This window comes from Camelus ferus, chromosome 1 (genome assembly GCF_009834535.1).
Source record: "Camelus ferus isolate YT-003-E chromosome 1, BCGSAC_Cfer_1.0, whole genome shotgun sequence".
Classification (NCBI taxonomy): Eukaryota; Metazoa; Chordata; class Mammalia; order Artiodactyla; family Camelidae; genus Camelus; species Camelus ferus.
This window is the reverse complement of record NC_045696.1, coordinates 93705694-93994051: the sequence shown is the minus strand read 5'-3', so window position 1 is coordinate 93994051 and position 288358 is coordinate 93705694. Positions and strand designations below refer to the sequence as shown.

The 288358-nt window shown below is 38.5% G+C and overlaps 3 protein-coding genes and 1 long non-coding RNA gene across 6 annotated transcripts; 1 reads left to right on the top strand and 3 right to left on the bottom strand.

Annotated features, from left to right (window-relative positions):
- Positions 1-45029: 45029 nt before the first annotated feature.
- Positions 45030-162989, top strand: ARHGEF26 (Rho guanine nucleotide exchange factor 26). 3 transcript variants are annotated; one of them, XM_032485945.1, is made up of 15 exons: positions 45030-45523; positions 45936-47064; positions 48567-48606; positions 52357-52502; positions 71253-71309; positions 74344-74504; positions 110662-110814; positions 113887-114016; positions 117805-117879; positions 126049-126138; positions 132136-132290; positions 148323-148532; positions 158965-159032; positions 160280-160384; positions 160882-161538. In XM_032485945.1, exons 2-15 carry the CDS (start codon positions 45988-45990, stop codon positions 161022-161024), a joined length of 2610 nt encoding a protein of 869 aa, XP_032341836.1. In that variant the 5' UTR covers positions 45030-45523; positions 45936-45987; the 3' UTR covers positions 161025-161538. The 3 variants fall into 3 exon arrangements, with proteins under 3 accessions (XP_032341836.1, XP_032341842.1, XP_032341852.1); XM_032485951.1 differs by lacking the exon at positions 45030-45523 and adding an exon at positions 45543-45821; XM_032485961.1 differs by lacking the exon at positions 45030-45523 and having other exon boundaries at positions 45988-47064; positions 160882-162989.
- LOC116665686 lies at positions 152798-155801 on the bottom strand. The gene is made up of 2 exons (XR_004322320.1): positions 155559-155801; positions 152798-154896 (listed from the first exon to the last, which is right to left on the bottom strand). It is a non-coding gene; the product is annotated as an uncharacterized LOC116665686 (long non-coding RNA).
- Positions 162625-212354, bottom strand: DHX36 (DEAH-box helicase 36). Its single transcript, XM_006185677.3, has 27 exons — positions 212022-212354; positions 206369-206493; positions 205358-205589; positions 203792-203830; positions 202019-202189; positions 200220-200299; positions 198947-199021; positions 198653-198819; positions 197121-197202; positions 193193-193333; positions 192822-192924; positions 192200-192287; positions 189329-189384; positions 187757-187821; positions 186750-186893; positions 183664-183781; positions 182546-182644; positions 177960-178133; positions 177724-177810; positions 176699-176782; positions 174209-174308; positions 174023-174113; positions 171394-171514; positions 170586-170738; positions 168239-170193; positions 167496-167713; positions 162625-164154 (listed from the first exon to the last, which is right to left on the bottom strand). The coding sequence occupies exons 1-25, from the start codon at positions 212277-212279 to the stop codon at positions 170008-170010; spliced, it is 3039 nt and encodes a 1012-aa protein (XP_006185739.2). The 5' UTR covers positions 212280-212354; the 3' UTR covers positions 162625-164154; positions 167496-167713; positions 168239-170007.
- A 7647-nt stretch (positions 212355-220001) lies between these two features.
- Positions 220002-283005, bottom strand: GPR149 (G protein-coupled receptor 149). The gene is made up of 4 exons (XM_006185678.3): positions 281931-283005; positions 280843-281035; positions 275277-275734; positions 220002-221298 (listed from the first exon to the last, which is right to left on the bottom strand). Exons 1-4 carry the CDS (start codon positions 282945-282947, stop codon positions 220726-220728), a joined length of 2241 nt encoding a protein of 746 aa, XP_006185740.2. The 5' UTR covers positions 282948-283005; the 3' UTR covers positions 220002-220725.
- Positions 283006-288358: the final 5353 nt, after the last annotated feature.

Below are 288358 nucleotides of genomic sequence, written 5' to 3'. Positions count from 1 at the left end.
GCCCTTGTCTAAATGTCCACTGATACAATGATCAAATACCGATTTTGAAATAGCAAGCAGCTTTTCTGGGTGTTTAAATTCTCAGCTTTATCTGCAAGAACTGTCTGTCTTTTTTCTTTCTTCCTTTTTTCTTTCTTCCTTTTTCTTTTTCTTTCTTCCTTCCTTCCATCCTTCCTTCCTTTCCTTCCTTTCTTTTTCTTATTTACTTGTTTGTTTGCTTTTCAAGTCAGCTTAAAAGAACTCTGTAAAGCAGCTCAACTAACACAGAGATTCCCATCTTTCAAAACAAGTGGAGTGGTGGGTTTTGTTTTCTTTTAAATTTCGGTCACATTAGTATGTTTTTCACCCAGATGAGACTTCAGCTCAGAAATGCTAGTTTTAAAAATTCTGATTTCATCCATCTCCAATACCTGACACCTCAAAGGCTTCCTCTTCCACATACCTCTTACTAGATATCCCTTACTCTCTTCAGATCTGTTCTCCCCCCACCCCCACACAGGCATGTAGGGGGGAAAACCAAACTCAGTCTCCAGATATCTCCTGAAAGCCCAAAACAAAATATATTATCAAGAGGGAGTGTGTGTTAACTTCACACACTTACGGCAAGTTCAGACTTATAAAATCAACCCTTGACGACAGATTCAAAAAAAAAAGTGTATATATATAGTATATAAGATAGTTGTTCATTCTGTCCTCAACCACCTCAGCAGTGGAGTCAGTGCATTTCAAATAAGCCTTTTTACAAGAACTGATTTATTCAATTAGCAGTCATTCAAAAATAACAGTACCCATTGTAACCTAAATTTTTTATTTTTAAATAGTAACTTATTTCTTCAATAATGAATTTTTTTATATTTTATACTTATTTATTTATATTATTTTAGCTTTTATTACTTACCTCTTTAATACAAGTTTATTGCAAATTTTAGAAGATACAGGTAGGCAAAAAGAATAGAAGTTTTCTGCAATCCAGTCATTAGTCTCTTATAAAATAGTTTACATATTTTTTTCTTCTAGATTATAACTCTCCTAAGACCAAACAACATACATTGTTTATCTTTTTAGCTTTCAAGTATATCATACATCATTGGGAGATTTAAATATTTAAAACATGAACTTTGACCTGCCTGGTGTAAAGTATGGAGAATCACATGGGGAGCTCTTCCCAAATCACACAGCCTACCACGGATTCCCTTATCCACCATGACACCCTTTCAGGGAGATTCTAGAACAGTGACTTGTAACTGAGGGCAGGCTTCTCAGCCTCAGCGCTAGTGCCATTATGCCCTGGATGATTCTTTGTTGTGAGGTCTGTGTCATGCATCGGTTAGCAGCGTCCCTGGCCTCTATCCACCAGATGCCAGAAGTATCCTTCTTCCCCAGCTGTGACAATCAGAAATGTGTCCAGACATTTTGCCCCCAGGGAACTAAGCTGCCCCAATTTCCCTTTGAAAACTGTGGCTATAAACCAATTAAATCAGATTCTCTGGGGGCTAAAACCCAGGAGTGTGAAGATTTTGAAAGCTCCCTAGGAGATTCTAATGTGCAACCCAGGAAAGTCCATGAGAATGGGACCAGCTCTGTCATTCCATCTTATTTACTGCTCTACCAGTTGAATATAACTGAGTAGCCCAGTAAGCCAATGGGAACGCTAATGAGAGACGTTAAATTTAGGGTTTATTAAACATTCAAATATGGACTTCAAAACGTTAATGGTGGTAGGGTTTCAAGTTATGTCTACCTTTGTTACAATATTATATATAGTTCATATTATTTATAAAGTAATATATAAATAATCAGAGTGAAAAATGTGACAATACATATTTGACTCTTGCATATCTAAAGGCACTTTGTTTTGGTTATTATGTAGGTAGCAAATAAAAATTGTTGACTTATTCACAACCTTGCCTCAAGAGTAAAACTTGATCTGTTTGCTCCTGCATGGTAAAATATGCTATTTTTGGCTTTACAGTATAATTAGTATAATGGCATACTTGGTGTGGATCTTCTTGTTGCTTCTCACTATAAATATTCATATTTCAGGTTATATTTTTTAATACATTGATTTGACATAAAAATACTTTGTTTTCATAAGGCTAGAATTTTATCCTACATTGACCACCCCCAACAGCATCTGCCATTTCTGAAACTGTATAAATTGGTAGAAATTAACCTATGTAAGTGATTTTTTAAATGTTATTTTCTCCATTTTATTTCATAGACTTTAAAGTTTAAGGCAACTATTTCTTAAACCAATGGTTCGAATTTGAGAGAAAATGAATATTTTGGGCTGTTTATAATTTTTGTGAAGATGTTTATAATAATGGAAATTACACAGAAGATAACCTAGCCTCAGTTTCCTTTGCCTCCTATTCAGCCATTTTCTTTTTCTCCTGAATTTTTTTGCCTGGCATTGTCAAATAATGACTTTAAAAACGCCTGTTGTAGCCTCCCTGCCTGATGAATGAGTGAGTGACTGGCTAAGCTTTAGCGTGCAGCAGTGTTTGGGGAGGTCTCACATAACCCATGGAAAAATGTACCCAGAAATGTTTGCTCACTGTTTGATTGACTCTGTGGTGAAGACATAATAACAACAGTTAACACTGAAAACACAATGTGCAGTGCATGTCTTTTAAAATATTTAACTCCTCCCAACAACCTTATGAAGTGTTATCCTGATTGTGTAAATGAGGATTATGTAACACAAAGCAATTAAGTAATTTTCCTACATGGCTATTCTAAATGTCAGTTTCTATTCTTATCTATCTAGTATGATTCTCTCAGATTATAGAAAATTGCCTCTCCACCCTGCTCCTCACGAGATACACGAGATCTTCTTTGTTAATATTGACGATCCTAAAATAAAAAAGATTGATGATACCAACTGTTGGTGAGGATGTGGAGCAACTAAAACTCGCATGCACTGCAGATAGGAATGTAAATTGGTACAACCATTTTGAGGAAAAACAAGTTAAGCTAGCAAGTTATTTGGCATGTTGTAAGTAAACTGAAAGTTTGCTTCCATTGTTTTTATTTTCAGTTATTTGATTTGTGGATAATGTCTTGTTCTGAATGGCTCCTTTGAGCTATCAGATTCACTCCTGCTGGCATCCCAGAAAAGGGGATCTTCAACCTCTCACTGTTCACACAGTTAACACTCACTCTCTTGATCCAATTTCTTCTCAATACTCCGTGTTCTCATCTCAGAACTCATTTCCTGTTTACTGCCCTAAGCTCCTCCAGACCTGGTGCTCAGTCTGCTATGACCCTCCCTTTCTTTCTTATTACTTGTGCTCTTCCTCCAGCTCACTGGATTCATTTGTTCAGAGTAGACATTTCCCCCATATCCCTGACTTGGCACAATCTAACTATGGCAAGGATCAACATATCCCCAGCAATGAGATGGAAATATCAGGTTATCAAGGCCATGGTTCCAGATTTGCATCAGAATTCAATCGCAGGAAAGACAGCTGAGTCGCACAGTAATCTCTCGGTATTACTTCTCCAATAACGAGAATCATCTGCTATGCTTTATATGAGTCCTGGATATGTGGCCTGTTATTTGGGGTCTAGCACAATCCTTGGCCAACAAAAGCTACTTATAAGTTTGTTAAGTTGTCTTAAACACTATGATTTCTTATCAGGATCATGCATAAGTCAATTTTCTATGCTTTCTCAAAAGCTGATTTACTTTTTTTACATGAAATTTCCTAGATTTTGTATATAAATACAAATAACTTGAAGCTGTTTTTTGAATTTGAATAAATGTCACAAAAGTGTCACATAGAAAATCAAGCAGCAGGGTTTTATAGAAGAGAGGTATAGGAATTTTCTCTTTAACAAAGAAAAATAATAATTTAAAAAGCCTTATAAGGTAGGTAACAACGTTGTCAAGCTGTGTACTTCTTATACATATTTATAATGGTTGAATAAAAACAAGAGGCAAAAGTAAGGGTGTTTCTTTTAAGATGTCATTGTGAAGTACTAATTTATAATTAAGGTAATAAATACATAGTAAAACAACTTTAAAAAATCTTTAGAACTTAGAAAGGGCAGGAACACATCATTGATACAAAATTTTCCTTGAAGGACGTCTCCTCCCATGATCCCTGAGTGCTTTGGTGTCCTTAAAAAAAAACTTGTATATAAACCTCACTTTTGTATGTACTAGACTCAGGATTGATCTTGTAAAGAGATCAGCTCTTCTGCACACCACACAAGATTGGTGTCCTTTTTCCTCTATTTCTAGAGTATAGATAAGTATTTTCTTCCCAGCTATTACTTTTCCATTAGTGTAGATGAGGTACGTGTTGTTCATTTTAGGACTCTCTGCCTCCTAGAAACTGATGGTTGCTCTATTTCAACCAACCATGTGTTGTTGTTTTTTTAAGCAAGTATATTGGGTAATATTATTTTGGTTGTTAGTCAGAAAAAGTTAATTCAATCTAGAATATACAAAGAAAAAATGGGGGTCGGGGGGTGGAGTAGAGTAGAAAACTGATTTCCATGAGACTGGGTAAGTCAGGGCTACTTTCCTGACAGGAGTAGATCTTCCTTAAGAAATGACTTCCCTTAGGAAATCAACCTTGTCTATGTGGTTCTCTCCATTCTTTGGCTTTGCTTCTCTCAGTAAATCTTAGTTCTATTCTCTCCCACTATCGATGGCATCCTCCTTGCAGCAGGGGAAGGAGAAGCATGGCTGCAGACGACTCCAGGTATAAATTGTTTAAGTTAGTGAGCTCAGAGGGGAAGCTCGTCCTCTCAGTATCCACATACAAAATTCTAGGGCAGTAAGATGGAATCCACAGTTCTTGATTGTTAGACACGAGAAGTGCATGGAATAGAGGGGTACCAGTTCACCAGTATCAGGAGATGCCATGACATGAAGAAGTGGGTGACAGCTACTAGCCAGATGAAAACAGATGTCCTGGTTACTGGTGTGGCAGATGCTGTTGGTGTCCACCCCCTATCTCTTGGTCTGACTCTTAAGTTCACCCTTTGCTGTGATAAATGGTTTCTGGCACACTGGCATCTCCCTATCTCAAGTTCCTGGCTCTCCCCGTTCCTCTGCCTGATGGCTTTCTCCACATTGTGGTAGCTTGCGCCACCACAGACAGACAGGACACAAAGGAGTGTTGGTGAGTTAACCTCTACGGATGGAGTCAGCCCTCACCAAGTGGAGATAGGACATGGAAGGGAAAGTCCTAGCTTTCCCAGTGTACAAGGGGGGACAAATCTGAGGCATGATCCACACGGTTTCTCAGATGTCCCCTGTGGGACTGAACCCCTTTTGCCTACAATGGTGGCTGGCTTATTAACATGGCTAATTGACATTATTAATTCCCCTTCTTCCCCTGTTTCATTTCTCTACTTCCTTGCTTGGCTCCTGAGTTCACATCCCAAATAAGCCTCCTCAACCCTTATCTCAAGGTCAGCTTTGGAGAGAACCAATAGGAAGACAACCAAGTTTTCTATTCAATTTGCCAGACAGTAACTGTAATAAATACTGGGACTATAATTAATAAGATAGGTAGAGTCTTTCTGAAAAAGGATAACAAGGAAATTCAGCTTCTAATTATAAATGTCAACATATTAGTCTCATGTGCACTCTTCATGTCAATTAAAAGAAAGGGATTGATTACAGAGATTTGCCTCACTTATTGGTGTATTGGCTATATATAGATATTTATCTAGGTATATTAAAAGTTTTATTTTAGAATATTTAAGTGACTAATATATTTATGTCTTCCTTTGCCCTCCATTATAAAATTAGAGCTTAAATCCCTCTCAAAATCTTTGTCCTCAATTCCAAGAATAAATCAAAATTAGGAGTGCTGTAAATGGACTCAGGCCCAGCCCGTTTCTTAGCCCATCTTCCTCCTATCGAATTTATTGCCATCTGCACACTCAACTTTCACATTAAATTCAACCAATCCTAATCCTTAGCAAAAGAAATTTGAATAATTTTTGCCCAGTACCTTAGGATTCAACATCAGAACTTCTCTAACCTCAGGTCACCCAAGTCATTATAAGACTTTGGTCTTATCCCTGAGCTTAGTGCCCACTATGAATCACCTTGTAACAACTGGGCTTCTTCATTATACCTGGCCAGCATCTAATGTATCAGATGCTTTCAATCACAAGTGACAGAAAACTCAACCCAAATGTCTGCAACTAGAAAAGAATTCATTGGTCTAGGCAACTAAAATGTCCAGGGGTAATGCTGTCTTTAGGCATCACAAGATTCTAGGTTTACTGTATCCTTAGGGCTTTGTCTTCATTTTCCTACCAATTTCCAGTCTTCCATGTCAGCTTTTTCTTCAGTATGGTTCCCCTCACAATACTAGAACTGACTGCAGTAACGCCAAAGAGAGTACCTGCATCTAGCAGTCTTAGCTTAAGTCCCAGTGTTCACTATGATCCAACTTAAGTCATAGACAGTATGCTGCTTGGTTTAGCCACTCAGGGCTCACCCCAGGAGCTGGTGGGGTCAATTCCATGTTCATCATCTGGATGGCTTCCCTAAGGAGACCTATGGTAAGAAAAAAGGGAATAGAGGCTGGGCACCGTGGCCGAGTGTCCACTGAACATACATCCTAGTTCTGTGGGTCAGTAATTTCTGCGGGTCAGTAATTTCTGCCTTGATCCCTGGACCTTAGTCTTTTTTATCTTAGTTACCTTCTTACCCATGCTGCCTAGCGCTGGGTCTTGCCTTGTTCTTGCCAACACCCCTGCTAGGAAGCTGGGTACTGAAGTCTACTAACTTCACAGAGGTTGAATGTCTGGGCTTCTGACCATAGGACATCACTTGATTTCTTCTTACTCCACCCCGTGAATCTCTGAGGATAGCTTTTTGAAACTCTAACACTTCATTTTTCTTATACTATACCATTTTGGCTACCCTAACTTGTTTGTCAGATTGATCCACTTGGTATCTGCCACCAGGTTTGTTCATAGGCCAAGTGTCAGAGCTGTCTCCAGCTCCACACTAATCCACCTGCCATAGTTTGTCAAGGTGCTGCTGGGCCAGATCCAATCTATGTTATTAAAAAACAAATAGATGAACAAAAATTTTAAACCTTAAAATTATTTATTTAGAAAGAAGGAAAATCTAATAAGAACATAAATGAGGTTATTCAAAATAATTTACAGAGGTTATTTTTAAAAATAACTGATTTAGACTCTTTTCTAAAAAGAACAGTGGTAATTACAGAGTGCTTTAACAAAGGTAATTACATTATGAACAAGTGACATTTTAAGCAAAGTATTCTCAGAGATATTTATGGTCATGAAACTAGAATGCCACTGAGTAACCTTTCAAGGTTCCTTCCAAATATGCCAGGCCTTAGAATAGGTTCAAATAATTTGTACATGGCTCATCTGTTTATTTAAGTCCATACTTCTAAAGTGTTTGAGAACAGCTTGTTCTTTTTTCTCATCTTAAACATCTCATCTGCAGACTAATTTATAACATTAAGCTGCTTTAAAATTCTTTCACTCTGTCTTAAATAGTTCAAAAACAAATTTTACCCCATGTCCCATCTGGTTTGTTATAAACTATGAATTAGCCAAGGCCAAAATTACTAACATTTTACAGAACCAGGAACTAGCTCTTGGAATGATAATTCTGAGTGGCTAAGGCACGTTGTGCAGTTTCCCAGTGCTGAAGTTTGTGTCTCCCCATCAAGGTATACGTTCCCTCCTAAAATATCTCTCTTACATCTTTCATCAAAAGAAAGAAAAATAAACAGAATTAAAAATAATGCGCTATAGTGATGGACTCAGAACAATGTGATCCTTCTGTCTCAGGAAGGAACCTCCATGTTGCTCACATAAATGATTGTTAAATTGCTAATTAATCTAGTTTAACAAGTTTGTGATTGTACATTTATTCAGGATTCTTTTTAATGGGATATATCTGTATCAAGAACAAAATGTTACCCTTTTCATAAAAAAGAAAAAGAAAGTAGACTTTGAGATCTCAAAAAGATCGTGAAGATCTTCAGATGCAACCATACATCTGAATGATTTTTTCAAGAGTTTTTCTAAAAGATTTAATTATCTCAATGCTGAAATATGCATATAAACGTTGTCTATTATCTCCTGACAATAAAAACTGTTTCTCTTACTAAGGAAAAGGCAGTTTTATCTGATGATCAGATAAACACTCGATATATTTTCCAAGTCTGAGAAGCAAATAAAAGAATAAGTATATTGTCGATCTCGTTTAATGTTGGCTGAACAAGGTACTCTTGTAATTTTGAAATACTCTTTCCTATCAGGTAATGTGATTATTTTGTAAGGAAATAAGTTTTTTCATGACTTGGCAAAACAATCTTTTTCTGCTTCTCTGAACGTCCTCACTCCGAAGTGGAACTATTAAAGCATTTATTGTTTTCCAAAACATGAGGCATCATAAGGAAGGCATAGAGGTCGCCTCAGCCTCAGGCTATGCTTTTTGGGAAACCCAGACTGAGAGATCCTTTTGTGCTTCCCCCTTCCTTTTTTTTTTTTTTTAACTTAAATTGTTTTTATTGCCCTCAAAGACCACCTTATCATACTACTCATTTTTTGGTTGCAAGTGATAGAAAAACAAACCTGAGCCAAGTTACCCAAAGAAATCGGAAGGATGAAAGGATTCTGGAGTATTTCCCACAATAGGAGGGAGGATGTGGCCTCATGAAAACTGGAAAGAACTCTCTCTCTCTCCTTCCTTCCCTCTCTCCCTCTGTCTCATCCTCATTCTCATCTTTGCACTTATTGGCATAGCAGCTTCATTTTCTCTACTGTGGTCCAGTTTCTTCCATATCATGGAAGACATAGTGGATAAAGGTTCTCAGTATATGTTTCCCACAGCTCCTACACCCCCAGTGTGATTGCTTCTGGTCCTTAAAATTCATTATGAGAATTCTCAAGAGAGGAATCTAACTGACCTGGCTTACATTGGGTCAGCGAGGGAGGGGAAGGAAAGAAGGTCACAGAGCACTGATAAGAAGGAGAAACCTTGTGGGACAGGATGGACAGGGTCTGCAAGGCCCAGTCCTGATGTTACTTCCTGCATGAACTTCCTCTCCTCCTGAAAGGCATCATGTGATCATTTTAAAAGCCCCATGCATCCAGCACAAAGTGACAGAAAGTGACAGCTATGAATTCTTCACATGTATACCTTTCTGAGCCTCAAATTCATTATCTGTGAGGTAGGTATACTAATGCCCATCTTTGTGAGAGAAGTAATTTTTAAAGTGCCTAGCATGTAATAGGTATTCAACAAATTCCATCAGCCAAAAGTCATATCTCCCTTGAACATGTACACAATATAACACACCTTTGTATCACTATATCTTTGTCACGATTTGCTTGTATGTATTTTATCTCCCCTATTTGACCCAATATTCCTGAAGGGCAAGGAGTGTCTTATTTCTATTCTGAGCTCTGTTAACCCTAGTACATTATCCAACACATTGGAGTAAAAGAATAAACATTTGTCAAAAGAGTAACTTTAACTGTATTCAGTGAGATGATCTGGTTTTTATTTGTGGATTTTTACCACTTTTTGAAAATGATTAGTTCTTCCTCCGAGTCAAGCAAAAGTTTTTTTTTTCCTCAACTGCTTTGTAGGGAAAACTCTTCCTTCTTTCAAAAAGTACCAAATGCCTTTTGTGTAGCAGGTACTGTTGCAAGTACCAAGTATTAAAAACTGAATGAGACTATTTCTGCCCCGAAAGAGTTGAATTTTAACTCATTGATGTAGGTATTTAATATCCAGATGTATCTTTCTATATAGTGCACTCCACATGTTCCTCATAAGCTGAAAAAATGAACATCTTTAAAGTTGGCTCCTTCCCTATTCCATGTTGCCTTCAAATCCACACCCATGATGCAAGTGGAAACTGTTCATGTGTGTTTGATTACGTGAAAATAGCTTATGTATTTTCTTCTATTAATTACAGTGACTCTAAAATTTATAAACTATTTCCTTCTTCATCCCATTTGCCATATTCTCACAATACTAGTTACATATCCTTGCTTTAACATAGCACAGAAATATTTGAGATTTATCAATATGGGACTTTAGTCACATTAGTTTTCAAGGTTTTATGTATTAAATTTCTTATTTCTCAAAAAAAATTTTAAAAAGGTTTGTTTATACGAACAATGTAAAGAACTTATTTTAACCAAAGAATGTCAAAGTCTTTCAGTTAAACTGAAAGAAACAAGTTATTCTGATATAGCCTGTTTCACTCTTTAAGGGTTAGATTCATGTTTTCTTTGACTGTTGCAATGTATTCACTGCAATTTAGCCAGTTCTGTGGCACTGGATGAAATAAAGAATCCCATCCAGTCTGAACACCTTAAACCAAGTGAGCCTCACTTCATTCACCAAGATGTCGATTCTGCTTGAAGCTGAGAACACCAAACCAGTCTCTGTTTTGTTTCTCCTTTCTTACATCAGGACAACCCTTTATGATTTGTAATAAACAGAACCATTCCAAACATCTGATCTGGACATCCCCGGCATTGCCTGGACCTGTCAACTGCAAAGGAGTCTGCTTAGAAACATGTCCCTGTAGAGCTGGAAGGAGCCATGGAGATCAAGAGGTCCAGGGCCTTCGCTTTGCAGATGAGGACAAAGCTCTGGCAAGATGAGCATTGAAATGCATGAGTGACCTGCCCAAGTACACACACAAGTCAGTGAAGGAGCCTGGATGAAAGGCCACATGAGCTGTTTTAGGAGGGAGGCCTGCTAGCTCTCTTCAGTTCACCATTACTCCCCACCCAAGACAAAATTCTGAAATGAAGGAAAAATATCTTGGTCCTACTATTCCCTGAGTGTTTTCATATGGTCCCACACCTCAGCAGACCAGCTTTTCTGGGGCATGACAAAGATTCACATTCTTTCTTTTCCACCATCAGAATGCCTTTCCAGCCGCATTGGTTAAACCAGTCCATCGTTCACTGTACATTTAATCCTTGCAAAGATTTAATCCTTCCAGGAAGGTCTGCTTGTTAAAAAAAAAAAAAAAATTGGTTAGCCTCGAGGAAGGACTCTAATGATAGCACGAGGACAAGATCAGGGTCAGGTTTTGGCAGCAGCTTTAAAGTTTCTGTAGAATAAATTTTAGCTGGAGGCTGCTCCAGAATCTTTAAGTAAGAGGCCCTCAGAGGAGCCATTCTGGTGGAAAGAGGGTACTGTGGGGCTTTTCATGAACCTGTACTTGACTAGCAAACCCAGTTTTTACATAGATTTTACAGGAAGTGTACTTGGATTGGCTTTGGGGACAATGATAGAAATCAGGCCAAGCCACCTCTCGGACACAACAACTGATTATAGTACTTTTCAAAACTAGTAGTATTTGGTCATAGGAGCTGATCCAACATCTTATCTCACTTTTCTCCCAAATTCCTGGCTTGCCAATCCTGGTCATGGTTGTCTAAACCTTTTCCTGAAGTAAAAACAGTCAGCATAAGCCACAAGTACTGGCCTCAAAACACTCTGTATATTTTAAAAAGCAGTTTTAACAGGAGTAGAGAACAACACCAGTTTATGCAGAACTGGCTCAACCATTTTTCATTTTATGAATTGATTGGAAAAACAGAAATTTAATATTATAACTTACATGTATTTTGCATACTTTGGAAGAAGGGAGTAAAAGACATTGATTAACATATCAGACTAGAGATCTGATACCAGCTCAGGATTCTGCCTGATCCCATCCTGACATACAGTCTATAGTGACAGGTAAATAGGGGACAATATTTTGGGGCAGTGGATCAATCCACACTGTGGAGGAGGTAATCCTCTGCCTCCAGAGAGCCAAACTAAATGTCAATCACTGTCACCAGGCCTCAAATTACTAGAGCAAATTATAGATACTTCAAATCCTGCACTGAATCTTAATCATATTATCTTCTTCCCTCTGCCTCCCTCCCAGATCCCAGTGCAAAATAGGTGCTTAATAAATGTTTCCTAAGTGGAAAAATAAATCAGAGTTCTGAACTTAGTTTATTAGCAACTCTTCCAAAAACATCATAGAGGATGAACCATTTCTCTAATCTATATCTCAGTGGGCCCAGTTATTATAAAAGATTATTCTTTTCATTTATATATATGCTCCATTTGCTTCTTATTAATTATATAATTTTAAAGTAATTTTCTATTACTATCTTTCTCACAAAAGGAATTAAAAATAAAAGAAAAAGGAAAATTGTGATAATCAAAGAAGGAAAATGCTCGTATATGTTTTAGGAAAAGTATGCTACTTCTGATTTCATATTTAAGCTTTTTCATAGGCATAAGTTCCTAAAGACTTATGTACGTTTTTCCTTATTTTGTTAAATTGTATTATATATTTTAGATAGCCATATTTAATAAGACAGCACTCTGGATAGTTCTGAAAAAACATCTCTCTCACCATGGTTTGTAAATTTGACTTGATGGATGTACAGCCAATATCTCACCTGTCTGGCCTTCAGTCTAGATCTCAAGTTTGCACGTGTAGCTTCTTGGCAGAAGAAAAGGACTAGCACGTGTCTAGCTTTACTGTGCCACCACCCCCAACCCTGAGCTGTCACTCTGGCTTTGGTTCCCCCTTTAATTCTTAAAACTTTTCAAAGCCTTTCTCATCCGAGCTCTTAACACTTCATTATCTCTAGGACTACGTTGGGTCTCTTCTTCTTGCGTTTAACAGGTGGCATGAATTACAAGGGCTGAGGGTTCTCACTGCTCTACCTAGGGTAGCAAGTCTCTTGATCATCTTCGTCCACTTCACAGCCATGAAGATATGCTGACCATCATCCTCTCATACACTGAGAACCAAATAGCCTTTCTCCAAAATTCGCTGATCTTCGCATTTCAGAGCTTAATGATTTAGAAGCATTAGATCTGGACTCAGACTAGTGGGTTCAAATCCCAATTTACCACTTAGCCATCATATGACCTTGGGCAAATTAGCCTCTCTGGGCGATTGTTCCTCACTTGTAACATGGGGATAATGAAAAATAGTATTGCTGCCAAAGGGTTGTTTTGAGGATCAAAGGAAATAATGTGTGTAAAGGACTTAAAATATAGTGCACAAGATAAACTCTTAAACCTGTTACTGTTAGCATTTCCCCCTTTTTAGGATATGTATGACAGTTATAGATTCACAAGATTTACAAATGGAAGAAACTGGAAAAACAACTAGTTCAGAGCTAGAAATATTCAAATATTTTTTGAGTATAGATACCAGATAGGCAATATGATTGAAGTAAACTTGTGGGATAGGAGGATGGGAGGTATGTGACCTAGCTAAGAGGGACAGCAGCTTCTCAAGGTGTGGTCAGGAGCCTGGTGTTAACAGATCTTCCAGTTTTTCAAGAAAAGCTAGAAATCCAGGTTTGTGTGTAATCCCAATGCTCAAATGTTGACAGAATTCAGATTTTTATAAAATGCTTCACTGGTTTCTTTAAAAAAAATATAGCAGTAAATCATAGCATGGTAGCTTCTATTTTAGAGCCTCTAATCTGATTGAATTTCATTTGAAAACTAAGAAGACAGGATTAAATGTGTCATGCCAAAAAACACACACAACTAGTACACAGCGAAACGCTGACAAAGCTCATGTCTCTCATGCCATAGTCCAGGGATCTTTGGCATCCTTTAATTTTTGACATGGAAGAGGTGGCTTTATCCTCTTTACATCTAATCTGTCACTAGGTGCTGTTATTCTGTACTTTCTGGTTCATTCTCATGGCCACCATGCTCCTGGGTCCCCATTGTCTTGTAATCTCACCAGAGGCTCTCCCAACCTAATCCACTCTACCTGTTGGCTAAAATCTGACTGACCTTAATGATCACACCTCTGTTCTAAGTCCTTCCAAAATTCTACACCAGAGCCAAGTGCACTGGCCTGTCTTTCAATCATCTAGCCTCAAACTGATTTCCTTTTGCTGGCCTGCATCCTAGTTCCTCCATGAACAAGATGTGGCACCTTGGGTGAGTTAGTCACTTTATGTCAGCATTCCTCTAAGTAAGAGAAAAATAATGAGAGAGTATAATAATAGCACCCAACTCACAGTGTTGTTACGGATATTAAATCAGTTAATCCATGTAAAGTGCTGCACGTACAGCAAGCGCTATGGAGTGCTGGCTTTTTATGAGGGTACCTGTGTTCTTTCTCCTACCAACCAATTCTAAGTGTCTCTAGAACATAATCTATGTCTAACTGGTCTATGCTCTTCTTACTCAGTTATTAAGCACATATTACTCATTAAGTATTTGTTCACAAAAAAAGTGACTGAATATGTGAGTAAATTAAGAATCCGTATAATCAAATAGACATGTTCATGGACCACAAATGGAGCAGAAATGGAAAGTTGTGAGTGAATTCAAGATCTGTTGGGCTCCAAGGACAGAGACAGGCAGAGGTTATGTGGATTTTGTCTCCTGCCAGGTAATGTTGACTTAAAATTTTTCATGTGAGTGATGAGCTGGGGAGACAGCAGCCAGAGCCAGGTCCACTGTGCAAGTAAGTGCCATGGATGGAGTCCCCTTATTTGTAAAAGGAGGCTTTAGAAAATTGTCCTGCTGCCTAAGATTACAACTTAGCTTGGACCAGGGAGGTAAGAGAACATAGGCTCAGCCTCACGGTTGGAAACTGAACAAGCCACTGGCTATTTCTGTGGCTTCTGGTATCCTTAACAGTACTGAAGCATAGGAGCCCCAAATCACCATTATTAAACCTAGTTCTGGATTGTGGGCATAAGGGAAGCCATTGGAGGTTTTGAACAGGAGAATGCCATCATCTGATCCATATTAGAAGATTTTTTTTCCCTGTGTCTTGTGTTTTCAAAAGTTTATAATATGTCAGAGTAGATTTTTTTGCATTTATCCTATTTATGTTTGACTCATCTTGAATCTTTAAGTTTACATCTTTTCCCAACTTTGGAAAGTTTTTAACCATTATTTCTTCTAAAACTTCAGTCCCACTCTCTCTCCTTGCCTTCTGGGACTCCTATGATATAAATGTTAGGTCTTTGTTATTATCTCACAGGTCTCTAAGACTCTGTTCATTTATTTTTTCAGACTGTTTCCGCTCTGATATTCAGAGAGTTTGGAGAGTTTGGATAAATTCTGCTAATCTATCCTCAATTTACTGATTTTTATCCTCTGCCATCTTCAAGCTGCTATTGAGCCCATCGATAAGAGTTTTATATTTCAGTTATTATATTTTTCCATCTATAACTTCCATCTGGTTCTTTTTTATGATTTCTATTTCTTTACTGTTATTTTCCACTTTTCACTTGTTTCAAGAGAATTTGTTATTGTTTGTTGAGACATTTTATGAAGGCTATTTTAAATCTGTGTCAACTCATCCCAATGTCGAATTCTTATTGGTGTTCACATCTGTTGATTTTCTCTTCTCATTCAAGTTATGATTTGTTGTTATGACAATTGATTTTCATTTTCCATTGCACCCTGAACATTCTGGATATTGTATTATGAGATTCCATATCCTTTTTAATCTTCTTTTTTAGCAAGCAGTCTCCTGTGGAAATGTAGTGCAAGAGCTAAGTGGTTATGCATGTTGTGCTTTCCCCTGGGCCCTGCCAACAACACCCCAAAAGTGGAACACAGACTCACACTGCCTTACTGTAGATGGGCAGAGGAGGGAGCTCAGCCTTGCTGACACACCCTCCTATGGAAAGTGAAAAACCAACTGGCTCTCTCATTGCATCTGAGTTGAGCATCTGAGGGGTGAGCTCAGCTCCCCGTTTGGCCCTACTGACCTCAGGGAAGGGGAAATCAGGGGCAGAGTCCCAGGCTTTGTTGCTGCAGGATCTGGGCAAAAGCTCTGAGCCCCACCAAGCCCAGCTGATACCTGTGGTGCAGAGTAATGAAGTACTGATCCTTTCAGTCTCCTTGCCAGATGGGAGTGGAGGCTCAGCTTGCCCCTGGACCTCCCTGATACTACCCCGGCAGGAGAATGGGAGAAATGTCTGCTTCTGGTGGAAAGATCAGCTCCTCGTTCAGCCCAGCCAGCACTACCCAAGCAGGGGGAGCAGAGCATCAACTGCTTCCACTGAGAGGGAGATGGAAGGTCAACTCCCCACACAGTCTTACTGATTTTACCCCAGCAGACAAGAGTATCAGAGCACCATTATGTGCTTCTATGGGGGTGGGGACAGACAAGGTATGGAAAATCAGCTTCCTGTTTGACCCCACTGAAGCCATAGGAAGGCAGGCAGTTTTTCTGTTGGTGTTTGGCTGGAGTAGAGCAGGTATTGCCAAAAAGATTTCCTGTTGTTAGGCCATCTTTTTCCTGATCCTTTGGCTATGGAAACAGGCTATTTCTGGGAGCCTTTTTGTCTGTGCCTGTTGGCAGTTCCAGTTTGGAGGGAACAACCTGTCTGGAACACAAAAGAGGCAATAAAGAAACTCAAGGACCCTTTGCTATGTCCTTCCTCAAATCCCGAGGTCCTTAGACCTTTCTGCCTTCTTTTCACCTTTCAGAATCTTTCTGTGCTTATTTGTTGTGTTATCTTGAGGGTTTTTTAGTTTCAAGAGGCGGGCCTGGAAAGAATGAATATCCCCCATCTTGAATATCATTCATATTTTTAACTGAATACTGTAACAAACAAAATGTAAAAAGATGTTTTTGAGACAAAGAACTTTTAATATAGACTGAAGAGTAGATGATATTGAGGGATTATTTTTAATTTGGTGTGTTGTACTGGTGCTATGGCTATATAAGAAAATATCCTTATTCTTTATTCTTTAGAAATGTTTCCGAAATAGAGATGAAATTTTATGTCAAGAATTTCCTGTAAAATATACCTGCAAAAATAAATAAGTAACAATAAGAGGTAGAAAGAAGGTGAAAGAAAAGTGAGGTAGGGAGGAAGAGAGGAAGCGGGGGAGGAAGGAAGAGAGGAGGATGGAAGGAAGGCATAGATTAAGCAAGGAAGCAAGTATGGCAAGATGCTGGTAATTGTTGATTCTGGCTCATTATACTATTTTTTTTCTACTTCGAGCTATGGCTAAAATTTTTATTTTAAAAATTGCCTTTTTAAAGAATCACTCTGGCTATAGTGTGGATAATCAGTTGAAGGGGGCAGTATCAGAACTGGGGCTATAAGTTTGGGTCAAAATGCAGTCAATCATGTGAGAAATAATGGAGGTTTTGACTAGGATAGTAGCAGCTGAGATGGAAAGAAGACAGAAAGAGTAAGTAGAAGACATAAGAATTTGTAGCAATGGCTTGGAAAAAATAATATTTGAAGGAAGGTAAGTATCAAGTATGGCAAGCAGGTTGGGCTTGAGCAACCTATGATGGAAAAGATGGGAGAAGGTGCAGTTTCAGGTGGAGGTGGGTGAGTAGGGGGAAATAAAAATTTGGTTTTGAATATGTGAAACAACCAAGTCTGGTTCTATAGGTAGCATGTGATACCAAGTCTGAAGCTTTGGAGCTAGGTCTACATTGGGAGTGATATAGTGTTGGAAGTTGTTATAGAGATGACATAGGAAAGCATGAGGATGGTCGAGAGAGTGGATGGCAAAGAGAAAAAGAACTGAGCATGGAGCCCTAAGGAGCATAAACATCTGTAAGTCAGTGCAAGTGACTTCGAAAGTGGCCAAGCCACAGGGGTGTCTGACACCCAGATCTCGGTTTCTAAATACCATTCATTCAATCATTGTTTAGCTAAGTGGCTAATTAGATGTAATTAGTTAATAACTAGGGTGGACCTTTAATCCAATATGACTGGTGTCCTTAGAAAAGAGACAACTTGCATGGAAAGACTAGTCACGGTTTAAATAATCCAGTGTTTTGTTTTTTTGTCTTGAGCCCTAGAAATATCTGACATGTGGAGTTCTTTTTTTTTTTTTTTTTTGAAAGCTATGTCTTTTATTTTATTTTATTTTTATTGAAGTATAGTTGTTTTGCAGTATTGTGTTGGTTTCAGGTGTACAACATTGTGATTCAGTATTTTTGTAGATTGTACTCCATTTAGGGTATTGTAGAATGTTGGCTGTATTCTCTGTGCTGCACGATATATCTTTGTAGCTTGTTTATTTTATACATAGTAGTTTTAAAAAAAGAAGAGAAGAAACACAGTCACCCAGAAAAAATGCCATGTGACTACAGAGGCAGAGGCTGGAGTTATGCAGCTGAAAGCCAAGAAGCACCGAGGATTGCTGGCAACCACCAGCAATAGAAGAGGCAAGGAAGGGTCCTCCCCTAGAGCCTTCAGAAAGACCATGGCCCTGTTGACATCTTATATTCAGACTTAGCCTCCAGGGCTGCAAGACTATGTTTCTGTTGTCTTAAGACATCCGCTTTGTGGTAATTTGTTATGGCCTCTGTAGGAAACTAATACACCATTCATTCATTCATTCACACACATTTAAAGAAGAACATAAAAAAGTTCTTTCCCTTCCTCCCCTCTCTCTTTTCCTATCCTGAAATTTTAGTCCTAAAACTCTAGGGACCTTTACTGTTCCCCCTACCAACTAAGTGGCATAAGGAGGGTGTCCTTGCATGGGGGGAGCTTGGAACGGGGGTGACAGAACCTGATGAAGGTGAACAGGGCTGGCACTCACAGGGGCAGCTCAAAATGGGAAGTCAGGGATCCACCTGGGCTCAGAGGATATCCACTTGAGGGTAACCCTGCACAGGTGTTCGAGCTGGGGTGAGGAGAGCAAACATGCATAGGAGCAACACTTGGGTAAACTGATTAAGTAAATATATCAAGGAAAACAGGGGCCAAGTTTCTCACTTTTAGAGAGGGGAATTACAACAAAGGAAAAAACAACTAGAGTGAACTCTGGGCCAAACTGGAGTAGGAGGTATCAGTAAGAGCTCATGGTTTTGAATACATATAGATAGATATGGAAATAAACATAGATGTAAATGTGTGTGTGTGTACATACATCTAGTCCTTAACTCAGTGTTCTGAGGGGGCAACAAGAGCATCTAGCACCTAGATCTTGGTTTCTAAATACCATTCTCCACTAAAAGGATCCAGGAACTTCTTGGAAAAATGACTGATTCCAGGGGTGGGACTGGGAAAGTACAGGATGATCAAGACCAAGAAAACTAAGAAACAAACAAAAACCTCTAAAAAACAATGGGAACATGTCAGAAGGACACAGAAGTCAACTTCCAGGGACTCCTATTGACCAAACTGGAGAAACTTTGAGCAAAATAAATAATGTTATTAATGGGGCTTTGAATAAAATTAATTCAATTGAATAAAATAAAAACCATGAATTAAAAGAGATACAAGTAAATGAATACATTGGAAGTTTGATGAAAAACAGAATATTTACATAGTCTAAAAGTACTCTAAACAAAGCACTTATAAATTACTAAGTGAGAAGAGTAACTTTATGGTGGAAAAACCTGGTAGACACCACTTTAATCAAGGGATAAAAATGAAAATCATTAATAATGGGGCATATTGAACTCACATGTCACCTGGTAGGTGACACAGTATCACTTCTGTGACACTCCTGCCAATGGTGTACAACCTAAACCTAATTGTAAGGAAACATCAGACAAACCCAAATTAAGGACCATTGTACAAAATAGGGCAATAATTCTCAAAAGTTATCAAGGTCATGAAAGTGAAAAGAGTGAAATACTGTTCCAGGGTGAAGGAGACTAAAGAGAAATAACAACTAAATGCAACGCATCCTGAAATTGATCTTTGTGTTGTAAAGGTCACTACTGGGACAAAAGGCAAAACTTGAATGAGGTCTGAGGTTTAGTAATATATCAGTGCTGATTTTCTGCTTTTGATGGCATTGTGGCTATGTAGGAGAATCTGTCTTTATTTGTAGGAAATACACATTAAAATATTCAGGGGAGTCGGCATTGCATGTGCAATTTTCTCGTAAGTGGTCCAGAAAAAAGTACTTGTGCAACTTTTCTGTAAGTTTGTGATTGTTTCAGAAAATTGTTTTAAACATTGTGTATGCAAGGCACACTTTGAGATATGGTATAAAACACCAGGTTCTAGAAGATACAGGACTTGTATACAAGGAAGTTACAACCAAGCCGAGAAGTTGAGACAGGTACATATGTATTCCTGGTAAAATTAAATCAAACCAACAGTCAAATTTGACTGAAAATTCCTCTACCCTGACAGCCCTTTTGCCATACCATATATTGCAACATGTATTAAGGAAGTTTAATACTGCTTTAAAAAAAATGATTGCCCTAACTTGATCCAACTTCTTTGCAATATTGGGCCTGTGAAGATTTCTTTATGCCTAAATCCAATCCCCTGGTAACTGACTAGTGTGGAGTTGAAGTCATCAGTTTCACCAAGGGCCCAACTTTATAAAGGAATTCATAAGTGGGGAAAAAAGGGAGCTCCAGGAACAGAAATAAAGAACTTTTTGCTTCACATTCATTATACCTGTTTCCTAGAAGCATTTATTTTCCAGAGTACCAATCATCCCTCACAAAAAGCTAATTTCTTTGTTTTTGTATTTTTTTAATTGAAGTATAGTCAGTTTACAAGGTTGTGTCAGTTTCTGATGTATAGCACAATGCTTCAGTCATACATGAGTATGCATATATTCGTTTTCACATTCTTTTTCATCATAAGCTACTACAAGATATTGAATATAGTTCCCTGTGCTATACAGTATAAACTTATTTATCTGTTTTATATATACCAGTCAGTATCTGCAAATCTTGAACTCCCAATTTATTCCTTCCCACCTTCTTCCCCCTGGAGCCATGTTTGTTTTCTATGTCTGTGAGTCTGTTTCTGTTTTGTAAATAAGTTCATTTGTCTTTTTTTTTTAAATGAGATTTTGCTCTACAACTAGTAAGACTGCTGTTCCATGTACAAACAATAACCTGTACATAATACATTGTATCGCTATGCCAATGGTCTAATAAACTAGGCTTGAAATAAAAAAATAACCTCCAAGTATACAAGAAATAAATAGAATTACAAGTAGAAATATATTTATCCGGAAGTTTTTACACACCTCTATTGGTTCTTGATAGATCAAAAAGGAAAAAAAATTCTACAGATACAGTAAACATGGACCACAAAGTCAACAAGCTTGAACCAAAAGACAAACATGGAGTTGTGCATAGAAGTTAATTAGCTATTAAAAGACTGAAACAATCTGAAATTGCTCCTTGGAATCATGCATCAGGTGGAGAGTCTGGTCAAATGACCCCTAAGATCCCAACAAACCTCGGGATTGTTTAGTCTAGTTTCAATAAATATTTCACTAAAAAAAAAAAAAAAAAAAAGCTAATTTCAAAGATAGGAGAGGCAGCCAGAATACATTTGTTCAGTATTTTTCATCTCCTAATAAAGCAACAGGACAGCATGATCACTAGAGGGCACAGCTGGGTTGTTCTCAGGCATGTGAATACAGAGGAATTTCTCCAATTTTATATCTAAAAGGAATTTATACCATCACGTCACCTCTGAGACACAATAGATAAATGAGTTCATTTCCAAGTAGGTGCATTGCCTGATATAGGTGATTTAGTGGCAGGGGAAAAATGCTATCAGCAAATTAAAGCACTCTCGCATTTCTGGACTCCAGTGTCATTTAAGTTTTTCCGGTTTTCATATCTATTATGTTGTAGCATTTAAAACAGGACAATATGTCTGCCCACCTTTGATTTCGGTTTCATTGTTAAGCAACCCCTTTGCTTTTCACAGCTTCTAGTCAGCACAGTAGACACCGTTTTCCTCACCAACATCTTTCCATTTATTTTACCTTCAACTTTTTACTGACAATCTTGAAGGATTTTTTTAAAAAGACATTTTCAGTAACCCAGAGTGATCACTTTTATCTTCCCATCACTCCTGAGTTTTGAAATCTTAGTACCTAATATTCTGTAGAAATTTCTCTTTTCCATTAGATACTCCTGTTAACCAAGCAATTGGGAACAAGAGTTTTCTCCATGGTAACTACCTATGGGGTGTGGTACATGGGAAGTGGGCTGAGGGCAGGCCCACTGTCAATGCACCCCACCTTCACCTGCCTGACCCTTCTCCACCCACACATTCCATATCCCCACACTCCTAGGCACACTTTCCCTGGTTCTTCTCAAAAATAATCCAGCCAAAATCATTTGTAAAACATCTGAGCAATGTAGGGAGGGGTAGGAAAAAGTAAAAAATCATGTATGCTTACAATCTAGTTAGAAGGACAAAGCATAAAACTAGGCTAAATGTCAAAAACACAAGGCTATATAATTAGTGATTAATTATTTAATAGTCATATATTCTAAATTCTCCAGAACAGCATTAATTTAAAATATTCTGACTCATTGTCACTTCATGTAGTAAAATAGATCTTAAAATAGTTTATCAGTAACACATTGAGGCATCTGAAGACCTGGACTAGAATATGATTTTTGCCACCTACTGTGTCACTATGGGAACTCTGGATTTCTCTGAACTTCAGATTCCTCATTGGTAAAATAGGAAACATATTGCCTACCTTTTAGAATTACTATGAAGATTGCATTTTCTGGGACAACATATAGCCAAGGTCTAGCTATAGTAGGCAATTATATCATCATTGTGTGCAACAGTATGTGTTCAAAAATTTTTATTTGAGGACCCTGTCACCATAGCATATATCAGGTACTGTGCTAAGTAAGCATTGGAAAAAGTGACAGGATAGCCATTGCCCTCAAGGGGCTCACTATTGAATGTTAATACTAACAGTATTATAGGCATGTAATAAGTATATTTCTATTATAAACACATATGTGTATAAATAAAAATACATATAGAGGAGGCTGCCCCCAAAGTTTTGACCATTAGAAGTGCATGATCAAAGAAGCTTAGAGACCATTCACAAGTTTATTGACAACTAATAACAGTATCACGTTAGGAGATTCTGCAGGGCTGTGAGTTGAGTGTAATGGGAGCCCAGAGATGTGTGATAGATCTTGATAGGCTTAAGCGTGAGTGGGAATTCAGTCAGGAATAGAATGGAAGAAAATTTCAGGCAGGAATAATGAGTGTGGGCTTTGGGCCAGACAGAGGTGAGTTGAAATACTGACTCCATCACTTTCTAATTGTATGACCTCAGTTTTCTCTTGCATATATCTGGAAATACCACCATCCACCCCAGGGTTGCCCAAGGACCAATTTTTGTTTAATTAAATGAGATAATACTCATTGGTTCAATGCAGTTTCCTTGCTCTAGATCCCTTCTTCCCTCCTTACCTCAGTAAGATGCTCCTGATCAGATCTCTGCACATCGTAAGTGGGCAAGCATGTAAGGATTACTGGGTTCTGAATTTTTTCATTATTGCTGCTCAGACATTTGTCTGTGACTCATGTCTGAATTTTAACCCCTTATGACCACTCACTTTATGTGGGTTTCTGGGACCCTCTGTCTGTTTCTGATCTTCTAACTATAGTAGGCATTTTTTTGTACTCCCACATCTTTTCTCCCTACTACTGGTAGCAGCACCCTGATTTCCTTTGGCAACCCACTTATTTCTCATTCAGTCCATATGGCTCTGGGATTCAGGCCAGTCACAACAACTTAACCCCCTGGCTGGAGCAGTTGAGTCCAAGATGGAACACAACATGAGTCGAAGAGAGCCAGGCCCAAGACTTTTATCGGAACTTGGCAGGAGAGACTTTCTCTTTCTTTCAGACTTAGAGCTTCAGTTGCCAGAGGCCACCATTAAAGAAATACTTGGCTGAGAGAGGAGCCAGTATAGTAAAGTATAACCTAAAGATAGAAAAGAAGTTTTCTGAGGACTCTGTTGAGCACCTGGATCCAACAGTCTGAAGTCTGAAGATTTACCACTGAATCTCTCCACATGTGAGCCAATAAATTCTTTTTTCTTTTATTTTGGTTTTGATTTGTATCATCTGCGACTGAAAGAGTCCTAATATCCCTGAAGTTTGTCAGCCAATCTAGTCTTCTGAACCCTTCTTTTCATATTGGCTAACTCCACAGACCAAATTTCCAGTTTTACTGCCACCATTGACAATGGAGTTTATTAAGTAGAGGATAAACCCACCTGCTTTCTTAGATCTGTTACGTTTATAATAATTGTGGCAATTTGCTTTGTGTTTATGGACTACTTTCACACTCTGAGGCATATGGTAAGACCCAAATAAGTTGATTCTACCATTTCCCTACTGTTTTTGAAGGACACTGCCTTTAACCACCTCCTCTCACAATCTCAATACTACTACTACTACTAGCAAGAATAATAGCTGCCATTGACTGAGCATCCACTGAGTACAAGGCATGGTACCATTAGATCCCATCAGGCTGTGTGGGCTGTAACCATCATTATAACAAAATAAAATGGAATAGAATAAAGTAGATCAGAATGGAATTACACAGAGAAGAAAATATCAGAATACATCCAAGGTAGTAAGAATAAGTATTTGTTTGCAAATTTTTCCATTTATATTGTGTCTGTGTGTGCAATGAGTACTAATTTGTAATATAAAGCATATCTTAAAATGTAGGTTGTAATGAAAAAGTAATTTGTCCCAAGTCACATAGACAGTAACAGGGCCAGCTCTAAATCCAAGCATCTGGCTTCCAGCTGTCTCAACAATATGCCATTTATAGATAAGGAAGTTTGGAGAAGTTAAGTAATACGGAGAAAATGATAATGCCCACTACATAAAATTGCAAAGGTAAATCATATTATATAACTGTCTGGTGTAGAGTATAATACAAGTTAGTTCATATTAAATCATTTTGGAAGCTGTTTTTCCATGTAACGTTATATTATGAACAGATTTCCATTTATTTAAATGCTCTTTTACAACAGCATTTTAAATGGCTGCAATGCATTCCTTTGTATTTGTAATGATTTCTTTGGTTACTCAATCTTATATTGTGAGATATTTAGGTTGTTTCCATCTTTTTGCAACTTATAACAGCAATTAACAGCTTAAAGCATAATCTCCATGTATAAATATTTCCTTAGGATAAATTCTGAGAAGGGGAACAGCTGAGTCAAAGGGCACACATACTGTAAACTTCAGAACATTTAAACCAGTTTATACTTTCCCCCAGCAATTACTCAAGTCTGGCCTCTCTTTAAAAAATATTATTCATCAGGAGTTTTCTAATAACTTAAAAGCTCATTTGTAGGACAAGTTACTGCTGTCATGGTAAGACCAGCTAGGCTGGCCTTGTGCAAAACTCATCAAAGCATTCCCAGCCCCATCTCCACCCCTCTTCACCCCATCTCACTCCTGCCCTTGATACAACTTTATGTCTCTCCCGAGAGGATTCTGTTGCCTCACATAAACAACCATTCCTCCCATCACTGGGGACACTCTCCTGGACCTCAACCAAGCCTATCCATTGAATGCACAGGAACTGAGCAGGATCCTTATTTTATTTCCAAAACACAATCATACTGGGGTGCAACAGCACTGGTTGCTTAATTGCTTTATTGGACTCTGATAGCTGTTACTTATAAGTATCCAATTCTCTTGCCCATCCCTATTTTCCTTTTAACAGCTTTCTCCTCCTTTCCCATTCCTTTCTTTCAGGGACCACCTCCCCAACTGTATGTCCTAATGAAGGTTTCCATCTCAGTACCTCATCCTTCCCCCTGGCAGAGGTGGAAACAAGATCCAATCTGGATCTATAAAATAGTCACATATTCTTCTGGACACAGAAATTGGTCCCCAGGACAGACACTGGGCACAAGAAGGACCAATCAGAGACTCCCTCTGAGACTGCGATTCAACTTTTCAGAGAAGGGACTTCTCTCCACGTGGCTACTAAATTATGATTAGGTGAACCTGATGCTGCTGGCAGCCACCTTCCCAGCTGCGTAGAGGAAGCTGTTGACTCTAGAAGCGAAAAAAGCCAGCACGCTAAGAGAAGCAGAGACAACCAGGTGACATCATTGAGCCCCTGCATCCAGCAGTGCCTTAACTCAGTGCCACCAATGGACTTCTGAGTTAAAAAAGAAGGAGTTGTTTTGGGTAAGACAAGTGTACTTGGCTTTTTGCCTCTAGTAACTGAGAGTCTTGATTGACACAGTTGTAAGACAAGTGGTATTAACAACATACTATCTTGAGTTCAGAAGAGGAAGGTGTATTATGTGAATGAAATATATGGTAATAGGGTGGAAGTTAGGTCAAGTTATAAAAGTATGTAAATAATAACAGTTATCAGTGCCAAATACCTCTAAGAAAGTTGTTTGTTCTTAAAGATAACGCAATGAATTTAAATGCAGCAGTTGGAGTGAGGAGACTGGTTATGGTCTCCATTCTACCTCTAGACATCTACAGATCCTTGGCCAAATCATACCACCTCTTTAGAGCTCATTTCCTCATCTGAAAATGAGTAGGCTGGACTGGTTAGGCTCCAGGGCCTCTTTGAGCCCTAAAATCAGTAAACTTCATCCAGTAAAGTCACTGTGGTCTGAACCATGTCTAGAAAATGTTGTTTGCTGGTTGGCTCAGGCCTGAGTTACTGTTTGTTGATGTGGGCAGGGGTATAGTGCATCAGAAGTAGAGAAAAGATCAATATCCCCAAACTGTAATGGAGAAGAAAGTTTGTATTTTATTCCAAGATAATCACTAAAGGGATGTTGCCAGTAAGCTTAAATTATATAATGGCCCATCTCTGGGAACCTTGCCTCCCAGGTAATGAACATTAAACTAAAACACCTTAGTTTAGTTCATAGGAAACATCCTGACCAGGCCCACCTGTGAAAGGTTGCAGGGAGGAAGAAATAAACACAACCCTCTGGAGTCTGGCTAGAACCAGGACTTCACCCCCTCCCCTTTTAGTATAAAAGAAGTCTGAATTCTAACTCAAGGAAGATGGTTCTTTGGGACACTAGTCCACCATTTTCTCAGTCTACTGGCTCCCCAAATAAAGTAGCTATTCCTTGCCCCAACAACTTGTCTCTCTCAATTTATTGGTTTGTCATGCAGCAAGCAGTACAAGCTTGAACTCAGTAACAAAACCTTATGGTTATTACATTAGCAGGGGAGAAGCAGAACAGATACCAAAGACACAATCATGATGACCATGCAATGCCTTTATAAGGCTTCTCTGTGTGTCCCAAAACAATCACTATGGGACAGTGAAGCTTTTCAGCATTTCATAAAATTAATCCAGGCTGTTAGTGATTCAGCCTCAATTTACCACCCTCTCTAAATGTCTGGCCTCCTCTGAAACAACTCTTAGTGCAGAGGTCACAAACTGGCAGACCACAGATGGGTTCTGTTAGGACCACACATTGTTGGTGCACAGAATATTTTTAAAATTTCAAACTAGTTGCTGAGGTTTAAATAATTGGAAGATTTTTCATTTGAAAAATCTGGATTTCTGGCTTCTCTTGAATCAGACACTCTGGCAGCACTGAGCCCACATTCCCATGTGGCAACGGTAGACTGAAGCTGAGTAGCAGCTGCTCCTTTCTGACAAGGTATGCATTGTCTGTGCTCCCGCAGATCTCTCTGGGCTATTCTGTACAGGTAAGTTACCTCTTGGCCTCTGTAGACTTATTAGTCTGTGATCAATCTTAAGGCCTGGTTATAACTTACTCACCCACTGTGCTCATGCACTCAATGTGGTAACAGTCGAGCTTCACAGTTACTGACCCTGGACTCCAGATGGCAGAAATGCAGTAAATTGTGGCTAAGAAGTAACAGCTTTGTCAGGAACTACTTCCCAGAGGCTCCATCTGTAGAGTCAACTGAATCCCCAATCTAGAACTTAAAGCTACAGAAAATGGAATTTTTCTTTATTATTATTATGTAATGAAAGATTTAAGATGACAATTTTTTTTCTAATTGGCAAATTCTAATCCTGGACTCTAAATATGCATAGAAAAAAATCAGTATTCAAATAAAAGGACCAAAAGTCCAAAGGAAAAGGATTAATCTGAGGAATCATAACAAATATCACCTATTTACTTCAAGAAACTAAACTTTTTCTAAAAAATTTCTAATTCGTAGTCTCTATAAATGTCAAAAGGACATTGTTTCTATTAAATGAGTACATTCTGAGGTCAGAAGAAGTTTTCATATGAAAAAGCAACAGATGAAAAGCAAATTCTCTGTTTTTATTTTCTTAATATTTTAAATTTCTTTTACTGAAGTATAGTTGATTTACAATGTTTCAGGTGTATGACAAAGTGATTCAGTCATACATACTTTTTTCATTCTTTTCCATTATATCTATTACAAGATATTAAATATAGTTCCTTGTGCAATACAGTAGGACCTTGTTGTTTACCTGTTTTAAACACAGCAAACTTGAGTTTTAATTGAATAAACAGGAGAAAATATCCGTGAACCCAGAAAACATGTCACTTTTCAAACTGGAAGGACATAAAAATTCCTGGAAAATTAAATTACTTTCAGGGATAAAGGAAAAAATTTTCTAAGAGCACTCAGGTGAAAAAAAAAAACCAGGTTACTTCTCTCAGGAAAAAGAAAAAAGGAAACAGATTGGATTCAGAAGAATCTGGGGGAAAAAAGGAAGGAAGCAGGGCAAGAAGGAATGAAGGAAGAAGGAAATACAGAAAAAAAGAAAGTTAGTTTACAGTCATGTTTTTCAAACATGCACAGTCAATCATGAAAGCCATTTAGTAGGTGTAAGCAGCATTTATTTTTGAGTCTAACAGAACAGAATAGAATATCAATATAAAAAATCTAGCGTATATTAAAGGTAAGCAAATTTGGTGTGTGTGTGTGTGTGTATGTGCCTGTGTATGTATGTGCCACTGAGTGTGATGAAGTAAACTGCATTCGTTACTTTGAACTAATTTCTTCAAATTTGGTGGTTTCAAACAACATTTAGTATCTCCCAGTCTCTGTTGGGTCATAGCTTAGCTGTGTTCTCTGGCTGAGTCTTCCATGGGGCTGCCATCAAGGTGTCAGCCAGGACTATAATCATTTTAAGGCTTGACTGGGTGTGGACTGATTACCAAGTGCACTCAGGTATTGGCAAGATTTGGTTCACGGTGAGTAATCGAACTGAGACCCTCAGCCCCTCACTAGCTATTAACCAAAGGCTGCCCATAGTTCCTTGTCACATGTATTCATAGAGTAGAAACCACTGTGGCAGAACTGAACACTGCACACAGCCTCTGACATAACCAGCTCAGCCATGTTTGAACTCCAGATACCCTCTACAATACTACTTAGAAATGTCTAAATAGTTATTGATATGGTCTGCAAATATCATAAAATTATACAAATTCTTTAAAGAGATAATATGAAAATCAGTTTTATTATAATTATAAATAATAATAACCTGATCAAAAGTAAAATGACAAGGTATGAAAACTAATTATAGATTTACATTATTTGAAACACACAGCTTACCGGTTGCATTGGTATGATACAGTAGTTAAATGCATTATCTTTATTAACAGCCTACCCAGGTTAAAATCTCCATTCTGCTACTAGCAAAAGTGTGAATTTAGACAACTCAGTCTCTCTGTGTTAAATTTTCTTCTTCTTTACAATGACAATAAATATCAGTGTTTGAATCACCTCATAGATTTGTAAAGAATTAAGAAGTTAACACATGTATCACCTTCATTGCACTGATTCATACATTGTAAGTGCTCTTTAAAGGTAATGCATTCAGACAGTCAAAGACTTTTAATGAAAAAAACCATTTTAAATAAATATTTTAAGATTAAATACAATGGAGGATATTGGATGAATATTGGAGAATACTGGATATCAGCTTACATGACAAATGTAGCCTAAGCCTCACATTTTTATTAAGGACCTTCTGACTCTAAAAAAACAAACAAAAAAAACCACTAGAAGAAAGAAATTTTTTTTTAATTCTACAAGGGACAGGATGAATAAGTAATTATATGTACATAATTTTTAAATTTTTACTATGGAAAATTCCAAACATAAATTTTAAAAAGAATAATACTATTAACTCTCATGTTATCATCATCCAACTTAAGTAATTATCAACTTTTTTGCCAGTCTTGTATCATCTCTTCCATACACTTTTTTTTCTGGTAAACATATTTTAAGGCCTATTCCAAGCAATGTAAGTGACATGATATTGATGCTAATAAATAATTACCATCTAAAACTGATTTTTTTAATTTAAGGCCATCATTAAATATGTATTTATTAAATACCTACTATGTGCCAGGCATATAGGTAAATATGATATGATATGATAAAAATTGGATATGCTCTTCCAAACTCCATTAATGCATGTTTATAGGCCAAAAAAACTTAGCATAAAAATAAAGTAAAATTTGTGTGAAATTGTAATAGCAAATTGAAAAAAATCAGAGACATTAACCTATCTCTGTCAGTTTTCTATAGACTAAGTTAACAAATATAAGGAACATTATATAATTAAAAGCTTGATTAGTATATGTATTGAGCTTTTTGTCACATAGACATTATATATTCTTTTCAAAAATCTATGGAGCATTTACAAAATGTTGTAAAGAAAGCCTTCATAGATCTCAAATAGTACAACTAGTAAAGGGATGTTCTTTGACTACAATATAATAAAAGTAAATATTTGTAAAGCAAAGAAATACATAAACAAGAAATAGAAGTTCATCTATAAGCTAAAAATAGACTATTTCTGTAACTATTGAGTCAGAAATTGAAAGCTTTGATAATGCTATGGAGCCTAGGTAGGGGTCAGCTTGCCCAATACACAGCAAAGCCCATCTGCTGACACCTGTTGTGATAAAGAAAAGTAGTAGTGTTTATTGCAGGGTGCCAAGCAAGGAGAACAGGCAGTTAGTGCTTAAAAGACCTGGACTCCTGGAACTCCCTGATGGCTTTCAGGTAAAAGTTTCTAAAGGCAGTGTGAGGGAGGGGGTCGTGGAGTGGGGTAGGTGATTAGTTTGTGCTCAATTCTTAGATTGGTTGGCATCAAGGTGAAGCTTAGAGCATCCTCAATCTTCTAGTTCCAAGCAGTCTGGGGTCTACGTGCTTGCAGTCAGCAGTTTTCATTTGGTGGGGGTCTGCTTCCTGCAAAAACAATTTAGGAATGTGTCTCAGACCTTTATCTGTATCTTTCAGAGAACTGGGAGTTCACTGACTCTGCTGCCTGGCTGATTTATAATCTAAATTGTTACCAGTTTCCCTGCCCAACAGTTACTCTTTGTTGCGACATCTTCACATTTCCTAATGATTAACTCTTGAGCCAGCCTTTTGCGACTCAGGGGAGGCCTGGGAGACCAAAGCAAAAGCCTTTTACTTCAAAGGAGAGAATCACAGGTGCTTTTATATGGTTTAAATAACAGACTAATTAGAAAACAGTAGTAACAAACAAACATGACAACACAAAATTTGAATTTATGAAAGTATGCTTGGAACAAAATGCATGTCTTTCAATGTTTTTATTTTTCAATTAGAATTGAATGAAAACATGTGTGCTGGTTACCTATTGATTGCCTCTTATCTCCAGATTCACCCTTTTAGACCGCTCTGTGAGAACGGACCAGGGCCCTTTAAATATTTTTTCTTTGCTAGCTGGCACTGAAGTTGTATCAATATAGAGTGCTGTAGAAACATTGCAGAAGGAGTTTTGGTTCCTGGTTCTGGCATCCTTGTTAGGCAGGCTCCTGCAGTGTAAGTGGGTGGCTTTCTTCAGCCCCAGTCTCCAGCAGCACGTAGTGTCTTGAGGCCTCAGCTTCTGCAGTGCATGGCAGCTTAGCAGCACCCAGAGGTCATCTACTCCCCACCTCCCCCACACCCTCCCTTTCAGGTTTTGTAGAGGAGCTCTTCTGCGTCCTGCAGTGCTGGCAGCTTCTCTACCCAGTGTTCTTCTCCTGGGGTGTGCAACTGCTAGCAGTTCCCCATGGCCAGGAGCTTGCCATAGCACCCACCTTGGGTGGTTCTGCAGCAGCGTGCCTCCACACCTCCCTGTGAATAGCTTTCCCTGAATTTTTACAAGTTTCAGAGGACAGATTTCTAACAAGTTTCACCAGCACAGCAATACAATGACTTCCTGCCATCCAGTGAGCCAAGGTGGCACCCTCTTCAACAAGATCTGGGTCTCAGCACCCCACTGCCACCACCCCGTTCTTGCTTAGGTGTCCATCTTAACCCCAGGGGTGGGGGCTGCTCCTTATATTTGCTATTCCTGTATTCTTTAGAGTCCTCTTTACTTGTTACTAGACAATCCATAAGTAATTTCATCCTTTGTTGTGGTTAATAATTCTTTATACTAAACTTTCCCTGTGTAAATTATTATTTGCTTTATGTCTCCTGATTGAATCCAGACTGATACACGGTGTGAACAAACTGTTCAGTCCAAGAAATTAGAAAAAGAACAAAACAAATAAAAGAAAAACAAAGACATTAAAGATAAAAAGAGAAATCAATAAATTAGAAAAGAGAGAGTCAGTAGGATTTATAAATAAACTTGAGAAGCATTTGGAAGACAATGCCAAATTTAAACAGACAACCTTATATGGAAATGTTAAGGAAATAATAATGCAAAAATGCAAAATATTAAAAAATGGAACAGAAAATATAACTGATATTAGAAATAGAGGCAGTTAAGACAGTAAGAATTAAATGAATCTAGGAAAATACAAAACCAAAAACTGACTCAAGAAAAGCTATAAAATCCAAATAATTGAAAAACCCTAAAAGGAATATATAAAAATAACCCCCCAAAAATGCATTTTATCAATTAAAAAAATTACCCTCCAAAAAGTCTGATTCAAGCAGTTTCATCATTTACTTTTCCAGCTTTCAAAAAACAGGTAAGTGTCTTGTGCTATTTAAACTGTCTCAGAAGATTGAAAAAGAAGGAAAGTCCTAACTCATTTTAAGAATTTTATAGGAAGAAGAAAGAAAGGAAAGAAACTATATTTGTTGCAGTCCCCCTGACTAGCGCCAAAACACCTATACTGTAAGACATGCCCTCTGGCCATAACTGTCCCAGAATAAGACATGGGTAGTTTTTAAAATCATAGAATGGGATAGGCCTTTTTAATTGTGACATAAAAGAAGATACTGAAATATTTTATTCAGATCAGTAAAGCAATGAGCACACAAACAGCCAAAAGAGACAAACTAGAGAAACATTTGTAAAACATATGATCAGCAAAGGACTATTTTTCTAGTTATGCAAGGAGCTCATATTCAGCAAGAAAAGGATTAACCACCCAACATAAAAATACAAAAGGAATATGAACAATTAGTTCATTATATATATATATATAAAATAATACATATATATATATAAAATAAATGCATACACGTTAGAGCTTTAGCCAGGAAAATCTCCTCTTTTTGCTTGTTCAAATTCTCTTTATCACAGCCTCAAGAAAGCTTTTCAGTCTTCCTAGAGAATTCCTTTATCATCCCTAACTAGATATTCAATATTAATATCCTCTCTATTCACCCAGAAATACTAAATATTTCTTTGAGCAAAATGAGATCAATGAGTCACCTGCATTAAACTCACCTGAATACTTTATACAATTCAGATTCATGGGCACTGACCCAGACCACAAAATGAAAATCTTCTGGAGACCGGAAGGCCATGGTGGCCCAGGTAGGAGCTGACTATGAGTGCTTTGAAGATCCTTCTTAGGAGATTCCTATGTGCACGTGACTTTGAGACTTCTGCACCTTTGAATCAGTAATAAAATGGTTACCTTTGTATAGAGTTTACAGAGTGTTTTCCACAAGCACTTTCTAATTCCATATGTATGTTCGATCTAGGTGACTGTCAGGTCTGATATTACTAGCCCCACTTAAGGAAATAAAGTTCAGGGAGATTTAGGGACTTGCTCAGAGACTCACCTAGAAAATGGTGGAGCTGAGATTCTGTCTTTTCACACCTACAAACTCCGTCTCCACCCCTCATAAAAATTCCCTAAAATTCATGATTCTTTATGTTTGTAGAATGGACTCATGGAGGTTCTTCAGAACAAACCGATGACAACAGGCAGAAATAGCAGTGGTGAAGGTTGAGAGCACCTCGGGAACCCGTGGCTCTAGAAGGAAAGAGCTGGTCTCACAGATGAGGAAACTGATGGACAAAGAGGTACATGACCACACAGCTGTCCCTAAAGAAGGCTGGGCGAGGGACACACCATTATAGGAGGAGACAGGAACAGGAGTCAGAGAAACACTCAGAGAAGATGAGGTGGCCAACTTACAAAGAAAGGGAGGTGCATCTGAAACACAACCTGAGTTGAGCACAAGTTCAGAGGTGCCTCAAGAACAGCTGGGCCAAAGCCCATCAGTGGCAGAGGCAGCAGCAATCCTAAAAGCAGCAACAATGACCCCAGGTAGCTGACAAGGAGCCAAGCACATCACCCAGAGCCTCTGCCTCTGTGGATCTCCTAGACTGAGGGATTGCAGGTTTCTGCAGCCCCTTTCTACCCAAGTGCTTGAGAATCTCCACTGCAACACAGCTCACTCTCTCCACCCACACCCAGGCCGGGGACCCCCAGTGCACAGACCCCAGGAGAGGTTCTGGTAGACTCAGCCCCAGACTTGCCCTCTAATCTCTATGTCAGGGACTTCATGCTACTGTCAGAATGTCTCCGGGCTTCACAGTCTTCCCTTCAGCTGCAGACCCCTTCAGTGACGTTATATCAATCTCATCTCTCCTCACCTAGCCCCTGTGACACCTCAGCTTTCAGGTGGAGCTGGCTGTCTACATGGAACTATCCCAGCACTGGAGCATTTCTGAGTCATTAGAAAAGAGTCTGTCCACTGAAACAACCTGCTGATCTCCTAGGGAAATCATGACAAAACTCTATGTCACTGTATGTTGGTGAGATTTGTCCATATTGTGCCTGGAGGTGCCCTTTGTTCGTTTTCATTGTTGTATAGAATTCCATGGTGGAAATACAATGCATTCTTTTTTTTTTTCTTTATTGAAGTATAGTCAGTTTACAATGTTGTGTCAATGTCTGGTGTACAGCATAATGCTTCAGTCATACATATACATGCATATATTCCTTTTCATATTCTTTTTCATTATAGTTACTACCAGATGTTGAGTATAGTTCCCTGTGCTACACATTAGGACCTTGTTGTTTATCTATTTTATATATAGTAGTTAGTATCTACAAATCTCAAACTCCCAGTCTATCCCTCCCTACCTCCTTTCCTCCCTGGTAACCATAAGTCTGTTTTCTATATCTGAGTCTGTTTCTGTTTTGTAAATAAGTTCATTTGTGTCTTTTTTTTTTTTAGGTTCTACATACAAGTGATATCATATGGTATTTTTCTTTATCTTTCTGTCTTACTTCACTTAGAATGACAATCTCCAGGTCCATCCACTGTTGCTGTAAATGGCATTATTTTATTCTTTTTTATGGTTGAGTAGTATTCCACTATATTTATGTATCACAACTTCCTTATCCAGTCATCTGTTGATGGACATTTAGGTTGTTTCCATGTGTTAGCTATACAATGCATTTAAAAATTCATTCTTCTGTTGGTAGATAATTGGGTAGTTTTCAGTTTTGTACTGAATTTATCATAGTCATTACTTTTAAACTTATTGTGAGTCACTAATATGCACACATAATAAAATAAATCAATGAGTACACAAGGTTTGTGAGCAAGTATACCTCTATTCAGAACCCATACCCCACCACTGCCGTACTCCAGTCCTCTCCCCCCAGGTAGCCATAGGTAGCAGTTACTTTTTTTCTTAATTTTTAAGTTTATTAGTTGTTGAAGTATAGTTGATTTATAATGCTGTGTTAGTTTCTGGTGCATAGCAAAGTGATTGGGACATATATATTCCTTTTTAGATTCTTTTCCATTATAGTTTATTACAAGATATCAGATATAGTTCCCATGGTATACAGTAGGACCTTGTTGTTTATCTGTTTAATATATAGTAGTCTATATCTGCTAATCCCAAACGCCTACTTTATCCCTCCCCCACCCCCTTTCCTCTCTGGTAACAATAAATTTGTTTTCTATGTCTGTTTTGAGTTTGTTTCTGTTTTGTAAATAAGTTCATTTGTATCTTTTTTTTTAGATTACACACATAAGTGACATCATATGATATTTGTCTTTCTCTATGAGACTTACTTCACTTAGTATGATAATCTCCAAGTCCATCCATGTTACTGTGAATGGCATTATTTTATTCCTTTTTACAGCTGAGTAATGTTCCATTGTGTGTGTGTGTGTGTGTGTCTGTGTGTGTATGTACACCAGATTTTCTTTATTCATTCATCTGTTGATGGACATTTATGTTGCTTCCACGTGTTGGCTATTGTAAATCGTGCTTCTATTGAACACTGGGGTGCATGTAACTTTTCAAATTAGAGTTTTCTCCGGATACATGCCCAGGAGTGGGATTGCTGGATCATATGTAACTCTATTTCTAGTTTTTTAAGGGATCTGCATACTGTTTTCCATGGTGGCTGCACCAAACTACATACCCACCCTTTTTCCCACACCCCAGTTAGCAGTTTCTTATATGTCCTTCAGGAGATGTTCAGTCATGTGCAAACACATAGGAATTATGTATGAATCCTGTTTTAATTATTTTGTGCTGCTGGGTTAACAGCAGAGGCTGCAGATTTCTAGGGTGGGGATGAGGGGCTGTGATCTGGATCAAAGACAAAGTGACAACCTCTCCCAAGCTCAAAACCGGGTGAGAAGAAGCTGGAAGGGCAGGACCCTGACAAAGCCTCTGCAGCCCCAGGCTGGCTCTCCAGGCTGGCGCAAGCAGCCTAAGAGTTGTTCGGATGCTGTGTGGAGGTGGCATTGGCCTCTTTGGGATCCAGGTTGCACCTCTCCCACCTCAGCCCAAGCTTCAGATGGCATATTTGTGTAGAGGGCCTCACTTCCCGTCCTTCTACCACTTAAAAATAAATGAATGCTGACATCATACCACTTCCACGTCCTCCTAGATGTCCAGGAAGTTCCCTCTCCTCACCGGCACCATTACACTCTGTGGGGCATCCCTGCTCCTGCACAGCTAACCCCTTCCTTCTCCTATCCTCCTTTAGTTTAGCTTTCTTGGGTGCAACATTGGGTCAATCTCTTATCCTCTTCTGTTAGCTCCTGCCCTACCTTAGGTCTTCTTTGCTTCAGGCTCCCTTGTAGGTCCAATAGCCAGTGCTCTAGGAAAGGTGTTTTAGATCCATAACATCAGCAGCCTTGGGAGATCAAGTTAATATACCTATTCTATAAATATTCCTCCACTCTCCACTATAAGTCTCTCCAAAGCCAAGTTGACAGATTTAACAAATAAAAATACAGAACGCACAAATGTGAATTGCAGATAAACAGTAAATAATTTTTTAGTGTAGTATGTCTGATACACTCTTTAATTTGTACTTAATCTGCCAACCCTATCTCAAAACCCAGCTGAGCAGTTAAGTTAAACAGTCCTTCTAATCTGCATGTCTTTGCCCTAAAAACAAAGTTCTAATCCTCCCTTCAATGACTGTGGCCCAGGCACAGCAAAATACCCCATCAATTTTAAAACTGGGCATTTTGGGTACTCCTTCTTGGGCCAGCACAGGAAGTATTTCAGAGTGGTTGCTAGGTGGCAGATCTCAACCCTGGAAAGCATTTTTCAAATTCTATTAGTACTGCTTGGTAATGAGCCCAAACGTGTATGGTTTATAGAGCTTTACTCTGTTGCCATTTTTCTTCCAATTTAAAATCTGTACAAAACTGAGTTTAAGTAATACTTCCAAAAAGCTTTGTCCTTGAAGCCAAATGCCAGAATGTCTAGGTAAACACAGAATTTGGTGATCGCAGGTTTAATTTATTTCAGCTATTTTTCCCTGCTGAATTTTTGAGATTGGTAAGACTGGATTTCTTCCAAACAAATCTGGGCAGGAAAAAACTTGAAAGTATCGGCCAGTTTTAAGTATCCCCAGATGATTCTCGAGATAGTTCTACCTGGAAAATGGAGTGCACACCACAGAGGGATTTGGTTTTTTGTTTTGTTTTGTTTTAATCTTGAGTTCTTTTGCAAACACCGAATACTTGACACAAAAGGAACAGTGTGGCCTATTCCAATAACTCTTTGTTCGAATTACTTAACAAACTTCATGAAACAAGAGCTGTGATCTGACATACCATTTTGATAATTCAGAGAAAGAGCAAGAGCCAGGAAAGGACAGCAAAGAAGCGGCATCGTCACTGGGAAATTATCACCAAAGGAAATCGGTGATAGTGGTGATGGCACCCCTGACCCAGTTTCCCCAAAAAGGAACAGAACTCTGCTTAGAGTACATTCCCCATATTTCACCGTTAACGTGTTAAGAGCAGACTCCTAACTACGCATAACAGAAGGAAACCGTACCTGTATCTTTGTTCAATGAAGTGTTCTCTTTTATTGCCTTACCTACGTATTGAGGAATGGGAACAAAGCTAAGAATTATGGAAATTTAGAACTAAAAGGAACTTACTGATGCTCAGATTTTACAAGGAAATAATTTAATGTTTATCAGTAGGAAATTTGCTAATAAATGATGTACAATTAGATGGAACCATATGGAATTGTTGGTATTTGACTGCTTTTGACTTACAGAAATGGCAATTCCATTTGATTCTACCTAATGCTATGCAGATGTTAAAAAAAAAATACATGGTGGTTCTATAAGTGTTGGTATGGAATGATATCCCAGGTAATAGATTTACCATAGGATCCAGCAATCCCACTCCTGGGCATATATCTGGAGGGAACTCTAATTCAAAAATATGCATATACCCAATGTTCATAGCAGCACTGTATACAGTAGCCAAGATGTGGAAACAACCTAAACGTCCAGTGACAGATAGCTGGATAAAGAAGTTGTGGTACATTTATATTGGACTACTACTCAGCCATAAAAAAGAATAAAATAATGCCATTTGCAGCAACATGGATGGACCTGGAGAGCGTCATTCTAAGTGAAGTAAGCCAGAAAGAGAAAGAAAAATACCATATGATATCACTTATATGTGGAATCTAAAAAAAAAAAAAAAAAAAGACACAAATGAACATATTTACAAAACAGAAACAGACTCACAGACATAGAAAACAGACTTACAGTCACCAGAGGGCAGGGGGAGGGGTGGGAAGGGACAAATTGGGAGTTTGAGATTTGTAGATACTAACTACTAAATATAAAATAGATATACAAGAAGTTTCTTCTATATAGCACAGGGAACTATATTTAATATCTTATAGTAACCTATAATGAAAAAGAATATACGTATGACTGAAATATTATGCTGTACACCAGAAATTGACATAACATTGTAAACTGACTATACATCAATAAAATAGGGGAAAAAAAGAAAAAAATTTTAAGATACGGAACACTGTTATAGGATACTAGTATGTGTATAGGTATCTAGTGTATGTGGAGATATATATGCTTATTTATGTCCCACCATAAATCCGAAAATTTATGAAATACAACAAACTGTTAACAGTGAATGCCTTTAGAGGGCCAAGTAGGAAACTGTGGACAAGAACAGGAGATATTAGATATTTTTTACTTTTGTACAATCCCAATTTTAACCATACGAATGTATTTAAAAAAACAACAAAAAAAGACCAAACCACCAAAGAAACTACTGTTTAAAGAACTGAAGGGTCAGTTCAAGCCATGTAGTGACGTGACACTAGAACCCATTGAAGAAAGTGGCTACTCAGTTGCTTATCTTATCCCTACAATTCCAAGAACAACAGTGAACAGTAGCTCTTGGGGCCTACCCAGTTCTGGGCGTCACTCTCCGCACTGACCTTGAGGCTTACCTGGGATCTTAATCATTCTAGTTAAATGGAGAGCCTCCCCTCAAAACATGTGTCACTGGCAGGTTGATAAATCAAATGTGAATCATTCTCCCTGCAGTTGTGAATTAGCAGATTGGACGCTGCCGGCAAGGACTGGTGGTGGCAAGAAAGAAGAGACTGAACAAATCTTATCATTCCCTAAGGTCCTGTCAAGAAGAGCCCTCTGAGCCATTTTCAACAAGTTCTAATCCTTTTCTCATTATGATCTTTCATGTTCGCCCTACAGTTGGAAATAACAGAATTTTATTCTACTTATTTGCTGTTCAAGATAGGGGGAAAGTTAATTAGGAATTAGTTTTTGTACAGTTATCTGTCCAGATCTCCCCTCTCCCCATCCCACTTCTGTGTCCCATTTCCCCTAACCATTGGAGTGGCCACATCCAAATTATTCTAATCTAACCAGTGTTTCTCAACTGCGGTGGAGGAATAATTTCATTTTGCAGTTGAAGAAACTACAATCTTAGAGATTGGTGACTTGTCCTCATTCCCACAGTAAGAAAGTGGCAGACACAAACTGAAACTCAGCCGCCTGAATTCCAGCCAAGTATCCCCAGTCTTGAAATAAATCTGCTTATTTCTCCCTTTCCCTCCAACAACTGCCCTATTTTCTCCTCCCTTTTGCTGTCACAATTCCCACACTTGCAGTTAAGTGCCTGTACTAAGCTTGCATGCTGACTGTTTTCTCCAGAAGCCCTGCCGGTTGGATTCCATGACCACCAAGACAGTGAGCAACATCCGTAGCATCAGATGCTACCCGGAGTTGGTCTTTCCTGATTGAATGTTAGCAAGACTATGGCAAGGACAGTTAGCAGAATCACGGCTACTTTCTTTACCACTGTATCTACAGCGAGCCCAGAGCTTGGCACCAACCAGGAGCGAAATAAATACTAGATGATGAATAGGATTACTAATCCGATTCTCCTTACACAAACTCTTCCATTCTAAGGCTTTTGTGTTTCTCTTCCTAATTGGATGACCCCTCTTGCTCTGCCTCCTCTTCCTCTGGGAGTTATCATCAACTGATCCATCTGTTCATTACTGAAGCACTATCGGAGATAGAGAAAACATTGACATTGGGGTGCTTACATTTTATTTGTGGGAAAAAATGAAAATAAATGAATAATGAAATCACAAATAATATAATAGTGTAATAGTTATGAGGCAGATTGGAGCCAGACTACATGGGGACTGAACCTCTCTGGGTTTTAGTTTCCTTGTCTATAAAATGCAGACAGTGGTAGTTCCTACCTCATGAGGTTGTTGTGAAGGTTATTTAATACATTTGAAGTACTTCAAAGAGGGTCTGTTATATTTTAAGTGCTCAAGAAATGCTTTAAAAAAACACAAGGTAATATATAAATCATTGTAAGTGCTGTAAAAAGTCTCTTAAAGAATTTTTATTTCCCAATGAGAACTAATCAATTCTCAAAACCTCCTTTTCAGATATCCCTTCCAGATTTTTTTTTGTCATTTTGACTTATCACTTGATTGTACCAGGGCTACTAAGCCTTCCAGGACGTTTAAGATACCTGAGAAAGGGAGAACTGAGGAACCAGCACCAACCAACAGTCAGACACGTGGGTGAAGCCGTGTCCTTGCGATCCAGCCTACCCCAGAGCTGGCTGTGGCAATGTGGGAGAGCCCGGAGAGGCCCTCAGAAGAAGCGGAAGAACTCACCACACCAGCCCACAGATGGTGAGTAACAATAAATAATAAAATTTGCTATGTTAAGCCACTAAGTGGTAAGGTGGTTTGTTTCACCGCAAAGCATAACTGAAATACCACATTTAATTTTGGTACCAGAGGTAGACATGCTAACATTTGAGTATTACAAACCTGGTATTGAGTATTTATACATAGCTATTTGCATTTTTAAAAACTCAAAGTAAGACTTTCTGCACAATGTGTTTAAAAGTAGCTTTTCTCCCCCATTTACCATATTTTCAATTTTTGTATGAGTAATTATATATCGACACTATTATTTTTGGTGGTTGCATTTTACATCACGATTTATTAATGAGTCCCTTACCAATAAACAGTTTGCTTCTAATTTTTTGCCACCATTAAGAAATGTTTGACAGAGATCTTTGAACATATACCTCTTTGCACACAGCAAAGATTACTTCCTCAGGACTATTTCCTGTATATGGAATTACTAGCTTGAAGATTTGCCTGTTTTCAAGGTTTTGATTAAATGTCATCTAATTGCTCTTCAGAAAGGTTGTTTACATTCTTAGGGTGAATGAGTCAGAACTCTCTTTTGCCTGCACTTTTACCAACAGTGTTTTTTTTTTTCCTTAATCTTTGTTGATCTAATGGATAAGAAACTATGATCTCATTACTGTTTTAATTTTGTTATTACTATTGGGGCTGAGTGTATTTTTATGTATAGTAGGCATGTGTGTCATTTCTAAAATTCGTATCATTCTTTGCTTATTTTTCCAGTTATCTTTTTCTTATAGATTTGTGAATAATACAGTTATTAATGCTTTGGTACATATATATTTAAATATTTTTCTCTTATTTCCCTCTAAGAGAAGATTTCCCTCAGATTTTAGGGGTTTATGTGGACTTTTTTAATACACAAACAAATCTGCTTATTTTATTTATTTAATCTCTGAGACTGGTGTTATCAAATTTATTGTTTAAAAGATAGAGAAGTTTAAATAGTTTCAGAGAGTGTCAGATGTTATCCAAGTAAAATCCAGACCCCTTGGTTTATGTCACACACCACATTCTATTCTACCCATATTTAGCCAAATTAATCTCCCACAATTTCTAACTGCAAATTCTCTATTCTTGTGAGTTTAGTTTCTGGTATGTGCAGCTTGTGAGCTCTGGAGTCTGACAGACTTGAGTTAGGATTCTGACTCAAACACTCAGCAACAGTATGAGAAGAGCTTTTAGAGCTTCAGCTTCTTCATAGTTAAGTGGAGACAGGATTAATGGAAGATTAAATTAGTGCCTGAAATATAGTTGGCACTTAATAAATCTTAGTTTCCCAGCCACACCCCCATGTTTCTGCTCCTGCTGGGACATGTCTCTGAAATACTGTCCACTTCTCGCAATATTTTTCCTATTCTTCTGGCCCACTTCTACCCAGAGTCCTTCACAGAGACTTTCAGAGAACAGGGAGTTTGCCATACCTTCCTCAGCTCAGGTGCCTTAAATTTGTAATGTGTCAGATGTAGTTAATCAGTCACATTATAAGCTTCAGGAAGGCTGGCCCAGTGCTTGGCACTTAAATGTACCCAATAAGCATTAGTGGAATGTATAAATACATGAGTAAAGAATGCATGAGATTTAACTGCAAGGTAATAACGCTAGTTAACAAACTGCACTTAAAAATTAGCCTAAGTATTATTCCAGACACGTAATTGGTGATAAATGCAAATTTGTTTAGTAAATGTAGCAATAATTGGTATCTCACCTCTGACACCCTGTATCATACCACTGAATATTTTAATAGTTCAATATGTCACTGGTGGAAGTGGGTGAAAGTGGCCAAAAGGTGCAAACTTCCAGTTAAAGAAAAATAAGTTCTGGGATGTGATGCCCAGCATGGTGATCACAGTTAACAACACTGTATTGTACATTCGAAAATAGCAAAGAAAGCAGATGATAAAAGTTCTCATCACAAAAAAAAAGTTTTGTAAACATGCCAGGTGATGGATGTTAACTGAACTTATTGTGGTAATGATTTCACAACATACATATACCAAATCATTGTTGTACATCTTAAACTACTGCCATGTTGTATGTCAACTATATCAATAAAACTAGGAAGAAATGAAAATTTTTTAATTAGAAAATAAAATAAAAAATATATACCATCAGAATATACCGGCATAATATATCAATCCTAATTGTTCAATATACGGTATTTCTCCAAGTCTAAGAAGCAGTTTGTCTCACATTGTAACATTTCTGAAACTGGAATGTGTCTTACTATTAAAGAAATAGCCACTGGCCAAGGAGCAATCAAGATATAGTAGGCATTGCCTCTGCTTTTGTGAACATGGTTTTAACTGTTCAAATTGTCATCAGTTCACAGAGTTCTATACGATTTAAAACTATATGTGTCAAAGCCATATGGTAAGAAATACAGTTGAAGGCAGGAGAAATTGCCAGATGTGTCAGATTAGATGAAAGAAATTCCAAAGCAACAAGAGACTGAACCAATTCATGCATCACACGAGACCATAGTGAAGGCATGAAACTTCCTTCTGGCCATAATAGAGAGGCTGTGTAGGTTGTAGTGATGTATGATTAAGTTGAACAAGAAAACTATGCTTTTAGTTGAAGAGGGTTATACCAGCATCAAACTTGTAGAATGCGTGTCTGGCTGGGAAGCAAATCCCAGAGACAAGGCTAGGGAATGCCATGCTACCCATGAGCCTGTGGGGGAGAAATGCACACCTTGATGCTCTGTGCAAAAAGGGATTCAGAAGAATTAGACTTTGTAGAATTTGTAGAATCTAAAAGTCTACATAATTTGTAGAAATACTTTAATAATTTTTAAACTTCTTTTGCTTGTATTTTCCTTTTCTATATATACACATTACTGAAAAATCTATATTGAAGTCTTTTAAAAAGCACCATTTTAATAAGTATTGAAAAAATCGTGTATGATAACACATTGTGTCATGGTTTAATTGGCAGCCTTCTTTCTTTCTTGTTGGTACATACAAAGATGTCCTAGGTTTGAACAGATAGTATAAATTGAATGGCAGCTAAAATGGGCAGCAAGTCTGAATTTCCAAGCTTCCCTTACTGAAGGAACAGAGCATGGTGTTTTGTCGCTGTTGTTTTGGTGGGTATTTTTTTGTTGCTTAGGAATGTGATAGGAAGATGTTCACAATCATTAGATACACTTGTTTGCAGAACTAGTATAATTTGAAAAGAAGCTAGCTTCTCACACCACCATTCACAACTTATTAACATGTTTCACAGTTTGCATTCTGAATTAGGTGACACTTCATTTGTCCTTAGCTAAGCACTTTAAAAATTAATTATATTTTCCAATATAAAAGTAGTGTGTTCGTATGGGAAATATCCTATATTAAAAAGTGGGTAGGTATGAGTATGGTATCAGCCATATTTCTTTGAACCAAACTATTTGGAAAATTTCATTTTTTAGAAAAATTTCCCTCCTCCACGCTGGCTGTATGTATCCCTCCGGAAATACTCTAGGCATAAACAAGCAAATCTGTCAGTCTACAAGATATTTTAAGCAGGGGAGCAGGGCATCGGATCTGTGTTTTAAGACCACGCGAATGCTGAGAGGCACCTGGGTTTCTGCGCTCAGAGCTACGCGCTCCAGTTCACGCATTTCACAAACCCTCGTCTGCCAGGCTTTCTGGTTTCTACAGGGGAGATCCCCCGGGGGCCCAGAGTTTCGTAAATTACGTCTGGGCAGAGCTCCCACGCTGGTTCCCACGATGTACTCCCGGCAACGACTCTGTGCGCCGGCGGCTCCAACGCCGCCCCCAGCCCACAGCTCGCGGCCCGGAAGCCGGGAGTTCGGCACCCAGCCCAGGTGTGCCGGTATGTTCAACAGGGACTGAGGCGGGAAAGCTGCAGCTCCCGGATGACTGCGATAGAGGCGGGCCCGGGCGTGGCCAAGGCTAAGGGCGGAGTCAAGATTGGGGGCGGAGCCGACGCCTCAGTCCGCTGCAGAGCTCTCCAGAGCTCCCGCCGCGGCGATTCGATCCCGGACCCGGGCCACCCACGGGGAGGTGGGCGCTCTTTAGCCCTGGGCTCTGAAAAGCCCTGAAGGTAAATCCGCCTGGGAGCTGGGCAGCTAGAGCTCTAGGGGATCAACGATCGGGGCGGGCGGCTGGATGGCGGCGGAGGGGAGCGTCCTGCGGCGAGTTTCCCAAGAAAGCTGAACTCGTCCCAAGTTTCTTGTGCATCGGTTTCCACCCGGTGAATTGGTGGCGGTCTCTTTCCGTGCGGGTGGTCTTTAGGCGCGGGAGAGACGCTAAGGGGATTGGATTTATCCGCCTGAGCGCAGCCAGATTTTGTCTGGGACAGTTGCGTGCGGCGAGCACAGTTTTTGCCTAAGAAAGGGCCGGTAAGTGACACGCAGTTGTGTCTCGCGTCCCAGGCGGGTGATCCCCGGGCTCAGAGGACGCGCATCTGCAAGGCGCGCCTGGAGGCAAAGTTCCATGACTTCTTTCCTCTTTAGGCAAGACTGACTGGATGCTGTATCCTCCGGGGCTGACCCCCGAGGCTCTACTATGGACGGCGAGAGCGAAGTGGATTTTTCCAGCAACAGTTTAACCCCTTTGTGGCGAAGGCGGTCAACCCCTCAGCCCCAGCTGCTGGGCCGAAGCAAGCCGCGGCCCCAGTCCTACCAGAGCCCCAGCGGGTTGCTGATCACGGATTTCCCGGTGGAGGATCTAGGGACGCTCCCCGCGGCGCAGACTCCTGCCCAGGTGCCCACTGCCTCCGACGGCAGGACGGTCCAGAGAAGCCCACTGCTTCTGTGCGCCCACCGAGGGGCAATAACCAATGGGAGGACCGTCTCCCCGGAATACAGAGCTGTCTCTCCTCGGCTCCGACGGCCTAAGTCACCCCAGGTCCCCAAAGCGGCGTCGGGTGGCTCCCCCAAATCTACAGCCAACGGCACGGTGACCTCGCCTGCGCCGCAGCTGCTGCACCCACTGCGGACTCAAGCGCCCGCCCCCTGCAGCCCCGAGGGGAACACAGCCGGATTCCCCGCCAGCCCCCTGCCTTCGCCTACTACAAATGGGCTTACCCCTTACATTGCCTCCTCAGGCGCCCGTTCGCTTCCCGGCCAGATGGCTAAGGACCCTGAGCGGGGACCCTCAAGACTTTCTCCTGTGCCCCAGAACAGGTCTTTGGAACAAAAACTACTCCTCCAAAGGCTGCCCTCACAGGAGAACGAGCTCCCGGAGAATCCTTCAGTGGTTTTGAGCACAAACAGCCCCGCCGCCCTCAAAGTGGGGAAGCAGCAGATCATTCCGAAGAGCCTGGCCTCGGAGATTAAAATAAGTAAATCCAACAGTCAGAACGTGGAGCCTCACAAGAGGCTGCTCAAGGTGCGCAGCATGGTGGAGGGTCTTGGAGCGCCCCTGGGCCCCGCAGAGGACGAGGGCGAGGCGGAGAACGATGTGGACAGCCCGGGGTCTCTGCGGAGAGGTTTGCGGTCCACGTCGTATCGCAGGGCAGTGGTCAGTGGCGTTGATTTTGACAGTCCTACCACCTCGACGAAGAAGAACAGAATGTCCCAGCCTGTTCTGAAAGCAGTGATGGAAGACAAGGAGAAGTTTTCCAGCCTGGGGAGGATAAAGGTAAGAGTGGGCAAGAGTGTTGCCAAGTCACTCTCTAAGCTGGGCATTCACTAAGCCGCAAATGAAGGTGTTGGGGGTGGGGAGGAGGGGCATAAAGGAAACCCGAAGTTATTGTTCTTTTTAAATTATATTGTTTGGGAGGGAGGGTATAGCTCAAGTGGTAGAGTGCGTGCTTAGCATGCACAAGGTGTAGGCTCAATCCCCAGTACCGCCTCTAAAAATAAATAAATAAACCTAATTATACCCCTCCCCCCAAAACAACCCTATAAATTATATTGTTTGGTCATCAGAGCCGTGCACATTTCTCTTGGCCATTGTGTTGCTGGCAGGGAGGAGCTTTATGGGAGGATCTGAAACCCTTATCACTGTTTAAACTTTCTAAGGTGGGGCAAAATGTGGGGGACAAAGGGGGAAAAACACAGCAAATTAAGTATTGGCTGAGTAAGTCCTGAACACTTTTAATACAGGTAGTTGAAAAGGGAGTGATGGGCAGGCAGGGTTCTGCCCTCTTGACTGTGGTCACCTGAGGCTTGTTTAGAAGTGTCAGCCATTGGTTGTTGCTGATTCATCACAGCTGATAAAGGAAAACACTGATTTCCTTTGAACCTATTGATTATTTATGTTAAGTGTTTAATTACTGAATTTCTTTCAGTGGTGATCACGTACTATATACCATTCAGCTAAAGGGTAAATTTCAAGTCAATTGATGGAATCACAAAAGACGCAAATAATTTGTCATATTTGTGGTTGCTCATTTCTGTCACCACTGCTTAGTATCTTATTCCTATTTTGTGGCTACTTAATCCTTGAGTACATTTAACAAGTTGGTAGCTCAAAACTTCAGGTTTGAGTGAACGATGGGGTGTTGCTCCCAGATAAAGGCCTAGGAGCTGACATGGTTAAAATATTACCAAATACGACATAAAGAAATAGGAAAACTAGAGGAGATTTTGGAGCGTGCATGTATTACCTTTTCCAGACACAAGACAGATCTCAGCAACAGGGCAGATACTCATTTTGGCAGCCACATCTTTTCTTGATTAATTGGATAACTGGAACCAGTCTGTATAAACGTCGCATGTGTAATACACAAGCAAGCCTGTTTTATTTTAGATCCTATGGCCTTAAAGAAATTACATAACATTTTATGTGTCTTCTCCCCCACCTCCCCAACTCTGCGAGTATACCAGAGTTCCATTTAACAATGACGGTGGGTGAATCATGAGTAGTGAAGTAAGCTGGACTACTGGTCATTTGAGGATTCTCAAGCTGTCTTGACAGAGTGTAGGGGACATTGTACGTTACATTTCACCTTTTTAGTGAATTGTTAGTCATCTGAGTAAACTACTCAGGGATCATTTGCTATGTGTTTTTGGGACTCTAATGAAAGTAACAACAAAAAAAGTACTTTTTCTTAAGATAGCTGTTATTTTCTGTTTGGCTCATTCATACATAGTTTGCTTTGCTTCCCCCCCTTATTTTTTGCTTTTCTTGTTTCTTAGAAAAAAATGCTGAAAGGACAAGGAACATTTGATGGGGAAGGTAAGCACTTGATTTTCCAGACTTTTATTGCTGTTTCAATGTGGAATATCAATTATAAGTTGAAATCCAACTGAAGTAACAAAAACACAAGGGGAGAAAAATGTACAACTTCTTCCCAAATTATATAGTGCAAAGCTCTGTGCTAAGCTCAGTTTTCATCTAGTGATACCAGCAGTGAATGAAATTAATGGCATTCTTTGTAAGCAGATGACTTTGTCAGACCAGTGTTCTGGGATTTTTACTTCTTCTCTACTCTGGCTCTGTCCCGACTTCCCACAAAAAAATGGAGTAAGAGGGAGCTCTGGCTCTTCAGTTAAAAATTCTGGGAGTTTGGCATTTAGATCTTAAGTCATATTTCCTTAGACTTAATATTCTTTTCCCAGTATTTTTCTGCATTTTGATATCATTTGTGACTTCCTGTTTCTGAATCAAGTTTCAATTTAGGGGAAATCTAACTCTGGCTGACAGAAACATACTCCTCTAAGAATTTGGAACCCATGCAGTATTTTTGTGACGGATCTCAACACAAAAGCAGCTTCCACCAGGTGTTCAAACCCTAATCAGATTAGTGGACTTTGTGTAAGTAGATGTATTCACTGTCAATGTACTGGATGAGCATGAAGGGAGAAGGCCCAGCTGCAGCCCTAGTTGGGCTGGAAAAGCGTGGTGGAGGTGAGGGTAGTTACTTTCTTTCATGCTCTGAAATGCTAAGATTTTAAAGAATCATGAAGAAGGGTATGCCCCTCTGTAAGTAAATCTAACATGTAACCACCCAGAATTGTATCACCTTGGGTGATGGCAAACATTTCCCCATATAATTTCATAAAAATCAGTTCCCATTGGATCATTCAAACATGACCAATTTCTAAAAATCTACTTATTGTACCAATCTTAGAAAACTGTTCTCTATGGAGAAGAAACTCAGGTGTAGTTTTTTAGCTGATAGGAATAAATTCATCTTCCTGATTTTTATAACTGAGGAATCTGGAAGCTCTGAGAGGTTTGGTACCTTGTCCACTGTCACATAGCCAGTACTGAGACAGAGATCTGGTTCTCAGTCCAGTTTGCTTCCTCTTGTACCACATTGTGACCATGAATTGAGCAGGGTCTCTACCTAATATCAATTTTGAGAGACATTTTGCATCTTTTAGAATTTGATGTTGATTTGGAGACTTTTGCCTCAAAGGGTTAAAAATGTTAAGCTTTTTTTTTTTTTTTTTTAAGTCAGGGGACAGACCTTCATTATGGCTAGTTTTAAGTTGTTTCCTTTTATAAGGAGCTGTTTCTGTGCACCCTCTCTTCTCAAAAATGATGACCTAGAAATTCTTTTTCACATATATGTGCATGAGGAATGCAGGATTCTTACAGTTAATGACTGAGAAGAATGTAACTCAGAAAGCTGTGTGGTAGACAGGTGAGAACCTATGATATTGGAACCAGAAATCTGGGTTCCTATTCTACTGCTTCTACTCACCAGTTGAGTGACGTTGAGCAAGCATCTTAACTTCACTGAGCCTCAGGTTCATCCTGGGTAAAATGAAGCTGATAATACTATTGCCCACATTTATTTGAGAATGAATGAGACATCATATCAACAATGGATGTGTATATTTTGTGCTAAACACTGAGTACTTTGAAGGCCACTACAGAGATGGGGGACACTCAGTCTGTACCCTCAGAATCTGCTTTGCACGTGCTGAGCAATCAGAGAACAGTGAGATCCGGCACAGACTGCGGTGTTACTTAGTGATCATGCATGCATGCAGTGCATGGAGTAGTTGATGAGAGATGAGGCAGATGTTTGCTGGCTTCAGTAGATGGGAAAAGCGTTTCGAACTTACTATGTCCCAAACCAAATTCACAGTCTTTCCACTAAAGCTGAATCTCTTCTGGAGTTCTCTTTTTCCACTTTTCAGTTATGGTACTTAGCTAAGAAACGTCCTTCCCACCATATCCAGTCTGACCCGTATCCAGTCCATCCCCAGTCCTTTCTAAGTCTCATAGCCCAAGTCTCCATTGTCTTTCATTGACCACTTCAGTAGCATCCTAACTAGTCCCCTAAGTTGTTAATGTTTTTCTCTTCCAATCTAATAAAGTCTTTCCTTTCAGTGGATTCCCATTACAATCAGGATAAAATATAATCTTTACAATATGAAAGGACCTCAGTCCTGTGTACAGAATATTCAGGATAAAATCCAGTTCTTTACCACTGCTTGCAAAGCTCTGCTTGACTTGGACTGTCTGGCTCTTCTCCCTAAACTTACCCTGCACCCTTTGACCACTAGACACCCATGCTCCAGTACGTGACCTTCCTTTATTCCTCTAGGGTAATATATTTCCTCCTGCTGCAGGGCTTTTTTGCATGGGCTTTCTTTTTTTTTTAGCTCTGTAATTTCTCAGCTTTCAAATCTTAAGATTTTTCCTCTCTGATCCCCCAGACTAGATCGTATCCTTCTGACAGTCAGTTCTCAGAGCACCTGTATATAAATCTCTCGGTGTGTAGGTATGTATTTGTGCAAGATCACTGTGTCCTCAACCCTACAGTGACATGCCTTCGCACTTGGAGTAAAAACCAAAGTCTTTTCAGTGGCATTGAGACAAGACCATGCATGGTCTGTCCTCTCTTTATCACCCACCGCTATCTCCTGTACTCTCTCCCCTCCCTTAACCTGTTCCAGCCACACCGGCTTCCTTGCTGATCTTGTTCATGTGGATGCACCAAGCAGACTCCTGCCCCAGGGCCTTTGTATTTGCTGTTCTCTACGGTGGGATGTTCATTTTTTTTTTTCTAGGGGATTTTACTGGCTTATTTGTTTATTTTATTGCAGTATAGTTGGTCTAAAATGTTGTGTTAATTTCTGGTGTACAGCATAATGATTCGGTTGTATACATGTATTCCTTTTCATATTTTTCATTACAGGCTATTACAAGATATTGAATATGGTTCCCTGTGCTGTAAAGAGGATGAGATGTTCTTTCCCCAGCTGGAAAAGTGGCTCACTTTCTCACCTGTTATTTGCTTAAATGTCGCCTTAGTGAGGCCTTCCTAAACCACCCTATTTAAAATTTACATACCCTCCTCCTTTCCCTGTTTTATTTTTGTTCTATGCTACTTATCAGCATCTAATGTATTATAAAAGTTACTTGTTTATTGTCATTCTCTCATCACTCTGGTGTCAGCTCCATGAAGAATGAGATTTTTACCTTTTTTATTCTCTTTGTATCCCCAGTGCCTAGCAGTTGTAAATGCCTAGCAGGCATTTTCTAAATAGCAGTTGAGTGAATAAATGAATGAATGACTTTGACTATTTTTCTCAGTAAATTTTTAGCTCAGAGGAGTGCAAGAAGTAGCTTTTCTTTTCCATTTACTCGAGCCCTTCTCACATTGTAGATGTACAATAAATGTTTGTTAAATAGATAAATAATAGGGTGTACATTCAACTTGACCTAAAAAGCAATGATGTAACAGGCATGACCATTCGTCTGTGGGTGGTGGACAGAGATGTGGAAACTTTGCTTCAGTTGGCATTTCATGTGTGGGAACCCCCCTTCCCCTGCAGGTGAATTGGGGACAGAGCTGTGAGAGTGAGAAAATCACTTTTTGGTAATGACCCTTCAGTGACAAAATCCACTTGTCTCTTGTTTATTAAACTGGAGACCAAACATTGTATAGAGAGGGATGTTTATTTAGAACAAGTAGCATCGTGATAGGGAGCAATTAGTGACATGCAGGGTTTGGTTTTCTTGCAGAAAACGCTGTCCTGTATCAGAACTACAAAGAAAAGGCCCTTGACATTGACTCTGATGAAGAGTCGGAGCCCAAAGAACAGAAATCGGATGAAAGAATCGTGATTCACCATAAGCCGCTGAGATCTACGTGGAGTCAGCTCTCAGCGGTGAGTGTATATCTTCTTTTCTATCTGTGGACGTGAGAAAACTAGGTTGTGAAAATTATGCCTGGATGTGATCTTAATTTTTTCTATCAATGATCCCATAACTCTAAGGAGAAAGACCCTTCTCTTGAGATTGTAAAATAATTCTTGAAACTCTGCTGGCACTGGTGAGAACATGCGCTTTGACAGTTCTGATCAGGAAGAGTTACCAGGTTTTTATAAAATAAGGAGCCTTGAGACTGATGATGTCTTATGGACTCTGGAAACTTCCTACTCAGTATCTTTTTTTGTTTTCTGTATAGTGTATATGTAGTGGTAACTTACTATATCCTGAACTTTATCATAATTTTGGTTATATGTACACGTGTGTGTATGTGTTTATATGTACCTGTGCACAACAGGGAACTTATTATAGTTCTTCCTTGGAAATTTCTTTTGATGTAGACATATCTGTATATTCTCGAAGATGGTTAATGAATGGCATTCTGTTCTGCCTCCCTGTGTGCGTCGTTTGTGTGCTAGTGTCTGACACTTATTTTTTGTTGATGAGTACTTTCTCCTCTCTGCATCAAACATCTTCTGTTTTTAGCCATGATTTCTTTTCCCCGTGGCTTAACAGTGTCACAGTGTGATGCTTAGTTTACTGGATGTGAGTTTGGGTACAGCATTTGTGGGCATCTGATGCATTATCACGTGGAAAGGAATTCCCGTGGCAGGCTTGGGGGAGTGGGAGCATTGTATCAGAAACCAGCCAGGGCACCTCGGTGAGTCCTTGGGCAGTGTGGGAACAGAAGTGGTTCCCTCTTAAGCTGAAGTGAGCATTGTTCAGAGTCAGGAATCTCAGGTATTAAGGGAACCCACCAATGTAAGGAAAGAAGTTGTCTAAGTTGCAGCTCACGAACTTGACCATGGAAGTGGGTGTGTGTTGATGTTGGGAATGATGTCTGGCTTAGACTCTTCCTCTCCTCTTCTGCCCTGTATTGGAATCCAGAATTCTAGAAGCCAAGCCCTTTCTTCCTGTCTTCCTCCCACCCCCTGATTTTGTGCAAAGGAGAAGTTATGCATTTCCAGTACCCCCCAAGGTGTGGCACCCTTCATGTTATGCCACAGATTAAAATGCCTGCAGGGGCAGGGCACGTAGTGTTAAAAGTGATGCCAGTGAGTGTGGGTGATGGGGAAGTGGGGACTGGGGTGCACAGGCCTGGTTTATTAACTTGAGCAGCTGCCACTTAGCTCAGACCAGCCCAGTGTTGCCAGATGTTCTGATAGTGAGAAAAGAGCGTACAGAAGTACAGACTTTTGCTAATATCATCCTAATTCAAGTTTTAAAAAATGTTGTGTGACATTTAACTATGGGCCAGACTTGGCCTCTCTTCTAACAGTTGGCAACTTCTGTGATACTTCTATGAATTTCACACATGGTGGGGATGGTACCATCTCTTCACAGAACTGGCATATTGGTAGCCTTATTCCCTAATCTAGGGATCTTGTGATGTTACACACCAAAGCAGATACTTGGAAAAACTGGCAGAGGCCAACGGTGGCTCTGGGGTTGGTATGGACCATTTGGTAGATGATCCTCGAGAAGAAAACTGTGGCGTTTTTGAGTTCTTTCTCTGTGGAAGCAGCTGCATTTGTTAGCACAGAACTCAATCCTGCTGTTCTCTGAATGCTAACTTCTGTGTCACTCACAGTCTCTTCCAACTCAGCTTTAGTACCAGAAACCAGGCTGCCATGTGTACGCCTCCTGGAGTTTGGCTTTCCTTTAGATTAAAATAATACTCCATATCCTTCAGTACAACTTCAAATACAGGCGTACGTTTTTTTTGGCAAGGGATCAACATACCGATGTGCCTCTTGTTCACACGATGGATATCAGAAGACTATCCAGTGATTAAATGTAAACCTGTAAAGTGGGTTGTCACTGCAGCATGTGTTATCTCGGATTTGAGTGTTCCCAGGAGGCTTGTGTGTATTTATTGTGTTGCTTGGCAATTACGGTAAATCAATGTGGCGTGATCGGACTTTGCCACTTCATCTCACTTGGGCACCAGCTTGCATTTTCTTTGTGCTTTTTGTGTCCCTGCCTCGCTTTTAAAGCATTTTAATTTTTTATTATAAAGTACTTCGAACATGTGGAAAAATTCTAACATAAGTTTGGGTAGTAGATTTCCAGGTACCTGCCACCCAGCTTGAACAAATGTTAACGTTTTAACGTTATCGACCGGCGTCTGTTTTTTAAGTCAGGTCCGGTTAACCACTTTACTTTCCAGTCCTTTTCTCCTTTCTGCCTCCCTGCGGGGAATCACCTTCCTGAAGTTCTTGTCTGTCCCTTCCGCGTGAGTTTTCTTTTAATCACTGCCTTCTCTCCCAGCCAAAAAATGCAAGCAGCTCTGGCTTTTAGGAAAGCTGATGTTTTAGGAGGGAAGGGCAGCCATTATTTTTTTAGAAGCCTAGCAGTTAGTAAATATCCAGGTGGCTGTTAGGACTCCAAAGAGAGAGGCGGCTTTGTGAATTATGAAAAATGTCAGGATGTTTTCCACAAGGGGTCGGCACCTCGCTCTTTCTGTCTGACCTCGTGCCCTGACCCTGCCATGAAATGGTCTGCAGTGTTTAGGGCGGGTCTTGGGAAGCTTCTTTCATATTTTTTTGCATCATTTTTCCACATTTAACTTTGAATAATACCATGTTAGTAGGGTAGTCCCCATCGAGTCTTTAATACAAAAGTCTTCTTCGAGTAAAGCCTTGGTCCCAGGAAGAGAGTAGGACAAGGGGTTTTCTGGCAAAGGGTTAAGTCTCAACTGGGCATGGACCTTGACTCTGCTGGGGAGGGGTGTGTGCGCGCATTAGCTGCTGTTGGTTGGTTCATTTTCTAAACTTTGTTGCAAACCCCTGTCTGCCTCCAGAGACGATGTACCCTTTCTTAGTTGACTGTCGGAAGCATTCAGTGTGTGGGGGACACTTCAGAAGAATTCAGTGTGTGGGGGACACTTCAGAAGAGCAGCAGTTTGCAGTCATTTCTGATTGTTGCATAAGGTCTTGAAGCCTTCAGTCTGTCTGTAATGTGTCTTGGTGTGTTTGTTGATGATGTGTCTCCTGCTGTTTCATTGGACAACCACACAAGTGACAGGTGGTTCTCCATAGACAGTGTTGGGACAGGTTTCACTGTAGTGTAGTCACCTAGGGATGAGGGAGAAAGAGCTGTGTAAGAGAGGCATTTAACTGAGCCTTGTTAGGATAGTGAAAGTTGGGGCTCCCGCTGGCTTCCCCAGTAAGATTAAAGTGGATTTGTGGTGAAGGGTTGTGTAGGCATGGTGGCGCTGCCCACAGGCTCTCCGTGCAGAGGTGGGGTGCTCTCGGGTGTCATGAGCACGACCAGGGCTCCTTAATGTCATCAGATGGTGCCTGGCTTACTCTTCCTTCAGCTGATTGTCAGAATATAGAGATGTGTTCTTCGTTGGAAATACAGGATTTCTTCATTCCGGGGAACATAACTTGATGCTACTCTTCAGGCCTTGACAGACACTTCAGGCCTTGACAGGCCTTAACATTTGAGAAATAATGGAAACGATCGTGGTTCCCAGGTTTTGGTTGGTCATAATTGGAAGGGATTTGAGGTTTCAATCTGAAGTCATTTTTGTCCTCCAGAGACAAAGGAACCTGCCACACACACACAAAGCCACATGCACAGCCACTCACCTAAAATGGCATCGTGAGGGCTAGGCCGTCAGTTCTTGGATCTCTGGGAAAAGCTTGTGGGTCTGAAGGAAATACTGACTGTGTTACTAGTGTGGGGTGGAACACGAAGCCCTGTTAGGGTGAGTGCAGGTGTGGGCAGCTGCGTCCTCCGTGCAGAGTGCACAGTGCTCTCCAGGCTCTCCCAATGCACATCCTTCAGTGGGATCCCAGAAGGACTTACAGCACTACAGAAGTTAAAAGGAAATCTTGACTGGAGTCTTTTCGCTTCTTATCATAATTGGGCCCCTCCCCCCATCACATACTATGCACTGTACTGAAAAATGACAGTTGCGAAAGCAGTGTTTGTTTTGTTAGGTTCAGTGACAGCACCAAAGCCACGCTCGCCAGCCGTGCCCTGACCCCATTTATTTGCCGTGGGGTGTGTTTGTGTAATTTCCATCACCTTGACATGCCAGGTACCTTTGACAAGGGTGTTCGGGCTCCAGAGGCGAAAACAATCATGCAGGCAAACTGTCCACTTGAATTCAACACCTAATATAGTGGATAAACACCTAATATAGCCGTCCTCTTACTGCACCCTTCCTTTGTATTGGCTGACATGTGGCTTTATCAGTAATCTTAAATCATTTTGAATATTTCTTCAGTTAGTTCAAAAATTGTGAGCTCTTTATTCTGGAACTGGTATTTAAAATATTTTCTTCTTCGGCTTAGTGTGGCTCACTAGATTCATAGCAAGAATTGAGACTTTAGTGTCTTGAGTTCGGGACTCAGCTCCTGAGGCACTAATGGTTGGCTCTGGTGACTGTCTGGAAACGCCAAATGAGAAAGGATGATTTGAAAAATGGCCATTTTATTATAGATATAATTTCATTCAGTTGAAAATATAACATAGTTTGGAGTCTTAGCCATTCCATCTGGTGGGGCTTATTCTTTTTAGAATTTATACCACATTTATTTTGAGACATACTGTTTGCCTTCTAAAAAAAATCAGAGCTTAACAGATGTAATAAACCTGAATATCATTCTGTTTGCAGAAATGCTTAATGCATTTAGAGGTCATAGAAAATTTCATTCTTTTCTCTTAAATTTTCACACTTGTCTGAATTAATTTTTAGTTGTTCAGTGACTTGCTGCTTAAAATAATCTCTTCAGTCATAGAATTTTCCGTTTACGTTTTTGCGACATAGCAGTCTCATAAAGTTTTTTTTTAACCTTAGATGGTGATTAATGCCTTTTATCATTATCTATCTTTTATGTTTAAAAAATAGAAAAAACATTCTCATTTTTCACGTCTGGCTTACTTTTAGTATTCACAGTGTAAACAGTCAGGGCTTCAGACTCATCCACACTGTTAAGCTGGATAGTAGGTCTCCTGGTGTGTTTGTGTTTTTATAAACAGAACTCAAGGTCCATGTGCCTGGACCTGGGACCCCCAGCAGAAATCCTGGTCCAGCTTAGAGGGCTGGAGCTGAGGCCTGCTTTAGCCTGGGGCAAGGATGGCGCTCTGTTAAGCTCTTGTCATTTCAGTACAGTTAGATTATGGTGTTCCTTTAACATTTTTGAAAAATTAATTTTGACTTATATAAGCAACACATAGCACATCCTCCATGAAAAAAAAAATTTAAATGTTTCAGATAAGACCAAAGTCTCTTGCTCATATATGCAATCCTAATCCTTTCCCCTTCTCTGTAGGCAATGCTGGCCTCAGTTTGGTTAACACTCTTCTCAAAATCCACGAATATACATGTGAGGAAAAAATAAAGATTACATGTGTTTATGTAAATAATATGCTGGGCAGATATTACAACTTGCTTTTTGTCTGGACAGTGTGTCTTGTAAACCATTTCATGTCTCTACATGATGATCTTCACTGTTCCTTCCAATGGATGCGTTATTCTATAGGATGGGTCTGCGTTTTGCCATCTTTCTTTTCTTGGTGAGGTTAGACCTACTTTGAGAATCTGATAACAGCTGTGAGCTATGAACCTTCTCTTTAGAAAATGTTCATGTATGTGTCAATATTTGTTTATAATCTTTGCTTTTGTGTTTTCAGTTTGAGTTTGGGGGTATTTGTTTTTCTTAACTTTACCTCCAAATCCTGGGAGCTCCTTACTGGAGCTCCCTATATGTTGAGTACAGTTTCCATGTTATTCATATCACCTTTAGAAGTTTTTCTTTTTCTGAATTACAGCGATGATGGAACTTTACCTATATAACCCCTTCTGATAAATATATAGAGATTGAAACAAAAACTACTCTGGTTGGAGCTTAGTGAGTAAAAGGCAGTTGAGCGGTGGACGTGCCAATATTAATGTTATTGTTTCTCCCAAGAGAACAATGGGAGGTGACAGTGAGGGTGTGTGTGCATTAGTCCCCGAGGGGAGGTGGGGACCAGAAGCGACAGGTGCTCCAAGAAAGTGGGATGAGATGAGTGCAGGGATAGTTTTGGTTGGCATAACTACAAAAGGAGATGTTTCAACCAGATCTGGGACCCAGACAAAGAAGGTCTTATTTCATTGAGCAGAAAATCTATGAGAGAGATTGATGAATGATTTCTTCATCCACCTAGTCTTTATGGAGGGCCGCTCTCCACAGAGCCCTGTTCTAGAACCTGGAGAGGGAGCCCAAATAGACTCCATCTTGCTTTCATGTTCTTACACACAGTCTGAATGGCAGCACAGAAAACAAACAATCCCCTAAGTAGAGGCAGAATTGCTATGTTAATGCCTTGAAGGACATGCTTGTGCTGCTCTGAGATCCTGGGACAGGAGGTACCTGTTGGGGCAACAAGCTGTCAGTAGAGGAAGGTGGCGGAGGAGGTGACAAGAGCTGCCATCTGAGCAGCAACCAGATAGATGTCAGGTCAGAGTAGTTGTTGGAGGGGGGCGGGCACAGGATGAAGGAGTTCTAGGCAGAGAGAACATCACGAATGCCAGACCTTTGGGGGTGATGGAGGGTCAGAGGAGTTAAGATAAAGTCAGTGCAGCTGGAGCTTCTTTATGGAGCTCCATTGGCTCCTCCTCATTCCTTCAACCTCAAATAAATGTTGGAGGATCCCCAAGGTTCCATCCTTGGGGCTCCTCTCTTATCTGCACTCACTTGGTGATCTCATCCAATCTTGTGGCTTTAAATACATCATCTGCTCTGATGACTTCCAAGTTTCTATCTCTAGACTGGATTGTTCCTTGAGCGTCAGACAAATATATCCAACTTAATTTCTGGTATCTAATCAGCATCTCAAAGTTAACCTGCCCCAATGTTTACTTTTAATCATTGCCTTCTATCCCACCCAAATCAGCTTCTCCCACAATCTCTTCTTTTTCTCAGCAGATAATGACTCCATTTTCCAGTTGCAGATCTCAAAAACCTTGGTATCATTCCTCACTCTTCTCTTTCTCCTGTAACCTACTTCCAATCTGGTGCAAAGCCTATTGCTTTTACATTCAGAATAAAGCTTCTCCGCCACTGCCACCGTGTCATCACAGACATGCATAGTCCCCATTGCTTCTTGGCTCAACTCCCTGCATCTCCCTGGGTGCCTTTTGGTCTCTTTTCCACATAGTAGCTGTATAGTTATATTGTTGATTTGTGATTCTGTTAAAATATACAGAGATATTGTCTCTTTATTGTGAACCCTCAGGTGATTTCTTACCTGCACTCAAAGTCAAAGGCCAAGCCTTGCAGGGGCCAGTGAGACTGTGTGTTCTGGCCCCTGGTTACCTTTCTGGACTCAGCTTCTGCTTCTCTGTCTTGCATGTTGCTCAGTCACACTGATGCTCCTCCCGTACAAGGTGCGCTCTCACCTTTGCACTTGCTATCTCCTCAGTTTACTATAAATAGCTCTTCTTCCAGAGAGCTGCAAGACTTTTTCACCACTACTTCCTTGAGATTTCTTATCCTCATGACACTTACCCCTCTAATATACTGTGATTTACTTTTCTTGTTAATTGTCCTTCTATTCCCACTAGAATAAAAGCTGCATGAAGGCAGAGACTTTTGTTCACTTTGTCTCCTCTTACACCGCTAGTGCCTGAAGCAATGCCTGACTTAGACTAGGCTTGTGATAAGTATGTGATGAATTTATGAGTGACAGTGTGAATGCATGAATACAGGCAAAAACCTAATCCCGTGAGTGAAAATAACGAAGTCACTCAGTAATGAAAACAGCCAGGAAAGTTCCCATTTAGGACTCGTTTGGAGGCTGTTTTTGATTCTTATTTTAAAGGAAAAATTCTTGATGGTTGTTTGGCTACGTCCTGGATTTAATTAATGTCTTTGATGCATTGGAGAACTTGGCATCTTCATGGTTTAGAGCTGTGTTAGCCCATGGTAGATATTTGCATACTGTGAAATCAAATTGAACTACAGCCTCGTCCTCCACTTGGTATTTCTTTTGGGGAGGTGAATGGGATGCATTCAAGTACAATAGCCGTCTCTAGAAACATAGTATAATTGGGTGAAAGAAGACAAGATTCAGTTACTTGAGGAGTTCTGAATAACTCTAGGGAAGGGCTCTATAATACAGCTTTGGTTTGTGGAAATCATCAATCACATTCTTGCCTTTGCCCTCCTGACCTTAAGACGGCCCCTTGTGGTGTCTCTTCCCTCAGTCCAATGATGAAACTGTTTCTCGGAGCCACATTCACAGAATGATTTGTCTCCATGGTGATTGGAAATGTCATCACTGTCAAAATTACTATTGAATCTTTACACATGGAACTAGTGCTTAAAAATTTCTCTCGAATTTTGTTGATTTATCCAGCATGCTTGTAGCCTGTTGATTTTCTCCAGGATTAGTCTGTTCTCTAATGTCTTAAGATTATTATGGCATTTTTTATCTGTGTATGTATCATTGGGGAGATAAGGACTATAGCCAGTGCACAGCTTCTGCAGAAGGAAGTGTTGTTGCCGGTGAAAGGAAACTGTAGATTATTTTCCCCTTTGGTGTAGGAGAGGAACTCTGCCACCTATCCAACTGCAATAACATAAAAGTGGCGCAGCTCCCATTTTGGGAGGCAGGAAACCCTGCATCTGGTAGTGATGTGCAAAGGAGTGTGGTTGTTGTTTGGTCAGCTTATGCCCACCTGGGGTCAAGGTCTCAGTGTGATAAGGCAGTGCAGTAGCTGACTTGCAGGATAGCTGTAGCTCTGGGACCGAGACATTGGCATCTCGATACTAATTTGTTTACATGCAGTTAAATTATCGACCCAATATTTGCAGAGGACGTGCACCAGGGATTGTACTAGGTCAATTCACTCAGTTTATGGAGGCCTTGTGACAATACCATGAGGCCAAGTACCATTTCTCCACTTTATGTTGATTGAGGCACCTGAGACCCTCAGATGTCAAATACTATTACTCTCCTACCACTTTCATTAGGTTCTTGAGATTACCTGGGACAGAGCCTCTCAAGTTTCCCTAAATAATGGATACAGGTGCCCAGAACTCTGGAAGAGCAGGAACCCTATTTCCCTCTGGCACTTGGCCAGCGATGTGACTCAGTCTCAGAAGTGGCCCGTTGGCTCTCTGCCTCGCATGAGTCAGCTTATTTTCCCTTTTTACCATGTCTGTCTTTTCTCCTGGGAGTTCTTGAGTGCTCACAGGTACTGAGTTCTTGTAACTTAGTCTTGAGGTTGCCTAGCACAGTCCTGACTTGCTTCATGTTATCCTTTTAGTTTCCACGTGTAACTACCCAGTTCATTTTCTTGAGAGAGAATCACACTAGCTCAGCCACTTCTCCCACTTTTACTGTTACTTAGTCAGGTGCGTAACCAGCTCTCCTCCAGTCAGCCTTGGCCTCCGTGGTGCACCATGGTGTGAAATGCGGCCACCTGGGCCGCTGCATTTGCTTTTGAGCTCTTACAGCTTTTCTTGTAAGAGTCTATGGGAGTGTTGAGCGACATGACTGACATATCTAGTGTGAATTTACCCATGGTGGCATTGACATTAAAACCATGGTCTAGATCAGCGGCTTAACATAATAAGAAATACATTTGACTTGTAACCCAGTCTGTGGGTCCACATATGTGCATGTCTGTGTAGCTCAGACAAACTTCTACAAAGCAGAAGTTACCCTTAATACAGGCAGTGCACTATGGTCTTTTCTTTTTTGTCCTTTCTGTTTTGTTACCTTTAAATAGATGATAATCAGAAATTCGTAGGCTTTGTTTTGCCATTTCCTAAGAGGTTATAATTTGTAGTTTGAAAAATGCTGGTGTCTGACTCCACAATTCATTTGTATTCCCCTGCATCGTGGCGGATGGGGCCAAAAAAACAAGCCTAAAATCCAGAATGCGCGCTGTAAGAACTTAGAAGCTGGTTTAGAAGACAGTAAAAATGAAATGTCTAAGTGGTGTTTTTGAAAGAATGTAGGACAAAAGGCCAAAATGAAGTAAAGGTCAGGAAAGTGCTCTCTAGATATTGTAATTAAAACTTAGATGAGCTCAGTGGGCAGAAGAGTAGAAAATAAAACAATAGAAATATAAAATGTGGCTTGGGTGCAGTTTGACATATAGGAAATGGGAGGACAATGGTAATTCTGTAGACACATTTTTCAGATCTCCCCTCTATATAATAAGGTAACTCCTGTTTAGTGAAACCATTGCACGCTTTGAACATCTCATGAAAAATATTAGTTCACTTTAGTACCCATTGTTCTGGAACAGGTTTTACTCAGCTCAGGTTTTGTTGCAAATCTAAGAAACTAACTTCAGGGTGGGTGTTGGGCTAAGGAACTTACGTTTGGAGTCAGTCATGCCTATCCATCTGTCACTTTGTTAAAATAGCAAAGGAAAACAAAATGGCAACAAAGATGTGGGTACCACCTTTACAAGACAGGTGTCCTCTTCTGCACGAGGAGCCCCCAGACCTGCTCTGCCTTCGTTAGCCCCTTCCTGACTCATACCCTCACTATGTGTCGTTGGCGTCACTGTCAATTACCCGACTCGAGCCCGATCCTCCTCTGCTCGCCTGTCCACACACCGGCCTGTCATCACTCATTGTCAACACTGCCTCCTAAGCCACTGCTTGGTTTGGGCTTGATTGAAATCTTTCTCGTTGCCTCCCTTTTCTTTCCCTGAGCTCCTTGCTTTCTTTTATCTGGGAGTGGTCCCCAGATAAAGTGGTCCCCACTTCTTTAGCTTTCCTGTGGGCAGCAACAAAGAAATGCAGGTGTTGTTGGCATCCTTAAAGAGTTCCATTGGCCTGCTTACTTGCTTTCTTTCTTTTTTGAGAGAGGACTGTGAAACATTTTAGTTTTTATTAAAAATGGAGCTTTCATTACAAAGACAGGCTATGTTTATTATAGAAAAGTAAAAAGTACCAAGAGATAAAAAGAAGAAAATTAAAATAGTTGAAATCCCTCCTCCATCCATCACAGATGACATTTTGATGCATAACTTTTCAGACCTTTTTTTTTCTTAATGTGTATATAGATAACAGGGTTTTTCTTTTCCTTTAAAAATATTTAATAATACAATAATACTGTCTTATTACTCATACTTTCCCTTTAACAATGTTGTAAATTTCTTCTCAGGTCATTAAACCTGCTGTTTTGTAACCCATTTTTTTTTTCTTAACAGTGTTGTGAATGACTCCACATCATTAAACTTTCTTCCACAACAACCTTTATAAAGCCCATACTGTATTTCATCAAATAGGTAGATGTTTGGTTCTTTTAACCAATTCCCCTTTGTTAGTCATTAGTTTGTTCCTAATATTCCGATGTAAAATTCAAAATTTAAATTAAGCTCTTTTAAAACAATTACTTTTGAATTATGAAAATAATGCAAATACATGCTCCTTATTACAAAACTAAACACAACAGTTAAGAACGAAAGTTGCTATGATTTTACCACCATTCCCAACCCCCTCCACTGTGAACCACTATTAGGCTGGTCTACTCCTCAGTATTTTATTAAATATTCTGCTTTTTAAAACTGTTCATCTTTTATTAAATAATTGTATGGGATTGCCTTTCCCCCCCTAAAATCAGCCTCCTTTCCATCCTCTCTACTTCTGTGTATTAGCTTTTCACGTATGTCCTAATCTCATTTTCTCCTCTCGATTGTTGATAGAAAAGAACTGGGTCTCTTGCTTATTGGGGGACAGAGAATGAATACATTTGGGTCTGGGCTCAGTAGCCCGTAGGGGAATGAAGGCCAGGGAGAGCCTCAAGTCAAAGAGAGGAATTTGTGGAGATTCCACAAATGTCAGGACTAATCAACAAGTTAAATGCCAGGCGCCCCACTGACAGCTTAGCTCTCTCTGCAGTGGAAGCTGGGAATTCAGCTGGAGATGCGGTTTCTGGGGCATCCGGGGGAGGACCTTAGTTTAGGGGGAGAGTAGCTGCAGGTCACACCTATAAGAAATTCACCAGCATTAGAAGGTGGTACATCGCAATCTTTGAGGGCAGCCGGCTGGCCTGGATTGAATCCCAGATTTGCCACTTATTAGGGCTAACAATGTTTTAACTTTCCTGCCTCTCTCTCTCTCTCTTTGTTTTTTTAAATTTGTAAAGCAGCAATAGTACTTCCTCCCTTGCAGGGTTGTTATAAGGTTTAGATGCATGAAAAATCAGTACCCAGTGCATGGTAAGCAGTGGATATAGCAGTAGTTTGAGAAGTCCACGAGGGACCAACCAGAACTCTGAATCAAGAATTAGTTAGGGGAGGATGGGGAATAGCTCAGTGGTAGTGTGCCTAGCATACATAAGGTCGTGGGTTCAATTCGCAGTACCTCCATTAAAAAAAAAAATAAATCTTAAAAAAAAAAAAAGAATTAGATATGGGAAGCTGGTTAGCTGGGGCTGGCTACAAATGAGTAACACACTTATCTCCTAAATCGTATAAAGCACATTTAATGACCTCTCCATTTGTGGTTTGTACTCTCAGCCTTATGTCTGTATTGAAGTAACTTGGGTTCAGTCAGGAATCCTGGCTCTGTCTGTAGAGGGTGACGCAGGCCTTGGTCCTGTGAAAATCTCAAGCCCTGGCCTGCCTTATCTGAGTTCACCATGGTTCCAGCAGACCTGAGGTTACCTCCGGGAGGTTGGGAGTGCTTGCTGTTTCTTGAGATCCAAGAACTTTGGTGAGGATTATAGAATTAAATTTAACAACTGTAGATCAGAGAAGAGATCTGTCTTTTTGAACAAATGAATGAGGAGGTCCCTGGCAGGTTCCTTGACGTCGTTTTAAATTAAGCATGTGATTTTATTAAAGGGGCTATTGTCCTCTACCTCTTATTCTAAAAAATTGTGTTCTGTCTGTTTATCTACTTCTCCCTGGAAGTATAGCACTGTCTCTGTCTTGACCTGATTTATCTGATCTTGGGTTATGCAGATCCCTGGCCCTTTAAGGTAGATGTTCTGCCAACAGCTTGTAGCTTAGATCGAGTGATAGCTCAGTGATTTCTTGGTGGACGAGGCAGGGCTGGAGAGAGCCTGCGGGGTCTGCTTACAGAGGACGCTGTTTCCGGGCTGTGGCCTTTTTTCGTTTTAGGAACCTCCAACATTCTCTCTGAGAGCCCCGCTGTTCCCATGTTATTTACAGTGAAAGAACTCTAGCTCATTTGTAATTCAGGGGCTGTTTGGGTTGTATTAAGTCTATAGAAAGGACCTAGGAGTGATTGTGTCCCGTGGTATAATTTTACTTTGCAATTCATTCTCTTCTCACTTGAGCTCCTGAGAACAGAAGCCCGTGAATAGTGAATCACCAGGAGGCATGAATAAACCAGCCGATTTTCTGCAAGTGGATAACTCCAGCAAGTATAAAGGTCTTAGCTCAGATGGGGATTCAGTGCATGTTAGTGCTTTATGGAGCCCGAGTGATCTTGGATTATAAATATCTGATCTGATTTTTAATTGAGTACATTTCGGAGGCTTTTTGGTTGGTCCTTCTTTTGGGGGCCTCCCATTCTGGTTTCCCTGGCAGGTGGGGAAAAATAAAAGGAATGTGCACCCATCCTATCTAGAAACAATGTCAAGTCACAGAGGGCATGAAAACATATCCCTCTCTACCACATAGAAAATGATGATTTGATTGACTGGTGTTATTAATCTTGGCTCACTCCACAGACACAGGGCTGGCTCTGTCCCGTAGAAATAGCAATCTCAGGGCTCTATTTGAGGCGTAGAGAACCTGCCTCATCACCTGTTCCAGTCAGTGGAGTCAGAGACCAAGGAATATTACACAAAGTTCATGGTTTTCTTAGCACAATTCTTTACAAGGGGAAAACATCTGTAACTATGATGAGTGTAGGAGAGGAATTACTGCCTAAAACCTGCTTGTTCCTTCATGGGAACATCTAAGAAGTTCAGACTTGCAAGGTACAAGAAGGATATCGATCAGCATCAGTTTTAGATGGTGTATCTACTGATTTACTTTTGACTCTAAACTTTAGAGAGTTTGCCCTTTTATAAATTTTAAAACCTGTCTCTTGGGTCTAATTGGACAATATCATACCCATAGATGAAGTATCTTATACTGTTCATTATTAGTTTTAGCCAGTTGTTAATTTCTGTCTCTTTGGACATGGAAAATATATTGGTTACCAAGATCGTGGGTGAAGAATTTCAACACCAATTAGAGCAGTAAAAATATAATTTATAATTATGAATTTAGAACTATTATAACATTAGTGATTACTCTGCATTTGCTATCTTGACAAGCTGCATATATATGTTCATATTTTAGTTGTAGGCTACACTTCTGTTGTTTTATTTGAATTTTTATCCACTTAAAATGTTGACCATATTGACATATAGTTACACTTTCTCCTTAGAGTCTAGAATCTGCCATGGCAAGATTTTTGAACAGTTTTGTGAATTGGTTAGACTATACAAAACCAAGAACCCCAAACTGAATCTAATTCTTAAAGTTTCACTAAAGTAGTTTTGCAATTCTACTTATTGATAACATAGTTAAATAAAAAATTTAACCAGAAATAGAATCAGCTGGAATCTTGATCTTAGACTTCTAGCCTCTAGGACCATGAGAAAATAAATTTCTGTTGTTTAAGTGGAAAAAAAATTTCTTTTAACCAGTGAGTAATGAGAACGATCAGGTGGGGTCAGAAGGGAGCTGGAAAGGATGGTTGTTTGGCTGGCTGTGTTCCTGTCTATACTCAGCCATAGCTCCCACTACAAAAATATATATTTAAGAAATAAAAATAAAGCCTGTACAATTTAATTTCTTTCATTTTAAAAAACAAAATAAGAATCCATTTGGAAGGTGATGCATTATGTTTTCTTTTCCACCTGTGGACACATGGAGAAATGTGATGAACTTGATCGTGTTTTAGATCCTCTTGGCAAAAATGTGCAAACTGCAGAAAACATGTTCATTTTAAAACTGTAGGCACATACGTATGCTTTATACACATTTGTGTGTGTGTGTGTGTGTGCAAAAAAAAAAAAAAAAAAAAGAAAGCCTGGGCCTTCCAGTGATTTTTACTTCAGTTTAGCCATAAGGTCACAGTTTTTGAATTAGCAAATTTCCAGACACATTTGCCATCAAAATCTTTGCACACATTCTTTCTCCTAGCTTTCTTTTCCCTTCTTTCCTTCCTTGTTTCTTTCCACTTGACCTTAAGCTGTCTGTTTTCCTTCTCCCCCGGTTGGTTTTTCTCTTGCCTGCCTTCTGCCAGTCTCTGCGGGGCCCTTGTTTATATCCTCCCTCCCCTGCTTTCTCCGGTGTCCACTCTCTAAGCTCCTCAGTCTCTAAAATCATCTTGCCTGCTCTTGACCATCTTCCTCCAGGCACCTGCTCTCAGGTACTACTTCATTTAGAGTTGAATGTGGAAGGTCTCTGGGAGACAGAAAGCTTCCTCTTGGCTCTGGAGAAGAACCAGTTCAGCCCAGCCCCAGAGCAGCCTTCCGGCAGCCAGCCAGGAGGAGCTGATTCGTTGTAACTCTCCAGAGCAAGCTTTCAGGCTCCCTGAATGTGCCGTTTTTCTTAATTGTAATCCAAGAATGCTGAATGCTTCCTGAAATCTTTTTTTTTTTATTTTTTTTTTTTTGGGATGAGCTGCTGGTTTCTTACTGATGACTTTTTGGTTAAAGGAATATTTTATCATTTGTTTGTATTAGTGTGAGTGAAAGAGGATAATTCTGTGCATTTCAGTACTTTGCCTTTTTCAAAACTACGTCTACCTCCCCCTCCAAAGAGCAACTTTAGGTGGGGTTTTTCCTTTCTGATAGGGTGAAGTACTCTTAATCCTCAGTAAATGAGCTGCCACCTGGGTAGGTCTCTAAGTCCGCATGCTTCACTGTCTTCCCCTTAAGGCTTCTAGGTCTGAACTGGGAGCAGTTCTGGATGGGGATGCTGCGGGTGTGGAAATTCTGGCTGGTGACCTTACCTGCAGAGACTGTGGGCATTGTGCCTAGACATCGGTCTGCCAGGACTTTGTGTCAGGCAGGAAATCCTGTGAAATTCCTGCTCAGGGTTAACCAAACGGGAGCAGCTCTGAGCGGTTTCATTCTTTGGCCAGCCTCCTCCCTTATTCAAACTTACGAGGAAGCCTTTTGAGCCATGAATTCTTGCTGACAGGCTGACCCAGGGTCAGGATGGTGGGTAAGGCTAAGAACATGCCATGATATGGGTGGATGGAAGCAAACATGTGGAGAGTTGGTACAGACCTGGCATTAGAAGGGGTCGTAGTGATGATCACTAGAAGAACACCAGGTGATCATTAGAGATGGGGTGCCTGTCATACAAAACAGGGCTCCCTAACCCATGTAATTCCACAGTTAAGAGCGTGACCCCTGGAGTTGACAGGACTGGATGCTGATCCTGGCCTTGCTACCTATTGGCCGTTTGATCTTGGATCCTAAGCCTCAGTTGTCATTCACATCTGTGAAATGGGCATAGGAATAGGATCAACTTTCTAGAGCTCTTTAGAGAATTCACTGGGAACAGGGGTATAAAATGTTTTTAGCACATTTCTTGGCACTCAGTCAATGATTAGATTTTACTGCTGATTTAGGACTCTTTCTACTCTACTGCACTGCTTTCTGACTTTTCCCGAGTCAGGTTAAAGACAGTAACATATAGTTGTCTTCATTTCCCTGACCCCATGAGATAGAGAACTGTGCACCTGCCCAGCGGGGTCTTCACACTAGGGTATGCGTTGCACCCCTAGGTGTTCAGCAAAACTATGCTAGGTGGGTAGGGATCGTTTTAAGGAGACCATTCCAGAGCCTCAGCTCCTGGGTATTCTTTTTTTCTAAAACCAAGACTGTTCTGCACTTAAAGTGTTACTCCAGGTCTTTTTTTCCAACTGCCCCTTTCCCATTTGCCTTTTTGCCATTATTCTAAAGAAAGCCATCTCTCTTACCCATTTCAAATCTTATCGTGATGTTTTGTCCTCTCGTGTTAAATCAGTGGTGGCACAAGATTAAAGGGGGTCAGTTCTGGATGGAGATGCTGGGGTTGTGGAAATTCTTGCTGGTGACCTCACCGGTTTCAGCAAAGTTTCCTTTAAATTAAACCACCATGCTCCATCCCCACCCCAGGCCGCATTTCACTCAGAGTTGCATTCTTGGTAAAATTTTATCTCTAGGGTTTAATGCATTGAAATTGGAAGTAATTTCATTGTTTTGATCATAGGTTATTAATGATACTTGTGATGATTATATATAATCTAGGAGAGCCTTTATACTTAAAGGTCCATGGTCACAGGAAATTTTAGAAAATTAAATTTAAAAATATATTTTTGTGTTCATTCAAGTATGGTAGGGTGACTAATAAGATATCCTAGCAAATATTAGGAAATTTAGGGAGGGAAGTTGACATAGAAATGAAATTTCAAGGAGAAAGAAGAATCATGTAAAACCTCCAACTATCAAGAAAAGCTTATTTATTTTTAAATGGATGATATTGGATATCAGATCATCAAGGTTTTTATAGTTGATTGGATACATTTAAAAGAGTATAGTAACACATGGTTAAAATGCCTAGATTTACAATTAGTAGGAAAATACATCTTTGAAGTTCTTTAAGCTTAGGAGGAAATTTTGAGATGTCAACTGAAAAATAGGTCTAGGGGAACATGGTTTTTAAATTTTTTTGAGAAATATGATAGCAGAGATGTTTGAAGACCTTGTTACATTTTATTGCTATGAATTTTTGACACAAGGGGAAGGCACTCTCCTTTCTTGAGGCTCTTCTTTCTGTTAAGCACAGGATTTAATTGTTTGGAATTTGATATATGCCTGGCCTTGTACTACTATAATTTTTAACTGTGAAACTTAAATGTTTTTCATGTGGCCAACTCAGTGCAGGTGTATCAAAAGAGACGCCAGGCCCTGCCTTCATGGAGTTCATAGTTCAGCGTCTACTCTTTGGTTTAGAAACCACCTTAGGGTAGGAACTGTAGCAGTCAAGTGTACAGGTGTGGCAGTTGAGGTAGGAACTGCAGTTATTCAACTCGGGTTCCAAGAGCATTACTCCAAGTGTGGTACTGGTGATCTTGGTTCTTGTAGGTACTGTTGCTTCTCCAAATAGTGTCAGGTTAACATCTTTATTTGTCAGAATTCAGTGTGCTTAAAGACTACTGCAGCTGGGACTTTGTTTTCTTGTTTGATTGGGTTTTTATAAAGAGCATTGGTATTCTTCTCAGTCTTTATGAAAAATAGTGTTAAAATTACTCTTCCAGTGTGATAAGGATGCCTTATTACTATCCAGGAATCCTGGACAGTAAACTCTCCAGGTGATGCCTTCATTTTCTTTATCAGATTACTTCACTTACGTATTGGGAGATTAATAACATAAGTATTTTAGGGCTGTCCAGAACTAAGACTAGAACAGAGTAACTCAGCCTGATCAAATAGTGTTCTAGACACTTTTCATTTCTTTAGTGTTGAACCATGCTGATTTATTAATGTGATTAAATGTTATTTGAGGGCTGTGAGACTCAAAAGTTATTATGGGCTGAATTTAACATTTTGCATAATTTCTCTTAATTCATTTTTGAAGGACATAGCGTTATGCCCTTACATAATAAAGAAGTTGGTTGTTAAAGTAAACGAGCTCAACTTTATTTTGCTTTTCCCCCTAGGTGAAAAGAAATGGATTATCGCACACGGTTAGCCAGGAGGAAAGAAAGAGGCAAGAGGTAGGTTTGGTACCGAGCAGATGCTTTAGAGCTCTGACTCTTAAGGGGCGCAGGTGCTTTCAGCTGCTACATTCAGCTTTTTCCTTTGACAACATATTAATTTTGTTCTTTTTACAAAAGAAGTATGTGATCATTGTCAAGTAAAACTACACAGGAGTCCCCAGAAAAGAAAATTTAAAATATCCCAGCGTCTTTTTAACTTAAACAAGAAAGCACCTAGTCCAGGTATTTACACTGGAGGAAATATGTGGAAAAATGAAACACGTTAGATCTGGGAACTGAAAAAGGATGTTAGTGAAAGAACTGGTGAAATCTGAATAATGTGTGTACATTTCTCTACAGACAAATGTAACGTACCCTGGTTAGGCGAAGCTAGGTGAAGGAAACACAGGAACTCAGAACCCTCTGCAAGATTTCTATAAATCTACAATTATACCAAAATGGAAGTTTACTTTCAGGTTTAGGGTTTCACAACTTGAAGTTTAATCAGTGTAGTTGAAGATTGCTCATTGTAATAATATTGCAAGTTTCTCAAAGCGCTTTCCTTCTGTCGTATGCATATTTGATGCACATATATGTATAAGTTTATGCATGTACATGCATTAAATCAGTTCTACAGAGGACACAAGGTATTCTTTTCTTACTTTATTCACATGGAATAATGCAAAAATATAAGGGCACATTAGAGTGGCATATTTTTTAGATTTTAAAAAAACCCAAAAAGTACAAACATTGGTGAACCTGTCACTGAGAATTAACAAATGTATTACATTTATAATTTTTTCTTCATTTTTTTAAAGTAAATAAGAAAATAAGACTTTCAATAAAGCAGAAGTTCTATATTTTCCTCCTCAATCCCATTCCCTTCCTCTCCTCCAGAGAGGCAGCTATAATTATGAATTGATGTGTATCCAGCCAGTCTGTGTTTTTAAAACATATATTACATGTATTCATGTATGTGTACTCGTGTGGGTGTTAAAATGGAGATAAATGATATGATTCTGAATATATTTTTGATTACTTTTGTATTCAACAATGTTTTTGAGATTTTTTATCCATATTAATGCAAATTGATCTAGATCATTCAAAACACTATATAGTATTCCATTCTATAAATACCACCCTTAAAAAACTACATATTCTCCTAATGTTGGACAGTAGATGGTATGTTTCTTTCTTTATTAACATTGCTGCATAAACAATATTTCTCTCTCCTTATGGACAAATTAAAGAGCTTCTCCAGGTTCCTAGTCCCATTTGAACATTTCTATTCTTTCAGACCTTTTCCATTTGGACTTACTCTATTTCCTTTATATTTTGAAAATTTTTATTCAGATTTGTCATATAGAAAGGTAATGACAGCAGCAAATCTAACTCTGATTCCTTTCTATTCTTATATAGCTGTTTTAGCAGATCTAAACTGATTTACTTGTAAGTAGTTGATGGCTCTATTGCAAGATGTTTTAACAGTTACTACATTATGCTTATTATATTAACAATTATTACATTACATTTATTGTATTAAATTGGCCCAATTTCATATTTTCCTGTAATCTAGTCTATATAGTTCATCACATTTTTTCGAATCTTTGCAATTTGGATTTGGTTACAAAAGCCTTTGATTTTGAAAACATCTTCAGTCATTACAAAGGACCATATCCATCAGCAACTTGAATCCATTATTTTTGGTCAGGAAGGGTGAATTTTCTTTAGTTTGCATTACATTTCCTGGGGATAATTGTATTGGTTGAATAGAATTACACAAGATACACGGGTTAACTGAGACACAATGTTCTTACTCTTTACTCAGTAGATGGTTATATCACTCAAGTCCCTGGAGTACCACAGAGGTTAGAAGGATCCATTTCATTAAGACTTCTGTAGAAGCTTATGGATGCTAAAAAGGGAGGTGAGCACTGAGACTAGCCCCACTGACCTGACTTGCAAAATATGGCCCACCTGGCAGCAGCAGGGCATCCACCTGCCTGAGCCTGCCTGCTCCCACCCAGGCTCAGCTGGAGCACGGAGACTTACGGGAAGAGTCTCCTGTGCCCCTGGGGCCAGGCGCTGAGGGGAGGAGCCCAGGAAGCCACGGTGATGATGGCAGTATTACTAGGGAGGTCTCCAGGAAGGCTGGGAATCTCAGACCTGCGAGGATGTTCACCACCCTTCCCTGAGGAGGAATTCCCCCTGCCTTGCCATTCTTGGAGAATCTGATTTTGTTAACGAGCTAGATGAATTTCTCACACGGGGCGTTGGTGTCTCTCCACATATGTGGGTTGGTTTTTCATCATTCATGAACACTTATCAGGTAAACCACTGTGTGCCTGACACCAAGAGTTTCTGCCCAGGGTCCTTCGCTCCTACTTGAGACACTGATGAGAGCAGAGAGGGTGGCTTGTGGAATGGACAGAATTACTTTCAATTGTATGAATTTATGTAAAAGAATTCCTGTGGCTGATAAGAACCTTTTGAGGGGAGGTACAGTTAGGCTCTTTTAATACATTTAGAATATTTGCTCTTATTGACTGCAAGTTAGTCAGATTATAAAAAATAGAGAAAAGGCCCACAGGGGAGCAAAGAAACGTATTTGTGAGAATTTTTCTCTGAATCTCAAGTGATGTCCATAAATTTTCGCTGTCCCAGAGTAGCATGCTTTGAAATCAGGGCTGGGGGAGGTGACCCCAAAGGTTAGTTAATGTCACACTGAAGTTTTATGACATACCCTGGCTTCCTCTATTAATTACACCCCCTGGCAAAGCGTGACCTCAGGATGCAATCTCAAGTCATCCAAATCTTCTCATTTGTTTCCTATTTACACTCCAGGCAGTGACTCTGTTTCTTGAGATTTGGGTATACGTGCCTTATATAAAGACAGTAGTTTGGTGGTGTGTGTGTGTGGTTTTTTTTTTTTTTTATACTTTTCTTTTTTGTATTTTTAAAGATACATCATTCTTATAGCAGAATTATGAGAGCTATATTTAGTTCTTTAATTAAAAGAATTAATAACACCTTTCTTCTTCCTTCTCACCAGGCTATCTTTGAAGTCATATCCTCTGAACATTCATATTTACTGAGCTTGGAGATCTTGATACGAATGTTTAAAAATTCTAAAGAACTGAGTGATACAATGACCAAGACAGAGAGTCACCATCTTTTCTCCAATATTACAGATGTCTGTGAGGCAAGCAAAAAGTAAGTTCACTTTTGTTTGCCATTGGTCGTGCCAAGACATGACTTACTGACAAACATCTGTGTTATCTCAAAAGGAAGACATTTAGAGGTATGAAGTCTCTCATTTGTTCAGTTGGCTTTGTTCTTTATTTCTTGAAATACGTTTTAAGATCTGTGTCAGGTTGTTGACATATCGGCGGAGACAAAATGTGTGATTCGTTGTGACACAGACGTTTCCATCTAAGGTCTCTTTATTCCTTCTTTTCCCTCCGCTTCGCCTTGTTCCCTTTTGTTTTTCCTTTTTAATTATGCCAGTAATATACCAACACTTAGTTGGAAGGGGAAAAAGTAACTGACAATCATATCATTCAAAACCAAAAATTATTTCTGTTTACATTTTCATAGCCTCATCCTTGTTAAGATATGTAAATACTATTTATAAAACGCAGTCATAGTGACCCTAACAGTTTCTATAGGTTTTCCCTATTTTACTTTCCATAAGCACTATTAGAGAAGTTTTCACTATTATTTTTAATGAGTGCAGGGAGCTCAGTGTGTACATGGCTGGCGAGCTCTTACCTCCTCAGAGTGAACTACACAGCCAGGACTGGAGCCATGTGCCGGCAGGGTACTGAGCTGAGCCATCCCAGTTGCTTGTTTGGTAGGTCAGAACGACTTGAATATTGGCAGTTTTATATGGTTGGGTCCAAGGTGGGTTTACTGTACAACTAATGAAGCTTAAGCTTCAAAGCTTCTTACTTGCAAGGGCACCTTTCGAATGTTTGTTTTTCTGCCTCCTTTTTTCTTAGAGGGCCTACAAATTGTACAGGCTTCAGTGTCCACAAAAGTGGATCTGTCCCTGGGGTGAGTACTTCCTGTGAATCAGGGCATTGCTCGTTTGTCACTTGAGGGCAGAGCTGAGTAGACAGGGATGATAGCACGTTTGTGTCCCTGATACCATCGCGGTGCACAGGCACCTTTTCCTTTTGACTGAACACCCGTGCTGAACAGATTAGCTTGTGAGTTGGGGCCTCTTCAGAGAGAGAGAATTCGTGGTCATCTCCCTTCCCCTGCGGTGAGCCCTCCAGGTACCTTATGGTAGTGGCACAACTTCAGAAGCCAGGTTCTGCCACAGGAAAAGATCTTGGTCATCTTGTTACTGACATGGATACTTTAAAAAACCTGTTCAGAGGACCCGCTGGGCCTCAGAGAACAGGGCTGAGTAGTGTCCGGGTGATGACAGGCACTGCAGCTTGAGGTCCTCTTTCAGAACCTGGGCTATCGCTTGTGTTCAGCCTTTTTTTTTTTTTTTTTTTTTTGGTACCAGTCTTGCCCATTCAGGTAAGAGGGATGGAAAAATCTCCTTTCTCCCTTTAGTGAAGAAGGCAGAACAAGAGCCTTAGATGGTATGTCCCTGTTCAAAAGGTATTCAGATTTCAAAATGAGTCTTTCTCATTTTAACTTTTACTTCAGTTTATCTCCAAAAATAAAGCTCCATATTAGATACATCACTATAAAGAATGATTACTGTTGTGATAACTGTAAAATGTAAGTCAAGATTTTAATTAGGAGATGTTTTCTGAAAACCACAGTGGCGTGTTTTTATTCCTCTACGGAATTACTCTTGGAACCGAGTGGCCATCCGCCAGCTTCTCACAGTGTGTAAATGACTCCAGAGGAGCTGTCAGTAAATTCTGGTGGTTGAGTAACAGCAGGGCTTGAACAGAGGCTGTTTTGGGTCCTAAGCGCCTTTGGGCTTCTGTGGTGCTGCTTGTGTATCAGCGTGCTTCACAGGGAGCCCCGGCCCCAGCAATCGCTTCCTTTTCCTGTACTTTCTTAACCTTGAGAAAGTTGCTAAACCATGCCAACTCACTTCTTATCTAGAAAACAGGGATAAAAACATTCCATAATTGGTTAACCCTGAAATAAGTCATTTTGTTAATTACAGATGAAAATTTTATGATTTTAATTTCAATCAGTTACAAAATTTAAATCTCTTCTGATTTTATTGAAATGTTTTCTGTAGTAACTTATAATAAAAGGCTCTTTTGGACATTTCATTTTTAAAACAAAACTCAGGAACTTCTCAGCCTTCATTCAGTGATCAAGAAATATCCTTATTATTTACATTTTTGTTTCATTTTTATTTGAAATGCACTGTTTTATTTTGGATAAGTGCCTGTGTAATATTTGGTCTCTGTTGTAACATGTTTCAACTAAGAATGTTCAGCTTCTACATGATAATCCTACGTCTGCATCCTAATCACTTACATTACAAAAGTTTGATTAAATTTGAAACAGTCATTTCAGATACAGCCTTTTTAAAATTCGAAGTGCTCAGATTTACAAAACCTAGTTCATTATGTAGTACCTGCTTGTCGATCTTCCGGTGTGTGGTGTCCCACAGTGACTCTTAAGTGATAGATAACTCCTTAATGTGCTGCCCATGAAAGGGTTTCCAGCCTTAAGAAAATGTAAAATGTTAATTTTTTTCCTGACTAAAGCAAATGATCATCGTCTAAATGAATTACTGAAAAAACGTGGCATTGTTAAGTGTGGCATAAGCAAGACCATCTTCATGGTTTTACTTTTACCTGATGAAAAGTTGTAGCTATAGGTGATGGGATGTTTAGTGGAGGCTGAGGTCACAGTATACTCAAGGTTCAGCTTAACAATGTGATGTCTGGTCCCCTTTACAGTGCTCCAGGTTCTTCATTGTTTGCCAGTAAATGATACCACGAAGCCCTTCTGGGTAAGATGACATTGTGTGAAGACAGCCAGGCAGGGACAAGAGCATTCTGATTCTGGGTGTGTGCATTTATCAGTGGATGTTCCTACTAAATTCTTTTCTGCTTTATAAAGAATCATTCATTTCAGTCAGCACTTGTGCAACCTCCTGTTCTGCCAGATGCCTGGGTTCTAGAGCCTTTTAGCTGGCGGCATCTGCCCTGAGGCTCTTGGTCCTTAGGGGCTGTTGGTGGCTGGTGGAACCTCCACAGTGTGTGTGCAGAGGCATCCTAGAGGAGTGTCCTGTCCCCAGGTGGGCTGGTTTGGGTGGTGCTGGAGATTATGGGCTTTGGACCCTTGGTGAGAATCACAGGCCAAGATGAGAGCAGATGGTGAAGGCCTTTGTGTGCCTGCGGAGGGTTTTTTATTGTTTCCTGAAGGCTGGATGGACACAGTGAGCAATTAAGTTGGGAACCGACATGGTGCCCTGGGAGATGACAGAAGTGGTATTTGCATTTTTGGGGTGAAGATTGTGAAATGTTTGGGGCCATTGCAGTAACACAGCCAGAGAAGATGGGAATCTGATAGGAGTCCTAAGATGAAGGACTTGAGGGGTATTTAGAACATATAATCCTAAGAACTTGGTGAGAGAGAGAGGGAGGAGTTTTGTTTGCCTCCCAGGTTTCTGCCTGGTTGACCGTGGATGGTGGTTGTGTCAGCCAGGGTGTAAGACAAGCAGGCTGGGCTTAGTGAGAAAGATGAGGAATTCAATTTGGGGCAAGTTGAAATAACTGTGATGTGTGTAAGGGGAAGGTTTCTAGTTGAAAGGAGAAAAACAAAGTAGAATGCCAGAAAAATCTTGATTTGACATTGATTTGTGTCATATAGGTTCTCGACGCCGTGGGTTTGAATGAGATACTGGAGCTTGTAGCTGTGATTTTCAAGTGGCGATGCTGGTGATTGTGTTTGCCTCCTGGGGCACTGGAAGTGTGTTTTTGGTTGCCCCCGTCACCTGGGGACTGTACTGGCATTGGTAGGTGGGGGCCAGAGGTGCCAGACATCTACAATTGGTAGGACTGCCCCAGATAAGCATGAATCGTTCCGCCTGAGTGCTAGTTGTGCCCTCCTGGAGATGCATGGATAGAATAAAAAGAAAAGCAAAACCAAGGTCAGAATTTTGGCACAGAAACATTGAAGGAGCCTGGGAGTTGGGATAACTTTGAAGCCAACAGGAGAACTGCATAGACCCTTTCTCAAGCCCTGGGCTGCGGAGGGTTTGCCCCCTTCTTTAAAGATAGTATCTTTCCGGTCACCTTCTCAGTTGGTGCCAGGGGCCAGGCAACTGTTTGCTTTGTAATCCTCCTTACAGGCATATGTGGGGAGGCAGCTGGAACCCTGCTGGTCTTGTATTTGTCCCCTCCTACAAAGAGTGCTGCTCTTTTCTTTTTCTTGAGATGATTAGAGATAAATCCTGTAAGTACAGGCAGTACCAGTCTGCCTTTGGTCAGTAAGGGCAGAGCTTTGACCTCTCAGCTCTGGACCTACTTCCTTTTGCCTTTAATTGCGTTAATTTCCCTCTGACTCAGATGCATGAAATCTCCCTGGATTCATGGTCTCCCTGTCTTTTAAGGTCCAAAGATGTCCTAAAAACCTAATCACCCATGAAAAAAGGGAGTATTTCTTTTGTTTAGAAATGAATAGGCTTCATTCATAACCAAACCCCACACATAGTATATCTTTGCATATTTGTATGTATGCTCTGATTATTCTTTTTTCTGTTCTGCCTCCACATGTCTGTGTTCATTTGGAATAATTTATAGACAATTGCCATATTAATAGAAGACCTACAAGTAAGATTAATTTGCATTAATTTGCAACAGAATATGATCTCAATTCCACTTGTTTTTAAATTTAAGATACACTGATGGCGAAAGACTGATAACAGGAAAGGAAATTGCTTTTTGTATAAGACCGAATATTAACCCTACTTCTGTGTTTAGAAACACCAAGGTCTAAGTGAGGTGTTTTGTGTTAAAAAGTTTTCGACAAAATGAAAACTAGATGATCCTCTGTTTTGATGTTTTATAAAACGATATGTTTTTACTCTTAATTCTGAGTTTTCATTCTAAATATCTAGATTACATTAACAATATTTCATTTGCATTTTTTTCAATAATAGAGTATACTGTTTGTATAAAAATATGCTGCTAAAAGAACTTTGCAAGATGCTTGTTTTTCTTTTTCCCATTACGAAGTTAAAACATCGGTATTTCTTTGGTAAGTAATTTAAAGCTAAAACTATGCTGTCTTCAATTTCTGCAGAGGAAAATAAAAATATCTATCAATGTGCTTTTGTATCCTGAGGAACTGAATTTGTTCCCAACATATAATGAGCAGCTAATACCAAATTCTCCAGTTTCTGCTTTGTGTGGAAGAGTAAATTACAGTAATAGTAAACAGACAAAATGGGACTTACCCAGAATTTGCTTCTTCAGAAGATTCCTTTCCCAAATTTTAATCAGATTATATTAAAATAGAAATATCATGGAACACTGGATACCATTTGAATATTATTTTATAAAATAACTTCATATTGCCAAAAAAAATGACATTTTATTCAAATAAGGGCATAGTGTATCTGCACTGTAAAATGTTTTCTCTCTTTGGTAATTAAATTTTTTAACTTTAATTCATTGACAGTAAACTTTCAAAAGTTTGGTAGTATACATATTAGCATTTCATCTTTCCTGACTAAATCTTAAAGCTAAATTTTAAAAGAAAAACACTGAATTTAACCAGGCTACAGAGTATGGAACGCCTTATGTTGTAGAACCTGTTTAATTTTTGCCCTAAAGTAATGGCTTTTGCCATTGTTTTACATTAGCAAATGTTCTTTGCTTACATAGTATCCAGTATAAGTTTACCAAGTTTATTTGGTACCAAGTTTATTTGGTAACTAAAGCAATTGCCCTGTTTCACTTAATGTAACAAAGAAACTTTATTCTTTTTAAAACCAAATTTCTTCAACTGACGTTTGAAAGACAGTGACATTGAGAAGCTACTTTTATGACATTCTTCCACTTCTCTGTTCTGAGATGACTAAACAAAGAAGTTCGTTTGAAATTCACCTAAAAACCTCCACGTTGTTCAGTTTTTATCTGTAACCCGTGTCTGAAGTAAGAATGAAAGAAATAACTAGTTATTTAAGTATCATTTCAAGTAGAGACATAAAGAAAAGACTACGCATGCTTTAAGAATAGATGCAGCCCTTTTAGTTAAGACTGAGGGAGAGCAGTGGGGGATCTGAAGTCTTTGTAAAGTCAGTGGAAGACAGATGACTGATTAGACACACACCCTTAACATTCACTCCCTTCTGAAATCCCATTAAAAATGATGGGATAGCCAATGCACAAAGGCACAAACATTTTTTAAAAATTAAACAAAAACAAAAGAGACAACAGCAACAATATTTTGAGACCTGAAAGATGTATGGACTGTCAGTAAATACTTCAGTCCATTGAGAAAGTTTAACTGTATGCTGGCTGTGAGGAAAGCCAATAAAGAACCAGATTTAAACCCTAGAATCTCTGGAAGGTGCAGGAATTGATGAAGTCGGGCTTTCATAGGAGTTTTGTTTGAGAAGTGTTCAGAGCCTAGACCTCCTTTTCAGCTCCACACAGGTGAATGATACCCCATTTCACCCCAGGAGCAGAGCAGAACAGATGACGTTGTATAATAACAGTATACAGCCCCAAGTGAGGGCGGGACTATGGTACAGGAAACAAGGCTAGAGGGACAGTTGCCACCTGAAGCCTCTGGCTCCCTCTCCTTTTGGAGCACTGGTAACCAGGTGCATGGGTAACCTTCACCCTGTTTTTGTCCAATGGTGATTGACATTAGTTTGAGTTAAATAACATTTTATGATTTTCATCAATGGTATTTGTATTCAAATACATTATTATTATCAATATTAAGTTTTGTAGGAGTACAGCACAAACATGTAATGCTTCAAACTTTAAAAAAATGTATCCATTTCAGTAATATGTTAGGCAAGTACTTATTACCTCTAAATCTTCAGTTTCTCCCTCTGTTTAATGGGGATGATAGTATTATTTAACTCCCAAAGGGCTGATATAGAATTAAATGAGATAATACATGTAAATTAATTAGCACCACACTTGGTAAGCTCTCAAATAGCAATGATTTTTTTTTATTGTTACTTTCATCTAAGTCAGATATTCTGAAATATCGCTGGATTTTGTAGTTATTGACTTCTGTATGTATATATATATCCTCTTTTTTTTATTGATGTATAGTTGATTTACAGTGTTGTGTTAATTTCTGGTGTACCGCATAGTGATTCGTTTTATTCCTTTCACATTCTTTTTCATTAGAGGCTATTACGAGTTCCCTGAATTGAATATAGTTCCCTGTGCTGTACAGTAGGACCTTGTTGTTTATCTGTATTATATATAGTAGTTAGTATCTGCAAATCTTGAATTCCCAATTTATACCTTCCCACCCCCGTTCCCCCCCCCCGGTAACCCATGATTTTATTTTCTGTCTGTGAGTCTGTCTCTGTTTCATATGTCCTCTTTATGTGAGCCTCTGCCGGTCTAGGACTAGGTTAAAGATCAGGTTTTGTTTTATATAGACTCTCGCACAACGGTTTGCATGAGTTTGTATTTAAAGATAATTGTGGCAAGTTTTACAAAATTGTAGTGATCATCTTTATTTTGACATTGAGTGAAGTCAAAATCAATGGATTCTTCCCTAATCATAAAGCATTTTAGTCGGGACTTAGGACTCAAACCTGAGCTGTTTGCTTCCTCCCAGCCTAGTATTTGCTTGTGAGTGGTAACTGCTTGGGACCAGGGCTTCAGAGCAGGTCCTGACATGCTCCATCTGCCAATTAGGTCGTTTTCCTGGTTTTTGTTTTTGTTTTTTTTGCAGACATTTGGTCTATTACGTGCTTTTTTGCCTTCTTACATTGCTTTTGCAAGCTCCATTCTGAGTTGCCACATGGAAATTTTTTAAGTTGAATAATAGTCCTGGTTGGGACAGACGCAAGTGTTACCAAGCTTAGTCATTAGCTGTTACCATTCTTAAACTAGGGTAGAACTTTGTGAGAAAAGAAACGACGACTGGGGTTTAGTTGCAGTGTTTCATTTGCACTGCATTTACAGCTGTGGATTTTGAACCATTACATGGCTTTTTGACTCTGCCAGTTATAAGTTAAACAAATGCAGGACCACACAGTTTTTCTGGCTGATGGAAAAGATTATAATGTAAACTTTGTAATTTAGCCAAGTTAAATCTAGCGCTTGATTTAAGCCCAAGGAAGATGGCTGATGAATTAAGTTTCAAAAGCAAGCTTTTTAAAGCTTTCTGATTGTTTGTTTATTGTGGTATATTGCCTCTAATCACTATGCATTAATCTTTCACACTGGGCATCAATTTTTTGTTTTTTCAACACTTTTCTTATCTCATGATTTCATCCTTTACAGTATCCTGTAATGTTGTAATGTACCATCATTTCCTTTTTGCAGGTGAAGAGACTGAGATCCCAATTAATTATGTGAATTTAAGATCATTCACTTAAAGGGAATTGAAACTAGTGAGGTGAGGTTTTTGATTCTTCAGAATGCATTCCCCCAGACCACTTTTTCCAAAATACACATATTTTAAGTGCAGTTAAGTTTTCAGTCTAAAGAACTAAATTTCCATTTAGGCTTCTGCTAAGGATTGCTTACCTGGGAAAGTATTAGGATTTGCTCTTTTTGGTGTCCATCCCCTGTGGAGCTAGTCATAGAGAGTGATTAGACTTTTATCTAATATTTGGATGCCTTTGACCCCTTAGAATGTGGAGACCTTAAAGCAAAGAATAGCTTGTTTTCTACACGGCTCCTTGGCACATCATAGGCATCATTGTCTTGTTGTTTCCCCTCGGACATGAGTCCCTAACTGAGGGATGTTTCCCAGTAGCTTTATCGTAAGCAGTCTCTGAATGTGTCTCCATGGTTGAAGTATTGCAATATTCTCTAGAAATAAGCCAAGTGATTATAAAAGTGCCCTATAGTTCCTATGTCATCAGACGTCCTCACATGCAACAGTACAATGAAATTAAGAAAGATACCCAAGTTGCGTATAGTAAACTCAAACTACTTTGACAGTGATTTAAGGAAGAGAAAAAATTCAGAAATCTGACTGAATTCTGATTATGATCTGCTTCTTTGAAAAACCTCATGTTTCTAAAATAAACTTTCGTAGAAAATGAGTTTGCAAGTCTTTCTTAGGACTTAAAAAGTGAAAGAAGTCTTTATCCCTTAGTTGGTAATGTAAATACTGAGAAACCTCACAGCAAAAAAATGTTTTAATTTTTTTAAATGTCAACTTTGTGTAAAAGCTGTGAAAATATGATTTTATTAAAAAATTCTGAAGTCACTTTCTGTTATGCTAAGAAGACAGGCGAATACTGTTTTAAATATTAATTCAGTATGTTATTACCATACTCTGAGTCTAACTTTTTTTAAAGATGTGGATTAAATCGTACAAGCCTTGTGATTTTAGATTTTACAAGTATATTTATAGAAAAATATCTTGAGGAAAATGTGTGTCACGAATGGTATTTGTTAAAGAATTTAACCGATACTCTATCTATACAGTGTTTTCTTTGGATTTCAAATAGGTTTCAGGAAATGATTTGAACATGGAAAAAAATTTGGTGGAAAGGTTCCATAGAAATGTCAAGATTGGCTAAGATTGACCTTGTCACTTGTGGGGGATTTAAACAAAAGTCCCTTTGTAGCAAGAAAACTGTTTCTGTATCGGGAGTTCATTGGAATTTCTTTTCTAGCAGAGAAGTGATACGAACAACCAGAACAGGGCACAATAGCCGTGTTTGTGTTTATCTGCTTAAGTCGTCCTGCCTGTAACTCCTACTTCTCTTCCATGGTGTGTGTATTTGATGCACGACACAGTTAGATACGTATTTAGGTGTGCGTTTGTGTACGCATGTAGAGATCTTTGAAAAATCTACCAGGAAAAAGATGTTTTCCAGGACATTGTTGATAGCCATTCTCACAAGTTGAAATTTTACTTGAATCTATTCTGTTGAAAAGAGATCGGAAATCATTAAACCATGAAGTCATGTTCTTGGGGGTCACTAAGTTGCATTAAGTTAAAAATCTTTAGGAGAAAGGTTTTTCCAAAACTTACGTGATAGATTTTGCTACCTTATTTTTAAATTTTGGAGCATCTGATAGTCATTTGAAAATTCCTATTTTGCGGATTTTAAAACATGTAAAATACGGGCTAAGCGCTTGGTTTACCTCGTTTGTAACCGTCCTCGGGGATCTCTGTACTGCAGTGCCTTCTCATTTGAAACTTTGCTTATCCCTTTATCCCTTTTTCTTTTTTAGCCTTCCTGGCCGATGTCCAATTTGCTTCCCCAAAGCAGCTTTTGTGATCAGAATTTAATTTTATTAATTTAGAATATCAGAATATCATTTTACCAATTTATGAGTAGAGATCAGAATATCACTTTATTAATATTTCTGAGGTACACTAAATGATCTTCTGCTTTTGCTCATGAAGTATCCTTTCTGACTTAGAGAGGGAGGAGAGGGTATAGTTCCTTAGTTTCAGAACACTCTTCCTCTGCCTACTGTTGAATGAAATGTGTTCTTCTGGACTCTGAAGATCCCTCTATTTAGAAACTTAGATTTCAAACTGGAGAAACTTTGGCTTGCCTTTGCCTGTTTTATTGCAGAATTTCTTGGCATGAACGTATCCACAACTTCGAAGACTAGTTTTTATTGATCATATTTCTCTTCCCTGAGACTAGAGCAAGGAATCCTCCTAATCTCATCCTTACGCAGATCACTTTATCCCTCTGCATGTCAGCTGCTAAGTGACTTTTCCATCAGCATGGAGCTACTGGTGATCAGAGTAACTGAAGAATCTGAAAACCGGGCCCTGAGGTCCTGCCTGCTGTGAGTCTGTTATCACCCACTCACACTGGAGAATTACTTATTCCGACCAGTGCCTTTTCTAGACAGTGGATCCTCTCTACACCATTATGAATTCAGGCAGGTTGGTCTCACAGAGGGTGGGCTTTGCAAACACCACTTTAGGCTCGGAAGTCTGACTTACATTAGGGCCTGGATATGGTAAAAGCCTTTTGGGGATGGGATGAAAAAATGTGGCTGTACACATTGCCAGTCTTTTTTTTTTTTTTAATGTGGGAAGGATTGGCTGGAGGAAGTAAAGATGTGAATACCCTTCTAATAGGAGGGTAATATATGAAAACAGTTTTCTGAGAATGAACATCCAAGCTATGAAAAACAGATGGGGCGAAGGGCTCTGTATGTGAAGCTGCCTTCTCCTTCCACTGGGAAGCATTGAGGGAAACGTGGCGTAACATTTCGGTAATCTCCGTGGACTTTTTTTTTTTTAATTGAAATATAGTCAGTTACAATGTGTCAGTTTCTGGTGTACAGCGTAATGTCTCAGTCATACATGTGTATATATATATTCACTTTCATATTCTTTTTCATTAAAGGTTATTACAGGATATTAAATGTAGTTCCCTGTGCTGTACAGTAGAAATTTGTTTTCTATCTATTGTTTCATATGGTAGTTAATAGCAGGTCTCAAATTTCCAAATTTATCCCTTCTCACCTTCTTTCCCCTGGTAACCATAAGATTTCTTTTAACAAGCCTGGGATTGAGTGGTAGGCAAAGTTTAACCAAGTGAAAGTTTGACTTGTCTGGAACTGCTTTTGGTCCATTTGAAATGCCTGCTGTTCCCGTATGAGCTCTGTAGCTCCTTGTTGAGGGCTGGCTCTGTGGAGGAGGCGGCCCTGCTTTTATCCAAGTTAGATAGTGGGTGAGACGTCCTGCCTACCAGCACCCAAAATAATACAGATACATAGTGAAAAATTCAAATTCTGCCGAAGGGTATGCAGTGAGAACTCCCCCAGTACAGCTGGTTTGTGGTGTAGCTTCCAGAGATGTTCTCGTACACACTGTTATGCACCCAGTACCGATTTGCTTTTCTTTCAGTCTGACAAATAGCCAGCCTTAAATGAAGAATAACAGTGGATATCCCTTTTTTCTCTTCCTCTGCTCCCCTGATAAGCCAGGGCTGCTTCTATCTAGTTACTTCTGTTCCAGAACTTTGAATAAATGGTTCCACATGAGTTGTGGAATTTATTTTCTTGGGGAAATAGTCATTGTCCTGAATGTGAGATTTTTTTTGAGCATTGCGTCTTTATTCTTTAGCAAAATATTTTAGGGTGTGTTTTTTAGCATAATTTATACAGGACCTGCTGGGTACCAGGCAGTATGCTAGGCACTGGAAATATGGCAATGAAGATGGCAGGCAGGATGCTTGTCCTGGCAATCTGGTGGGATAAACGCACATGGAACAGGTGCCTGAGAACAGAGTACCCATCAAAGCAGGACCTTGTAATGGTCTAGGGAACTGGGGAAGTGTCTTCTCTCTAACTCTTAATTACTCTTCTTTCCTTACGCTCGCTTATCAGCTTAATCTCGTAAGATTAATGATCTTTAATAGACTTTTATTTTAATTTAGATTCAATTGACATGTAACATTGTGTAGTTTCAGGAGAAAACATAATGATTCTATATTTGTATTATACTGTTGCAAAATGATCACCACAATAAGTGATATGGTGGTAAATTTTTTTCTTGAGATGAAAACGTTTAAGATCTACACTTTATCAACTTTCAAATGTACTATAAAGTATTATTAACTATAGTCCCCTTGCTGTAATTTATTAATAGATTTTTTAGTTCAAATATAATTCAAGTTAGTTTCTATGTGTAGAAATCCCACACTAGTCATTTGTTGTTAATTATTTTGTATTTGCAAGTAACTTCATTAAATGAGCAATGGGATGTATGAAATGGAGCTTAATAAACTAACATATCTGCAATATAATCAAATTGGTCATTAAACTACAATATGAAGATTTTTATTTAAAGAATAACAGAGCCTAGGTTATGTCTTGGTTAAAATACTAAATGTATTTCTAGTTTGAGTGCATAATTCTTCGATTTCTGGGGAATTTTGACACCTTTAGTTTATTTTTAAGGAAAAGTTGTCCGATTTATGCTTTAAGTTACTAGAATCTCCTTTTACATCATATTCTTAGGTAACATTTGGTTTTGTTAAAATTTCTTATGATTTCAGACGTATTTTTAAAACTTCAGGTAATTTATTTGAAATAGGACATAGAAATTGTAAAACCTGTCAATCGTGTTAGACTGGCTAAGAGATAGCTGACTTGCTGTTAATTTATTTCTCATAGTAAACGCTGTGGTGCAGCTGAGCTTGGGTTACTCTGTTCCTTTGTTTTGTGACTAATAAATGATTTCCATGGAATTTAAGGATTGAGAGGGAACTTAGAGGCCATCTGTGCCGTTCTGGAATTTACACCACCCAAGGCCTCACAGCTAAGTAGAATCAGAGCTAAGGCTAGAATCTAAGACTTCTTGGTTCATTGTTTTACAGAAAAGGATATTTCATTGTGTTTTTAACAAGTTCTATATTTACATGGCTTAAGAGTGCGACCATATCAAATGGTATATACTTGGATTCTGAGACGCCTGCTCTCCCCTCCCCTTCCTCATTGACCCTGTTACCCCTTACCTCCTGTTGATGTTAGATGTCTTGGTTCTGCTTCCAGCATTTCTTCATGCACATTCGGGCAAATACAAATTGGTTCTTATTGTCCCTTTTTCCTTAAAAAGTAGCATGCTGGTGATGTACACTCTTCTGCATCCTTTTTTTTTTTTCTTCTCATTAAAGCTGAAATGAAAGCTTTTGAGAAGAGTGTGTGTCTTCAGAGCCCACTTCATTTGCTACAGTTAGGTCAGGAGCGGGTGGTTCTATTTTGCCTGACTCCATAGCATATGACAGATACAGGGATTTAGCTCTGTAAAGACTGTAGAGAAAAATTATGAGAAGTGGAAAAATAAAACTCAAGATAGAAAGCTACTGAAATTGCTGTCATTTGACGTGAAGAAGGGAAGGTTTGGGGCATTATCAGTTTGTAGGTGAAATAAAGAAGGCTCAGAGGGAGGTACAGTAAGCTGCCCACAGCCACCCTACCAGTGGGTGTCTGACTGGGGACTTGCACTCAGATGTTCCTGAAGTCTCTGTGCTGCTTCTGCTGCACAAGCTTGATACCTTTGTGAGTGAGTGACACATATAGTTGATATGCATTATTTGTGGTTTCCGTGTTTGGGACTTTGCCTCCCACTGAAATTTACTTGTAACCCCAAATCAATACTTCCTGTGCTTTTGTAGTCATTCACACATGTGGTCTATTTAATGCAACATTTTTTGCATTTTTGTGGGGGGTTTTTTTGCTGGTGATTTTGCCGTTTAAAATGGCCTCCAAGTGTATTGCTGAAGTGATGTCTAGGGTTCCCAAGTGCAAGAAGTCTGTGCTGAGCCCTGTGGAGAAAGTGTGTGTGTTAGATAAGCTTTGTTCAGCCGTGCGTTGTAGTGTTGTTGGCATGAGTTCAGTGCTAAGGAATCAATAACAATATTAAATAAAATGCCTTTAAACAGAAACACATATAAAGCAAGGTTCTGTATTGATCAGTTGTTGAAAATGCTGTGACCAGAGGCTTGCAGAAACCTAACTCGATATTTCCACTTAGGAGTAATGGCTGAATATTTGCTAATTCAGTGTTTACAGTAACTTTATAGGACACAGCTACCTCAAATAATGAAAACGGGCTACAGAGACAAAACTTAAGCGGCCAGCTCCTTGCTAGCTCGAGTTGAGTTTATTTCTTCTCATTCTATCCAAAGGTATAGCAGGAATAATTTCAGTGAGATGTGAGAGAGAGGAAAGAAAAGTCCCAGTAATGACATAACTCAGGACTGTGAAAAACTACAGTTAAGTTTTCATTGTTTATTCTAAAACTTTGTAAAGATTGAGACTTTGAGAGTGTTGCTAAGCATGGTGTTACTGATCATATTTGCATGGTGAGTGACAGTGTCATCAGTCTGCCTGGGTTCCAGTCTCTGCTCTGCACCTGCCCTGTGTGCCCTCGGGCAAGCTTCCTAACATCGTTGTCTCTCAGTACACACGTGTGCAAAATGGAGATGGCTGGCAGCGGGGTACCTACTTCTTTGGGTTGTTGTGGAAGTTAAATTAGTCAATACATGAAAAACAGTTAGGATAGTTCCTAGTATACGGTAAGTGCTCTGTTAGGATAATTGCACATCCTTATTTGCCCAGGATAATTTCAGTTGTTTGGGTGTAATTATTAATTGCTCCTTTTCACACTCAAGAGGTGTCCCAATTTGAAGGATAAATTATGTGGTGCTGCTAGTCAGCTGTGAAGATGACTCAGATACCAGCTCATACCTAATCAGCGGCTACTTCTGTAAATACACTTTGGGATGATGAATTTCTTTTTCCTCTTTAAGAACTAAGTTGAAAAACTCACTCCTCTTAGTTTTGGGCAGCTGCTTGGAGAAGAGGAAGAGCAGAGAAGGGTGTTCAGATGTGGCATGAAATTGTGTGACTCTTAACTCATTCTGTGTCCTGCTCTGTGAAAGTGTGGCCTGGAGTCTGGTTCTGGCACTAGAGCAGAGAGATCATGTCTTTCCCACTGGTCAGCTTTTTCTCCAGGAGCCAGGGAAGACTTGGGGGAAACACTACTAGTCCAGGGATCTAAGAGATCACAATTTTGTTAAGAAAGTTAACAAACGTACATTTTAACCTTGTGGGAAGAGTTGGGGTGCCTGTGGACTCCATTTGATGTAAGCAAGTTTATACTGGTGACTGGGCGACTGGGACCCTCCTTTCTTCTGGAGATCTTTTGGGAGAAGCATCATGCACTTTTCTAGCTGGGATGCTATAAATACACTGACAGGGGAAAACAAATTGAGTGATAAGCCTTTAGATGTCGCTTTTCACTTTGTTCATTCACTGATGGCTTGTATTTTTTAAAATATATTTTATTTTTTAGTGCAGTTTTGGGTTACAGCAAAACTGAGTGGAAAGTGCGGAGATTTCCCATATATATTTTGACCTCCCACAAGGACAGCCTCCCTCATTTTTAACATCCCCGCCAGAGTGGCATATTTGTTTCAATGGATGAACCTACACTGACATCATTATCACCCAAAGTCCTTGCTTATGTTAGGGTTCACTCTTGGTGTTGTGCAGTCCATGGGTTTTGACAAGTGTGTAATGACATGTACCCACCATTATAGTCTCATACAGAATGGTTTTCACTGCCCTAGAAATCCTCTGTCTACTATCTGTTCATCCTTCCCTCTCCCCAAGCACCCGGCAATCACTGATCTTTACTGTCTCTGTAGTTTTGCCTTTAACCGTAGTGCTGAGTTACTTGTTCACATGCCCTGTTCCTTGGGAGATGGCTGTGAGACATCAGGAGGCACAGCTGAATAGGCAGCTTTATGTACATGTGGATTGGGGCAGTCTGAAGGGTGGAGACGTATTTGTATTTGGGAGTGGTTGGCATATAGACAGAATTTCAAGCTGTGGTGCTGGCTGAGGTTACCAGAGAAAAAACAGAGATAGAGGAGAGAGCTCCAAGCACCAAGCCCTGGGGCCTTCCAGTTCTAAGACATTGGGAAGATGGGGGAGGAGCTGGCAGAGGAGACTGAGAAGGAGCAGCCAGTATGGGTAGAAGGAAACCCAGGAGAGTGGGGCACTCTGGAAGCCAAGTGGCATCGAGATTTTGATTTTTCTTCCCATGTTCATAAAGGGAAGAAAATCAGCATCCCTTAAGAATGACTTCAGTCTCTTGTGGAATCCTTCTGAGGATCTGTATTTTGCACTATATGCGATGCAAAGTTCTGCACAGGAAGCAGTTGCGGTAGATGAAGTTGCACTTACAGAGTGATCAAGGGTGCACCTTTGGAAGCCCTAAGTCTCAGCGGGGCTTTTGTGCCTGCTGTCGGAATAGTTGGCGTCACTTCTGAACAGAGGAAGGAAAGGTAGAGTGCTGCCCTCTAAATGGCAACAGCGCTGCTGTTGAGGTTTCACTCACAGCCAGACATGGCTGCTTCTTCCTGGTGTCAATTGTTTTCTGAATGCAGGAAGTGCAGGCTGTGTTCAAAGACAGGTTGGGTTAAGATCCAGACACACAGCACAGATACATTCTGAGGGGGAGCATTTCCACCCCTAGATTGCCTTTCCACCCCCCGATTGCCTTTCTTTTTGCAAAATGAACCGTCCAAGATTTTATTGGTCATGTGTAGTGATTTGATTTACAAGAAAAGATTTAGCTTTATAAAAACATCTATTGCATAAACAAGGTGCCTGTTTTTATAACTTCACATTGTTGTGTGAAGGATGGGCTGTGCTTTACTACTGTTGGCTTGGAAGTAAAATGCTTTAGAAGGATCATAATAGCCCTTGTTTGTATCAGTTTTCATGTATACAGTAGCCCAGATCAACATTTGAGAAATTGTTAAGGCATTATAGCAGAGTTTACTTAACATCAGAATATAGTGTGTTCAGCCAGGTGCCATTAATACCTAACTATGCCATTGCAAGAGAATTTATTAGTAAGGTTTCCATGGATTCTTTTTCCCTCCTCCTCCAGCCTCTTTAAAAATGCATTATGGACTTTTGCCAGGGTGCTATAAATAATTGGATTTAGCTTCTCGTCTCCTTTCTTCTGGCTCAGATTACAAATATAAGTTGACAAGCCTTTTCTACTGATTTTGACTCACTGAGATTGCATTAAGATTATGAAGAGATGGCTGAGTATCATTTTTCTTCCTTTATTCCTTCTGTAATTGAACTATAAATATTCCCAATTAATTATAGTTCTTACAAAGATATCAGTTATTGCAATTCGAAAACTCCAAAGGCTTTGTAATGAAAGACAAACATTTTAGAGCCATGCATTTGTTGAAAGTTGATGCTAATTACAGTGATTAATTCTTCCTCATGGGGTAAATAACATTTTACAGACTGATAAATGCTTGTATTCTTTCTTTTTATATTAATATGAGAAACTTATCAGGGATAAGGAATAGACTGATACGTGCATAAAAGTATTTCTAATAAACAATATGTTGCTTTTCTTGGGAATTGATTGAAAACCAAAAGTTACATTTTCCCCCCCACATATGTGGAGTCTGGGCTTGCAGGATCCTGATACATGGAAGCAAAAGTTTAATGAGTCCCTGATAACTTAAACTGTTTCTAAATTATACATAAATTTAAGGGGGTGTAAATAATGATTTCAAAAACCTTTTGACTTGGATGGAAATGAGCGTCTTCTCAAGTATCCCTTGGATGCTTTGTCATTTGATGATGATAATAATAACATCTATCACTACTTGTCCAGCCCCATGTGTCAGGTACTGTGCTAAATCCTTTGTGTTATTTAATGCTTGCCATGATCTGTACAGGAGATAGTGGAGGAGAAGCATAGAGGTTAGGTAAATTGCACCCAAGTAGTAAGTACTCAGATAATAAGGGGTGAGCCAGAATTCAGCCCCACATCTGACTCTGGAGCCCTCCCTAGGGGGGTCAAATTCAAATCTCTGTCTTGGCAGCCAGGTCAAGCAGGACGGTGTGAGGTGGTTCTGAGTGGTAGGTTCACTGGGGTCACTCTATACGGGGGTGTGAATGCAGCCCCAGCCACTGTGGCTGTTGTGGGAACATGAGCTCAGTGTCACGATCTGATATTTCAAGAAAAGTGGGAAATCTGGGTGTGTGGCTACAGTCTTGATTTTTAAGTGTTGGGAAATAATTCACATTTTTAAAATACACATATGTGGCAGTTTCAACCCATCAACCACCCGTTTGAGAGGCTCTGAAGCTCATTTTGTTGGTTTTATCATTTGTTCAGAATTAGCCTGATAAAGTCAACGGACCTTGTGCCTGTGTACGAGTTCCTCAGAGACTCTCTCTATAGCCTCAGTAAGTATTAGAGGAGGGAGGGAGGGGGAATGTGTTTTAATGTATTAGGGTGAACACTGTCACCAGGACTTAGAGAAATTAAGCATAAAGAATTTCAAATAGACCTTTGTCTCTAATAGTATGTGATTTGAGGCATTGAGAAAATAGTATTTTTAATAACACATTCTGATCTTTCCTTTATTTTTCCCTCTGTTAATATTAGATGGGCACTGGAATAATACTCCTTTGTCAAATTTTTGATGCAACTAAAGAATCAGGTCGATTTGCATTTTTTTTTTAATAGTGTTAACATGGGAGTAAAAACCCTTTTTTTAAAGAACAGGTTTATATACCTACACGCATTTTTTTTCCTGATTCAAAAAATTGAGAAACCTGAGTTGGCTCCTGGGTATTAATCTGGTAGAAGGTAAGGCAACTCCTGAAAACTGAGAAATGCTTAAAATTAGGAACTGTCTCGATAAGAGAAACATACTATAAGCACAGCAAAGAAAGATAATGATGGGGACGCCTGTTAGGCTGAGTCTCTGGGGGTCCTGGATGCCGTGGAAGTGCCCTTGGCGTGCAGATTGGGGCTTCCTGGGGAGGGGACTCCTGCTTACAATGCTGTCGGTGTCTATTTTTTTTTTTTACAACATTGAATTTACCGCTGTGGCATAGAGTGGAGGGTGAAAGTCAAAGGAACAGTGGTGGCATCCCTTTCACCTTGTTTTCAAAGTCTCTACAGAAGGTCACGGTTAGATTTCTGACCTCTGTCCCTCACCTGCAGGTGCACTTCATTCCTATGGTTCAAGTCTGAGGTGGCCTGCAGCCCACACATAGAGCTGGGAGTGTGAGCCCTGCCCCTTCTGGGCCATGTCGACTATTGTAGAAGGGGGCAAGCGTGGTGGTGACTCTTTTTACCTAGAACCTCACATGTCCATTAACTTTCCAAGGAAATAAAATATTTCCCTCTCCTTTTTCTATTGTTTATCTTCAAGCCAACCTTAAAAACAGAATGAAACAAAACAAAACAAAAAAATGTAAGGAATTACTATACAGGAAGCCAAAGGTTTGTAAAAGAAAGGGCCTTAAACATTATATGTTTTTCAGAGGTCTTGAGTTCTTTTGAAATTCCTAGAGAGAAATTCTGTGCACTTTTTTAATAAAGTTAACTGCCCCTAGTTTATTTACGATATCACTGAATAATAATAATAATAAAACCTACAAATGATTTTTTGTTTCAGAAACCACTTCTCTATTGCTGAATTGTGGCTTTTCAGTTTGCCAAAAAAAAAAATTTATACTGTATGTTTTGTTTCATTTTGTTTTAGAAAGGAGCCAGTGGATGCTTATTTTACCTAGCTATAACGAGTCCTAAGGAGAGCCCTTGGAAAAGGAACTACTGTTTAATAGAAAGATGTATAAAACCACTTGGAAACTGTAAAGCACTATACGAGGTCTAGTTAAGCCATCAGGTGTAATAACACAACAATTCGGTAGTTGAAACTCAGGCTGGCCTTGTTAGCACAGGTGCCAAGGCATTTTCAGTTTCTAGAGAAACCCGAGAAGCTGCTGACATCGCGAGCAGTCACGTGCCTTGGCAGGCCCTGCATCCTGCGGTCCAGTGGTCCGCTAGCACGTCCCTTCCCTCCCACAGGCATGGCCTCTTGCATTCCTTTTAAACTGGAGACCATCACCTTATTAAAGGATCACAGTGCAGTTCTCCTTTGGGTAAACCCCAGGTAGGCAGTTTCTTTAGTCTTTCTCAAATTCGTGCAAGAAGCTGGGAGCCTGCCCTGCTTCTGTGGCAGAAAATGAGGATGGAGGCGGTTGTGGGAGCTACTCTTTGGGAGAGAAGTGACCAAATGCAGGTGTATATGTATCTTGGCGAAAGTCCAGATGAGCTGCTTACAGTGGTTGTCACAACTGTTAAGATGTCAATTAGAAAAAAAAAAGAGGGGAGGGAGTAGCTCACTGGTAGTGTGTTTATCATACATGAGGTTCAATCTCCAGTACCTCCATTAAAACACACACACACACACACACACACACACACACACACACACACACACACACACACACATATATATATATATATATATATATAAAGAAGGAAAACTAGAGAATCACAGACTCCCTGCAAACTGAAAGTGGTCACCTCTCCACAATCTGGCCACTGTGTATCCTGGCGAATGACGTATTTGTGGTGATCTAGTGTTGTCCTTCTTAACAAGCAATAAAAGAAGGTTCTGCAGTCACGTTGTCCTTCCCCAGCGTGTAGGTGGATTCCAGCTGTAGGTTGGCTTTATGAAGGGCCTCAGAGAGCTGGTTGGGAAGGAACCAAGAGGAGAGGTGCATTGTGGGCTTTTCTTAGAGGGAGTCAGATGGATAGAAGCCAGCAGTTAGAGATTTGGTTTGGACAGCTGGGTCTCATTGGCAGTTCAGAGGAAAGGGTGATGGGGCCAGAGTTTTTAGTAAGGGGTTTTGGTAAATTCTTTAAAAGTGGATTGAAGCAGGGAAGAAAGAAATAAAAGTGGGGAATGCTATGAAGAGTAAAATACCACGGCAGAAGCTGTGTATTTAGGGACCAGGGTTTTAGTAGAGAAATAAAGAGAAGGAGGTGGTGTGTATGTAAGACAGAGCACAAACATTGGTGAAATGTGACTGCTCATGGCTTGTAGATTACTGACTGGCAGCAGGGAATGTAGACTTCAGAAGTACACTTACTATAGAAATGTTTCTAAAGGAATAGATAATGTATTTTGTAATTCAAAATTCACCATTATTAAAGAAAGTTAAAGGCTGCCAGCATCTTGGTTGTGGTTAAATGCTAGGTAAGATTTTTATATCCCATTTTGATTCTTTGGGACTCAGCTGCTATCATTGGGCCTCTTTGAAAGTCTTATGGGAGGATGTGAAAACAAACCTGTTTTAGCTTTCTACAAATGAACCTGTTACTCACCCGTCGGAGGGGATCTGTGTGGTGAGGAGGTAGAAGGCTGACAGTTGTCACTTGGATCGAAGGCCTGAGCAGTGGGGCCAGGCTGCTTCGGTGTGGACACTGTCTCCAGTGCCTTGGTGTGACTGGGGAGATCCTGGCTGGGTCCCCTCTCGCTGACCCTACAGAGATGCTTAACATTCCCACATCACTCAGCCCTTTAGATCCACAGAGTGGTTTCAGATTGCGTTCCCAGGGGCCCAGAATTCCCTGAAGGCACTTTAGGGTCAGCCAATTTGGGTGTTAGTCCAAACAACTGGACTCTGGGCCTCCTGACCCGGCCTGAATCAGAACAGCTCTCCTTTATTGTTTAAATCTTGGGAGTTTTCATAAAAGTCACTTAAAAAGAAATGAAACACACACGGAATCTGCTTTCTGGGAAAGTAGGAAAAGAGAGAGCTCTATACATGAGCAGAATGAGTGGGTATCAGCTCTGACCCCTTCTGTTCATTTCCCAGCTGCCCTTTTTCATTAAAAGAGCTTTATTAAGAGAATAATTCACATACCATGCAAATAAACCATTTATGTTATGTAATTTGGTGGTTTTAGTATATTCACAGATTGAGCAAATATCACCACAATCAACTTTACATTTTCAGCCCCTCAAAAAGAAGCCTTGTACCCAGTAGCCCTCATTTCCCCCAAAACTTCCCCAGCTCTGGACAGCCACCAGTCCACTTTCTGTTTCTATGGATTTAGCTGTTCTGGACATTTCCTATTAATGGAATCATTCAATATGTGGTCTCTTCTGACTAGCTTTTTTCATCTAGCATAGTATTCTCAAGGTTCATCCATGTTGTAACATGTACGAATCTTTATTTCTTTTTATTGCTGAATAATATTCCATCGTATGGCTAAACCACATTTTATTTACCCATTCATTAGTTGACGGACATTGGGCTGTTCCTCCTTTTTACTGGTATATTTTAAGCTGCTATGAACATTTGTGTATAGGTTTTTGTGTGAACATAGGTATTCATTGCTCTTGGGTATACACCTAGGAGTGGGCTTGCTGGGTCGTATGGTAACCCTGCGTTTAACATTCTGAGGAACTGCCAGCCTCCTCTTCTCTTAAGTGGATCATGTGCGTAGACGTGTGGTTGGCCTCCTTGCCTGCTTCTTTGCTCCTCAGTTCAGACTTCAGCCCTACATCCTGCCCTTCACCCTGCTGCCTCTAGGTTACTTTCTAAAGTAGAAGAAACCTCAGTGGTTCTCTATTACGTAGGGAAGGAATTAAAACTGCTTAACATGGCAGTCTGAGTTCTCCCAGTCTAGGCCCTGGCTACGTTTATCATTTCATCCTCCACTCATTTCTCAGTTTTTGTGTATCTTTCTGTGTTAGGTTTTTCATTCTACAAAGCCAGTGGTTCTTAAACTTCTTTGTGTCATAGACCCCTGTGAAAATCTATCATGAACAAGTCCACCACCACGCTCCCTGGGCACAACCTGCATGTTCCCATCTTTGCCGGCGTATACCCTCCCCTCCTCGCTCCCTTCTCCTTCCTGGTAGTCACCTACTGTGAAAGTCTCTTTTTAAAGCGTCTTTTGAAGGACTTGAAAGAGAGTATTTTGTTTTATTTTTCATCAGTCATGCTAACAGCTATTTGTGCCATCTTCCACTGGGGCTCTGAGGGGGTTGAACAGGGCGGGGCTGACCTCCCTAGGAACTGGATGATAGGTGCTACCAAGGCACGGATTTTTGTTGGAATTGCCCTGGGCTGTGTGTTCTTTGTGCCTAGAGTAGAGCCTGGTATGTGGTAGGTGTTCAGTAAATAGTGAATGAGTAGAGGAGAGAGCTGGGTCTGGAACTTTGAGCTTTCTGAGATTGATGAAGCTCTGAAGTCAGGCCCCTAAGTAGTTAAGAGGCCTGCATGCAGATACTGGATGTTGGATATTGGCAAGGGAACAGGAGGTTAGAAAGAGAGAGGTTTAAAACAGATTAAGGGGGTGCATTAGTTTCCTATCACTGCTGTAACAAACTACTACAAATTTAGTGGTTTAAAATAACACATTTTTTTTTCCTTGTAATTCTGAAGATCAGAAATCTGAAGTCAGTTTCACTGGGCTAACATCAAGGTGTCACCAGGGCTGGTTCTTTCTGGAGGCTCTAGGGGAGAATCCATTGCTGTGCCTTTTCTAGCTTCCACAAGACTCCTGCTTTCCTTGGCTTATGACCATTTCTTGGATCTTCAGGGCCAAATGCATCTTGTCTTTTTTCCTCTCTGATTTCTGCTCCCATCCTTACATCTTCTGAGTCTGATCTTCCTGCCTTTCTCCTGGAAGGACCCTTGTGATTACATCAAACCCACCTGGATGATCCAGGATGCTTTCCCAGTGTCAAGACCCTTCATCATATCTGCAAGTTCCCTTTGACCATGGAAGGTAGCATGTTCACAGGACGTGGACATCTTTGGGGACCATTACTTAGCCTACCATAGGGGACTCTAAAAATAAACATGGTGCCCCCTGTGTTTTTGCCAAGAGCGTCTGGGCCTTGCCTGGCTTAAAGCCTCTTAATCGTGACATGACTTCTTCCTCACAATGAGCAGGAGGCCAGGGCCAAGAATAGTATTTATATGTAAAGAAATATTCCACCGCTTCTTGTCAGCAAATTGTCAGTTTTCTCTGGTTTGTTGCTTTCCCATCTGTAACTCACTGATGAGGTACCAACACATAGGACCTATAGAGGACTAACTAAGCTAGACCCTCCTCTAATTTTATCATTGATAAGTGCCCATTACAGTTTAAAAAAAATGATGAGGAAGCGTATACCTGTGATTTTGAGCAGATTTGGTGTACGGCAGGATTGTATTACACTTGACTACCCAGACTTAAGTGATGGAAATACAGGAGCTAGAATTGGTGCTCTTGAACGGAGTGGACTGGAAAAGTAAGGAAGCCTACTGGCATTATTTAAAAGATATGAATTGTGTAAATTCATACAGGAGAGAAAGGCATTTTATTGCACTATGAATAATAATGAATGTTAATGAGCACATACCAGGTGCCAGACCATGTTCTAACCACTTAATACGTTTTAATTCATTCAGTCATCCTGAGAACCACATGAGGTCATACCATTATTATTCCCGCTTTACAAATGAGGAAGCAGAGCCTGGAGACGTTGAGTTGCCTAAGGTCACACAGCTAGTAAAAGAGCCGGGGTGGGATTTGAACCCAGGCCATCTGGCTCCAGAATCTGCGCTTGTAACCAAGAGCCTGCATGCATTTTCCAGAGGTGTGGTGTAATTACGATTAGTCTGGCCATGGTAGGTCCAGTGCAAAATGGACTTTAGTTGGAAATGTGTGCTCTTACAGGTATTGTTATCTGATAGAATTTACTCATGAGATAAGAGAGCACCTGTAGCTAATGTTGGAGGAAAGCATAAAGGCTGAGAAAAAGAAAGTGGGAAGCTTGGTCTTTGGTATAGAGGAGATGATGTGGAGGCTTCATTGCACGTTCTCTCTTTTCATGCCTTCATGCTCCCCTACCATTGGCCTGTAGGATCTCTTCCCCTCTTCCTGGCATGTTTCCTGCTTCCCTGTGCTGCCAGTGGTCTTTCTTGAGCTGATTACTGGTGTGGCGGCGCTGAGGGTTGACCCAGTCTTCCCCACTCCGCTTGTTCCGTCTCGGTAAATGAAGAAACAGAAATGACTCATTATCCCAGATCCACTTAAAGCCAGGATGAGGATTGTTTACCACAGATCCCGTTCTTTGGATACTGTGCTAGCCTGCGCTAATAACCATCTAAAAAGAAAGTATTTAAAAAATCCTCTGGAAGTTGAATGAGTGGGTTGTATGAAAAGGGACGGACTGGAGCGAGCTGCTGTCAAACTGGAGCACGTTTGAAAAATGTCAGAGGAGACGTGGAATTCTATTTTCCTCATGCAGACAAGCATCCTTTTTTTGGGGGATATTATGGTTTGGGAAACTGGCCTGTAGAGTTTTTCAAAATCCTATGTCCTCCTGATTCCTTTTTCTTCTTGATGAAACTAATGGGCATTTATCAGGCATATTTAATAAAGAAAAACCAAGATGCAAAGATTTAGGGCTTACTTTAAATGCTACTCTTCCTTGTGGATTGAATTTTTGTTAGAGTCCAAACTCACTCTGCTCGCCAAATGACAGGCCAATAAATCGGGAGATGAGGTTTTTGAGCAAGGAATAATAACTTTATTCAGAAAGACAGCAAACCAAGAAGATGGGAGACTAGTGTCCTGGAGAACTATTTTACCCAAGTCAGAATTAAGGCTTCTTTTATCCTAAAAAGGGAAGGGGTGTGGCTGGTTGTTGCAAACTTCTTGGTGTTGGAATCCTTTGTTCTTGGAGCTGTCCTCTTAGGTCAGGTCATGGTGTTCTTGTATACCTCCAACAAGACAAATGTTAGTCTCTGTTCTGCAGCTTTTAATCTCTGTATGAATGGAGAAGTGTTACACTGTTAGAGGTCAGAGCCTTGAGAATGGGCTATCCTGTATACTTCAGGCTATGGACAACTTTTTTTTTTTCCACAAAAGGCACAGAACCAGCATGGCTAAGCTCAGAAAACAGCAAGGGTTGAAGCCAAAGGAACAGGTTTAATATGGAGTCAGATTTGTTCTTCTCTATTACATTCTGACTTGAAATCCCAAGGGTGCTACCTAAAAAGGATCTGGAAATAGTGCCTGAAGAAAAACCTGTTCTTCCCTATGCTGAGTTTATTCCAGAATGACCAGTTCAGAATAGGAAAGGGGGCTTCAGCATGAAAAGATGTGTTTGTTTTAATTGACTTTGTGCCAGTGTTCTGTAAATTCGTTCTTAGTGCTGTTCCCAAGCAGCAGTGAAGAATCCACCTCTTCCTGGTTTGTTTATAATTGATAATTTATTCTCCAACTACATCCACCAGAGGCTCAAGGCTGCTGGCAAAAAATGACACGTGCACAACAGGAAACAAGGCAAGGACAGAGAGAGCCTTCCTGCCCAGCCAGCCCTCCCAGTAGAGCTGCTGAGTGAGGGTGAAACACGGCAACACCCCTCCAGGCAGCCAGGGGGAAGAGGTCACAGAACTGGTTATGTAACTGTCATCTAATAAAAGGAAACCGTATCTCAGAAGTCATAAATCTTTTCTAGGTTTGGAGTTTTCAAAGAATTTTTGGCCAGGCAGTGGATTAGTAAAACTGTTCTTGAGGTTACAAGCCCTGTGTCTTGGATGCTGTGTAAGGAGTGTAAACACCCACCTGCCATACTTGCCAACCCACAGGGCTGTGCGAGGCCACCCCAGCCCACCCCCCTCATAAGGACCCTAATCACTTAACTGGCCTGAAGTTAAGAACTCGTGCCTGGCAGATACTTGTTTCATATTATCACTCACTGTTCCTCTCCTTGGAAGACAGCAGTTTTAACAGCAGGGCAGAGGAGGAATACCTGGTATTGATTCATTTAACACATTTATTGAGTCCTCATTCTTTATTTGATCCTCGAAATCCAGTGGTGAACCAGCATACGTGGTCTCAGTTTTCATGTTCATATATAAAATTGAGGGGGGGGAGGATTTTCTACTAGATAGAAATGCATAGTTGTGCTCAAATAAAAAAAAATAATTAAAAACTACAAAACTGTCCATAATAACCCAGAGCACCCCACGCCCATGCATACACAAGCTTTCTCCTCTTCTCAGGACGTTTTGATAAGAGTGCTGGCAAATGGTTCCTGTCATTCATTAGAGTGTGGTCTTCATTTCTGGGAGAAATTAAAATGTGGATGAATGCATGTGAATAGCATTGAAGCAAAAGAATCAGGTATGCAAAAGGTTACCATGGGAACAAGACCCTTTTCCTCCAACTTCTGTGGAGCAGATTCAGATGATAAATACTTTAAATTCTCATTTTTAAGCAAACACTCAGTCTAATGGTATTAACAATTCAAAATCTTTTCAAATACTGTTTTTCTGTATTTGTGTGGTCCCATTTCTGTTCCCTCTAGTGTGTTTGTGATCAGTGACAGGAAGGACTAGGGAAATGGGAGCCTTCATTGGTGGCAGAGAAGTCTTGGGGGCACTTGGCTCTGTATTCTCTCTTTGCTCCTCCCTTCCCTAACCACCAGCTCCGCTTTCTTTGGGATTTGCTGGGTGCCTTGAACAGAAGGCGTGGGGAGCTGGATTTAAAACTATCGGGCTCTGTGTTACGTGGCATTAAAGGTAAGAAAACCCTTTGTTTATCTCTTTCACTCAGTCTCTTCTGTTATCTGTCTGAACTGATCTTAAAGATTTTGATAGGGTGATAAGAATCTTTCAACAAAAACCATCCTAGAGGTTTGAAGGATCAAACAAGTAGCTATTGGAATGGGAATGCGGGCTCCCAGAACATTTTTGTTGAGAACGTTTTTTTTCCCCACATTCCCAACCACTTTTAATTCAACCCTTATCCGTTTATTATCAACTCAGAGAGGAAATTTCAGAAAACATATAGTCTGCTGAGAAGGAAACCCTGTGAGACTCTGACTGGATCAGGGTGTAGGGTATTCTTACTGGGAAGCAGCAGCCCTGCATTTTTGTTGTATTACTATTTCCTGTGAGTGTGACTCTTGTGTAGGTCTCACAGATGAGCTTCATCTTGTTCATCGATTTTGATTGATTGATGATGGCTGCCTGGAGTGCAGATTCCGCATCTGGGCAGAGCACCGTAATTAGTTAATGATGCCTGCCGTGCGTTAGTGGTGATACTCTTGCCATGTTCCTCTCTCTGATCCAGTGTGTTAAAAGAAATTGATGCTGATCTTTAGTGTCAACGTGACCACCAAAAAACGAAAACAAAAACAAAAACAAAAATAACCCCCAAACAAATAAGCCCAAAATCTCATTTACCCGCAGCAGAATATAAATTCACTTTGGTAGAGTACAGAACGTTCTGTTATTGCTCTGTTAGAAAAGTATTTCCAGCAGCACATAGTTTGCTGCCACTTATCTGGAATATTTCTTTGTTTAGTGAAGGCATTTTATTATATAACAGCAATTTAGACATGGAAAACCTGCCTGGTATGTTACACGTCTCCAGCGTAAGTGAATATGACCCTCTCTGGCGGAATACTGCCGCCACTTAGATTGACAACTCATTCAAATGAGGAAGGAGTCCAGGAATGATTTGAGTTTGCTTTCGGCAGATGGATATTAATGAAGGAAAAGTACCTTGAAAGGATGCCATTCCAAGAAGGGCACAGGAGAACGCTGATTATATCCAGAGCCCTGCTTCCCCAGCTAGAGCGCTGAGTGCTGAGCTTCTTAGCAGCCTGGAATTGTCCGTAAATCAGGTGGGGGAGGGGCCGGTCTGGCAGGGTTTTTGGTAAGTGCAGCTGCCACTGAAGAAACGTGGGCTGGGCTTGGTCTCACGTTAGTGACCGTACTTGACAGGATTGTAAAAGGGTAGGCTGGGAGTTCATGTCTTCATTGGTGGCCCTCACTGCGCCTAGCATGGCTCTGGGAACTCACTTCGTGGTCAATAAATATATACTGACTTGACTTACAAGTGAGTGAAGCACGGTAGAGACAGACCTCTTTGTAGATGTTACATTCTTGGTAAAATAGCAGTAGAGCAGAATTCCTTGAATGAATTCCATTATTATAATTTTCTGTTTAAAACACAGATTTATTCACGCATTAAATATTTGACTGTCTTTTCTCCAAAGAAGACATACAGACGGCCAATAGGTACATGAAAAGATGCTCAACATAGTTAATTATTAGAGAAATGCAAATCAGAACTACGATGAGGTATCACCTCATACCAGTCAGAATGGCCATCATTCAAAAGTCCACAAACGATAAATGCTGCAGAGGGTCTGGAGAAAAGGGAACCCTCCTACACTGCTGGTGGGAATGTAAATTGATGTAGCCACTATGGAAGGCAGTATATGGAGGTTCCTTAAAGAACTAAAAATAGAGTTGCCGTGTGATCCAGTAATCCCATTCCTAGGCATATATCCAGAGAAAACTCGAATTCAGAAAGATACCTATACCCCAGTGTTCATGGCAGCACTATTGGCAATAGCCAAGCATGGAAGCAACCTGAGTGTCCATCAACAAATGAATGAATAAAGATGTGACACACACACACACACACACACACACACAATGGAACATTACTCATCCATAAAAAGAATGAAATTATACCATTTGCAGCAACATGGATGGACCTGGAGTTAGTCATACTAAGTGAAGTAAGCCAGAAAAACAAAGACAAATACCATATGGTATCACTTCTATGTGGAATCTAAAATATGATTCAAATGAACTTATTTACAAAACAGAAAGAGACTCACATACATAGAAACCAAACTATGGTTACCACAGGGGAAAGGGGGTGAGGAGAGATAAATTAGGATTTGAGGATTAACAGATACAAGCTACTGTATATAAAATAGATAAACAATAAGGTCATACTATATATAGCACAGGGAACTATATTTAATATTCTATAATAAACCATGATGGAAAAGAATATGAAAAAGAATATATTTATGGATAACTGAATCGCTGTGTTATACACCTGTAACTAACACAACATTATAAATCAACTATACTTCAATTAAAAAACATTTGACTGTCTTTTATATTCCAGGTCCTGTGGCTAGGCCCCAAGCATACAGTGTTGAACAAATCAGGCACAGCCTGTCCTGTAGCCCTTGCTGAGAGAGACAAAGGAAGACAAAATCATAATACAATCAATTATGATCATAGTAGGTACACGAAAGGAAAAGCAGTGAGGTTTATTAAAGACATACATACAATAAAGGAGCCTAATCCAGTCCAGAAGGGTCAGAGAAGGCTTCCTGGAGGAGATGAAATTTAACCCAAGACTTGAAGGGTGAGTGGGGCAAAGAGGAGCGCAGTAGGGAACAGGGAAGGCTGAGATGAATGACTCCCAGAGGGTTTCACAGGGCACCTGTAAACCCGTATTTGCTCCTGCTATGTGGATCAGGACTGGAAAACATCACTGGTGGCCACCCTCCTGGTGGCTGCACCAAGGGAGGCTGTCGACTCTTCTGCTGTCCTGCAGCTCTCGCCACAGCATGAATCCACGTCAGAGTCTTTACCGTGTTGATGTATGTAAGTTACTTGCTGAGATGGTTCAACAGTTGATCTTCTTGGAAAGACATTTTTTTTTTCCATTCCAGCTGCTAGCCTTCTTGCTGGATGTCTAGACTGAGGGCTGGCTGGTAGTTAACAGATCAGTGGACACCTGTGAGCAGAGACAGTAGGTGTGGTAGTTCAGTTGCTGGCTGTGAATTCAGAAAGGCTCCGGCTCTGGGTTCAAACTGAGTCTCAGCTGTTTCAAGTTTTGACTTAAGCTCTCTTAGCCTTGGTTTTCTTATCTATAGAATGGGTATAATAGCCATCTCATAAAGTAGGCCTGAAAATTAAATTAAATGAAGGCAGTACATGGGAAGCACTGCGCTTGGTGCAGTGAAGAGTGGTCATGATTATCAATCGTTTGCACCTTGACATCCACCAAAGGATGTCATCCTGTGCTAGACGTGGGATATTTTTTGTCTGACTGGTGATGAAACCAGATTTGTTGTCTGTATTAAATAAGCTTTAATTCTTTCTATAGATAGGTGGATTTGTTGTACAATCTTCAAGAGTTCTCAGGAATGAACACTTATCTTTGACATGACCATTACCTTACCAGTTGAATTTTAAGAAGGCTGTTGGTAATGGTATGGGGACACCTGTACCTTAAACATTTGTAGGTCTTTTCTGCTTACTGTGGAAGGGAGAAAGTGACACTCATGAAAGTATATGTGCTGAGTAGACTAGAAGTGGCTGCCCCACTGTTGACTTCGTTTTTCCCGCTAAATCCAGTGTTACATTTAAGACCATCACCTGATAAAGCAACCACAAACAGCCTAAAGAATATACCGTCCCTGCAGTTCTAGGAAATACTAGCGGAGAGGCTACAGGCCTCGAGCATCTCTTCAGACATGGCCGTGCAGTTCTCATGTTGAAGTCCCTTCTCCTGGGAGGCCTCCCTGGGGTTTCTTGGTGGTCTGACCATTCTCTGCACAGTCAAGAAGCTCACCTGGGCAGGCTGCAGTCACTGTCCACACTCGTTTGAAGTATGGGTGTGACTAGGTTGGGGGAGAAGAAGCAGGAAGCAAGTAGTTTAGTGTTGCTTTGGAGATGTCAAACAGACAGCTGAAAATGCACATCTGTGGGACCTCAGAGCCACCGGATGCTGGTGAGGGTTGAGTCAGCAGTCAAACGGGGCTAACCTGGGCTTCTGAGTTAGAGGCACTGCTTCCAGGAAGCTTTTCTGGTCCATCAGAGGTTTTTCAAAATCTCAACGTTAGTAATGAGGTTAGAATTTTGGTAGGTTGTACAGAAAGTTTGTACATGATTGGTTGTAAAACATGATCATCCTGGTAATGCTACAAAGAGGAAGTAATGAAGGTGGTATGCCAGAAAAAATAATTCATAGGGCTGAAATAGATTTCCATGAAAAAATTGTCCTTCAGGGAAGCCAAATTACTTCACAGACTCATTCAATTTCATCCAGGGAACCAGAATGCTTTTACTTTTGCTTCAGATTTCATTTGGATATCTGGCATTCTTGGTTATTGAAATAATACCTCATTCTTTAGTAATACTTTCTTGGCTTGTTTGTTGCTCAGCTCACTTAGTAAAATATGTAAATTTACCAAAATAACCAGTAGATAATTTAACATAGAAAGCTTTGAATTATGTCAATTATGCTGCTGTCAAAATAAAAGATGGGTGGTTTGGTTTATATTATATTATAGTAAGCAGCATAAACAGATATTTCATTAGTACTTTTGTTTTTAATCTGGTACTTTGGCAAACCTTCTATAGTGATAAATGAATTTTCCTTTTCACTGGGAGAAGCCAAGTTACTGTTGTGTTTGGTTTTATAGTTGCATTCCTTCAGACTGTAACAGTTAGCTGAAGACAAGAAACTGGAAGAGATATTTGCCTCTAAGATATTTATTTCTGAGATTTACATGATAATAACTTAATGGTTTCTTATTTTTTCAGTTTTCTCTGAACATTTTTTAAATGACACTTGGAGCTAAAAGAAATTGCAAATATTTTGCATTTATATGAAAAACCCGCTAAAAATGAACTAGTCCTGACCGTATACTACCTAGAATTCCTGTGGCTCTGAATTCTCACAGATGTGTACTTTCAGCTGTCCATTTGGCTTTGCCAAGGGAAAATTAAACTGCTTTCATCTTGCTACCCACCCCCCACCACCCAAAGTCCCTGTCTTCATGAATGGTTTAATGACCCACCTTGATGCCCAGGTAGAAGCTTTGACTAGAAACCGCAGTATCTTCCTTGACTTTCCCATCTAATAAGTTTCTCCATTCTACTGACTTTCCCTCTAAACTGTTACCCTAATGTGTCCTCTTTTTGATTTCCCACTGCCAGGCTTTATTGTCACTTGCCCAGGTGAGCCATCTCACTGGCCTGTTTGTGGTCTGTCTCTCCCACCTCTCTTCTGTCTCAATTGTCTTTTGTCTGATTAGATGATTTATTGGCTTCAACACCTCCAGCAGGTTCTTGTTGTCCACAGATTAAGCTCCTCAGCCTACAGTTGAAGCTTTGCAGTCTAGCTTTGATCCACTTGCTTTTCAGCCCTCATTCTCTGCCCCATTCCTCCTGTGGTCAACACCTCACCTCACTGAACCCTACTGTTTTCTGAACGAGATTCATGCTTGTGCCCACATTGTGTCTCTGCCTGCAGTGCCCTGCTTCCGTGCTCCCCAAATTGCCACCCTCATCACCAGTGACCCCTCTCCTCACCTCACACCATCAGTCACCTGCCCCTGGACTTTTCATTGTCTTCCTCTGTTATAGGTCTTGTATCACAGTTAATTGGCTCTATGCCTCCCATGGGCCACTCAACTCTTGAGTGTCAGGAAGGGAAGGATCATTTCTTACTCAACCATCATTTAATGAGATAATCTCTCCTTAGTGTGTAACTCAGCTTCTTCTGTATTGGTCTTAGTATTATACTACCACTTCTTGAAATATACTAATAGTGGCAGAGTCAGCGAGGTTGAAATACCACCTCTGGATGCATATCCCGAAGATCTGAAAACTGACTCAGATACTTGTATGAGAATGTTAATGGCAGCATTAGTCACAACAGTCAAAAGGTGGAAACAACCCAAGTGTTCACCAACAGATGAAAGGATAAACAAATTATAGTACGTACCTTCGATGGAATATTATTCATCCATAAAGAGGGAAAAGTTCTGATATATCCTTCAACATGGATGAACCTAGAAAGCATCATACTAAGTGAAATAAGCCAAACAAAAAGTACAGATATTGTGTAATTCCACTTACATGAAATACCTAGAATAAGCAAATTCATAGAGAGAGAAAATAGATTAGAGGTTGTCAGAGACTGAGAAGAGGAGGAAATGGAGAATTATTGCTTTATGGGGACAGCATTTCTGTTCAGGGTGATGAAAGTATTTTGGAAATAGTGATGATGGTTGCACAATATTGTGAATGTAATTAAAGCCATTGAAAATGGTGAAAATTGCAACTTTTATGTAGTGTATATTTTACCAGAATAAAAAAATATAGTTTATATAATTAAAAAAAAAGATACTGCCGCCAACACCCTTATGTACATGTGTTCCAACATGTAGTTATATACAATTATATCATTTATGTTTATCATTCTTACCACGAAATAGTGCAAACTTCTTGAAGTCAGGGACCAGTCTAGATAGAAAATATTCTTTATGAAACACTGTTTTTATTTGTATGGGGTTTGAAGTTGGAGATTTCTGAAATTCTGAAACTTTTTTGGAGAGGGTTTGATATTTTATTTGAATGTTAATGAGTTCAGTCTCGACAAAGTGACAGTGAAGCTGCCGACGGAGTTCTGAAACTTAGAGGTGTGCTTTCTGGTCTAGGAGCTGCTGTGCGCATTAACCCTGATCCCGTTGGAAGGGAAGCCAAAAACCCCAGTGGAGTGCGCTTGACGTTTCTCCTCTTGCTGATTTAAACAAGGGGCTGGATGACCAGGTCATGTGGATGGGAATCATGCTGATTATTTTCCTTAAATCTTTTTTGAAGGAAATAAAAATGTAAATGCTTTCTCGGATATAAATAAGTTCATTCTTCTAGGGAGTTAAAATATATTTCTTTGTCTTTTAAGTGCCTATGGAAACTTTAAAAAATAAAATAGATAGTGATGACAAGCTAATACAGTTTATACTAAAATGAGTTGAATGTCCACTTAAGTTTATAAAAACAAGACCTCTTAATGTCCTGATTGTTTTATTTCTGAGTGCCAGAATTTTCTTTGAAAATAACTGTTATAAATGTGAGCAAATGTTAGCCCATATTTTCTATTAATCATTCTGTCTGAATTTCTACTGCCTCATTCACTGTTAGCCTTGAATTGTGTGTGATGGACACTGGTGAGGAGAAGGGATGTGCTGAAAGCTGAAAAGCTTATGGAAAACTAACCTTCCCTTGTGCCATTCCAAAAGTCAGCACTAGAAAGTATTGTTGGTTTCATCTTCATCACACTTTTTTAGAAAATGTGTCAGTCCTTGCGTGATAGTTACTCCTGATAGATTTTCCTACCACTCCAGACGTGGTCAGGAAGTGTATTCTAGGGCCGTTCTCAAAGTTCGGTGTACATTCAGATTGCCAGGTGATCAGGATAGAATGCAGGTTCAGACTGCGGGAGGTGGGTGGTGAGATTTGGCATTAGTTCTAATATGCTTTTAGAGGGTACCAATGCTACTGGTCTGTGGACCGACCACTTTTTAAGCAGGAACACTGTTTCAGATATCTGCTTCTGATGTTCTGTTAAAATTGATGCAATCTAGGGTTGCCAGATAAAATACAAGACGCCCAAGATGTCCTGTGCAATATTTGGGACATAATTGTATTAATTATTCATTGTTTATTTAATTTTTACTGAACTGGACACGGTATTCACGTGTGTGTGTATGCACATGTACGTGCGCACAACATACACACAAGCACACCCTGACAACCATAAAACACAATCTAAATAATTTATGAAGACGTTTAAATGCCATGCATTGTATTAGATTTAAAATAATATGATTTTTTTTTTTTGAGAGACTGGACACATAGAATTAGGTTTATTTCAGACTTGTTTTTTAGGTACTTACGTAGGCACTCATGCTTTTCAATACAATAAAATACATAAGCATGAATCCTGCCCTCCCTAGTATTTAGGGAATTCTTGAGAAATAGTGAAATCTGTACATTCTAAAATATACCTGAAAGCACAGAAATGCCCTGGATTATCAATGTTTTAAGCCAACCATATGAAGTAATAAGGTGTTAATATGATAGATTTAAATTTAGACTCTTTGTAGTTTTTTTCTTGTTATCTTTCTGAGTCGGTACTATGTACTGTTGATATTTTCAAGCCCTGTTTAATATCATTACATGAGGATAATCTGTTGTCTATTAGAGCATACAGAAGAAAGTGTAAATGCGTTTCTTTGTATTTTCAGATTCTTCACAGAGTTGGAAGCAAGACATCAGAATAATATCTTCATAGATGACATAAGTGACATTGTGGAAAAACACACAGCATCCACATTTGACCCGTACGTGAAATACTGCACGAATGAAGTCTACCAACAGCGGACATTACAAAAATTGTTGTAAGCAACATTGAATATTAGTTTTAATTATCTAACTTTGTTTTAGCTAGATCACATTGATTGAAATTAATCAATTTCTTAAATTATATTAGAAATGCCTCCTGATGGTCTATTTCTCAGGGAGAAAGGATTGCTTTCAGGGTAAGGGTGTTTGAGTAGAAAAATCTAGTTTGTAGAGAATTTTGTCTCTAAAGCAATTATGAAATCATAGTTTATTGTTGTTTTTGTTTTTTTTTAAATTACTGCAAGACACCGGGGAATGATCATCATTTCAAACTTAATCCTTATAATTATTGTTATTATTTTTTTGTTGAAGTACAGTCAGTTTACAATGTTGTGTCAATTTCTGGTGTACAGCATAAAGTTTCAGTCATACCTGTACATACATATATTCCTTTTCATATTCTTTTTCATTACAGGTTACTACAAGATATTGAATATAGTTCCCTGTGCTTTACAGAATAAGCTTGTTGTTTATCTATTTTATATACAGTAGTTAATATCTGCAAATCTCGGACTTTGAGAAGGTTGTTTTCTAAGCAGTTAGCTGGCCATCAAGTAGTCTGCCTGAGGCCAAGAGAGTTGAGTAGGCTGAGCTAGTGCCTGGGGTCCAGAGTTTCCTCTCGTGTTCTGATCTTGTCCACTCCAGCGACAACTCTGTGCGGTTGTTTATAGGAATTGCTGATTTCCCTGAGGGGTCATGAAGGGTGAGGTGAGCAGGGAAATTCTAGAGGAAAGCAGTTTGTTTTTTTTAATTCTTCAAGGCTTTAATTACAAAACAAAACAGAATTAAGCTTTAAATTTCCCTCCACACCTTTTCCTGTTGTTGTCTTTAGGTTACTGAGAGTTTTAGTGTGATATATATACCATCTCTGTCCTTAAAAGAGTCAACAGTGGTTCAGTAATATCTATATTGTTTTATTTTCGGGGCCCTTGTTGATCACAAGGAGCTATTTGTTCTGCAGTACAGTTGTGCATTTGCTGTAAACTCAGTCTGAGGGCTCACTGGCTGTTAACATTCTCGTCCCCCCCTCACCCCACCATGAGGGACCATAGCATGCACCCCAGGTCAGCTTCAATGCACACGTGAGACCCCATGGAGGGGTCGGGGCTGACGATCGTTACTTCAGGACTGCTGGGAGAAACAGCCCCGTAGTTGGAGAGAAGGGCTGATTATGCCCCTTCCCTCTCCACACCCTCATCAAAATCTAGTATAAGCAGGGTGGAAAACCCACAGCTGCCCAGCCCAGATGAGATGATTCGTATGAAGCCGTATCGATTTGGGGCTGGACAAGTCTTTATTACGGGGGCTGCCCTGTGCGTTGTAGCGTGTTTGACAGCATCCCTGGCCTCTGCCCACTAGATGCTGGTGGCACCACCTCATCCCAGTTATGGTGACCAAAAATGTCTCCAGACATTGTCCGATACCCCTTGCGGGGGAGAGAGGTGGAGAATCAGACCGGTCACTTTCTCTAACTCCCTACCCAGGATGGGAACACCTGATGTACAGGTTATTACTCTGTAACTGTTAGAAAATCCAAGTTACATATATGCCTTGAAGAAAGAAAAGCCTTCAATTAGAGCTAAATTTCATTTTGTTTTGCAGGATTGAAAAAAAATGTGAATAGGTACTGCTGCACATTATGTGACTCTTAAGAAATAAAGGCTTTATTTCGGTTGGCTCAATGATACCATCATTTGAGCTTTCACATGGAAATTAGCAGTTGTGTTTTCATGAGCTTTGTTGCAGTTGATGTGAGTTTAAGTTTAAGGCGGTGAATTTCAGCTACACTTTGGAAACTCTAGGGAATCGAAACAAACAAACAATGCCCAGGATCTGTCCCAGACTATTTCATCAGAATCTTTGCGGGTGAGGGGTTGAGGGGAGGAGGGTACCTGGGACCTAAGTGATTTAAATATGCAGCTGGGTTGGAATTTGATTTTTTTCACCCCAACTTCCTAAGCATCTTTTCAAAGCCAGCAGGAAAGGAAACTTTAAAACTCCTCAATTTGAGAAAGTGAAATTGAAAACATTTTTATGTGCTTTCTTTTAATTTGCTATTCTGGGTATTTCCTAATTTATTTCTAGCAGCCTTGAAGGAAACCATCTAAGTTTCAAAGTTTTTTTTTTTTTTTTTTTTTTTAAAGTTACAGTTGCCACTATACCCTGCTTCTTGGCCCTCCCCTGCCCCCCATCGTGGGATTACAGAGCCCAGGGCCATCCCCTCCCCACCTTCTCCTTGCAGGTCGCACGGGGACTCTACCTCCACCTTGCCCTTGGGGTGAAGTGAGGTGAGAGATGCAGTCTCAGGTCTCCTGCTGAAAGTCGGAAGACCTTAGTTTGACTTCTGTCTTTACCGAATACTAGGCCTGTTATTTGGCAAGTTGGGGACTTTTCTGAGGCTCCATTCTTACTGGAATCGCCTCAGCCTTCCTTAAAAGTTACATGGGTGGTTCCACATGAGATCCTTTGTGCCGGTGTATCTTACAATTCCATACAAATATTGTGGCAGTATTATCACTGTTCTAATGTCACTGGGAGAGGAGGAATGTTCTGACCAACATGGTCAAAAGGTTTTCTGTCTTAGAAGCTTTGAAAGAGTCCAAAAGCCTCCTAGTAAGTAAATTCATTTTGACATTTCTTTCTTAGATTATTATCTAGAGCTGGAGAAGTGGCTTAAAACATATTTGCTGTCTTTTTTAATGAAATGTTTGTAGATGATCAGATATGAGATCTAGTCTGTATAATAATTTATAATATACACATTCACCGTTAAGATACCATTACTTCTTCATTTGTTTACTTTCTACTTCTAAAAATTTCTAGCTCACACATTTCCATCTTACTGTTCAGATTGGTACCCTAAACTCGTCTTATATTCAGTCTTGACTATAAAAGGTGGACAAGCCGTCCTTGTCTACCTACGTCATCGTGTGTTCACATTGTTTATATATTTAAAAATCATTGATAACACATGAATTTATCACAATATTTTATAATACATTTTTATTTGCTTTTTAACTTGAAGAGGAAGTGTTTTGAAGTTTTTTTCTTTCTTTCTTTTTCCTCAGAGCCACCAACCCATCTTTTAAGGAAGTTTTGTCCCGAATCGAGTCCCATGAAGACTGTAGGAACTTACCCATGATCTCTTTTCTCATTCTCCCCATGCAGAGGGTGACCCGCCTTCCCCTGCTGATGGACGTAAGATGTGATCTGGTGTCTCTTTTCTCTGGGGATAGCTGTGCTGCCAGAAATCTGATTAAGAAAATTATTCTTATTCCACTTAAATTATATCTCTTCCATAAAATTCCCCCAATTAAGTGAGAAGGTGCTGTTCGGTTAGAAAACCCTACTTGTGTCTCACTGGTATGTTTGGAAATTGTCTTCAATTTAGGCTTTTGTGGTCGCTCTAAAGAAGTTAGATTACTTCTGCCACTTACTCAACATTTTTTGAAATGGGAACAATATTGACTTGTAGAAGTCAAGAGTCCTGGATTCCTTTTCTGCCTGAGCCACTATGCGTGTGACCTTGGGCAAGAACTTAGCCTCTTTGGGCCTCAGTTTCCTCTGGTTGATCACTAAAATCCTTTTCCTGTAATGTCCCAAGATGCTGAGGTGCTTCCTCTTCACACGGGAAGGAGACCCTCTTCAGCATCACCAGGCATCCACTTGCCTTATTTTGCGTTGCTCAAAATGAGTGAGGAAGTCTGGCATCCTTCTTATGTTACAGAACGTTCATGAAGAAAACGAGTATTTGATTTAGAATAGAGACGTGGCTGGGAGAAGACGAGAGACTGCCTGGTGGGAGACACAGTTGAGAGGACAGCCAGGCGGGGGGTCAGGAGAGCTGCACACTGCCTGGGCTGGACCTGCACTGGCCGCCATGAGGGATGGGGCGGCTGACATAACCCCTGCCATCCAGCTAGTGGGCCAAAGAGTGACTTTTTTTTCAATTGAAGTATTGTTGATTTACAATGTTGTGTTAGTTTCAGGTGTACAGCAAAGTGATTCAGTTATATATATGTGTGTGTGTATATTTTCAGATTCTTTTCCATTATAGTTTATTACAAGATATTGGATATTGTTCCCTGTGTTATACAGTAAACCTTGTTGCTTATCTGTTTTATGTATAGTAGTTTGTATCTATTAATCCCAAACTCCTAACTTATCCCTCCCTCGCCTCCCTTTCCCCTTTGGTAACCATAAGTTTGTTTTCTATGTCTGTCAGTCTGTTTCTATTTTGTACATAGATTCATTTGTATTAATTTTTTTAGATTCCACATTTAAGTGATATCATATAGTATTTGTCTTTCTCTGTCTGGCTTACCTCACTTAGTATAATAATCTCTAGGTCCATCCATGTTGCTGCAAATGGCAGTGTTTCATTCGTTTTTATGTCTGAGTAATGTTTCATTGTATATCTATATCACATCTTCTTAAAGTAGTCATCTGTTGATGGGTATTTGGGTTTTTTCCATATCTTGGCTATTCTAAATAGTGCTTCTCTGAACATTAGGGTGCATATGTCTTTTCAAATTAGAGTTTTTGTCTTTTCTGGATACATGCTCAGAAATGGAAATGTTGGGTCATATGGTAGCTCAGAGAGTGTCTTTTTGGTCAAGTGAAAATATTTTGGCATAGTTCTACTTTAAAATTGGATCATAATGTTAATATAATGTCATTTTAAACATACTTGATTTTTACAAATCAAAACATAGGATAAAAAATACAGCAAAAAATTATGATTGAGTAAGTTTACAAAATGAATTTTTTTCCATCTTCCATTATAAATTCGAAGAGATACTCTAAAGAAACAGTGAAATTTTGAAATGAGTAAAATCGTGTGATCATGGTCACTTGGTTGGCTCTGCTGTAGGGTTTGGGGGAGTTTTGGTGATCATTTCAGAATTCACAGCACCTGCTGCTCCAGGTTCACCTCAGTCTACTACCTTTACACCCTTCCTTGTCCCTCACCTGTAATTTAGGAACTTCTCTCCTAGTACTGGGAAACTTGCCATTTTGAAAATCTAGCCCTGATTTATTTTTTTAATCGATATTTTATCATGTCTAAGAATAGAATGCAGCCAGGTTATAAAAGCAAAGTTTTGGCTGTAAAGTTTATTTCGTGTAACTTCAAAGACATTTGTACAAATAGTGAAGCTTCCATCCACATAGGGAAATACTAATTCAAACTTTAACTATTTTTTTTACAAGAAATGGTTGCTTTCTAAATGTAGCATTTCTTGTAAAGTTCTGAATTTTCACGGTTCTTTCTTTTTCTTCTTCTGAGAACATGTTTTCACTGTGTTTCCTTTGATTCTGTATGTGCTATGATCACTCAGCCTTTTATATAGTCTCTCCCTTTTTAGTTTTGAGGAAATCGCTTAGCTAGATCAGGACTCGCAAAATCTCACGTATGTGTCTGTGTACCATGTTGGAGGTTTATGCTGTGATGACCTAGGGGGCTGTCAACTTTTTGGGGTCAGAGACCTTTCTGAGCTTGTGAGTCAAGCTGCAGCCATTCTCCCTAGAAAATTCATTATGTGCAAAATTTTACATAAAAATTAAAATGTGCAAAGACACTGTGGACTCAGGATGCCTGCCCTCAGACAAGAGTGAGTATTTTCCCAAACTCCTTTCATACCCATGAAATTGATTTTTGAATCCTGAGCTGTGTTTTAAAAAAGTGAAATAGTGTAGAATGAGTGGTATATGATATGTACACAGTTCGTAATGTGGTTAAATAGTATTTCATTAAAAACTTGTTTCGTTTTTTGTGTGCATGTGTACTGGTTGCAGTGTAAATGTATTTCTTACAGTGGGTCATGGTCAAAAAATTTTGAGAACCATCAGTATAAACTCACTGATGGTACACTCTGTGAGTCTCCTGTCACACGTAACAATCCTGACACCTGACTTTTGGATCGATAGGCTGGTGCTCGTCTGCATTTACGGTACCAGTGGTTTGCTAGTTCCCAGCCCCTTCTACCTCTGCTTGATGCCTGCTGCCCTAGTCTGTTTCCCATGTGTGCGAATCTGGCCACTCAGGCAGAATCTAAATGTACTTAAAACATGGTCTCCTTCAGTTTTACTTCATTTGGAGATTTAGTGAAATTTGTCTATGGAGGTGAACATTGTTAACAATTGAAATGGTTCTCTTGGCTTTGAGTGGGTGTAGTTTCAAAAGTTATACGTAATTGGGGGAGGGTATATCTCAAGTGGTAGAGCGCATGCTTAGCATGCATGAGGTCCTGGGTTCAATCCCCAGTACCTCCTCTAAAGCTGAATAAATAAATAAACCTAATCACCTCCCTCTTCCTCCAAAAAAAAAAAAAAAAAAAGAAAAATTTAAAAAAAGTTATAATTGGATATACCTTCATTTGGCCCTCTTTGAACTCAATTTTACCATCAGAAAAACTGCACTATAAACATATCAAAAGAAAACCCAGTAGCCATTTTTCTTGATCTTTTTATTCATATCATATCATCTACAAATATAATAACCTCTAGTAATAATGATGATGATGGTGGTAATTAAAGTAATTTTGTCATTCATTGAGGGCCTACTATATGCCAGGCACTCATAAAGAACTTTGCATGCATTACCATCGAACCCTTGCAACAGCCTTGTGACATTGTTGGCATTACCCTAATTTTACTGATGAGGAAACTGACGCTTATAGAGGCGGGGTAGGTGGTTTGCCCGAGGTCACATAGCTAGTAAGGAACAGATACAGGATTTGAAACCAAGTTTACCCACTTGTGAAGTCTCTCCTCTTAATTAGCCATCTCCTGGATTTACGTGGAACCCCTTCATTTAAAAAGACTATTTCCTAATTCTGTAATTGGATTTTAATGTCATATTTATACTCATCCGTAATACTGTGTTCAGTGTTGTTATGCTTGCTAAAGTATATGGCTGGGCATTGGTTTTATTTTACTTAGTACAACAAATCAATTGACTTTGCTCTTCTTTTACTTTATTGCAGACCATCTGTCAAAAGACACCTAAGGACTCTCCAAAGTATGAAGTCTGCAAAAGGGCCTTGAAGGAAGTAGGCAAGGTAACTGTGAACCACTCATACACCTCTGAAGAGAACATACCCGGGTTTGATGCTGAAAACTGGTAGCTTCTCACAGCTGTTTGCACACCATTCCTTAGGTGGCTGAAAAAACAAAATAATGTTTGCTGTACTCAAATGAAATTGGCATTTTTACCATTTCAGGTAGTCTTGGCTTAAGGGCCTTTAGATATCTTATTTTCTTTTGGTGTCTGAATAGCTGTTTATTTATTCTCTCATTCACCAAATATTTATTAAGTATCAACTGCAGTGCCAGCCCCTGAAAATATGGGGATGAATAAGACGGATGTGGTTACAGCCCTCATGGAATGCGCCGTGTGCAGGGGAAGGCAGACATTAAATAAGAATTACAGTAAAGGTTGGTGAGTGACATGAAAGAGAAGGACATAGTAACTGCAGTTGAAACCTGCAGCAAGAGTAGCCGTGGGCCCGGGACGGGGGGAAGAGGGTCTCAGGTGTTCGTAGAGACCCAGAGGCAGAAACGCGCTGGTAGAATTGGGAGAGCTGGACTGTTGTTAACGTGACTAGAGCCCAGTCCAGGAGAGAGTGCACTAAGGAGCCGAGTTAGGGGGCTGTGGACCTTGTCCTGGGGTGATGTGGAAGCTGTGAGGATGGCCGTGGGGCTAGGGCGCAGTTACGAGGCCTGTATAATTGGTCAGGCCAGAGATGCCAGTGGTCTACGCTGATGCGATAGTAAGATGGAGGGAAGCAAAGCTGCAACTCTGGGGAGGTGGGCCTGGAGATCATCTGGATGGGCATATATGTGGACAGAATTCAAGGCAGAAAGTTTCTGGCTTGGGTGGCCAGATGGATACGCTTATTTATCTCTGGAGTAGATGCACAGGGGGAAGCTGATGGCTCCACTTTGGATGTGTTGTAACTGAGATCCCTAGAGGATACCCGGGTCAGGAGGTCAGTGGAGAGACTGGAACTGGAGACAGGGCCAGGCCCAGGGGAGCAAAGCTGATGATCGCACCAGGCGCTTCCTAAACATCTCGAAGGTGCGTACCTACCACCTCTGAGTTTGGGATGTCTTTGTACCACTTTACTGTGAAAAGTACTGTTTCTTTTAAGCAACTTTAAATGGACTATTTTACTTATCCTCATCCTTGCCAATCATAAATACAAAGTCATGGGTTTTATGAGCTAGTTGTTTATTTTTCTAACATACATTTTTATATTAAAAATAAGTTTGTCTGCATCTTGGTTCATTTGGGCTGCTAGAGCCAAACACCGCACCACAGATGGGGTGGCTTATAAACAACAGAAATTTATTCCTCACCGTCCTGGAGGCTGGAAGTCCAAGATCAAGGTGCCACCACGGTCAGCTGAGCACCCTCTTCCTGCCACGTTGCAGATTTCCCCTTGTAGCCTCACACAGCTGAAGGGAGCAAGGGTAAAGCACTAGTCCCATTAGTGAGGGCTGCATCCTCACGGCTTTGAGCACCTCCCGAAGTCCCCACTTCCTAATACCATCAACTTTGGGGGTTAAGATTTCAACATGTATTTTGGGGTGGATACAAACACTCAAACCCATAGCAATCTGTCAACCCGTTAAATGCATCGCCTGCTCCATCAGCAGTCTGCATATCTCACTTTAGGAAACACTAAGTGAAGAAACTTAGCCCAACAGGTGTGACGTTATCTAAGGTCCTACTGCCTCTGGGTCTCTTCTCCAGGACCCCAAATCCTTTTGGGGAGGGGAGGGTCTTTAGGAGAGAAGTTTGAGCCTCGGACATGAAAGAGAGTGTGTCAAAGTTTGTTTGGTTGTTTCTGAGAAGCTGGAAAAGAATTCACAGAGAAGAGAAAGGAGGAAGGTAGTAGGAGTTGGTTGTTGAGTTGGACTGGCAATGATACTTAATTTTTTTGAGAATTTCACGTCCCAGTGACAGGAGAATGCTATGTCCCTTCAGACATCCCTGGTCCACTTGATTGGACACTGGTGCTTTTAGGTAAGGCCGCAAAAATGCACTGTAACTGCCTTAGCTTGACGCGTACTTTATGAAGGACCCTCTGTGAGGAAGTGCGTCCCAGTGACACTTTTTTGTCTCCATAGGGCAGCATCTCTTTCTCTCTCTTAAGCAGGGGTCGTGAATATCAGAATTATTCCCCAGTCTCCTAGCGTTCCAGGGAACTGAGTTCATCAAAATAGCTAGCTCAGGGATTCACCTTCTTCATTTGTGAATGTACTGATGGGTTTTTTTTGGGGGGGGGGGTAATTAGGTTTATTTATTTTTATTTATTTATTTTTTGATAGAGATACTGGGGAGTGAACCTGGGACCTCATTCATGCTAAGCACATGCTCTACCACTGAGCTATACCCTGCCCTCCAGATGGGGTTTTATAGATTCTGTATTTGTAACAGAAAGATTGTGTATATATAGCATTTATGATTCACAATCAAAATGCAAAATTTCACTTGTTTGTTTGATCTGAAATGAAGGAAATTGAGAGTTCCTAGTATTTATTTTAGGGAGTGAAACTTTGTGTGTTGAGGCCCCAGTTTTTAGAACCAGACTGCACTTAAGGCCCTTGGGCAAGTCTGTCTAGATAATTATTCATTCTTAGAAAAAATGAGTAATATCCTTTTTGGTAATTAGGATGCTAATGAAATTTCTTTGCATAGTGTGAATAATATTTCGGTGAAATGGCTCAAATGTGATGCTGAAATGATGGTGACAACTTACTGAATTTGGGACTTTTGGAAACTTATTGACCTAGTCAAACAAGTGAAAAACGAGAGATGTTTCTATTAACTGAAACGTGTTTGCTTCCTGATTTTCTGCTCACATGCTGGGGCGGACCCAGGGGGAGGGAAATTTCCAGGGAATCTGATAGTTCAGCTTGTGCAAAGTGGTGTCTGGTTTATAAGGAGTGGTGGACAAGAGATGGTGTCTTATGCCAATGACATCTTCCCTGCTGTGTTCTTCTGTTTACTCTCCTATGGAAAGAGAATAACTGCTTTAACTCTCACCTCATAAAAATTCTGCTTGTATTTGGAGATAGTATTAAGTTACAAGCTTTCCTTCTCATCGCCAAGTTCTCTCTGATCTTTTCCTGTAACTTATTGCTTCAGCTGTTTACGAAGAGGTAGATATAGATGTATTAGCATGAAAAGATCTCTAAGATATATATATATACATATTTTTTTTTTAAACTGTGGTCAGTTACAGTGTGTCAGTCTCTGGTTTACAGCATAATGTCCCAGTCATGCATATACATACATATGTTTGTTTTCCTATTCTTTTTCCTTAAAAGTTATTGAAAGATTGTAATAATATAATAACTCCCTGTGCTAAACAGAAGAAATTTGTTTTTTTAATCTATTTTTATGTACAGTGGTTAGTATTTGCAAATCTTGAACTCCCAAATTCATCCCTTCTCACCCCTTTTCTCCTCCGGTAACCATAAGATTGTTTTACTGTGTCTGCGAGTCTGTATTGTTAAGTGAAGAACATGAATTTGCAGAACAGTGTGATGACATCTAGATAATGAAGTGTGTTTATATTCATGTGCACGTCATCGGTTCATAGGGAGAGTCCCAGACTCAGACACATCAAACTTTCAACCATGGTTACCGATGGTGAAGGGAGAGGAGTGTGGAAGAGAGGAATTAATTTTTTATTTTTCTCTCTAAGTCGTGCTCTGAAAGAATGCACTTCAGGTTGAAAAAAATACGTTTTTTTAAAAAAGTAGTAAGTATCCATTACAGAAAAATTGAAAAATTTAAACAAGAGAAAATAAAATGTATCAGTAACCTTATTAAAGATAATGACTATTCTCATTTTATTGCAAGTCCTTGCAGGGTGTGTAAGTGTACACTTAAACATGGATTCACATGGTACCCATTTCATTTACTCTTCCAAATAGTGCTGCCTGGAATATTGCCTTACATAAATGGTTGTGCTTGTGTGATATTTCTGTCGATGTGTTTCTAGAAGTGGGTTTATTGGGGAAAAAAAGGTAGGGAAGTTTTAAAGGCCCCCAAGTGCCTTCAAGAAGGGTTTCCCCAGGGTTTGTCACCACCAGAAGTATTTCTAAGTGTCTATTGACTGCACACTCCCCAGCGTCAAATATTCTTTTAATCTTTATATGACAGATTGAAAATACTGTCTTTTTGTTTAAATTTATATTTCTTCATGAGAGAGATGGAGCTCTTTTTTTCCGCCATGTACATTTGGCCTAAAACAAAAAATCAGTGAGCCAAATTTAATAAAGCTTTGACAGATGCTGGAGGAAGGCACAACTTTAATATATTGAGACTGATTTTAATAAATACACCCGAGCACACATATTCAAATTACTGCTTGTCCCTTCAAAATAGTCAATAAATAGAGCCCACTGATGATCTCATTGCTTAAGACATCTTGGGAACTTTCTTGTTTTCAGTATGCCTTCTGGAGTGGTGGCTCATGGAATTGGTTTTTAGAAGTTTAGGAAATAAAGATGCTAACCCAAACTTGATAATGCCATTTTTCTCTTTCATTTTAAGGTGGGATAACTATAAAGGAATTTTCCCCCACCCCCCACTTTTTTTAATTGACTTGTTAAGTTATCTCTGAAGGCAGTTTACACAGAAACATTTGCTGAATGTTCATTGCGTCTTAGGTGCTGAGCTGGGTGCTGAGCTGGGTTCTGAGCTTACAAATTTGAAATCTCACCATCTCTGCTCTCCAGTCTTTTTAGAGAGGTCGTACCCAAGATGAGTCCCCTGAAAGACAGGAAGATAATAATGAGTCGTGGGACAGAGTAGGGTGAAGGGTGTTCAGGCAGATGGAAACTCACATGCAAACTGTGAGGGGCAGGACAGAGTGTGGTGCTTTGGCCAGAAATGTGGTAGGACTGAGGCCCCGGATAAAATCAGTGAGCGCTTAGGGATCAATTAAGTGGTCTTGCTTTGAGGGGCTTTTTCAGGATTTTAAGCTGAGGAGTTTCATGATCAGATTTGAACTTAGAAAGACTGAGAGTGTTACTTTGGAGGACGGCGGAGGGTAGGGCAGAAGTGATGGTAGGGAATTTGGAGACCAATAATCAGGGGAGAGGGGTTTGAGCCTGAGTGCAGGGGGGCAGGGCAAACTGTGAATGGATGGCAGGATGGCGACATTAAGGAGATTTTATGAACCGTTTGGACGTGGGGGACAAAGGAGAGGGAGACATCTGAGGACCTGGTGGTTTTTTGGCTTAAGGAAGTGGGTGGTGCTGGGATTGGTTACTGACAGAGAGAACGTGGGGCCAGGGAGGGGGGTGATGCAGGTGGTGTGCAGGTTTGGTCATTCCCTTTCTGAGTTTGAGGTGGCTGTGGGACAGCCAAGAAGAGACACCCTCCAGGTAGTAGGATGTAGAGCTTAGGGAGCAGACCAAGTCTGGGAGCACAGATTTGGGAACTAGGAACACATTCTTCGAGAGAAATCATAAAAATGTCCTGAACAATGGCTGCCAGATTGGATTTTGTTCTGCTCAGTCTTAATCTTTTTAGGATATTTTACGTGCAAGTTGCCCGTAAGCCCAGCCAGGATATTTCCAGCTCCTAGCTTTGATCGGGGGAGTCATCAGTCCCTGCATCAGTGAACTCTGCAGACTGTTCAGACCTAAAGATATGCTGTAACTGAAGACGGGTATACCCTGCAAACCTGGAATAGCTGTTAAGCAGTTGAAAGCTGTTTAAGGATTCATCACTGAGGGACTGAATAAATACCTTGAGGAGAGCACATGGGATCATAGCGTAAATTGGGCCATATCACTCCTCTGCTGAAGCCTGCTGGTGGCTTCCCTTTGCACCGAGGGTATAATCCACAGGCCGTAAGAACTTGCGTGCTTTCACCCCGGCCTGCCTGGACCACTGTTCTCCCTTGATTCCTTTGATTTGGGTGCTAACTCCCTCTTTTCCTTCAGCGTTCAGCTTCAGTGACCTCTCGGGAAAGACCTCTGGCTCCCGCCCGTCTCATCCCCGACTCCCCGTGTTTTGTTGTTGTGTTTTCCCTTAAGATCTCAGTCTGTAATTACTGTGTCCGTCCTTTTATGAGGACAGGGATTCTGTATCTCTTAAGTGCTAGCAACCCTAGTACCTGACACATACCAGGTGCAAAATAAACTTTTTTTTCCAGTGAATGTTATATTTATAAGGGGAAATAGTGGTAAATAAAAAAAATCGAGTCACAGACAAGCACTGAATGATCCACTTACAAAAAAAGGAAGAATTTTTACACATTATATGTGTTTATATGTTCATATAAGCAAAGGAAAACCTGCTTCCAGTTACGACCACAGAACAGGATTAGGTCAGAGCCTTTAATGGCCTGTTTTATTTACTTATGTATCATCATTTTTTCACAGTAGGCATGTATTACCTAATAAAGCATAAATATTAAAAATATTAAAGATAATATTTAATATTGAAATAAGTCTAATCAGAATTTCCCACTTCTGTTTTTAACAACCACATTTGTCTTTATGGCCAATGATCCTTGCTATGGACATTTTTTACAGATTTTTCAGTTAATAAGAATTTGGAAATACGAAGTTTGTTTGGTTTAGGCCAGTAAACTAAGTAGGTGTTAGGTACAGTGTAAAGGAGAAACTCCATGTGTCTCCTCTGCTCTCAGCACTCTCCCCACAGAACACTTCACTTCTGACACTTCTGGTCACCAGATGTGCGGGGGCTTCCCGCACACCAAGCATTTCTGCGGTACCAGCTGGGTGTCTTGGTGTATTCAGGTCAGTTCTCTTTCCATCTGGACGTAGCATCAGATCCCACAGGCTAAGGGCTCAGTCCCACAAGACTACGTCCCTCAACTTCACTTCCGTTACTAATCACAAGTCCAGGTTTTTACCTGAGCTTCTGACCCAACCAGAGTCTCTCTTGACTCCCTCCTTGGGTTTGATTAATTTGCTAGAGGGGCTCACAGAACTCTGGGAAACAGTTTACTTACTAGATTAGCAGTTAAGGGTATTAAAGGATACGAATGAATAGCCAGATGAAGAGACAGGGTGAGGTCCAGAAGGGTTCTGAGCACACAGAGGGTTTGTCCACATGGAGTTGGAGATGCGCCCCTCCAGCACGAGCATGTGCTCTTGTTCATCAACCCGGAAGCTCTCCAAATCCAAAGGTCAAAAATATTTATGGAGGCTTTATTACGTAGGCATGATTTATTAAATCACTAGCCAGTAGTGATCAAGTCGATCACCAGCCCCTCTCCCCTCCCTGGAGGTCTGGCGGTACTGCTTTAAGTTCCAGCCTTCTCTCTCATCACTTGGTTGATTCCCCTAGCAACCAGCCCCATCCTTTGCGGCTTTTCAAAAGTCATCTCATTAACATAAACTCAGATGTGGTTGAAAGGGGCTTGTTATGAATAACAAAAGATACCCATTTCACTTTAATGCCCTGGAGCTATTTTAGGAACTGGTAACAAAATCAATTATAGCCAAAGGTGCCCTGATGGCTCTCGTATAGGAAATTGCAAGGGTTTTTAGGGGCTATGTGCCAGAAACCATGGACAAAGACAAAATACATATTTTGTTTATTATAAACCATGATACCACAGGTACTCATCAAAGGACTGTGATGCATTCTGTTTGCAGATAATTCAGTAGTTCTCATTGAACTGAATTTCCCTCAGCTTGGCCATCCTTGAAGAACTGACCGTCAAGTTCCACCAGAAGTCTTCCCTCTTCCCGGGATCCCCGTTACTGGTCTTACCCTTTGCACGTAGCCTTCTGCTAAGAGTTTGCCTTTGAAGTTGGTAGTCTGCCTTCAGCTGCTCCAGTCTGAAGTGGGGAGAGACTTGCAGCTCGCCCTGAGGGTGGTGAGGTTGCTGTGGGTGGAGGCGAGGAGGAAAGGAACAGAATGGACGCAGACCCGGACATGTGAGGAGCCTGCCTAGTGTCTGTGGAGGGCGTGTGTGATAATGTGCAGAGGATGCGTGTCCCTGAAAATTCTCAAGACATTTCTTTCCCTCTGTCTTTACATCCTGATGACAGCACTTGTAACTGGGTACAGTGTCTCAACTGTATGCAACTGTGCGTTCTCTAACTGTCTGGAATGCGTCTCTGGCGCTTCCAAAGGGCTAATTACTTCCCGCGAGAGATCTGCATTTGAAAGTGAGGTTTCTCTCCTTCACCCCTTAACCCTCCTTATTATTCTGTGCTTGCAGTTGGTTCGACTCTGCAATGAAGGAGCCCGGAAGATGGAAAGGACTGAAATGATGTACACGATTAACTCCCAGCTGGAATTCAAAATTAAGGTATTCTCTCATACTGCCCCATAAACAGATTTATTACCGCTCTTGCTTAAATCTTACATGAATAGAGAGATAGTTGAGGGCAACAGCGCAGAGAGGAATTTGCTTTTCAAAGAAGGGCCATAAATTGATTACAGAGAGGCTGGCAGAGGGAGCAGCAGATGCTTCCCTCTGGGCAGTTCTGCCCCTGCTGATACCCGATAAAGTGCCCTTTCTCTAGGCTGCAGAGTAAGGGGCACTTTTTTTTCCCCCTAGGAAGACAACAAATTTGAGAAAAGGGCAGTTAAGAATAATAGAATTTTAGAATGGAAAGGAAATTCCTTCAGTATTCTCAAAGTGTCTTGTGAAACAGTGGTATCCCACGAGCTGGGCCAGGGTGTTCTCCTAAATCCAATAAGGACACTGCTTTCCCAGTTTGCAAAAAAGATTACTAGTGGATCGTTCTTTTCAGGTTTGCGCTTCTCCCACAGGTCTTTTCTGTGTCCGTGCTGCCTGTTACTGCCTATCTGGCCTTGTGCAGGGGCAGATGACAGGGTGGACAAAGAAGACAGTGACAATTGATGGCGAGGCTAGGTCTTGGTCAGCTGAGTTCTTAATGGCCGTGAGTGCTCACGGGTGCGATTCTGTTTCGTCTTTAAGCACCTTAAACTGACTGATATTTTTTTCATGGTAAAAGTGTGTCTGATGTGTGCAGTGGAATTAGAGTGCTCATGGTGTTATGCATGTAACTCTCTACCACATCATAGAGTTCAAGGACCACTGATGCAATACAGCGATTCCCTTTTATTTTTTGTAATGAGGAAAATGCAGCCCAGAGAATAACTACTTGTTAACGGTAGTTTGGCTATTGGTGGCAGAATCAGGACTAGGGTCCAGATGTCTTCACTTGCTGATCAGCATAAACGCTTCCATTCTAACCCCTGACTGTAACAGTTTACAGAAACTAATCCATAACTCTTAGAACAGAAGACAATGGGCACTTGCTAAAATCAGCGTACACACACACACACACACAGTTAAAAAGTTCTAATGCCCTCGTATAGAATTTACAGCAGTTTCAAAACACATTTTTCCCATCCTTCAGAAAGTATCTTATCTTTCTCTTTTATTTTAGAAAGTGTATCTGCACATCAGAAGTTTTTTATCCCCTCCTTTTAAAACATGATAAATCTCTAACCATTTCCCTTTTCAAAGTTGATAAATCCCTTCCCCAACCATTTTTCTTTTTCCTTCTTCACTGATGATCATTTGGTTTAAGAAGCCTTTTAAAGCTCTATTTCTCTAGAACCAAAATTAATTTGTAGTTGAAAAATGCTTACCCTAAGGGTTCTTAAAAATAAGTGATTAACATCAGTTGAGTTCATGAGTTTTGGGTTGTTTGTTTTCTCTTGGTTCAGTGATTAGAAGTGAAAGCTTAAAGGAAAATATTCTAAGTTTAGATTTATAATGAAGGACTAAATTCAGACCACTTAGAAATATTACTAAAATCTTAGGACTTATTTCTACAATACTTTATGGATAACAATGGACATTTTTAATTCAGTTCATTTTAAAAATGAGAAAATAGATGTTCAAAGAAGTGATTTGTCCAAGCACATACATACCATGAAAATATTTATCGAGTATTTACTATGTGCTGTTTTCACATAACTTCATTTAATTCTCACAAGAACCCCATGAAATATCTTATTGTTTTCTAGTTTAGAGATTATAGTTTCCCCATTTTATAGTTGAGGAATACAGTGCTAGAAATATTAAATTATTTACTCAAAATCATACACCAAGAAGGATTGAAGCCTGGACTGAGACCTGTGACTGATGCAGGGTCCACATTCCTCACCATGATGGTACAAAAATGCTGGTCTTTATCTCACTTGAAGGGAGTAAAAGCTTGTGTGTGTGTGTGTGTGTGTGTGTGTATACATATTAGAGATATATACATATATAAAAATACATATATGTATGTATGCATAAACACATTTACATGTATTTCTCATTTTTAAGTTTGTAAGTTTCTGGGAGAATGTCATGTGCGACACATGGTTAATGTGAGGGCTGCAAAGAGTCCACTGGATTGGCACAGGGGCCAGTGTAAGTTAAACGCATGGACTATGGAAGCAGCCTGCCTGAGTTCCAGTTGTAGCTCCACCACTTACTAGCTGTATGACCTTGGGCATTACCTAACTTTCATTTCTCAGTTTTCTGAACTGTAAAATGGGGCAGATAATGATACTTTACCTCATGGAGTTATTGTAAAGTTTAAATTAATTAATAGACATAAAGGGCTTGGAATAGGCCATACCTGATTCATAATAAACAAATGGTTAATGCCATGCAGGTGCTTAATTTTTTATTTTTTTTAATTGAAATATAGTCAGTTTACAATGTTGTGTCAATTTCTGGTGTACAGCGTAATAGTTCAGACATGCATATACTTACATATATTCCTTTTCATATTCTTTTTCATTATAGGTTACTACAAGATATTGAATATAGTTCCCTGTGCTGTACAGAAGAAATTTACTTTTTATCTATTTTATATATAGTAGTTAGTATTTGCAAATCTCAAACTCCCCATTTATCCCTTCCCACCCTCCTCCTCCACTGGTAACCATAAATTTGTTCTCTATGTCTGTGAATCTGTTTCTGTTTTGTAAATAAGTTCATTTATGTCTCCTTTTTTTTAAAATTCCACATGAGTGGTATCATATGGTATTTTTCTTTCTCTTTCTGGCTTACTTCACATAGAATGACAATCTCTAGGTCCATCCATGTTGCTGCAAATGGCATTATTCTATTCTTTTTCTTTTTACAGCTGAGTAGTATTCCATTGTATAAGTACACAACATCATCTGATATAAGTCTTAGCAATGTTCTTCTAGGGCAGTCTACCCAGGCAGTAGAAATAAAAGCAAAAATAAACAAATGGGACTTAATTAAACTTACAAGCTTTTGCACAGCAAAGGTGATTTCATCGGAATAGTTTCATAGGCATGGTGGGCGTGGTGCAGTGAGTTGAAGAACGAATGAGGGGGTGAAATAGTTTAAACAGATTTCACTTTCCATTCAAGAAGCCTGGTGGGGAGAAAGGAAGTGAGGGTTGTACAGAAAAAGTTGGTCACTGAACTAAGATCAGAGACGGGGGGTTAGTTTGTGCCTCAAATCCAAGGGTGTTTTGTTCTGTTTTGTTTTGTTTCTCACTAGGCTACAGTTCTCCCTAAAAGTTACCTCACAGATTAGGGAAGAATTAGTTTTTGTCTTGCAATGGAGAGTTTGCCCTTGTAAATTAGCACACAGAGGAGTAGAGGATTTGGGGGCTACTCTACGAGTGGTAAATGAAGTGTGATTGAGTGGGGTGGTGTGTTGGCTGGTGGATGGGTTTGCTGATTGGTGTCTGGGGGCCTTACTAGCAAGTAGAAGTCTAAGGTATAACAGACAAAATGAAGAACTTTAAGGTGTTAAAAAGTCTTTGTAGCATAGAGGACAGTTTGGTGGTTCCTCAAAAAGTTAAACATAGAATTAATGTAACACCCAGCAATTCCACTTCTGAGACTACTGAAAACTGTTGTTCAAATAAAAACGTGTGCATGAATGTTCATGGCAGCATTATTCATAATGGACAAAAAAGTGGAAACAACCCAAATGTCCATCAAGAAAATTGGTAAAGTGATAAAATGTGGTCTAGCCATGTGATAGAATAGTACGCAGCCATAAAAAGAAATACGGTTCTGATACATGCTACATGGAGGAACCTTGAAAATGTTATGCAGAGTGAAGGACATCAGACTCAGAAGGTCACATGTTGTAGAATTCCACTTACAAGAACTGTCCAGAACAGGCAAATCCATTGAGTTAGGGAATAGAATAGTGGTTGCCTAGGCCTTGGGGGAAGGCAGAGTGGACCGTGACTGCTTAATACTTAACATGAGCTTTCTTATTAAGATAAAGAAAATGTGCTGGAATTAGGAAGTGAAGATCATTGCACAACACTGTGAATGCCCTAAAAGCTGCTGAATTGTATGCATACTTTAAAATGGCTTAATGATTAATCTTATCTCAGTTGAGAAGAAACTTGCTTTCCAGCACCTCTTCCTAGTCTCACTGGCCCATAAAATTAGTTACATTTTATGCTGAGGCCTTTTTTTCCAGGATGCTAAGTAACACCAAAAAGAATGGAAAAGTCTTTTCTCCATAGGAGATTATATCAGTTCCTTTAAGGATGTATTTTTGTTCATGCATTTCTTTATTGGTTTTTGATTTACACCTGGATTCTAGTCTGAGAGCTTCTGAATTATGGGAATTCACTTAGGAACATTTGGAGCTGTTGTGATTTTTTTCTATTTTGGTCATTTTTATAGTTTCTTCTAAAAAAAAAATCTGAATGTGTTTAATCTTTCAACCATAAACTCTGAAACAAAAAACATTTGAATATCAGATTTTTGTTTTCAAAAGAAGCATAGACATATTGAAAGCCACTGTCAATTGTAGATATTCATTAGACATTTATTTTCGCCTAGTGGAGTAGGAGACACCCATAAAAATCAATCTATTTTAGAAACAACAAGAGTTTAGAAAACTTTCTTCCCCTAGCCCCTAAACTAAGAGCAGTCATAGGGTGGAAGGTACATAATACTGTCGTTGGTCCATCCTGCAGGGGTACATGCAGTAGCGAGACAGCACTGTGTTCCCAGTCACTGCAGCCCTTCTGCAGGACCTGGCCTGACTCGGATTCTTTGTGGTGAACTCTTGTGTATGCTGCTGTAGTCCTTCTGAGTGATCTGAGCAACCTCTCTGTCTGTCGCCTTTTAAGTCTCTGCCATTGTCTGATTTGAGATTTGTGGGCTGCAAACTACATGAACGCCTTTAATAGCCAGTTCTGAAATTTTGAGGTCAGCCATAATCTTACATCTTCCTTGTTAATCTTCAGAAAAACAGTGTATGAATGGATGAGCAACCTTCTTATAAACGTCCTTTGTAAATTAAAAAAAAAAAATGAAATCCTTTCCTAGCCTTCTTATTTCCTCTGTAATATCCTCAATTTCCTTTGGCTATTTTTAATCATTCCTCCCTGAAATGGATGGCATTTGGTTCCACCACATTTACTACAGTTATCTTTTGTGTGTCCAAGAACTTTTGCTCATTTTATGGATGTCATTTTTAAGTCAGATTTTTGGCAGTAAGCATTTTTGGTAACTGGAAAAAAAAAAAAAGAGCTCTCAAGGGTAAGGATTATTCTGAGGTTTTGAGAGTTTTCCAGTTGGAAACAGTTGACTTTGTAGAAAGAAAAGAGAGTATGTAATTCCTTGAATACAGTCTTTTCTATAAGATTCGGATGGGTTATTCTGGAAGAACTTCATTGTCACGGCCGGGAAGTGGCACGGTGCTTTCAGGGATGGACTTCCGTGGGGGAAACAACCGCATAAGCTTAAGAACAGGTGTTCTCCAGAATACGGTTAAGCAGCTAATCAACGGACAAAATGTACTTTTCCAGGGGTTTTTTTTTCCTTTTGAATAAAGTCTTTTTAGTTCATGATGCCGAGGCAGACTGTTTTTTTCTCTTGTTAACTACAGTTACGTGTGTTTTCCTGTATGCTTAGATTCTGATTTGTGATATTTAAAATAACTGCAGTTGCTACCAACAGATTTCATGTTGAGGCTTTTCAGTTTTAAGTGACTCCTTATCAGTCTTTTTCAGCTGAGGGTCGATGGAAGGGAAATAATTTTTGGCTGACCCAGCAATAGTTGCTCATTGAAATTTAGTTGTCGTGTAGGCAGGTTGATATTAATAGTTACTTTGTATTGGAAAACAAATAGTTCTTGCTTATTTTTCTCTTGGAGAAGGTACCATCCTTTTTAGATTAAATCTCACTATCACACACACTATTGCGTGAAACAGCGACGCACACCATGATGTGAATCATTTGTATGAATGTGTGTTTTATGTTTTACTTCGAATAATCCTAAAAGGGCTTTGGGTACTGAGTGGTTCTCTTTTTGTAGCCTTTTCCTCTAGTCTCCTCTTCCCGGTGGCTGGTAAAGAGGGGTGAGTTGACAGCCTACGTAGAGGACACTGTGCTTTTCTCAAAGAGGACGTCCAAACAGCAGGTCTACTTCTTTCTCTTTAACGACGTGCTCATCATCACCAAGAAGAAGAGGTAAGCCTTTTTGTGGTGTTGCCGCTGTCCACCCAGGTTTAAAGCTCTGTGATTCTAATGCCTGTTGGAGGTGACGATCCTTTAAGAGCTCTGGAGGTTGGGTGTATGGTTTCTGCACATGGAATCATAGTGGTATCTGTGCTTCATTTTTCTGCAATTTCCTCTGCCGCGAGGACGCCGGTCATCACCGGCATCATCGCTCCAGCCAGCCTGTGCTGAGCCTGCACCGCGGGCAGGCCTCTCTTCTAAGCATTTTACCTGTTTATGTAGTTGGATTCTCATGGCATCCCTGGGGAGCCAAGCGTCTTTTTACTCCCAGTCAACAGTTTTCTAACTTCTTCTGCTGCAGAACCTTTGTGTGAAACAGATGGAAGTGGCTCCAGTCAAGAACAAGCTGGTGCGCAGCTCTCGTGCTTCTTGTAGCTTCGTTTAAAGTCCACTGCTCTTAAAGGTCCAAAAGAGTCCAAAGGAGTCTCCCCGTGACCGGGAGGATGTTAGCAACACGCCAGTACTCCCTTCCGCAGCGAGTAAAATCAGTCACATGGTTGGCAGAGTGTTTATTCCTTTAGACTTTGGGTTGTGTAGTCATGTCCGGCTGTAGGGAAACATCCAGGAGGAAGGCTGTTCTAGTCTTTTCTTATGGCACTTGTTCTGACTGTCCCCACTCAGAACACACACACACACGCACACACACGCACATACACACACACTCCCCTTAGCTCTGCCTTTCTCTAGGGAACATTCTCTATTAACTGTACTCAGTATACGCAGGATTATAAAATACTTCCCTGCTGTTCCTCCATAAATAGTCCATCTTTCCTAGAATATGAACTTTGAGTGAAAATATAAATCTGGGGTGTGTTATTGTCACATCAAAGCAATGAGAGTGGGCCGAATTGCCAGCATATAACAGGAGCGGGGGTAGTTAGTTCATGGGGTACAGTTTAGACAAGGTACAGAGAATCATGGAAACGGACTTCTATCAAATCTCTGTAAGATAAATACCCAATTTTATTGTGAAATATTTAATTTCTACTTCTGGGTTGCTGGTATTTTAGCTTGGAAATCAAACTGAATTGAAACAGACGGTGAGCTTTTCCTTCTGCTCCTTTTATCAGACTGTATTATGAATGATTTCAGCTGCTTGCTGTCGAGGTGAAATGAGAACGTTGTACGGTCTGCCCTGAAAAACTGTACTGTGATGGGGATGAGTTCGTAAAGATGCTGGTGGTTATTCTTCACACTTAGGAAAATAGTGTTCCCGTAACTTCAAGAAGAAATAATTTCGCTTACCTGGGGTAGTTTAAATAGTTCAAGCAACTACGTACATTTTATAAATAAAGATTGGAGGGGAATTAGGATTTTTGTATTTTTATGTTTTGTTGGTTTCCTATGAGATAGTATGTTTCTTTGGCTTTCTTCACAATGTTTTGTTTTTCGGGGAGAGTTATTATATATGACTCTTCGAATGCCAGAACTCTTGACTTTTAACATCTTCCAGCTGTTGAAATAGTCATTCTGTCTCAGTGGACAAAAAGCTTTAATTAAACTTTTGATTTTTTTGATAAAATAGATATTGATAGTACCAAGCCAGTTTTAAATATAAATGTAGCTTTGATTGTGGTGATGAAAACATTAAGGGTATTTAAAGCAGTATGGTACGCCTTTTATTCTTGACCTTGCATAAAACACAATAAACGTAGACTTCTGAAAGTTGCAATTAAGGTATATGCTACTCTGCTTAGCATTGTACTTTGCCCTGTACAGGACATTTTGTCTTGTATTTAATGTTGCACTCCTGGTTACCCCACATTTATTTCCTTAGGTATGTTTGAATTTGTATTGTTAATAAAAGAAAGAGATACAGCTTCAGTGAGGAGGGCAACCCAGAGTACCTGACTTTGCTTTTACCAAAACTAGGGTTTTCTTGCCCTTCTTAGTTAGCTCATCATATTTCTAAGGTGCTCTTGACTCTCAGAATAGCATTGGAAGTTCAAGCTGTTGATGACGTGAATATGTGGTCAGGGTGACAAGCAGAGCAAGAGGCTTGATAAACAGGCTTGGGTAAAAATGTACAGTATGCGTAGCCGTATTTACATTGTAGCTTCAAGGAGGCAACTGCAAATGCTTCGCATGCCAGGGGCAGCCAGAGGGAGCTGCAGCGGCTCTGAGCAAGGCAAGAGTGTAGGCTTGGCTGCGAGGTGCACATAGAAGATAGCTAACTACCTGTGCCAGCTCTGTGGGACCGATCCAACCTCCTGCTGCCTAATTAGAATTCCAGGGTTCAGTCAGGGAGCTGAGCTGCTGGGGCTCCGGTGGTTTTCAGTTTCAGGGAGGCTCCCCGGCTCCTGGGAGAGACTGCTGGGGAGGACTGTTTCTCTGCCTCCTCCCCAGATCCAGTCTGGCAGATGGTTTATGCTGAGATGGTTTATGCTGGCAGACGGGGTGTGTGGCCGCCGCCTTGGCTGTACAGGGTGTGCGCGTATCTGCGCTGGGACTGGCAGAGTGGCTAGTGACTGTGAGCTGTATTCTGGGTGAGGAACTTTCACTCTTGTTTAGAATATCAAAAAGAAGTTCGAAGCAGCTCTCGGCTGCTTTTGAGTCACTGTTTTGATATGGTTCTACCAGGTATCAGAAGGCCATGTGATCACCTTGACTACTTTGGATGAGAAAGTGAATTCTTGATGCTTGAGGCTTTGTGGGTTATCTGGATGCTTCTAGAGCAGAGTTTTCAACTCCGCACTACGGAGGCCTCACGGCTTCTTGTTGTGGGGGTGCCCCGTGCTGTGTAGCATGTTTTAGTAGCAGCCCTGGCCTCTACCTGCTACTTGCTAATAGCACCTCCTTCCCAGTTGTGACAACCAAAAGGTCTCCAGACTCTGTCATATGTCCCCCAGTTCAGAACCACTGTACTAGAATGACGGCCAATTGCCAACCAGCTTTGCCTTCGGAGGAATGAAGGTGTGCAAATCTATCAGACCTGACCCAGGAGTAGCAGTAATACTGTAAGTAGAAAAGGAGTCAATTACTGTGTTGTACTCAGAGGTTAACCAATAATAACTTGTTATAACACCCGGTTTGTGCCTAGTAATAACTTACTTATGATTACTTTTACATCACAGGGCACAGACTACGCCCCGTGTCCAACCTTATGGATTAAGTACTGTTGTTCCCAGTTTCAAAATGTGAAAACTTAATTGAAGACCTAAATAGGTGCCGACTCCCCACAGACTGACTTTGTAAGGTGGTTAACCGTCTTGTCCTTCTCACTCGGTGCCTTCTCTCTGGCTTCGGTCTTCCTTCCCAATTTCTTCTGAAGCTGAAAACAGTTTTCCTCCCTTTAATAGTTTCTACAGCTGCTGGAGCGAAGGACCACAGACTGGGTGGCTTTAAATAATAAGCATTTATTCTCTCACAGTTCTGGAGGCAGGAGTCCAAAGTCAAGAACCTGGTGGGGCCACAGCCCTCTGAAGGCTCCGGGAGAGAATCTGTCCTTGCCTCTTCCACACGTGGCAGCCCCGTGGCTCCTTGGCTGGTGCAGCGTAAATCCAATCTCTGCCTCTGTCTTCAGCTGTCCTTCTCTCCCGTGTCTCTGTGTGTCTCAAAATCTCCTTCTCCTTATGAGAACATCACTTACTGGATTTAGGGCCCAATGTAATCCAGAATGATCTCATCTTATTTTCCAAATCAGGCCACATGCATAGGGCCCAGGAGTTAGGACCTCAGCATGTTTTCTGGAGGACACAGTTCAACCCCCTGTACTCTCCAGCCCCTCACCACCACCTCACTTAAACATAGAATGAAGAAATGTGCTGTAAGGTCTCAAGCTAGTTCTAGGACACACAGTTTTTTTCTTTTTCTTTTTTTTTTTTAACATTGACTGGTGCCATTTTCCATAGATTTCTGAATGTCATCATGGTCATGTGACTTGAACATCTCTGTTTGGAGGTCTCAGAGGTTACCTTCATGTCCAAACCTGTGTCTTCTCCAGGGTCTCTTCCATCCTTAGTGAAAGGCTGTTCCATCCACTCAGTTGCTCCACAATAAACCTGAAAGCCCCCTTTGACTGTCCTTTTCCTCACCATGCTGCCCACCCCGCCAGTCCCCGGTCTCTCCTCACACATTACCACTGCCCTTGTATCAGCACCTTGAACTCACCTGGAAGACACACCTAACTGGATTCATACCACCAGCCCTCCATCCAGTTTACATTCCACAGCCAGGGTATGTTTTTTTAAAAGACAAATCGGCTCATTTTGTCCCCTGCAAACAGCCCTTCCATGGTCCCACCTTGCACTTAGCATAAATGCCTCACTGAACCCTGCTTCTAGCCACGAGGACCTGGCACATGCAGCTTTCTCTGCCTGGAATATTCTGTCTATCCCGTAACCCCATTCTACCCCAAAGCTTTTCTTGGAAAAGTCCTTTCATTCTTTAGATCTTAGATTAACTGTCACATCCACTGGGAGTTCTTATCCATCCCTCCAGAGTGGGTTTATTTCTGCTGCTCTGTGTTCCCATAAAACCCTGCACTTTCTCTGTCATAATATTTGTGTTACTATGTGTTCATGTCTGTCTCGTTTGACCTTTGCATCCTCAATGCAGAGCCTTCGCCTGGCCCATAATGACCATTTAATAAATATCTGTCAACTGTGAGTCAATCATGTAGGTGGTTATATATAAACAATTTGAGTGAATGCATTACTCAATGGGCAGCCCTCCCCCATTCCACTCCCAAGATAAAATTTCTTTGAATTCTCCTTTATTTTTAAAAAGATACGTGATTTTTGTAGTCAGCTCCGTTATATATTCATTTTAAATTAATTTTGGCAAAAAGAAATCTGGAGCTTTGTTTATCATATGGCTTCTCACATCTGGAGTTTTACCAATAAACTAAATAGCTGCACATAAATGTCATGTAACCTCTATTTGGAAACCACTTAAGATTACATTTGCAAAACTGTGCTTTATAGAGGAAGTGTTTTTTGTTTGTTTCTGTTTTGTACTATTGTCAACTAATGTTTTGGGCTGTAAGTAAAAGTATACTCATACAAAAGGGTTTAAGCAATAAAAATGTTAAATTATTCTGCACACACAGACACACACACACATACACACGAAAAGTGAGTTTGGGAAACTCTACATACTCCATTCCCCTTTGGGAGATTTTCTGTTGGGTCACTTTGGAAGGCTTTGGTTACAAATAACAGGATTCCCAAATAGCAGTGGCTCAAGCAATAAAGACATTTACTTCTCCCTCTAAACACGAAGACCGAGGGTGAGCAGGCTGGGTCCAGTGGTCACCAATAACCCACTCCTTCCCGGTCTTTGGCCACAGTGTGCCATTTCCTTCTACCCCTGTGCACAGAGCTTCATGGTTGCACGTGGCTCCTGCAGGTCCAGGCACCAAGATTTCATTCAGGGATGTAGGAGGGAGGCAAGAGTGGGGAACAGAGGCTGACTAACGGGGCTCTTTCCTCCAGTGGATTTGCTTTTTTATCAGCAGAGGAAAACATTCCCTAGACAGTTTCAGAAGACTTGTTATATCTCATGCATTGATCTTGGGTCACAAGACTTGTCGTTATGAGGGAGGCTGGGGAAGCCAGCTTATGATAAAGGGGACCAGGAGAGCCATAAGCATTTTAAGTCAGCCGTGAAGCAGGGCAGGATGGCAGCTGATGAGACAGTGCACAGTTCCAGCCACAACTGGGAAACCTTGTATTCCACAGAACACCAATTGACATGAGCAATTTGGGGAACAGGAAGAGCTCTTTAAAAGAACTAACACCTTGCCTTTAAAATGGGGGCAGGGGGTTAGATTTAAAAAAGACAACAGTGATTGGAGATTTAGGACCCACTTCCCTTTGGCTGGCATTGGCCATCCAGCTGTGGTTCGTGTGTGTCTCGACGGTTAATGTCCTTTTGCTCCTGCCCGCCCAGGAGTGCGCTGCAGCACATTCAGAGCAAGTGGATAGACTGGCCTGGTCTGCATGCTGGGTACAGGGCTGAAAGAATGCAGAAATCTAGTCTTGTCTTGTTATCTATACCAGTAAATGTAATCATATCCTGATTTGTTTCTTTCATTCTCCTGGATTCTGCACCCACAAATGATCTAGCCATGAGGTTTTGGGGCATTGTGTATAGTTAGGTAAGTAGTAATAGCAATAATGATGATAAGAAGCTATGCTATCAAGCATTATAGTGTGCCAGTCCCTGTGCTCAGTGTACGTGCAACGTATCGTTGAGTTATCACAGCCACCTGGTATTATTTCCATTTTACAGATGAGGACACTGAGGCAGGGAGCGCTGAAGTCTCTTTTTCAAGGTCTCTCTGCAAAGCTAGGATTCTAATCTGAGTCTTTGACTCCAGAACCTCCTCTCTTAACAATTTATGTTCATTACCTCTTACTTTCATTTTTCTAGAATATTTTCACCTTTCCCTCATCGGAAAAATCGCCTGGAAACTTGCACTTTTTTTGTTTCTTGTGATAAACACCTTTTCCAAAGCAAGTTTTTGTTCTGTGAGTATTTTTATACTTCTGCTGTTCGTAGGAGAGAAAGTTAGAAGTGGTACCAAACTGCATTTGTGAGCTGTCCTCTACCTTTTGCTAATCTAGCGTCAAGAGTGTGGGGAAGAGCGTTTCCTTTTCATAACATTTCCTTCCTGCAGATTTTAAGACAGAAGAGTTCCACTTCCTGATTCCCAGTTCCATAAATGCTGTGTATATTGACATAACTCGGACTCTGCGGTACATTCCACATCCTCAGTTTTTAAAGAAAGAATTCTCTGTAATAGAATATTTCCAGATCGTTATCATATGTTCAGAGATTGAAGTAAGAACTTCCATTTTCCTAAGTAGCTTGAATGCCCAGGAGCATAAAGTGGTGCAGGCTCCCTGGGAAGGGTCATGGCTGGTCTGGCCCCATTTTGAGCTTTTTCCAGTTTGGCGGCTTTTCCCATTTTAGAGGCCACCTGACATTGCCCCTCTCCCTCTGCCAAATAAACTCCTTCCTCGGGAAATTAACTTTGAGTATCTTGGATAAAGATATTGACTCTGACTCAAAGCACTTTTATTCCTGGAACATGAAACCTGGTTGTTTCTGACCACTTGGATCGGGTTCTAAAATCAAGATGGAGAGATGGAGTGGGAGAGAAATGAGAGCCCCTTTCCTCTGCCTCCTCCTCTTTTTCCCTCACCACCCCACCTACCTTTGATCCTCTGATGTCACGAGTCGTGAGGGCATGGTTTCCTCAGTCTGCAAGAAGAGTCCGTGTTGCAGTTCTGTGTTGAAATCAGCTGCACTGGTTGAGAAGCACAGTCTCGATGTCTGCGGGCAGATACAGCTGCGCTCACATCCCAGCCGTGGACCTTGGGCAAGTTGCCGTTAACGTCTTTAGTGTTCTCATCTGTCAAATGGGGATGGCAGTGTCATCTTCTGGAGTGTCTGTGAGAGTCAGAGGAGGTGGTGCACCCAGAGCTCTTACCACAGTGAGTAGTTCCTGTTGAGGGGCTGATACTGGCTGAATATCATCAATATTCCTAGTGTTGTGTGTCTCTCTCTAAAGATTTGGCATAAATCAAGTTATTGCCCTTCTGCTTCTAGGATAGTTTACTGTTTAAAAAAACCAGTTTGAAACCTTAAGCCACTGCTACACGGCTGAAGGTTTGGTGCACTCTTAAGGCCAGACCTGGATTTATGGCCTGTGAAATACAGCCATATTTAAATAAGTTTAACTCCGTGCCTCTCCCTCTCATCAAGAGCCCTTGTGAGATTGCAAGTGAGTGAGGGTTAACCACTGGTCGACTTTCCTTCTTTCGTAAGTTGATGTGAATCACGTGTATGTGTTTGCAGTAGTGATTTTCTTGCAACATCCCTTGCATTTTGATTAGGAGACGCTGGAGAACTTTGTGGCTGAAAGAAGTGAATTTGGTATATTTTACCTTCATTCAAAGAAGCCGGTGGAGATAAACCTGGATTGGAGTGTGGGGGTGACTCCTGTAATTTGGAGTCACGAACTTCAGTAGCTGCCTGCTTTGCTGTGTTCTGGTTACACCAGAGAGAAGGCTCCAGTAATGTGGGACAGCCTCTTGGACCTGCCCAGCCCCTCTTTGTCGAGGACCATGGGTTCAGGATGTCCCCTGGCAGCCAGAAGGGCCCAGGCTGGGGAATCTGGAGCTCCATGGTGACAGGAATGAGGGCTTCCTGGGCATGCTGGGGCTTACTGGCCCATCTTTTCTGGTGCCAGTGAATCACAACAGAGCCTTATCTTACCAACGAATGCAGCCCTCCTCTCTACTATTTGTTATCTTGACAATGAATTAGGAAGCAAGTGGCGTGTTTGTTAGTCTTCAGAATTATTTTGAGGAGCTGAGCAAGTAAGGCTGTTTGAAATCAGTTTCTGGGTAAGTATCTTGCATTGTTTTGCTGGTCAGAGCCCCTGCCAAAGTATGAATTTCTTGCCACGAGTATTTAGCTCTAATTAGGCTTGGTTCACTTGCTCATTTGCAAAGCACCTATAATTATTAGGCTTTTAACAAAATGTCAGGCAATTTAAAAGCATGATGTTCTGTGGGAAGATTTAAAGTAATAGCTGATAACATTTACTGGCTATGATCCAGGCATGACTGTAAGAGCTTCACCTGCAACAAGATAGTTAATGTATTATCTCATTTCATCCTCACAATAATCCAAAGAGATTGGTACTGCTGTCTCCAATTTACCAGTGAGAAAACTGAAACACAGAGAGGATCAGTAACTTGCTGAAGATCACAAAGCGAGTGAGTGATGGACTTGAGATTCTTACCAGACATTCTAAATCAAGTCTGTACTCGTACCTGTTATACTGTACTTTGTTACTTTAAAATTAGGTATTATTCTACTAAAATTTTGTTTGTATAATTCTAAAACCAAGCTTTAAAATGGAAGTCAGCTTCAGTCATGTGAAAAAAGTGTTTTGACCTCTTTAAGTCAAAGTAAATTTCAGCATAAGTCAATCCTAGGAACACTTAACTAGAGTCTTCTAATTCCAGCTAAGCACAAGGTTGAGCATGGGGGTTTAGCAATCGTGTTTTCACAAGGGGAAGAGAAACGAGTTGAAATCTGCAGAGGAGAAATTCTTGTATTTGCCTTGAAGGAAAGAAGGAAGAATCTCTTTGATCTGATAAAGCCTCATGGACTCATGTGAATCCACCCACTGGGAGACTGGCAGAATCATTATGAACCCCTGAGAGAAAAGCAAGAGGGTCTAGGAATGACCATAAAAAAGGATGACTTGGAACTATTCCAGAAGGCACTAGAAGAGGAAGATAGAGTTTCAGGATGTCACGGGTGCTCACCCACATCAGATTCTGTAGATGCCAAGAAGGGTAGTGGTGACATCAGGTCATTGGATTTGGTAGGGTGTCGGGTTGCCATGACTCTGGGGAGCAGTTTTGCTGGCATGTGGGCACAAGGGTGTGAGAAAATACAGACAGCTGCTAGCTTGGGAGACAGCTAGCAGCTGTCTTGTCCCAGCAGATTCAGGTAAAGGTTTTTATTCAGGACAGGGAAGCTGCTGGGTGAGTGTTTTAAACAAAGCCAATGGAAAGGGAGCTACTAAACAGGTAAAAAAAAATACCACTCAACAACAGATGCAGAAAATCACTGTTTTGTTTTGGATAATCCTTGATAGCATCTCTTCTTTTCAATTTAACTCTTTTACAAAAGGAATATGTGGACGTTCTCCTTGTAGTTGGTCAGATTTTGGCTCTAAAAGAAAGTTCCGGAACAATGCCAAGGTGGAAGGTGAGACAGCTCACAGTTAGGGCTGAGAAGCAGGGGGTGTGGAAATGCTGGCTTTACAGTCTAGCTGTTCCCCTCGCTTCCCCCATCTCCATCTCTGCTTTCATACCCCTGGTTCCATCGTGGTCAACTAGCCTATTTCTCATTCCTTGTCATCCTATGTACCTGAGATGTTTGCTCATAAGGGCACAGGTAGGAGCTCTTCCTAAGGTATTTGCATGTGTAGCCCTGGCCACGAGGCAGGTGCTAATGGGTCTGTGACCCCCAGAAAGACCTGTCCCATCACCACCTCTTCTTCTTGACTCTTATACCCAGAGCTTGGGTCCAAGGAAATGCCCTGGTTTACAGAGTAAGACTAGGATTCAACTTTAAAAAGATTTTTCAGACGTTTCCCCAGATGTCCCAATATTATTTGCTGACTAACCCATCAGTATCCCACAGCTCTGAAATGTCACCTATATCATGTACTACATTCTCATGTGTGTTGGAGGTCAGTGTTCTGTTCCACTAATCCCTCTGTCAGCAAATGCCTATCAGTCTCAGTCTTTGAATTACTGTAGCTTTAAAATACGTTTTTAATGTATCATATGGCTAGTTCACTGTCGTTCTTTTTCACAATCTTTCTGTTCTTACGTGTTTATTTTTCTGCATATTTTAGAATCAGCTTGACCATTTCCCATCCTAGCTGCTCCCCCAAACCCTGTTTGTATTTTCAGTAAGATTGTGTTAAAATTGTATATTAATTTAGGAAGAATGGTTATCTCTATAATATCGAACTTTTCTAGCCATTCAGACCTTCTAAAGTATTTGAAGCCTGTCTTCATATAGAAGGAATTTAAATTTAATCCTAAATATTTTGTACTAAGATGACTTCTTCCACTGTATTTTCTGAGTGTTACTCATTCATGTATAGAGAAGCCTTTTTTTTTTTAACCCAACCATTTCAGTGAGTTCACTCACACCTTGTAGTATTCTCAGTGATGTTATCTGCCCATAATCAGTTGTTTGTAGGGCAAAAAAGATTCCATTGCCCAAGAGTCACTTCACCTGTACCCACACGCATCCACAGACGCCTGGAATGATGACAGTCTTCACATCTATGCATTTATTATTTAAATTTTTTTACCTTGAATTGAGAAATATTTCAAACATACAGAAAATTATCAGACATCAGCATGCCTGTCATCCAGGTTTACCAGGTATTAATTTTTGCTACATCGCTGTCGTCAGAGCTCTTTTTAAACAAATCCCTGATGTAATACTGCAGATACACCTAAAACCTCTCCACCACCATCCCCTTCATCCCGCTCCTTCCCAGCGTGAGTCCTGTGCTGAGCTTGGCGTCTGCCATGCTGCACTCACACCTGCATGTGTCCACAGGCTGCCTTGCTGTTCTAAAAGCGTATGTATGTTGTATGCAGCTGTCAGAGTTGTCCTGATTTAAAAGTAATCAATATACGCCCATTATGAAAAATTCCAACCTTTATAGAAACTTCTGGGTGAGGAAGTCAAAAGTGTTCCATAATAATCACTTGAAGAAGTCCACTCTTCACAAAAAGGTGGACCATTTTCCAGCCCATGCTGCCAGGTTGCATGGAGGGAACCAAATGCTGGCTGAGCTGCTCAACAGAAGAATGCCTTCCAGGGACGAGTGAGCGAGGGATTTATTTATCACCATACCCTGTTCTCTGGGATAGTTTTTTTTTTTTTTTTTATCTTGTTAAAAAAAGAAAAGAAAGGAATCTCAACAAATGTTACTAGGACATTAAGTGGGTTTCGACAGGGAGACCCATCGCTGTCTACACCGCAGAGCAGCTGACTGGTAGGGAGAGGAGCCGCTGGTAACTGAGCGCGCACAGGACAATCAGAGGAAGTGGACATATAAACTTCGCCGTGTGAGGAAAGGTGGCTTTTCCATTTGCCTCTTTCTGAGCAGTTTAACTTCCTAATTACATGATCCAAATTGTTCCCAAGACTATGTAAACCATATGTTTGTTAAATGGTGGAAACAAACACGGGAAAGTCTGATTAGCATCAGCTTCCCTCAGGAAAGGGGTCAGTTCCCAGCCTGGCTGAGCTTGCTTTGTGCTTACTGGGCATGGGTGGCTGGCGGAGGCAGGGACGCGGTTTGAAAGCGCTGCGTCTGACTGTGGCTTCTCCCCTTTACCTTCTGCTTAAGCATGTATTTTAACAGTTACCCTGCTGTACTAACCTGAGAGACAGAGTAGGGGCTGCTGACATTAGGAGAATGGATTTCATTCAGTATTTTGCGGATTCAGAGAGGAGAAAAATACTGTTTTGAACCTTTATGAGATTAAGCATGTAGGTGTATGTGAGTGAGTGTGTGTGTGTGTGTGTGAGTGAGCATGAACATTCTAGCAAGAGTGAGCTCCTCCTCAGTTCTATCCCATTGGGTTTGAAGAACAGCTGAAGATAATCAACATACTTGACAACGTTCAGTGAAATCAAGTTTTTTTCTATTAAATTCATTAAAGGAGTAGAGAAGTTGTAGACATTACTTATTTACATAATGAAGCAGTTCACAGGTCTGCATAAAATCATGATGTTGGGTGACACTATTGAGTCAGTTAAAAAAAAAAACACAGCAAACTTGTTTCCTGCGTCGTATTTTGGATACAGAAGTCAGAACAGTGGGAACATTCAGTGTTCAGGCAGATCCAGTGACCCAGATGTGCAGATGTGTGGAAACTGGTACCTTGAGTGAACTTACGTAGCTGTAAATCAGGTAGGTGGCTGCTCTTCTTCATCCCAGCTGGACGTGTGAGAGGACAACAGGCAGGAACTGGGTCAAACGGTCACCCTCGTTCTTAATGGCGTTGTAGTTGTCATGCCTTACGAGAACAGTGAAAAAACATTCTGTTCATTTGTCTGCTTGTTCTGTCTCTAGTTACCCGCCAAAGACAAAGATTTAATGCATCACTGAAACACACTAGCTGGTATTGTTTGTATTTAGGCAAATACTGGGGGAAACATGAACTCTGAAAATTAAGAGGAAAAAAAGACTTACCTTGTTTATTCATATTCATTTACTTTAGTTTCCTGTGAACCCTTGGTCTTGAATTCCATTGGGGTAATAGAAGTGAAAACCACTTAATGGTGAAGACTTTTTGAATATGAGTCATCTTGAGTGATGGCTCTATAGCGTGTAGATTTCTTTGCCTTTTATTTCTTTGGGAATACAGAGAATACGTATGCAGTGTCACTGCTGAGAGCACTGCCTAACTACCTCATGTGCACAACATTTGGGAGCCTGGATTTCTCTGGCTGAAGCAGAATTATTTTTAACTGGAAATAGGTAACTTTAACTTAAAGTTTAACTTTAAGTAAAACTGGTGAGTTGGATCAAGAGTAACTCGGAGGTGCAGACGGAGGACAGTAACAAAGAGGTCCTCATTCATCTGGTTTTCCCTCCTGTTCTTGATGCTGAGGTTTTGCTTTTTTTTTTTTTTTTTTGGTTTTATCCTGAGTCCTGGGCTATTACATCTCTGTCTGAGATATCTAGACACTGTTAAAATCTTCACCTCTGTATGGTCTGGCCGCGCAGGATGGCTGTCCTCTTGCTCTCTACACGGCCCCTGCTGGACCAGTCCCTGCTTCATTTCGTCTTACTCACATGAGTGTGCTCACCTCCTGCCCCAGCTGGTAACTGATCTTGTCTTAGGCCAGAACGGCTCCACCTGCTCGTTTATTAAAGGGAAACATCTGCCCTCATGATGGTTGTTAACCTGAGGGGCTGTGAGGGATGTGCCCCAGCTGCTGGTTTCCCAGATAAGACACGAGCCTGCCTGATGTCATTTCCCCCTATGAATAGCCCCTTCTTCTCGCCTTAGCACCAAAGACTGCTGTCGTGTCCTGCCTGCCGTCTGCAGTCCATGCTGGAGTGTTGCTCCCGGACCCTTCTGAATGCTTGAGACCCCCTTGCCAATAAACCACTGACGTCTCTGGGCTCTCTCTTGGGGCTCGAGGCCGGGCCGCTACGAGGCTTGCAGGCCTGCGAGGTGCAGCCCAGTACTTGCTCTGTCAAACTCTGCTTTGTTTCTGGTAAACATGGTCTTTTAAAAATATAACATTACTTGTTTGTAAAGGGTATTACCCTGCTTCCTCCTTTTATAAAAATCTCATGGACTTTGAGCCTTATTTTGATATGAGATATATTTTATATATTCTGAATGCAGTTGTGCTGGCCTGTAGGCAGTCTGAGGAGAGCTTTGGAAATGCTCTTGCCATGAGAACTTTCAGTTAATACAGATTATTACCCTAGCAACAAATAGGCTTGACCAAAAGGCAGTATTTTGCTTTTATAGATAATATAACTGTTTCCCGGTTTGGGGAGGTGGAGGGGGGAATCTGTCAAACTAAATTTTTAAAAAGATTATATAAAGTTTTTAAAAGAGTTACAAGGGAGTGGTTGACAGGCAGATGCCACCACTGAATTTAAAAAAAACTCTAATAAATCTTGAGTAAAATGGCCTATTCTGAAATTCCTAGTAGAAGTGAGCACAAGGATTTTTCTTTTCTCTTAGCTCCCCTGAGATCATACATTTGCATTATTATCAAGTAAGGTAATTATCCAGTACTGTTCCTAGAATATGTTAGAATGTATTGCATGGTCATTCCTTTACCCAGTGGTTACTACTGAGCTCTGCCATGTTCAGCTGTGAGGGTGCAGATGCAGAATAGAGGGGAGCTGCGTCTAACCAGGGATGGGATTTGCCAAGATGAGTATGTGTGCAAGGAGTGATTATTACTAGGTGTCAACAAATTCAAGTTGGATGATTTAGTAAGCATGAATGAGAGACATGAAGGGTTTAAGGGTGGAGAGACAGGTGGTGGAGTCCGTGGGTTGTAGGAATGGGGGTTAACGTTGTTGGGGTTGAGGTTTAGAACAGGTGAGTCAGAGAGACTGGCGGTGCTGGTTAGATGGTGGTGTTTGACGAGGATTACAGGCAGGTGGTGACGATGAGGTCAGTCACCGGAGAAGAGGGACGTCAAGGAACTGAGAGGCCAGGTAATGGAAGGATCTGCTACGTGGAAATTCAAGAAAGTAGTAGTGCTGGAGACAGTAAGCCAGCAGCTAAACTCATGAGTGAGGATAAGGCAGGATCCAGGGGTCTGGAGCTGACTGTGATGGTGGGCTGGAGACTGATGGCATCATTTCTAGCTGAGGACTGTCTGGGAGGAGGAAGCGATCATTGTCTGGAAGAAGTAATGAGACTCAAGCAGGCAGAGAGCCTTCAGCAGAGGCTGTGTTCTCTAGGAAGAGCCAAGTTTCTGTTAAGGCAAGAAGGTTTAAAGGGAGAATTTGGAGATGAGAATGTGGATTTAGAAGAGTTTGCTGGATTCCCTGAGCGAGGTGCATTTCTGGAGGATGCAGTGGAAGGACTCAGCACCCAGCCGAGGGGCTCAGGGAGATGGGGCCAGATCAGGCTCACTCACAGTGCTATGGGGTGAGCGTGCCTCCAGGGGAAGGAAGAATACCCGGGGGTCTTGGGCGGAAGCAGGTGGTGAGGCTGTGCCCGTGGGAGAGAAGGGTGGGGTGGGCATCTTGCCAGAAGCACGCAGACCTCCGGGGCTCTTCTCCCCTCTTGGGTCTGGTGGTTCGGAGGCTGGGAGTGCAGCCTCATTACCCAGAGTGTGAGGAGGTTTGAGACGCCCTCTTTACCCTGCGGACAGAGGTAAGACTGGGGAAGCGTAACTGTCCCAGCGTTACCACGATGTGTGCGTGTCTCACTTGTTATAACAATCTCAGGATGATGTAAGATGAAACCTAGAGGGTTTAATCATTGTTTTTAATACTGCTTTTATACTTAAGATACAACTTAGTGTATCACGGAAGAACAGTAATTAATAGGTTTAATTTTGGAGGGTTATATTGATTCATAATCAGATATAATTCAAAATCCAATTCCTATTTTATTTATTTTTTAAAGACTTTTTTTTGGAGGGGGGAAGGTAATTAGGTTTATTTTATTTTTACTTATTTATTATTTTATTTGTTTATTCTAACAGAGGTACTGGGAATTGAACGCAAGACCTCATGAATGCTAAGCACACACTCTACCACTGAGCTACACCCTCCCCTCTCCAATTCCTGTTTTAAAATAAATCACTCCCTCCCTGTCCTCCTTCCCTCCCTCACCACCTTCCCAGAAATGTGACTTGAAAAATGACAGTGTCACAGCCTTGACCCCTGAATTACACGTGTTCTTTCTCCCCTTCTCTTTACAGTGAAGAAAGTTACAATGTCAATGATTATTCTTTAAGAGATCAGCTACTGGTGGAGTACTGTGACAGTGAGGAGCTTAATTCTTCTCCAGGGAAGAACAGTTCGACGATGCTGTATTCCAGACAGAACTCTGCCATTCACCTCTTCACGCTGACGGTCCTTAGTAACCACGCGAACGAGAGAGTGGAGATGCTGCTGGGAGCTGAGACGCAGTAAGTAATGCCAGGAGAGGTTTCAGAATCTCTGCTCTGGGGCTTCCCTACCCAATTACCCGTGGTCCACAGACTCCCTGAAAGCTGGAAACAGTACCTCCTACTTGGTTTTTTGTTGAATGCCTGTTACACACCAAACATAGAGTTGGGTGCTTTATACGGATGCTCGTCTTTTCCTTGTGATGCTCTCACGTCCTGAGAGGTGGACAGTGTTATTTTTGTCCCCATGAATCCTGATGGATGCATTGGACTTCAGGTAGTGTGGTTTTATGTTTAAAAGTGGCTTAAACATCATTTTATTTTAATCATTGATAAAAATATGACCCAGGAGCCCTAGGAATATGACTTACTGCTAGTTTGATTCTAGGCCATAAGTTTTCTCAGCCATGGAGTTGAAGTCATTTTTCAGTCATCTACCGTCAACCAGACAGCAAAGAGCCCAGTGATTTCTGTCCAGAGATCCTCAGTTTGGGGAAACATGTTGGTGAATCCTCTTTCCCATCCAGCGTTTATGCAGAGGCAGAACAGTCATCGTGTCTGTACTGCAAACCAGCAGTTAGTACGCAGTCTGTCCTCACACGCGATGAACGGAAGGGGGCTTAAATTTCAAGGCCACCCTCCCGATTTTGTTGACTTAAAGATGGTTGACCAACTTGTTTGGAAACCAGAAACCTGCTCTTAGAACACTTAACATAGGCAGGTGTTATGGTGGGTCAGAGGGTGGGCAGTGGAGGGAAAGGAGAAGTTCCCTAATTCCTGGTCCTCTGAGGCTCCTACACCATCTCCCACCTGTGTCCCCGCGCTTCCCACAGGGTGTGATTAAAATAGATCAGCCGCTGGTCAGTAACAACTCTCAGACTGCAACAAAATCCTAGCGAAAGTCAACACGAAGAGAGGATCTTCACTTTTTTAAGAGTATTTTAACAGGGTCCCTGGATCATTGAAGAGAGACAGAAAAAAAGGCACCACATACAACTAAATGGTCGGTTCATGTTTTTGGCCACTAGAAGTAGCTTTTCAAAGGGGTGAAGAACACCTAGAGGGCTGGTGGATAGGAAGCTATTTGAGATTTAAAAACAGCCAAAAGGGAGTATTCCAAATGCACGTGAGAGCTCACTGATGGAATGAATAAGAAAAGGAGTGTCATCCTATGTGTCTGTTTGTAAAACAAAGAAATGCCTCTTCCTCAGGTCCCAGAATTCTTCTAGAAAGCTGACGGGAAGCCCTGCCACATTCCAAGGATGCTCCTCCTTGTTTGCCCCGGGGAGGGCACCTTAGGGGGAGGGGTGGTCTGTGCAGGAGACACACCCAGGACAGGGCTGAGGAAGGCATTTCTTCGACTCTAAAGATGATTAAACCCCTTGGCTGTGAAGACAGATAGACTTCCTCTGTTTGGGGAAGCCGCTATTGAAAAAGAGAACTGAGTGTCTCTGAGCTTTGGATCTTAAAGGATTTTAAGGATGAAAAAGTCTTAAACACTTTGGAGATTAGCACTTGCCCAGACGTTCTAGACAATTCTCAGAAAGAGATTTTCTTTTGTCCTTGTTAGTAGGGGAGAAAGTGTTGTTGGTTTCACTTTGTGTTTTCTTTTTCTCGGTGTTTATCAGGATTGTTTGTTCTTTAAAACATATCAGCATAACTTTTCCTGACTGTCTCATCCATGATTTATGTAATCTCTGCCGCTGGTTTCCGAGATTATTCCAGGAGAGTAGGCAGTAAACCGGCGGGTCCAGCTCTTTCTACACTGAGGCTCCATCTGTCTTCCTGGGACGTTCTGTAGCCTTTGTTCCACCCTCTTGTTTGATCTTGCGTGGACTGAATGCATGTTCATTTCCTCAGTCAGACACGTTCTCAGAATGTCTGGTTATGTCACCCATAAACCCGTAGGGATGACTCATATTTGTCGTTCTTTAATTAATAGCAAGAGAACATTCCAGAAGGGGCAGAGGGGCAGCTGTCTCGGGTACGGAAGGAGTGACTCTGTCACTCCCCTCCCCACCACTAACTTAGTTACAGTCGGAAAGGAAATAAATGGACAAATACTTTTAAACATACAAGGCATAAAATATCACTGGTGTTGAAAGAAAATATATGACAGCCAAGATGCACTTTGCTCAAAAAAAAAAACTGAGCTGTTTAAAAGTCGAGCAAATTATTCTGTGCTGTATTTGGAAATGCACAGGTCAGCCCTGGGCTACCTGGTTTTGAGTAATCAGTTCTGGTCCAGGTAGAATGTTTTCTTTGCTTCTGAGATTTGCAAAATGTATAGGTGACTTTTTTAGCTTTTCTCTCTTTCATGGTTTATGTGGTTAAAATGGTCTGCTAGCAATCTAGTTGAGAAAACAAGGTTTTTCACCATCACTCTGGCTTTGAGTAATTGCAGAATCTCAGACCAGTGGCGTACATTCTTTGGCTACTTTCTTAGTGTGAAAAAGAGTGGGGTTCAAAGCTAAATATTTACCTTGTTTGAAAACCTGTTCTTAGCAGAGGCCATGTGAGGATACACGGAATGGAAAATCAGCAGTAGGAAGAGTGCAGCTGTTGTGCACAGACATGCAGCTATCACAGGGCAGTGAAACCGGAAGAGCAGAGCGGTAGCTCTGATCACATTAATGATGCAGAGACACTCACCAAAATGAAATGGGGCAAATGCTTTGTGAGCCTCTGGGACATGCCAGGCACTGAGCCAGCTACAGAACCTGAGGGAGGGACCCTGGGTGTGTCTCCAGGCAGAGCTTCAGAGCTTCAGCATCTGAGGAAGGTGGACTGTACACCTTGGTTTCTTCGGGACCAATGTTGTATTTGTTGTTCTGTCAAAATAAGAATAGCACCTACAACTCTGACTCTCAAAAGCGTCTTGAGACAGTAATGTATGTGTATGACCCTAATTAGAGTGTGTAGTCCATCCAGCTCCCTCGGTTTTTCCCCAGATGTGAGATGAGACTCACGAAAGTGAAGTGATTTGCCTAAAGTCACACAGGAAGTGAGTTACTGCCAAAGGTGGGACTAAACTTGACCCTCCTGAATCCAGTGTTCTGACAGCAAATTTTAGAGCTTCTTACCGAGAAGCTGCTAGCCAGGGGACTGTTCCACCCCTACCCTGCTGCTCAACTTGGCCTGTTCTGGCTCTGGAAGGGAAACTCCAGGAAGCCACTTGCTATTAAATGTGAGAAACTACTAAAACACGCAGTTTTTTTTTTTTTTTAAGTCCACAGACTAAATATCTGGGGGTGATATTTAGGGCATCATATGGTTTGGAAGATTTTATAACAGAATAGGTGAACAGATGTTGCATCCCCCGAATTATTTTCCACTTGAAACTTCCTTATTTTTTGCTCCTGTGCCTGTGTTTTTCCCACTGCCTGGAATGCCATTCTCAGAACTCCCTGAATTACCAAATGTCTCATTCTCAGAGCTCTCGCTGTCTTTCCTCTGCAAGGAAACCCCTCGGTGCTGCTCCTGGTGATCTTGCCCCTGAGAATTCCGAGTGTCTGCTGTGCGTACCACTCCTGTTAGTTCACTTTTCTCCCCACGTTTGCTGTCTCCCCTGCCCTCTGCTGCACTGCTCCAAGCCCGCCCCCCACCTCTAAGTCTCTCCTTCCCTTTACAGCTGCCCTTCTCGAGAGAGTAGCTTTCACGTCTCCCTGTTAACTCCGTGAATTCTAGTTGAGTACTTGTATCCTTTCAGGTGCCGTTCTAAGTGCTGGGATGTGGCAGTGGACAGACAGTAGAGACTGGGTCCCGCCCTCTGGGGGCTTCTGTTCCAGGGAAGAACTTATGTCTGTGTGCCCAGAGTGAGCTGGGACATGGGAAAGCATTTCTTCTTCATCCAATTTTAAAAGTAAGTGCAGTGGAGACAGTAAAGCCAGGTGATGTATTCACAGTGAACGTTAAGTCCTAGAGGTGGGGATACGTTCTCTGAATTAGCTGGGGCAGGAAGACTTCTCTGAGGTTATATTTGTACTGAGCCCTGAGTGACTGACTGGAAGGAGTCCACCTGTGAAAAAGTGCGGGCAGTGGTCCAGGCAGAGGGCACAAGTGCTAAACTCCTAGGGAAACGAGTTCGAGGCCGTCAAACTTGGCTTGAGCATAGTGAGAGTGCCTACGTCAGAACAAGCCAGGGAGAGGGTATGTGATGGAGGGGCTGATGGAGCCAGAGTGTTTCAGCAGAGCTACTCCAGTGTGGTCTGTGGGCTACCAGTCCTCAACCGTTACTGGCTTGGCATGAGGGACACAGTTAAAAATATATAGCAATTTGACATTTCTGCAGCACCAAAGCATGTGACTGTTTTAACAGTCACTCATTTTTATTTTGGAGCAGGGGTAGGAAAGGGGTGAGGACCAGTTCTTCACCCCAGATATTTTGAGGAGCACAGGTTTAGAGCCTCACAGGCCAGAGTGGGGAGTTCCATGGAAGATTGGTGTGGAGGCAGGAAGTTTCAGTGGGGAAGGCAGTTAGGGTCCTGTTGCGTCAGTCCAGGGGCATCCTGATGGTGGCGTGGGCTGTGGTCTGCTGGAGGAAACATTACATTGTGGAGGCAGAGACAATAAGACCAACTTACAGATTGGATGAGTTGAGGTGGCTGTGGGTGAGAGAAAAGAATCGATGATGCTTTGGGTTTTTGGCTTGAGCAGTGGACGCCGTCCATCGAGGTCTTCCTTAACTGTCTTCAGTATGGCCTCTTCCTCTGCCAGCCAGTGGAGGGCGCTCTGTCAGAAGATGGGCAGTGGCTTCCTGGGTACCGTACCCTGCTGTCCGGTCTTCCTGTTTTTACCTCTAATGTCGTTTAATTTTCTTGGCCATCCAGCTCTCTCAGGCTAACTAACCCCCTTTGGAGATTTTATCTGTGCGCTCTTCATTTTGCTCTCACGTGGAACCATTCCTCTTCACTGTCCCTTCAGAAATGCAGCCTGCCTAGAACCAGTCATCACCATGACCCGCTGCTTTCCCTGACACACGCATTTCTGTAAATGGTACCCTCGGTGCTATTTCAAGTTATCCAGTCTGGAGAATTGGTGTCATTTCCAATGCTCCTGGATCTGAACAAATCCATCCTGGACTGGTTCTTCCCATAGGAAAGTCTTTTGCATCTTTCCACGTGTTTCCCTCCCCCTGCCTTCTTCCAGGACATCCCATATATCCTTTATCTTTTGAACCACCCTCATAGCCATCTAACCTTTCTCCTCTCCAGTCAATTCTGCACCGTTTTATTACTCATCTCCACACTCAGCTCCAGTTTTGTCCTTGTCTCACTTTCTACAAAGTAGGTTCCCAATAAGTCTTTTTGGAATTGCCTCACAGTTAATATAATTAGCTTTTCTGTATCCATGGCAAGGTAGACTAGTAGCCACATGTAGGGAAATCCTGCTTCCTGAGCCATCTCTGTTCATTGTTGTGCTGCTAGAACAAGCTTTATCTAAATTCCACTTGTTTTTCAGCCTTTCTATTAAGGATGTGGTTAAGCTTTTTCTAGGATGTAAGTCTAAGCCATGCTGTGTTATATCTATTTGTTCGTTAAAGATCTTAAGTCATTGTATTGTTAGGGAGACAGTAGTCTGTGAAAAATACAGAAGCTCATCCTTTAAAAAAGGACAAAGGAAGAATGTTTTACTGCTGTCACTTCTTTTCCCTCTGGCCTTTCAAGAGGACCGCTGGAGCCCAAGAGCCCCCTTTGTCTGCCTTCATTAAAATGAAGCCCAGACAGCTGCAGCTGGCACCGAGCGAGGCTGCGGCAAGTGGCGTCCTTGGCCTCCTGCATCCGCCGTGGAATGTGGATGGCATTTGGGTCCAGCCTGTGCAGGGGTGAGGCATCAGGACGTGTTCAGCAATGAACTGCAGACTTTCTTCGGCCATTAGATTTAGTTTTAGGATATAATCACCTGAAACTGTAATCAAAGATCCTTTTCAAAATTTCTCTCTCCCAGAATGAACTAAAAGCCTAATGGATGTGGCTGGTCCTGTCAGCCATTCAGCGCACCCATTCCTGGGCCTCCTAATAAAGGGGCATTGTTTGCAGGCTGTCTTTTGTGCTCTTCCTGCCTCTGTTAATGATTCAATTACCAGGAAGTAAAGAGGATGGAATAAAATTGTAGATAATACATCTGACATACTCTGAGACTTCATCCTTTAAGGAAAATCCACAATGTAGAGATGAAAATTTATGTGGAAAAAACGTATTACAGGAATCTACGTCGAATACTCTACATTTGTACAGTGCCTTTAAAAAGATTTAATCTTTTGTGATCCTCGTCACTGACTCCAATAAAAGGAGGGCAGGTGATGGAGTGGGTCTTTCTTCAGGGAAACAGGTAATTACCCACTTGAGGTTAATGCCAGGTTCTGGACCAGACTAGGTCTCATGAGCTGTTGGAGATGATAAAGAAGAAACAATTGACTTAATTATGCAACGTGTCACAGAAACTCAATTCTAAAACTCTTAGTGGGCTAGGGGAACTATTTTGCTTTGGCTGGATTTTTTTAATCAGTCACTGCCGCTGGTGTTTAGCTTTCTCAGGGTTTGTCGCACAGCATCCTCCAGGACTTTTTTTTACCTTGTGGGTTTCCTTTCATGGGTCAGTTTATTGAACTGGACGTGTGAGAGAGCAAGCAAAACCCAGTGTCTCCACAATCCTAGGAAGGCTCAGAGGACTTTCTGTCCCCAGTGACCATGGGTATAGGAGTTTCAAAAGGAACCACGGGTAAATTTGCAGGCTGTGAGGAGGAGCACAGAAGGTACCTGGTCAAACGCCATTTTTAGAAGGATAAAAGGAAGGTTAAACAGCAGCTGAGATCTCTTGGCTACTATGGAAAAACCAGGGAGACCCCCTCATCGGGGAAGCCCTGGGTGGGCGTTCGTCCCCTTCAGTCTTACCCGCTGTCCTGCCTCACGGTTCCAAAGCCTGCTTTCCACTTTCTCAGTCTGTATCTATCTTTTCTAGCAGATGCCTGTAATTCAGTGAGAAGTCCGATTTGGCTGTCTCTTCGATCTGTGCGCAATTAAGTCTAAACCTCCTGTGCTTACTTACTCATTCGAGGGACGGGACAAGGTGCTATGACAGCTCGCTCCTGAGCAGGGAACTGCAGATGCAGCATTTCCTGCCACGCACAGAGAAGGCTGCGTTTCCAGCTGTTTATGTTAAAAGGGTCTCTTCTCAACCCAGCTTCCTTTCTCTCTCAGTTGAGTGGGTTTTATGTAGAGGGTCCATCCTGCACTGCACGATGTATTGGATTTTGCGTGTGTTTTCTGCTCTGTCTGCTCCTTCACAGTGAGGGCTGTGAAGAGTAAGAGACCCCGTTGTACTCACTTGGCAACCCCAGCCTAGCACGGGGCTGCCGCAGGGACTCAGTGAACGGTGGATGAGGGAAGGAAGGCGGGTCCGGAGCGCCCTGGAAGCCGATGTGCCCCGGGTCGCCGTTAGTGCCGCCTCGCTGACTCTGTCGCTTCGTTTGGGCAGAGGGAAATCTCAGTGAACTGGGCGTCGGGTGGATGGTGAATTCGTGTTGACTGTCTCATACTGTCCCTGAAGAAAATAGCTGGCTTCGCGTGAGCCCTGGGCTTGATACCTAAGTTTAATAATGGGTACGTCTACGCCCTGGTTTTGTTGTTGTTGTTCTTAGAGTTCCATTTTATGCGGAGCGAGTCTCCTCCCTGCTTTAGAGATGCCGTGCTTTCTGCCTCTCGATGGGAGGGAGCTCCTTGGCACGGCTCTCGGAAGCCCCGGGTAATGTCGTGCGGTTTTGATGGCATCTAAGAGGGGGTGGGACTGATTCAATTGAAGCCATTTCAAGAAGCGGCTCCTTTCAGCCAGGCAACAAGGAGTGTCTTGTTCTGTCCTCTGGAGTCCCTGTGAGGGGCCGCCGTGTCTAAGGGATGCCGTTAGCTTCCAGGCAGCATGCCACAGGAGCGAAAGATTTCATCTGGACTTCTGGAAGCTGGCTGCGGGGTGAGGCCCCCGCTAAAACCGGCCACTCAGTGCCAGAGACGTTCCACGGCCGGCGGGTCCCACATGCAGGACGGCGGCAGGGCCATGTAAAGACGCCGAGGTGAGCCCAAGATGAGTCTGACGTGTTGGGTACCGCATACAGAGACGCACAGGGCTCTTGTTAGGTTACTCTCGGCAAACAGCTCTTCATCCTTAAGATACTGTTTAGTTTTCAATTGCCTCTGTGCTTTGGGAATTCTAGTTGAGCCTGAATTTAAAAAGAGATCTTACCCAACAGAGAGATATCAAAGATTTAAGTGTTTGCTTGGGATTATTTTAAAGGAGGTTGTGCTTCTTGTTCTTATAAACCATCCTAAAGCCCTTTGTCCTGTATCAGGGAGAGAGTTTTTAAAAGCAAGATGGTGTCATCAGTTTCTGTGTAAACTGTGTGTATTACTCCTTGACACACCAGCTCCAACAGGGCCCATCCCCATTTTCTTTTAAATAAGTCTGTCTTGCAGCAGGCTGCAGCTTCTGCCCTTCCTGCCTTCCCTCGTTATTTTGTAAGCACCTGCTAGGGGACACTACATCACTGAGTCACTGATCTCCAGCTGCCTGGCTTATATTCTGATCTTACCACTTAGCAGTTTTACAATGAGCAGTATTCCAGACTTGAGCTTTGTCCTCTAAAAAGGGTAGAAATAATAAAGGTAATATTTTCAAGATTGTTGTAAAGATTAGATGGTACTTGCCAAATACAAAAAAGTATGGTACCTCGCACATACGTGCTCCCTAATACTATTTACAAGACCCAGTTTCTGCCCTTGGGGAGTTTATGGCCCAATCAGAGAAACAGACAAGGTGATAAAAGATTGGGGATAATGAGTGGGAATCTTATCAGAGGTCAGCATTTATTGAACTTCTGTTGTGCGCAGGCAGTGTTCTAGAGGTAGTGCGGTGAACTGAGTAGGTAAGATGCCTGCCTTCAGGAGGCCCACAGCTGCCCAGCGTGTGACAGAGCTGTGCAGAGGGGAGCATCAGGAAGGGTTGGGGACGGCAGTGCGAGTCATGCATCAGATGCCATCTGGAGGTGAGGTTTGTGTTCTCAATACTGAGTGGATATGGTGAACAAAAGCAGCCAGGTGCAAAAGCACACAGTATTGTAGGATTCCATTTTCATCGAGTACAAGATTGGAAGAACTTGTCTATATGGTGGAAGTCAGAACAGTGGTGGCCTTGGCGGGTGGTTACTGGATGGACAGGCACAAAAGGGAACCTCCTGGCACGTCTGTATCTTGATCTGTGGCATGGGTATGTGGGTTTCCCTAAATACTCAGATCTGTATGCATTGTAGCACAGTGCTTTAAAATAAAACAATTTGAGATGGTGATGGTAAGTGGGCAGAGCTTGCTAAAAACGGAGAGAAGGTTGTCCTTGAGAGTGAGAAGAACAAATAGGAAAGATGTGAAACAGTGGGAGGCGTTCCCGACTGTAAGAAGTCTGCTTTGCCTGCGTGGAAGGACGGGTGCACGTCAGGGCGTGAAGATGGGGTGACAGAGAGACGCATCTCTCAGCTGCAGGCCGTTACCAGGGGTAAAGGCACCCCTTCTTACGGAGGTGGAGTGGCAGGGCAGACACTGACCTTGGTTTGGATAGTTAATCTCGGAACTTCCTCCTTCAGACGGGCTCCTAGGAAGCCTACAGGAAATGATGGATGTCAAGTGCTGTATGTGCCGTGTATGGGTTTAATAAATGCTTCTTTAAAGTGTGTACGTATGTGTATGGTTTAGTTAATCGCAGTCCTAATGCTTCCAAATCAGAAACTCGGGGTTACTGTATTACGGAATAGTGCTTGCTTATCTGAACCTTTAATCCTTTTGTTAAATAATTACTCTGTTTCATGTAATTATAGCTGAATATTGTATAAAAAGTCTTGGTTTTGTCCCTTAAATTTTTTTGGCTGTAGTCACTAAACCATTTTAAGTATCTGAGAACAGTCAGTCAAAGAAAGTCTGTTTCAATAAGGTTTGTATTTGGCAATACTAGTTGTATGAGTAATGAAAGAACTTTAAATGTCAGGTTTCTCTTTTCAAAAATGGTTTGAATTTGGAGGAAAGGGAAAGGAAGAAGTGGAGAGAGACTTAGGATTTTTTTTTTAAATGAAATTTACTTTTCTGAAATGTTAAACATGAGATTGAGAGTAGTAAATCTTTTTGTGATTATGTTATTGTAATCAGCTCTTTATTACATGTTAAATTGTCATATGAGAAATTCCATTTAATCCCAAGGCAAATTCATTTAGAATTGTTTGACAGTGACTCGTTTGGGGCCTATTTTAGATCGCTCAGATTATCATTTTTAAGTAACTCTTACCCTTGTTTTGAAGGCCAGCCGCTTACCTCTCTAGAAACTCTCCCCTGTTTTGGAGGAATGCCTTGGCATTCTCGAACATACTTCATTCTGTGTCTGAGCACCTTGAGTCTCAACTGGCCGTGTCCTTTGTGTTTAGGAGTGAGCGGGCCCGCTGGATAACCGCCCTAGGACACAGCAGTGGGAAGCAGCCTCCAGATCGAACCTGTAAGTACCTGGAGGGCCATCCACTCTGGAACGTGGAGGGGCTCTGCCCCCTGCTGGACACTAGTGGACACATTATTATTAATGGTTAACCATCACCATCCCTGCTTTGTGAGTTTCCTCCAAGGTTTCCTTCCTGCTGCCCTGCAGCAGCACTGGCTGCTCCCCATTTGGAAGTCAAAGGGTCTGGCTTCCAAGGTGCAGTTCTCTGCTGTGTGAACGTGGCAGATCACTGCATAGCCTTCCTGAGCCTCATAAATCACCTGCAAGTCAGGTGCATCCTTACCTACAACACGGGGTTATTACAGTGAAGGTTAAGTTAAATTGACATTGAAGGCCCCACTTGTTCTGGAAAGCTCTTAAATCTCCAGCTGTTTGCTCATGGGCAACAGTAGCATGTTTAAACCTCCATACTGATGGTCTGAGTCTAAGCTGAAATATACTTTTAACCTTCAAGAAAATTACCCTTTCTTTTGACCTTTTTTATTCAAGTAACATTTTAAAAAAATTGTATTAACAGTAAAGGGTGCTGTCATGTGCTGCGCACCTGAACTTTGATGTGCTGCTGCTCTGGATGATTCTAGCTGGAAGGCCAAGTCCAGAGAATCAGGGCAGCAGAACTGGATATCCTGGAAGACTCAAAAATCAGCTTTAAGTTCAGAGTCAAAGCTAAAGTGATTGGTTTGAAAGTTCCCTAGAATCAAGTTTCATATTAAAAAAAAAAAAGTAATAACTCAGGTCAGCCAGTAGCAAGTCACTGAAGTTAAGGTTGAGCATTTGGGGGAAAGTCTAAAGTGTGTGTTTTCTAACTTCCGGTTGGAGCGCCTTTTATTTCTAAACTTCTTCGACAGCTTTCACATGCTGCTGCTGTTGGGCTGGGGGAGTGCCCTGGACAAGAGCCAGGAGAACTGGATATATCATTTTTGATTTTATCCTCAGTTGCATGGCCTTGCCACATTACCAAATCTGTCTTGCCTGTTTCCCCAATGCACAAGGGCTGTTTTCGAGGGGATTCATGTATCATAAAAGGCCCCTTTTGATTCGATTCTGAGCTCCTAAAATTCTAAAGCTATTAGCCAAGTAAGGGAGTTCCTGGAAAAGATTTTCTGCTTCTTTTTAGAAACCTACCTTGTTTCTATCTGTGCCTGGCTCTGAATTGCACAGGGGGAAAAAAAAGTGAATGCAAACTATTGATTTGTACCTGTCTTGCTCTTCCTCTGCTAGTTTATCCTGTCCCTTTTCCCCCGCAGCACTGACCCAGGTGGAAATCATTAGATCGTTTACTGCCAAGCAGCCAGATGAGCTCTCCCTGCAGGTGGCAGATGTGGTCCTCATTTATCAACGTGTCAGCGATGGTGAGTGGGAGCGTTCTTAGGGGCGCTGGTGGTCCAGCGTGCAGGGCCTCATTTTGTCCTCAGTGCTCAGGTCCCTAGCCCTTCAGTTTTCTCACAGGCATCTGCCTCTCCTTTATACTTTATTGCATCTAAATATTTTTGAACAGGATGCAGCCACATGGTTTCATATTCAGAGGGACCCATGAAAAGTTTTCCTTCTTTCGCACTCTCCCAGTGACCAAGTTCTCATCTCCAGAAGCTCTTCCTTCCTCTCTTTAAAAAAAAAAGTCATTGACTTGCTACCCACAGCATCATCCCTTGCGACAGCTCGGCCCCAGTTCACACGGTCTCCCAGCTGACTCACTACAGGCTCTCTCATCACTTTGCATTATCCATGGACCCAACCTGGGGCAGGATGCTGCTGTTGAAACGTGCTCATATCCTCCTCCCTTGGAGCTGGTAAGTCAAGATTCATCTAAATACTTGGTGCTCCATGAGGACTCTGCTCTTCCTTGCAGGCTGGTATGAAGGGGAGAGACTGCGAGATGGAGAAAGGGGCTGGTTTCCTATGGAATGTGCCAAGGAGATAACATGCCAAGCTACCATTGATAAGAATGTGGAAAGAATGGGACGTTTGCTGGGACTGGAGACCAACGTGTAGCCTCTCCCATGGTATTTAGTTACTGCACATTTGCACTACATGGTGGGCTGGTTGGTTCAGGGCTGTTTTTAATTTTAACACAGCCTATTTGTTAAAAGAATGGAAACACTTGCCTTTAAGCTTGCCAGGTGGTCCTGTTCTCTCAGAGGAACAGCTACTGGATCCAGGTAGCCAAACTCAGTTTGTGCACAGCGCTCCTTTTGCAGAAGGTAAACAGGACAGCTGAGCTGTCCACTTCAGGGGTCAGGCAGCCTCAGCTCCTGGTCTTACCATGTTCTGGCATAAAAACAAAACGTATGTAAGACGCTGTGTCCTGGTTTTCTCCAGCTTCACTTCACCCCTTTCAACATCGCCTTCATGTGGTTCTTCCAGTGTTACCAGGGTTTTATGTCTTTAAGGAATGCCCACTTTTGTAAATATTTTCTGCCTCATATTTCAGACCTGATCCTAATGCTGTCTTCATTTCAGGAGGAACTGGTAGAGTTCTCAAGGTGAGCTAAGTTTTTCTAAATCTTTCCCCGGGAAAGGGAAATTGACACTTGAATTTTTGCTGCCTCTTTCCTCATTAGAAGGGAAAGTATGGAGTCTTTAAGATTTTTTTTAAATCCATCTCACCCAATATTGGTCTTAGATAAGTATAGCCTAATAAAAACTAAGCTACTCTAACAACATAGAATTTAGATGGTTCATGCATGTGAGAAAATCCTAAATCTAGGACAGAGGTTCTACTTTTAAATAGTCCCCAATGAGCTGGTAAACTGACATGAGGCTGATTTGCCTTCAATAACGCAAGGTTTTTGACTGTTCTCCCATTTCCAAAAGGAAATTGGCTGAAACACACTTTTAACAATTTAATGATCTCAAGGAAGATAAACTGGGCCTTAAAAAGTATCAAGCCAGCATGGTACCTAAATGAAACATAACATTTTGACCTTAATGGAAACTCCGTATGATTTGTAGTCTCTCTTAATGGCAGGTGTCTGCAGAACTTTATTTCTCCCACTAGTGCCAGGAGAGAGAAAAGTCATTGTAATAGTACGTACATTTCATAAGGAGGGAATGCGGGTTTGGGAGACTTAGGGAGATGGAGTGATGGTTCCTGGCAGCTACGTTCCCTCTCTGGCTACTCCGTTCTCTTCCACAGAGGGGGGCAAACCTGGCAGAGGAGGGTACATCAGTCAGGGACTCAGAGCCACATGTGACACGCCCCAGATGCTGTCTGCCAGCCAGTTACCTGCTTGTGAGTAACGTGGCAGAAGGGAAGTGAGTGTGCCGGGCTCGCATGCTCTGTCCCGTCACCACAGCACTGAGCCCACGAGAGGGGCACCTGTGGCCTCCTCCCTGGATTGCTCTTCTTTACCTGTGCACACATTTCTGAGCTCCTTGAGGTCTGGGTCAGTCCGTCAGTGAAGAACAGCAGTGGACACATAGCAAGCGAGGTCTCGGGGCTGGTAAAACAAGAACTCTTGTCTCCTCTTTGATGTCAGGCCTTTTAGAGGAAAGGCTAACAAGTTATAATCTGTGATGTCATTTAGGAAGGAAGGTAAATGTGTTGCTTGCAAAAGGATCATTTTGTATTATTTTTGCTAACAGCCTGTTGAAACTAAAAAGCAGTTATGCGAATCCTGTGAATTAATTTATAAGTAGAGATGTTACACAGTTCTGGAAATATGTGCATCTTATAAGTCAAAGCCTATTTGGCAAGCAGGTTAGTACTGTTGTTAGATGAAGTGTTTTATGGCAGGTATTAACACTGTGTTCCCTTCTGCCGTGAACTGTCGTTTTTACATGACACAGTATTGTTTTTCAAACCTAGTTGTTTCTATGAATAGCTTCTCTGAACTGTACAATGACTTCATTCAGTGACCTGTGGAGAACAAAAATACTCATTTGTGTCCCAATGAATTGAGACTGCTTGTACACTTTTGGCAAATATTTGAATTTATAAAGACTTTGTATATACTTGTTCTTTTGTGCTGGTGTGACTTAATTTGCTGTAGGATGTGTACATTTAAGTATATAGTTGGCTGAATTTTTGGCCAAATCAGAGCCCTACTCAAAAGGTGTCTGTAGCTAACACTGAAGGTGTCTGATCTTTCCTCTATGGGTTCATGCTGGCCTTAGGAGCCTGGAGCATTTTTAAGAACTGGGCCAAGCTGTTTCTTCTCATAGTTTTCACAGAACTGCATGACTGAATAGCTTACCTCAAATAGTTCATAAGCACCTGACTGCTGCCGACCCCTGCACGACACCCCCTCACTGACCCCGGCCGCCCAGCACCTGGACCGGGTGCTCGTGCATCTTGGTGGAGGACAGAGAATGACTCCTCCTGCATTAATTTCTTTCCTGCATAACTAACACGTTTCCACACACTCAGTGGCTTAAAACAACACTCATTTATGATCTCACAGTTCTGATGGCTTGGCTGGATTCTCTGCTGAGAGTCTGAAAAGGCTGAAATCGGACTGTTGGTTTGACTGCTTTCAAGCTCACACCTGACTCGCAGAGTTCTGGCTGAGGCCCGTTTCCTTGCTGGCTGCTGTGCCAGGGGGACTGGAGGGGCTCGTGGCTTCCAGGGACTGGAATTCATCGCCATGTGGCTCCTTCCATCTTCGAGGCAGCAGTGGCATGCTGAATCCCTCTCATGCTTGGAATCTCTCACTTCACCTTATGCTACCAGCTGGAGAAAACTCTGCTTTTAAAGAACTCATGTAGTCACATTAGACCCACAGGATAACCTCCTTTATGAGCTCAAAGAACTGATTTGGGTCCCTAATTAGATGTGTAAAATCCCTTCGCCATGCAATTAATGCAATCACAGATTCAACACCAAGGAAGAGATCATGGGATCATCTTAGATTTCTGCCTACCACACCCTCTGTAAAACCTTAAAATGCTATTTAGTTACCCAACATCTCTTGCAGCTAAAATAGAGCCATGTGATAGGGTACATAATCAATGGCCTCTTTGTTGGATTGTCACTCACGCCAGTGACGGAAGAGGAGAGATACAGGGACTGTCATCTCTGGAAGTAGCAGGATGCATCCTCCTCTTTGGTCCTTCATCCTCCGTCCCAAATTACTGGACTTTGGGAAGCAGCAGAGAGGCAGCGTTATTTGGATCTGCAATACTAAATAACACAGGTCAGAGTTTAGTGCCTACCATAATCTTTGTGTGAGCTGAGTCCCCCAGGGCTTCCTCTCAAGTGAAGAGATGACCCTAGAGGACCTCAAGCCTCACTCTTCGAGGTTCTAGCACATCGGAGTCTAGACGGAAGGAAACAAAACCTCACTCTGGAAGAAGCTACCATCACCTTAGTTCTGTTATTTCCGAAAAACAAATTCTCAAATGAAAGGTTCAGCAAAAATACTTTGAGACACAACATCTGCATACAGAAAACAAAACAAAAAAAAAAACTGATACACTTACAGGGACTCGAGAGTGAAATCATTAGACGATAAAATAATCGCTACATTTATGGAGATAAAAGCCAAACTTTAAAATGCAATATAGAACTAACAACTATAAGAAGTGACAGAAAAAAAAAACAAAAACCCCAACTAGAAATTATGGAAGTGGGTTTAACACCAGATTTGGTAGTTCAGAGATACTGTAAACTGGAAAAGAGGCTAGAATAAACCCACAGGAAGCATGGAGAGAAGGCAAGGACTGAACTGTGGAGTCTCAGAGGAGAGGGGGAGAGGGAGCTTTGGCAGGGGGTCTGTGTCTTTCTAACCCTGCTCTGACCAGCCGTGGATGCAGGCTGTCTCCAGAAAGTGAAGTGACCCCCTTCACCTGAGGACAAGTCCCACAGAAAGCTGATGAGTGATGGCTGTCACATGGTTACACTTCCAGTCCACTGGCCCTGATAGAAGGCCTGGGCAGAAAGTCACAACGTTCACTACATGTAGCTATGTCAGTATTAGATAAAAAGAGTCTTAAAAGGCATGACTAGAGACAGAGAGAGCCTACAGAATGATGAAAGTTTCATTTAACAAGGAACACAACAATTCTAAATATATTCTAATAACATAGTTTCAATATACATAAAAGTTGGCAGAAATGAAAAATTAAATCCAAAGTCATAGCATGAGACTTTAACACATCTTTCTCATTTGATAGGAAAGACAGATAAAAGTGTAGAAGTAGATAAAAATCAGAGGAAGTAGATCTGAACGACAACAATAGGCATAAAAAAGGACATGCTGCTGCAGTTTCAGCATGTACATTCTTTTCAAGCACAGACTATTTACAACATTTGACTATTTCCTGGGTCATAAAACAAGTTTCAACAATTTTAAAGAACCGAAGTTATACAGAGTGAGATCTTTGATTACAACATAAGTTGGAAATCAATAACAAAAATTAAGAAATATCTAAACTTTAACCTAAATGTAAGGTGCAAAACTGTGAAACTCCTAGAAGATAACACAGGAGAAAATCTAGGTGCTCTTGGGTTTGGAGATGACTTTTCAAATATAACAGCAAAGACATGATCGATGAAAAAAAATTGATAAATTGAACTTCATTAAAAGATAGGAGAATAAAATAGACAATCCACAGAGGAGAAGAAAATCTTGCAAAATGTATCTGATAACAGGATCAGCATCCACAATATACAAAGAACTTTTAAAACTCAGTAATTAGAAAACAAACAACCCAGTTAAATCACCAAGGAACTACTCTATTAAATGAAAGCTCTGCCAAAATGAATTTTATTTCCCACCAAGCTGCCTTCATTGTGTGAAGGTAACATATTCTGCACGGACTCAGAAATATATCATTCATTGTCTTAAAAAATTACTTGAAAAAAATTACTTGAAAATTCATACCAGACCATCAAGACATGAATCACATCCTACCTAGAAAATGGGCAGTCACAGTTTAAAAGACGTTCCCTTACTCTGCAGGCCCGGTGGGACCCTGACATCTGTGGGAAAGGCCAGCTCTGCGGCGCTTCCACTTCAGCCGTCCTCCTTCGCCCCCACGCCTTTACACTGAGGTGTTTTCGCTCATGCCCTGCTGTTCCCCTCATGGCGGATGTGCAGCACCTTGGCATCATGACCACCTAGAACTGATGCTATTTATTCCCTTCTGGCACTTGATAGCAGTGGCTTAACACTTTAGCCAACTGAACTAGCCAACTGAAGAGTGGCACATTTTGCCATTTTCTAATCAATGAACTTAGGATTTTCTGCACCTCTAAAATTCATAAAGAATAATCCCCTCTCTAATCAGATAAACCCTGAAAGTCCCAACTACTTGATACAAGGCAGAAAATCACAACATATAAGTAAGTATACGACCAAGAAAGACAGCAAGTAAGCACATGAATACACTCATCACTGATCATTACAGAAATACAACATAGAACCACAGTGAGCAATGACTCCACATCCACTAAAGGCCAAACTTAAACAACAAAAAATACCAAAGTAGGGGTGAGAACCTGAAACCCTTGAGACCATAATATATTGAGGATAGGTATTTAAAATGGTACACCCACTCTGGAAATCAGTTTGGCAATTTCTCATAAAGTTAAACACACTTTCAATGACAACAACCCTAATCATAGGTACTTACCCAAGATAAAAGTAAACATCTATCTACACATAGACCTGTGTACACAAGTTCATAGTAGCTTTATTTATAATAACAAAAAACCTGAAAATAACTCAAATGCCCACCAACCGGTGAACGGGAAAACTAGCTGTGGTGTAACCATACAATGCAGTACTACTCAACAAAAAACGAACTGCTGACACAGGCAGCAACGTGTACATCTCAAAAGCATTATGTTAGTGAAAGAAGCTGGACACGAAAGACTACATATGGTTCCATTTATCCAAAATTCTACAAAAGGCAAAACTAGTGATCAAAAGCAGATCAACAGTTGCCAGTGGGTGGAAGAGGGAGCAGAGGACTGACTGCAAAGGGAAACAAGGGACATTTTTAGGTGATAAGAATGTTCTGTATCAGGATTGTGATGGTAGCAATGACATGACTATATATTTGACAAAATTCATAGAATTATACACTATAAATTGGATACTTTTATCATATATAAAACAGCATCTTAAAGCTTATTAAAAGTATGTAACAGTGGTAACATGTTTTTTTTTATTATGTAGTATTTCCAAATATTCTACAATGAGCATGTACTGTTTCTAATTCAGAAAATGCCACATAAAACTAATGAGCATATTATAAATATATGGTTATACCACATGATCACAATTACTTAAAAATAAACATACATAAACTCAGAGCTAAAAGAGGGGAATGAAAATTACCATTTACTTTGGGTAATGGAGTAATAAATAAATTCCTCCTATACTTTTCTAGGATTTCTAGCTTTTAGGGTGGATTTTGTTTTAAAAACGAAGAAGGGAAAATCACTTGCAATAATTGGTATATGTATACCTAAAGCTTTTGCCTAAGTTAATGAATTAAGGTGTCACATGAACTTACCTTTCAGAGACATTTTTTAAAGATTATTCAGTGGATATTTTATTGCTTTCGTTTTTTTCCCCCATAAGGTTCTGTTTCAGGGTTATTTTCTCAGGAGTCGTCCTTGGTATCAGAATGGTGACGCAAATAGATTTTTCTTCTTAATGTCTTATTCTTTAAAACTACCGAATAACAAAGAGTTCTCAGACAGGGAATACATTTTTCACTAACACCCTATTCTGTAAACAAAAGAAACAACATAAATAGCACCTTCAGTTAAAATTTCCATCCTGATTAGCTGTACAGAAGACATAAATTGAGGGTGATAATAACTGCTTTAATCTCTCTGAATAGCTCATCCATTAAACAATTATTCAGGAACAGTTTCCCCATTTATGGAGATTAAATACTGGTTTGTGAACACAGAACAAATTAACTAGTAATTTGTTTTTATAGATTCTTTAAATGCTTTCTGCCAAAACTGTTTTGGCTGACGCACTGGATTTAAACTGGATAATAAAAGCAAGCCAAAAAAAAAAAAAACCCAAAAACATAAACATTCTTACAGAACAAATAGGACCTAATGGTCACCTTGAGTTTAAGGGCAAAACTAACATGCTACAATATGTACAATGCAAGAAGTCAGTGAGAGAAACCATTTTTAGGATGCTAGCCAAGAAAATGGACTTAGGACACACAAATACATTCAAAATCTTGGAAGGCGGTGTTAGGTTGACATGCACGCCCAGAAACAGGAGCAGTACCTGAACCAGTGCTGTTCAGACCATTGTAGCATTAGCCATCAGTCCCAGTCACTGTCTGACTGCCCTTTCCTTTGGCTTCTCTGCACTTACTGGAAGGCACAGTAAGATGTGTAGTTTGAAGGGTGCAGCAGGATGTGCTTCCTCTGTTTCTTTTTGCAGTTGTCCCAGGACTACAACTTGTACAGCTTTTCTCAGACCTACGGTTCCAACAGTCAGATCACAAAATAAATGGTAGAAACAGGCCTCAGCAAACAAAACTTGAGCGATAGTATAGGTTTCAGTTCATGTGCTTTCTGCCAGGTCTTACAAAAGACTCTACTAAAACTGGCTAAAACAGTGATGGATTTATCAAGTCAGAGTGAAGTCCATGCACAGGGCAGTTGTAGAGGTGGGTAATTTAGCAGCTCACTGGCGTCATCAAGGACTCACCTGCTCACTGGGCCAACCTCGTGATCCTCAGTTGCCTGCAACAGCTCCAAGTGCCAGATTCAGACAAGACAGTGTCCAAAGGAGGAGCGCAGCGTTTCCTCCTCCAAGTTTCTCTATCAGTGAGGAAAATCTTTCTCAGAGGCCCCTTGCAGAGCTCTTCTCAGCCACCACTGGCCAGGACAGGTTCACATATTCATGCCTCATCAGCTACTTTTAAGGGGAGTAAGACCATGCGTGACTGGTTCAGAACAATTCGCTTCACACTTGGGGAAGAGGGTCCACATCACTGAGCACAAGGCCACACAGAGAGGGGACACACGAACAAGCAAGCAGGAAGAGAGGGACAAAATGGCTGTTGTACAGCACCAACAGTATCTGTCAAAATCTAACACAGACGGCTGAAAACATACAGTCTGTGTCACACTGGCTTCCACTGGCTGAGAGGGTAAAACAGCACTTAGAGCATGGGGGAAAAAGTGTAACATAATGGAATGTTATTAAAAAAAAATTCCAGAAGCCAGTATTAATTTCAATTTGTTGAGTACACAATACATGCCAGACACTAGTCCATGCAACTTTACATATGTTAATATATTCAATCCTCACAATTGTTACCTGTATTTTACAGAGGAGGAAAAGAGAAGCCAAATAATTTGCCTAAGACATCTAAGTGACAGAGCTAAAATGTGAACTTTAGGTAGTCACTAGGCTCCAGACCCATGCTCTCAAGTGCTATCTTACACAGGACAGGGTGATGTAAAAGGAGCACAAATATATTCTAAAAAGATAAAAACAAAAATCAAATAAACTAAGGGATAGGTAGAGATGCAGAAACCAAGCTAAAAAACTAGCTGAGATTTACACACTGTACATTTTATTAAATACTGGGCTTTATTACAACAAATTAATTTCCTTCTGATAGAAGTTTCATTAAAAAATGTAGATGTGGTCAAATTCTGATTTGACACTGCTTTTTGGCTAACCATTCTTTTTACTGGTTCTATACTCAGGCATTATGGGTAGAAAGATCAATTTTTTATAACAGAACAAAGGCATTTCTCAAATGGTACAACATTCAAAATATATGAGAAATACTCTCAAAATGTGGACATGACCACTATAGAGTATATGATCAGAGAATGTATTGTTTTTTTATGGCATATTTATAATAGCTACAGATAACACTGTTAACTCATGCACATTAAGTCTTTACTACCTACTGAAAGTTTCTACCTTACACATGAGAATGCATGTCCCAGGGTTTGGCATCTAGCCAAAAGGCAAACCAAGATGGAAAAATGGCCGTCAAACTGGGTTTTCAGGCCACCACAGGAAAGCCGTCAGCTGTAGTATCCCTCCTGGAAGCGTGGAGGCAAGTTCCTGGGAGTCGCTTTTTCCTGCGTTTTGATCAAGTCTATGATGGCTGAGAGTACCGCGCAGTCTCTGGATTTAGTGTCCTTCCAGTCTACAGGGTGGGGACTTTCAATCTTCTCTTGCAGAAGGATATCGAGTTCCTTTCTTAATTCCTAAAGTTGAAAAAATTACACTTGTTCAAAAAAGGCAGATGAATACCAAACAATGTAGTAAATAAAAGTGACTTTAGCAGGTACAAGGAGTTTCATAAACTAGTATACAAAAAACTGAAACATTTAGTGAGCAGCTAACTAAAGTGTGGTTATGAACTTAGGTAAAGTCAAAAAATTCAAACTTCCATCACACTAAGCCATTTAGAATGGCTGGTCCATAACTATCTCAAAAAACAGTTCAGAAAAAGTATGAATCTACTTCTCAACACAATTTGCTCTGTTGAAATAAAGAAATGTTTAATGTAACACATATAATACTTGGAAGAACAAAACCACAAGACCACATACTAACTTGCACGTAGAATCAAAGACAATCACGTTAAGTCAGTCACCTTAACAAGATGGGCAATTCTTGCTGGAGACTGAAAGATAATCCATTCGTCAACAGCAATAGTTTCCTGATCGTTATCCTTCTGGATGGAAATATCACCTCCAAAGAACAAGAGACAGTATGGGGAGACTTCTGTGCAGTCATACAAGTATATCTATAGTGAGAATTAAGGCAAATTAATACATTAAGGAAACCGGAAGGATTATTGCCAAGTTAATGCAATAATATCACTAATATCAATCTATTAGCGCTTTCTTTCTAAAACAGGTACTATCCTATAGGCGTAATTACAGAGACTAATTTTGAAGAAATACCATTTTAAACAAGTCATTCTTTATTACTTCAGAGAACACAGGAGTTTTATGCTTTTGTTTCAATTCAAACAACAGTACTATTCTTTAAACAAAATATTTTCTGAGTGGTAAAACTAAAACACTAATGTCTCTGAAGTTATTTTTATTTATATGTAAACAGAATCCCACTTAATATTCTGACCAATATGTATAAGGTATATTGACAGGCCAATAAAATTCTTTGTACAGTGTAAACTCTTGTATACCATAAAATGCCAGTATTTCTTGAAAGCAGGCTTTGAAAGAAAAGTATCAAATAACTGTCCCAATTAAAGTACAAAGATCCATCATGACAGACCTGCACATGAATAGTACAGACCTGCCTGAAGAAGTTACAAAATTAGAAAAAAAAAATTTTTTTAAGGGACAAATTTTCTTTATAATTATGAAAACTATACAATTTAAAAAGTCCAAGGCTGTTTTTCAGATCCATGATTATTTTACACATTCGCTTACACTGCTTGTTCTCATCTTCAGGTGATAGATAAGCCAGTTGTAGTGAAACTCCGTTTGCTCCACATTAACAGATTTAGGATGAATAGCAACTAGTCCGTCGGTTTTTGTGTAAACCTTTACCCTTTAAAAAGTTAAAATGTAGTTAAAAAAAAAAATTCTGGAGTATTCCAAGCCAATCCCAGAATCAACATAAACTCCACAGATGAGTTTAGTTTATTTCTGCAATATAAATTCTCAAACTTATATTTGAGGAAAGAGAATTTTTACTTTTATTAAACATGGAAAAATATCAGCTAAATATAAATATGCTAAATCATACAACAAATTCTCTTCTCACAGGTATAATTACTCAACATATTAGAGAGGTAACAGAATATTCCCTAATTTTCTTACTATATATTCCACTAAAGGACAAAGAATGAAATAAATACCTGAGGTAATTCTAAGTGATTCAGACCAAGAGAATAGTCTATACATTTTACTGTCCATCATGATACTGATAAATAGCCCTCAATTTACAGAATAAGTCAGTGAAATGATCAATTCAAAAATTTCACAGGTTATGCACCCAGGCAAATGTAAAATAAAAAATGAAGAATTTTGTTTAAAAGGGATTTTAGCTACAACTGATTCTTAAAAACTTATTCTAAAATATGTTTTAAATGGTCTCACATTCATTCAAACCCTCCAATTTCAAAACAGGAATACTTGGAATAAATGCACACAGCTCTGGTTCACTTGCTCCATTCTTAGAGGTCTTTCCTTTGACAGTCATAAAAATTTTTACCTCAATTTGCAGGAGTCTTTAATAAAAATTATCCAGCAGGCAGATGTCTGATGGTTATATAGTCAGTGGTAATTACAGCATTAAGCTGATAATCCATTCATTCTTCCTATTTGCTTTTAAGAGTATCTTTTTCATGGTTCTAGGAATCTATAATAGTTCTACCAAAATCATGAATCAGTCATGAACCATTATTCAGAATAAAATCAGCAATTATTTTTCCTCACTGCACAATTTATCCAATGCCATCCTGCAACCCTACATCACTAGAGCAGTAGGGTTTAGCACACTTTGTACAGGACCAGAGAAAAAGTATTTCAGGCTTTGTGGCTCTGTCACAATAACTCAACTCTGCTAGCGTAGCTGGAGAGCAGGCACAGACAACACGTGAATGAACAGGCACGGCTGTGTTCCAACAAAAATTTATACAAACAACTTTGTGGCCAGTGTGCTTATGCCAGAATGTGCTGACCCCTGGACTAGACCAAAGCAAAGCATCAATCCAAAGAAAACTACATTTTTTTTATAAGCCTTCCTAGGACAGCAGAGGGATATATAAACTGTTTGTATTTCAAGGAGTCTCCCTGTTAAGCTACCTGTAAACTCAGGGAAAGGTATGAAGGAGGATCCGACAAAGTACTGATGTCAAACAAAGTACTCAGATAACTTAAAATGCGGATAATCCAGCCACATGATTAAAATTCATTTTACCCATAATCTCATACCTGAGAACAGGGTCTCAACATCAGCATTCTTGACTTACTGACTTCTCTGCTGGGGGGACTGTCCTGTGCACTGCAGAATGCTTAACAGCATCACTGGCCTCCATTTACTAGAGGCTAATGGTACTTACTACTCCTCCAGCTGTAAGAACCGTGCCTGCAGGCATCATCAAATGTCACCGGGGAGGCAAAATCACCCAGGCTGAGAACCACTGCACTAGAGCAATGTCTGCACCCTAATCTTTGAGGTCTTTATTTTTTTGTGTTCATAGAACATCCAACTTTTTCATTTAACATCAGTTCAAATGTTTTATACGTTAATATACAATGTTTTTATATGCCTATTTAACAGAAATGCCATATAATATGGTCTTATAAAACCATCATTTCCCATTGCTACTAGACATCTACGTTGTTTACAATATACCTTTCACAAAACATTTGGAATTACTGCCTTAGAACATATTAAGTTAAAATGTCACGTATGAATCCACTGGGCCAGTGACTATTTTAACGACTGCGGTTACTTATTTCTAACCTAGAGTGTCTTCCAAAAGGGTGGCACCAATTCACATAGCACTAGGCATTTGTGACTTCCAGTTTTTTTCTCACTAGAATGAGTTCATTTACTGGGCAAAAAATATGCCTTATTGTTGTCTCCAACTACTGCTGAAGCTGACTCTACTTGTATATATATTTAAAAGTTACATTTTATTTCTCAAAACAGATTTCATGAAATTGCCAATTTTATTCAAAGAGCTAAAGTACAAAATTATCTGTTTTGTAAGAGGGGAAAAAAATCCTGAAATAAAATCTACTCTAAGCAGTCTCCACCCAGGCACTGGTTTTTAACAGCTGCCTTGCTCTTCTCGTATTACACTGGTGTTGTATTTTACTGACATTCTTTGTGAATAACGAATGATGGAGAGCTGACTGCAGGGATGTGCTGAGGGGAAGTGATGCCTGTGTTAAACAGTGAGCCCTCTCTTAAACGACCAAAAGTAAAGAACAACACGGCCAAAATACGACTAAGAACAAATGTACAATAGAAGTCCTGTTGCATCAGAAGATTTCAAAAGTTTGAAAGAACTAAAAGTAATTCATAATAATCTTCAATGCTTACATTTTTCTTTTTTTACCCAGATTTAGTCGGATTTTAGCAACTTTGGGATATAAACCAGCACAGATGACAGCTTTAATTATCTTCTCATTATCTATTGGGGGTGGGAAGGTAGAGGAAAAAAAAAGTAAAATACTGACACAACTGACAACAGCAGCAAGTTTACTTACACTGTATTTTCTGCTTTACCTGAATTTATATTAGATTTTGGATCTTTAGGATTTCTACTGCTTACAAATCCAGCTCCAAGAAGATGCTCAGCAAACTGCCCTTTCATGTTATGCAGCATCTAGGGAGCAATGGTAACAGACAGAACTAGAATACCTTTCACACAGATTTATAGGGGTTATAAAGCATGTACTCATAAATAAATTTAGCTATAAGCTTTCTCTGCTTTATAAAAGTTCTGCAAAAATGTGATTATCTTGGAGCAGGGGCTGGTAAACTACAAGATTTATAAAACCTTGTTTTTGTCAATAAAGTTTCACTGGAACAAAGCCACTCATTCATCTATGTATTATCTACAGTTGCTTTTGCACTGTAATGACACAGGTGAGTGTTCCAACACAGACCATATTTACTGTCTGAGCTTTTACAGAAAAGGCCTGCCTGATGTAGGGACTAACTGAATATTTAATGATTTTTACTCCATTTTGCAAAAAGACTAATTTTCAAAATTGCTTACCACCTTGTATTTTGAAAAAAATACAGAAAAGCATAAAGAAAATAAACAGCATCTATATAGGTACTACTGAGAATTAACTACTCTTCCATCCTGGCACAAATACTTAAGACCTGTCTCTTGCTTTGTTCATTTTTTAAGAAAAATCACTATTTGGGTAAAAATGACACATGGCTCATTATAGTAAGCATTCATGTAACACAGAAAAATACAAAAGAAGAAACTTCCCTACACTCAATACTGTCAGAAATTAAGTAAATAATATTGCAGACACTTATTATGCATATAGACTGACAAAACAATTAGGCAGAAATCCTATCCTAAAAATGGGATAATAGAACAGAAACTATTTTTATGAAAGTATTAAAGTTAATTTTAAAGAAGAAAGTTAAATAGAAATGAAACAGAACTAGCTGACATATTTTTATAATCACAAAAGATACTTAACAAAGGATCCTTATGAGCTTAAGAGATTATGAAACATAAAGTTGGTCATACTTAAGTATACACCTGTTTCACGAATTGTGACTTTAGTTTCCCCACCTAATTTCTCTTAAAACTGACTCTCTAGTCCACCTCCTGATTTTTATTACCATTATTTTACATTGTTCAGGATTAATAACCATTACAACCTATTCTGTATCTGTAATGCCCAATACTCTTTATATTTTTTCTGTATTTGAATCATCTCAGTGTACACCCCCAGCTGACTAAGCATGTGCTCTCCACTCCTGAATTCTTTTTGAATCCTCTCTCAGCAGGCCACACTTCAGTCTTAGCTTATGGGTGCGGTATTTCCAGTGCTTTCTTGAATGCCTGTCATTTTTCTTCATACTTGGAATTAATATCTTGCCTGGACATAATATTCTCAAATAACACTTGGATTTAGCTATCTTTTCATACTGTAGTTCACTTCATTTTTTTCTATTTCAGGAAAAATGTTCTTCCACATATCTCTGAATACATAGTCAATTACACTTAAATTTGCTATGCAGAGACTCCTATTAACTTCATGATGGGTCAGTCCTGTCTTCCTGCTTTGTGGCTGCATCTATAAACTGTGATTATCTCAAGCCTTTCTTCTATGGCAGTATTTTGCTTTAAAAGTCTTCTTTGGTCTTCAATTTGTCTTCTTAGCTCAGCAGTCTTTTCATTCATTCTATTGGTTTATTTTCTTTGTTTTACTGAACTCACATTCTTAAATTGTTCCTTACTATGAAGTTATATTTTCTGTTGAGGTATGTCGGGTTCTATTCTTTTTTTCCATTGTCTGTATCATCTTTCAAAGTAGTCATGACCCTTCTTTTCATTTTGTTACTGTTTGGGCACTTTTGGTTAAATATGCTAGATTCTGGATTCTTTTACCCCCCAGAGATGTGTTACGTGTCCAGTAGAGGGTTCACGCCATGTAGCTGGAGTGTACCTGTAACGGGGTAGACGGAGGATATTCTGACACCCACTGCCTTGAGATCACTTCTCCACCAGTTCAATGAGTCTGAAGTCTGGTGTGCACCTGCGCTGCTTACATTGTTTACTTTCTTCTGTTTCATCAATGCCTCCTGTTCAGTGTTTTCTTGCTATATACTAAGTCAGTTAAAGATTAAAAAAATACCTACTCAAAAGTTAAAGAAAAGACATCCGCCTTGATATTTTAAAATAGATGTTAGGAGTATTAGTGAAAAATTTCAGAATGAATCATTAAAATGGCAACTAAAGGGTGGGTACAGGAACAATAAACAAGCCTCTCTGTGTTTTCCTGCTAAACCCTGGACTCATGTCTTTTCTTAACCATTAGTTTTTTATTATGTTATGTATCTTTTCTTATTTTGTTGTAGTTGATTTAATAAAGATTCCTTCTATTATTCTATATAATAATACAACTTCATTAGACAAACTCACATAATTAACTTTTTGCTACAGATCTGACTACACAAAATGGATACATATATCCTCTAATCCAACATATATGAGAATCACTTCAAAACATTCACCATTACCTGCAGTGTGTTTGAAGACAGAAAATACTCCCAGCAATAGTCTTTTTCATATCTGAAACCACGTTGTCTAGCTTCTTCCCAGCCCTATGGGGCAAAGAAATGAAGAACAGTATTGATTTTGTTCTGCAAAGCAAAGACGACTCAGTAGTTTGTCTTTATTTTGGTAATAATTTAATCTTCTACTGATATTTCACTCTCTTTGGTAAAAAATTAAAAGAATTTTGAAATTAGCAAACTAAAAAAACATAAACTCCTCATAATCCTAGTCATTAAGAGATAACTGAAACGGAACTTGCAGACCTTTCTTTATACAAATGAGCACAAGTTACACAGTACTATTTTCTGCACTTTACATAAAATGGCATCATTCTGCATGTATTAAACAAAAAGAACTCTGTTGAACAAATCTCATTGCTATTATATATTTTCAACTTCACAAATACATTTTTGTTTTGTTTTGTTTTAAGCTAGAAGAGGAGGGAAGATGAGAAAATACCCAATAAGCTCAAAGGAAAAAAATATATACAAACTTTCCCATAATAGGTAGTAAAAAACTGAGCCTAGAACTACAGTAAAAAGATACCGTCCCTATACACCAAATTACATTTAAATGTTGCAAAGATGGATGATCAATGTTTACTTTCAATAAGCCTGACTTTAAGAGATGTCTCTCTATCCTGCACAGTGTACATGAGTGTGATACTCTATCAAAACATTAAATCCAAATACAGGTATAGTTTATTGATGAACAGAAAGGGATCTTCTGTCATGAATGCCAGTTAAGACAGACACAAATGAATAATAGCAAATAAAATTTTAAACCAAGTTGTTCACTTGTTCTATTGTTATCAAAACACAAAATTGTTATCAATTTTTTCCAAAAGGGTAAATGTAATAAGCTACCACAAAATTAAAAAATGATGTGCAATTTTTTTCAAATGTTCACCTAATTTTAAACATTCTCATTTGACAGTTTATTTCTGATGATTAAACTTGTTTTAAAAAGTGAAATATATTCCTTTTACCTCAAATGCATTCACGACTGTCAGGTGGTCACTTTTAGTATCCTTTGCCAATTCCTTTCTTCTTGCATCTGCAACTTTTTCTTTTCCCTTAAAACAAATGAAGGCAGCTTAAATTGCTCTTATGGTATATAACAGAGAATTGCATTCTAATAAAAAGCTAACAAAAAATGTACCCAAGCAAACAACTATCCTGCATATCTAAAAATACCTTAGCCTTTTACGGGTATCTTTCTTACCAATGGAATCACAAAAGGATCTTTGAAGCTGAGACTAGCAGCAATGGTGAGTACTGGGTCTAAGCAACAGAACAGAGCTCCGAAAAGAATCATTTTCCCAATGTGTGGCTCAACTGGTAATCGTGCTAAGTGGATTCCAAGAGGTGTCAATTCTTCCTGTTTATCCAGAGCATTCTGTAAAGTAAGAGTTTATATTTAAAACAGACATTGTAAGGCATCACATTTTAGTTTGTTTATAAAAAACAGGGCACTCCTCACTCTCTTAAGTCCAAATGCCCTAATATTGTTTAGCTTTGATTTTCTTCATCAAAACGTAGGTTTGGAGGTCAGCAAAGGTTAGAAACTTATTTAAACAATAACAAAATTAATCCACAACTCAGCTTTACTATAAATGCTAGGAGAGAAATGAGAGACCAACACATTATCAAGATTTCAATCAGGTAAAGAAAATCACCAAGTACAAGAGTTGTGGGAAAAATAAAACAAAAAATGAGACATCATTATACACAGGAAACTCACAATGCAGAGCCCTCAATTCTAGTACTTTAGGAGACATGGGACAGGAGGGCAAGAGACGAAAGATGTAGCTAGAACCACAACCCCCCCAATGGGGGTGACATCTGCTCTGATGACCAGGGTAATTTGATCCAGTCATCCCACTGAGCACAGCTAGAAAAGCTGCTTCTTGAAGACACTGAGGAGTTACAAAAGAATTGTAAGAACTACAAGTCTAGGATGTGGGGAGAGACAGAAGTCCAGGGAGGTGAGCCCAACGTTGGGGCTACTCTTCCCCGTAGCAGCAACACAGATCCTCTCTGGAGGACGTTATCATCACCCCAAGTTCCAGGCTTTTTATCTACAAAGACCTTTGTAAATACAATGTCCAGTACACATTCAAAATAACAAGATTTGAACAACAAAATAATAAAAAATGTAACATATATATTCCATCACACACAGACTTCTAAATGTTTATGAAGGTAATAACTCCAATTTTGCAAAACCTCTTTCAGAGAACAGAAAAAGAAGAAAGTTGTTTTCTGAGCCCAGCATAATCCTGGTACTTACCTGACAGAGACATTTGGAGAAAGGAAAACTGAATCATCTTACACATGAGAAACCCAAAACAAAATAATGGCAAATCGACTCCCAGCAAGTTAGTTTCAGGAATGAAAGTTGGCTTAACATTTGAAAAATTAATGTAGTTCAATACATTATAAATTAAACATGAAAAACAGCATAATCATATACTCTCATTGGCAGCAGAGAAGGTATTTGATAAAATCAATTATTCATGCATAATAAAAAATCCCTTAGTAAACCAAGAAATTTCCTTAATATGACAGTTTCTACAAAAAAACCTTCAAAAAATGCTTAATTAACTATTGACAGCCTTCTCTATGAGAATAAGAACACAAGAATACACAGTATTATATCACTTCTGCTCAACACTGTACTGGGGATCCTGGACGATAGTTGGAAAGGAATAAATAAAACTGCAATTATTTACAGATGTGACTGTGTACGAAGAAAGAGAAGTCTAAATATAGTTCTCAGAATAAGTGAGTTTCACAGCCTTGATGAATAAAAGGACAACATTCAAAACCAACTTCATTTCTGTATATCAAGACTCACAAGAAAATGAAAAATTTTTGAATTAGAATAGAATCCAAAAATACCATAACCAAGAAATAAATCTTTCAAAAAGTTTTATAAAACCCCACACAGAAAACACTGAAACATCAAGAGAGATTAAATCAATGGGAGAGATCATGTTCTTGTTTGGTAAGACTCCGTCCTGTAATTAAGGCAGTGTGGCACCAGCTCAGGACAGAAATACACACCAAGAGAACAGAGCAGAACCTACAAACAGACACAGACATCCACAGACACTTGATCTATGGCAGTGGCTGTGGAACAAAGAGAAAGGAAGAACTTTCCTATAAATGGTTTCAGTCAACTGATTACAGATCTGAAAACTGTTTCCTACCTCACCTACACACACACACACACACACACACACACACAAATCAAGATGCAGATGGATTATATATATAAGTATAAAAAAGAAAACAATAAAGTTAAAACAATATATCTTCATGACTCCAGGGCAGACAACTGTTACTTACTAAAGGACAAAAAGCAGTAACAATAAAGAAATTGTCTGATACATTTGATTACATTAAAATTACAAGGATTTGTCAGAACACTTTTAAAAAGTGAAAAGGTAAAAAAGTGTACACATGTGTAATACACAGTTAACAAAAGGCTCAGATCAAGAGTACACAAAAATACATAATGATCTCCTACAACATAAGGGGAAAACAGGCATCCATAATTTATAAATGAGACTATACAAATGGGCAACAAACATGGAAAGTTAACCTACAAATCCACTAGTAGTCATGATAATACAAATTTACACCACAAAACTACTACACACCAACCAGCATGCTTAGAATAAAAGACTACTAAGAGTTGCTCACACTACAGAGCAATGAGAACTCTTACCTACCCACTAGCACTGGTAGGAGTGTAAGTAGTTTTGACGACTTTGGAGAAATACTGAATACTGAAGAATATTCACACCAGCACTACATATAATAGCCTCAACATGGAAAGAACCAAAATGCCTTTCAGTAGTCATCTAACAAAATACAGAAAAGAAATGAAAACAAACGAACTATAGCTAAAAGCAATAATGCACATGAATCTCTCAATGTTCAGAGAAAGAACCCAGAACCCCATTCCTCCAAAAAAAAAAAAACCTACCAAAAATCAAAAAGACAACAAACAAAAAACCCCCACCACATTCTGCATGAGTTCATGTAAAGTTCACAATAGGCCAAATTAAACTTAGCTTTTCATAGATGTATACTGGTATGGCAAAACCATCAAGAAAAACAAGCAAGACAAGTCATGATAGGGATTATTTTGGGGACTGAGTAACACTGGAGTGACTGGGAGAGGGTAGGAAGTGGGCCTTTATGATACTGGAAATGATCTTTCTTCTTGACAAGAATGAAAATAAGTGGCGCTCACTTTGTGATAAATCATTAAGCTGGACATTTCTGTTCTGCTCTTTTATCTTGGATGGGCAATGCTGTATTTCACAATAAAAAGTGTTTCAAAAACATGGGCTTCAGCCCCTACTGTTGACTTGCTGGGTCTTTTCAGTTTTGTTGCCTGGAAATGGCTAAGTGAAGACTGGCTCTTTTTTTTTTTTTTTTTTCATTTATTTATTGTATTTGTTTTTTTTGGGGGGGGGAGAAATTACATTTACTTATTTATTCTTGGAGGACGTACTGGGGATTGAACCCAGGACCTTGTGAGTACTGAGCATGCATTCTACCACTGGAGCTACACCCTGCCCCCAAGACTGGCTCTTAAATTCAGCTGGGACAAAAGTCATCCAACTCAGGCTTCAGGGTCCATCTGTCCTCTGGTCATCTGTCTACCACAAATAATGAGTTGATTTTCTGATCACCACCTAGCTTTCTACCATTATATTCTATTAGATAAAAGTCTGGAGGCAAAAAGAGGTCAGTAGTAAAACCACACTACTCCCTAAAATTCCAGTAACGTCTCTAAATCTATTCCAATTTCTAACAAAGATGGTAAGATATGTTACAATGCTTTTTCATTGGCCAAATTCTCAAAATTATCTATGTGGATGGCTCAAATAAAACTAATATATAAAATACATCTCTGGCATCCTCTAACCCAGCACTCATCAACAGAACCTGTAGTGTTGACAGAAAGTCTATTCCTGCACTGTCCACATGGGTAGCCACTAGCCACATGTGCCTATTAAGCATCTAAAATGTTCGAGTATGACTGAAATACTGAATTTGCAATTTAATTAAAAATTTAAATTTAAATAGTCACATGTGGCTGGTGGTTATACACTGGACAGCACAGCTCTAACCTGTATTCCTCTCCACTCTGGGTACCAACTCACAGCCAGTCCCGTGCCTCTTCTTAACATGGTCTTGTGCAGGGATGGCTACCAAGTAAGTGGTCACTTGACTAAGACACTGAAACTAGTTTCTCAAAACACTGACTTCATAAAAGGAACTAAGGAAAAAAAGCTGTAAGAAAAAAATAACAGGCATGGGGAAATGATATTTTGGAGAAAAGCCATCTGCTAGTATTCTTTCAAAAATAAATGTTGCCTTTATATGACGTCCATACTGTCATTAAGCTACTTGGATTTGACAAAAGCTCTAAAAACATGGTTATCAGAAAGAGTGAAATAAACCAACTAAATTCATTTCAAAAATACAAATGAAGATGACCAGTAATTAAAAGATTTCAAAATCTTATATAATTTTAAATCAGGCCTACAAGGAAAACCAACTGTATGGCAAGAGCCCAGTATGATAAATATCACAAAGGTATCATTTTATAACTTTCTACTTTTTTATTCATACTCTGAGCGAACAGGCAAACAGTTAATCAAATTTGTCACTGCATACTCACTGGTCCACCTTGCAGTAATGAAAGTAAATTTTATAGCTAGCTGGCTTACATACTCTTAACCCTCTAAATCTAAGTTAGAATAAAAGAAAAAAAATCAAATTTACCAGTTCCATCAGATGATTTATGGAGAGTGACACTGCTTCATTTGATGGTGGATCCATTAGCCTACTCAGAAAGTAAGCAATCCCACCAAGCCTTAAAATCTGAGGGGAAAAAAATGTAATTACACACATATACTGACATAGCTGTTTGGTCCTGCCTGTGTCACTCACTCAAATAAAGCATCAAACCTATACATGATTTTCAAGTTAGCTATTTTACACAGTAAGTTAAAATTAAATTTATGATTCTATAAAAACATGTTTAAAAGCCAATATACTACCTTCTAACACCCACCAACTCTATTAATGAGAAGATAAGGTGACAGTTAAAATCTCAACAAACAAGTTGACTAACAATTATCTTCAAGGTAAGGTTAATTATAGCAAAAAACAAAAGATGCCCCAAAAATGATAAGTAGTTTAGAATATGGGATAACATCTTAAGATGTAATAACCATAGCTAACATTGACTGAATTCTTACTATGTGCCAGGAACTGTTACAAGAATTTTATGAGGTCAATTTAAATAACTTGCCCAATGTAACAGACCTAGCTTGCCACTGGAGGAGCTGGGATTCAGACACGAGCGTCCGGCTCCAAAGCAGTACATGTGACTAAGAACTGTTTAATAAACATATAAAGGAAGCTTAAAAACAGTTCACAATTGACCCCTGAACAGGGTTGAACTGTGTGAGTCCACTTATATGTGGATATTTTTCGATAGATATAGTACTTGTATTTTCATTTTACAGGTCTTTGTGGGGAAAAGTTTCTATCTGATGAGACATCACAACCTGTAGAATTAAAAGAACTAGGGTCTGAGTCCTTATTCTATCTTAACTGTTCCAAGTACCTCCCCTTGGGTGAATCATTTAACAATTCTTTTTGTATTCTGAGGCAGAGAAGGCAGTAAGGGGTTTTCCACTGTAGAGGGAGGGCGGGGGGGCAGTGCCCTTACTAGGACCAATGTTGCTCAAGGGTCAACTATACAGACAGACACAAAAAAAACAAATGCGTGGTAAAAATTCTTTCCAGAAGATTAATATACTACTTTCTTCAATAAAAGATGTTGAAAATTAGAACCCCATTCCTATTTACTTTAACTCTCCCACCTAATTTACCTTTATTTGTAAACAAAGTTCTTCCAAAGGTGTTCTCAAAATTTCTGGCAGCTGATAGTCATCTAGAAGGCTGGCTCTAAGACCATTATACAGATGATAGCAATGACCAGGTTGAACTCTTAAAAAAGAAGGGGGGGATGCAGTATTATCAGCGACTTTTTAAGAACTCCAGAGAAAAGAGCAGGTAGTGAAAGTAGCCAGTATCTATTTCTTACAAGACACATCATAACTAATTTACTTAATTATTACTTTATTTTTATTAATGATATATTCCTTCTCCCCATCTGTTTTGAATAACCTTAAACCCGCTAAGTCTTTTTTTTTTTTAACATTTTTTATTGATTTATAATTTTACAATGTTGTGTCAAATTCCAGTGTTCAGCACAATTTTTCAGTTATTCATGGACATATACACACTCATTGTCACATTTTTTTCTCTGTGAGTTATCATAACATTTTGTGTATATTTCCCTGTGCTATACAGTGTAGTCTATTCTACAATTTTGAAATCCCAGGCTATCCCTTCCCACCCTCCACCCCCCTGGTAACCACAAGTCTGTATTCTCTGTCTGTGAGTCTATTTCTGTCCTTTATTTACGCTTTGTTTTTGTTTGTTTGTTTTTGTTTTTGTTTTTTAGATTCCACATATGAGCGATCTCATATGGTATTTTTCTTTCTCTTTCTGGCTTACTTCACTTAGAATGACATTCTCCAGGTCCATCCATGTTCGTGCAAATGGCATTATTTTATTATTTTTTATAACTGAGTAGTATTCCATTGTATAAATATACCACATCTTCCTTATCTAGTCACCTGTTGATGGACATTTAGGCTGTTTCCATGTTTTGGCTATTGTAAATAGTGCTGCTATGAACATTGGGGTGCAGGTGTCATCCTGAAGTAGATTTCCCTCTGGATACAAGCCCAGGAGTGGGATTCCTGGGTCATATGGTAAGTGTATTCCTAGTCTTCTGAGGAATCTCCACACTGTTTTCCATAGTGGCTGCACCAAACTGCATTCCCACCAGCAGTGTAGGAGGGTTCCCCTTTCTCCACAGCCTCTCCAGCATTTGTCATTTGTGGATTTTTGAATGACGGCCATTCTGACTGGTGTGAGGTGATACCTCATTGTAGTTTTGATTTGCATTTCTCTGATAATTAGTGATATTGAGCTAAACCCGCTAAGTCTTAGTTTTAAAAATGCAATATTGCTTCCACCTACCAATAACTTGGTTCCCTATTTCTGTTTTACAGATTCCAGACTGCCATGCTCACTTAACAGCAGTAAACTTAGGTTACTCTCTGTGCCTTGTGAGCATTTTATGTAACAAATCCTGCCATTAATCTATGTTACTTAAAAAACTTTTAGGTATGTGCTACTTATTGAGTTCTCAGAGAAATGCTGGAAACTTTTTTTACTGTTTGCATCTAGTGATCTGAATACTATTCCCTGGACAATGTTACGGACAGAAGTGAAGAGGTGAAGCATTTCATGCATTTTCAAGCAGAATAAGTATTTCTATGGGCTTCTGCTATTATAGCAGAAGGAAGAGGCCCTTTTCCTATAGGAGCAAAAATAAATTCTAGAAGTCTTAGCTATTTCTGTCATGAGTCTACAAAGGCCCATTATCTATTACAAAACATACCTGTAGAAACTAAATAAAGAGGGTAGTATATTTTGCTCTGGTCTTCAAAATAATTATCAATCTCATTAGGCTTCGCTAAAGAAATTTATATCTATGGAGCCTAAAGGGACTGTTTTCCATTTGAATTGAAACACTAACTCCACAGTCAATTTTCCCATTAGGATAGTGCAAGTAAAGCAATTAGATCCAATGTAGTATTTCATTACATTTACTTTATTTCCATGATTGTTTCAGGATCAAACCTAAGTCCTAGCATGTTTACTATTCATATATAAAAGTGTGCCGAATCATTTACCACAGTGAATACTTTTTGAATCAGTATCCATTGGTGATAGGTCTGCGTGGGAAAACCTCAGTCTTGCTGGGTCCCCAATCAAGTTATCCCGATAACTGATTAGAAGGTACATGTCTTGGACTAAGCCACAACTTGGGCTCAACAGCACTAACTAAATAATCTAACAAACTACCCAGAAATCAAGTTATACTGGGATAATCTACAAGGATTATAGCGAGTGAGTCAGAGCTTTACAGATAGAGCACAAACTTACAACAAAGGGTTGATAAAATGGTCTATAAAACTTTCTTTCAACTCTCCTTACCTAAGTCAGTACCTGAAGATTAATGGGAATCTTTCTGTTCTATCTTTGAGGCAAAATAAAAACTCTCTTCTACAACACTAGATGACTGGACTACTCATATGAGTAAGGGTGTAAAAATACTGCAAAGTATACACAAAATGAGTAAGCGCAATTACTTGTGTTAAAGGCAGATAATTTTTCTTACCACTAAGACAAAGATATTTTTATTTCTTTATGCCATCAACCACATCAGTGTGAAAAAAGGTACTTTCCTTGTGTTTTCATTGGTAACTGATACCGAAAAACCAGCACACCTGTAAAGTATAGTGATCAGGAGCCCAGACCGTGGAGCCAGATTTCCTGGATTCAAATCCTGACTCTGCTACTTATACAGCTGTGTGACTCTGGACAGATCACTTTTAATTTCTTTATTCTTGAAATGGAGATAATAACCTGCCTCACAGCAGCACTGTGGTGAGGATTAAGCAAGTTAATGTATATGAAGTGTTTAGGAGGTGACCAGACATTAAAATATTAGTAGTTATCATCAATATTACTAACATATGGTTTTAAAAAAGAAAATTACAACAGAGCTAATGAAGATAAAGAACACAGAATATTAATTTTAATTAACTGTATTGAGGAAGTACAGGTAGAAAAATCATAAAATAGTAAACCTGGCAGCTATTTTTTCAAAGAAACTATGATTAAAACAACTTTCCCATTTAAAAATGTCCTACAACAAATTTTTTAAAATATGAAAGGTAACGCTCCTAATAAATATTTTGAAATGCCAATGACACATTTTGCTGCTCTAAATTTTTATGTGTTCTAAAGGCTTCATACAAAGGTCCCATCTTACCTTCCAGCTCGACCTTTCCTTTGCTTGGCATTAGCTTTACTAACCCACTCAGCAGACATTGTACTGATGTTGTTCTGTGTGTCAAAGTGTGTCTCCTTTATTTTTCCTCCGTCTATTACATAAACTACATCATCTATGGTAATGCTGTTCAGAAAAAGATATATAAAATATTAAAACACATCAAAAGCTATTAACCTATAACAGGTCTACAGACAGGGATTTTAGAACATTTTTTATTGGGTCACATTGATTTTAGTAGTTCAAGATTTTCATCACTTTTCCCACATTTACCAACATTATGAGAATCAAGCCCCTAATCACAGGCAGCATCGGAAACTAAAGTGGCAGCAAATAGTGCCAATCCTGCAGATCACGTGCTGAATTCTTATTTGCCCACAGCCAAACTTCATAGATTGCCTGACGACTTTTGTACCTAACTTTGTGGGATAGGATGCCATGGTTCAATGTCAGCTTCCACAGAACAATCTATTGCAGTGACTATACTGGTATACAAGTATCTCCAAGGAAATACATTTTATAGGCTGTATATAACTAATTACTAAATTACCAAATGATTCCACCCCTAACCAATAAAAGACAAAAGAACAAAACTGGTGGGAAGGGAAATAGCTCAGACTGTATGCCTAACATGCACATGGTCCTGGGTTCAATCCCCAGTATCTCCGTTAAAACAAAGTAATTTTTTTTTTAAATCTTAAAAAAAAAAATAAAAATAAAATTGACCTCAGGTCCATTGATTCTTTAGGAAAGCTTTGGAAAAAAACACTTAATAGATTGTTTCTGAAGAGGCTAAAACATTAGTATAAGGTTAAATAAAAAAACCCCAAACCCAAAACCTGTATTTACTACCACAACTTAAGTAAAATAGCTTTATTTTTAAGAAGTTACAAAATATTTTGTAGAAAAAAAGATTAAGGTATGTTAACAATTTATGGGGCTCAAAACTAATGTAATCCTTAGTAGTTGGTAATTAAAACAATTTTTACCTGGTCTCTGCAATATTGGTAGCAATGACTATTTTCCGAACACCAGGAGGGGTTCTTTTAAAAACCTGTAGGAATAAATACATCAAAATCCCCAAAGTGAACTAATTTCTGATTGATCATTCTTGCAATTAGAGGAATTACTTCGATATTATTTATTTTTTAGCATTTTATGTTCATTCATTGACATATGCCTCTTAATATTCATATATATATTTAAATGGTATATTTCGTTTTCAATATCACAAAACTCCCTTTTGGTAAACCAAACTAAATTTCCCACATATGTTAACCTCACCACAAACAAGATTTCAGATGAAATGTGGTAATTTAAATTTATAGAATGTTTTTAAACAAAAGCTGGAGAGTATAAACATCTTATTGCATAGCCAACTTATAAAGGAGAGGGACGAAAGTTTAGTTTAAGGACAAGAATTATGAATTACCCAACACTGTATAGGTAAAGACACCAACCAACCAGACAGATGCCCACCTCCTCAGAACGGATGTCAGCTGGCTGTGCCACTGTATACTGGCTTTTAAGATTAGACTGGATTTTTTTTAAGAAATCCTTTTCAAATGGTGAATCCCATTAACAACATCATGTTGGCAAAGCCATTCAAGTAGAAAGAAGTCAGGTAGCCAAGTACTACTTGGTTGTAAAGCAAAAATAATAATAATAAAATGCATAAACTTATCCCCTCAGTTGTAAAAATGGTAATCAATAGAGGAAATGTTGTCAGTCTTTTCACATATGATATCTAGCAAAGGAATATATAATTTCCGGTTAGGGGTCAGAGATGGAAGAAACTCCACATTAGATACTCTTTCGTCCAGTCTTTGGAATCAAGAGTTCACTCTTTCCTCTTCTTCCCTCAAGTGTACACTCTGTATCTAATCCAGCTGGCTGAGCCTTACTCAGGATTAAGGTTCTAGCAAAAAGGTTATAAATCTCAGTAATAAATGTCTTGATATTTTCTTATAGAAAGAGTGAAAAAACTAGAAGGAAACAGAGGTACATTTTCTGATCCATCTTATTCTACTAGGAGCTGCAAACAATGCAGTCTAGAAAATTATCCTGCCTTTGAGAATGTAGTATTCATTCTAACCAGAGAAATCCCTGAATCGGACAGAGCCAAAGCATCTAAAATCATAACACAGTATTGAAATCTCAAACATACTAAAATACCTCCAAGTATATGAACTGTCACATCAAAATTTCAAACATCAAGCAGTAGCATGTCATAGATTATTAATATCTAGGTTGAGTTATTTTTATTGGTACTCACATACCTTTTTCTTTTATTCAGGAAACCCAAACAAGTTATTGGTGAATCCAATCTTTAAACATTTCCCTAATGTTGACAAAACTAATTTGATTTGTGGACTACCCTCTCTTATTCAAGTTTTGGTGCAATCATCCCCTGGAGACTCATTTAAAAAGCTTCTCAAAGAAGTACTGTTTTATGGATTACTATTTGAAAATGTCCCGTAAGAAGTAAAAGAAAATAAAACACAATAAACAGTCCTTAAAGCTTGCCTCAATTTTAAAAACAAATAAATTTAACAACATACCTGTGTCTGGTTAACTGTAGGCATCAGTGAATGTAAAGGTATAATAAGGAATCTATCTGAAAATCAGAAAATTAAATTTTAAGATAAATAGTTGCAGAAAAGCTCCATCAGACATACATAACAATGAATTCATATACTAAACCACGTAACTCTTAATTTATATTCCTCTTTTATAATCAGACCAACTTTATTCTTTATATTGTTTTCTGAATGCTTCAACAAGTTCATGTCAACTTATTCTGTCAATTTATTTCATATTCTCCAAATTCTTAAAGAATGCTTAAAAGTTGGAAGCACTCTTTCCAAATTATACTAGAACATCACTAACTCCATTCCCACCACTAATTAAAGACCAATGGATTGTGCTTAATAAGAATGAGTATGCTTAAAATAGGATTACCCAAAGTCTATAATCATACAAAGAATGTTTACATTTTAAAAGAAAATTACTTATTAAATTTTGATGTCCTACTTAAAAATAATGAAATGGTGCTGGTTAAATGTAATACATTCCAAAAGTGACCCACATTTTAAAACATAATTCTGTTAAAAACATTAAAAAATGTATGTTTTAAGTTTCAAAATGAAGTAGCTCAAGACTATCCATGATTATAAGCCAACCAAGTTTAGTGATGGGAAGGAGGGAGAGTGTTAAGGAAGCAAGGGTAAATTTCACAGTTACAAAAAATGCAGCCTGACTTAAACCTCTAACAAGAATGTCTGAATGACCCAAGATAGCTGTATTTCCCCAGATAAGAACTACTGTTATTCAAAGGAGATAAGATGCTCCCTAAAGACTCTCTATGACCAACCCTCCTGAACTTAAAAAGTAGTCTAAAGCCATCAAGTAACTGGTATTGCTAAAAAAAAAAAAAAAAAAAAAGAATGCTCTGAATTACTCATCTCTGTGACACAATATGAAATACATCAACTAAAAATACTTAAGTCGAACTGAATCAAGGCTTTAGATATAATTTCCAGTTTATACGAAATACAGGCAAGAGGATCAAATGAAATAAAGATTCAGACAAATCCAGGAAGTTGCACCTAGTCTTTTCCACAAGTCATTACCACAGGCGAAGTGAGGGGAGGATGGGAGTGATGTTCCAGAACTAGAGTAAAAGATTAACCAGTTTGATTTTTTCTATAGTTTCAACAAGCTAGATATAAAAGACACTTTGAGGGAAAATGGGAAAATTTGATTTTAGACTGGATAACCAGATGATACTAAAGACCAGGTTAGACAATGGCATTGTGGTTATATAGAAAATTGTCTTTCCTTTTAGAGATACATGCTCATACATTTAAAGATAACATGTGACAGCTGCAATTTACTTTGAAAGTAAAAGAAATTTTGTTGAAGACAATATAATTGGGATAAAAATAGTTTATATTGCTGATACTGCACAACCAAAGTAGTCAATGGGAATAAAATATACATTTTTATGAGAAGAAATTAAGAAAGTTGACAAGCATTCAACAGTTTCAAGATATACTTTTCAGTCAGTACAGAGTTTGGCCTATTTCCCCCACTTCTATATGGCTAGCATAATATAAGTGATTATCAAGGCCAAATTTTAAAAATATAATTTATTTGAGAAAAAACGTTCCTATTAAATTTTTGAAAGTTTCTTTTAAAAGAAAGTAAGTTGTGGTGGAAGTATAAATTAATACTTCACTCCTTGAGAACATTTAATTTAAATTAGAAAGTTAAGGAAGTCAATTACAGTAATCTCTAATATCATACTCTTTCCCCACTCTCCCAAAAATGATCGCCACTGCACTTTTCTCAGAAAATATATACACACTCATTTTTTTTAAAACTAGAAGTAGATTATACAATAGTGTTTATCACAGGGGAAGAAGCAGCTAGAGTTGGAAGGTTAGACAAAGAAATAGTCCAGTTGTTTACAAAAGTAATTCAGTTGTATAATAGAATCACGACTACACTTTTTCTATAGAGAATGGTTATCACTGACAGGGAAAAGAGAAAGTAGCATTTCACTACAAATAAGTCATGGTAATAAGGTAAAAATATTTTTCCACCTAGAGAATAGAAAATAATTTTAATTATAGAGGATCCTTTCAGGGCATTACCACAATGGGATTTGACAAACAAGAAAAGATATTTTAGCCAATAAAATTAGATCTAAATATTTTTTAGTGTTTTGTAAAAGTAAAATGTATAAAAAGCCCTTAGAGTATGGTTAGAAAGTATATTCAGAACCATAAAATACTAAATAGAATGCTTTGTATTTTACTGTAAAGTCATTTTAGTAATGACTTCTGAAAATGCTTTACCTGAATTTCATAGGCGAAAAACGTCCCAATGCATTTCTCTAAGACATAAGTTTTATCTCTCAAAACATGCTGTTTAAAAAATCACCTGAGGGATTTTTTAAAATTTCAGATACTCTGGTCACATTCTAATATCTGGGGTTAGGACGAAATCTGGGTATCTGAATTTTAAACAAGTGCCATGGGTGACTCTGTTGTACAGTCAGAGTTGAAGAATACCAGGCTAAGGGATTAAATTCAAACTTTTTTTCTGCCCAACTAAACGCAGTTGTGAGTGAAAAAACAAAAACCTCAAATGCCAACATCCGAACTAAATTTAAGGGCTCAATTTTATTAGGCAAATTTAGGAAGACAGGAAAAACAGTCTCACCATAATACCAAATATAAAGAGTTTCACCTACATACCTACAATCTTCACCTCTGACTTAGAATTTTAGGGGAGGAAAAAAAAAGCTCCAACTTTTGAAAAAATCCAACCTGGGCTAAGCTCACCAAGCTCAAGTGAAAGAAAATAAACTACATATGATTCAAGTACCACCCCTGGAATTGCAACAGAACACATTTCTCTAATACCTGATTTAAACATCACTTGTGACATCAAGAGATCATGTAAAGTGCTGATATTGTCCCAGCCTGGTAGAAAGACCAGTATTGCACCATCCTATATGGAGGGGAAATAACCATTACAAAGGATCACATGACAAAATACACTAAGAGTACAATTCTGTGCACATTTATATCTTCATTAAAATTATACTAGGTCAGGATGATTTTAGTTACTAACTATAACTAAAGAATTGATATTAACTAGCATTCATTAGAAAGATAGTGAAAATATTCTTTAGAATTTCTTTTTAAAATCCTAAATCTAAAAAGTCACAGACATTAGCTAAAACCAAAGAGTTTCAAAAAAGTGAAGCTATTAGAATTTATTATTTATTAGAAGAATTTATTTTAGGATCACTTTTTACAAACAGGATTTACAATCCAGACATTTAATTTGTTTAGTCTTTCCTTCAAATAGGTCAAGTGTCTAAATTTTTTGGTAGTTTGAAATTCCTTTTTCAGGTGACAAAAACCATTTCATCCATAGGCTATTTTTAAAAAGCATTTAAGAAAATTAGTTTTCTTTTTTCATGGCCTTAATATGAAAATAAAATTGAAATTATGTCCCTTGAAGAAAAACAAAACTAACCTCTTCTTGCAAAACAATATATCGAATAAGGGCAGCAATCAAATTCAGATCAACTTTATCATCATCCATCATTTCCATAACATCTACAGTGCTTGCAGAATACCTATCAAAGTCAAATAGAAAATCATGAAATACTTGATAGTTCCCTGAAGTTTAATTTGCTAGAAAATCTTAAATTAACTCAATCTGCAAATGGAAAACGTAATCAATAGACAGGAAAGAATGACTGGGATTATAATAGTGTTTCCAAGTCAAATCAGCATAGTATTCAGCTGGAATGAAGACTTGCAATGCTATCCTTAAATATGTGCAAAGTCAAGACAATTCTGCCTTTTGTTTCAGTCTCTCACTTTCAAACAAAATAGACTTACCTTTTCCGCAGTTCTCTCACATAACCTGGCCAGCGTTCTTTATAGATTGCTTCTTTTTCTTCTTTGTCTTGTCTATTTACATGTCCTTGCATGAAACCCCTTTTAAACTGGGATCTGTGTTCTTTTTGTTCTGGAACATACCTAAAATAAAAACATTCTTAAGTAGCTTTTTTGAAACACTTTGGTTTTAGCTAATAATTTTGATTTTTTACATTTAGGATTTAAAAAAAATTTAAAGAACATATTCACTACACTTCCTAATGAACACTAGTTAAATATCAATATATCTGTAAGTATTAATTAACATATGAAATGACATTTTAGATAAGAATCATTCTTCTCTATCAAAGTATATAAACCTTTTGATCATTTTTAGCAATCAAAATTTTAAAAATAACTAGAGTTTCGTCTCTAAGTTTACATTTGCTTTTTGATTTTAACTTACAAATCAAAAGTTAACATTAATATAAGTCCAAAATAATGATTGCCTAGAAGGACTCAAATTTTGAATAAAGGAGATTTCCAAACCTGAGTACACACAAGAATTCCCTGAGAAGTTTGTTAAATACAGCTTCCTAAGTCCTATACCTCGTAATTTGGATTCAGTAGGTCTGGCTGGGGTCTCTAATCCAGGAATTTCAATTAGTGCCCCAGGAGATTCAGTGTAGCTATAGACCTACAGACCTATCCTGGAGAACTATTTAGTTCTGCTCAGTCCCACAGACACAGCTAATGGCAGGATCAGAATCAGCATTCAAATCTCTTACATGCCAGTCCAGTGCTATGCTATGACTCCACCATGCTGCAGTGCCTGCTAACAACAGAGGGCATCTGCCCAACAATGCCACCTACCATAAGTGGGTTCTGAGAGGCATGTGGGTGGAGACAAAGAAAAATGAGTCTACACTTTAACCCAAAAGCCCCTCAGAGGTCACCTACAGGACAGCATCTAGATGGAATAGGGGGTGTGGAGCATGGGTTTTGTGAGTCACAGAACGGTTCTGATGTCCTCGCTCTGCCACTGACTAGCTTTGTGACCTTGGGCAAGGTATAAACCTCTGGCCTTTAGTTTCTTATTTGAGAGATTAATACACTTAAACCAGTACTGGCATGAGAATTTTTAAAAAGTAATAAAGCACAGTGTCTGAAACATAGCAGACACCCCCAAAGTGTTCATCAATCCCCTTCCCTATTCAGTACCTGTGACCCAGGATTCCCCTAAGTCTTCGATACATATAGAGGCACCAACGTGAGGTAGGGCAACCTGAGACAGAGATTGGTCTAGTCAGCAGGATGGACCCACAGCTGGTTCCCTTCCCAGCAATTCCAAACATAGAGGTCACCTTTAAACCCCCCCCCCAACCAAACACCCAATCACAACCCTCCATAACATCTCACCCTGCTTTCTTCCTTACTTCCCTGTAGTGCAGCTCTTCTTCTGGGAAGAAAATAGCTGAGGACCTCTGCTAAAAACTTTTTTTCAACAACCACCCTCCTTCAATTCCCCTTTTAGAGCTGACAAATGCATAGATACCATCCCCTTGCTTCAAGAGACGCCCCCTCCTCTTTAACTACAATGCCTTGTACATTCCCTGCCTTCTAGAGAGCTTAAGAAAGCAATTCATCTTTATGTAATTTTAGATTACTGATCCCTAAAACTTTGCTTTCATTATTGCAAGCTGTTGCCTATTTCTTTTAGAGAATAATTGGTAAATGTGCTTGGTAGGAAGTGGGACACACAGTAAAAGTGGAACTGAGAAGGGAGAGCATACAAATTTATGAGCACCGATGATAAAACCAGAGCACAGAAGACCAACATACACTCTTTCACTTTTATATATTCCACCCTAACATACACACTTCCCTCTTTACTACTCTGAATTTCACGGCTTTCCTGACTTGTCCAGCCTATCTCTGCTTTATAAATTTATTCCTCAATATACTCTTCAATTCCCAGAACTGGTCAGTCACACCTTGGAGTTAAAGCTTGTATGTCTCCCTATCTAGATATAAGCTCTGAGGGTGAGGGAATCTTTCCCTTGTTTTACCCTCACATCTTAGTGCACAGTGCAAGCCATAAAGTTCAAAAAATATCTGTTAAATAAATGTCCACTCAAAATTCAGCTGACTTTTCTCCACATAAAATATGCAGCCGGATCTTTGTTCTCACCTTCCCACTAACACTTCCTGGTTTTCTCCTTTAACAAGTAAGCTGTGGAGTCTTGAAAAATATCAGCACAAATGTTTCTTTCTACATCTGTAGATGCAGTTACTCAGATGTTTACTATAGGTCAGGCACTGTGCTATGGACTACTTACAAAGATGAACAGGACAAAATCCTTGACCTTGAAAATTTGAAATCTAGTACAAGAGGCAAATATAGAGATACGTTACATGTCAATAAGGTAAGTGTTGTAAGAGATATGATAAAAGTACTCTGGAAATATTGTTGAGAAAGTAATTCACTCTGTGAGAGGTATCAGAGGAAGCTTAATGGGCAGCAAAGCTAGGATTTGTTCTTACATCACCCATAGTTTCTAGGTGAAAGGAGATGGAGAAGGTGGCAAATATAACTCTAAAAGGAGGAAACAGCATGCAACAAAGCATAAAGTCATGAAAGAAAGGGCACAAGCTGGCACAGGAGGAATAGTGTATTTAGGAGGGACAGACGATGGGATGCGTAAGCCTAGAAAAAGCAGGTGGGGCCAGCTGGTAAAGAGACTGGGGGTGACTGGCTAAGGAGCTGGAACCTGATTCTATGAGTCTGTACTTTCCCAGCCCCACCTCGTCAAGGAATACAGACATAATTTTGTACAGCCTCTTGAGAAGCCTGCTAGCAGCTAACGGCCAGTGCTGAGGGGATCAATAACTTGGGCATACAGCTGAGGTGCTCTGCTCCAGGCCATGACAAACTAGTTTTTGAGGAGAAATCTCAAGAGGCTCGGCCTCAGGGAGAAAGCTCACATGACCCGATCTTTGGGGAAAACAGATGCCAGCAGTTGTGAGAATGAAGACCACAGTGCCAACAGAGGGACTATTATATTAACACAGGAGAGATTAAATTAAAAAAAAGGTCCTTAAGCAGAAGAAATGAAAATGAGAATGCTACAGAAGAAAACTCTCAGGGTTTTTGTGAGGGAAAGTGGGATGGGATAAGGAATGACTTAGACTAGCTTGCTTACTAAGCATGTAAAGCAGTTAACAGACCCTGGTACATAACTGCTTGATAAATACCAGCTCTTCTGATCGACAGCTCAGCCAGCTGGGTGGAGGATAACAGCAGTAACTGTTACAGGACATACTAAGCAACACACATTGTTTTACTTTTTTTGGTGGAAGGATGATGAGATTTAAATATAAGATCATGATATTTGTTTGAAACATGTGAGGTTCAAGGAATCTGTGGTACTGGAATGCTGTTGAGTACAGAGTTAGGTAGCAAGCTTAGAGTTCAGGAAGAGCTTCAGTTCTGAAAGCTGTGAAAACATGAACTATGGTCATGGAAATAGGATTGCACAGTGAAATCATAAAAGGCTGAAAAAGTCTAATGAGAACTTTAAGGGAAAACCATACTTAAAGGGTGGGGAATGAAAGCCAGTAAAAAGAATGAAAACCAGGTAGGAAACCAGAAGAGAGGTTCAGCACTGAAGACAGAGGTCCCCAAACTTTCCTGCCCAGGGATCTGTTAACAACACTGATGCCTGGCCACCAGCCTAGACTTTGTAAGGTAATTAAGGTATGAAGTCTGAATGTGGCATCTGGATCTTAAAAGACTCCAGGTGATTTTAATGCGCAACCAAGTTTGGGAATCCCTGATTTAAAGAAAAACAATGTTTTAGAAGAAGTGGTTTCTGAGACTAAAGTTTGACAGAGGAATGGTGACATATTAGTACATTTTAACCTTTTTTAGTTCGTAATATTTACTTACCTTATTTTCTCAATTATATCTTCCAAAAGATACTCCACAACCGGAAAGGTAAAACCAGGTATGTGTATCATTGGACAGTTTCCTATTATGGTAGATAAAACATAAATCTAGACTCAAATATTCAAAAAAAAAAAAAAAACCCACCCAGAAACAAAAAACCCAAGACTTTAAATAACACAATGACTCCATTACTTTTCTTAACTTCAGAAAATGGCACTAAAACTTTTATAGCTCTACTTTGTATTTCCACTATCTAGCTGAATAAAAAGCAGCAGTCTAACCTTTACTCAGTATCAGTTTACTGCTACCGAACTTGTATGCGCATCTCACAGTTCTACAAAGTAACCCAGGATACCAAAGAATAGAACATTTTAAGTTGGCCAAGATGGTGCCATCAGAATCTAAGTTTTAGTGAAATCTACCCCGTGGTACCCAGAGTTAAGGAAAGAAAAGAATTAGAGACCTAACCAAATATTAAATTGTTGCTTACTATTTTAGAATCGCTAGTAATCATAGTAAAAAAAAAAAAAAAGTCTCTTAGTACTATTATTTAAATGCTATGTGTTTTGTAACAAATAAACTGTACACACTGTAAACAATAGCCAACAACGCAGCAGAGATCAAAGTATGGCACCACCTACTTTGGAGGTGGCACCACAACTGTGCCTCTGCCTTGCCTAAGTTTACTCAGTGTTAGCTCTGGATTTCATCAAAAAGGACAGAGACAAAGACAAAGCCAAGACATAATACGCTCAACTAATCTCATAAGCCTTTGAGGGTCAACTGGGCTGAATACAATAAGCACATTAAACAAAGTTCTGTTCCATTTTAACTCCCTCCCGTTTCACAACGTTTCCTCAACAATTATTAGCAGGAGAGACAGTGAGGCATAATTTTAAAAGAATGTACTATGAAGCTAATCAAAACTAGTTTCAAATCCTCTTGATCCTGTGTTATGTATGTAACCCTGGGTAAGTCACATTTAACTGCTCTGAGGCTCCTTTCTCATCTGTAAGAATGAGAATAATAGCTCCTACCTCACAAGGTTATTATGAGGATTAATGAAGACATGCCAAATATACTACCTGGCACAATGAAGGTGTTCCAGTATGGTAGCTAGTTATTACTGTTATTAGCAAACTGCCATCTTAGCTTGTGATATGACATAAGTCACAGAAGAATAACAAAAAAAGTTTATAAAATTATTCAAATCTATTTTTTGACTTCATTAATATCACCTTAATTATCTGGTGGTAGCACCAAAAGGCTACATGTCTTCACCATGAGGCCAGAGACAATGCCACCATTCTTTAAACAGATCCCCCTCAAAAACAAACCAAAACAAACAAAAAGCAAGTCCAGTTCTCCAATTCGTGAGACTAGAGGGTAAGCGACTATTTAAATGAAATGAACGGCTAAACATTCATTTTGACTACACTGCACCTAGCACTGTATTAGTTTTTTTTTAATTAACTCTAAATTCAGTGGCTTTATGATAACTTCCAAAAGTAACAATCAAAAATTTTACTCACCGAAGTATTCTGAAAATTTCTCAGCATTCAATGTTGCACTCATCAGTATTACTTTCAGGTCAGGTCGGTAACTGAGAAGATCTTTAATAACAGTCATTAAAACATCCGACTGTAGATTTCTCTCATGGATTTCATCAAGCACGATATGACTAACACTGGACAAATGCCTAAAGCAGAAGTGTAAAGTTGGTAACTCAGCACAAAATTCAAAAATGGAACCATTTTTCTTTTACATAAATTAATAAAACCCAATTTAATTATTTAACTAAATATCCTAGGATGAAACATACTCACGGGTCTGACTGAAGCCACTGAAGGATGATTCCTGTCGTACAATATAAGATAGAACCTTGTTTCCTTGGCAACCGACTATAAATGAAAAGATACGAGTTAATTCTTGGTTTTCTTTACTAGTAAATTACTAAGTACCACAGAAGTTTAAAAGAAAATCTTCAATTTAAAAAATGCTTCCCGTTTTAATGAAAACCTTCATACTTAACTTTTTACTTACAGGAATGCCTACTATGATAAGAGTAATGAGAAATACCGCATTCAAGTTCATTATACATTATTTTTGTTGTTATGATACAATGTTAGTGATTTCTTCTTTTTTTTTTTTCAACTTGCTTGATGGTTTTATTTTGCAAATTATTTATCAGAGCAAAAGTATTCTAAATGCAATTTAAAAGAGTATTTTATAATTAGTTGGGTTAAAATATTTTAAAATTCAAACAAAACATAGGCTTTAGGGATATCTTCTACTTGGAAGATCTTTTTCTGGGCTCACCAAGCAGCAACTGTACAAAAATATTTTCTCAATTAAAGAAGTATTATGTCCCATTGAGAAGAGTCTCATAAAGAGGTAAAATTTCTATTTTACTGAACAAAATATATAACTTTGGAAATGAATGTAGAAACGTTATGGAATATTTTGATGTTAAGTCCCTATTGAAAAAGCATATACACACATTTCAGAAAGTATCAGTTATATGCTATTAAAGAAAGATATACTGACAAATCGATTAAGTTCATGAATAAATTGGGGTTTTTTTTGATGACTTATTTTAACATTTTTTATTGATTTATAATCATTTTACAATGTTGTGTCAAATTCCAGTGTTCAGCACAATTTTTCAGTCATTCATGGACATATACACACATTGTCACATTTTTTTCTCTCTGAGTTATCATAACATTTTGTGTATATTTCCCTGTGCTATACAGTGTAATCTTGTTTATCTATTCTACAATTTTGAAATCCCAGTCTATCCCTTCCCACCCTCCACCCCCCTGGGTGATTTCTTCTTAAAGGCATAACCATTAACATTCCAAAAAAGACCAAAAGACTTAGGGGATTAAACTTCCGTTTAGTGACTGGGAAGTCAGTTGAGTTTGGGTTAAAAAAATGATTCTGTGGGTTGCAAGCCTCCTATGCTGCAGTTACTTAAAATGCTTATTGTAACAGTAATATCACAAAAATGGGGGAAAAATCTTCCTTTTGAATCTTTCTTTGAAACTTCGAAGTTTCACTAAAATCTACCTGTAAACAGAAGTGAACATACTTTACCTCTGTAGACGAATCTGGTATCCCGTACTATTACCATTGCCACAAGATTCTGCCCTTTCTGCAGCCACTCGTTCTGCAACCTGTAATTAAAATGCAGTCACAAAGAAATCATTTCTTTTAGAACAAATATCCTGAACATCTGTGAAAATCTGGAACTGCTGAAATACAATTTATTAGATTTTCATGTGAGTTAAATAAAATACAAACATATTAAAATCTGAAGTATCTAAAACTGTGTCCCTTAAGAACTGAAGACTACCCGCTGCTTATGTTTAATTTTCATTTCCTCTGAAATTCTCTCTCGTAATTACTTTCAAAGTTACTTTCTATAGGATCCTCTCTACCTTTCTGCTTTTTTAAAGAAACTGGGAAATCATAATCTAAACTTCTAACACTTGTGTATAATTTGAGAGTAAATACATGCTGATACTTTTTTTCATGTTTCTTTAATAGCGATTGATATGCTTAATTCCTAGTGCTTGGTTATACTCTTAAAGTTATGGCAGCCAAAGATAAGCTCTGGATAGATGAAATCTTATAATCCAATACAGATCTGTGTAACTAAAAGTAAGCAGCTGTTACCGTGTGATAGAACAGTGATTTATAACATTAGAAACAGAAAAATGACATTATTTTTAAAAAATAGTATTTCAGAAGTAAAATTTACCAATCATTATATCCTGTATACTCTGACAGATCATCACTTCACTTCTTACTACTTATTAAACTGCCCATTCAAATATCAACAAATCTTTGGAAAACAAGCAAAAAAAATAAACCTAATTAGCATTTCTCTTTAACATCTATATATATATGCATATACTAGTGAAAATGGTAAGATCTGATTTTTAGCTTAAGTCTAGCTATATAATAGTGTTATGACAAAAATGCCTTATTTTTCACCGTTTTGTGAACTTACACCTTTTCCAGGAATATGATCCTCCCACAAAGATTACTGCTTTATTTTTAATAGTATCTCTTAAATTAAATTTATACTGTAGTTCTTCCAAAATACTGCCATAATTGGTAATGCAGTTCCTGACCACAGATTCTGAATTAAATCACTTAGAGGTGTAATAAATAGCACAATCATAAAACCAAATACAATCAGAAATCTTCATAATTTAAATTTACACACAGAATTATGTAACACTGAAATAAATGCACTATATACAGTGAATGTTATAAGAAACCCCAAACATCTTTAAAGAATATATAACTCATATTTAGCTAGGTCATCTAACTAAACACAATCCAAAGAATGTGATTTGTAATAAACATGTACTTACACCTTTTACATGACAAACCTGAAACAATGCCTTTTTTTTAATGATAAATTCCCTCTTATTGAACTGCATTAAAAAATCAGATATACAGTTACTACTAGTTAGTATATTTATATATACTGAAAAAAACAAATAAAAAAACCCCAGCCAGAGAGTTGAAAGAGTACTGAATGAATCAAGTAAAATGTAAAGCATCTAATAATGGAGATCATTTGAAGCGTGTAATCAATTCTATAAACACTTAGCAGTTTTTCATTCTTTTAGTGTTATACTAAAAATTGTCTGGATTTATCATTTATCTTGAACTCCTAAATATCTAACATCAGTAAGATAGAGGTCATTCAATATTTTGGTTTTTACTACCAAGTATCTGTTAACCAAATTTTGCTTTCCCAGCAACATATCCTAAACCTAAGAATCACCCCAACCTTCAAAATCAGTAAGTTCCAGCAAGACTACACAAGGAAAATAAAAAACCAAGTGGGGAATTTTAAAAAGTGAGAGATTACGTACTGAAATGGCACTAATTCTTCTCGGCTGAGTACAAACTATCCTGCATGCAGATCCTTTTCCTCTTTCAATGTAGTTATCCAAAATGAACTGAGTAACTTGAGTGGTTTTTCCACAACCGGTTTCACCACTTATTACTGTTACCTGATGGTTGTTGATCATATTTACTAATTCCTGTTTCAAAAGGGAAAATAAGTAAGGGACGTCACATGTTGACACAGTCTGAAAAGACAGTTATCAAAATCTACCAAATTCAAGGTAATTGTTTTTAACAAGCATGTTAATACTTTTAAAATTCTGTTACATGCAATGCTGGCAGTTTGGATATCTGGATCAACCAGTTTTCAAGAGGTAAGCAGCACCAAATTATAAAAAGAACAGAGACAAGGCATGTTAAAGAAAACCACACTGACAAGAACAAGAAGAGACCACTTTTAAGTCCATGCATAAGAATTAACATTAATTAAAAAGAATGTTGACATATGGGGCTATTGCATACCAGGCTAATCCTCAGATACCTAAGTAACTACTGAAAACATTAGGGGGGTTATATAATTGATAAATATGGCTTTGTCTGCAGGACAAGTTTTGTATATTGTTTTTGAGAAGAAGGAAGTATATAATTTATTTCCTTTTAAATAATTAAAGGCAAGTTTTAAATACCTAAATCAAATGGCTAAAATTCAGACAACTGGAAAACCATCTATTTGGGAAAGATCTTAAAAATTTTAGCCTGACACTAATATTTTTAAATTAATATTCACTTTATTAACAAAACCACCCCATTACTTCAAAGGGGTGTTATGGGTTATTTTTATCTTCAAAACAATTTAAGTTGAAAATCCACCATTTAAAAATTTCTTATCTATACTAACACACCACATATATCTGAACAAGTTCCAAGTTTGAACACTGAAATTATAGCTGACAGGTACTGAGTAGAATGTGATTCGTTCATTCAACAAATATTTACTGGGGGTCTACAGAACGTCAGGCACTGTTCCCAGTCGAGCGGCACAGAGTGAACAACAGACTGTCCTCAAGAACTTGCTAGGAGGGGACGACACCTAGATGTCAGGTGGCAATCAGTGCTACGTAGAGCAAAGAAAACTCAAAATAAAGGAAGGCTGCAAGGTCAGAGGAAGATGGGAGATTATATTATTACATTATTCTATACAGGGTGACTGTATGAGGCAGTATCATAAGTTAATTAAAGCACTTATTTTCAGTAGTGCCCCAATTTTAATTAAGATATTTGATCTGTAACAACAGGTTCCTACTGTACAGCGCAGGGAACTATATTCAATATCTTATAGTAACTTTCGGTGAAAAAGAATATGAAAACAAATATATGTATGTTCATGTATGACTGAAGCATTATGCTGTACACCAGAAACTGACACATTGTAAACTGCCTATACTTTAATAAAAATACATACAAATATATATATATGTTTATATATATATAAAGATATTTGGTCTTGAATTAATTAACTGCAAGGATATTTACCCAAAGCAACTTACATGTGAAAATTCTATTTTTTAAACTCTAAAGAGTTTAATCATGGACATAAATATAAGAAAATTTCAGGAAAACTGTTTCACAACTGGTTTTTTTTTTTTTTTAAACCTTCAACAATTCAAAAGAATAAAATGAACTTCAAAGAATACCCTTTAGGGAAATGTTCATTAATTTGTATTTCCTCTTGATATAGAGCTAAAAAAATGTATTTAAGTATTTTGCAAATCAAATTAAATAGTATATATTCATTTTACCTTTTGCATTCCATATGAAGGCAGCTTTTCCCTGAAATGCTGAAATTAAAAAAAAAGTTTAATCTTCACAGAAGAAATGCAATTAAATTACAATCCTGGTAAATAGAATATATCATAAACAAACATGTTGAAGTCCAAAAGTATTTTTATACCTCACAGCTTATAAATGTCAAGACCTAAAAAAAAAGACTAAAAAAAAAAAAAAGAAGAACTAATGAACTTAGCAATGGGATCATAAACTGAGGACAGGGAATGTCTTATTAGTCTTTGGAAAATAGCATAATGACAGGCATCTAGTATGTGGAAAAACAATGTTTATCAAATAAATTATAACATAAAGAAAAAATATGGCATATTACCAAGCAGGATTAAAAAGCTGAGCTCTTAAACACACCTGGATTTTAGACTTGATTCCATTACTAGCTGTGCAATCATAGATATGACATTTAACCTAAGATTCTTTTCCCTCCTTTGCAACAGACATGCATAATCTCTTGTACAGGGGGTTGCTGAGAGGTTCAAATGATATAGTACATGTGAAGCATTTATAAGTGTCTGACCAACAGGAAGACCATCAACTGTTTTATGTTTTGCACATTTCTTCTCCTTTCTCTGAACTAGATCAGTCGCTCATCTTCAATAATATTTAAGTTCTGTCCTCCATACAAAGCAGAGACAGAAGCTAACTCTTCTTGTTCCTAAGGCTATAAAACAAGCTCTGCTCTCCACTAAAACATTCTGAATTAATTCATCTTGAAATCTCCTCTGTCCTTAAATCGTATTTTCAATCAAAAGGCATCAAAGAGCTACACAATTTGGTCCCTAGACAACCTCAGCTGATCTGTTCTAAGGAGGATATCCAACCTTCTGTGACAGTCAACAGAGCCTTTCTTTCCCACAGAAGATGTGATCCCCTGCCTTTCTCAAAAATGGCAGTACATATTTGCATACTAAAGACACAGTAGTCTGAATTCCCTCTTTTAAGAAAGAGAACGTTTTATTATATCTATCTCTAGAACATCCACAAAGTATTCAATTTTATGTTTTAACAGGAAAGGACCTCAAAATAATCTTGCCTAGCAGGGAAAGAAAATACTGGAAAAACTCAGGAGAATTTCAGCTGTCACAGTTGTGTCTTTAAGATGTTGAACACAAGCATCATATAACTTTTGAGGGATTTAATTCTAACACCTGTAAAAGGAAAAACTTGGACTGGATGTTCTAAAAGAAGAAACTTTACAATACTAACCACCTTGTCTCATGATATCTCATTAAAATGGCCTAAAGAAGTTAAACTTAAAAGAGTGATTTTTTTTTTTCCATCTGTACTACCATTTCTCAAATATTTCTTCTCACTATATAAACTGTTGTAGATGAGACAGGCTACTTAGGTGTAATTCCATTCCTACAACTTTTCTGCACTGTAGGGGGAAAAAATTCCCAGAGATTGGCTTATTGAGTAATCTCACTGATCTACATACCATGCAGGTAACTCTAAACATAAATACATTTTTATCAACTGCCAGAGAGGTAAGTAAATTTTTTTCCCATCTTGCTTTCCATTACCTGCATTTCAATATACCGAAGGTCAGTTTTTTTCTTTTGTAAATCTTCCAATAACTGTTGGTCCAAAGTTACATCTGGTTCATTTTCTTGCAAAAGATATTCAGAATCACGGTCAATATATTTGTCCCTGATTCTAAATGGCCTTTTTTCTTGATTTATTAATTTTTTTTCCTGATCCTCAATTTTCTTTACTGAGTTTGGTTTATTCTCAGCAGGAGCTTCAGTACCATATCTATTTTGACACACACACAAAACAAAAGGAAGAAAAAGATAAAAGATTAAATGAAGAGACACTCAAGCCCTGAAACAAAGCAAAACAATATGTTGTTTAATAATTTCAAAATCACCAAAATCAAAAGCCTTTATTTTTTTCTTAGTAGAGCAATTTGAAAATACTTAAATTCTTATAATGAATTCAAATTTTTCCACTATACAAAGAGACCAGATATGTTGCCATATAAGTTAGTCCTTGAGGTAGTTAAAAAAATAAAAATCCACACAATTAGTCATTCCTCCACTGCAATGATTTAGTGTTTTTCTTTATCTAATTTTCTAAGCCTTGTTTCATTTCACAACTTCAGTTTCTTCACCGTTTCTGAGCTATAAATGGTATGTTACATTACACAGTCCCAGAAAAACTACTTCTAATTTTCCCCCAATGATACAGTTCCCATGATTTTCCTAAAACAGCAGCAATTTAACTTCCTGCAGACACCCCCCACAAGAGAATTTCAGAAATACAAAGATGATGGATACGAAGAACAAAAAATAATAATGCAATAAATCTCATATCTAGATAGAGATTTAGCTCTCCTGTGGGAATAAGTCACCAAATTTTTAAATTTTTCATCAAATCTTCTTAATCTACATGAGAAAAAAGATTACTCTGAGGCGAAATTTCACTTATAGAAAAGTCTAGGGATGTTATTTTTATTATCTTTTTTCTAGCCAATGATATAAAAGAAGTATCAGTCTTTGCTCATTTTTTTAAAAGAATACTTTTTGTTTTACCCGTGATCTTCAGGAGCAAACCAGGATATTTGTGCTTCCGAATCTTTATCACTCTTAGCTTGCACAGAATGTAGCAGCTGCACGATCTGCTCTTCTCGACGTTCATCCATATGTACTACAGCTCTCTATTTCGTGCAAAGGAAAAAGCATCCTTATTGACATGAGAAAGCATGTGCAAAAGTATTTGACAACTAAAACAATTAAAGGCAAAGTAATATATGTTCAACAAACATATATAAAAGTTAAGCACCCCAAACTTGCCCTCTTGAACCAATTCCATCTCCTAGATCTAATTAATGTTAACATTTTTATCCTTCTGGACCATTTTCTACTGTATGTCTGTAAAATTAGCACTAATCTTACTGCCAAAGAAATTATATTTGTGTCCCTTAATAAAACTTTGGTTCTCTTACTTCCCACCCTCATATAATACTAATTGTCATGATCTTTCCCTATCTTAAATTTTAAAAGATACCTACAATTAAATGTATTAAAACCCAAATGTTCTGGTAAAAACAAAAGATAAAAACTGGAAATACTATCTTGGGTGCAATGAGCATTTTAAGAACATTTAAATGTCTTATAGCGTAAGGAGGAATAAACTGGAGAGTAAGAAGGCTGATCTCAGAATGAATAAATAAAATGATCAGTGCTCATGAAAATGATAATCCAAATGATGCAGCTGCCTCAGAGAATGAGATTAAATTAAAAAGAGAGAGAAAAATATGAATTACATTGTTCTCTAGGTATTGAATACATGGAAGAGAAAATATGAGTTACACTATACACAACAAGAACTTTCAAAGACTGTTCTTTTACAATCACAAATTATAATTAGCTGAACTATAAGTAAACCCAGTAGTTGAAAGATTTTTTTTCTTCAAGAGTACAGACAGGAAAGATGGCCAAGGTACTGAATGAAAACAGCAGCTGCAGACAGTATGTGCAATAGGATCTTGTTTTCATTACTATTAATTTTTTAAAAGGTTATTCACTTTTCAAATTGTATACTTTTTGCAAAATTTCTCCCAGATATAATTCTGGTGCATGGCAGATCCTCCAGAGAAGTCTATCAAATGGATGCATGAGTCTGTCTTTTACAATGAGCATGTATAACCTTGTGTTAAACCATTTTTGTCTTTCAAGAAATAAAACACACACAAAAAGAATGCAATGAGATCTTTGGGGAATTCCAGAAGACTTCTGCTGACAATTATTAAAGGATTTTCTAAAGACATCATTAGGCTCATACAATTGAAACGTCCAATAGAGCAAAATGCTAGCTGATAAGAAAGCAGTAGGAAATTACAAACTGCAGCAAAATCTATTTAGTGACAAGACACTAAAGTCCAAATTTTTCTTTTTTTATTAACTGTACTGCATAGAAATCTTTTTAAAATGGTTAATATATTAGACTAATGTATCTTTTCTCTGTAGTACAGGCTATGCCCTCTCCACTAGGACTGGAACCTTGCACCTGGTTTCTCCTGGACTCTACCCTCTGCACCGTTTGCTTTTGCCAATTTTAATCTGTAATAATTTGCTGTTAATAACAGTCACTGTGAGTACACCAGCTTTTCAGAGATTTGTGACCCCTTCTAGTGAATCATGGAACCTGAGGACAGTATTGGGAACCACCACAAAGGTTCATTACTAGAACATTTTTGCCCTATGCTTTAAATTCTCTAATGTCTTCAGCACATATTAATACTTGCTGCTCTGTGTACCTACAAAAGATAGTGATGGATTACTACATTCTTTCTTGGCCTTAGAAATTTAAGAATCCTCAGCAATACTTTGATTAAAGCCTCCTGAGAGGGAAGCCCCAGGACAGTCATTCTCAAGCACAGCTTCCTTAATTTTCACGCCCTTTCCGAACACCTCAAGGGCTCAAAGCCATAGTTTCTTTCATTCACTTTCAAAAAGGCAAAGATAAGATTAGGTAATTTTAAGAGTGATTTCTTTTCCACTGAAGCTCATTCACACTAAAGCATTTCTTCAATCAAACAGGAATTTACATTTTGAAACTTCTACCTCTACTAGCATCTTATTCTATGAATTTTAGATATCCACAAAAAGGCAGGATGACTGAAAAATGAAACAGCTCCTGAAAAATTTATACTTTTAAATTAAAACACAGTTTACATTTTTAAAAATAAATTATTTTGAATGAGGTTCTCTGCACAATGAGGTCCACAGGCTGTGGGCAGTTAATGTGGGAATGCTTAAGTTCCAAATCTGGATCTGGCCTTTCTTTGCAGGCTGCCTCTCTCCTAACGTTCCTCCAGCTCCACTGTCCTTCACTCTACCTCACCCCCTCTGCCTGAAGAATCTCAGACACACATTTTATATTTCATGGCTAATATATTTTTATCCAGGTATTTGATTTTTTTGATCAGTTCTCTGGCGTTCTGGACATCCTCAAATAATCTTTCTGCTTCTAACTATAAATTCCTGGCAAAGGCGATCTCAATGATGCCCAGCAAATTGTCCATCTCATCAGCTTCTAATTATCAGCAACTGTTTCAAACCTTCCCCATTCTCTGTACCACCCCCATGCCACTTTCCTGTTCACCCTCAATATTTCACACGCAAGATTTCATGAAGAAAACAAAACCGAAAGGAAAAGTCCTCAACTGCTTGCCACCAAACCCACACCCACCTGTCTCAGAACCCATCTTTTGCTCTTTTCCTTTCTGCTAAATTGGAAGAGGAGTCCACTTTCCCACTTAAGGCTAATCTTTCTACTAAAGCCCTGCAGCCCACTCCCTTCCACCCAAGGCTAACTCCTATTGAGATTTATCTTCTCGCTCTCTAGCAGTCTTCAGGTTGTATATCAATATATACAAAATATGCTTCTTTCCAGATATAAAGTAGAAATGTATTTCTATGGCCATGTGACTGTGAATGGGAGTTTCTAAGAATTAGGGGCAATTTACTGTATTTCCTCCCTGCTGCCACCAAAAAGTAACACTCCAGATGGGTGGAGGCTCTGTGCACCTCATTCTCATAATGAGAACTCTCAAGTGAACTCCAATGGTCAAGCAATGTGAGGAGAAAGCAAACCTTTGTTGCTATAAGCCATTAAGATCTGGGGACTGTCTACAACTACGGCATCATAATTTAGTCTTCTCTGATTTACTTTTCCTCTCCACTGGCTCCTTACCATCAAGTACATCAACTTGAACACAAATCTCTCCAACTGCCTGACAGTGCCCCATGTCTCTATTTCCCCTTCACCAGCAACCCCACTGCAATCTGGCTTTTACTTGCACCAATCCACAAAAAGGGCTCTCACCAAAGTTACCAATTATCTTGCTGCTAAGTCCAGGACACTCTGACCTCTTATCTTACTTGACATCTGTGCAATGTTTGCCACCACTACTTCTCTTCTTAATCCACTCTTTTCTCCCTAAGCAATACGCCTGGATTCCATCCATCTCCTTACTTTTCTCTTCTCTGGCTGCTTCTTCCTAGATTCTTTTGCAAACTTCTCTTCCTTGGCTCATACCTTACATTTTCTTGTACTACACGGAACAGACTGAGTGATCTGCAGACCAGCAGCACTGACATCACCTGGGAGCCTGTTAGAATAATTGAATCTCTGGCCCCACCCCAATTCTACATTTTTACAAGATGCCAGGTGATTCAGGTTTGAGAAGCAGTGGTCTACAGAGTTCAGGCCTGCGTCCACTCCTCTTTCACTTCTATATCCCAACTACTATCCAAAGGCCCACAAACTTTCAAACGTTCACCTGAAGTCTAGATTCCTCTAGGCGTCAGGTCCACGTAGCCTTCTACCCCTTGAAATCACCAACTGTATGCTCTATACTATCAGACTCAGTATCCTTAAGCTGAGTCTGTTGTCTTTCTCCATCAAGCTTATTCTTCATATAGTCATTAAAGTGCCATTCATTCACACCTCTTTCCCCTTCCCTCCAGATAAAATCATTGACTCTGACTCTAAATCACTTCTAGCTGTCCACTTCCCTCTATCTCCACTGCCTGTGTCCTAATTCAAGCTGTCATTTTCCACCTTAACGACTGCAAGATCTACTTAACTGGTCTCCCTATTCCAGGACTGCCTCTTTTTTTATTGCTACCCAGAGTAAATTTAAACACAATGCAATTATTTCATTTTTTGCTTAAACGTTTTAATGGCCTGCTAGAGCTCTTAGGGAAAAGTCAGTAAATTTCAAAGCCTGTTTATTTTCTGGTCCAGGACCTTTCATACTGCCATCTGTAAAATTAAAGGAACATGACCAGTATTAAAAAAGAGGGCAGAAAAGTAAAACCAACAACAACAAAAGCCCCAGGGCAATGTACAGGTAATTAAGTATTAATATTATTTTATAAAACTTTTGTTCAGTTATACACCTGTGAGTACTGGGTTGCAAATTAAAATATATTCTTTTTTATGGGAAGTGGTCAAAAGTGTGAGTCACTGCTCTACCCTCCTCACTACTCTCCACACCCATGCCTTGTCTCAGTTCCCTGAACACGTTCTTCTGACCCTGATAGGGTTTTTAGAAAGTTACTCTGTACATCCTTTAACACTAATTACTCAGTTATTCTTCCAATTTTAAGATGACTTAGATGTGCTTCCAATAACTTTTAAAAAAAAAAAGTTTGCTCAATGAACAAGTTAATTTTTTGGTTGTCAAAGAAATACGCTGTTTTTTTTTTTCTTTAAAGAGAAGTGTATAATAAGTTGTGAAGATAAATGGATAATGCCCTCTCCCCATTCAACAAAAATGACACAGATAAAAGAAAAGTAAAGAAATGGAACGATTTAAATGGCGATTCTACACTCTGTATCTAATATGAAAGATGCTTTTAAAGTTACTAAAAAGTGTTCTAAAGCTTATGTTAAGAAAACTTCGGATTAATCACATATATACACATAATAATAATTATTATTTTTATTGTAATCATCAGAACGGACCACTCAGGGAACTTTAATGTCTCCTTTACTACAACTCTTCAGGATACAAATCAAATGAACACTTACCAACCTGAAGAGAAGAGACTAAGCCAAATCACCTCTTGAAATTCCTTCCACTTCTAGGATCCTAGGTTTCCTTCTCAAAGAGAAGCTGCTAATTAGCAGAAACCTCCCAAGCCCAACGTAAAATCAAAAAACCTTAGTTTGTGCCTATTTTAATACTAAAACTGAAAGCTGGACTACTTTTCTGAAGGATCTATATTCAAAATAGTGCTTGATGGTTTCCGCGCAAGCCTGTATCTTATGTATTAAGCAGCTAGAGTTCATCAGGCAAAGAAGTTCAGTTAAAGTGACATTAATTATTTTAAGGGAAAGGGTAGCCAAAGATACTATGACAGTGACACCCCAATAAAGTTACTTTCGGTTGGACCCTGAATTTAACATTTGTTTTGTCCCCGGCTCTCATGTCTTAGAAGCGAAAGTGTACACCCGGCCCGCATAAATCTCAACTGCTTCAAGTGAGATGCTCATGGCCAACGGTAACCGCTTTAATATCCGCTACAGAAAGATTTACCACCTGCAGTTCATAAAGCACATGCAGCAGATAAAAAACAAAGTTAAAAAACAAAAGAAAAAAAAAAGGGGCGGCAGGATGGAAAACAAAACCTGTCCTGCCTCATTTCCCTCCACTACCGAGTCTCAGATTACCTCCTGCCTCTCGGCCTCCTTGTTCTTCTGTCCTTGTTTCCTCGCGTACCACAAGCCGATTTCGCGGCCTTTCAGGTGCCCGGGATGTCGGCCTCGGCCGCCTCGACCACCCCCTCCTCCTCCACCGCCGCCACCTCCGGAGCCTCGGTTCCCCGAATGGCCTCCTCCATGGCCCCCTCCGTAGCTTCCTCCATAACCCCCGCCGGAGCTGCGGGGCCCGCCATCGCGGCCCCAGTTCTGATGGTAGTCATAGCTCATTGTCCCAGCGGACTTCAACCCGTGACAACCTGCAACCGCTGGAAATGGCGACCGGGCCCGGAAGCGGGTGCGCGTCCACTTCCGCTTTGCTTCCGGCGCCCAGCGCGAGGGGGAGGGACATTGAGCGTCACAAGCAGCTATTTCCGGTGACGTCAAGGGCCGCCAGCCTTGTGGGTCCCGGGATCCGCGCAGGTGAAATCCCTTTTGTTACGCCTTCAGTTGTTTACTTTTGTACCTTTGGAGGGATAGCCAGCAGGTGGCTCGCAGGTTTTCTTTCCCGATGCCCAACATGTGAGGAAACGGATTTTGGATTTTACTTTCTTATTTCTCCTGATAAGATCCAGAGTTTGCTTCCTTTAGGCCCTGTAAACGTCATAGGCACAGTAAGAGAACCTGTGGATCGAATACTTTGTCTCCTAAACTCCCTAAAGGAGTGAAATGAGTGCACTATTTTTCTTTAAATAGCTATGGCATGAAAACAGCCAAGCACCTGTTTCAAACATGTAATTTAAGTATAGAAATGTCCGTGCCTCTTTTAAAGGATTATTGTTATTTGCTACCTTTATCCAAAAGCTAAGCTGAGCCTGCCTACCCAAATTCAGTGCATAGCACTTAGGCAATTTAAATGAAACAGCAGTTGAAGATTCCTATGAAGCCATCCATTACTGATTGACCAGAACACTTTGAATGTCTAGCACACGCTGTTCTCGAATAATCAATTGACTGGGCCATACAGGTTTGAAAGTTTACAAGGGAATATCCAGTTCATTTACACATGTAACTGATTTAAAGGTGATAGGGATACTCACTGAACAAGACAAGTATGGCATCAGCTTTCATTTGCTTATAGTCTTGAGAAGATAAAGACTGAAGAACAATGTGTTATGAGTTAAGAAAGGAGAGTGCCTATAAAGGGGGTCCAGAATATATCTCTATGGCATAAAAATTATTTTGAGCAGAGGCATTTGAGTTCCTGAAGTCTCTAATCTGCCTAATAGCAGAGTCTCCCAAAACAATTCAGAACCCTATTGTCATAAATCTCTTCCTTCGGAGAGGAACTAGGCAAGATTGACTCTTACCACTGGAGACTGCAAACCAGCACCACATGTAAAAAGACATTGTAACAAAATTATCATATCTTCCATTTATTCTCATAAGAGCCCATTTATCTTTCCTAAAAGTCATTTGTTTTCCCATAAATACCTTTCTCCTTCTCCCTGTAAGATGATATATAAGCCCCAAGTTCTAACCTGTGCTTTCAGTCACATTTTTCTGTGAACTTCCATAGGAATGTGATTAAATGTTTTAGTTGTGATAAATCTGTCTTTTGTCAGTTTAATTTGCAAGTCCCGGAAAACTAAACATAGGAGGGTAGAGGAAAAGTTCTCTTCACCTAATAGCCATGATATGTTATAGCAAAAAGAATTTAATTTTGGAGTCAGGTTAGATCTCTAAAGAATGAGAGGGAAAGCAGTGACTTTTGAGATAAGTAGACTCTAGCCAAACTAAGGGGGAGGGAAGACAATTATTACAGGTGGATGTAACAATGTGTATGAAGAAGGATGATAAAACATTGAAGAGTGAGAAAATTCTACACTGAAATTTAAGCAACTGATAGTGAAGGCCAAAGAGATAGAAAGGAGTCTGATCATGAAAGACCTTATATGCCACAGAAAGAACAATAATACATTTTAAGTAGGGGAGTGATTACTTTGGCTGCTTTGAGTAGAAAGGAATGGAGGAGGCAAAAGTAGATGTTAAGAGACTGGTTAACAGGCTGTGATGTAGGGGAGACAAAATGGGATGACAGAGTAAGATAGGATACGGGAAGGGCTGGAGTTAAAAGATATCAGGAGATAAAAATTGTCAAGATTTGATGGTTCACTGGATGTGAAGAATTAGAGGGAAGGGTCAAATGATTTCCGAGTTTAAAATCTGAAAGATGACCAAATGGGAAAGTACCATATCCTGAGATGAGGAACATAGGATGAGAAGGATTGGTGGGGGGGGGGGGATTTGGGAAGAGGGTTGAGTTATTGTATTTAATTAATACTTGTAGAGTTTGAGACACGTATGAAACATACAAATTGAGATGTCTAGAAAGCAGTTGGTTATATGAGTCAAAGTTGCAGAGAGCAGACTGAAATACATTTGGGAATTCTTGGCAAATATTAAGATAAATATTAAGATGAATAGTTCCAACAAATGTACCCATTGGGCGCACCTGATATGACAAGTATGTGAATTATTCAGTAAGTAAGACTGAGTAGTCATACTGGAGTTGGTAGGGGGAAATGAGAAGGGAATATTGTGGACTGTTGGGTGAGAAGATGTAATAGACTGAATGTGTCCCCTCAAAAACCATATGTTGAAGCCCTAAGCCCCAATGTGGCTGTATTTGGAGATGGTTCCGTAAGGAAGTAATTAAATGAGGTCATAAAGGTGGGGCCCTAATCCAATAGGAGTAGTGTCCTTAAAAGAAAAGACACCAGAGAGCTCACTCTCTCTTTCCTCAGAAGAAAGGCCATCTGAGGACAGAGATTGTCTACAAGCCAGGAAGAGAGCTCTTACCAGGAGCCAAATCAGTCAGCACCGTGATCTTGGATTTCCCTGCCCCCAGAAACTTGAGAATAAACTTCTGTTCTTTATGCCGCTGAGGCTTAAGCCTGCAGTATTTTTTTACGGCAGCCTAAGCAGACTAGTACAGAGAGTAAGGCGGAGAAGAGAACTAGCATTTATTCGTCACTTAGTATTAGCTAGGTAGCGGGTTAGGTGATTCACATTTGTAGTCAGCAGAATAATGACCCCCAAAGATGTTCATGTCTTAATCCCTGGAACCTGTGAATATGTTACATTACATGACCAAGAGAAATTAAGTTTGCTAATCAACTGACCTTAAAATGAGGACATTATCCTGGATTATCTGGATGGGTCCCATGTAAGGGTCCTTCAAAGTGCAAAAGGGAGACAGAAAAGTTTATAAAGGTGTGTTATAAGGACTCAACCAACTTTTGTTGACTTTGAAGATGGAGGAAGGGGGCCATAAACCAAGGAATTCAGGTAGTCTCTTGAACTGGCAAAAAAAAAATGGATTCTCCCCTAGAGCCTCAGAAAGGAACACACCCTGCCAACCCCTTGATCCTTGATTTTAGCCCACTAAGGATCCTTTTCAAAAATTGTACACTAAAGAATTGTAAGGTAGTAAATTTGTGTTAGTTAAGACTGTTTTGCAGTAATTCATTGTGGCAGCAACAGGCAAGCAACTAAATTCTATATTGCACACAATCCTCATGACAATCCCAGACAGAGAGGTAGTGGTATCTCAATTTTTTTGTAAATTGTATTGTTTCTCTTAACCTTATTTTTGTTGATCCTAAACAGAATCTTAGTCATAAATTTAAAATTACTAATTTTTCCTAACTCCTTCAGCATGAAGTAGTATGGAATTGCTTGAGGCTATTGCTTTAGGCAGACGTTTTAGAACAAATGTCACTGTAGTCAAAACCTGCACAAGGAAGATTTTTCAAAGAAAGATTAGAAAAATACTGGTATGAAGAAAAGTGTCAGTTGTTACTTGGGTTTTGACTTTTTCCCCTGCCTTGGTAGGAATCACAAGAGGAGAAAGTCTCAGCTGGTAAGGAACACTCATTTAACTGCTGTTGCTTCTACTCAACTCTGCCTTCCAAATCCTGTGCAAATGTCTCTTATTGGCAGTTGCTAAATCTGAATCTTGCTGTCAGCAGAGACTGGAACATATAGTTTTCAGTCTTATAGTTTCAGTAATACATGGAGGACTTTAGAAACATTGAGATATTCCAGAGTGTTAACAGAAAATAGATGCCAGAGGTAATTTTCTCCCCTAAAGTTACAGATTCTATAGATAGACATTTGAGAAATGTGTAGGGGGTGAAGGTGTAGCTCAGTGGTAGAGCGCATGCTTAGCACGCATAAGGTCCTGGGTTCAATCCCCAGTATCTCCTATAAACATAAATAAATAAATAAACCTAATCATCCCCTCCTCCCCAAAATAGAAATGTGAACTTTTTTTAGTTACTTAGGAAATCGTCTTTATTTACTGAATTGGAATACAATTTTGTCACCATCTCTGCTGCTAACCCTAGTCCTAGCCAACATCATCTCTAACCCAGACTATTAAGATAGCTTCCTGACTGTTCTTTCTCTAATCATGTTTGTTCCTGTACAGTCTTTCCCCACTGACAGCAGTGATTTTGAAATCAGATATGTCACTGCTTTGTTGAACCCTCCAATGGCTTTCCTCCTCATTTAGATAAGGTCCCATACCTGGTCTACAAGGCCCAAATGATATACCTCTTCCTGCCCTTATCTGGTTGTCTTTATCTCCATCCACTTTTCTCCCCCTCATTCATCTGCATTCACATTGATCTCCCTGATGGTTTCACAGAATACAAAAGGCACACTCACACTTCTGGAATCCTGCTCTTCCCTTTGCTGGGACTGATTTCCCTAAATAATTACACAGCATGTTTCCTCACTATTTGAGTCTTTAATGAACTGTTACATTATCAGTGCAACCTTACTGACTAAAGTACTTGAAAAAGCACTCCTTCCATCTTTATCCCTTTATTCTAATTCTTCTTAGCATTTTTATTACCTTTGGTACCTATTTACTGTCAGAATACTTAGCATTATATGCGTGTGTTTGTGTGTGTAAATGTATAGTGAAGAACTTAATTCCATCCAAAGAGAGGGCTGGCCTTTGCCCTTCCAAGGAGGTCATCTGTAAACCCTTGGAATATCACGCCTGATTGGAGTGACTTTGTTTGTCTGGGGGCCTTGGACCATCCAGATAGTAACAGTATGACTTAGGATGGAGGCTTTGACTTACTCATTCCATATTAGCTTGACCTCCTGAGGAGCTGGAAATTCTTGTGAGCAGTCCGCCATGCCTCCCCTACTCCTACCATGGCGGAGCGCCTTTGATGACTGGACACCGAGACTCAGATGAGCTTCCTTGTTGGCAGTACTCCATGTGTGTGGTCACACATGGATGCCAGGAAAGTAACGCTGTCCATGACTCCTTGGGGAGAGGAAAACAGAAGCTCCACTTTTGGGCTTTTTGTGGATTCTGCTGTGTGTGCTTCTTCCCTTGGATGATTTTGATCTATATTCTTTTCTTGTAAAACACCACAAGTGTGAGTATACAGCTATCAGTGAGTTCTGTGAGTCCTTCTAGTGAATTATTAAAACTGATAGTGGTTTGGGGAACACCCTGAACTTGCAATTGATGTCAGAAGTGAGGGAAGTCTAGTGTGGGCTGTGTGCTCCACATTTGCAGCTGGCTCAAGCTCACAGTATATATATTTGTTTTGGTTTTGTTTGTGCTTATAATCCTAAGTACCTAGAACAATTTTTAGCATGAAATAGGCATTTGTTAAGTATTATGATGAATAAATGAATGAAAGTAGCGAAATAGTATAAGAAATTAAGAGAAAATCTATTTATGAAATCCAATACTACAGAACTATATTGAGAAAAAACTTCCAAATAACATGTAACCAAGTCTCTTTTTTTTTTTTTTAATTATATTCTAAGTAATATTGTGATGTTTTCTGTCTGCAAAATGGTTGCCTCTGTCAGTCACAACTCTTGGAAATCTTTGGGATTATATAGTATGTGTTTATATTATTGGGGGATTTTAGGGATTATGCCTTTTCAGTTTATAGAAGCCACCACCAGATGGTGATATTTTTATGAGATAACAAGTAGTTTTTGTCTTTGGTACATCAATTTATAAAGAAAAGAGATAAACTATGTGAAATAGAGTATTTATTAATAATAAGGACAGTATAACAATGCAAGGGTAAGATATTTAAATATAACATGAGATGTCTATAAGGGTATTTCCTACACCAGAAGTACATTTTTATAATCATAATCACACTGCGAGTAAGTAGACTTTATACTGAAGTAGCCGACCCTTCCCCTCTCTTAGCAGGGATTGGGAGGAGTCATTCATGCTTAGCCATAGCCCTCTGTAGATTTTTCTTGTAGATCCAATTACTGTTGGCTTGGAGTTTGAAGCGTTACAGGTTAGTAATGTGATGCTGATTAGCCTCTTAATCTATGGCTTTGGCGAAATAATCCTGGTATTGCATCAATGTAGCAGAACTTCTAAGTGTATCCATTATATAGTTAATTCAGCAACCCAGGGCAATTAAATGCTAATATCCTAGGTTGTTTTTTTTTTTGTATTTTGTTTTCAGTTTCTCCAGCATAGGCCCAAGTCCGGTGAAAAGAAAACAGAACACAGGGATATGTATATTATATAAATATATATATATATTTATATAATATACATATATATATACTTTATATAATATACATATATATATACAAATATACATATATAAAATACCAGAGAAAAGGGGTATTACTGTCTTACAATTCTTGTGTTCTTTAAATCTTGATTTTCATCATCTCCTCTCCACTCAAAATCTGTGCAGTTATAAAGGATTTGTCCTCATTTTTTCCTTCAGTTTTATTATAATTCTCTTTCTCATTTCTTTGCTGCCAGGATTGTACTTTAAACAACAAAGTACCTTTTCTCTTTCATACAATTATACATCTAAATTTAACATATCAAAGCTTGTCTTTTACAAAGCATTATTAGAATAGTCAATTCAACCTTTGCTTTTGTAACAGACATTTAACGCTGTTGATTTATAACATCAGAACTGGCCATGTGTCATTATGTCAAATTAACCCTCAAGTTTGGGGATAAAAAGTACTTTTAAATTAAATATATTTATAATGAGAATACATCTGGATTTGAATTTATATGTTATGCATTATTCAAGGCTTTCTTTGCAAGTATTACTAATGACATTACATTTGCATCCCAAGTTTTGATAATGATATATTGAGAAGTTAGATAAGAGATAGGAAAAGTCTATTGCAATAATTATTTTGAAAATGACTTCTTGGTAAGCAAAACTGTCTTCTAAAGGTGAAACAATCTGAAAGCCCATGTCAAGTAATTTAGAATTTTGACTCAATATAATGAAACAGAAGCCAAAATAAAGCATTTAAAAAATAGTTCACTCAGCCTGAAAATAATAAATAATATATGTGAGTCAGGTTAGAGTGTACAAAGTTTAAAACCATGTAAAGTATCAACTCTTAATAATTTTGGAAAATAAACATTTAAGTAATACATTTAATGTATGTTAACAGAATGATTAGAATAAAGCAATTTGAGGAAAAATTGCTTCATAATTTTTCAAATATACATTACTAATACTCTGACAAGGTGATTCTTGCATTTTTGCAATATAACACATTTAAAAATTAGTCTTGAAGTGCATACCTCACAATCACTTAATAAAATACACTGAGTTATTTCTTTGCTTGAGATACACATCCTTGGAAAAGAAATGAAAAAGCACCTAAATTTGGAATAATATTTGAACTAAAATTTTCTGTGCTTCAAGAGTGGCTAAGAAAGTTTGCCATATCTGCAGCTTTAGAAACAGATGCTTTCGTGTGGAGTCAGAGGATTTTCCTCTGCTCTGCTCAGAAGTTTGTTACTCTACTTGGGTGCACCTCACAAAACTTAATCTCACAGTGTTTTCCCCTGGTTTCCGTTCAAATAAACAGAATGATTCTAGAGATGATGAGTCTACATTTAGAAGCTTTTCCAAGAAAGTTAGAGTTAAAGGCTACTTCCAGTTCTACCTGTAACATAAACATATTTGTTTTAAGGGTAGTCTTGACATATTGGAAAGGGGAAAGGAAAACACTCATGTTTAAGAGAGAAAGAAAAAATTCAGTAAACAATTTATATTTTATAGAAATGAAGGAAACAACTATTTACAGACGAGGGGCATGCATGTTTTGAATCGGGAAGCTAAATTTGCCGTTTTACACAGGAACATATTTCCTAGACGTCAGTGTAAAGCTGGAGCAATCCCTGTACTGCGCGGGCTGTGCTGGACGCATTGAGGCAAGCCTCCTCAAATACAGCCCCGAGTTTTGCTACATGTCTTCCATTCCCAAAATGTCATTTTTCCCTCCTTGAAGTCAAGACCCACATTATGAGTAGAAACACGTGCCTGGGAACAGTATGTTCATGGAGTTTATACAGCTTTCTGTTTACTCTGAGGTTGACAAACATAGGCGAAAACATCGGTAAACTAGACCAAGATCTGATTTTAAGAAGATTTTTAGAAATCGGATAAGAAACATCTTTCAGTTACCACAGTGTGTGATCTATAAGTAACACATCAAAAGCACTTAGTGTTTGCACTAGTTCCAGCTGTTTGCACTAAAAGCAATGAACTAGTACGTCTAGAAAGCTTATGTAAACCGACACGTAAAAGAGGAAATCAAACAGCCTCAGAACAGAGTGTTGTTGAGCGGTTTGAAACTGCAGGGCCGTTCTTGCCTTTATTAGGCCAAGTGACCGTTAGTTACCCTGACTTTCTTCTTCTCTTTCCCTGTAAGCTTTATTTAACAACTGGATTTCCTCCTGGTAGCCATCTCTCTCTTGGTGCTGCCTTTTACTGTTCTGCCTGTGTGCTTCCACAGTGTCTGGAATGGAGATGTTGAGATCCCCGCCAGGATTACTTGTGGGTAAGAAGAGAGAATATGAGGCTGTTTCCCCTAAGTCACATGAAACGAATCTGTTTTCTTTCCGTGAGTAGCGCAGCGACGGAGATCTGACCTGTGTGGAGGACTGGCTGATGTTGCTAATGATTGACACGGTGTCCAAGGCCTCTTCGTTATCACAGATTTCCAGGACCTCCAGGTGTATTTTCACACTGGTGTCCGCAAACGTGGAGGGAGAATCTTCTGGGTTTGGCTCGTGGCCAACACTTTTGGATCGATAGACTTCTATTTTCTTAGAGGCTGGGGTTATTTTTTGTCCTTCTGCACTCACCTCATAGGTAGAAAGAGAGAGAGTTTTCCCAGTTGGGGATTGGAGAGACACAGTCCCCTGGAAAGCACACAAGGGAATGGCCAGGGCACCACCGGAACGCTGGGGACAAAAACAAAGTGGTTATTACTGAAAACTAGTGTCTGAGCTGGGCCATTTAGAAATTCATTTTGTTCATCAAAATGGGAAAGTTTTTCTATTTCAAACCCACTTCCCTAGAAACCTCTTACAGCCACGGGACTGAGATCCTGTTGTCAAAGTACTGTAGCCTATCTTCTCCTAGGTCAAATACTACATCTAAGTGAGGGCAATCAGAAATCTTTTTTATAAAATAAGGGACATATTTCCACAGTTGAAGGCAAAATTTATGCACTGTGGCCAGCAGTAGATGGGCAGAACATGGGCATAAAATCGAATGCATATTTAAACTCTGGAATTGCTTTTATATTTTTGTTACATGTTCAGTTACATTTAAAAGTTTCCATGGGTTGAAAGAAATGTACACTGTGTTATCAAAATGCATGTTTTTTTCCCGTTTAGTCAATTATCAGAGAAAATGATAATTGTGAGACTGTGGTTCAGATTAAGGCAAAGAATATTTCAACTCTTAGGTCTGACCACGCAGAAGAGGAACCAAATGTCACCAGCTGTACTTTTCCACAGAGAAATCACAGTCATTAAAGTAAAGCCACTCATAGAGAATTCCCTCACATCCTTGCTGTACAGCCTTCTTTATTCTGAGAGCTAGTTAACCTGAAAGCTAAATGTCCTCACATTACACTTTATTACAAGAAGGAAAAACATCCCAACATCAGTACTTTAAAAATTGTTCATAAGTTTCCTCTTGGCATAATACACTGCATAAACAAAGTCCCATAAAGTATACTAGTTTAAAAAAAGAAAAACGTGATGATAAAACTAAGTTATCAGTGCCTAGCAGTATTGGCATATCTATTTTGAAAGAACTTTTATTACCGGATCACAGCATACTCATATCTTTGTATGTACCAACTTGCATCCCTGATGAGCAGTTAATATAAAAGCAAAAGCAAATGTGATTGTTTTGTATCTGATTTTATACATCCAAATAATGCAGATTTTAATAGCTCTCCATGCTAACCTTATCTTCAAATGAAAAAGCAAGTTTTATTGAGTTATCAATGGCATCTCATTACAATTGGCATTTTAGGGCTACATAGTGCCAGAGTTTAGCCAAGTATGAAGTGTGATTGCTCTGAAATAGCACAGAGTCCTGAGTTATCAAAATTATTTTGTGAAATATTCAGAAGACTCTATGATGGAGAGTCAGCAGTAAAAACATAGAGACAGAGTATATAGAAATAGATCTGAACATACTTTAAACTCCTAATTAAAAATTGAAAGATTAGTTTCAGCAAAACAGTACTGTCACTTTACGCTAATTCAGTAATTTAAATTTTACTGGTTATGAAAGTATTCAGTGTGTAAGTTGTTTTGGTTTTAGATTTGTGTAAGAACTGTAAGTGTGAGTTTACACCAAATTTTGTTTGTATGTCTTTAAGCAAAATCATAAAAATTTGACTTGACAGTGAAGTTTATAGATTTTTTTTTTTCTTTTCTCTCATCTATTACTTAAATTAGAGAAACACTGCTCTAGGTTAGGGAACATGGAGCTTGAACTAATGGAGCAATAATAGAGAGAGAGATTCACGGAGGGAGGGGACAGAATTTGAGTGAAATCAACAAGATTTTTCACGTCTTTTAGGATGTAGTGGGGGGGCTAAAATGGAGAGAGATTAGAAGCTAGGAGAACAGACTAACTGAACCCCTGTTACGTACTAGGACTCCTTAGCTGGTAGGTTGATAGCAATGGAATGAAGAAGCTCTCCTATCTTAAGAGCCTGTAGAATGCAGAAACACTGAAGCTCATGAGCAATTGTCTTTCCCTGTGATTCGTACTACAATAGTACCCAGGCTGGAGCATTATGAGAATATGGAATAAAAGCACCTAATCTAGGTGGAGTGAGGGAAAAAAAGATCCTGAAAAAAAAAATTCGAGATGAATAGGAGACAAAAGAAACAATGTTTCCACATGGGAAAACTCTACATGATAAATATGGCAATTTTCTTCTACTTTATTGGTTTAATACAATTTTAATTAAAATTCCAGTGGAATACCAATGGAATTTTATTTTAGAACTTGAAAAGTTTCTTCTAAGATTTATTTGCAAGAGTAAATGCTTGTGGATAACCAAGAAAATTTAGAAACAGACTAATGAGATGACTTTGCAAACATATGAAGCTACATAATTAATACAGAGTGTTAAAGGCAAGATTTGATCAACCAGGCAAAGTCAAGAAACCTGATATAGTATATCATGAAGATGGCATTTCACAATAAGGATTCAAATGAACTTTTACATATTATTGGCTATTCGTTACAAAATTAAATTAGACCCCTTTTCATGTTATATACAAAAATGATTTCTTGAGTCTTAATAATTCTTTTAGAATCCTGGGTGAAGAAGACCTTTTCAAATCTGGAATGAAAATCAGAAACAACAAATCAAAAGATGGACTGATTTTGATTGCAGAAAAATTAAAAAAAGTCTGTATAGAAATATATGCTAAAAGTAATGGTAAAAGGCAAATGGCAGCCCAGGAGACAATATTTGTAGCACACATAAGACAAAGTTTAACAGTCAAAATATGGAGAGTTTCTTCCAAATCAATGAGATAAACATCCTAGTAGAAAAGTGGAGACAGGAAGAGGGCAAAGCAATTAAAGGAAGAAATATAAATTGGGAATAAACATATGAAAATGTATTTAATTTCACCAAGAATCAAAAAAGGGTGTAAGTAAAAACATTTGATCATTTTTAGCATTTCAGATTGCCCTCCACCAAAGAAAAAAGAAAAAGGAAAAAAAAAAAGATGCCATCTTTCAAGTGTATTTTGATTGTATTTGACTATAAAATAAAAACTACATATACTTCCCAGCAGTTCTATTCCTGTGAGTCAATTTAAGCACCAAATAGTCAACACATAGTAATGTTTATTTTAGCACTGTTGTAAGCTCCCAAAGTAGAAATACCTAAATGTCCACCATTCAGAAAATAGTTGAATGAATTACGGTACAGTTATCTACTGCTAAAGTATCTTGAAAGAATGAGGTAAAGCTATGAGTTCTGCCTGGATAAAATAATTTCAATACACTTTGAGTTATAAAAGCAAATTGCAAAATAATATGTATAGTATGATCCAGTTTTCTTGTAGAAAAATAACCATCAGAAATCAACCCAGAAAATTATACATGTGTAAGAAAAAAAACTGTACAGATACAAACACACCTACGTATTATAGGCATAGAAAAAGGTTTGAAAAGTTATATACCAATGTTTTCTCTGTAAGTAGATGGGAGGAAGGATTCCTACTTTTATGTTTAAAATTATTTGATGTTGATGATAATTTTGCTCATGGAAATTGATTAGGTAAAAGAAGAAGCAGAGAATGCAAAATATCACTAGAAAGAAATCTAAGATACAAGGGGAGGGTAATGAGTAAGATGCCTATGATGGTAACCAGTCTCAGGGTTCAGTTAGGAGTTGTGCTGCTTTGGGGGTTTGTGTTGCATTTGGGGTTTGTGAGTCAATGCTGTATTGCAGTTTGTGCTATTTTTTAGGTTAGAAGAGAGGAGACAAGCTGGGTGAAGGGTACTGTCTCAAAATTTTGCCCTAATAGTTGATTAGAATGAGAATCTCAATTGGGATATACCTTATTTTTCATTCACATATTAAAAGTGAGAATGACACTTACAAAAATTTTTAATTATTATAAAGGAAAAGGGTCCTCTAGTCCTAGCCAGGCACAGATTTATAGCACAAAGTGGCCAGGATCTATAATGAGTCAGATTCTCCTCACTAATTTTACTGGAAAAATTGTTATAAACATTTCAGTCCAACAAGGTGTCAATGTAAATATTACGTTCAAATAAGCAAAGAATTCCACTTCAGGAAAAAAAAAAAGAAATACTATAGAACTTGAGTCACAAACTACAGTTCAGCCCACAGATTTGCAAATCATTCTACAAGTTCTAAAACAGAGACTAAAAGTAGAAGCAATAAAATCCTATGAGAAGATTAATTTAAAGAAAAAAGATAATGTAAAAGACTTAATATTCCATTTAATTCATCTTGATTTTTGTACTGGGTTGAATAGTGCCTCCCCCTCCCAATTCATATCCACCCATGACCTGTGAATATGACCTTATTTGGAAATAGCATCTTTGCAGGCGTGCTCAAACTAGGATGAAGTCATACTGGATTACAGTGAGCCCTAATCCCAATAACTGGTGTCCTTTTAAGAAAAGAGAAATTCAGACATAGACTCACATAGGGAAGATGGACAGGTGAAGTAGACAGCATTTGGAGTTATGCTGTCATAAACCAAGATAGACTCCTCCCCCAGAGCCTCAGAGGAGCACGGCCCTGCTGAGACCTTGATTTTGGACCTGGCCTCCAGAAATGTGAGTCAATAGGTTTCTGTTGTTTTAAGCTATCCAAGTTTGTGGTAACTTGTTACAGCTTCCCTAGGAAACTAATCCATGTTTTATGCAAAGAACTGTACAAAAATACGTATACATATAAACATACAACTGGCCATTTTCTTGTGGAGACTGGAATTATGTGGCATTTCTGTCAAATCCACATAGAATGTAATCTCCTCAAGGGAAGGGAATTTTTCTTTGTTGACCTTTATTTTCTCTGCTATCTCTAACAGTGTCTGGCACATGACAGCTCCTCAAAAAATATTTGTTGAGTGAATAAACGTGTGCATGAATAAGTGAATCTGCAGCATTGATTTCGTGGGCTTTTTAGATTCTATATTTTAACTTTCTAAAGCACAAAAAAATAAGATCAACTTTTTAAAAGTGCAAATGTCCCCTGCTATCTGAAAGTAGTGTTCCTATGAAACCTTTCCTAAGCTGAAATGGCATAAAGTGAAGAAGCAATTACTCTAGGACGTATCTTGCCAATAGATGCACAAAATAAATTGAGATACAGTACAGATGCTCACAGATGCAGTTCAAAGCTATGATGGTATGATGCTCCGATGCTGAGTGTAGTTCCCAGAGAAGGAGCTGAGCATGCTACTCTCCAGCTCCGAGGCTGCACTACTTCTATAAAGGCTTGTTGCAAAACAAACCCTGAACGTTATTTTCACTTTTCACCTTTCTTCTTAAAAGCGTAAATCCTCTTTGGATTTCCTTCACTTAGTGAAAACCTACTAATGTAAGCCTTTGGTAAAAGCAAAGCGGTGTAAAGTGAATTTTTTAAAATCAGAGGGTAACTTGTATTGCTGTTTAAAATTTATTTTTAAAAAATTTTAACAGCCCTATATAATAAGTGATAACAGTTACAAGTGCATCAGAAGGTCATATTAAAACATATTCCTTTTATAAAAGTAAAACAGAATAATATGGGACTGAATTGTGTGCAAATTTATTGCATGATAAAAAATGATAGATTCAGAGAACATAAAAGTACTAATTTCATAGTTTCTGCTTTCTTTCCATTTAAAAGTCTATGAATTAGCATATGCTGTCAGGAACAATGATAATCCATTATTGCTGTATTCCTGAGTGTAGGTGGCTGGGAGCTTTTTTTATCTGAAAATGAAAAACAGTCTCTAAACCTCAGAAATGCTTTAGAAGGCAAGATCATGCCATGTAAACACATTAGCACAAATAGTCTGCTGTGATAATTGATTCAGACTAACTGACCTTGAGCATAATGAACTTTTTATTTCTTCACCATATGCTTCTAGGTGAATTCAGGGTGAAATTATAAAAGAGTTGTTCCAAAATCTCTCTCTTAATAGGTGAAGTATTCTGTTGATTATCTGAATCACTCAATTTATGAAAGACATGTATTACAGCATGTAGGATCATAGCGATCATCAGATACCAGGAAGTTCCAATTTCTCATTTTATAAAGGGAGAACTCACAGCCAGAGAAGTGAGATGACATGCCCGGGCTCACACAGGTAATACTAGTAGGACTGGCACCAGGACTCGGGTGTCAACTTCCAGTTCAGTGCTCTTTCCACAGCACCATGTTGTCGCTTTAAAAGAAATCTGCTTTAGTCAGGAGTAGATCATGGGTTTTCTGCCTTGGAAGCTAGAATTCTACCACTAACTCATGAATAATCCAAGTGACTTGACAATTTTAATCTAAAGTAAAATCATATGGATGATCTTTAGGCGATCTAGATGACTTTTAGGCATCTAAAAGTACAGACATTGAGGGATGAAGTAGTTTGGAGGAGAAGAGATGGGGACACACAAAAAAATAGCAGGAAGAGTGAGAACTTCGTAAGAAAAACAATGAACTAGATTTTTTAGTGATTTACTTTTGGAATTTTATTTAAAATTATGTGATTACTATATTTTCATATATTCAAGTCTCCAAATATTCCTTGTGTCATCCTGTCACATTCATTTAAATGTTTAGTAAACCAAAATGAAGAATAAGACACATGAATTGTTCAAAGAAAAGAGAGTAAGGGCAAGAAGATAAGGACCTTTACAAAGGGCCTACTATGCGGCTTGGAGAGTGTTAGGTATTTTAGCACATTTCCCATTTAATTCTCACAGCCCTTTGAGCTATAAATTATGCTTTTCCTTTTTAAAAGTCTCACAACTGAGTAACAGATTTAGGATTGATATAATCATGACAAATATTTACTGATCCTGCTGAACACAGGCCATATATCAGATCTCTTACTAAAGCACTTTCTATACATTTTCTTATTTAATTTTCACATCAACCTATAAAATAGAGACACTCATCATCCCAATTTTATAGATGACATAATTGAGTCAGAGAGAGAGAATTCAAGTTAGTAAATGGCATAGTCAAATCCAAATCCAGGATTATCTGTCTCAAACCCTCTTAGCTTTTAGCTGTTTGCTGCTTAAAGGTATAGTGTTGAGATAAAATATGAATAACACCTCACTCTCCTAATTCAGCTAGAACCTGCAATGTCTTGTGGGAACAGGGGAGAGGAGGGATTCATTCACTTTAGGAAGTGAAGGGAGTGTTTTGAGATCTTTAAGAAAATGGCTTCTAAATAGGGTTCTAAAAGATAATTTAGTTGGCAGAAAAGTGGAAAAAAGAGGAACAGTAAGACCAATGGCAACTGGAATTTTGGGGAAGTGACATAGTAGAGAGAAATGAGACTGAAAACAGAGGTTGGGCCCAGGGCTAAGAGCCCTGTCCACCAGGATAACAAGTTCTCATTGTATCCCGTAGGTAAGAGGGAACCACCAATTTTTGTTTATGGAAAGGAAGGAAGTTAAGATACATGAAGGCTCTGCCATGTGCAGGCCCTGCATCTTGGCACTTTACATGGGAAATCTAATTTAATATGATAATCCATAAGGAAGGTAACTATTTTTATTTTATAGATAAGTAAATTGAGGTGTAAACAGGTTAATTAACTTGCTCAGGTTATGTAGGAAGTTAAGTTTTGAACTGCATGATCTAAACTCATCTCAGATTCCATATGCTTTCTGCTATGCCACTTAAGGTTTACCATGATAACCTGGGTCCCTGTGAAAGATAGACTGAGGGCAGAATGTGCAATAGAGAGACCAATTAGGGGGTTTTAAAAATCATTGTGTGTAGAAGAAAAGGGGATCTGAACTTCAATACTGGTAGTAGAAAAGACAAATGTGGGATGGACTTTAGGGAAACTGCAGAGGCAAAACTCTTGAGACTGTGGCAGGTTGTGGTGAGATTCGGCTGTGGAGTCATATATACCTGTCTGTGAACTTGGTTGAGTCCTTTCTCCTTAATCCTCACCTCTCTAAGCCTCATTTCAAATGTGAAGAATAAGTGAGTTGATGAGGGTACAATGATTAGCTGAGTGCCTCACACAAGGCAAGTGCTCCATAACTATTAGCCATTATCGGAAGGTGAATAAGAGAGAGGAATCTGGGTTTTTGATATTCAAGTGCTAGTACTGGTGGTTGAGATAAGGAGCTTAGAAGGATTTTGATAATTTAATGCTATTTTAACAATCTTCATCTCCTAATTAGGCAGCATATTCCTTTGCATTTTATTCTAACAGTCTAAATATACCAAATAGTCCACATGTACTAAAAACAAACAAACAAACAAACAAAAAACACCTAAGTGATTACCAGAGAGGATTAAAAACCTGACTCAACAATATATTGCCTAGAAAAAACTCACTTCAAATATAATGATACAGGAAGGCTGAAAGTAAAAGGATAGAAAAACATACAGCATGTAGAGATGGTGTGGAGAAAAGGGAACCCTCCTACACTGCTGATGGGAATGTAGTTTGGTGGAGCCATTATGGAAAACAGTATGGAGATTCCTCAAAAAACTAAAAACAGACTTACCATATGATCCAGCAATCCCTGGGCATATATCCAGAGGAAACTCTAATTTCAAAAGACACATGCACTCCAATGTTCATAGCAGCACTATATACAATAGTCAATACATGGAAGCAACCTAAATGTCCATTGACAGATGACTGGATAAAGAAGTTGTTGTACATTTATATAATGGAATACTACTCAGCCATAAAAATGAATAAAATAATGCCATTTGCAGCAACATGGATGGACCTAGGGATCATCATTCTAAGTGAAGTAAGCCAGAAAGAGAAAGAAAAATACCATATGATATCACTCATATGTGTAATCTAAAAAAAAAAGAAAAAAGGAAAGAAAAGAAAAAAGAGGACACTAATTACCTCATCTACAAAACAGAAACAGACTTGCAGACATAGTAAACAATCTTTTGATTATTGGGGAAAGGAGGTGGGAAGGGATAAATTTGAAAGTTTGAGATTTACAAATGTTAGTCATATATAAAAATAGGTTAAAAAACAAATTTTTTCTGTATAGCACAGGGAACCATATTCAATACCTTGTAATAACCTTTAATGAAAAAGAATATGAAAATGAATATATGTATGTGTATGCATGACTTGCACATTGTGCTGTATGCCAGAAATTAACACATTGTAACTGACTCTACTTCAATTAAAAAAAAAGAAAAAGATATAGCATGTATACCTCAATCAACGGAAAGCAAAAATGGTTATATTAATGTCAGATAAAACAGACTTCAGAGCAAAAAAATTTACTAGATTCAGGGAGGATTATTATATAATGAAAAAAGAATCAACTTATCAAAAAGACAAAGCAATTCTAACTGCATACACCAAGTAAAAGACCTACAAGAGACGTAAACTAATAAAATTGACTTCATCATCATTCTCTTGATAATTGATGGAATAGCTATATAGAAAATTAGCAAGGATATAGAAGGACACCATCAACCAACAGGATCTAATCAACTTTTATAGAAAATCTTATAGAAAGAAAAACTTTTATTTATAGAAAACTCCAACAAGAGGAGAATACAGAAGTTCCCCCTTATCTACTGTTTTGCTTCCTGTGGTTTCAGTTATCCACAGTCGACCATGGCCTTGGAATTGCAGTGCTTGTGTTCAAATAACCCTTATTTTACTTAGTAATGGCCCCAAAGTGGAAAAGTAGTGATTTTGGCAATTCAGAGATGCCAAAGAGAAGCCACATAGTGCTTCCTTTAAGTGAAAAGGTGAAAGTTCTCAATAAAAGAGGCTACATTCACATAAGTTGCAGCATATTGTTATAGTTTTTTAAAATCATTAGTTACTGTTGTTAATCTCTTACTGTGCCTACTTTATAAATTATATTTAATCATAGGTATGTACATATAGGAAAAAACATAGTATCTGTAGGTTTTGGTACTATTTGAGGTTTCAGGCATCCACTGGGGGTCTTAGAACACACCTCGTGAAGATAAGGGGAGACTACTGTACACATTATTTTCAAGTTCCCATGGAGCATATACCAAGAAAGATCATATTTGGGCCTCTATAACCTCAGTAAACCTTAATAAAATTAAAATAATTAAAATTATGCAGAGTGTATTCTCCAACCACATGGATTCAAGGCAGAAATAAATAACAGAAAAATAAAATAGAAAATCTCCAAACTCTTGGAAACGAAGCAAAACACTTCTAAATAATCAATGAGTCAAAGAGAACGTTTCAAGGAAAATTTAAAAAAATATATTTAACTGAATGAAAATGAAAATACAACATATCAAAGTTCGTGGAATGTATCTAAAGCAGTGCTGAGAGGGAAATTTAAACCACTAAATGTATACATTAGAAAAGTAGATTAGTCTCAAGTCAATAATGTAAGCTCCCACCTTAATAAGCTAGGAAAAAAGAGCAAAATAAATTCCAAGCTAGTATAAGGGAGAAAATACTAAAGTTAAGAGCAGAAATCAATAAAATTGAAAATAGAAAAAGAGAATAGAGAAAATCAATGAAAGAGAGAGCTGATTTTTTGAACAGGTCAATAAGATTGACAAAACCTCTGTCAACACTGACAAAGAAAAAGAAGACACAAAATAACAATATTAGGAATGAAACTGGATATCACTATAGACTGCAGACCTCAGGATAATAGGATAATAAGAGAGTACTGTAAACAACCTCACACATTTAAATTTGACAAATTAAATGGACCTATTCCTTGAAAAACACAAACTACAATGCACTGAATATGAAATAAATAATCTGAATAGCCTTATAACTGTTAAGGTAACTGAACTCATAATTTAAAGACTCCCCAAGAAGAAATCCCAGGCCCAGATGGTTTCACTGGAGAAATTTAACAGAGAAGTAACATAAATTCTACAATCTCTTCCTAAAAATAGAAGAGAAACACTTCTTAATTCGCTTTATGAAGACTAGTTTTGCCCTGATACTAAAACTAGACAGAGATAATACAAAAAAAAAAAAAAAAAGAAAACTACAGAGTGATATCACTCATTAATATAATGCAAACATTCTTAAATATTAGCAAATGGAACCAAGTAACCAATAAGAAAATTGTACTTCATGACTAGGGTTTATTCCAGAATGCAAGGCTAGTTTTAATATTCAGGAATAAGTTGATATGACCCACCATATTAATAGGCTAAAGAAGGAAAATCACATGAATATATGAATAGATGCAGAAAAACTGCTTGACAAAATTCAGCATCTGTTCGTGATGAGAGAAAAGTAAGATTACGTTCCTTACCTTGATAAAGAGCATCTATAAGAACCCTATAGCTAACATTATGCTTAATGGTGAGAGACTGCTTTCCTTTAAGATCAGGAGCAAGGCAAGGATGTCAGTTCTCACCACTTCTGCTCAACACAGTGCTGGAAGTTCTAGCCAATGCGAAAGTCAAGAAAAGGAAATGAAAGGTACACAGATCAGAAAGAAAGAAGTAAAACTGTCAGTACTTACAGATTACATTGGACTAAATAGAAAATACCAAGGATTCTACAAAAACTCCTAGAACTAACAATAAATGAGCTAATCAAGGTTGTCTGCAAGTAAACATACAAAATCATTTGTATTTTTATATATTAGCAATGAACATATGGGCATCAAACTTGGAAATACAGTAAGTACCATTTACAATTGCTCAAAAAAGTGAAATACTTAGGTGTTAGTCTAACAAAACCCGTGTAGAATTTATATGCTGGAAACTACATGACTCATGAAAGAAATTAAAGAAGATCTAAATAAATGGAGAGACGTATCATGTACACGGACTAGAAGACTCAGTATAGTAAAGATGTCAGTTTTCCCCAAATAGATATATAGATTTAATGCAATCCCTAGTAAAATCCTATCAAGATTTTTTTTGCAAATACAGACATGTTTATGCTAAAATTTATATGAAAAGACAAATGAACAGAATAGTGAACTTATTTTGAAAAAAAATGAATATAGTGAGCATAATCAGTTTATCTAACTTCTATTCAGCTACAAAAATCAAGACTGTGTTATTGGTGGGGAATAGACACACAAATCACTGGGGCAGACTAGAGACCCCAGAAGTAATAGACCCACACAAATATGCCCAATTGCTGTTTGACAAAGGTGCAAAACCAATTCCATAGGCTTTTCAACAAATGCTGCAGGAGCAATTGAACATCCATAGACAAAAAATTTAACCTAGAACTAAGTTTTAGAGTTTAGTCAAAAATTGACTCAAAATGGATCACAGATGTAACTGTAAGGTGTAGAATTATAAAATTTTCATTAAAAACATGGGTAAAAATCTTTGAGACATTAGGCTAGGCAAAGAGTCCTTAGACTTGGTACCAAAAGCATGATTTATAGTGGGAAGAATGATAAATTAGACTTCCTCAAAATTAAAACCTTTTGTTCTGTGCAAATGCAGATTCTGAGTCAGTAAGTCTGAGATGGTCTGAGATTCTGCACTTTATACAGTTTCTCAGGTGAAGCTGAAGCTACTGATGCTCGGACCACACCTTGTGTAGCAAAGGACATATGATCCATAAGGCTCCTTATAGTTCTAAAGTCACTTGATTTTATACAAGATACAGGTGAACAGATTTTGTTATTTTTATAGTGTTAGCAGTTTAGAGAAGTAGAGGAGAGAATTCAATTTCAGTTGAAAGGATAATAGAACCCCCCCAAAGCCAAATTTATAACTAAATAGAATGAAAAAAAACCTTACCTTTTCAAATGCCTTTAATATATTCCAAGACTTTATTGAAATGACATGTATTACAAATGATGAACCATTCTGATGAAAAATGATCAAATTTCATTTTATGTTGATTTAATGACCAAAACATAAGCTTCTGAAATGAGTATATCATTGCATTTAAATTGCTTTCTTTTTTATTTATGGGAATTGATATTCTCATACTTCCAGTTCATATGTTTTGGCTTTATCTAAGCCCATGAGCACAATCATCACAGGCTGTAAAAAATCCTGTGGGAATTTTGAATTTAAATGTGTTGTAGCTCTTGGGATTATTGGTTATATTTTCCATTCTCTGGTCAAATAGAAACTAAATCTCTTGTCATATCTCTAATAATAACATTTCAGATTAGACATAATATGTATCCAAATTTATTTTCATTTGCTACCAATTCTGTTTTTCTAACAAAACAGAGAATAAACTGTAGCTTGAAAGCAAGCATGCATTGATTTCATTTAGAATATACAATTTTATCAGGAATAAATGAATCCTAAGAAAAGAAATTTAAAAAAATCTAGATGGTAAACACCCATTCAATTGGGTATTGTATCAGTTAGGAATATCCTATTAAAAATTGTTGCACAAGATAATTTCCTCATACTTTATGAATCTGAATTAGATTAGGAATGAAGGTATATTTGCATTTGCAAGACAATTTCAAAGGATAAATACAATGTTTTTGGTAAGATTATTGAACTTCAGAAAAGGTGTTAATATTCATGTTGATGGTATTTATAAAAGTATAGAAAACAAAATGTTTTTATCAGACAGCATAATAGAGTAAAAAGATAAAATCAAAAAAACAAATCTATGGAGACAGTAGATTGGGGGTATCTGGGGGCAGGGGATGGTGATGGATTATGAGTAAATGAAGGATAAATTGGGAGTTCGGGATTTGTAAATACTAACTACTATACATAAAACAGATAAACAACAAAGTCCTTCTGTAGAGCACAGGGAACTATATTCAATACCTTGTAATAGCCTATGGTGAAAAAGAATATGAAAAGGAATATATATATACATATATATATAACTGAATCACTATGCTATACAGCAGAAGTTAACACAACATTGTAAACTGACTATACTTCAATAAAAAAGTAAATGGGCATATGGGAGTTAATTAGTGAGATGAAAATGATCTAAAACAGATTTATCAGAAATCATTGAATTGTACACTTGAAATGAGAATGTTACATAATATGGAAAGAATTCCTTGGTAGAGTTTTTTTTTTTTAAAGAGCATTTGATATTCAAGAGACCCTGAAATACAGTACCTGTTCTGCCAATAAGTGAATAGCTGTGTGACTCGAGGAGAGTAGTGTATTCACTATAGACCTTCATTTCATTATCTATATAAAGAGAGGGTCAGGCAGATGAACCCCAAAGTAATTTTTGTTTCTTCCATTTCAGTAACTCTTTGACTCTATTTCAGCAAAGTTTAGCCTCAAGGAAAGAGCTTTATTACTTGAAAGTATCTAAGCAGGGATACTCTTCTGAAAGAAATAAAAATTTTAAAAATTTCTTTAAAAACTTCCTCCCAAATTATGGATCCAAGCCCCTTCAAAGACCCCCCCCTTTTTTTTTTATCAATAAGGCATTATTGGTGATGGAACACTTTGTTACTTTTAAAATACATGAAATCTAAGCCACCATGCATTCTGTGTATTATGTATGTCATAGTTAAATTTTCCTGATGATAAAAATAATACATTGCCATGTAATTTTTGCAATTAAAATAATATCTGAAGAATACATGCCAAGCAGTCTCTAGGTTATAGCAAATTAAGGATGACGTCCATGTGACTATAATTTTAAGAATTTTAATCTTTTTGAAAAAAGAATCATTCAACTCCATACAGCCTATGTGGATATTATGAGCTATCTAAATTAATGGGATTTCCTTCTAATATTTTTTGCAGATTTTTTTTTTTTGCAAATAAAGGACAAAATTCTCTAGAAAGTTCTTTTATACTTCTTATCTAGAAAATCATTTCATAAGTCTAATATTTATACCTTAAAAAAAGATAACATATGCCATCAGACTTTGCTCTGGCTGTGTAGCTAAGCTGGGAACTACATTCCCCAGAACTCCCTTCCTTGTATGCTCCCAAGTTAGAATTGGCCAAGATGGCTTGCTCAATATCTGGAAGGTAGAAACTAGGTTGTGGCCATAACCATCTGAAACTCCTTCCACAGGCAGATATAGAGACAGACAGAAGTCATGCCTGGCACGTGCCACCTTGTCATCTTCTCCTTTTCCACATCTAGCTTTTCTTACTGACTCCCGGCATTAAGTGGCTCAGATCCAGCCCTAGATGCTTGGCTATGGACCCACAGAGGTTGTGGCTTATTCACAGGCAACAGCTTTTCATAGACCTCTACACAGATTCCCACTTCATGTTCCTACTTTGGTGGCTAGACATACTTGGCTTCTCAATTTGAATGGTAACTCCTTCTCTGACCCTCACTTCCCCAGATGTCCCACAATCCTAAATAAGTCTCTTATCCCATAACACTCCTAGTGCTTCTGCTCCCCGACTAAGCCCTGATGGACACAAAATCCTATTCAATGGAAGAGAAACTCCAATTTTAATAGTAAAAAAAATGCAATTTTTAATTAACTCAAAATCCCAAATACACTTAATGGCTGAAGGTGGTAGAATGTAGCCTAACTACAGAATTTCTCTCAGTAATAAAATGAAGGAAAAAAAAAAAAAACCCTCTGTGGGTTCAAGCTGCAACCAAATAGAGGACTGAGCCTCAAGCATAGCTTCCAAACATAATAGCCACAAAAAGAAACAAACGATTCACCCACTTCCACAAGCAGTTGTACAGAAGACGACTTGAAAATACCCTGAGAATTCTGAATATAAATTTGTTTTGGCAAGAGGTAGTTTGAAACAGTGGTTCTCAAAGTGAGGGGGTCTGTATAGTTAAAACCTATTTTCATAATAATACAAAAGCTTCATTTACCATTCTGCCTGTACTGACATGCTCACTGCTGGTGCAAAAGCAATGATGGGTAAAACTGTTGACACTTCAACATGAATCATGGCAGTGGCACCAAATTCTACTAGTGGTCCTTGTATCTTTCAATATTGCACACGCATGTGTACATGTACACGTGTGTACACACATACACAATCTGATTTCACTTAATGCCATTGATGAAGGTAAGTAGTATTATTATCCCCATTATACAGTTAACTGAGTTGCAGAGATTTTAAGCATCTTTTTTTTAAAGTCAAACATTTTAAGCAGCAGAACTGAGATTCTAATTTGGTCAGTATGTTTCCAGAAAAAAATTATTCATTTATTTTATTCAATTATTTGATCTAATTCATTCATTTAATACATTTTTATTAAGTTCCTACTATGAGCCAGACATTATTCCAAGGACTGGGGATATAAAATAATTTTCCACCCATCCATCCATCTTTGTCTCTGTATATATATTTAGAGAGCTGTGGTTCTTTCTGAGAAGTATAATTTTAGGCTCATTGTCTCTCTCTTCTTAGTAATTTTTTATATTGCTTGAATTTAAAAAAAAAGTGAGCATATGTTATTTTTATTAAAACAATAAAGTCATTATTCTTAAGACAAAGCCTGATGCGACTCATTTTTCTTTTGAAGAAAATACAAAGCAAATTTTCAAATCTTAAACTGAAAGGAATATGAAAAGACTGCTTCGTTTTTTCTTCTCACTACATACAAAAGAATAGAACATGACATGTGGAAATTGCTTTCTCAGACTGATTTAGAAGTCAAGGTCTCCAAAATCTTTCCATCCCACACAGCAAATACTAAAGCAATTCTTTTAAAAAACATTATTACAAAGGTTCTTTAGAAAAAAATTAACTACAAATCTTAGTAATATTAGATCTCAAAGAAAGAGAATGCTAATGATGCAGTTATACATCACCCATATGAACACTCTTTGGAAATTAACCACTTGCCCTCAGAGGAAATGAGTCCTGTAAAAGTGAAAATGGCACATCTGACCAGTCTTCTTATTTCTAGGGAAAGAATAATATACCCATATATCAACATCATGGATAGATAAAAGTCCCTGTCCTAATAAAATCTACCTGTTTGTAACATACCCGATAGTGTGTTTTTAATTGATTGAGTTACTAAGCTATTTAAATTTAAACTTTTCCTGGATTTTGATTTTAAATCACATAAGTTACTAGTGTAGCGGATAATAGGACAACCATATGCACAAATGCACGTTTTAGCCTCACAGGGTGAAAACTGATGAGTCTCCAATGTCTTTTTTTTTTTTAAATTAGGCCAATGCATAGTGTTTTTTTCCCTCTTCCCTATCAATGAAAGTTTCAGAAAAAAAAATAATTTCAGAGTAAGTTGGCTATCCTAATGTGGCAGTCCTAGGAATCTGCAATAGGGCATCTAGGTTCTTAGAACCAATGATTCTTTGTATTATCAATGTGTTTGAAGGAAATTAAATCCATTGATTGAGACTATTTGCTCTTCATTGAGTCAGGCCTTCGACCTTGCTTCTTCAGTTCTTTCAGCCAGTTGTTTCCAAATGCCAGTATGAGACTGGTGCTGATTTGGACACATAAGAATCACCAGCAGAGTTTGTTAAAAAGATTTTTGGCCTCACCATGTCAGAGTCTAACTCAGAAGGTTTAGAATTGGAACCCCAAGAATCTATAACTGTAAAGAGCTCTCCAGTTGATTCATCTATATAGCCATATTTGGGAACCACTGACAGGAGCTAGAAAATGAAGAGGGAGCTGTGATATCACACAGAGTAAATAATTTCCTGGTAATTTACTGAACATTTCAGAAAAGGACATTAAGAAATATCTTGCTACATGCCCCTATTGTCTGATTTCACAAGCTTCAGTCAGAGTTAAAACTAAAAAAAGCAAATGGGTATTTACATTAGCTAGGATGCTTAAAAAACTATTTAAAAATATCAGAACTTCTAGGAGGTTTATCATGAAGGTAAAGTTCCATGAGCTACTTTGAGTACTGATGATTAATGGAAGTTGTAGTGTCCTGAGTGGAAAGGGGGAATGAGGTTACGAGGTTACAATCAGAAAGCAACTAGGCAAGTGTATCTGGGAAACAACCTAAAGAGATCTCAGAAGAGAAATACCCAAATCTCCAAGGTACCAATCCATTTGAGGTGGTTTCTTTTCTTGTTCTAAATAAATATTCATTTTCATACTGAATTTTTTATTCATGATTTGTATACATTTTTAAAAAGATGTCTCCCTAAAAGAGATAATATTCAAGTTTCACATAACCTGTATACATGCCTGTCTTAAGGGTCAGTAGTAAAAAATCATAGCAGGAATATCAGGCTTATTTAGAGACACACCATTGGTGAAGCATTGGACATGAGATCACATAACAGTACATAGTACCAGGTAGTCTTTGAAGAATCCTCTAAGAAAAACTTGACTATAGGGCTCAAAGATCTGAAAGAAAAATCATGGTATATTCAAGAATAAAATTATTAATAGTTAGAAAAACTGAAGGACAGAGTTCAAAAGGAGGTTGAGGAGAGATGAAATCACAAAACCAACTGCTTAAGCCACATTAAGGTCTTTCAACCCTGTCCTGAATGACAAACGAACCAGAAAGTGTTTTAAACAGGGGATTGATATAATGAAAATTACATTTTGCAAATTTATTCTGGGTTGGGGGTTGTCAGTAAAATACATTGAAAGAGTTTATGACCATAGGCAGAAGGGCCGGCCAGCAAAGAAACCACTGAGAGAGAGAGAGAATGATGATTTAAATTAGGGGGAAAACAATGGCTATGGTGAGACATGGGGATAACATGACATACTTAAGATGTAGGACTTGGTGACTGATTTGATGTGAATTGTGACAGAGAAAGAGGCATCAAGGAGGTTGACCAAGTGTCTGGCTTGGGCAACCAGATGAGTGGTGGTGTGATTTCCAGAAAGAAGGAACACAGAGGAGAAGCAAGTTTGGAGGGATCGAGTCAGGAGAAGATTAGGAGTTCAGTGTTGGAAAGTTGAAATTGAGGTGACTGATGGGTGCCCAACTGGAGAAATTCAGTAGGAATTTGGATATTGGGGCTTAAGGTTCACGGGAGATTTGACCTGAAATCTATATTTGAATAGATATTTAGGTATACATTTGAGATGAAACTGAGTCAGGAGAGTGTGTGAAATGAGAGGAGGATCCTGAAGAATATGAACAATTAAGAAATAGGAAGAGATGGGGGAGATCATAAAGGAGTCTACAAAGGAGTGAACCAAAGGGATAGGACAGTAATCAGAAATGCAAAATGTAAGATGAAATGGAAGCCAAAGAAAGAGTAGAAGAGAAATATCACAGTGTCAAATGCTACTGAGATATCAGGTAGGATAAAGACTGAAAAGTTGATCCCTGGACAGGTAGGGAATACAAGATGGGGAATCAGGCTACCACAAATGCAGCCAATGCAAAGATGCATATACACACTTTCTTCTCAGGGCCCAATATGGGGACAGCGGCTGATGAAATGTACACTGAGAAGCCTTTGGGAAATTTTAAAATAAGTCCACGATGCTTCATCACTGAATGCCACATACTTTAATCAAATAGCCTGGGTTTTATCTGACAGTTCCAGTTTATAAAATCCATTCTTGTCTTACATGTTTACATTAGCCAGAATTTGTAATCAGATTCTTTGTTATTGCTTATGGAAATATGGTCACTGTATATTTTACGACTAGACATGATGAGAACAAGAGATGCAGTTTATCCCGCTTTCCATCTTCTTGTATACTAAAGGCCTAAAGAGAAGGTACACCACCCGGTACCAGAATTCAGATGCTTTCCTAGTTTGCTCAGGACCCCTTTTTTCAGGTATCTACACATCAACTTTTCTGAACCAGTGGGATGTGTGGGGTTTTGGGTAATGAGTATATGCCACAAAAAGAAGTAGGTGACTATTCATTGCTACATTCTCAGAGCCTATGACAGTGCCTAGCACATAGCTGGCCCTAAATAAGTACTTACCAAATTCATGAATAAAAGGAAAGTGGATGAAGCAATTTTAATCTTTATGTCTAATAGAAGAGTGGCAAAAATGGGGAAAAATAACTGCTGCAGAAAATATCTTTTGGATGCTTAGAGTTGTCTGTCTGACCAGTTTGAAAAAATTATGAGCTCTTTGAGAGCTTGACCACATCTAAAGTAGCTCACACAAGTCCTAACATTCTCCAAGAGCCCCCAAATGACAAGACGTTGAGGGCGAAAGGTCCAGTCTGTCACAATACCCAAGAACAAAGGGATATTTCAGGCTCAAACCAGGCTTGGCCAAAATGTCCAAAAATGAATATCCCAATATTTTTAATAGCAAAGGTGAGGAACATAGACATGTCAAATTCATTTGGCTAAGTGTATGCAGCTCAGGGATCATGTTTTAGTAGAAGAAACCTTTCTTGGCAAATCTTAGGAAGCAAGGAAAGGATTACAAAGCAGTTGTCTGTTGGCCCATCTCTTGCTTTTTTGGATACCATCATTGAGATGCACTTTGGTCCTCAGAGAAGCTCTTGGAATGTGCTGAGCAAACTTACTGGCATTTCCAAAACCCACTCATCTTTTTGAACAGAATGCTACAGCAGAGGCGCTTAATAGCCTTATTCTCTCCGGCTAGCCTTCCAAGTCTTAAATGATGTGGTACAGTTTGAACAAAGAGAAATATTTAGAACTAGCTCTATAGCAGCTTTTGAAGAGGTTTGTTTCTGAAAGTTCTAATATCCTATGCTCCTTAGGAGATATTCAGTATGAAATTTTAATTCAAATGTTCACCCAAGAGCCACTTCTTAATATTGCTTTCTTTCTTTTCCTTTCCTGGTAGAGGTATGCTCTCTGTGTTAATATGCAAGTTTGCATTAAGTAGGAAACATTACCTTAAAAAATTTAACAAATGGTTTGAAAACATTTTGTCCTCAATAGTTTCATGCCAAAATATTACATTGTGTAAATACTGTATTTTTTCAAATGACTTTCATCTTTTTAAAAGTTTTTTTCTCCCCAGTGAACTCTCTTCAATACCATCGTCAAAGCTCACCACAGGGCATCTTTGTCAGTATTAAATCTGTATAAATTTCTGTCCAAAATACCTTTAGGCTATTTTGTCAACTTGAAACTAGGATGTTATTTTCGCCAGAGGACTAGATGTGCCAGAATGTTAATTTTTAACATGCTGATGGATTTTAATACTGAAAGTTATTATGAATTAAATTATATTTTCTTATAACTCATAACCCACAGTAGCAGTCAGTATAAAAATTGTAAAAAATGAGTAATACTGAAATTGGGTGTATGTTCTTATCCTTGATTATGAAAAGTATAAAACAATTTCCTTGTTTTTATCATTTGCTCCTTAATTATTCAACCTTTAGTTGCTGGAAGAGGCATTTTTCACGATAACCATCTCATTGTTTATAAAGAAGTCTTATAGTCAGGCCTTCAATTTTCTTAGAGACTTATTTCCTCTGCTATAACTGAAGTTTCTAAAAATGCATTATAGCAGCTTTGGGCTTTTGTAAACCAATCATCTCTGTTCAAGTTGTTTCTCCTTGTACACATTATACATGTCAGGATGAAGCAATGTGTATAAAGAGATTAGTTATTGGGGTTAAATTCAAAGTTCTACCAGGAGGTCAACTAAACGAGTGTGTGCTATTCATGTTGTATGTATGTATATGTATTTATTAATTTGCCCAATTACTAGAACCAAACAAATGCTACTTTGGAAGAATGGATAATAAATTTATATAAAGTGCCCACACATTTCATGGTTTGTCTTAGGGGACCAGGAGGGAAGCAACAGAATACATATCACAGGGCATTCCTGTTTTAGAGAGCTTTATGTAATGATACACAAGGCAACAAAGCCCTTGAAACAGAAATGGAAGAGAAAATGCAAAACACTCCCTCTCTCTCAATGCTCTTGAGAGGCCTTTCAGCTCACCGGTTAAAGAGGTTGGACTCTGGAGTCACATCTCAGCTCTACCACTCTGGGTATGGGTAATGTTGGGCAACTTCCCTGTGCCTCCAGCCCCTTTAACATGATATAGGAGTAACAATAATGCTTATTTCATGGAGTTATTTTGAGAATAAAATGAAGTAAGGTGAGAAGTAAATAAAATAGACATGTAAAGTATTTAGAAGAGGGTATGTTTTAAGAAATGTTGACCATTATTTTAAGTCCTCATCACCAGTAGTCTTGAATTTTTAAAAAATCCAGCAGAAGTTACTAATAAAATCCACAGGGTGAAGGGGGATGGTAAATTGTGACAGGTATTTCAAAAATAATGTGATTGTGATGTGAATTGGCAGTGAAACATAATTTTAAAGTGAGTGGGAAGAAAATATGTTGTGTCATTACTTAAAATCTATTTGATAGTATGGCCCTTGAACAAGAATAAAGTATCAAAGAAAAGAGAGATTTTAGGTAAAAGATGTTTGGGTTTTAAATTTATAAAGCATGTCTGTGTAAGTCAATATAAGCAGTGTGCTCTGGGCTAGAACATCTTCTTGCTCTGCAATTTTTTTTTTTTTTTTTACAAATAGTTTTACTAAGGTATAATTTACATAGTGCTAAACCTACCATTGTAAATGGACAATGCAATGATTCCTAGTAAATTTAGAGTTGTGCACTCACCACCACAGCCCAGGTTTAGAACATTTCCATCACTGCCCCCCAAAAAGTTTCCTCAGGCCCATTCCCTGGTAATCCCTTTTCTGTCTTTCAGCCCCTGGCGACCACTGATCTGCTTGCTGTCTATATAGATTTAAATCTCATGAACATTTCATATAAATGGGATCATACACTATGTAGTCTTTTGGGTCTGGCTTCCCTCACTTGGTATACTATTTTTGAATTTTTTTCACGTGGTAGGTAGTATGTAGTAGTAGTTCATTCCTTTTCATTGCTGAACAGAATCCTGTTGTATGGTTATACCACATCTTTTATCCATTGTCTGCTTGATGGATATTTGGATTGCTTGCAGTTTGGGGCTATTATAAATACTGCTGCTATAAACATTCATGTACCTGTCTTTGCGCATATGTATTCATTTCTCTTGTGTACAATCCTAGGAGTGCTGGGTTGTGCATGTTTATCTTTTTAAGAAATCATCACATTTTTTCCAAAGTGGGTGTACAATTTTACATTTCTACCAGCAGTGTATGAATGTTCCAGGTTCTTTACATCTTCACCAACATTTATTACTGTCTTTTTTTAAAACTGCAAAGCCATTTGAGTGAGTGTGTAGTGGTATCTGGTTGTGGTTTGAATTTGCATTTCTCTGTAATGTTGAGGATATTTTCATGTGCTCATCAATCAATTGGTATCTTTGGTCATATATCTTTTTAGATATTATGCTCATTTAAAAAATTGAGTCACTCTTCTTATAATTGTTTGTAAAAATTCTTCATATATTATGGATATAAGTCTTTAACCAGAAGTATAATTGATAAATTTTCTCCTACTTTGTGGCTTTTTTATTAATCTTCTTAATTGCGTCTTTTGGAATACACATTTATTTACTTTCTTTTATAAATTGAAGTTATTTACTTACTTTCATGTTCAACTTTATCAATTCATTAAGAATTATGCTTTTGATGTCATAGTCATATCTAAGAATTCTTTGCCTAACCCAAAGTTATAAAAGTTTTTTCCTGTTACCCTTTACAAGTTTTGTAGTTTAAGTTCTTGCATTTATATATTTGACCTGTTTTGAGTTAACTTTTGTTTATGGTGTAACATAAGGGTCTAAGTTCTTTTCTTTTCTTTTTTTTTTTTAAAACATATCAATATCCAATTGTCAGCACCATTTGTTGAAAAGTCTATCTTTTACCCAATGAATTGTTTGGTTTCTTTGTTAAAAACCAGTTGAACTCTAATTCAAAAAGATGCATGATCCTCAATGTTCTGTTCATAGCAGCACTATTTACAATAGCCAAAGACATGGAAGCAACCTACATGTCCATCAACAGATGACTGGATAAAAAAGTTATGGTGTATTTATACAATGGAATACTACTCAGCCATAAAAAAGAATAAAATAATGCCATTTGTAGCAACATGGATGGACCTAGAGATTGTCATTCTAAGTGGAGTAAGCCAGAAAGAGAAATAAAAATACCATATGATATCACTCATATGTGGAATCTAAAAAAAGAAAAAGAAAAAAAAGGGACACTATGAACTCATCTACAAAACAGAAGCAGACTCATAGACATAGTAAACAATCTTATGGTTACCAGGGAAAGGGGGTGGGAAGGGATAAATTTGGGAGTTTGAGATTTACAAATGCTAGTCACTATATATAAAAATAGATTTTAAAAAGTTTCTTCTGTATAGCACAGGGAATTATGCTCAATATCTTGTAATAACCTTTAATAAAAATATGAAAATGAATATATGTACATATATGCATGACTGGGACATTGTGCTGTACACAAGAAATTGACACATTGTAACTGATGGTCCTTCACTAAAAATAAATAAAAATCAATTTCCCACTAATGTAAAGATTTTTTTCTGGACTCTAATACTGTTTAATTTATCTTTATGTTTATCCTTATGCCAGTACCGCACTGTCTTGATTACTGTGTCTTTACAGTAAGTTTTGAAATCAAGTAGTATAAGACCTTCAACACTGTTCTTCTTCCTTTTGTGCCACTATTCATAACATTCTTTACATTTAAAAAATACAAAAAGGAAACATGAAATCAACCTTGGGATGTGTGTGTGCATCTGTATGTGTCTGCGTGTGTTTTCAGTTCATCTTTTTGGTTGAAACACTCAAAGGAAAAAACAACAAAAACCAAAATACTCCCAACCCTCTTCTATTTCAAAAATCAATCTATTTTGAAAATCAAAAGATTAGGACCACATGGTAAATGAATACAAATGTTTTTGTTCTGGCACACAGTTATTACATTAGCTAGCGCTTTTCAATAACACCTCTGATAAAGTGTGTTCGTGTATTTTCCTATTGGCTAAACTTGTAAGCATCAATGATGTGCAGTTCCTTATGGAACTGAACTTTTATTCTGACATCTACTTCCAGGGAGCTAACTGTATGCATTACATTCTGCCACAGAAACCCAAATAATTATTGCAAAATTATTGTTTGGTGGAAAAATTTTTTCTACCATTTGAACTGATGCCCATCTCCCCAAACCTCTACTGTTGCCACAGTCATTTAACACAAATAGGGAACAAAGCAAAATAAAATTAAATAAGCAGGAAAACTGTCCTTTTTGCAAGGGAACTGCTTCTACACTATTTACTTCTACATTTATGTGATCATATTAAATTGCTCATTTATGTGTTTTATAAAAATAAACAATATTTTTTCATCTAAGGCCCCATTTAAGCTCCCTTTTACATGAAAAAATAATTAAAAGATTACTATGACACATTCTTTGACTTAAACTATGGTGCTCTCCTCCACCTCTCACCTGAGTTCCATCTATATACAGCATGCTATGCTCAGTTTACTGTTATAGGATCACACATGAGCAAAGTACTGCTCTCATAGAATGGAAATATTAAAGCATGAATAACTCAAAAGATAACTCATAAAGGTAATGATCTTATTATCTAGATGCCTGGCATCAGTATTATTAGGTGTGTCCAGAGAACTATGACTAATTCATTGGCTGAAATGTCACAAAGCATTTTGTGATTCTCTTTGTACTGTAATTTAACTAAAATGTAGAGACAATTGTTCATTAACGATAAACATTTATACTGATGAGAATCATGTGGGTCCTAGCATAGCTGAGAAAAATAAAGGTCATTCCTTCCTCAGGTTCTTGTTCACATAGGCTCTTTTATTCTGCAAATAGCACTTTAAGCCCTCCCCAGATTAATTTCTCTCTTTCCCATCCTTCTTTTAGAAATAAAAGTGTCTCAAATTTAATACTTAAACTAATAATTAACCATAATTATTTCAAGGTCAAAATTGTTGTGCCTAAGCAAATTAAATCAAAACTGCCAATATCCAATTCTATAAAAGCACCTAAGGGTTAGATTATTCATACAGAGTTTTTTGGGTTTTTTTTTTTTTTAAGCCTATTAGCTTAACTACTTGCTGTTAGGGCGTGTATCCAAGTAAATCCCAAGCAAACCCAAGCCCACCATCTACTGAGATAAGGCAATGTCAGACAAAGGATTTTAAAAGGAGGAACATTAAAGCCAGTGACCAAATCCCAGGGGTAGAAAAAGTAGAAAGAGAATTCCTACAGGTATTTTACTTTTTGAGTCTGGCAGATATTATGCTCTAAACCAGTGGTTCCCAGAAGTCTATACAATCACCAGAATTTTTTCAGGCACATTTTTTCAAAGTACAAATACTCAGAAATTTTGATTTAATTAGCCTAGACGCTGACTAGGCATCATCAGGTAATTTTAATATGCAGTTAGGTTTAAGAACTGCCATTCTAAATAAAACCTCAGAAAGGCAGCTAAGACTGACATCATGACTAATGCAAGTGAGACTTTTTTCCAGGTTAAAATATATTGAAAAGAACATGGATGCACATGGGAGAAGGTCACTGCAGATCTTCAAGGTGTATTCACTAGACCTTAACGCCTGTTGATATTCATGTGAGCTTATCTCTTCCATTCACATTGCCGCGATCTGACAGGAAATAATCTGAAGACTTGGTGTTCTTGTTGCTCATTGTATACTTGTTTTTCAGATAACTATACATTACAAATGCTGCAGATCAACAATCACTACATCATTTTGACTTGAGAAGTCAAGATTTTTCAGCTAGCATTTTTCAAGAGTGCCAGCAAAATAAGGTTTTACTCTTTGAATTGCTATATTTTAAAAATTAATTCAGTTCTGTTGGCCTCCAAATGTTTATAGAGTTCAGTTTTTCTTATAACTAATAATTGTTTTGAAATGTTCCCTAAAATAACAGAAATGTCTACTTGCTCCACGATATTTAATATAAAGTCATTGTATTTGGTGGTGGTGGGAGTGAGGAACTTCAAGATAAAATAGACTTTAAAATGTTTGATATAGAACTAACTTAACGACTTACTAAGATCTAATTGGAGAAATAATGGTAATGATTTGAAGGCCTTGTATACAAGAGCATGGAAGTTATATCTTGTTAAGTCATAGCTCTCAAAATTGAACTTGCTGATAGGCACTATTTTTTAAAAGATATGATTAGTTCCTAGAATAAGTTTCTTAGGAAGATGCATTTGTCTTTAGGAAAGAGTAAGGGGTAATATTATTTTCAGCCTAAATGAATCAAATTGATGCCAAAATTGCCTATTTTGCGCCCAACTACCTCTATCATCCAAACAATAAGACACCTTCCAACAGAGGTTATTCTGCTAAAAGCCAGAAAGTGTTTTTCAACAGAGGGAGTTAATATGCCCCTGTGGGTTTCCAGGTTTCTGATAACTTTGGCATTACTATAAGAGACTAGTAAACATTTAAAAGCTGTGTGTTTTCGAAAGAAAAACAGGACAGGCATTTGGCTCTGTTGTATCTTGAGATTTGTCAGTGAGGCTAAGCAGGAGGGAGTGAGGAGAGGAGGAGTTGAGTCCATTTGGGTAAGACAAGATAGCCAGCAATGGCACTTCAGTCACATGGGTAAATCCCGGCTATTTCAGGAAGTGGCATTTATTCATCCTGGGGCCAGATGCAGCAGAGTTCAGTCAGGGGTGGGTAGTGTAGGAAATACTCAGAGATCTGGAAGACTGACTATTGGTATAGGAGTCTGTCCATGGAAGCATGGACACAGAACTCTGGTGACTCTAGATCCCATTAACAAAAATCATTTTATAGAAAGCCAATTTATTAGAAGATCAATTTGTCAAATGGCCATTTGATCAAATTTTCCAATTATTAAAAGCTCATACTGAGAAACAGTCTTCTTGAATATATTAAATTAATATATTTTAATCTAGCTATATTTTAAATAATCAATGTATTAAATGCTGAGGATCATAAGGGTCATTAAGCTTTCTTATGAGTATTTTCATGAAGAACAAGTTTATAAGAAGAATACTTATATATAATATATTCAAGAATAGGCTTAATTTCCAGAATATACAAACAGCTCATACAACTTAAAAACAAAAAAAACAAACAACCCAATCCAAAAATGGGCAGAAGACCTGAACAAGCAATTCTCCAATGAAGACATACAAATGACCAATAGGCACATGAAAAAAAGCTCAATATCACTAATTATCAGAGAAATGCAAATCAAAACTACAATGAGGTATCACCTCACACCAGTCAGAATGGCCATCACTCAAAAGTCCATGAATGATAAATACTGGAGAGGGTGTGGAAAAAAGGGAGCCCTCCTACACTGCTGGTGGGAATGTAGTTTGCTGCAGCCATTATGGAAAACAGTAGCAGAGTCATCAAAAAAATAAAAATAGACTTACCATATGATCCAGCAATCCCAGTCCTAGGTTAATATCCAGAGGGAACTCTAATTTGAAAAGATACATGCACCCCAATTTTCATAGCAGCACTATATACAATAGCCAAGACATGGAAGCAACCTAAATGTCCATCGACAGATGACTGGATAAAGAAGTTGTGGTATATTTATACAATGGAATACTACTCAGCCATAAAAAAGAATAAATAATGCCATTTTCGGATGACTGGATAAAGAAAATGTGATATGTTTATATAATGGAATACTATTCAGACATAAAAATAATAAAATAATGCCGTTTGCTGCAACATGGATGGACCTAGAGATCATCATTCTAAGTGAAGTAAACCAGAAAGAGAAATAAAAATACCACATGGTATCACTCATATGTGGAATCTAAAAAAAAAGAAAAAAGAAAAAAAAAGGACACTATGAACTCATCTACAAAACAGAAGCAGACTCACAGACATAGTAAACAATTTTATGGTTACCAGGGAAAGGGGGTAGGAAGGGATAAATTTGGATGCTTGAGATTTGCAAATGTTAGCCACTATATACAAAAATAGATCAAAAAAACAAATTTGTTCTGTATAGCACAGGGAACTATGTTCAATATCTTGTAATAACCTTTAATGAAAAAGAATATGAAAATGAATATATGTATGTATACCTATGACTGGGACATTGTGCTGTACACCAGAAATTCACAGATTGTAACTGACTATACTTCAATAAAAAAAGAAAAAATATATATTCTTGGTTATATTCAAGTAAAATCTATTTTTGAATATATGGTCAATAAGAATATATCCAAATTCATGTAATATATTAAAAAAGAATGTTGATAAGTTGACAAATTTATTAAATTCATGAATTAGTTATTCAGAAAATTGCTACTTCAGGGAATTGATTTTTGGTGAATTGCTGAAACTAGGGGTAGGATTAGGGCTGAGATGGGGATGTCAAGATCTGGAAGAGTGGAAAATGGCTCTAGTTTAGATTGTAGCGAGGGTAGCCCAGGACACAGTTCCCATGCCCCATATCTAGAAAAAGGCTGCTATCGGAGGCCTGGATGAATGGAGGCGTTGGGCCTGAGGCTACTTATTTATAGCCGCTAAACGTCAAATTGCTCTGAAAATAAATAGGCCGGATCTGGAGAAGACGAAGTGAGTTGACCCAGCTGTGGAAGAACTGGGGTGTGGGGAAAGTGTGAAAACAGACATGGGGCTGAGAAGTTTTACTGGGCAGGTGAGATCTCAGGCCACACACCCATCTCTGCTCCCTTTAAGTCATGGGTGGTCCCAAGATAGAAGACAACTCAAGCAGAGTTTGGCTGAGGCTGCAGGCACCCCTTCTATATAGATTTCTTTCCTTGAAAGGAAGCAGTATTTTCGATTCTTATTTTGTTGCAATCCCTGGCAGTGAATATGGAGCACTGCACCGGGCACACCGAAGTAGATTAAAAATATCCCTTAACGTGATGTAGTTACCTGTGGACTTGAAAATGCTTGTCAAATTATTTCTGGCCTTTTCTCATGACAAAGTTCTAATTTATGCTTTGTATGGCAAATTCCCCATTAATTAGAGTCCCACAGGCAAATGCTTGAGAAACAGAGGTGCTATAGTTGTACCCTGACCTTTGAGGAAGAAAGAAAGTTACACAAATACTGGATTGAAACCAAGTCCTCTGTACTTGAAAGTTCAGAGGGGGTTTAGTAATCTGTGAAGGTTTAAAAGATCCAGGCATTTTCCTGAAGCCTTAGGTGAGATTTTATTGCCAATAAACTAAATTTAAAAGAAGCAAAGTTATAAATAGCTACTACTTGTAAAGCAAAGGTCTAGCCATTTTCTCACATGGAAACATTTCCGCTCTCTAGTTATTATGAAGTAATTAGGAACACCTAAAACAGAAAAAGATTTATTAAAACCAAAGTCTGTTTGCCTCATCAGTAACTGCCTCAAGGTGCACAGCTCAGTAGTAGATATAAACATCTTCAATAAGAAACACCAACTGAGATGACTACATAGTTGCCATGGAAGCCTGAAATTTGGGCTTACATAACTGGGATAGAGAAAACCCTAATACTTTGGAGAGAAGCTTTTTGAAGTGAAATTCGAGGACAGGGCAATGTGTGAAAGAATTATAGACCACAGCATTTTAGGGCTGGAAAAGACCTGAGGTTACCTAGGTCCGATCTTTTCATATTTCTCAAACGTCTCATTTTTCAGGTGAGAAAAAAAGGGAAAGAGCCTGCCCAGTGTCATATAATCAGTCCCTGAGCCAGAGCTAGAGTCCAAACAAGAAACCCAACCGAGATCCTGGGACTTGTGTGGCTGTATGTATAATTACTCTGTGTTGGGGTACAGCTAACTTAGGGTTCGTGGTTGGAATTCCATCATCAGGCTGACTACTCTTCCTGGCTGTAGAATGACTTTAGAACAGTTATTAGTACTTCTCAGCAGAAGAGGGTGATGTGTGAGTCACTGCCGATTCTTCACCTTCTCCCTTACCAACTTCTCTTATGGCCTTCCCCCAAATGGATATGTAAGTAAGCTATAGCCATGAATGCATATCATTTGTTTTGTGACTATGGTTGTGTGCATATCTATGTTTTAAAAAATACTATGTCTTAAATGATACGTGTGTATAGTGCATATCTGAACTTACGATTTGTATACGAGTCAGGCTGTGTCTGGGGTCTTGGTGTTTGGATGTTGTTAGGTAGAAGAGTTATTTGCTGAAAGGAAACTTGATGTATGCCAGCTATAGAGTAGGCAAGGACAATGAGTTTGGAAATTATTTGACTTGGTTATCATCCCCAATTGCTGGGGACACTTTGGAGATGGAAAATCCAGAGTAGGCACTCATATTTTTGTTCTGAACTGGTGGTGAGTACTAAGAAGCTTAAAACTCAGAAGAGGAATTCTTACCACAGGCATGACACCCCTGGGTACAAACTCTTTGTAAAATTCCAATAAACCAATCATTGTCCTCTTGTGGAAGACTGCCTAGTCCTCTCAAGGCTACCATGGGAAATGAGCAGGGCAAGAAGAGACATAAAAGAGAACCCTGGAGTCTGACATTCTGAGTAGAATCTTAACCAGCTTGCTTATGCGATATGATTTTTAAGGGAGCTCCTTTTTAGTTAGTTTGTTTGTCATCAAGTCTACACATGGACTTAGAAACTGGTTGAGGGACAGGCATAAATCCAAAGATCTCCAATGCAATAACTTTCACAAATTTCTGTAACTCTCTGACTCTTTGGTGCAGATAAGGGGAATGACTAATGGTTCATAACAAATATTATTTGGGTGGATACGTGAGTAAATGCATATTTAATGAACAGTCAACACCTAGTATTTGAAAGATGCTTCATACTTTTAGCTTGTTTCACCTCAATACCCTGTTAGGTGAATATTTTTATTTCTCTTCACAGCTGAGGGAATTGATGGTCAAATAGAGGTTGAAAATGGTCATAAATCAGAACTAGAAAGTGCCAGCTTTGAAGCTGCAATTACAATTTACGTGACTGCAAAGAGCTAGACATCATTTCTGAAGACCCAAGAGCATGCGTTTACCTTTGTTTGCAACAGTATAGGATCCGCCTGACAAATTCTCCCTAAAAGAGTCAGACCTGGCATCAAGGGAATACTCTTCCGGGAGGAGGATGATACTGTCTCACAGTGAGACTCTGCAATCATAGGAAAGGGCTGTTTGTACAGATGTTTCAAAACAAAATAGATTTCCACAGTCAAGTCTGAATCCATCTCACTGACTAAATAGGAAGCCCTTTATAGTGTAAACCAGTTCCTTAAGGCGACATTCATTATATCCTCAGAAGGGACCACCTCTCACTCTTTGATTCCACCTAGGGGCTTGCCTGAGAGAGACTGTGCATTCTGTATGGGCAAGATAGCTCTGTGAAAGCTGTTGCTGAAGAAAACACAGGATTAGGGAGAAAAGAAAAGAAAAGAAAAGAAAAAAGAAAGAAAAGAAAAAAAAAGAAAAGAAAAGAAAAGAAAAGAAAAAAAGAAAGAAAGAAAGAGAGAAAGAGAGAAAGAGAGAAAGAGAGAGAGAGAGAGAGAGAGAGAGAGAGAGAGAGAGAGAAAGAGAAAGAGAGAAAGAAAGAAAGAAAGAAAGAAAGAAAGAAAGAAAGAAAGGAAGAAAGGAAGGAAAGAAAGGAAGGAAGGAAGAAAGAAAGAAAGGAAGAAAGGAAGAAAGAAAGAAAGGAAGAAAGGAAGAAAGAAAGAAAAGAAAGAAAGAAAGAAAGAAAGAAAAGAAAGAAAGAAAGAAAGAAAGAAAGAAAGAAAGAAAGGAAGGAAGGAAGGAAGGAAGGAAGGAAGAAAGGAAGAAAGAAGAAAGAAGAAAGAAAGAAACATAGCTACTGAAGATTTAATCCTTGTGGAGCTGACATTAAGACTTGGTCATTTAAAAAATATTAATTTATATTTTTCTTGCAAAGGCATTTCTAATTAATAAAGTTAGGAATGTCTGAATAAGAGAGATAGTATTTTAAAAATATTCTAGTAATCTATGTGTTTCCCTTCTATTCATCTAGGATAAATTCAGCTTTTCTCTTTTGGAAGAAGGGTTGAAGTGTATTTTTCTTTTCTTTTTCCCTTTAAAAGAAATATCCAAGAAAATCTCAGGATTATGCTCACTACATGTTAAATTTCAAAATGTATAACTGAATATATATAAACAATACCTATTATTGCAATTTTTGAATAGAAATTTTGTACTGATACAAAATGCGGAAAGTTCCTGGACTTCTCATGCCTCTGTGCATTGAAATGCACTCTCTACCTCCCACTCATTCCGCAGGGAACTAGTATTCCTTTCAAAGCTCACAGTGAAAGCTGTGATTATTTTAGTTCTGTCTTCAGCAGACTTAAGTGTGCCTGTAGCATTTTTGCACAAACCGCAGTAATTAATTATCTTGAGATACTGTAATTATCTGTGCCCTTCAGCCTTGGTGATTCCTGGGTTACTTGAGAGCAGGGGCTCTATCTTATTGCCTTTGAATATTAGTACCTAAGCTCTGGGCTCAATGAATGCTTTTTGAGTGAATAATACATACCCAGTCAAAAGTACCCACATATTCTCTCCATACTACCTAAGACTGAGATGCAGTGATCTGACATAAACCCAAACCTTAGTGGGCCTAGGCATAGGTCAGATCTCATGCCTTCTTTAATTCTGGAATAGTAGGAGTCATTGAGCCTCAATTATTTCCTTGGTTCAATCATCTACTATCTCTGGACGTCTTATTAAACTTCAAAAAGCTATACCTTCTCCTACCTCATGGGAACAGTGGAAAATAAATAAGATCACATATAGAGAACCAGGATTTCTTATTAGAGAGCACATTATTATCATCACATCAAGCAAGCTCCTGGCGCTCTCTAGAGTGCTGAAAATTTTACTCTGAGAAGAAAAAAACAACTTGGAAAGATTTGCATTGTACCTGTGCTTTCTATTATTAAACAGTACACATCCTGTGAACCCCTGTGGTATGATTCTAGAAAAATGAAGCAAAAGATAAGACAAACAGTGAGAAAAATAAGCCTGAGCATTGTTTCTGTGGGGGACCAATGGTTTTTTTTTTTTAAATAACTTGCCTCAAGGGGCAGAGGCATTTAAAATAAAGAAATAATATTGTTTTCCTATTTTGAGTTGGAGGAAAGTATGCTGATGTGTGAACCACATACATTTTCTAATGACATGTACTTTTAAAAATACCACTGGTTTTTCAGGTTGTTTTGGAAAATTATGTGTCAGTTCATAACTTATTTGGAAAATCCCAATAATCCTATGTTATTTTACATTTTAAGGTATATTTTCATTTAGTTTTTCTTATCTATAAAATGAGTTGGGGAAAATAGCAACATTTCAAAATCTATGGACTCTTATGAACTGTAATATGTGGGGAAAGTACCAACTTAGAATCCAAGTTTCCTTTTGTTTTTCCTGAGTGTGTATCAGGAGAATTTCAAACAGCCTCTCTCTGTCTTTGTCCCCATCTCTCTCTTTCCCTCCATTTTCCCACTGACTCAAAGCTCTTATTGCTGAGTTTTCTGAGTTTCTAAAGACTAGCGCATCCAACTAAATGTCTTACCTGAGGACTGATTGAGGAATGGCTTTCCAGTGACTTGGAAGCAGCGTTCAGAAAATTAACCATAGCAAGACCTGTGGAGCTGACAGGCAGGAACAGGGGCAGCGGGCCATAATTCATTACTTACTATCCCCTGACTCTATTCCACTCAACTTTATTGCCCTGAACTTGACTCCAAGCCATGTGACCTGCAGGTTGACTCTACTAGCACAGAACAATGTCATTCATGGCCCAGAGGGGGAAGAGCAGAATTCTTCCGGATGAATTGGCCACTGTAAGGAAAACCAGGGCCACTGTTGAGCTAAACACTTCACAAATATAAATATATATTCCAATAAGGTAAAGGAACCACTTTGTATGAGGGCACTTCCTAGTGAGTGGGAGTGAGAGTTAACACAGGAGAGGAGGAAAAACAAATGAGTTTCCTCAGAGTTTCAAGAAAAGGTAACCACGAATAAAAAAATCTGGGAGTGTCTGAGCCTCAGATTCATTCAGTTAATTAATTATTATGGAGTATTAAGCTCATACTGGCCACTATACAAGATTCTGGGAGATAATAAACAGTTCAGTCATAATCTAGCAGAGATGACACATAATTACAAAAACACACGATTAGAGACAGGGTAAATGCATTTAAAAGGGCAAAAATTATAGAACAATTGCCTATGCTGGGGACAGAGTCCATCCAAACTTACTGAAGTCACTTGGGAAATGGGTCCAAATCATCTTTGGAAAAGACCCTATTTCCTATGAGTCTTCCAGATCAGAGGTGAACATTGGGTCTGCTGGGATTATTATATATAAAAATCAAATATTTTGTAGATGTTTTAGTGCAGGCTGCAGCTCCCTAAGTTTGGGTTGGCACTAATCTTGGATTGGGAATGGGTAGGATGAAATTTGAGTTCTGAGTCTCTCTGATTTCTTCTTTATAATAACCTGATTTTGGCACTAATGGATGAGGGAAAAAATAAACTCTAGCTATTTAGATAAGCTTTAAAATATAGATGCTATAGAGCAGTTCCATCCAATAGAACTGTTTGCAATGGTAGAAATGTTCAGTGACTTCACTCTCCAATGAAGTAGCCACTAGACACATGCAGTATTGAGCATTTGAGATGTGGCTGTTGACAAGAGAAAATGATTTTTAAATTTTATCTGATTTTAATTAATTTAAGTCTAAGTTTAGCTACATTTGGCTAGTGGCCACATTACTAGTGCACTTTTAGACAACAGAAGATGTCCCAGAAAACAGATGAAATGGCCAATTTAGATTAACAACTAAATTCACAAATATGAGTTACTCTAGAATACAACTGGAAGAACGTTTTACATACTGTAAAGCTTATGCCCAAATCTAAATGTTTTAAACATTCCAATTATACAGAAATGCTGATGTTCATTGATTAGCATTAACTAGTCACCTGCCAGAGGCCTTATGGTAACTGTCTTCTAACTAATATTCCAAATCTCCAATAAGCAGTTTCTGTCTATTTTTCAAGCTGACTCCTCCATTTTCGCTTTGTAAAAGAAGTAAGTACTTTTTCACACATTGCAAGTCTGAAATATATTATCTTAGATCAGTAAGTCTATAATTCACATATGTCAAACTATAATAAGGAAGAAATTCTAAAAGTTGGAATATTTTAGAGGAAAAGTGAGTGCTGGGAGACTAGCCTGCTAGGAAGCTAAAATGGACCTAAAGATACTGACCTAAAAAAGCAAGTAAAGAATACTCTCAAAGAACTGACTTATTCTTAAGATGCGAATAGAAAAGTATATATATATAGATAGGAGGTAGGTATTTGGGGAAATACCTTTAAAATCAGATTGCTTAGTAATTTCTAGAGCAAGACTAAAACCATGGATACCCCCAAAATTATATACTCTGTCAAGTAAAGGTAACATTCTCCAAACTTTGATGAAAATAGCCAAAAAACCAGAGTAGGAAAGCAGGAAATCATGTAAAAGTAATTTTTTGATAGGAAAACACAGCCAAGGGCTTCAAAATACTCATTTAATATTTGAAAGTTGTATATTTCTTGACTATTAATACTTTTCCCGTCCTTGGGCTCAGATAGGGGCAGCTACTATCAAGAATTATAAATGTGCTAACGTGTGTCTAGTTTTGAGGAATTCTATAATGTTCTCACTAGAACATTTCAGTCCAAGCAGATTTTTTAAAAGTGTTGCCCAGATGATTTTCAACTTATAAATTAAATTTAATTTTTTAGTTCAGATTAACCTCTAGTTCTTATTAGGGAATCTTTTAGTGTGAGACCAATGTAGCTTATTGTCACCTTTATTATATATTATTACACATTATATTATACATATATATTTATAAATCAGGTAACAAACACTAAAAAACAAAATCAAGGAGCTAATAAACTGTCAAAGAGTGGAGGCCACATGTTATTGTTTCCATTTAGGAATTTATATTTTTATGATATAACTAAAAAAGTGTTCTTAATTATAAATATCTATGCTCAAATATATATGTGTGTGTGTATATATATATATATATATATATATATATATATATATATATTCTCTTGTTTTGTGACTTTTTGAGAAATAGATTTTTTTTAATTTAAAAAATTTTATACAATTTTTAAAGGTTACTTTCCATTTACATTTATTACAAAATATTGGCTATATTCCCCATCCTTGAGCTTATCTTACATCCCAAACTCACCACTTCCCATTTATTTTATTACATTTTGTTATCATATATGCTTTTGAGGTTATTTATATCTATTGTATCTGTACGTTGGAAATACTATACAGTGTGCTACTGCACATCTCCTCCTAACTCTGCATTCAGTGATGTTGCATTGGTATCTTGAAATCAGCCACAGTGTGAGTATTCATACCATGTAAGTTAGCAAATGCTACAAATCAGTGATTGATTTTTTTGTTTTATTAATTGCCTGGACTTAAGAAAGTCATGTAGAAAATATTAATAAACCATATTAGAATTAAAAATGTGTCTTGTCCATAACCATTACATTATGAAGATCACAGAAAATTGAAAACTATTATCTCATTCAATAAGGTTTCTTATATCATTGACAAACAAAAGATAACATATGTTTTTGTTGTTTCACTTTCATCTTACTCATTAATGTATGAGAATATTAACCAATATTCATATTAGGAATACATCTATTTGTCAATTGCAACTATAGGTTGGCTATGGATTTTAAATTTTGCCAAAAATCAGTGAAAGTGTTCTGTGAAAATCAAGTGGTTGTTTGGGATTTACAATAAAGAGTAGTGTCCATTTTAGTATTACTTGTAACAAGATTGTATGCTACATATCCTTTATATCAGTAAAATTTATTATAAACCTGTATAGTTATATATCTAGGTTTATATTCACACCACTGGAATGTTAATCTCATTTCAATTTATTTATCCTTCAAAGCAGATGAAGACATCTTCTGTGACTGTCTAGAGGTAAGATAAGATTTGGCAATATATGTGAAAGTTCTTTATACATTGTGAAGTGATATAAAATAACAATTAAGATTATGATTAGGGAAGTTAAAGCACCTTTTTTCTTTTCATCCAGATTTTCTCAAAGGATTTAAAAAGGAAGAATTTTTACTTTCTGAATTAAAGACTCACTGGGGAAGAAAGCTGCTTAATGGGGTTAGGTAAAATTGTGTCCATTTCATCCATCTATGATATTTTTCTTGTTTATTTTTATGGCCTTTTACCCTAACCTAAAAAATATATCATTTAGAATGTTTATTTCTATTTGTATCTGAATTGAAATCATGGTTTCCCAGTATACACAACTGAGAACAGGAAGCCTTGGGTGTAATTTAAAAAGAAAAAGAAAAAAGAACAGACAGGAAGAAAGTAGAAAGGAAGGAAGGAAGGAAGGAAGGAAGGAAAGAAGAAAGAAAGAAAGAAAGAACAACCTTGAAGTATCATGGGGAAATGAGGTAAGCAGAACATAATTACTAAAATTGAAATTTGGCTGAAATGACAAGTTCAAAGGCCCAGGTATTTCCCTATATGCTCTTGGATCTTAAATAATTAAAAGTGGCCGTGATTCATCTCATCAATGTACGAACTGACTCAGAGGAAGCAATGTCATTTGTCCAGAGATACAGTTATTAGCACTTCACTGACTTGGCCAACTGAAGAATGACTGGATCAAGTCAATCCTGTTTAGTTCTCACCATTTCTTCAGATTAAAGAATGAAATGATGTCTCATCCCACTTACAGAGCTGAACGTTATTCCAGTGGAAGTAAGAGGCAGAGGAAGGGATTAATTACAACTGGGGCAGTTCTCATTACTTTCTGAATTTGGTTTGTAAAATGAAAGTGGTGCTCAACCTAAGCTGCTCATTGGAATCAACATTTTAAAATACATTGAATACTAGAGCCAACCAGCTGAGATCCTCTTTTGGTTGGTTTGAAGTGGGGACTGAGTATTGATATTTCTTAAAAACATCTCATGTAGTTTTTATGTCCAGATGGAGTTGAGAATCACTGGCTGGATTTAGGATATTTTTCTTTATTAGGTACTTCTCCAGAGATTAGGCTTATTAAACATAAGTCAAAGTTTGTATTTATAATGTAAATATCTTGTCAAATATTCAGGCTACAATGGTTTTTTTTCTCACCTTTGTACAAAACTATAATTCTCATGTAAAAGTGGAGTTTAAGTAACATTAAAAAGTGAATAAATGTGGTAGCTCACAGAGAAAAAGAATGTGACAATGAATATATGTATGTTCATGTATAACTGAAAAATTGTGCTCTACACTGGAAATTGACACAACATTGTAAACTGATTATAACTCAATAAAAAATGTAAAAAAAATAAAAAGAATAAATGCTACTATAAAGTTTATATTTTGAAGATTAAAAAAAGTAAGCTATAACCTATCTTCTCCCATAAATGTTTAAAAATTGCCAATTATCACTTAGTGTAATAAATATCGTCTTTATAAACCAAAGGCTAGTTTTGAATTCCTCGTTTCTAATCATCCTGGAGCCTGTCTTGATCCTAAATCCCTCCTGAAACCTAACTTTCCATGTTGGAATCAAAATCCCCATAGAGTGTTTCCAGACTTGTTGGCAGCTTTCCTCTGGTCCAGAGTTAGATGGTCTCTTTGCTCAGGAAGACTGTTAGAGGTATTTGAAGGCATTGCCTGAGGTATATTTGTGGCACTATTGTTAAGAAGTCCTTGCCATTTGACACTCTGAGTTCTCTTTAGCAGAAAACAGGAAAGTAACTCCATCACAAACACCTAAGTCACCTCCACAATCCAACTGGAAACACAATTACTGTCACTGACATTTGTTCATTAATTCAACAGTACATCAGAGTCCCTACTATATGACATACATACATATCCAGAAGTTTCTCTGCTTGATGTTTTTATATTACTATAATCATATTCATGTGTAAATGGTTTCATGTATTTGAAATTAATGATATCACAATATTAAATTCTCGTAGTGCTCCTATAAGCTTACTAAGGGCAAGAAAAGTTATAATACTTGTCTTAGATGATTTCATGAAATCTACAGTGGTTGTGCAAACGGACAATCTAGGGGATGGTCTTCATAGTCTCCCCAGTATTCTTCACTGATGCTTCCAAAGCCATGTCAATAAATCTGCTCTCCAGTGGAAACCAGTGAGTTTACCACCGCTTAACACAACCAGAGAGTTAAGCACCACATTAAAGTCCTCTAGATGTCCCTCTTATAAGATTGTCATTCTGATGCTCTATCTATATAAAAATCCTGGAGTGTTTTACAGATAATCTTGAATGCCTTTGAGAGAAATTTAAAGCTACTCAGTAGATTTGGGGAATCTATTTAGGATGTCTGTCTATCTTCCTCCTTCCTTTATTGTAAGATTATAGAGATGAGGGAATTATGCAAAGAAGATAGCCCTCGGAGTCTGACAGATCTTTTCCTGGGCCTGTTCTCTCCCATTTTGCATGGCTGAATCCTGCTTGTTCTTCAGGTCTCTATTTAAATAAATGCCTTACATTCTGGCAAGCCTTTCCCAGGTTTTCAGTTAGACATTCTTCTTATACCCTCTACACATTAAATACTCATTTATTTAATTTTTGTCTTCTATGTTAGGAATTAACGCCATGATGACAGAGAGGATGCCTGTTTTGTTAAATGTTCTGTCACCAGCACCAAGCATAGTGCCTGACATGTGGTATGCATTCATTGAATAGCTGCTGAATGAATCAACGAATGAATAACATAATAGTATCAAATGAGTGTGCTTATTGTGCATCACACACTGAAATTAGTACTTGGTATGCACTATCTTATCTAACCTTCACAGCATCAGTTTTATTATTTTCCTGTATTATCTGTGAGGATACAGGAGGCCAGAAAGGTAGAGGCAAGGAAACTTGGACGTGCCTGTTTCCCAAGCCCTTGCTCTACCCACAGCATCCCTTAGAAACTAATCAGCGGTAGAGTGAAAACACGCTATAATCCATGATAAAAACAAAGAATATTAAATGTCATTGTGTTTAGAGTGATGCCTGCTCCAAAATGAATGGATGTTGGTAAGATACTTCCTGGACTTTTACACTAAAATACTACTAAATTTCTGTTTCTTCACAGGATGATCCACATGTTTGAGCCCTCGTTTCACCACATAGAGCTGTCTGATTCATGGGAAGAGAGGGCTGGTTCAAAAGTTATCTTTCTTCGAAGGATGAAATGCAAACAGCAATTAGTTATTTTCTAAAATTCTTAAAAGTTTTTCCCCTTTTATTCCTATATGGCTTAGAACAGGTAACTATCACACATTGGTGACTTGATAGTAAGTGGTTTTAATTTAGTGGTTGTTTCAAAACTGTTCTGGCTCTGCAGATAGTGCCAGTAAACGGGATTTAGGTTTCTAAATCATGGCTTAAGATACAGGAAAAATGGCTCTTGAATGGAGGGATATTCATGAAGGCAGAGTGTCTATGTTTGCCCAGAGGCAAGGCAGTGCTTTCTGATGATTCTCCTTGAAGGTATTTTTAAATATAAAGCAGATCATCTAGCGTATTTTTGCCTTGCTTTGCCGATAGTTTCACCTCACAGAGAGTACAGGGGGTAAAAAGGTTCAGTTTCTTAGATTCTAATTCTGACCAACAAGGGGAAATTATTGGCAAAATTGGAAGAGCTGGACATATAAAGAGAAAAATGATTGTTAATTCCTAGAATACATACTATCTGGGAGAGAAAACTTGGACATAGTCATCTGTGTACCTTGAAACTTTCATAAGCCTAATTTGAAAAAATAAAACCACCAAAAAATAAACCCAGATATGAGCATCAGAATTACATTTCTGGCTATGTAATCATAAGTGATGCAGTTAAAGAAGAAAAGATTGCATCTTAAAAATTCAGTGCAGGTCAGGCTTAAGAGGACCTATAGAATAAATGACTCATCACCAAAGATGGAAAGATCAGTAGTTGGAAGGATAAATGAAGAAAATGATCTGCAGCTTGTGAAAATACTCAGGGCAACAAAAAAGGCCTTTGGAAACATGTTCAGGTCAGAAAATCAAAGAAAGAAGTGGGCCACTGCTTACAGCCAATGCCATCAAGTGAAGGGATGATGCAGAAAAAGCAGATATCCTCAGATCCTAATTTGCTTGTGTCCTTTGTAAAATAATTTTAAAATATATAAAAAAATACTTGAGAGGATAAAGGAAATACAATTTAAAGCAAGACATAAGAGAGAAACATGCTACTGCAGTAGTGTAATATTTCTCCCTCAAAAGAATCACACTCAGAGTTACTAGGGAAAGGTGCTGTATAAACATGGCTTAAGCAAATGGGAAATTGAACATCGGAAATGTGCAAATGTTTCTCATTTTTCAAATGAGAAGAAATGAAATCAACAAACTAGACAAGTGAAATTTATACCAATTCCTGGGAAGTTTCTAAGATTTACTGATGAAAGGAGAGTTTGAGAGCCAAGGGGGAAAAAAAAAGAAAAAAAGATTTAAGATGAAACAGTATGAGTTCACTAAGATGTCTTATGAGACAAACTCCTTTCTTCCTCAGGGTTACTGGACTTAACTGCACATCCTACATGGTCTAAAAATGCATTGTCTGTATTCTCTCCCCTTTTTTCTTACTGAGGTGCAGCTGTTTGAAAGTCTGCTTCCTACATTTGGCTCTGAATAACCTGAAGGCAGGGAGCTTATATCTTTACATCCATAGTGTTTCTATTAGTAATATTTATTGCATAAATTAACTAATTAATGGCATCTCATAATATCTTAATAATATCCATGTGAACAAGAGAGGGTAAAGATATACTGATTGCAAGGGTAACTAAGGAGATTAATAACTATTGCAACCACAATGCTAAAGATATTTTTAAATAAACCAAACTAAATGAGGGGTTTGTTTCTAGTAGTGTACAGCAGGCCTCTTTCTTTGGCTCTGTCTTGCTTCACATTTTTAATCAACAGTTTGAATAAAAACATGAAGGACGACTTGTTAAGTCCATGGGTGATACAAATTTGGGAATTACAATTTAGAAGTCAGATCTTAAAATCAGCATCTGAAAGCATTTTTTATAGCATTAGAAAGGTTACTGAAAGTAATGGAAGAGTGGACTAAATGGAACAAGACAAAACTGAACAGGGATGGCGAAATAATTGGGTCTAGACAACAGACAACAAAGGTGTAAAATGGCTAAGCAGCAGCATGAGCAGAAAGGGCTTAAGGGTGTCAGCTGATGTTAAAATCAGAGCAGGGTGATATGGCTGCTGAGTCAGTGAGTAACCTTCAGATGCATTAAGTGAAGTGTACTCATGGGGGAGGCTATAGTGCAAGTGGTAGAGCACATGCTTAGCATGCACAAGGTCCTGGGTTCAATCCCCAGTGTCTCCTCTAAAGATAAGTAAATGTAATTACCTCTCCCCTGCCAAAATAAATAAGTAAATAAATAATAAGCTGAATAATTAAAGGAAAAAAGAATCAGCATTAAAAAAAAGAGAGAGAAGTATATTCATAGAGTGAAGAAGAAAGGACAACTTGAACGTCTGTTTGATTCTAGGCTTTACATGATTAAAGGGCTATGAGCTACTGTAAATTAATTTATCACGGGGAAAGCATAGATAAGGAAGGATGGCAATGTGAAGAACTGGATAACCACATTTCATTAGCTTAACAGCAAGTGGGAGACGTAACAGAATGGTTCTGGGTGTGCCCAAGAGGCAGAAGCAGGGTGTGAGGAGAGGCCTCAGGCAATGGGTGCTCATCAGAATCATCTAGACAAACTTTACTTACTTTTAACTTCTTTAAAATTGTGAAATGTAGCACATGTTCAAGACAGCATGAAGAATAAACAGAGAGTATAAAAGAGCATAATCACTCCCTAAGATCAGAAATGAACATTTCCAGCACCCAAGGGGACCCCGTGTGTACTTTGATGCTTACCCTCTTTCTAAAGACAAACACTGCTCAGACTTCTGTGATAATCACCTCCCAACTCTTCTTTGGGAGGAAGAGTTTGTATGTATCTTTAGTAAAAATGGCAAACCATTTTTGTATGTAACCCTAAACCATTTAATTTAGTTGTATCTGCTTTCAAGCTTTATTAAATGCAATCATTGAGTGTGTTCTCATTTTCTGTTATATTTCTTTCATTATATTTGCAAAACTCATTCACATTTTATGCAGCTCTAATATGTTAAATTGCATTTTCTTTTTCTTGGTTAGGGATTTAAAAAGTTTTTGAGGGGCTTGAAGCTTATATTATTTGTGTTCGTTAAGAAAAAGGACAGAAAAGTCTTGTGTTCGTTAATTTTATAAAAAACATATGTCCATATGAGTACATTGCTAGGGCTCCTCCCAGCCTAGGAAGAGATCAGGGCAAGCAAAGTGCCTGAAGTTTAAGCGTCTTTGGCTTCATGAAAAATACACTCTGATTGTGGTATTTTATTGTAAAAATATTCAGCAATTTATTTATCATTCTAATGTTGATGGACTTTTGGTGTATCCCTAAATACTGGTGCTATTACAAAAAGAGCTCCAGGAATATAAACATGTTCTAGGATAGCACTGTTCAATAGCACCACAGTGATGGAAATCTTTGATATTTGTACTGTCTAATATGGTAGCCACTAGTAAAATCTGGATATTGAGCACTTTGAATGGGTAGTGCAACTGAGGAACTGAATTTTAAATTTAAAAAATTTAGAACTTAATTTAGATTTAAATAGCTACATGCAACTAGTGACTACTGTATTGGACAGTGCAATTCTAGGGTGTATATCCAAGAATGGCATTGCTGGGGCCTAAGGCACGCAAATATTTAACTTTTTTAGCTACTGCCAAGCTGTTTTTAAAGTGGTTTTAACAGCTTACTCCACCGGCAATTACTCATATAGAGTTACTATTGTTCTATATTCCCCTCAATTCTTGGCATTGTCAGATTTTTTTAATTTTAGCTGTTCCTGTGGGTGTGCAGTGGTCTCTGATTGCTATTTTTAAAAAGATTTCCATATTCTTAATGATGTGGTATACCTTTATATATGTTTATGGCTATTTGGATTTTCTCTTATGTAAAGTACCCGTTTAAACCTTTGCTCATATACTATTTGGCTGTCTGTCATTTTCTTATTGATTCATTGGTGTTCTTTATAAATTTCATATTTTAAGTATAAGATCTTTGTTGATGATGTGTTTTGCAAATGTCCACACACAGAAAGTTTTACAAAACATTGATACCCGAATCTTAACTCCAAACCAATTAAATCAGAATTGCTGTGAGTGGGTTAAGGCAGTTTTAAAGATTCCCCAGGTGATATTAATCTGCCTGTGTGAGGAGAATAGATTACAATATAGTGGAAGAAATGATTTGATAACCATCAAAACAGTCTCTCTGAAGCAGTTATGGTGGTGAATATGTGGACTGTCTCTGGAGTCTGATGGCCTGAGTTTGCTCCCAGGCTCTAATAGACTTTAGGCTTCATTTCTCTGTTCTTCATTTTTTTTTCATCTGTAAAACTGGGTAATAATATCTACTAGATAGTCCTTGTGAATACTAAGTGAGCAATGATACGTACTATGTGTGACACGTAGCAAGTGCTCTATAAGTATTAGATATTATAGTCATCATCATAATCATCATCATCAAAAGATTAAATTAGCTGCTTTTATAAAGTAGTGAGAGTGAGAACCAGCATTTTCCTTAATGGGAAAGCATCAGAAACTTTTCAGTAAGATAAGAACAAAGCAAGATTGCCCTGTCTCTTCCACTATTCAACACTGTCCTGGAGGTATTGGCCAATGCAAGCAGAAAGAAGAAATTAAACAGAGGCATAAGAATTGATAAAGAGGCAAAACTACCTCTATTTGTTGCTGATCTGATAGTATATCTAGGAAGCCCTAGATAATTAATGATAATCAATGGTTTTATTTAAATAATAAAATAGTTCAGTAGTGTAGCAGATATAGTATTAATAGGCAGAAATCAGTATCTTTAATATATACAAACAATAACCAGTAAGAGGACATGATGGTAGAGAAAAACCTCATTTACAATGAAAACAATAAAGATCAAATACTCAGGAATAAACCTAATAATGTGTAAAGCTTATAGGGAAATTTTTAAAAAAATCTTTCAGGAGAAAGGTACAAGAATAGGCTAGAACAAATGGGAAGACACCCCCTGTTTGTGGATAGGACAAATTAACATTACAAAGATGTCAGTTCTTGCTGAACTAACATACTAACATAAACTTAACACAATCTTGATAAAGATTTTTTTTTACAGAGTTAGACAAGTTGAAAACAAATTGGAGATGGAAAAGCAAACATGCAAGAATAGCAAGAAAAATCCTGAAAAAGAAAAAAAAAATACGGGGAGTGGGGAGACTGGGACTATCAGATATTAAAATTCATGATAATATACTAGCCTCTCTAATTAATGTAGTGAGATACCAGTGCATGAATAGACAAATAGTGGAAAAGAACAGAAAATCCAGACACAGACCCAGGTAAATATGGAAATTTAGCATAAGATAAAAATTATATCTCAAAACACTGAGGGTAATAATTGACTTATAAAGAATTCTTTTAAAAAATAATACATAAACTTTTGGAAAAAGATAAAATTATATTCATATCTTACACCAAATACAAAAATAAATTCCAAATGGATCTGGGAATCTAAATGTAAAAATTGAAACCATACAAGTACTAGAAGAAGACTTGGGTGAACTCCATTTAAAGCTGACTTTCCAACTGTGACTCAAAATCCAGAGGCAAGTAAATAAAAGATTGATAGATTTTACTATAAACAATTTTTAAAACTGTGCTTGCCAAAAAATATTACACATAAAGTTAAAAGACAAATGACAAACTGGGAAAAATATTTGCAATATATACCACAGAGATCTATTTTTCCTAATAGATAAAGAACTTTTAAAAATTGAAGAATAAAGGGACAAAAACACTATAGAAAAATGGGAAAAAGATAAAAATAGACAATTTACAAAAAATAAAGAGGTAAGGCCCTTAAACAAATGAAAATTATTCATACTCACTTATAATTACATAAATATAATTTAAAACAATCCTCAGATAGCAATTCTCTTTTATCAGACTGGTGAAAATTAAAAAGCATGATAATATATTTTATTACTGAGGTGGGAGGGAAAAGAATCTTCTATTATACATTGCTGGAGGCAGTGCAAACTGTTATGACTATTTTTCACAAAATTACATTTTTGACCCAGAAATTCTAATTCTAGGAATTTATCCTAAAAATGTACTTCCAACAACATGAAAATATATATGCATAAGGTTATTCACTGCAATAATGTTTTTAATTGCAAAATATTAGAAATAATTTAAAGGTCTATATAAGAGTGGTTGAATTAACAATAGTATTCACACTATGGGTTATTGTGCAGCTATAAAAAGAATGAGAAAGATCTCTATGAGCTGATATAGAGTGACTTCTAGGATATATTATTTAGTGAAAAAAGCAAAATGTCAAAGAGTATATGTAAGGAAGAAGAAGATATAAGAAGATATGCATGTATCTACTCATTGTGCAAAAAGAAATACAGTAAGATTAAACCAGACACTACAAGGTTGGCTACTTACAGGGGATAGGTGAGAACAGGGTAGTAAGAATGGGAAAATGGGAACAGGAAAAAAGGAATGAGGGAGGAAAATATACTTTTCTGTAGTTCTGACTCTTGGAAGCATGATCATATTTCACATATTTAAACATAAATAATCAAAATGAAAAAGCATGTGAGAGGAACTCAAAATGTAATACAAAATGAAGGGAATAGAAATGAAAATAACTAACCTAACTAAATGTGGAAGGTTGTATTGTGACTATAAATGATAAAGTTAAAGATAAAAAGAACTATACATAACTACTATATTTTAGTTAGTATTCTTTCCCACAGTGTTGTGGGTTAGCAATGCTAGAACTACTTTATATGTATACCAGGATTGAGCAGATAAGTACATATATTTGTAGAGAATGAGAACCAGTTTTCTCACTGTCAGAAGAAGTAACAAGTAAAAAAAAGGGAAGGGCATGAATGAATCCTGAAGTATTTGATTAGACTTGAAGGTTTCAGTATAAACTCATGGTTTTAAATGATTCATACAGAGAAAGTGACAGATGTATACATGAGCATACATATATGTATTTCCTAGATCTGTCCAATGATGGGGTCTAGAAACAAGACACCTCAGTAGCAATCATGTACCTAGTACCTGAATATTGGTTTCTAAATCCTATTCTCCAATAAAAGAAACCACAGCTGCTTAGGAAGATGATTGATTCTAGGGATGGATCAGGGGAAATACAAGATGAGGGTGGAATATCTTGTACTGCTAAAAAGTAAGGAAATGCTAAAAAAGATGAGGCTGGATTGTTGAATGGATAAAGGCATCAATCTGAAGAGGCTCCCAATGGCCAGATTTAAGGTAACTGAAGTAATAAAATAAAAATAGTATGGCTTATAACCTATAGATTCAAATAAATATTTATGATCTCACACTGATATAAATAAACAGGTAAACAGAAGAGAGAACTTTTTCTTATAGGAGAATTCCAATAATAAACACAGAAGGAATTATAGAAATGGAAAATCACCTTCACAAAATAATTGCTGCAGGCAAGATTCATCAATTAATGATAAAATTAGTGGGCAAAAAAGTATGATAGGAAACAGAATATTTGCATAGCCTCAAAATATCTCCCTACAAGATACTTATAAATTACAAAGGAAAAAATAGTAACTGTTGATAGAGAAATCTGGCAGACATCATCTTTACCAAGTGATCAAAGTTTACATTACCATCGTAAGACAGATCAACATCACGTACCACTTGCTATGATGTGCTGGGAAGGGCAAACATCACTTCTGTGTTATTCTTGTCAAAAATGCCTAATTTCAATTTAATCAACAGAAAATATATGACAATTACAAACTGAAGGATATACTAGAAACAAGCAAAACAAACTGGCTGACTGTCTTCAAAAGTGCCAGTCATGTAAGACACAGAAAGACTGTGGAACTGCTATAGATTGGAAGAGTCTGAGGAGACATGTCAACAAAAACAGTATGGGATCGGGGATTAGATTCTGGACCAGAAAGAGGACATCAGCAGGACAACTGGCAAAACTGAAATAAGGTTTACAAGTTAATTATTAGTTTCCTATTATCATCATGTAACATGTTAACATTAGTGAAGGCTGGATGGAGGATATATTAGAACTCCACATACTATTTTTAAAACTCTTCTGTAACTCTAAAATTAGTTCACAGTAAAAATTGTAAAAGTGTAGTAAGTTTCCAGCTAGCTGATTTCAAGTAAGGGATAACACTCAGTAGGAGTTGTAGAAGAGATTAAAGCCATAACTAGGCGGTTCCAATACATAGCCCTTAAAGCCGCCTTAAACCACGAAGCTTTTTGGAGAAAACTGACAGAATCCTTATCTTAAAGAGTGAATTATAGGATTCTACACAAGCTTTGATCCAATGCTAATCCCCTTGAATCCGTGGCGAGTGAACAGTTCAAAAGCTCAGTTTTACTTCATTTCAGCAAATAACATGTGCTGTGAGGATTACAAAATGTGTTACAAAATATTCAAATTAGTTTACAATAAAATTCCCTTAGTCTGAACTTTCAAGAATTTAAATACTTGAGAACAACTTTACATCCGTAAATGAGTTTTAAGCCACACTCTACATAGCCATCCTAAACTATACCAGATAATTACACAAATGGATCAAACAATTTAAATCAGGTGAAAATTATACTCTTAAGTGGAGAAAAGCAGATTTCAAAACAGTGCTTGCAATATGATCTCATTTTTGTCAAAAGTGAAAATATATGCTTAGGAAAGAGCCTAAAGTTTTATATGATAAAATGTAAACAGTGGTTAACAATGTGTGGTTGCAAGTGGGTGTTTTTTCTTCACTTATCAGCAATTTCTAAATTTTCTACAATAATTATATTGCCTTACAATCATAAAACAATAAAGATTATAAATGTTTTTTAAAAGACAGAAATGTAACAATTTCTTAGGTCTCTGAATAGTGAGTAATGAACTATCCACTCCAAACAAATGGATGTAGCTAAATATAAAATATCTAGACAGTCATTTTGTGTTAGGATGAGGCTACCTCTTTGCCTTAAGGCTGCAAATAGGAGATGAAAAGTGAGTTTTTCTCCTATGTCACTTCAGTTAACAATGTCAAAAATTACTCAGAGAGCAGGTTTAAGCATTTGCAATTATCAAGCTGACAATGTCATAGGAAACACTAACATCTCATGCCAGACTTAAATTTTTAACAGTTTATTTTTTTAAATGAAAAGAGAAGGTGCACTCTTTCAGGGAGAGAGGAAAGAGGTATGTGTGTTCTTTATGGGGCATATATATTAAATGGAAATAATTAATTTTGCCCTGCTCTTTAAACTAGTCTCCATCTCCTAGTGGTTAGATGCTAAAGCAGTACTTCTTACATTTTAAAAAGTAATACTTAAAAAGAAGTACTTAATTTAAGTGGGGTTGGTTGAGATGCACATTACTGATTCTGTAGGTCTCAGATGGAACTCGATGCTGCACCAGAGTCATCTAGGGGTTTGTTAGAAATGCAGAATCTTGGGTCCCACCTCAGATCCACTCAGTCACAATCTACATTTTGATAATATCCCCATTTGACTTATTTGTACACATTAAAGTTTGAGAAGCTCAAACTAAAGAACTCAAAATAGTCTAGATTGACATTTGATTTCTATAGTTTTCTATGAAAATGATTTAAAGAAATAATTTTTAACAAGATTATAGAAACCAATGTTGCTGCTGAATTCTGTGAGCAAACAACATAATTTTGATTTGTAAAGCTATTTTTAAGTAGCTAAAACATTTTCCTTAAAATAAAAATAAAATTTCTTTGATTCTCAGGTGACTTAAAGCTAGTTCTTACTGGTTTACCTATTCTTATACTGAGTGGTTTGTGCAGCTAATTCAAAAGCTATCACTTTCAAGTAGGCCAGAAAGAGAAAGAAAAATACCATATGATATCACTCATATGTGGAATCGAAAAAAGAAAATAAAAAGGACACAAATGAACTTATTTACAGAACAGAGACAGATTCTCAGAAAATAAATGTATGATTACGGGGTTGGTGGTGAAAGGGGTGGGGAGGAATAGATTGGGAGTTCAGGATTTGCAGATGCTGATTACTTTATGTAAAATAGGTAAACAACAAGGTCCTACTGGATAGTACAGAGAACTGTATTCAAGACCTTGTCATTGTCTATAATGAAAAAGAATATGAAAAGGAATATATATATATGTATAACTGAATCACTATGCTGTACACCAGAAATTAACACAGCATTGTAAATCAACTATTCTTCAATATAAAATATACAAAAACAACAACAAAAAAGAAAATAATGCAAAATCTATCACTTTCTTCTACTTTGACTCTCATTTGAGAAGGATAGTTTCAGAATCTGTTTTTCTATATTCTACTGGGATATTGGAGGACTTTTCATCTTTCAAATAATATGATGATAGGATTATAAATGGGACTGAGTGGCATAATGACAACATAACTTTGTTTCAGATTTACAGTAATAAATAAGTGACTATCGAGAGCTCTAAGACAACACATTAAAAGAAAAGGAAATGGAATCAGTGGGTAATTTAATGAGCTTAATACTAAAAGAGAAAATTAGAGTAATTACCTACAAGCCACTAAATCATTTTATAAGTACAATTTCCTAAAGAAGACAAAACTTCGGGGTTCTGGAAAATCACTGCTTCATGTGAGGAACACTCATACCATGGCAACATTAAAACTCTGTAATTGAAGAACTCTTACATTTCTAACTTTTTTTTTGGGGGGGGAACATTCTACTTTCTAGGGGTCCAAGAAGAAGTGATTGTGTGGCTAAGTGTAACACTGAATTTCAGTCTTACAAACACTCAACCTCTGATAAATTTCATTGGATCATACTTAAACCTACTGAAGCCATTCTACTACCATTTTCTTTATAATTTAACCTTGACCTGACACTCTGATTCCTATCAGGATTTCCAAAAAGATATACTGAGAATTTGTTTACTCACATAAACTCTAAAAAACAATTAAGCAATGTGTATTGTAGTAACACAGTAGAACTCATTAAATATATTTTAACTCAAATCTGCTTTTTTAAAAGCTCAAGAACAGAGAACACACACTATTTAAAGTAGTACCATTACATATGAGTTGATAAATTGAGCCTAAGTATTTGAAAGTACAACCATAGAAATTAAAGAGACAGTGCTTTCATAGAGCCACTGCAGTGTCTACCACAGTTGAATGTATCACTATAAGATACCTAAGTTAACCTTGCTTTCAGAGCAAGGAAGGAACTTGGAAGAAAAGGATAAAATGAACATGCTTTCAAAGTTACCATCTACTCCCATCAAATATCTGCTGATGAAGAGCAGGGCAAGAGTTAAAAAACCAGCCTTTGGTCATAGGAAAAATGCTCATAAGCTTTTCGAGCCTAAATGTATTTTGGTTATAATGTTAATCTTAAAGTCCATAGGCGATTTTGCTAAGAGAACGTCATACCAATAATAGCCCATGGGTTAACGATTTCTTACTGTTGTTTTTATGTTTAAATTTATGATGGTATTTCATTTAATTTCAATTAGTTTCTGAAAATATAAATTTTACCTTTCCTGAATATTATATTATCTATTTTACCACTAATCATTTTTTTCACAACCATCATTTTAGATTAGTTTCCTGAATTCCTTGTTCTTTGCAGGAACAGTATTAATATTAATGGAGTTAATTGATCATACTCTCTAAACTATAACAAAAATTTTTGAGGAAGAGCTATAAAGTTGTGATCATTCAAATGGTAATTCCCAATGTTTTGACAAAATGCACTAGAAAATTAAGTCATTTAAAGTAATGTTGAGTGGGAAAAAAGCAAGTCCCAGAAATGATACCATCTCCAGAAGCTCAAAATAAGCAAAACTAAACAATATATTGTGTTAGAAAAACATTCTTTTGTGACAAAATAGTAAAACAAAAAACCATGAGCAAGACTCAAGATAGACTGCTTAATTTTTAAGTGCAAGAAAACCAGGAGGTTTAGATTATTCAGGAACAAACTGATAATGATATTGTAGGGATTCCCATCTAAGCTGGGGCACCACATTGTTCGAATTTTTTAAAATCACTATTTTTAAAAAATCACTATTTAGTGATTTTTCTGAAATGCTTCATCACTAAACACTATGAATAATTATTTTAGTAATATACTTTGTTTTATTACCCAACTTTTAAAACCAGTAATATCAAAATAAAACTAACAGTTTTAATTAACTGAGGAGAACAAAGCAAATCTCAGATTATTCTGCTCATATTCATAGTGTTATATGGTCATACTTTTGATCAATGAATGCATTGTTACTAGCAGATATTTGTAGAATTATATTTTTGATTCTAGAAGCTAGGTGCAAGTGGACTTTGATTTCCATTAAATTATGTAGGAAAAGGCTTTTCTTGCTAGTAAATCAATAGTGTGAAAAGCAAGAGCAACTAATTATTAGATATGAGTCTGGAGGAAAGAAGAATCTTATATCAATATCACACTACAGTTTCAATAAAATAAGAAGTACCTGTCATCATTCTAGGCAGGCTGGAATCTAGGAAAGAAAGGGGTGAGATTAAAGTGCAAGTGCTTTCACTTACATAAAACATTATAAAACCATTCTTCCACCCTTAAAAGGACAGAACATTTAGCAGGGATTTTGCAAAGCTTCACTTGAGTGTATTCTAGAACACATCTTTTTTTCCTTGCTGGGTAACAGAGAGACTAGTTCCAGCAAGACAAATAGGCAAGCTCTCCATTATAGTTGCAACAGGACTACCTCTTCACCACTAGTTGTATAAATATTTGCCCTCAAACATCTTTTGAGGACTGTGGAATATTTTTCAGGCAAAGAAAAAAATAAAACCTACAAGTTAATTAACTTGAAATAAGTTCTGAGAGTCTAGTCTGAATTTACACAGATTACTTGAGGTTAAAATAGAATGCTGTACCCTTCTGAAAGAGCCTATGTAACTCTGCCAATCCCAAAATATATAGATTTTTGAATGAATGAAAGTATAACTAATTTAAAAAATTCAGAAGTCCTTCAAGGACACTGAAATAAAATTTAATATTATGGAAAGTAATTGAGATAAGTGGAAACAACCTTGGACTTGACTGAATGAAATAAGCAACTGATAATTTTTTTTTCATGCTGTCATATTTGGTCTCACTTTTAATTTTACAGGCAGAACAACCTTTACTGTACCTGACGAGGGGTTCTTTCTGATTTACTCCTACACCATTCCCAGTCTGAAAGGTCTGGTTTCTGACTCTCTTCGTGAGACAGTCTTCTTTCCGGCCCTTCTAAAAAGGTGGTTTCTTCATATTTAATATCACCTTCTGTTTTTTCAGAAAGCAGTGGATCAACACTCTTTTCATTGTGGAAATCCTGTTTAGCATTTGTAATATCAGTGTTTGTGCATTTGTTGATGCCTTTTAGTGTGGAGCTGTCCAGAGAGGTTGTGGTGCTGACTTCCACTTTAATGGCATTGAAGATATTATGAGTGTCTTTCTGAGAGTCTTTTGAAGTTTTGCACTCATAGTTCATGAGGTTGTGATAGGATATAGAATTTTCATCATCCTCATAGTAATCTTCACGTCCTATTTTATAAATTCCATAACTTTGTTGGAATGATAGATTGAATTCAAAGCATCTTCTTTTGGCTATATGAAAACAAAAGCAAAATTCCAAGGTTAGAAAGGTAAATATAAACAGCAGTTGGATATACAAAGTTGATAAAAATAGGAAGGTACATTCAATTTGATTAGTATAAATTTTAAAACTATCTTTATTTACTTCTTGTCAATTATACAAAGCAATTATGCCTCATGAATTCAAGCCATCTCATCACTCTGGGCCTAACTTACACAATGAAGGGTTTGAAATACATACAACCCCAAGACTTTGATGTCTTTAAAGAAATTTTTGTAAGAAAAATTTAACCCTAAATTAGAAAAGTCTCATGTATATTCGGTTTTAGTTTAAGCTCCTTCAGTTTACCAATTATCTGTACATTTCTTTATTTGGGGATAAAATACATTGTTTATAAATTTTATTTTGCCAGAAATTAATTATTAAGAAGCTCTTAATATTATATGAGCTATTCAGCTGACAATGCCAACAAGATATAACTGCTTTAAATATTTTGATGTTTATCATTCCTGACATTTATATGCTTATAAATGCAAACATTAAAAATTAGACATTGCTGCAATACAGTTTTAAAACTTCAAAAATAACATGTATATTGCTGAATCAATTTGTAATGAATTGTAAAAAAGAGTGTATAGATTCATGTTTCTGTGAACTGAAGCACTTTACAACATGTCTATAAACCTGATTAATTACAAAATGAGTGTAGCAGGAATGCATAAAACTTTCTATGGTTTAAATCAGGTGAACTATGATGGTATCCAACACATTGCACTATTATTTGGTGTATATGGTATAAAGTCTTAGTAGGATAACAAGTGAGAATGTGAAAGAAGTGATACAACTGTGTGTAAATGTCATTAAATACTAGATAATTTTTGTGTATTAAAAATGAAGCTATTAGACAAAATGCAATACATGTTTTGGTTTTCATCTTTCAAACATGGCTCATTTCAAAAACTTTTTTTACTTGGGTAGCTCTGTGTTTCATAGCACACATTTAGCTATCCTTGGTGGAAAAATGTATTATAAACTAAAATTTCTATGAGAACAACAGGTAAAATTTGATTCATTTTATAATATAATCCTAGTGTTATTCACATGCTGATTCTACTACCAAAATTTTCTCAGAACTGAAAATTTACAAACCAATTCTGACTGAAAGATAGAATTAATAGATGTCATTCATTATTTGAGTCAAAATATTCATTGTTTGAGCCAGGATACAAACAAAAATGTATATGCAAAGAAAATGGAAAAGTAGAAACAGATATTAATGTTTTATACACTGTCTCTTTTATAGTACCACACTTTTTCTAATAAGGTAGTCCAGTTAAGTTAAATTAGGATTTTTAATTTACTTTAATAGTGTGAAAGCTGAAGGAGTGTTTTCATTATTGATGGGTTCCCCTTTTCTGCTAAAAAAGAAAGATATAAAGTGACAAGTGGTCAATTCAAGGATAGGAAGTAAACAAAACCTGTCATAAAAATCCTAATTTTATCATATTATATGATGTCATACAATATGATAAAATTGATTATAACTATGAAATACATAAAGCAAAAATGAATCAGATTTTTGAAGGATTGAGCAGAATGTGTCAGTGAGAACCTGTCTCCATGTTACCAGGTGCAAGAGGCAGTCAGAGGTAGGCTATGAGAAGGGAGTGGAATTGCTATAGATACAGTAGGAGACTGGAGCATTCCTTGGTCAGGTACGCACATAGGTTATGTCATTTAACACAACAACCCTGCATAATAAAAGGCATATGGGTTCTATTTTGTACTTGAGAAAACTGAGTCTGATAGAAGAAACCTACCTAAGATTACTTACCTGGTAAACAGATTTGAATTTAAAGCTAACTGACTCAAGAATTGAAGCTACTAACGTCTATGTGAAATTGCTTTATTGCTAATCAGACTCATGAGAGAAATGTGCTTATGGAAGTAGAATGTCCTGGATGTGCTAAAAATTAGAGGAAGTGCATTAATTGTGAAACCAATAGAAACATTTCTTGTTAATGACTTTCCCTTAACACTGGAGGTAAATTCTGACTAACTAATGAAGATAACAGGTTATAACAACATAACAGAGCTGAAAATATTTGACTAATAACTTACAAGAAACTTAGAGACCATTAGGATAGCGTCAGGAACCTTTGAAGTCTATTCTACACTTATGAAAAATAAATAAAATTTTATATCTGTTCTGAAAAGCAAAACTCTGGAAGAAACATGAATTAGCTCTAGTCTTTTGCCTTTAATCACATCTTGCTAATGACAATTTTAGACATAAGTAATTATATCAGCTTATAAATATACATAATTCTTCAGAGTACCATGACATCTGATTCTCTGATTTTGTCAAAAAATTAAATCTGAAAATCTCATTTTTATAGAACATATTTTAACTGTTTATTTAATTGAAAAAGAAAGCATCATGTCATGCAAACAAAATGGGCTTGAAAGCCACATCCAATCCATGTTTGCTACTTGAGGCCTCTGTGTAAAACCATCTTTTTTAAAACCATTTTTGTTTTGAGACACTAGTAATACAGATTATTGTTGGAAACAGGAGAATATCATTATTTCTGCAAATTATTTTTCATTAGTGACATTCATTTTCTGGTTGCATGTCTTGGTTTCCATACAATGAAGATGAGATACAGAATTACGTCTTCATCAACAAAAAGAACCTGTGGTAAATATGAGTTATGAAAAAATGATTTTCCCTTCCTTGCTTCTGGAGTTCCCTGAAGAAGAATGTAAAAGGGGGAAATATTAGTTTGTTAGAGAGAAAAAGCTTAAATATGAAACTGGAGCCATACTTCCAAAGAATCAAAGTACCATAATGGATCAGTACCTGCCCACCTGAAGATGAACCATCTTTGGGGTTTCAAAATTCTGTTTTTTAGGTTTTTATTACTTTTACGGGGGTAATTAGATTTGTTTATTTTTTAATGGGGGTACTGGGGATTGAACCCAGGATCTCATGCATGCTAGGCAGGCACTCTACCACTAAGCTATACCCTCCCCCTCAAAATTCTGTTTTTGTGTCATCCTAGCAATAGGAAAATATATGGTGGGTCCTCACACGGTGAAAACACATCATTCTTATCCTTAGAATTTCCCTGTGGCACAGCCTGGTATCAAAAGAGAATGGAGCCATTTTAAACTAATGTTCCTCACAATATTTTATTTTTGAAGCCATGCCTTTCTGAGCTTACAGTTCAGCACCTTCCCTGGAATTGTAAAGTAAATACAAATAATGGCAATGGTAATTTTAGAGGAAAAATATTATGATCTTGAAACGCATGGTTCTAATTTCAAACATGAGATATTACTGCGATTGTTGATTCTGCTGGCCTGCTGTAGGTTCTTCCACCTTGTGCAGCACAAGATAGAATGCTTCCTATGACAGTGATAGAGCCGTTGCATTGCTTTGTTTTCAGCTCTCACACAGGTGCCCTTTAGTTCTTAAAAATGACTGCACAGGGAACTATATTCAATACCTTGCAGTAACCTATAATGTAAAAGAACATGAAAACAAATATATGTGTGTATATATATGACTGAAACATTATGCTGTACACCAGAAATTGACATAAGATTGTGAACTGACTACACTACAATAAAAAAAAAAAAAAGACTGCCCTAAACTCTCCTTGTATCTCTTACAATCTTAAATATTATAAGATGGTGCTGGTTCATTAATTTAGTGACAATTATTAACATTTGATAGAATGGTAGAACTTTCAGGCTTGTAGGTGATTTTTATATATTCTATTTCTTTAATGTGTCTCAAAAAGATTTATTATTAATTTTCTGTGTCACTGTTGCTCTGGTTATTAGTCTCTAGAAGCACATACTTATTGTAAGCTCCATGGTTGTTTTGTTTTAAAGGCATAGATAAACTTGGCATCTATTAACAGTAAAACTTTATGGCATCCTTAACACTAAAAAGAATCTGGTCACTTGAAAAATATCTGGACATTAAGTGTCATCAATACATGGAAAAGAACCAGTTCATGACTAATTAATATTTATTATAATCACCTTGTTGAAGAATTGATTACAGAATATACTTTAATATTTGCCAGTTTTTACAGCCCTCAAATATTCTGAGATGAACTGTTTTTATTTACTCCTTCTTTTCTGTTAAAGAATAATACCCTTGCATATTCTGAGAAAAAGACAATTAATGGAGCAGTCAATTCAGCATACAATAATGCAATCTTGGATTTATTAAAGGGTAGAACATTCTATCTTTTGTCTGGAATGACAGAAAAAATATATCCTTTTCCTTCCTGGCAGAGTCAAAATATACAGGGTATTCCTCAACTTTTCCTGTCTCCATACAGAAACAATTACACTCCAATGAGTTTTATATTTGACCCCACTCCTGTTCTAGGTATACGCTTTAGAACATAGGTGTTTTGCTTTTTTTCCCCCATGGCATGGCTAGATTCAGAGATGAACATGCACTAACAAACTCTGCCACTTTCGTCTTTTCTTGAAACTAAAGGTGTTTTGGAGGTTGTTGGTTTGTGTGTATATGTAGATATTTTCTAAAAGCAAAGGCATACACTTGAAATTGTTTTGGAACTTTTTTTTGGCCACTCCTATTGCTTACTTTAAACTTTCCAAAACCCTGGAAGAATACAAGCAGCAAAATAATGAAAATGCTTTTCTTTACTGTTTCACTAAATAACAATAGGCTATAATATAATGAGTTCTTAACTTTTCAAAGATGCTGGCTTCTCATATGTGGACTTGGAGGGGGGTTACTTTCCATTCTGGTTTAAGGGCTGTGGAGGACATAACATCTAAGGGCCTCTGCTGACTTTATGCTGTGTTGAATGAATTCTCTCCTTTTCTTACCTAACATAACTATGCGATGCACAGGCACTTCATAGAGTTGTTTTCAACCTGCCTCGTTTAAAAATTACCCCAATATTGTGCTAATAATTGTTTCACATTATAATTTATTCCCTTTATTTACCATTTCATTTGTCCTTGGACTCTTGATTCACTACCCAGGCAACTTTCTCAATAGACCACCTTTCTGTATTGGACTGTATGTGTACTGGTCCCAGCCACCTCACTGCCTAGGACTCACGTTTTTTCCCGTCAGATGCCACCGTGTATTTGCTCTGCTTGCAGTTGATGATGCAGCCACAGGGCAAGTGTGTCCAGCGTTTGGACAAGACAAACACTGGAGTTACAGTGGTGGCCAGTAGGGTTAGGAGAAAGCTGAATGTCTCGAAGGGAAGGCTCTGAAACCCCAGGATGTGCTGGACCACCATGTGGATCTGCAAAAGTACAGAGCTTCAATCTTATCCCAAGACAACATTTTCCACTGTGCCAAGCCTTCCCCCAAGCATGCTGTCCACCTCCCTTCTCCACGCCCCTTTCCTGCCTGAGAGCCAGAAGCTCTGCTCCTGGACTGGCATTCCTGGTTTTGGTGGTGAACTACTGGGATCCCTTGGGAGGAAGCCCGCTGCTCCAGACTACGCAGGGCTTTGACGGTTTCCACTCTTGAGTGCTTGGTCTGTGCCAGCTGCCAGCTCAAGTCTCCATCAAGGAAACATAGTTCACAATGTGAGCAATGGTACCCCGGAAAACAGGCAAGAAATCTGCACTGGGCACTCCGGGTGGCCTTTGTCGTATCTTTGGCCCCTCACTTCAGCCAAGCCAAACTTGTCACAGCAGGGTGCCACCCATTTGCCTCTCAGCTGGGCTTCCTCCTGGAGGCTTGAAAAAAAGCCTGTTTTGTCCCCTCACCTCTCTCCCTGCTGGGGATAGGCGGCGTCCTTACGAGGCAGGAATGGAGCAGAGAGAAGGGCACGACGAGGTTGGGGAAAAACAAACCAGCCAACCTTCTTACTACCTCTCTTTCTGAATACTCCCAGACAGAACACCCTTGACCACGACAGATCTAGGAAAACGAAGTCTCCCTTACTTGAAAGCGCTCCCCGCCCTCCTCCCTAATTTTGAAACCATAAGTAAAGGCTTCACGGCTACTAGTCCAACCCGTGAACTGCCTTCCTCCAAGCGCTTCTCTAAAACCAAGCGAGACACATTTGGAAGCGGACTTAACTGCGCGTCTCTGGGTTACCCTCCAAACCGGAGATGCTGGTCCCCAAATGCACTCATACGTATGTCTTGCACACACACCCGCGCACCCGTGAGCAACCGCAGTTTTACCATCATGGGCAGCCAAAGGATGACTTTTGTCAGAGCAAGGATCAAAGAGAAGCGCTTCTGCGCTACGCTCACGGTGAAGCTCCTGGTGCCATAGAGAGTCCCCCGTTTTTCACGCCTGCAGGCTCCAGCCACAGCGGCAGCACCGCTCCCGGGCTCCTGCCCCAGCCGGGTCCTCGCAGGCAGACCTGGTCCAAACACGGTGTCTGATGTCGGGGAGCATCCCCCAGAGCACCGCAGGGCGGGGCCCGGAGCGTCATCTAGGGACAGGGAAAGCACTCTTCCTCCAGTTGGAGGGGTCCCTGGAGTGGAAGCTGCACGGGAAATTTCCTGATAGTTGGCGTGAAGTCTCGGCGGCTCCTCCGAACACAGCAACTGGTGAGTGAGCGGGACGGAGAGGCCGGCGAGGAGTCCGAAGGCCGAAGTGTACACAGCGAAGAGCAGCAGCACGTAGGAGCTGGAGCAGTCGGCCAGGCAGCCCCAGGGCGTGCGCACGAAGGCGCCCCAGCCGCACAGCGGGAGCGCGGAGAGCAGCAGACTGGCTGCCCACACTGTCAACGCCACGCCGAGCACCTGGCCGGATCTTCTGGAGGTTGCCTGGCTCCCTACAGCCCTGTGCATTGTGTAAAAGTTGTAGGAGACCACGAGAGTCGCCTTCAAGTTGCTCGAGAGGCCCTGGCATAAATATAGTAAGGCAGAGGTGGTGCACAGAGACTGGAAGTAGTCAGGGACCTCGTTTGGCCACTGCAAAAAGATGAAGATGGTCACCGACAAGACGCTCATGAGATCATCCCCGGACCAGGAAGCCACCAGCATGGACACAACAGTTCTGTTCTGCATTTTCAGTAGGGAAACTAGTGAATAAATGCTGCCGGCCAGGGCTGCAACAGTCATTAAGCATGTCAGGCAAAAAAGATAGATATTCACGGTTCCTGGCGGATTTAAAAGGTCCGTCGAATTATGACTTTCTTTCCACAGGCTAGAGTCATTTGTTGATAAATTACTGAGAAATACAGACATTGTCCTTGGTCAATATTTAATTTCTTTTTCAATGAATCTGTAAATATTCTCAAAATTAAGCATGGCTGTTAGTTGCAAATCAGATCTCATTTTCTCCTACCAAGTTTCCCTCAAGATGTTCCCCCATCAGTCCAGCAGAAAATGGTCAGACAAGTCTCCTTTAAATCAGACTCAACTCATATTTTAAAATTGGGTTCCACTTAGAGCATCAATAAGAAAGTTTTCAACATTCCAATTAAGAACAAACAAACAAAAACTTCCTCCTGAAACTATCAAGTTTCAGGCATGAAAGCAAAAGCTGCTCAAGTAGATTGAAAAATAATGATGTCTGGGTCCTTTTGGGTCCTTCTAATGGAGCAAAGCGGCTGGTAGCTTGAGGTAATCAAACTCTGTTCAATTTTTAAGAGCAGTAAAATGATGCATTTGGTTCCAGAGCTGAATTCAAAGGCAGAGAAATTATCAGGTAGTCTTCAGCTTTGCCGGATCAGAGAGAGAGAGAGAATGAAAGAGAGAGGGAGAGAGAGACAGACACTGAGCACAGCTCCCCATCTGAACTGCTGTGTTCTTCAATCAGCCTGTGATCCTCTGAGCTGCAGGAAGGAGGAGTCAGCTCCAAGCAGGAGAGGAGCAGGAACAAAAGGGAGGGGAGTTCAGTGTATGAGCGAAATGATGTATTTCTTCTCAGCCTGCCTTATTCGAAGCAAGAGACAATGTCTTTGCTAAGCCTTCCCCTTTGGTTTTGACATATAAAACTAGCCCAGATACTTGCCCAGGCTTGATGTGAATGATAATTAGCATCTTCAAGAGGTCCACTCTTCTCCACTAACGGGCTGTTTTTATTCTTATCTAGACCTCTCTGATTCATAATCCATTGGAGGAAGAATATTACCAATGTCATTTTTAAGTGAATAGGAGGTACCAGCTTTGTTTTTTAAAATACATGTTGTACTTAATAATAAGAATGTTATTATGGTCCTCATTACACTAAACAAGATTTTGCAGAATCTTTGGGTGGAGCCACTCTAGCTTTAGGTAGGTAGCTATTTTCTGTTGATGTCATAAAGTAAGCAAGCTGCCATTCGAATAAATAATATTTCTAGTTGTTAAAGTCAGATGACATTATATAGGGTTACCTCACCAAAAAAAAAAAAACATTTTTAGCTAGAGTACTTGGGTATTTTGTACGATGATTTAATCCCTGAACTCATTTTAAGAATTGTCAGTTTGGCTTAGCAAAGAAGTAACTGACATCAGTAGTCCAGGTCTAGCATTTCCCAGGATGCTTTAGGGCAGTATTCCTCCTCAGCTCAGCTTCATGACCTGAGGGCCTCTCCACACACAGTCCTGGGTCTGAAGGAAAGCAGCGGAAGGGAAAGAAGAAAGCTCACATGGTAATGATCTAAATGCATGGAACAGAATTCTAATCATTCCTTTCATTTTAGAGATAACCGAGGCTACAATTTGAACCTTAATCTGTTCAAGTAGAAAGTGATTGTATTAGTCACTGCCAGCCATACCCTTCAATAAACACAGGAGGCGCTTCACTGATCTTGACATGTTTGATTTCCCTTTCACTCAGCAAATGGAAACAAAAGCACCTGTGACACCTAACTCAGCACTCTAGCTCTCCCTACAGATAATGACAGACCTTGCAGAGTAGTGTAAGAAGGGTCTGGGTTAATTCTTCAGTATGGTATTTAATCCTGGATTTTCAATTAGGTGGGACAATAACTATCACATTGTTAAAATACAATGAATAGAACTTAATAATAGCTATTGCAGTACTATTTGAGGTCTGGGGACATTCCTTCAAGGATTATCATAGTTTCTGGGTTTTCCATTAAATATAAATTTGGAAAAGGGACAGGATACCTAACCACAGTCCCTAGGATATGACAGAAGAGGCAAGGGTGTTAGCACATTTCCAAAGGTTGTTGGTACAATTACAGCCAGTAGAGAACTAGGAGAGAAATCTGAATTTTACTTCAGACTCTGCTATTCCTGGCTATGTATCCTTGGACAAAAATTTTTATACTTTCTCTGGGTGTCTGTTTCCATATCTGTAAAACAAGGGGGCTTGACTAGATTAGTTTTAGGCCCTTTCAAGTTCTAAAATTGGATGATACAATTTTTAAATTGTTCATGTTAACTTTGTATTAATTTTCTTTTCTGTCTACTTCAAAATAATCAATATTGTCATCAAATAAAAAGTGGAGGTTGTAGGAGCTGATGCTTGGATTCTTCAGGCTTTCTCTTTCCCTGCTCTGATGGTATGAAGGTCCTTATCAATATGAAGATGGTATAAGATTCAAGCAGCCTGTGGTGGGAATGTAGTTTGGTGCAGCCATTATGGAAAACAGTATGGAGACTCCTCAAAAAAATAAAAATAGACTTACCATATGATCCATCAATCCCACTCCTGGGTATACATCCAGAGGAAACTCTAATTTGAAAAGATACATGTACCCCAATGTTCATAGCAGCACTATATACAATAGCCAAGACATGGAAGCAACCTAAATGTCCATCAACAGATGACTGGATAAAGAAGTTGTGGTATATTTATACAATGGAATATTATCCAGCTATTAAAAAAAAGAATAAAATAATGCCATTTGCAGCAGCATGGATAGACCTAGAGATCATCATTCTAAGTGAAGTAAGCCAGAAAGAGAAAGAAAAGTAACATATGACATCACTCATGTGTGGAATCTAAAAAAAAAAAAAGAAAAAAAAGGACACTATGAACTCATCTACAAAACAGAAACAGACTTGCAGACATAGAAACAATCTTATGGTTATGGGGGAAAGGGGATGGGAAGGGATAAATTTGGGAGTTTGAGATTTACAAGTGTCAGCCACTATATATAAAAATAGATTTAAAAAACAACAAATTTCTTCTGTATAGCACAGGGAACTATATTCAATATTTTGTAATAACCTTTAATGAAAAATAATATTAAAATGAATATATGTATGTATATGCATGACTAGGATATTGTGCTCTACACCAGAAATTGACACATTGTAACTGAATGTACTTCAATTAAAAAAAAAAAAAGGTTCAAGCAGCCTGGAATGTTGGGCCAACGGAAGGATCATGGCTGCCCTGGAGGTCTGTGGGAACCTAGAGTAAGCTTTGTATGAATAAGAAGTAAGGTTTGTTGTGTAAGTCACTAGTTTTGGGGGTTGATTGTTCTTAGATGGTAGTCTTAATATGGTTAGGTATACTATTGCTCCCACACAGTTAATAAGTGGTAAGGCCAGTTTTTAAAATTGTGGCCTGGCTCTGCAATCTTAATTACAACATATACACAGTTTCTAATAATTCTCTCTTAGCACTGCTTGGGAACACTCCCAATGGATGCGATAATTATACAGTTTTGTTTTTGTTTTCTTTCTCAGCAAGCATGTTCGAAACGTATCATTGTCTAAGTAAACAAAGTTTTACCAAGCTTTATGTTTTATAATACATATATATAATGTATATATACACATAATACATATATATTATAGATATGAGTTTCTTGAAAGTTTTAAGCCTCCCCCTTAGCCATAATCTCATTTTCTTTACAATATCCTCCTAAGCATGAAAAAAAAAATCACTCTAAATGCCTTTCAAATAACCAGGAGGCCAGGAAGAAAGATTTCTAAGCCCTTTTGTATCTTAAATTTACCCAGTTCTTGTGAGTGAACCTGGTTCCTCTGTCTCACTTATCATAAAGCTCTGTATCTTCAATTATTTAAAATTCCATCTTCAAATTACTTAATACTGAAAATTTACATTGATTTAAATTGAAATTATGATTATCAGAACAGTTTAGGCGAAGATTTATTTACTGTTTTCCCACAGCTGTTTTGGTTACTTTAAAACATATACCAAATAAAGTATTATACATTATGAAACAAACTAGAGAGAATTACATCGCAAAAATTTCATCAGGCTTTTATGAAGTCCTTGATGTAATTATACCTTTGCAAAGCACTGTAGGCATTTTTCTAAAAGTGTATATTATATCTGAAAATCCTCAAAAAGTAGGAAACGGCATAAAAAATTCTGGTTGAATATGGTAAAATAACGTCCTTAGCAATATGGATAATTGGCAATAATCATCTGGCATGGAACACTGGCATGGAAACATTCAGTTTTGTTTTATAAAAAAATTTTTAAAAGCATCAAAGATAAAGTTACTCATGAAGCTGTAATATTTCCCTGCTTCTAAAAATATAGGGTGCAGCTAAAACACTTTAAAGAACTGGCCCAGCTTAAGACTCTTACTATTCCGTAGGTTGTCTTCTTGTTTTACTTATGGTTTCCTTTGCTGTGCAGAAGCTTGTAAGTTTCATTAGGTCCCATTTGTTTATTCTTGCTTTTACTTCTTCTAGGAGAAAATTTTTGAAATGTATGTCAGATAATGTTTTGCCTGTTTTCCTCTAGGAGGTTTATTGTATCTTGTCTTATGTTTAAGTCTTTGATCCATTTTGAGTTGATTTTTGTATATGGTGTAAGGGAGTGTTCTAGCTTCACTGCTTTACATGCTGCTGTCCAGTTTTCCCAACACCATTTGCTGAAGAGACTGTCTTTATTGCATTGTATATTCTTGCCTCCTTTGTTGAAGATTAGTTGACCAAAGTTTGTGGGTTCATTTCTGGGCTCTCTATTCTGTTCCATTGGTCTATATGTCTGTTTTTGTACCAATACCATGCTGTCTTGAAGACTGTAGCTCTATAGTATTGTCTGAAGTCTGGGAGAGTTATTCCTCCAGCCTCTTTCTTTCTCTTCAGTAATGCTTTGGCAATTCTAGGTCTTTGAATGGTTCCATATAAATTTTATTATGATTTGTTCTAGTTCTGTGAAATATGTCCTGGGTAATTTGATAGGGATTGCATTAAATCTGTAGATTGCCTTGGGCAGTGTGACCATTTTAACAATATTGATTCTTCCAATCCAAGAGCATGGGATATCTTTCCATTTTTTAAAGTCTTCTTTAATTTCCCTCATCAATGGTTTATAGTTTTCTGTGTATAATTCTTTCACCTCCTTGGTTAGATTTATTCCCAGATATTTTATGACTTTGGGTGCTATTTTAAAGGGGATTGTTTCTTTATTTTCTTTTTCTGTTGATTCATCGTTAGTGTAAAGAAATGCAACTGATTTTTGAACGTTAATTTTGTAACCTGCTACCTTGCTGAATTCTTCAATCAGCTCTAGTAGTTTCTGTGTGGACCTTTTAGGGTTTTCTATATATAGTAACATGTCATCGGCATATAGTGACACTTTTACCTCTTCTTTTCCAATTTGGATCCCTTTTATTTCTCTCTCTTGCCTGATTGCTGTGGCTAGGACTTCCAGGACTATGTTGAATAGGAGTGGTGATAGTGGGCATCCTTGTCTTGTCCCAGATTTTAGT

Coding starts and splice junctions, on each gene's coding strand:
- ARHGEF26 (XM_032485961.1), top strand. CDS start 45,988: ATGGACGGCGAGAGCGAAGTGGATTTTTCCAGCAACAGTTTAACCCCT. Junction 114,017..117,804: donor GCCTTCCCCTGCTGATGGAC/GTAAGATGTGAT, acceptor ACTTTATTGCAG/ACCATCTGTCAAAAGACACC. Junction 117,880..126,048: donor CCTTGAAGGAAGTAGGCAAG/GTAACTGTGAAC, acceptor CTGTGCTTGCAG/TTGGTTCGACTCTGCAATGA.
- DHX36 (XM_006185677.3), bottom strand. CDS start 212,279: ATGAGCTATGACTACCATCAGAACTGGGGCCGCGATGGCGGGCCCCGC. Junction 200,300..202,018: donor GAAGAATTAGTGCCATTTCA/GTACGTAATCTC, acceptor TTTTAATTACAG/GTTGCAGAACGAGTGGCTGC. Junction 174,309..176,698: donor TGTCTTCAAACACACTGCAG/GTAATGGTGAAT, acceptor ATTGCTCCCTAG/ATGCTGCATAACATGAAAGG.
- GPR149 (XM_006185678.3), bottom strand. CDS start 282,947: ATGTCTGTATTTCTCAGTAATTTATCAACAAATGACTCTAGCCTGTGG. Junction 281,036..281,930: donor TCCTTTGGCTGCCCATGATG/GTAAAACTGCGG, acceptor GTACTTTTGCAG/ATCCACATGGTGGTCCAGCA. Junction 275,735..280,842: donor GGCATCTGACGGGAAAAAAC/GTGAGTCCTAGG, acceptor GTTTTCATATAG/CCAAAAGAAGATGCTTTGAA.